This window comes from Oncorhynchus tshawytscha, linkage group LG13 (genome assembly GCF_018296145.1).
Source record: "Oncorhynchus tshawytscha isolate Ot180627B linkage group LG13, Otsh_v2.0, whole genome shotgun sequence".
NCBI lineage: Eukaryota > Metazoa > Chordata > Actinopteri > Salmoniformes > Salmonidae > Oncorhynchus > Oncorhynchus tshawytscha.
In genome coordinates, this window is record NC_056441.1 from 32,951,601 (window position 1) to 33,202,231 (window position 250,631).

The window sequence follows — 250,631 nt, forward strand, 5'->3', positions numbered from 1 at the left end:
AGGTGATTAGCTCACTATAGAATTATAAAGCCAAAGATGTGTTTGGGCTGGACTCTACCTTTCTTAAAATCTACAAAGAGTCACTCATTGGCCCAATTACTAAGGTCACCAACACATCTATTGGTCAGGGGGTGTTTCCAAGGGTCTGGAAGTCGGCCATAATAACGGCCATCTTTAAATCAGGTGACCCAGCTGACATGAGTAACTACAGGCCCATTAGTATACTACCTGTGGTGTCGAAGGTTACTGAAAAGTGTGTAGCAGAGCACCTGATTGCCCACCTCAACAACAGCCCCTTCACATTACACTCCATGCAGTTTGGCTTCAGAACAAAACACTCCACAGAAATGGCTAACTTTATTCTTCTGGAAAATGTGAAGTCCAAGATGGACAAAGGTGGAGTTGTTGGGGCTGTATTTCTAGACCTTAGGAAAGCTTTTGATACTGTTAACCATGAGGTTCTCATCCCCAAACTTTCCAAGTTCAACTTTTCCTCAGATGCCTTGAGATGGATGAAATCATACCTCGAAGGTAGAACCCAGTGTGTCAGAGTGATTTAATCACTCTCAGCTATGATGTGGGTGTGTCCCAAAGGTCAATACTGGGGCCTCTCCTGTTCAGCCTGTACATTACTGATCTGCCTTCTGTCTGTACTGGGTCTGAAGTTCAATTGTATGCAGATGATAAAGTGATATATGTGCAAGCAAAGAGCAAACAACAGGCTGCACAAGAACTCACTACTGTAGTGGTCCAGGTTACAAAGTGGCTCAGAGACTCATGTTGGCATCTCAATGTGAAAAAAACAGTCTGCATGTTTTTCACAAGAGGGCAACTGATGCCACTGAGCCAGATGTCTATGTGTCAGGGGAGAAGCTCCAGCTGGTATCCGATTTGCAGTACCTTGGCATCATACTTGATTCCAACCTCTCTTTTAACAAGCAGGTGAAAAGGGTAACTCAAATAACCAAATTCAACTGAGCTAATTTCAGATTCACACGAAATTGTTTGATTACAGAGGTAGCAAAACTGTACTTCAAATCTATGATACTCCCCCAATTAACATACTGCTTGATTAGTTGGGCCCAATCTTGCTGTACAACATTAAACCCTTATTCAGTCTGTCTACAAACTGGCTCTCAAAGTGATTGATAGGAAGCCCAATAGCCATCCTCACTGTTACATCCTCAGAAAGCATGAGTTCCTGAGTTGGGAAAATCTTATGCAATACATCAATGCATGTCTTGTATTCAAGATCCAAACGTTGATTAATGTACAGTGTCCCTGTAAAAATACAAATAAACTCAACTAAACCCTAGATGGCAGGTGTTACTACAATATACTACAGTAAATAATAGTTATGTCTGCAAAAACACTACAGGGAATATTACAGTATTACTAGTCATGTCCGGCAAAACTTTATAGTGACAACTATTGTAACTAGTCGTGTATGCAAAAACACTACAGTAAAGTCAACAAAAACACTACAGTGAATTCTATAGTATATTACAGTCATGTCTGCAAAACATACATTTTGTCCTGAACAAGGGGAGGGCTGACTAGCCCTTAAAATAGACTTGTGTTTTGGGCCATTTAGCCCCAGGTGACAAAGAGCACATTTGAGTGAAGGGCCTAAAATTGTACCTGTACTAATAAAACATGGTCATTTCTTATCAAGAGGGGAAAAGTAAACATTCTTGAACTGTAGGCTACACATTTGACATTCAGTTGCGATTGTGTTGAATTTTGAATCAAATTATAATTTATTCTAATTAAGTTATTTAAAGTTGCACAAATTATCGTGTTTAAAAAGAAAGGTGTTCGTGGTTAGGCTGGTATTGAAAAGTGACATTTTCTATGTTGTGTTGAGAGCGGAGATTATCCATTTATTTGTAGAACAATGCGATAACACTCAATAGTGAACCTTCATGTTTTCTTGCAGGACTACAAGGCCAGTATGTCTACTGTGGCATGTTCTACTTCATTGTAGAAACAATGTCTGATGTGGTAGGGAGAGTCATTTCTTATTATTTGGAAGTCGTTATCTTAACCAAAGAAACGTATGCAAAGTGCTTTGTTTTATAACATATTTTTAAAAAATGGTCTTCCACATGTTGCTGCATTCCAAATCACTTTCATTTACAATGTGGTAATAAACAGTTGGTCTTCAATAACTTTATTTTAGCAGAAGAGTAGCCTCGATGTAGGCATAATTTGGCAAGGTAATTGTCTGCTAATAAACATGTTACTAAATCATCATAATTGACAGGCTAGGGTAATTGAACCTATTAAGCCCAACAAAATCTAAGTTGACATTTCTAACTATCAGGTATGAAGTTGAGACCCAGATGGAGACAATGTCGAATTAACAATTGTTTAATAATCCAACAGGGGCAGGCAATAGACAGGTCAAGGCAGGCAGGGGTCAGTAAACCAGAGGTGGGGCAACGGTACTGGACGGCAGGCAGGCTCAGGGGCAGGCAGACTGGTCAGGCAGGCAGGCTCAGAGTCAGGACAGGCAAGGGTCAAAACCAGGAGGGCGAGAATAAGAAAGACTGGGAAAAGCAGGAGCTGAGACACAAAACCGCTGGTTGACTTGACAGACAAGACGAACTGGCAACATACAAACAGAGAACACAGGAATAAATACACAGGGGATGATGGGGAAGATGGGCGACACCTGGAAAGGGGTGGAGACAATCAGAATGACAAGAACAAATATTTGATCAAATATGTGAAAAGTCCAGACTGGGCTTAATGGGTACTGAATGTACCCTTTAAGCCCATGGGTGTTCCAAATAAGTCCACCTCTTGAATAATCAGTTTAAATTAACTTCCAAATGTTCAAACCTTAAACTGATATTTCTTATGTAAAATTATATTATCTCCCCTAAAGTTATTAAAATAAACGTATCATTACTATTCATTATAAAAATAACACTCATAACAAGGGTGTGTCCAATCATATCCACAGAGATCAATGTGGACTTTTGTTCTTACCAACCAGTACACACCTGATTAAACAAATCAACTAATCATAGACTTCAACCAAGACATAAGTTGAATCAGGTGTGTTATTCCTTGGCTAGAACACAACCCTGCACCCACACTGGCCCTCTGGATAAGAAGCTGTGCATAGGACCATAACACCACACAACTTTAAATTAATTATCTGAACTGATTCACATTTGCTGTCATGTTATTCTTGTTAATTAGTTGAACTTGTCTTTCTAAAAACTATCTGAAGACTATTTCAAATCTCCCTCTCTAATGTATTAAAAGGGACAGGTGGAGGACCAAAAAATGGAATCAACAATATGACAATGCCCCCACCCTAAAGTGCATGAGTAGTCACCCAATAGTCATCTTATTGTCCCTCATTTGTTTGCATTTTGTCCACATCTCGGTCTTCTATTCCTGATATCCCTCAATAATATGCACGACTGTAGTTTGTGTTTTAATCAACTTAAATCTGAACAAAAAAAAACATTTATGCTCATGTTCATTGAATAATAGGGATAAACACACCATGTTCATGTGTTTCAATGCAAACCAGGCTTAATAGGAGCATACTGGGTGTAATAAATTGTCTAAATTTGAAAGGATTGTATGGCTGGGATTAATGAGAATGGTGGTGGCCGCCAAAGGGCTCTTGTCAGAGAGATTCAGATTCAGGACTTATCTTTGATCACTGTGATCCGTTTTATTTTGGCAGAGGTCAGTATGTAGTATGGTTCTAGGAACAAAGGAAACAAGTGCCAGTTATCAACAAATCCACAATAAGCTGCAATTACCCTGGCCCAATTCATCGTTACACATTTCCTATGTAACGCTACTCAAAAGGGTGTTCTTAAGTAGCAATATTGAATGGCTTTAAACCTAAATTAACAATATGCCATGGGCAAACAATATGGCAGCACAGCAACAAAAGTTCAAGAACATCTAAGTCGGAAAATATAGAACAAATCAAAGTACAAAGTAAGACAAAACATCAGATAATAACTCACCTTTGGTTGATGATGCTTACTGCTGGTCCCCAGATGATGGCTGCTGTTCAATGAATTGTTTGGTGTGGTGTGTGTATGGCGTCAATCTTCATATGGTCAGCTGGTGACTACATGAGCCATCATGTGAGCCTTTTGGAGAGGCACTTTTCTTTATGTTTGGAGAGCAGACCTATCCAATGAAGTCAATGCAGCGACGTCATGCTCACTTAATGGATCTCCCTCTGCTTGATACACAAATTCTCTCCCTTTTGTGTGTGTCTGTACGCGCCAATGGTGTGCACTCATGTCTGTGCTCATGAATGCAGTATGTTTGGGTTATGAATGGGTTGTTAGGTTCAGAACAAATAGTAATACCTCAAATGGACGACTTGCAAAAGTTCAAGCCAAGTTTATTCATCCCATTGAGTCATACAGCTGCAAAGACAAGGTATGATTATACAAGCACATATATTTATAACCTCCTACTAGGCGGGGTCAACTCTTTACATATCTAGACAGCCAATACATCTCTGTTGCTATGCAGGAACTTAATTGGTTCCTCTCACTAGTGTAGTCATGGCCATGCCTGATGCTAGAACCTTCACGGGCTTGGAAGTGTATGTGTGTGAGATAGGACTGTAGTAGGAGAGTCGTTGGGGTGGGCCTCTCTGGCCCCCCACTCAGAGGTTTCTTCTCACTTCATCTGTTGACTTGACCTCGGGCCAAATTCCTCTCTCCCCCCTAGTTCCGCAGCTGGCCTGCCTTATCAGAGACGGTTGCCCTTTGCCTCCCTCAGTAACTTTCCAAACACATTCCTTATTCACCCTTCATTGACACAGAACATAAACCTTTATCATACGTAACGTAACCAGTACGTTCTTATATAGTGATAGGAATAAGTATATTTCAAGTTAGAACCCAATAGTTATGAAGTCCTTATGGTAGGACATTATTTTGAATTGTATGCCATAACAGTATCACAATTTCGTTACACAATATGAAACATTGAAGTGAAAAAATGCTAATATGAGTGGCATTGACTAATATAGGATAGCCTAGGTTATGTATAGTTGTTTGGAACAGAATATATAAAAGGTTATACTAAAAAGTAAATAGGATGAATAGAATGTAAAATCTATTCCCAATGCATAAACTCAGTTAATGATGGATACCCTAAGGAACTGAAGGATTATGCTACATGTGGTGTGTTTTTCCCGGTCTGTCAACAGTTCCTGCTACTACTAAAAGGGAAAGGGGAAAGGGTATGGCTGGATAGAGAAAGAATGCCCTCCAGTGTTCAACCTGAACAGTAGCAAGCCTATGGCCACTACAATAATAGTCTCTCCTCAAAGCCGGAGACACAGTGGCTGTGAGAAGAAACTACTAATTCCATTCCACAGGACATGAAGAACCTGAATATTGTAACTAAATTAACATGAAAAGTCATTTAAACAGTGTCAATACATGACAAAACAAAGTTTGTATTAAAATTACAATGCTGTATTTTTTATTTCACTTGGGTGTACAGTCAACATTACAAGAGCAGCACGTTTTTTTACAATAAAATAATTACAATTGCAACAATAATATAAATAACAATATCCATAAAATAGCCAAATTGAGTCATTTCACATTTGACAACATATTGTCTATATATTTTCTGTTTTAAAAGGAAATAGTTCATTTATTTATGGAATGATGATTCCTGTTGAGTGACCGTCATCTCACTCACGTTCTCTTTTGTGACAGGTATCAGTTTGAATGTGGTCAAATGCAGAGGAACATGGCATGGGTCTCAATTAGGGTTACAAAGGGAGGGTATATTACTGGAGACCTTCAGTTTACTAGTAAACTACCCAAATTGTTGTATCTTTGAATGATTGTAAGATACTAAAATTATCACAAGACATCAGGTGGCCCTTTTGAGTCACTCAGATTATCACAGGTGTCTGTATTTATCTCTGGCCCTCTGTGTAGCCTTATCACATGTACAATATAAGCTGTAAAACATTGTCCTAAATATAAACAATCAATTTAGTGAATACCATTGATGTTTAATATGAGGGTTTCAGTGTGAAATATATTTACATGTATAAATATACACTACCGTTCAAAAGTTTGAGGTCACTTAGAAATGTCCTTGATTTTGAAAGAAAAGCAACTTTTTCTGTCCATTAAAATATCTAATTGATCAGAAATACAGTGTAGACATTGTTAATGTTGTAAATGACTACTGTAGCTGGAAATGGCTGATTTTTAATGGAATATCTACATAGGCGTACAGAGGCCCATAATCAGCAACCATCACTCCTGTGTTCCAATGGCACATTGTGTTAGCTAATCCAAGTTTATCATTTTAAAAGGATAATTAAAAAACCCTTTTGCAATTATGTTAGCACAGCTGAAAACTGTTGTTGTGATTAAAGAAGCAATAAAACTGTCCTTCTTTAGCATCAGCATTTGTGGGTTCGATTACAGGCTCAAAATGGCCAGAAACAAAGACCTTTCTTCTGAAACCTGTCAGTCTATTCTTGTTCTGAGAAATGAAGGCTATTCCATGCGAGAAATTGCCAAGAAACTGAAGATCTCGTACAATGCTGTGTATTACTCCCTTCACAGAACAGCACAAACTGGTTCTAACGAGAATAGAAAGAGGAGTGGGAGGCCCCAGTGCACAACTGAACAAGAGGACAAGTACATTAGAGTGTCTAGTTTGAGAAACAGACGCCTCACAAGTCATCAACTGGCAGTTTCATTAAATAGTACCCGCAAAACCCCAGTCTCAATGTCAAAAGTGAAGAGGCGACTCTGGGAAGGTCAGTCAATACAGAAAATGTCAATAACGTAGAACGTTTCTTCAAGTGCAGTCGCAAAAACCATTAAGCGCTATGATGAAACTGGCTCTCATGACGACTGCCATGGGAATGGAAGACCCAGAGTTACCTCTGCTGCATATGATAAGTTCCTTAGAGTTACCAGCCTCAGAAATTGCAGCCCAAATAAATGCTTCACAGAGTTCAAGTAACAGACACATCTCAACATCAACTGCTCAGAGGAGACTGTGTGAATCAGGCCTTCATGGTAGAATTGCTACAAAGAAACCACTACTAAAGAACACCAATAAGAAGAAGAGACTTGCTTAGCCCAAGAAACACAATCAATGGATATTAGACCGGTGGAAATGTGTTCTTTGGTCTGGAGTCCAAATTGGAGATTTTTGGTTCCAACCGCCATGTCTTTGTGAGATGCGGTGTGGGTGAATGGATGATCTCCGCATGTGTATTTACCACCGTAATGCATGGAGGAGGAGGTGTTATGGTGGGGGGGTGCTTTGCTGGTGACACTGTCGGTGATTTATTTAGAATTCAAGGCACACATAACCAACATGGCTACCACAGCATTCTGCAGTGATACGCCATCCCATCTGCTTTGGGCTTAGTGGGATTATCATTTGTTTTTCAACAGGACAATGACCCAACACACCACCAGGCTGTGTAAGAGCTATTTTACCAAGAAGGAGAGTGATGGGAGTGCTGCATCAGATGACCTGGCCTCCACAATTCCCCGACCTCAACCAATTGAGATGGTTTGGGATGAGTCAGACCGCAGAGTGAAGGAAAAGCAGCCAACAAGTGCTCAGCATATGTGGGAACTCCTTCAAGACCGTTGGAAAGGCATTCCATGTGAAGCTGTTTGAGAGAATGCCAAGAGTGTGCAAAGCTGTCATCAAGGCAAAGGGTGGCTATTTGAGAATCTCAAATATAAAATATATTTTAATGCGTTTAACACTTTTTTGGTTACTACATGATTCCATATTTGTTATTTAATAGTTTTAATGTCTTCACAATTACTCTACAATGTAGAAAATAGTAAAAAATAAAGAAAAACCCTTGAATGAGGAGGTGTTCTAAAACTTTTTACTGGTAGTGTATATATATATATATTTATTTTACAATGTCAATATGTATTTGTTGTCAATGTTTTTGCATCAAACTGGTGGCAGTTGTAAAAGTCAATAGTTGGAAGAGTTGCAGAGTTAAATCTAAATAATGCCATTGTTGATTTTTCATTAATAAGACTATTTTCTCTTGAACCGTATGGTCTATATACTAGAAACTCATGGACAATATGGATACAGATATTTTAAAAAACAGGAATACTATATATGAATAAATTTTTTGTTGTTGTTGTAGTTATTCAAGTATAAATGACCAAAGTTACAATAGATTGCCATATATTTTCTGTTAATTACCAAAATTAATAAGGATTCTGGTAACTTTGGTAAAATACAGGTAGCTTTGCAACCCTATTCTCAATGGTTAAAGCATTGGTTGAGTGGAAATGTAGTTGGGTAGATATAGCACTATGATAAGCAGAGCCATAGATGGAGCAACAATAGTTTTAAACCTCTCTTCATCCCTGAATACGTAACACTCCCAGACACGTGGAGCCTAAGTGACAAATAATGAAATCAATTGTGACATAGGTGTGTGGAGTGCATGGGCAGTTTCAAAGGGCAACAAGTTTTCCAATTCCATTAGACACCTTAGTAACATATTTCAGCAAGGCTAAATAACACCACAAGGGCTATATGGATAGTTGAGTTTAACTGTCAAACAGTATTAATCCAATACCAGCCTGATGCAATAATAAAGTGTTATGTAATAACACCTACAATGGGGCTGTAACACAGTACCTGAGGGAACCACTATATGTTGTGCTCAATCTAACTCAGGGGCTGTTGAGCTCAACACGTTTCACTTCTTATTGCTGCATTGCCCAAATTGATCAGCAAAACTCAGTGACGTGTACAAAGCACTTGAGCTGTGTTATTTTCCATTTCCCACCCAACCAACACACTCAACAGAAGGGATAAACCTATCGAGGTGACAACCCATATATCATGGTACTGTATATCTACAGACAAAGTATTGTCTGTGTTACAATCCACTGTGAGGGGTGTCATCTACTTTGACCAAAACTAAAAGCACAAATCACAAACAGTGATTATGAATGGACACCTCTGATTTGATAACTATGGGGGATTGACCTTTTTGACCTTGAGCATAGGGTATGTTGCCAACATGTAGGCTTAGTAGAAATTACATTCCAACTGGATGAAATTGTCATGCTTTGGAGATGTCCCACTTATGGACGACATAAACCCTAGCATCTGTGAAGTACATCCCTAAACAGCCTGACTTGGAGAACGGAAAGGCACATGTATCAAATGCACCAGAGCACAGGAAGGAGCCAATAAAAGCACTCATGTTCCTGCCTCTGGATAGGGTGACGGTTTGCATTCAGTCCAGGTTTTTCCACGCAACATCATGAAGCCTAGCCTACTTCTTCCGGCTGCTGTCTTAAATGATGAGCTTGCATGTCGTATTATGCATCAATGTTAGAACAACGGTCATAACTTCACTTCAGTAGGCTTGAGGTTGATCGTTACCAAAACTAGGGTACCTGATTGAAATGAATGCAAAGGAAAGTCATCTTTCATTCCAAAGATACATTTGATGTTTTCCAAAGTGACCTAAACTGAGTGTACGAAACATTAAGGACACCTGCAGTTTACTGTGCGTATCAATAATGGTCCACCACCCAAAAGACATCAAGTCAACTTGACACAACTGAGGGAAGCATTGGAATCAATATGGGCCAGCATCCCTGTGGAACACTTTTGACACCTTGTAGAGCTAATGTCCGTGCGAGTTAAGGCTGTTCTGAGGGCAAAAGGGGGTGCAACTCAATATTAGGAAGGTGTTCTTAATATTTTGTCACAGTATAAGTGATATTATTATGGCCTAATTTAAACTGATTGAGAATTAATCATTGCATCCACAGTTGGGGCATCCTATTACAATGATGTTCCCCAAGGCTTCATTGTGGGTCTATTCCATATTCCATCTTATATTAATTTGGTGAAAGGCATAGTGTGATATGAGGCTTTAAAGGCGTCAGCATGCTTCAGTTCGGCTGACGGCTAGCCAAAGTTGGCTAGGCACCGAAAGAGTGTGCTCGCATACTCCCTTGAAAAATGAGAAAAAAGTGTCAATCGTACTGTTTGTCCAGTATACACTTCCTCAAAAGTCAGAATGAATCTAAGATAACTCAAGAAATCTGTCATTCATTTTGACCTTTTTGTATGGAAGATCTTAGTCGTGTAATTTTACATCTAACTAAGGTGCAGTATTTCTCAAGGAAACAATTAGCATGAAAACAAGTCGTTTCTCATTGAGTGACAACCATGCGTTCGTAAATGTACTCGGACTATTTACTCCGATTTCAGAGCACTCTTGTCTGAGTGTGCCAGAGCACAGAATAACTGATGAATTTACAAATGTGCAACACCCAATGAATATGATCAGTGTCAGTAAACGTCTGCAAAAAAACTGAATTGAATTGTCGCCAGCAGCACAGTTAAAGTCACTAATGCTCTAGATAACATGAAAACAGCCTAACCAGCTCTGCTAGGGCGAGTAAAATGGTCAGAGTGATGTGTTCTCTCATTTGTGCCTGCAAGTAGCTAGCAAACTAACCAACTTTAGCCAGTTAGCTTGGGTGCTTGACTGCCGTTGAGGTCAGAACACTCGGATCAACCCTACTCGTCAGCCAGAAAATCCAGTGTGCGCTCTGAACTCGCCGAGAGCGAAATGGTCTGAATTTATAACCGACAATCTGACAACGCTCTGAATTTACGAACGACCCAGAGCGCACTCTGACACACTGAAGGCAATTTACAAACACACCCAAAGACTTTATTGAAGAATCCCCACAGTTGACTAATTACGGACGAAGGGACGTAGACTTCGGCTCCTGAACGTCGGCTGGTCTCGAGAAAAACATTTGTGTACCCGAACAGCTGAAGAAAACTCTTTACCAAAGTCCAAAACAAACAAAAACCTCACAAAATGTTGTCATAATATATGCACAAACTGTTTTGGCTGGGAAGCATGCGGACGCCTTAAGGAGGAACTTACAAGAGAAAATACTGAGCGTCTGAGGTTTTGGCTGAAAGACAAACTGTGGGTTTACACTGTTATCATGAGGTATTCTGGCTTTGGTGAGTTCCGCCGTGTGGCAAACTGTTTGGTTACATACACTGTACTGCTTCATCACAAATACCCACACCACTATTTTAAAGCTTACATTTTTTTGGGCTTTTTTCACCTTTTGGTAAGAAAATAAATTAGCTTGAGAAAAGTGCCCTGTGTTATTATAGGGCTAACAAGATAAGAATTACTAACTATTTGAGTTGAGATCCACACACAGGAGAACACAACACACACACAGAGATGACAAAAGGATGGCTGGCTAGATTAATTAGGACGCTGGTTCCATCACTCTGGTGTTCTTCACAGTTCCGAGACATTTTGGTTCTGTGACCCAGGTTCTAATCACCGATATAAAGCATCTGTTCTATTGGTCTGGATTTACCAAAAACTCTACATCTTCTAGGTTAACATCGGAATCCAAATCTGATTTTTTTAGTGTGAGATTTGTGTTTGACAAATTGTTCATGAGTTATTTAGGTCAAGATCTTTAGTCCTCCTGGATTTGGGTTATCTCTGGATTTCGGATGTGTGTGTGTGTGTGTGTGTGTGTGTGTGTGTGTGTGTGTGTGTGTACGTGTACATGTAAGAAGGAAATTAGCAAGTGTGTGCATTTGAGGAGTACTAAAGTGCTTGTATCATGTCAGAACACTGGATCTCTGAAAAGCATCCCTAGATTTCTACAGTGCATTTCTATTTCTGTAGAGAATAGAAGAATAAACATAAATTACTCAGTATACATTTTCACTAATGTTACCTGTTTATACTATAATATAGAACCTCTATGAAAGGTAATTCAGGGGTCAAGGCTGCTTTGTAGTGTTTGTGCTGTGAAACAATAATTAATGTTCACAAAACATGGAAAGTATGATCAGGACATCAGTGGTTTTATATCAGCATGCCCACAGGTTTGGTTAGTGGTTGCATGGGCGTGTGGGAGACAGTACAAGTGGTTAAGGAGAGTGCAGTGATTGTTGGCTGCTTGAGTGTGTGTCTGTGTGTGACGGAGAGATTGAGGATAGCCTTTGTGGGGCTTTGAGTAGCTCTACATTGTGTGCGTTATATAGAACAGAAACATGCATGTGGTTGTATGTGCATGTATCAATCTGTATCAGCCTTTATAAACTGGGTGGTTCGAGCCCTGAATGCTGATTGGCTGACAGCATATCACGGGTATGACAAAAACATACATTTTTACTGCTGTGTTTGTGTGTGTGTGCGTGTGCGTGTGTGTGTGTGATTGTACGTTTTTAACCCAGTATGGATTTTTAACTGATCCTCTTTCCTTTTACTCAGTTAGCGGGTCCTGGGTCAGCCAAGGGCATGGTGTGTAGTACCTCGTCCAGCAGCTGCAGAGCCCGGTGCAGGTGTACCTCCACCCAACAGGGGGTATGTTTGATGCTCTGCCGGGGGTAGTCAGGGCCCCAGCCCTTCACAAAGCTCAGCCGCAGGATACACAGCCTCCGGAGGTCGTCCACACCTATCCCTGCTGCTGCAGAAAGACCTGGAAGAAAGAGGAAGTGAGGTATTAGGGATTCAAATAATATCACGATTTTTCTCTCGGATATCCAGATAGTCAAAATATAGTTTTTTTAAAGAAAACATAAATTATTTGGAAACTTCATGTGGAATTGCTTGTGTGACTCGGGAGAGAGCCAGTGCGCTGCGCACTGCTTGTTTGGGGAATCGGCAGAAGAGGAGCAGGGGCCTGTGTGTGTGACAGTCTATGCGTGTGGCATGGAGGGAGAGAAAAAAGTAGCCAAACCCACTCATGCTAGTTAGACAAACTTGTCTCTTTATAGGTGATTTATCATACCATCTGGTAGTACCTGTCTTGACCTGCATTTACCTGCATCAAATCAATGTAAAGATGCTAGTTAGTTACAATAGCCAGCTAAGTTAGCCAGCTAGCTAGATAAAGTAGCAAGGCTAATTGAGGCTATTTCGCTGCTCTCCCTGTCCTTATCTACAACAACTCCATTCATATTAAACAACAGCCTATCTGTTGGTTGATCATTGTAGCCTTCTACTTCTCATTTAGCCAACTTAATTCCGTAATAGTAATTCCATTTGGCAGTGATTGGAAATCTCCCACTTCACTTGCTACACATGAAGTCACTGACAACAACAACAACAAGCTACACCACGTGTATAACCTGTATAGGCTATAAGGTACAACTTTTGTTTGTTGTTTTATTAAATGAAGCATATAACATGTCATGGTATATCTTTGTGTGTAGCATTATCACATAGATCATTTTATTTAATTGAGAAAAAGCCTTCATTGTTAAAATATGGCTATATTTTTTTTTTTACCAAAAAAATGAATACTCCTTCAAGTAATCGAATACTAACGTCCGTTTGGATATTAAAATATTTGAATAACTGTGCCCATTCCTATGAGGTATAAATTAAAAGACAAATGTGGTGTCTCACATGGGCCAATACTTGGACCCATTCTCATTCAAATGTCACGGCAGATTTCCTCCTCTTCCTCTGAAGAGGTGAAACAAGGATCGGACCAATATGCAGCGTGATAGGTGTCCATGGTTTTTAATAAGAAAAACTGAACATGAACACATATACAAAATAATAAAGTGAACTGGCAACGAAACAGTCCCGTGTGGCACAAACACTGACACAGGAAACATACAAACCCCTAGACAAGCCAAAACACATAAAACCCCCATATCACACCCTGACCTAACCAAAATAATAAAGAAAACAAAGATAACTAAGGCCAGGGCGTGACATCAAAAGAATACCACTTCAACAGAGGCTATAAATTCACAATAGCCTAATTGGAAAAATATGGAAATAAAACACACTAAGCCTGTGCATATCTCATATATTGTACTTACTGACTGCAGGGGCTATGCCTCCAACGCTGCCTGGCCCAGGGATGTTGCCTGCCACGGCGGCAGCCTGAGCTGCTGCCGCTGCCTGCGCTGTAGCTGCCTGCTGCTGCATTTGCCTGTGACACTGTCTCAGGTCAAACACCTACAGAGGACAGAACAGGCTGATGTCAGAACACCTACAGAGAGACATCAGGGTCTAGTCAAACTCCTATTGGGAGAAGGTCATCAAGAGGACAAACAACTGCAAAGAGAACAAACAGAGGTCATTGTGTTTCTCACCTTGATGTAGGCGCCGGGGTAGATCTTGTGTACTGCGTCGCCTGGCGCTCTACCTGCCTCTCGATCCAAGTAGTAGCTCTGCACGAACACGGCGTGGTCGCTCATACAGCGCATCCACACATCTCCCTCGCCACGACACTCCAGCTGCACTCCTTTACCTATGTGCAACCTGTGAGAGAGAGGGAGATATCAAGATGATGAGTACAAGTGAATATAGTTGTATTAAAGTGTTATATTTCAGTCAATAACAGAAGTCACATTTTGCTACAATGGGTCTTCTGCCACAGGTACAAACATAGAGACAAGGCATGGCATGATTATGAATGAGAGATATACGCATATACACAGTTTACACAAAGGCATAGATATACCAATCAACATTTCAACAGACACATATAAAGGCATTCAAAATAGACATTTGTAGCAAGGTAGGAACTAACATGCTTATTGATATAGAGATGGCACTAGAGGAGCACAGACCTGGCTCTTTCGCTGGCGTCGGTGCGGTGGACGTTGCTTAGCTGGCCCAGACAGAAGCGGTCGCCCCCTGAGGGGTCCACGTAGCCGTCCACCGTCACCACCGGGCAGCTAGCCGGCACCTTGAACATCTCCCCCACCTGCACATCCATTTCAAAGTAGGAGATAGAGCACCAGAACTCTGGCCCTGCATACAGACAATAATGTGGTTAGCAGAGTGGGCGTGCATGCGTTTGCATCTATACATCTATATATACTGTACATATGTGTTGTCTTACCTGGATGATTGGACACAGGGGGAGGAAATGAGGCAGAGCCATGATGCTGAGACCCTAGAAGGTGAACAAGGAAACGACACAGGTTACCAAACATACACTATTCCTAAGTGTCCCCCAAAAAAGCACCTCAGAAGACATACAGACACACTTTGGGCATATTGTGACTTACTGTAACTGCCAAACTTACAGAAGCTGGTTGGATGGTGGAGAGGAGGCTGTTGGTGGCCACGCCCATTCTGTTGTTGGGGTCCCACAGGAGTGTAGGAGGCTGTGCTACTACCTGTCCAAGTTGCTGAATTACAAAACAATAAATACAAATTAACAACAGGCACAAGCTCAAGCCATAAATCTGGCAAACTACCATTTCGCATTTTTACAAATATATATATTTTTTTACAGTTTTCAAATACAGTATGATGATTTATCATGCCGTTGAAATGAATTGTGTTTGGCTCCCTGAGTGTTTGTGTGTGTGTGTGTGTGTGTGTGTGTGTGTGTGTGTGTGTGTGTGTGTGTGTGTGTGTGTGTGTGTGTGTGTGTGTGTGTGTGTGAACCATATGGCAGTACTAACTGTGGAACGCAGCCTGTGACTGTGTGTGTTTGGAGCTGTTGTATCCATTCTGACCAGGCGGGGGCTGGGGGTTCTGCGGTGGCCCGTGTGGCAGCCCGTGTGTTGGGGTGGAGGGGGGCGGCGTGGGGGTCATAGGGGTCATGACCTGACCCTGAGGAGAGGCTATCTGTAGGAGCCCCTCACTGTGACCTCCCTGGAGAGGCAGCATAGAGCCGGACACTAGAGAGGAGAGAGAGAGACACACACACACACACACACACACACATGAAGAGCTACCAGGTGTTGTCAATATCAATAGGTAGGCAATCGATAAACAAATGTCACAAAACAGGATGACGCAGTGACACCCATAGAAACAGAACACTTGTGGACATCTTTGGTAACACCTATCTGTCAAACAATCCCCTAAGCTTTATTAAAAGATCACCTTAGGGAGCAGCAAAACAGGAGCAGACATAAAAAAAAATTCTACGTATTGTAACTTATTTTTGTCCAGCTCCCGTTATTATGTTGGATGGGCGTAAAACTCCCTCCATTCATTAAACACCTATTGGTCTTACCTGTGGGCGAGAGGGGCATGTTGGGGTAGAGGGTGATGGGCAGAGGGGCCCGCTGCGGTTCCGGCGGGAGCTGCAGAGGCGGGAGTGGCTGGCCGTAGTGGTCCGGAGGCTGTAGCTTGAGCGCCCCTGGGTGGGGGGATATGCCTGGTGGCATATCCATCTGGATACAGTCATGAATATACTCCTCCTTGATCAGCCTCCCAGGGGGGCCTAGAGGAGAGAGGGCTACCAACAACATGGTATAACATTGTTATTAGTTTCAAGTTTTATTAGGCGTACGGGATACACATGGTATACACTGTCCAACAAAATGCTTACTTGCAGGTTCCTTCTCGACAATGCAACAACAATAAGAAATAATACAATATTAGAATACAAATATAAAGTAAATAGCTCAGTAGAATCAAATAAAGATTTTAGCATAAAATAGCATAAAGTATATTAGCCACCAGTGTGTTTTAGCATAAAGTATATTAGCCACCAGTGTGTTTTAGCATAAAGTATATTAGCCACCAGTGTGTTTTAGCATAAAGTATATTAGCCACCAGTGTGTAATGTATTAACCACCTGTATTAACAGGAAGAACACCTGTATCAACCACCTGTGTGTAATGCATTGTAAATGCATTTATGCAATTATAAACATTAAAAAGTGCAATGCTTTGTAATGAATACAAGTCATTTTTGGCTAGGTAACTATAAAGAATTGATGAATGCAGAAACACTGGCATCCAAGCCAGTGAGACATGGGCATACCACAATAGTACTCTTTTCACACTATTGTGCCAAGCCGAACCATAAGTTGCTGGCTTGGATATTTTCTTTTCACATTGTCCTTTCCAGCACAGTTCCAGCAACTATGGTGGATTCTTAACCAGACCAGCACAGTGCAGCTTGGCTTGTTGTGGCTAGGCTCTATAGTATGAAAAGGGTATAGGGCTGAAGGGAAAGAGGAATGTTTGTAGATGAAGAGAAAATAATACTGTTATACTTAACAAGCCTGCAGTAAATTCCTTAGTACTGTGATAGTGCACTCACCTGTATTTTGGAGACTGAGACCAACTTTGAAAGAGAACAAAAGAAAGAAGGAGGGGGCAAAGAAAGAAAGAAAGAAAGAAAGAAAGAAAGAAAGAAAGAAAGAAAGAAAGAAAGAAAGAAAGAAAGAAAGAAAGAAAGAAAGAAAGAAAAAGAGAAAGAAAGAAAGAAAAAGAGAAAGAAAGAAAAAGAGAATACGAGAGAGAAAATAGGGGGTAAATGTCTGCAATTTCACTGCAATGATATGCTTATCATTTGTAATTAATTCAAATTCTGATGAAGTCCAAATATCATTCACATGAATAAATATCTTTATGCGAGTAAAGTAAAGTACGTTACATAAAAAATGCCACGACCGGCCTGATGGAAACAGCAAATGTCGGTAAACTTTCCATATGTAAACATTTTTTTAAATACACTATACGAGGTGGGATCTTTTTGTGTCGGTAAAATTAATTATGTGAGAAATGGCGGTGGAAACGCTTCTATACAAAATATTGATATGGCCAAAAGTATGTGGACATTTCTTCAAATTAGTGGATTTCACTTGTTTGCGGTCAGGTTTATAAAATCGAGCACACCGCCATGCAATCTCCATAGACAAACATTGGCAGTAGAATGGCCTTACTGAAGAGCTCAGTGACATTCAAAGTGGCACCATCATAGGATGCCACCTTTCCAAGTCAGTTTGTCAAATTTCTGCCCTGCTAAAGCTGCCCCGGTCAACTGTAAGTGATATTATTGTGAAGTGGAAACGTCTAGGAGCAACACCGGCTCAGCCGCGAAGTGGTAGGACACACAAGCTCACAGAACAGGGCCGCCGAGTGTTGAAGCACGTAGTGCATAAAAAGTGTCTGTTCTTCTGGAAGCAACGTCAGCACAAGAACTATTCGTCGTGAGCTGCATGAAAAGGGTTTTCATGGCCGAGCAGCCGCACACAAGCATAAGATCACCATGCGCAATGCCAAGCGTTGACTGGAGTGGTGTAAAGCTCACCGGCATTGGATTCTGGAGCAGTAGAAACGCATTCTCCGGAGTGATGAATCACGCTTCACTATCTGGCAGTCCGACCGACTAATCTGAGTTTGGCGGATGTCAGGAGAACGCTACCTGCCCCATTGCATTGTGCCAACTGTAAAGTTGGTTGGAGGAGGAATAATGGTCTGGGGCTGTTTTTCCTGGTTCGGGCTAGGCCCCTTAGTTCCAGTGAAGGGAAATCTTAATGCTACAGCATACAATGACATTCTAGAAGATTCTGTGCTTCCAACTTTGTGGCAACAGTTTGGGGAAGGCCCTTTCCTGTTTCAGCATGACAATGCCGCCATGCACAAGGCGAGGTCCAACCCCGTCGAACACCTTTGGGATGAATTGGAACACCGACCAGACCTAATCGCCCAACAACAGTGCCCGACCTGAAGCAAGTCCCTGCAGCAATGTTCCAACATCTAATGGAAAGCCTTCCCAGAAGAGTGGAGGCTGTTAAAGCAGCAAAGTGGGGACCAACTCCATATTAATGCCCATCATTTTGGAATGAGATGTTAGACGAGCAGGTGTCCATGTACTTTTGGTAATGTAGTGTATAATAACCATCACATCGAAGTAAACATGAAGTCACGCTGTGATATGTTGTGTGGTCCTCCCACTACGACTCGGGAAAGCTTGCAGATTATTAGGCTACAGATTAAATAAATTATGATGAACTTCACAGGGTGGTGAAAGTGCACGGTGATGAGCTTGATTCTACTTTCCAATAAATATTGAGGGTCTAATTCTGGTGACATGATGATGATCGATGCTTGGCTGCCATTTGTCAAATAAAAATAATCTCGCTCTTATCCATAATAATCTCATCATGTAGGTAGCCTACCCGCACTGTATCTGCAAGTTGTTGGCTAGAGCACAAGTGCCAAGACCAGAGTGGGCACACCTTTTTTTGGTTTGACTAAACCATCAGTAGAATTGAAAATCCGTTGCAAACCCATTTAACTTGTATTTTTTATTAGGTACATGGGAATTTCATCACGCAGAGATTTTTATCTACAAAAAGTCCATTTGATGGAAAGAAATCTCCTGTTAAGAGGATTTTAGAAAATTTGCATAAAAATCTGTCGCCAGTTGGATTGAAACCTAGCTACTGTAATATTTGTAATGTTATGACAGAAAACATAGTATTTACAGTACATATCAGAAACATCTGCACCATTAGGCATTAAGCAATATAGGGTGAACTATCCCAATACGCTGTTGAGCAGACCTACCAATGCCGGGCGAAACCACTCTCTCATAGTGGTAAGGGTTGACACACACATTGTCATATTTGAGGTCGAAGGCGTATTGGCAGAACTTGACGTGCTTTAGCTCATTCTTGTGTAGGTCTGGCCAGCGCCATAATCGAGCGTAGATCACATGGGGGAAGCCTTTCCTCCCTGCAACCTGGAGTGAGGGGGAGGGTGGAGAGAGAGTTAGAGATACAAGGCCCTATTCGATCAAAGCTAGTATATGGGTGTATGTTAAATCTCTTAACTGGGCTAGACATTTTTTTAAAGAGGCATTGCAGTCAAAAATTAGATTTTACTTTTTTTTTAAATGATATTTCCACACCATGAGTTTGAAATAACACTCTTTTTTAGGCTCGGAATTTCAGCCTGTTCAGGTGGGATGGAGTTTTTGGCCCACATCATGACATTGCAATCTGATCTGATTATTCTGACCAATGACCAGTCATCTTTTATTTGCATATGTATCCTCCTACATTGAAGGGGTAAGTGGGGTAGGCTTTAGAGTCTAGACAATCTTATCCGCCAATCAGGGCTGTGTATGTAAATATATAAAAATTGTATCAACACGCCCACATGAGACTGAACATTTCAATGGCAAAAGGAGGCTCCGGGAAATAAATGGCTAATATATTTGGAGTTATTTTCATGAAATAAACACATAGTGATTTATTAGACATACATAGATTATTTATTATTTAAATGAAAATAGGCTGCATGGGGGCATAATATTGAAAGTGTGTGGAATATTTAGAATATTGAAAGTGTGTGGGCGACAGAGAAAGGCAGAGTGGTGCAGTTTGAGGACATGTGGCATAGAGTCTTGCAGGCGATCTGGAGATGAATGCGGTGGGAACATGTGGGTCTGGGCAGGTGGGATGTTGATGTGTGTTTGTCTGTTGTCTGTGTATGTTTATTTTGTTTTAAAAATGTAATAAAATGTTAGAAATAAAACAACAAAAAGTGGAACATGTGCTCTTTAAGACAGAATGTTAAAATTAGGTGAATTTTTGTTGTATATATATATATTTTTTTTTACAAAAGTACACTCCCTAAAAGGCACTCTACTGGTGGAATGACACAACTGTCGAAAATAAAGAAATATTCCTGTACAATATAACAGCATGTTTTAATCAATAGGCGATGTGGTTATATTTCATATTGTTTAACACTGTGAAAATAAATATGATTAAATATTAAACGGACGTGAAAATATACTGTCTGTGATGCTGATTGAAGCAAAGATTGAACCTCGTGATAAACTTCCATGAGGTTTATATGGAAGAGGAACAGAGACATTAGAGACACAAGAGACTTTAATCTGTTTATACAGGTTTGGGCTAAATGATAGGGGTTTACCGGGGATGCTGACGTAGCGGACTTCAAAAGTGTCACCCTCACCCTTGGTCTAATGGTCGAGACATTGGTTTCTCCTGTGGGAGACCTGGGTTTGAATCCTGACTGTGACAATAGCACCAAATTGTGGGACAGTCTCTTGTGGAGGAGGTGGTTTAAGGGAGGTGAATGTAGCGGACATGAGTTGGACACATGGTCTCGTAATGCGGTAGCCCTGCCTGCGACTTCCAAATCAGTGTCACACTTGGTATACACAGTCAAGACGTTGGTTTCTCCCTGGGTTCAGATCCTGCCTGTGACACTGGCTTCTCCCATTACAAATCAGGGCACCCTCATACGCCTTGAAAATATGAACACATAAATAATTGTCAAATTGTTTGTGTAGAGAACTTTTCAGGGTTCCTCCATGGGTCAATGTATAATTCGCACCCTGCACTAAGTCTAATGTATTGTGTGATGATGTCACTTTTGCTCTGCTACTACAGCTGCTGGTGTCAATACTGTTCTGACTGTACCTGGAATCAGCAGGGGAAACGGTGTGTGTGTGGCAGGGAGATTAATTATGTGTGAAAATGGGCGGTGAGGTTGTACAGTATTTAATGTATGTGTGTGTGCCTGCGTGCGTGCGGTCATGCAGGTGTGTGTGTGATAGAGAAAAGGGACAGAGACAGAGAAGGGGAGAGTGAGTGACAGAAAGAGAGACAGAGAGAGAGACAGAGAGAGAGACAGAGAAAGGGAGAGTGGGTGACAGAAAGAGAGACAGAAGGGGAGAGAGAGTGGGTGACAGAAAGAGAGAGAAGGGGAGAATGGTTGACAGAAAGAGAGAGAGAGAGAGACAGAAAAGGGGAGAGTGGGTGACAGAATGAGAGACAGAAAAGGGGAGAGTGGGTGACAGAAAAAGAGACAGAGAAGGGGAGAGTGGGTGACAGAGAGACAGAGAATGGGAGAGTGGGTGACAGAAAGAGAGACAGAGAAGGGGAGAGTGGGTGACAGAAAGAGAGGATATGGATCTACATGTGACTGTGAGCAAAGTCATTAGACATTTGAAGCCTGATCTAGTCCACAGCTATGTCTCCACAGCTCTCCCTCTCTCTCCCTATTTCGCTCTCTCCCCTCCCTCTTTTGTTGGGGAGAAGGTCACAGAAGGTGAGGCATGATGTCTTCACTCAGCAGTTAGGATTTATTCTGCCAGGGCGTATTGAATTAACTACCTCTCTCTAGTTCCACCGTGGGTGCGCACACACACACACACACACACACACACACACACACACACACACACACACACACACACACACACACACACACACACACACACACACACACACACACACACACACACACACACTCACACACACACACACACACAGACTCATTGAGTAGTCAGCTGCCTAGTAACTTTGCAGCATTAGCCACCATTAGCAAGGCTTAAGTAACTGAAACCTCATAGCATCTGCATAAATTAGCAACTCCTCATTTGACTGTTGCCATGTAACATTAGCCAACATTCGTTACAGGCATAGTCTATAAAAGAGGTTTCCGTCATCATAAAAATCATTCAGAAATGTCCATGTCTTTCAGCAGAATATCTCCAACATGTGTTTGGCAGCAAGTGCTTGACAGAAACCGGGGCCTAACTCTCAAAAGAGAAAACCAGGGCAACAGCGGCAAGGAAAAATTCCCTACAGTAGGTAGGAAGAAACCTTGAGAGATTTCACATTAGGCTACATATGACCATGTGGCATGACATACATAAATGGTCTATTTATGTATTGCTCCGTTTATTAAACTCAAGTTAAATAATCGGCTCCGTGACACCCTGATCTGTTTCACCCGCCTTGTGCTTGTCTCCACCCCCCACCGGGTGTCTCCCATTTCCCCCCAATATGCCCTGTGTACTTATACCTGCGTTTTCTGTTGGTCTATTGCCCGTTTGTCTTGTCAAGTCTTTCCAGCGTGTTCTCCCGTATTCCAGTATATCTAGTTTCTGTTTTCTAGTCCTCCCAGTTCTGACCATTCTGCCTGCCCTGACCCTAAGCCTGCCATTCTGTCCCTGTTTTACATTTTCTTGGATTACCGACCTCTGCCTGCCCTGGAACTGCCGTTTGCCTGCCCCTGTTTGTAATAAACATTCGGAATTCGACCTGTCTGCCTCCTGTGTCTGCATCTGGGTCTTATCCTGAGTCGTGTTAGCCTCCTCATATCAAACATTGTTAAAGACAAGTTTCAAATTAAATCATAATGCAAGATTGAGGTTTACTGTATTTTTTACACTTTGCCCAGGATCAATAGGCCTGTACTGTGTACTACTTACATTTCTCTATGTGTGACCATTCTGCAGGTGTCAATATACAGCACCTTTAGAAAGTATTCATACCCTTTGACTTATTCCATGATTTGTTGTATTACAGCCAGAATTCAATTATTATTTGTATTTTTTATCTACACACACAATACTCCATAATGACAAAGTGAAACATGTTTTTAGAAATGTTTGCACATTTATTGAAGATGAAATAATGCCAGTATTTGACAGTATTTTATGTTTTTGAATAATAAAAGTTCTAAATATGCTTTCTGAGTAGTTCATGACCCCTAGGTTGGCAACAGATAAATTATAAGCGATTTCCTGCCACGAACTCATCACAAATTCAGATACCTCCTGCGCTTCGACCTGTTATTTCATGCAGTTGTTTTCAAAGTTCGATTTTGTTTTATTTGTTCATAAGTGTTTGTGTCAAAACCTGCTATCAACTAGCCAGCTAGCTAGCTAGGTTGCAATGGAGCCTGCTTCGCTAGGAATAGCTAACAAACGTTTCCAGCACGGTAGAAGCTGTGTTTATTATGCTCTTGTCCAGGACAATATTGACAATCAGGAGTACAGTGCAGCAATTGTTTGCTTGCGGAGGATTACAGGAATAAGGTGGCTATCCTTAGCAAGCAAATTTCAATTCTGCGCAAACTTTCTCGTTCTCAACACCTGTGGCAGGATGCCACTCGGGCTTCATGGATTTTCCCCCGCCTTGTCAGCTGTCCCTATCCGAATGGCCTGTGCTACCTGGAGCCTGCCTGTCAAGGAAGTCATCTCCAACTGCTTCTCATCCTCCATCTTGTAGCGGAGTAGACGAAGAACAGCAAGAGGATTGTTCCAATCAGCGCTGGTCCCATGTCACAAGTAACGTGGAAACCAAAGGCAGCGGCATGCTGCTAAGTGAACTGGAGTGTCTGCAAGAGGTCCGGAGAAGATTATCATGAGGAATAGCTTCGCTGTCACACCCTGATCTGTTTCCCCTGTCTTTGTGCTTGTCTCCACCCCCCTCCAGGTGTTGCCCATCTGTACCATTATCCCCTGTGTATTTATACCTGTGTTATCTGTTTGTCTGTTTCCAGTTCGTCTTGTCTCGTCAAGCCTACCAACGTTTTTCCCGTACTCCTGTTGTTTTCTCTCTAGTCCGTTTTCTAGTTTTCGCGGTTTTTGACCATTCTGCCAGCCCTGACCCTGAGCCTGCCATTCTGTACATTTCGGACTCTGCTCTGGATTACTGACCTCTGCCTGCCCTTGACCTGTCGTTTGCCTGCCCTCTGTTTTTGTAATAAACTTCTGTTACTTTGAACTGTCTGCATCTGGGTCTTACCCTGAGGACTGATATTCGCAGCCCTCGTGCCTGATCTACCTGCGTTTTCAATTGCTGGGACTGCCTGTGTCTGCGACGGCTGAGCTGACTCCAACTACGCTGACTCCAGCAGCGGCTTTGTCGTCGAGTTCAGCTCCTTTCCATCTCTCTGGATCTGACGGGGCACTGCCTGCTGTGGGAGGTCTGGATCTATCGCCAGGAGCTGCGGGCGTATACTATCCAGCTTCTCGTGGGCTCGTGAAATGTTCCACTAATGTGAGGGGTAGGAATGGGCAGATTTCCCCATCCCCTTCTCCGGCCGTTGTATTGGGCAGTTCAATGGCGAGAAACATCTCAGTAACTGGAATAAAAACGGAGTACAGGTCATCAATAAGATGCGCAAAACATTTTAAACCTGCAGCAGGAAATTCTGTCGATCATAGTTCATGTGGGATTCAATGACATTATGAATGGGTCTATGCTTTACACCAACAAACGCACCATAATATCTGGCCCTGTGCCCTCCCTAAATCATGGCTTTGAACATTCCAGCAGACATTTAGCCTTCCATAACTGGCTACGTGACTATTGCAACTCTGAGGGTGTAACATTTATTGACAATTTCGATACCTTATGGAAACAAAGCTTGTTTTCCACCCAAATGGGTTCCTGGATCGTTTCAGAGCATTATAAGGCTGCGTTGAGACAATGATTATCAATGACCCAAGCCCAGCTCAGTTAATCCCTACCATGGCGCTGAGTTGTCATAATGCTTAAGAAAATGTACACTACCGTTCAAAAGTTTGGGGTCACTTAGAAATGTCCTTGTTTTCCATGAAAGCATACATGAAATGAGTTGCAAAATGAATAGGAAATATAGTCAAGACATTGAAAAGGTTATAAATAATGATTTTTAATTGAAATAACAATTGTGTCCTTCAAACTTAGCTTTCATCAAAGAATCCTCCATTTGCAGCAATTACAGCCTTTGGCATTCTAGTTGTCAATTTGTTGAGGTAATCTGAAGAGATTTCACCCCATGCTTCCTGAAGCACCTCCCACAATTTGGATTGGCTTTATGGGCACTTCTTACGAACCATACGGTCAAGCTGCTCCCACAACAGAGCAACAGGGTTGAGATCTGGTGACTGTGCTGTCCACTCCCTAAATAGTTAGATCGTCCCTAAATAGTCCCTAAATAGTTATTGCATAATTTGGAGCTGTGCTCTGCTTCATTGTCCTGTTGAAGGAGGAACTTGGCTCCAAATAAGCGCCGTCCACAGGGTATGTCATGGCATTGCAAAATGGGAGTGATAGCCTTCCTTCTTCAAGATCCCTTTAACCCTGTACAAATCTCCCACTTTGCCACCACCAAAGCACACTCAGACCCTCACATTGCCTCTACCATGCTTGACAGATGAAGAACAAATGTTCTTCTTAGTGATCCGAACACTTCAAACTTAAATGAATCTGTCCATAACACTTTTTTTTACAATCTTCCTCTGTCCGGTGTCTGTGTTCCATTGCCCATCTTAATCTTTTATTTTTATTGGCCAGTCTGAGATATGTATCTTTCTTTGCAACTCTGCCTGGAAGGCCAGCAACCCGGAGTTGCCTCTTCACTGTTGACGTTGAGACTGGTGTTTTGCGGGTACTATTTAATGAAGCTGCCAGTTGAGGTCTTGTGAGGCGTCTGTTTCTCAAACTAGACACTCTAATGTACTTGTCCTCTTGCTCAGTTGTGCACTGGGGCCTCCCACTCACAACAGTGTTGTACAAGATCTTCAGTTTCTTAGCAATTTCTCACATGGAATAGCTTTCATTTCTCAGAACTAGAATAGACTGATGAGTTTCAGAAGAAAGTTCTTTGTTTCTGGTCATTTTGAGCCTGTAATCGACACACAAATGCTGATGCTCCAGATACTCAACTAGTCTAAAGAAGGCCAGTTTTATTGCTTCTTTAATCAGAACAACAGTTTTCAGCTGTGTTAATATAATTGCAAAAGGGTTTTCTAATGATCAATTAGACTTTTAAAATGATAAACTTGGATTAGCTAACACAACGTGCCATTGGAACATATGAGTGATGGTTGCTGATAATGGGCCATAGAAAAATCTGCCATTTCCAGATACAATGTTGTAATTTACAACATTAACAATGTCTACACTTTAATTCTGATCAATTTGATGTTATTTTAATGGACAAAAATGTGCTTTTCTTTCAAAAACAAGGACATTTCTAAGTGACCCCAAACTTTTGAACGGTAGTGGACATTATACCAGAGGCGTTGGAAGACACAATGTAAGTAACTTGCCTTGGCAGCAGCTAATGAGCATCCTTAACAAATACAAAATGGGTCAAAATCTCCATTTATACTGTTGAATCCAAACAAATATAATTTTCTGCATTTTCTGCACTTGTATTATAATTTCCATACTGTGCCACACAGCATGATGTGGGCAAGAAAATCTAGGGCAAGTTAATTGGTGAACTGTTGGAATCATGGAAATATAATGATTATTCTAATTCTATAGTTGGAATATAGTGGGCTGCACCTTTAATGCATTGTTGTCTGTCATGTTAACAAATTAATAAGTGAGTAAAAAATTATTGTCAGGGTAGGGACCAAAGTGTTGGTCAGTGTTTCCAGGTGATCCTAAATATTTGTTACATTACATGTTTTCCTACTTCATGAAGCTAGCCAACATATTCATGCTTTGCCTATTCCTCTCTGTTAAGATGCCATTGCACAAACATGCTTATCTAGGCCTAGATCAGCACTGGTACCCGGCAGTATTACCTAACAGACTATGTTTGCTCTGACTCACATTTAGCAAGCTAGCTAGCCAGCTAACTAGTGATTAGCATTAGTGGATAACACAAATTATTTTAGCAACATTCCTAAAAAAAGACATAATAACAAACAGGAGTTTGCAGACAACAAGGTACACAAACTAATAGTGTACAGTAATTATAGAACGCTTATGGAAAGCAGCATGTCACCAACATTTTTGCATCCATCTGACCATGAAGAATAAATGGCAAGAAAGTGCTTGTGGCTCCGTGGTCGAGCAACTGCTCTCTCCTTGAGTGACAGGAGGCAGGGCTTGGTGTGGTTAGGAGAGAGATGACTGAACTAGAAAATGGTGTAAACTATCAAATTGGACATTACACGTGTCGGAGTTGTGCATCACATTTAACAAACCAAACACTGAAATTCAAAGTAAAAACTCAAACCGGTCTGTCCAACAATACCGGTCTATAGTAAAATACGGTATACCGCCCAGCCCTAAATGAAGTACAGAAGTATCTCATTTATATAAGTATTTACACAACTGAGTCAATACTAGTGGTTAGAGCGTTGGGCCAGTAACCGACAGGTTGCTGAATCGAATCCCAGAGCTGACTTGGCAAAAATCTGTCGTTCTGCCCCTGAGCAAGGCAGTTAACCCTCTGTTCCCTGGGCGCCGAAGATGTGGATGTCGATTAAAGCAACCCCCCACACCTCTCTGATTCAGAGTCAGTTGAAGGCATTCAGTTGTACAACTGACTAGGTATCGCTCTTTTCCTAAACTTATTGACTCAATACATTTCAGCTTTTTAGCTTTCAATAATAAAATATTATTAAGATGTAATAACAAATGTAATAAAAATGAGTCCATGGTTGTCATCCACTTATAAGCCTACATGTATAATATGTTGCTGTTACATTTCATGTTAACATGATATACTGTATCTTTAGACCCTAGTAGTGAACCTGTTATAACATAACAGTATACACTACAGAGTCTGCTGTTATGTAGCAAACAGTGAGCATTCTGACATTTCCTCATAAAACAGCCAATGTTGCTAATAACATCTCCTATCCAGAAATGCTCACCATACATAGGTCCCTAGTGCCCAAATATTTGTACAAATAAATCAATAAAACATCATTCTATTTTGACATTATGGGGTATCGTGTGTAGGCCAGTGACAAAACATCTCAATTTAATACATTTTAAATTCCCGACTGTAACAAAACAAAATGTGGAAAATATATAATTTATCCTATAGACTTTGCACAATGCTTTTGCACTATGAATATGTCTATATAGTATCAATTGTATATTGTGTATTCATTCATGTACACTGTGTACAAAACATGCTCTTTCCGTGACATAGACTGACCAGGTAAAAGCTATGATCCCTTATTGATCTCACCTGTTAAATCCACTTCAATCAGTGTAGATGAAGGAGACAATTGAGACATGGATTGTGTATGTGTGCCATTCAGAGGGTGAATTGGCAAGAGAAAAGATTTAAGTGCCTTTGAACGGGATATGGTAGGTAGTAGGTGCCAGGCGCACCAGTGTGTCAAGAACTGCAACGCTTACTGGGCTTTTCACACTCAACAGTTTCCCGTGTGTATCAAGAATGGTCCAAAGGACATCCAGCAAACTTGACACAACTGTGGGAAGCATTGGAGTCAACATGGGCCAGCATCCCTATGGAATGCTTTCGACATCTTGTAGAGTCCACAGCCTGTTGAATTGAGGCTGTTCTGAGGGCAAAAGGGGGTGCAACTCAAAATGAGGAAGTCCCTCTTTTTACTACTGTATGACCCACCTGCAGGCGTCCGTCCAGGGTCCTCTGGATGGTGACACACTTGCTGGGGTGCACACCGTTGGTGGTGATGGCGGTGATGAGCGAGTCCAGCTCGTCCTTCTTCTCCTTGAGCTTCTTCACCAGGCTCTCGATGGCACGCTTGGCGAAACCCTCATTCTCGCCACCCTGCCGGTGGCACATGAGGCTGTGCACGATGCTCAGGCAGGCGTCATTGCTACTGGGGGCGTTTACCGACATGATGCTGCCGAGGGAGGGAGGATGGAGAGGTCAGTGATTGACATAATGATAACCCTTTACATATGTTAATTACACTTGTCATAAATGTTCAGGTGCATGTAAAATGACACTGTCTTGTCACTTGACATTCAGTTGTTATGCCATGTTAATGACAACATTGTGATACTGTTATGGCATACAATTCAAAATAGTGTCCTACAATAGGACTTCATAACTCCTTCATAACCCATACTGCATTCATGAGAACAGACATGAGTGCACACCATTAGCGCATACAGACACACACACAAAACGTAGGGAAGTTGTGTATCAAGGCTTGTGCTTTTAGTTTTTACGACTTGCGAGTGTGTGTGTTATCATTCTTTACTGGCATTGTTACTCAGCTGATAACCCTCAGTACAATGACCCAACACACCTCCAGGCTTTGTAACGACTATTTGACCAAGGAGAGTGATGGAGTGTTGTATTAGATGACCTGGCCTCCACAATCACCCGACCTCAACCCAATTGAGATGGTTTGGGATGAGTTGGACCGCAGAGTGAAGGAAAAGCAGCCAACAAGTGCTCAGCATATGTGGGAACTCCTTCAAGACTCTTGGAAAAGCATTCCAGGTGAAGCTGGTTGAGAGAATGCCAAGAGTGTGCAATACTGTCATCAAGGCAAAAGGGTGGTTTCTTTGAAAAATCTCAAATATAAAATATATTTTGATTTGTTTAACACTTTTTTGGTTACTACATGATTCCATATTATTATACCTTTATTTCAACAAGGAATTATCATTTTAATGTTGATGAGTGATGATAAATAAGAAGATTATTCAGTTTATTCAGAAGTGCTTTATAGACAAACACGAGAGCACGTTGTTCTCGTCTTATGGACAGCGAAGTCCAACCTACATTTTTATATAAAACACAGTGGTAACTCCGCAATGATAAGTAACATCCAGAGGTTTAAGTGGTAATGCCATAGCATGCATGTAGATAATATCCCCATACTCTATAACAGAAATGAAAGTAGCTTGCACAATTTTTCTTCTATTTGTAGAGGACAAACATGTCCTGTTTCTATAAAGGAAGCCTAGCTTGATATTTAGCCTATTACAAAGTTCATCAATATTCATTTTAAAAGACAGTTTATCATCCAACCATATCATTAAGCATTTATATGCAGAGGCCTGATTAATTTGAGAGCCATCTAAACTCGTAAGTGCAAGTGTATTTCCAACCAACTTTTTGAACCTATTAAAAATCATAAAATGTGTTTTCTTTGCATTTAAAACAAGTTTCAGCTGAATAAAAGACCCTTGTAATATCTTAAAAACAGTCACCAATTGTGATAATGCTTGGTCAGCCGCTGGAGCAATAGAGTACATGATAGTGTCATCAGCATATAGATTAATTTTACACTTTATCTCGTCACCGATATTGTTTATGTAGAGAGTGAACACTAATGGACCAAGTATAGAACCTTGTGGGACCATGTCATTTCATAGTTTTGATGTCTTCACTATTATTCTACAATGTAGAAAATAGTTTAAAAAATAAAGAAACACCCTTGAATAAGTAGATGTGTCTAAACTTTGGACTGGTACTGTACATGCTAACAATTATAATCTCCCAGAATGAGCTTGATCCAACTTGGCAACCCTGGTCTAGCCGGGAGGCATCTACCTGTGAGGGGAATGTACCTGGTACTTTAAAGTAGCCTGCCCTTAACCATTCTACAGTTTCATTTGAAAAGGGGGAAAACATGTTTATGTGCTACTAGTGCAATGTGAATTTGATTAAATGAAGCCCCCCATACTCACTAATCAACATACCTTCCCTACCATGCCTGAGTTCAGGAGGCACAAAAAAAGAAAGGAGAAAACAGGAAGGTACTATCTAAAAAGGTAATGTCTAAAAAGAAATGCTTGATCTTATGTAAGCTCATTTCTGAACTGTTAGGCCAATAAAGCCAACATGTCACTATCAGGAACTCCGTAGCAAAACTGCAGCCTTGCTCTGTTTGTCTGTTAATACGCGCCAGAGGTAATCTAATTCTGCCATGAGAGCTATCATAACCTGTTGCATCTACGTGGCTAATCTGACTGGAAGTGACTCTGTTCTCCCTCTCCTCTCATTATCTTAATATCTGTCCGTTTGGAAACATGCTCGCACAACAACATGGCTTCAAGCTGTGGGAGAAAGTCTCAGGCTACCAGTGTGTGTGTGTGTGTGTGTGTGTGTGTGTGTGTGTGTGTGTGTGTGTGTGTGTGTGTGTGTGTGTGTGTGTGTGTGTGTGTGTGTGTGTGTGTGTGTGTGTGTGTGTGTGTGTGTGTGTGTGTGTGCGTGTGTCCTCTCATGAAGAAAATTCATTGACACAGCTTCTTCAACATAGAACATCCATAAAAAGACAAACTCAGTCACTATAAACGTGCCTCACATTACAAAAATGCCTGTCCTATTCATATCAAGTGATGCATGTCTTCGTTATTCAGGATATACTGTATAGGCCAGGCCTACTGAGTTGGTGTTGTAGTTAAAAGCTTATCGAGAGCAGGATAGCACTGCTTTGATAGTCGTTTTTTTGAAAGCAGTCATAGAGAATGGTGTATGTCACCATCAAAAAACCTGGTGTGTCTGTCCTCTTACACTGAACAAAACTGAGAAGTGTCTAGGGGCAGGGGTTAAGGGGGTTACACTGGACTAGGTTAGTGTTACTCTGAGGTCATTGCTCCAATAGAGATTGAGGGTGATATTATGAGTGGATTTGAGGGCTCTGTGGAAAGGGGAAAGTCTCAGTTGAAGAGAAAGCTACGATGTTTTACAGTAGGTCTAAGGCAGTGGTCACTAACCTTTTCTGAGTCAAGATCACTTTCCTAGTTACCCCTTTTTCTCCCCAATATCGTGGTACCCAATTGGTAGTTACAGTCTTGTCTCATCACTGCAACTCCCGTATGGACTCGGGAGAGGCGAAAGTCGAGAGACTCCGAAACACAACCCAACCAAGCCGCACTGCTTCTTGACACAATGCCCACTTAACCCGGAAGCCAGCCGCACCAATGTGTCAGAGGAAACACTGTACATCTGGCGACCGTGTCAGCGTGCACTGCGCCCGGCCCGCCACAGGAGTCGCTAGTGCGCGATGGGACAAGGACATCCCTGCCGGCCAACCCCTCCACTAACCCAGACAACGCTGGGCCAATTGTGCGCCGCCCCATGGGTCTCCCGGGCGCAGCCGGCTGCGACAGAGCCTGCACTCGAACCCCGAATCTCTAGTGGCACAGCTAGTACTGTGATGCAGTGCCTTAGACCACTGCGTCACTCGGATGCCCTGTCAAGATCCCTTTCTGAGTCAAAATGCCAGCCGAGGCCTCCCGGGTGGCGCAGTGGTTAAGGGCGCTGTACTGCAGCGCCAGCTGTGCCATCAGAGACCCTGGGTTCGCGCCCAGGCTCTGTCGTAACCGGCCATGACCGGGAGGTCCGTTGGGCGACGCACAATTGGCCTAGCGTCGTCCGGGTTAAGGAGGGCTTGGTCGGTAGGGATGTCCTTGTCTCATCGCACACCAGTGACTCCTGTGGCGGGCCGGGCGCAGTGCGCGCCAACCGAGGTTGCCAGGTGCACGGTGTTTCCTCCGACACATTGGTGCGGCTGGCTTCCGGGTTGGATGCACGCGGTGTTAAGAAGCAGTGCGGCTAGGTTGGGTTGAGGACGCATGACTTTCAACCTTTGTCTCTCCTGAGCCCGTACGGGAGTTGTAGCGATGAGACAAGATAGTAGTGACTACAACAATTGGACACTATGAAATTGGGGAGAAAAAGGGGTCAAATTCACAACAACAAAAAAATGCCAGCCGAGAACTCCGGCTCAGATTTTTTTAAACATGACTTAAAAAACGTAAACCTATACAACAGTAACCCATTGAAAACAGTACTGTAGCAATGAGGTTTGTGCAGTAGGCTATAGGCCCAATACATTACCACCGCATATTGGCTTTGCTTGAATTGCCTTGCCAATGCATTGTTGTTCTGACCATTGTTTTTAAATATATTTAAAAATTTGAGGTAGGTTATATGATCACACCGGTAATAGGTCAGTTGTTGTATTCTGAGTGAGCATACATTTAAGTATGTTTCTTCATCTGATGGTCAGTCTCAGTGGAGGGAGAGAGCAGCAGACTGAGGGTCTGCCTATCAATATCCCTCCGCTCTCCCTTTCCTCCCCTGACACTGACCAAAACGTTCTGACCTTAGTTCCTTTGTTCTGTCTTTGTTTAAATGGTCGTGGCGTGAGTTGAGGTGGGCAGTCTATGTTTGGTTTCTGTGTTCGGCCTAGTATGGTTCTGAATCAGAGGCAGGTGTCATTAGTTGTCTCTGATTGAGAATCATACTTAGGTAGCCTGGGTTTCACTTTTGGTTTGTGGGTGTTTGTTTCCGTGTGAGTGTTTGGGCCACACGGTACTGTTTCGGTTTTATAAATTCACCTCATCGTTTATTGTTTTGATTCAGTGTTCAGTGCTTTCTTTTATTAAAATCATCATGAACACTTACCACGCTGCGCTTTGGTCTGATCCTTACTCCTCCTTAGACGAAGAGGAGGAAATCCGTTACACTGATGGCGAAACTCGAGTCGCACCACATTATTTCTGCCTCATGCACAAATTCAGTTTTTTATTCCTATGAGCAGAGAAAGTGAAATGTTTCTCAATATTAAAAAAGATAATAATAATAATAATAATGCAAGCATATCGATACACTTTCCTACTCAATCATTTCATCTGCAGTGCTGGTTGTAGCGCGAGTGGAAGTGGGAAGAACAGGCATTTTATGGCTTATAAAAGTGTTGAATGAAAAGTGTTGACAGTGCTGACTAAGAACTTAAAGCGAACTCACTCATAAAAACAGCAGGTCTTTGCTGTATTCGTTGGCGTCTCTCTTTTGTCATGGTTTTAAAAGTGTTTTAATCTCACAGTATACATTTTGCTGTAGCTTTCTTTTGGGTCTGCTACGTTACGGCAGACACTGTAATCTGAGTGCACTTGATTTGCTCTCCGGGCCCGCAGGGAAAGCAGAGTTTGTACCTTCAGACTGGTTCAAAATGGGAACATTACGTCAACCTAGTGCACCTACCGCCAACAGCATGAGAGGAATACAAAAAAAAATAGGAACGCAAGCATTAAGAATTTTTCGGGGGTGAAAAATGTTTGGCGATCGACTACGAATGCCTTGGAGATCGACCAGTTTGGTTAGTAACCACTGGTCTAAGGACTGTTGATCAACCTGTCGTAAGACCGACTACAAACCAAGCTTAAGAAAGGCTCTAAATCATAAAGCAAAATTTAAGTATTCAGAAGTGAATCCATGCAACAGGTGACCAACAATAAGGGCAGTCTGAGAAAAGAATGATAGCCTGCCATAGAGATGTCATTCTGTGGGCATATGATAGATTTGTACTAAACTAGGGCCTACCCCACAATGAATAGGTATATAACTAGAAAATTATCAAGTGAGCAATTAATGAAGGAAGGACTACAATTCTGTTCTGACACTATTCCTCTAGGCCAAAAGTACCCTCTTAGGGCTGCCCCATTTTGAAGGTAAAATATTATTAAAATGTAATAACAATGAGCACAAGGTTGTCATCCACTTATAAGCCTACATGTATAATGTGTTGCTGTTACATTTCATGTTAACATGATATACTGTATCTTTAGACCATAGTAGTGAACCTATTATAACATAACAGTTATAACAGCGCCCAAATATGCTTTGCCAATTGAAGATGTACTGTTTTATGGCAGTGTCTGGTACACTTGCACTTGACTATAAACTCATCTCATGGAATGGAAAGGATCCTTACATGGAAAAAATAGACTACAACCAAAACACAGCATTGCTGTTGTAACCTTCTTGGCCGACCCTTACAATGCATTATTCTAACTCGATCTGACCAATTTTCAAGCCATACATTCACTTTACTAGGATCTTCCGCGGAGACGTAAACACTGCCACACCATATTTGGTCATTACGCGTCACCAAATCTAGGCTACCGTCTAACGTCTAAACATTTTAAGAAATCCTGGTAGGGATGATAAAACGCTTTCGGCATTGTATCAATCTAATCATACGAAAGCCGGCGCTACAATGCAACTCATTACAGTAGCATATTTGAATAGAACATCAGAAGTTGATAAGATAGAGGGCAAAATGTCATATCAACTACCTTTCCGAAAAAAGAATCGCCAATGCAGACTAACGTTAGACAGTCATGCAGCCAGTGAAATCACTGCAGGACTAAATCATTCGAAATAAAAGCAGCTTATTTTAAGCATATCATAAAAACCAAGACACACAGACACACTCCCCAGACACATGCCTGGTTGATACAACTAACGTTAGCGAGTAATCAAGCTATTTTGCTTGTCAGGACCGGGTACAGAAATCTCCTCAACATCCATATCTTATTTAGAATGATTGGAGAATGAAGAGCTCCCGTGACGAGAAAAAGCCGCATACTTTGATAAATTAACTATACTTACACATCAGCCGGAGTATCGAAGGATAAGAAGTGAAATAGTGGTGAATGTGGTGCACTGAGGTAGCTAGTAATCCGACTTTCCTTCCTCCCCTAAGGGGCTATCTGCTTCTATCCCTGTCGATATGACTATCAGCCTCGCTGTCTCCGCTCGTGCATCCTGCTAGCGCCCAGAAACCTCGCGCCCCGTACAATAACAAAAGAAGGAAGATATTGTGCGCGTGAGTGTCTCCCTGAGCACCAGCCAATGGGGCCTCCGGTCTCAAAGGAACTGCGGCTCTCAGCCAATAGTGACGAGGCTTTCACGGTGAAAGATTGACATGTCAACGCGACTGTTTTTTTAAAGTGGCGCCGCGGAGATTACCACGCCCCTCTGCCCTTCCACACTGCTAATGACTAGTGATGTGTGTTGTAGGCTATTATCATTATTTTGTACATTTATTTAACTAGGCAAGTCAGTTAAGAACAAATTCTTATTTCAGTGGGTTAACTGCCTTGTTCAGGGACAAAACCACACATTTTTACATTGTCAGCTCAGGATTCGATCTTGCAACCTTTCAGTTACTGGCCCAATGATCTAACAACTAGGCCACCTGTCGCCCAAGTGGGCCTACACACCACCCCAAGTTTGATGACTATTGTATTGTTTATTATGTCCCTATTATTTTTTGCACCACTAAGCATTTCCCTGTTGTATTCTGCGCCCAGCACGGTGTACATGACAAATAAACTTTGATTTGATTTGACCCTCATTTGTTAACTCTAAGGTCATTTTAGAGTGAAACTGAAGGGGCATGGCTAACAATGACAGACAACAAGGTACCATGGTGACAAATGGGGCAATTAGTACTCCACTTGTCTTGGGTAATACATTTGATCTACTGAACTCTAGAAAGGGTGTGATAACTTTTTTTCTAAACCAACCATCAGATCAAATGTTATTTGTCACATGCGCCGAATACAACCGTTGTAGACCTTACAGTGAAATGCTTACTTACAAGCCCTTAACCAACAATGCAGTTTTAAGAAAATACCTAAAAAAAATGTAAGAGATAAGAATAACAAATAATTAAAGAGCAGCAGTAAGTAACAATAGCTAGGCTATATACAGAGTCAATGTGCGGGGGCACTGGTGCCAAGGTAATTGAGGTAATATGTACATGTAGGTAGAGTTATTAAAGTGACTATACATAGATAAAAACAGAGAGTATCAGCAGCGTAGAAGGGGAGGGGGGTGCAATGCAAATAGTCTGGGTAGCCATTTGATTAGCTGTTCAGGAGTCTTATGGCTTGAGGGTAAAAGCTGTTTAGAAGCCTCTTGGACCTAGACTTGGCGCTCCGGTATCGTTTGCCGTGCGCTAGCAGAGAGAACAGTCTATGACTAGGGTGGCTCGAGTCTTTGACAATTAAATTTGATGGATGGAACCTTGGGTCAGGTGATGTACTGGGCCGTATGTTCTAACCTCCGTAGTGCCTTGCGGTCGGAGGCCGAGCAGGTGCCGTACCAGGCAGTGATGCAACCAGTCGGGAAGCTCTCGAAGAGTCAGTACAATTCTGTTTTAATGTACCATTTGTATCATCAAATTTATTTATAAAGCCCTTCGTACATCAGCTGATATCTCAAAGTGCTGTACAGAAACCCAGCCTAAAACCCCAAACAGCAAGCAATGCAGGTGTTGAAGCAGGTTGGCTAGGAAAAACTCCCTAGAAAGGCCAAAACCTGGAAGAAACCTAGAGAGGAACCAGGCTATGAGGGGTGGCCAGTCCTCTTCTGGCTGTGCCGGTTGGAGATTATAACAGAACATGGCCAAGATGTTCAAATGTTCATAAATGACCAGCATGGTCAAATAATAGGTCTGGGACAGGTAGCAGTCCGGTGAACAGGTCAGGATTCCATAGCCGCGGGCAGAACAGTTGAAACTGGAGCAGCAGCATGGCCAGGTGGACTGGGGACAGCAAGGAATCATCATGCCAGGTAGTCCTGAAGCATGGTCTTAGGGCTCAGGTCCTCCGAGAGAGAGAAAAAAAGAGAGAAAGAGAGAATTAGAGAGAGCATACTTAAATTCACACAGGACACCGGATAAGACAGGAGAAGCACTCCAGATATAACAAACTGACCCTAGCCCCCGACACATAAACTACTGCAGCATAAATACTGGAGGCTGAGACAGGAGGAGTCAGGAGACACTGTGGCCCCATCCGATGATACCCCCGGATAGGGCCAAACAGGAAGGATATAACCCCACCCACTTTGCCAAAGCACAGCCCCCACACCACTAGAGGGATATCTTCAACCATCAACTTACCATCCTGAGACAAGGCCGAGTATAGCCCACAAAGATCTCCGCCATGGAACAACCCAAGGGGGGGCGCCAACCCAGACAGGAAGATCACATCAATGACTCAACCCACTCAAGTGATGCACCCCTACTAGGGACGGCATGAAAGAGCACCAGTAAGCCAGTGACTCAGCCCCTGTAATAGGGTTAGAGGCAGAGAATCCCAGTGGAAAGAGGAGAACCGGCCAGGCAGAGACAGCAAGGGTGGTTCATTGCTCCAGAGCCTTTCCGTTCACCTTCACACTCCTGGGCCAGACTACACTCAATCATATGACCCACTGAAGAGATGAGTCTTAAGTAAAGACTTAAAGGTTGAGACCGAGTTTGCGTCTCTCACATGGGTAGGCAGACCATTCCATAAAAATCGATCTCTATAGGAGAAAGCCCTGCCTCCACCTGTTTGCTTAGAAATTCTATGGACAATTAGGAGGCCTGCGTCTTGTGACCGTAGCGTACGTGTAGGTATGTACGGCAGGACCAAATCAGAGAGATAGGTAGGAGCAAGCCCATGTAATGCTTTGTAGGTTAGCAGTAAAACCTTGAAATCAGCCCTTGCCTTGACAGGAAGCCAGTGTAGGGAGGCTAGCAATGGAGTAATATGATCACATTTTTTGGTTCTTGTCAGGATTCTAGCAGCCGTATTTAGCACGAACTGAAGTTTATTTAGTGCTTTATCCGGGTAGCTGGAAAGTAGAGCATTGCAGTAGTCTAACCTACAAGTAACAAAAGCATGGATGAATTTTTCTGCATTTCTGGACAGAAAATTTCTGATTTTTGCAATGTTACGTAGATGGAAAAAAGCTGTCCTTGAAACAGTCTTGATATGTTTGTCAAAAGAGAGATCAGGGTCCAGAGTAACGCCGAGGTCCTTCACAGTTTTATTCGAGACGACTGTACAACCATTAAGATTAATTGTCAGATTCAACAGAAGATCTCTTTGTTTCTTGGGACCTAGAACAAGCATCTCAGTTTTGTCCGAGTTTAAAAGTAGAAAGTTTGCAGCCATCCACTTCCTTATGTCTGAAACACAAGCTTCTAGCGCGGGCAATTTTGGGGCTTCACCATGTTTCATTGAAATGTACAGCTGTGTGTCATCCGCATAGCAGTGAAAGTTAACATTATGTTTTCAAATGACATCCCCAAGAGGTAAAATATATAGTGAAAACAATAGTGGTCCCAAAACGGAACCTTGAGGAACACCGAAATTTACAGTTGATTTATCAGAGGACAAGCCATTCATAGAGAGAAACTGATATCTTTCCGACAGATAAGATCTAAACCAGGCCAGAACTTGTCCGTGTAGACCAATTTGGGTTTCCAATCTCTCCAAAAGAATGTGGTGATTGATGGTATCAAAAGCAGCACTAAGGTCTAGGAGCACGAGGACAGATGCAGAGCCTCGGTCTGATGCCATTAAAAGGTTATTTGCCACCTTCACAAGTGCAGTCTCAGTGCTATGATGGGGTCTAAAACCAGACGGAAGCATTTTGTATACATTGTTTGTTTTCAGGAAGGCAGTGAGTTGCTGCGCAGTAGCCTTTATAACAATTTTGAGAGGAATGGAAGATTCGATGTAGGCCGAGAGTTTTTTATATTCTCTGGGTCAAGGTTTGGCTTTTTCAAGAGAAGCTTTACTACTGCCACTTTTAGTGAGTTTGGTACACATCCGGTGGATAGAGAGTCGATTATTATGTTCAACATAGGAGGGCCAAGCACACGAAGCAGCTCTTTCAGTAGTTTAGTTGGAATAGGGTCCAGTATTCAGCTTGAAGGTTTAGAGGCCATGATTATTTTCATCATTGTGTCAAGAGATATAGTATTAAAACACTTGAGGGTTGTATGACATTCTGTGATAAGCAGTGCCACTCACGTGGTATATGTGAGTGCTACTACCTCTACCTGAGCCTCAGGCTTTGTGGTATAGGTCATTAAACGATTGCTTCTGCACCGCAGATTGAGGATCGAGCCCCCTTCAGCTTTTCTCTAAGATACAATAGAGTTATAGGCACAAAGAACTGTCGTGAAACTCTATCTAACTCTCCAATGAAAATGCCATACATACATGTCTGCACAAATTCTCTCCAAATCCATGTTCAGGGAAATCCAGAGATATTCAAGAAAGTCAGGCCTGATCTGCAACACATACCACGGGCTGTACAGTCAGTGTACATCTTCACTTTGTTTTAGCCTTTCCCTTTCTCTCTAACTACCCCAACCTAAGATGACGCCACCATAAAACTAAAACTCGGGCCTTACCCAAACCATTTTGATCAATTCCTCTTCCACAAGCCTTTCCCTCTTGACCTCCGCCCCTCTCTTATATCCCTCTCTCACATTCCCTCCGACTCTAGCTCAAACCCAACGGGGTCACCTTCAACCCCCCTTCTCTCATTACAAAACATTCAGTATTGACATTGGAGGCAGACATACCTTGCATTTTTATCACTGATCCAATTATGCAAGAGGGCAATGCTGATAAAGGTATTCAGGCGAAGGACTTTTTAAAAAGAGAGGTGGAGCAATTCTAGCTCGATCTCATATTTGTTGGCTAACAATGACCATAGGAACTGACAAGAAAGCACAAAAAGATATGGGAGCAGGCTAGAGCAATAATAAATAATAAAAAAACATTGTTCTAACAACAGGTTTGAACAGTTTATTGTCTTTTTGGTCCTAAATTATCACAGTGATGTCACTGATGGTCAATATACACTCACCGGACAGTTTATTAGGTACACCCATCTAATACTGAGCCGGATCCCACCCTTTGCCTCCAGAACAGCCTGAATTCTTTGGGGGAATTTTACAATGTGTTGGAAACGTTTCACAGGGATAATGGTCTATGCTGACACAATGGCATCAAGTAGTTGTTGCCGATTGGACGGCAGTACATTCATGCTGCGAACTGCCCGTTCCAGCTCATCCTAAAGAAGCTCTATTGGGTTAAGGTCTGGGGACTGGCCAGGCCACTTAAGTAAACTGAACTCACTGTCAAGTTCCAGGCAATGTTTTTCCACTCCTCAATTGTCCAGTGTTGGTGATTGCGTGCCCACTGGAGCGGCTTCTTCTTGTTTTTAGCTGATAGGAGCTGAACCTGGTGTGGTCGCCTGCTGCAATAGCCCATCTATGACAAGGATCAGTGAGTTGTGCATTCCGAGATGCCGTTCTGCACAACACTGTTGTACAGCGACGTTATTTGTCTGTTTGTGGCCCGCCTGTTAGCTTGCACAATTCTTGCCATTCTTATTCGACCTCTCTCATAAACAACCTGTTTTCGCCCACAGGACTGGACTTTGTTCCACCTTTTTAAGTAAAACATAAACACAGTAATGCGTGAAAAGCCCAGGAGGGCGGCCGTTTCTGAGAGACTAGATCCGGTGCACCTGGCACCGATGATCATACCATACTCAAAGTCGTTTACAGTAGGTCACTCGCTTTACCCATTCTAACTTTCATTCGAACAGTAACTGAATGCTTCATGGCTGCTTTATACAGCAAGCCACGGCCATGTGACTCACTGTCTGTAGGAGCAATCCATTTTCGGGAACAAGGTGGTGTACCTAATAAATTGATCAGAGTATCCTACAACGCTGTCTCTCATGGCATGACAACACAATTATTTAAGATCAGTATCCCACATAAACATGAGTTTTATACACCACACAAGGTTTGTTTGTGAGAAAGACAGTTGGTTGAGATTTGTGATTAGAATTACAGAGCAGAATTTGAATTAAATCGCATTTTTTAAGGTGTCCTTGAAGTTTTCCTGTCAAAATGCTTGAAAACCGTTGAGAAGAAGGATACTGGCTCGCCACCATTCATCTTCCACTTTGATACTGATCTGTCGTCTTGAACCAATTAAAACTGTTTGTGCAAAACTTAAAAGTAAATATTTGACTACAATAACACATTTCATTGTGGAGTCAGACCACTCCCATAGAACCCAAATAATTGTACGGATTTGCTCTGATTGTCTACACACACATCATACAACCATGTAAAGACAGTAGTACTAAGACAGTTTCCTTATACTCTGTCAAAGTGTATAAACTGTAGTACATGTGCAATTCATAATACAGACCAAAAAAAGGGTGATGCTTCTCTGTTTTATTCAAATAGCAACTAAGTACAGAAGTTGTCATTAACATATTTTGTATGGTTAGGTAATACTGCACTGTTGGAGCATTTTGCTGCACCTGCGATACCATCTGCAAAATATGTGTACGCGACCAATAAAATTAGATTCGACATTGAGAAAAAAAGTTTTGACAAACCATATTAGGCAGGGTTGCATATCAGTTGCTGCTAGAAGCGTGAAACAGTGATGGCTCTGTTTCCGTACATTCCTTGCATCTTTATTTTCCTGCACTACATTTGTTTTTTCCTGCCGGGTCTAGTTACTTAGTCCACAGTGACAAAAATACTTCACCCTTCACCCTGTGGCCATAGCTTTGAATGGAATGCAGAGGCATCCATACACATATTCTGGAAAGAGAGAGGGTTGTAAAAACCAGTAGGCCCAAAGCACTCCAGCAGTGTAAACACATTTCTTTGCATAAGATTATTATTTCCGATTCCAATTTTAGCTTGCGCAATCTTAACATTTGATCAAGTTGTGTACGTTTTTGAAGCAAAGCACCCGATTCCAATTGCCTTTGGCTTATTGTAAACTAGTAGTTTGACTACACAAGACACGTCCACATTGCTACAATAGCACAAAGCAGAGATGTGAGGTTGGCGTTTAAGCAGGTAAACTGAATATTGCTTTAATCTGTGAGAATTGAAAGAGAACTTGTCACTAGTAACTTGTTGGGACCCCAACCCCCCCGTAAACATTTGAATATGTTTGAAAATAATAGTGCCCCTTGTGTGCACTGACTAATACCGTATTTCCTGGTATGGTACAAGAACGGTATGAATATCTGGATACTGCCCAACCCTAGTGGAGAGTTCGTGAAAACTTTATTCAGTCCAGGACACAGGCAGACAAGCTCAGTGTTGTTATTAAGCAGTTTTTTTCCAAGCTGAGGAGTGGGGCATGGTTTACTGGTCATGGTTTACTGGGCGACTGAGGCGTGAACGCTCCGGAGGTCTCCAGCATGGTCTTCCGACGCACTGTCTCTTTGGCGACGTTGTGATTGAGCCGTCGCAACCGTTCCTAGAGAGATGGAGAAAGAGTGAAACTCAAGTGAGCATTGAAAGTCAGTAGCTTGACATAGAATACCACCTGAGTGGCATGAATTCAAAAGGCACCGAACAAAGCAGAATTGCCATGCCCATTGGAATTAAGGTATAGATAGATACATGGGATGAACACCACGTCACTGAATTTGACAGTGACACACATACAAATAGAGTGTTAGATACAAGGACAGGAGTAAAAGAAGGCCCACAAAATAGTATAAGACACTGCACAGGCAAAGAAAGAAAGCATCCAAGCTCTTGCTTTGAGCCACTAACCTGAGCATTCTGTAGTATGTTGTTGACCAGCACCACCCTGCGTCTTGCATTCAGCAGCTTTTTCACATAGGGGTCCAGGTCTAGCACCACCTTCTGGTGCTCATTTATCCTGCACAGCTCTAAAAATGAAGGGATGAGATGAGGATGACCGACAGGATGATTGGCTAATCTCATTAAAAAAATGGATAAGGCAGCAGTCATTTTGGTAAGGTATTCAGCTGTTGTTCATGCCTTCAAATTTGTCGGATTGATTCTGTATATAATTAAAAGCAATGTATTTTTTATGACCTCATGAGAACCAGGCAGCACAGGAGCTTGTACAAGCCTTACACACAAGCTTTGAAACCTGTGGTTATACTAGTCACATCACAGCAGCCTCTGCCTGTCTCACACAGGGGTTTTCATGGGCTTGGCTTTCTTTCACAAGGTCAAGTGCATTAACCTGGCACCCGTCCACTTCCCTGTTCCCCCAGGAGTGCATATTAAGCATGTAAAAGTGAATAGTTTTACCTGTGGCTAGATTGTCTATGTGTTCTCGTAGTTCCACCTGGCTTTCCCTATAACAAAAAAACAACACAATAGCATTATAAATACAGAAATATAGTAAAGTAAGAAATCATGACTACTACAACAGACCGAGTGGTTACCGCAGAAGACATTGATAGCTGTAGCCTAGGCCTACAGCAAGTAACAAATGAATGAGGAAAGAACACATTCAGAATGTCCCTCCATAAAAACAGGACACTTCGAGACAATTGCTTTTTCGTAGCAGGTTAGGAGAGCATTTTCTCTCACCCTAACCCTTTTCCTAACCTTAACTCTCTAACCTGCTACGTTAATGATCTTAACCTGCTGTGTACGTTCTCCTAGCCTGCTATGAAAAAGTATGTAACCGAGCTACCAACACAGAGAATAGTGAGGCACTGGACAGAAGAAGCAGACTCAAAGATGCAGGACGGTTTTGAGGATACTAATTGGAATATGTTCATCCACCCAGGACTCATCCATCAACATTGAGGAATATACATTGTCAGTCACAGGCTTCAATAGGAAATGTGTTGATGATGTACCCACAATAACAATCCGAACATACCCCAAACAAAAACCCTTGGTGGACGGAGATATCCGTACCATTCTGAGAGCTCGTACTGCAGCATTCAATGTCAGCAGAATGAACCACAATGACTCGGTGGCCAGCAACATGTACAGGGCAAGCAGGTACAAGCTCCACAAATCTATTAGGGATGCAAAAAGACAATACAGACTCAAACTTGAATTTATGTTAGAGAGCACAGACTCGCAACACATGGGACAAGGATTACAGACTATCACGGACTACAAAGGCAAATCCAGCTGTGTGATGCCAACTGGAGTGTCCATCTCAGACGAGCTTAACACATTCTATTCCATCCAGGAAGGACGGCCAGGCGTATTCTCAGACATCTTCAACCTGTCCCTGTCCCTGTCCAGGCTGTGGTCCCCACCTGCTTCAAGGAGCCCACCATCATCCAAGTGCCCAAGAAAAACAAGGTGACATGGCCAAATGACTATCACCCAGTCATTATGAAGTACTTGAAGAGGCTGGTCACAGCTCAAATTAAAGCCAGCATGCCAGGCACACTGGACCTGACCGCAAGGCCCCCTAACAGGTGGTGAAGACGGCCCAGTACATCACTGGGACCGTGCTCCCACCCATCCAGGACATCTACTCGAAACGGTGCCTGAGGAATGCCCACAGAACCATCAAGAACCCCACACATGGGCTGTTCACTCCCGATACAGTCCGCCTGACGGTAAGGAACACGAGGTCTGATACCAAGAGGCTCAGAGACAGTTTCTATCTACAAGCCATCAGACTGCTGAACACTTGAACTGGACTGACCACCTGCTCTGATTCCCCACACCTTAGCACACATGCACTCACACACACATTCATGCTTCAGATACCTTTAAAAAAATAAAATTTAAAAAAAGTAGGGGCATGGATCAGAAAACCAGTCAGTATCTGGTGTGACCACCATTTGCCTCATGACACATCTGCTTTGCATAGAGTTGATCAGGCTGTTGATTGTGGCCTGTGGAATGTTGTCCCAGTCCTCTTCAATGGCTGTGCAAAGTTGTTGGATATTGGCGGGAACTGGAAAATGCTGTCGTACAGGTCGACCCAGAGCATCCCAAACATGCTCAGTGGGTGACATGTCTGGTGACTATACAAGCCATGGAAGAACTGGGACATTTTCAGCTTCCATGAATTCTGTACAGATCCTTGATGAACGGTTCGACAATAGGCCTCAGGATCTCGTCACGGTATCTCTGTGCATTCAAATTTACATAAATAAAATGTTTCTCTATTCTATATCAAAGTGGAGTGTTTTTTGGGAATCTCCCTCCCTGGGACTAAACCCCTCCCTCTGCAACTGGATCCTGGACTTCCTGAGGGGCCGCCCCCAGGTGGTAAGGGTAGGTAACATCACATCTGCCCCTCAGGGGTGCGTGCTCAATCCCCTCCTGTACTCCCTGTTCACACATGACTGCATGGCCAAGCACAACTCCAACACCATCATTAAGTTTGCCGACGACAACAGTGGTAGGCCTGATCATCGACAACGATGAGACAGCCTATAAGAAGATGGTCAGAGACCTGGCAGTGTGGTTCCAGGATAACAACCTCTCCATCAACGTGATCAAGACAAAGATGATGATTGTGGACTACAGGAAAAGGAGGAACGAGCACACCCCCATTCTCATCGACGGGGCTGTAGTGGAGCAGGTTGAGAGCTTCAAGTTCCAACAAAGTATCATGGTCCAAACACACCAAGCCCCTCATGAAGAGGGCACAACAACTCCTTTTCCCCCTCAGGACACTGAAAAGATTTGGCATAGGTCCTCAGATCATCAAAAAGTTCTACAGCTGCCCCATAGAGAGCATCCTGACTTGTTGCATCACCACCTGGTATGGCAACTGCTCAGCCTCTGACTGCAAGGCACTACAGAGGGTAGTGCATACTGCATACAGCCCAGTACATCACATCACTGGGGCACATTGACTCTGTACCCCCTGTATATCAAATAAAAGTTCATTTAGCCTCGCTACCGTTATTTTATTGTTGCTCCATATATATATATATATATATATATATATATATATATATATATAATTTTAACTTCAGTTGATTTGAGTAAATACTTTAACACGTTCTTAAAACTGCTTTGTTGGTTAAGGGCTTGTAGGTAAGCATTTCACTGTAAGGTCTAACAACTTTTGTATTCGGCGCATGTCACAAATACAATTTCATTTGATTTACAAGGGAAGGAGGGGCTGGATCACGGGACTGTCATGATGATGGAATTAGCTTATTGCCGCATTCTAAACAACTGGGAACTCTCCGACTTCGATTTCAGTTCGTTCAAGACGACTGAGACTATCGGAAGAAAACCGAGCTCCAACTGAGATTATTTCTTTTGAACGGTCATGCAACACGGAATTCCAAGTCGGGAACTCGGGACTCTTTTCAGAGCTCCGACTTTCCACCTGGAAATCTGACCTCGTTTGTTCCGAGTTGTCTTGAACGCACCATATGTGTCTTGCAAGCTAACTAGCTGTGATTGAAGGGAACAGTATCTAGCAAGCACAATTGAAGTTGAAGCAAAAATCTTGCCAGCTACCCACCTCACTGAGTGCACATGAAGATCAAGCTGCTGGATAGCTGGTTTCAAGAGGCCAAGCAGTCCCTCTGCAATTGCATCTTTCCCCGAGGGAGTCTCCACAACAGCTAGGGCAGCCATTCCTCTTCCAGAACCAGAAGTGATAACAAGAAACGTAAAGCACGCCAGGAAGTTGCTTTGTGACGTAGCTGTAAAGCCTCTCCATTTTCCGTCGTCAGGTAGTTAGCACCATTTTGTAAGGAAAGGAGAGAGGGAGAATAGGCTGGCCTCAGTTTATATATATATATTTAAGCATATACTGTTTTAATCACTGTAGCTAGCTAGTGTAGTTCGTATTTTAGTAGTATCCGTAAGAGCAAGGTGAAATAAAACATCTAGTCAGTAGTGGATCCAGATCTGTCGGTTGTAACTAGCTTAAACGTTCGCTGTTAACTGGTCTATCGCTCAAGCTAAGGAGCTTGCTAGCAAAGTGATACACGAGTATCGGCAAAACAAGCAACGATCAAAGTGAGTTTACCAATAATCGCCTATTGGACTTGTTTGAGACAATGTTGACTGTTTTTAGTTAGATATTTCATAACTAGCTACGTTGGCGAATAATTTTCAGGCTCGATAGGACGCCAGCCTTAACTTCAGTTTACAGGCTCCTATTGCTTTTCGCACAGTCACAGCCTACTTAGTTAATTAGCTAGTAAACGTAGTTAGCTAGCTTTCGTAGTTGTCCCGTCTCTCGTTGGCATTCGGAAGCAGTGAAGTCGACTCATTTGCCAAATTTGTTTTATGAACTGGACGTGTATATTGTGCCTTTCGGGAAAATCCGTGATATGTTTATTTCGAGCCCGTTTGCGTCTTTTCTTCAAATTATTTATCTAACATTAACGTTAGTTGGTAAATGAAAGGATACTAGCTAATTGCATACCAGAACTAGTCAAACGCAAGCTAGCTGTCTACTAACTAAGCTGACCATTTTGCCAGCTAAATATAATGGATTATTATTAAATTAGCTAGTAACGTTAGTAACGTACCCACGACCTTGAATGGTTATGCACAAATGGAATGACCAACACTGGTATATTTCCTTCTCCTGTCTCGTGAAATTGTTTTTCTAACCAATTCCCCCTCCCCTGGCACCTCTGAATTTGACCTACCCCACCCTCCCTACCCCTTTCTTTCCCTCTCCCTTTCTTTCCCTCTCATATGTTGCTGGTTCCAAGGAGTTCCAGTGAAGTCAAAATGAGTGCTCCCTCCTCCCAAAAAGTTGTGCTGAAAAGCACCACCAAGCAGTCCCTGAATGAGCGGTGAGACGCGCTACGCACCCTGACAGCACTAAGCGAGGCGAAGGTCGAAAAAGTGGTACAGACGGCCCTAGTGGGCTCTACTACGGAAGGCCACTGTTGGGGACCAGACATGGACGCTAGGCTGCCCGGGGCAGACGTGTGCGCTGCTCACTCAAAATGCATACCATATTCACCGTTTGCTGACATTAGAAGTTTGGAGTGCCTTTTGTGTGAGCAGCGCATACTTAGACCCAAGGAGAGAGGGTAACAGTGATGCTTGGTAAGGCGATGGCCGAGAATGGGCACAGGCCGCACTCCTGATATGCCCCGGCACTCCTCTCTGTGTGTCACACATTGGTGCAGTCCCAAAATATACTGTACATATGGGAGAGGAGACACCAAACCAACAAAAAGGGGAGGGTTCACCCTCCCGCTCCTCTCCCACCCTCTCTCTACACACACATAACTCTCTCTCAACTAAATTACTGTTTAGCCATTTTGTGTCCTTTTCCTCTTTGCTACCACTTTCATTTTCAGTTCTCTGTGCTCTGAAGTCTTTCTGTGAGACTAGGTGCCCAGTCCTAGCCCGGACGTGACCACCCCCCCTTTCCTTGCTCTTCTCTCCCCCTTTTCCTCCTATTCTCATATGTGCGGTGTGAGCACAAGGCACGGTCCGGGCTGTAAGTGGCTGGGTTGCCAGATACCCCTCCAGTCCTGGGCCTCCATCCTCTGCCAGGCCTTTTTCGCGGGCTGATGCCATCAAAACAGGGTGGCGTGGAGGCCTGTAAGTGGCAATCACTCTCCTCTCTTGTCATCCACTTTCCTTTCTCTCTGTTTTCTCTTCTGCCTTTCTCATTCTTGTCTTCCAATCTGTCCCATCTGTTCCAGTGTTTCTTCTGCTTTTTCTATCTTTCCACTTTTGTTTTATTTTAACCTAAAATGTGCTGAATTGCTTCCAGAAAGCATTTTGGGTTGTCAAATACTTAACAATGAGAGAGAGCGAAACAAAGAGAGTGAGGTGCCAACAAGCGGGGCATTCATAACACACGCCACAGCTCCTGTGGCCGTGTCCATGGTATGAGAAATGACTTGATTTGGAACCATCCCTCCCCCTCCGTATCCTCTCTCTCTCTCCCTCCTTTACCCCTTCTCTGTCCCGCTCCCCCTCCCCTCCAAAGCTTCACTACCATGCTGAAGAACAAGGCGCCGACAGCGGTGAGTGTGCGAGCCACCATGCAGCAGCAACACATGGCCAGTGCCCGCAACCGCCGCCTCGCCCAGCAAATGGAGAACAGGCCCTCTGTGCAGGCTGCTCTGCACCACAAGCAGGTGAGACCAGGTGATCCAGCTCAATTAGTCTTTCTGCAATTCCTCACCACCTTCTCAACAGTATTGGAGGAGACGGTCCAAGTCCCTTCTCTCGGGCCTTCTTCTCCAGTGCATTTTGAGGAGGAATCGGGGAAAGATGAATTGAGAGCGCCAAATCGGGAGATATCTGAAGCACGGTAAACAGGTGAGATTGTGAGGGGAATGGCACACCGGAAACAGGCCATGTTCTACAAATGTGTAAGAAGGAGATGGGGTACAGGAAAAGGCTACACTTAATCAATAGATATTAGGAAATGCTTGATGCAGACCTAGAGTGCACCATAGAGCAAAGGTTAATATACAGATCACATAAATGGCTGAGTGTTTGGGTCAAGCACTGAAGTGACAACTTGACAAATGCAGCACAAGAGTTCAACACCTCCCTATCCCTGCCACTTGGTATCAACCTTCCACCTAACCCTCCCAGAGCCTGAAGCAGCGCCTGGGGAAGAGCAACATCCAGGCCAGGCTGGGCCGGCCCATCGGGGCCTTGATGCGGGGGGGTGCTGGCGGCCGGGGATTCGCTGTTGGAGGGATGATGCGGGGTATGACGAGAGGGGGCCTGCGAGGCCGCGGCAGAGGAGCTCTGAGGGGCGCTATGGCTCTGAGAGGTGAGCATTTGGTACCACACAGCAAAACCTACTGCTACAATGTTAGAACTGAAAACGTTGGCTTCATAAATTGTTGAAAGACATTTGACGAGACATTTCATGATTTCTCTGAAATGTTCTACTCTGGGACTGGAATATACTTTCCACAGTGATGTCCAGGCTTTTCAGTATGACTCGTACTTTTTTGCACGGGGGAAAGGCAAACTTTATTATTTTAAGGGGTGACGTGATCTCATCTGTAAACTAGCTTGAGCAAATACACCCTGCTGAATTGAATGGAATAGCCCAGGTGGATCTGTCATAGTATTTATTTTCCGCTTCATTTAACTAGGCAAGTCAGTTAAGAACAAATTCTTATTTTCAATGACGGCCTAGGAACAGTGGGTTTGTACCTTGTCAGCTCGGGGGTTTGAACTTGCAACCTTCCAGTTACTAGTCCATCGCTCTAACCAATAGGCTACCCTGCTTCACTATCCATCCCCTCAACCTGAGGGAATGTGGTTGTCAATCATCGTGACTCCACCATCCGTAAACCCCCTGCTGTCCTGGTTGGTCCGGCACCTGTTGTGCTACTGAGCATGTGGTGACAAATCTAACAGCTGCACTGCCCCTGCTTATCCACAGTCACCCCACACCCACTTCTACACACTCCCGGTGGAGGGGATTGGGGATTTTGGACTCCATTTAGACAACAACAAAAAAATGACAGTAATACTTCAAGTGAAATTCATTTAAATACGTCACGGTTTAGAATGTAATGGTGCAGATACAAGATGTGCACCGTGGTCACATATATGTTGCATATAATGCATAACTGTGGCATTCCAGGATTTAAAAAAGAAAAAAAATGTTGGTCATAGCATTTGAAGTGATATTAGTGCACTTTCACTGTAGAACAAATTGTTATTCAGTCAGAATACCCCATGCCTAGTTAGAACAGAAGTAAGTGACTTGAGAATACATGGGCAAGGCACCCAGCAAACACCTCTAACCTGTCTGTCATGGCTAACGTAAAACAAGTTGGAGTATAAATGATATGTGTAACATGTTTTATCCTTCCATAGAATACTTAAGCTGCTTTAGTTAAGTTGGTGGCTGAGATGTGGGTCAATGATGGGCATATAAAAAGTTTTTGTGTTCACTTGACAACTTTGTTCTTAAACTGAAATGTGGTAAACTAAGTCACTAGTTAACTCCTCCTTTGTTGTGTCCTGATAGGGAATCGCCTTTCCCCAGGCATGGGCCAGATGCGTGGCAGAGGGGGTCCAGGCCGTGTGGCCCTCCGTAGGGGGATGCGTCAAAGAGGGGCTGCTGGTCGTGGAGGTGCCTTTGGCAGAGGAGCTGGAAGAGGAGTGGGAGCCAGGGGTAAGGAACTGGATTCAGAGTTCGGATTCATTTCATCTGTAAATTGACACGTCACAGTCTACCTCAAGATTCTTGTTTACATGAACACTTATACAGCAAACATTTTGTTAACGCATTGTGATTCCATCTTTGAAAAAAATTTGGGGGTGTGTTGACCACCATCTTTCCCTCCAGGACGAGGTGGTCTGCGTGGGCGTGGTGGCTTCGCTGGCAGGGGTGGTGGCCGCGGTCGCGGGGGTGGAAGAGGAGGCCGCGGCAGGGGAGGTGGCCCAGGAATGACCCGCGAGCAGCTGGACAACCAGCTTGACGCCTATATGTCCAAGACCAAGGGCAACCTGGACGCTGAACTGGACGCGTACATGGCCCAGGCTGACCCAGAGGGCATGGAGTGAACCAGGACCTCCACCGCGAGAGTAGGGACTCCTTCAACAGGCCCACACTGTGACAGTGCTGATAACATGAAAGATGCAGAGAGAAGCTTGTATAGTACTATTACACCAAACAAATGTAATGATAAACGCACTTACGTAAACTCTGTGCACAGTCTCACATTACATGGCAAAAATTTGTGATGTAATCACAACCTCTGCTTGAATATACAACTCACATTCACTGACGCACATGCATACAAACACACTTGTTCTAAAATTGTGGGCCTATGAAGAGAACTGTTCGAAATTGAACTTTTTCCTGAATGTGGACTTGACCATTCTATCAGTATCAGTACAAAGTAGACTCGCACCGGCACAGTTTGAAACCTTTTTCCTGTGTGTGCATGAAGAATGCAAAGATCTTTTAAACTTGAATGGACGACACTGACCGGAGTAGACTTAAAGAACCAACATCATCAACGCTCCTGAAATGCCTGCTTTTTGGACCAGAATCTCTTGGCAGAATCTATTTTGAAGCTGAATTGGGACTATTACCGAACTTTGCGTCTATGTCCATATGGTTAAAAGTGCTTTAGCTCCAACATGTCTAACTAGCATCCACTTCTTATATTTCGTAAACCTATTTTTTACTGCCATGTTTTTGTTAGGATTTGTATTTAGTATTGGATGCTCCTTTTACTGTGTTAGCAGAAGTGTACTAGGACTTGACTCTCGAGTAGAAAAATCAAATGAAAATTACAAGGGGAATTCTAGAAAAATCTTGTGTTTTTATTCTATTTAACGCCACCAACTTAAGCTTTGCTTCTGGAGAATTTAAATATGTTGTCTTTGGTTGAAACTCCCTTAACAGCATTTTATGGATGCTTGTCATACCAAATAAGCAACTATACGAGATGCTAAATATTTCAATCCAAGTTGCAAAGGTGTGCGAGTGGTGTCAATTGTAAGAATTTGAGATGGTCTATAAAAGAACGGGTTGTTGTACACCACTCGTAAAGTGAGTGAAAATGTTTTCAGATTGTGTCCATCTGGATGAAACTTAACTCCAAATGCTATGTAATTCCCTCTCCTTCCAACTGGTTATTGTCATAGAATAGAGAATAAACGTTCATCTTCTTTTAACATAGTAGTTGTTTGGGTATTGGTTCCATCACATGTTCTCTCAAGACTAATACACTGCGAGCACTTGGTTAAATCACCATACACTCACTGGCCAGCTTTTTAGGTACACCATCCCTTACCCGAAAATGGATTGCTATATAAAGCAGACAGGGATCGAGTTACTGTTCATCTGAATGTTAGAATGGGGAAAAATGAGTGACCTAAGCAACTTTGAACGGGGTATGATTGTCAGTGCCAGATCCAATATTTCCTTAACAGCCGGCCTCCTGGGCTTCTCACGCACGGCAGTGTCGAGGGATTGCCGAGAATGGTGCAACAAACAAAACATCCAGTCAGCGGCAGTCATGGGGGGGTGTGGCATGCTAATGGGGGCCACAAACAGACAAATAACGGAGCGGTACAACAGTGTGAACCCTGACCTCAACCCCTTCGAAAACCTTTGTGATGAATTGGAATGCCGACTGCGAGCCAGGCCTAATCGCCCAACATCAGTGCCCGACCTCACTAATGCTCTTGTGGCTGAATGGAAGCAAGTCCCACAGCAATGTTCCAACGTCTAGTGGAAAGCCTTCCCAGAAAGGTGGAGGCTGTTATAGCAGCAAAGGGGGGACCAACTCCAAATGAATGCCCATGATTTTGGAATTCGATGCGCAGGTGTCCACATACTTTTGGACATGTAGTGCAATTTGTACAAGTACAAGTTAATTCTACTTCTGATCTTATATTTTAACAATACCATAAGTTCCTCTGTAGCAATTGTAATTATTCTATAGTACAACATTGCATTGTAGTTGAGATTAGTGTTTTTTTTTCTTGAACACAGTCCCTGTAATTAAAATGTCTCAACTCAGCTTTATCACACAGCAATTAATATGTAACGGTTAATACATCATTTGAATAATTACAGGGTTACTACCCAAACAACACTATAAATGACCTTTGTTGAAAGCCTAATGGTCTACTTATTGGTAGATCTTGTCGATAAAAGTGCATGTCCGTGATTTTGAATAGTTAAGAATATCCACGCATTTCAATATATTCTCCCCTATGTATTTATTTGCACAGTGAAGCTAAAACCTTTAATTTGTCTATACTCCAGCATAGTCCCTCCATTTGAAGGTGTCATAAGTATTTGGACAAATTATAGTGTAGTAAATTTAGTAAAAAGTTTAGCATTTGGTCCCATATGCCTATTTACTAAATGTAACACAATAAGTGAATTTGTCCAAATAATTATGACACTTTCAAATAGGCGGACTAGATACATCAAGTGCTTTCATTTCTAAAACTACAACATATGTATGAAAATACTCTAAAACAAAACCTTTTAACCTTTGATCTCAAATCCAGGTTTTCTGTCCAAATAAATAGGCAGGGGAGTGTATGAGTTTGACATAGGGGCATTGGGGTTGCCTTTATTTTTTAGAACAATGAGGGTAGAAGTATGTCCTTACTGGCCCTCCAACACAACACTTCCAGCAGCATCTGGTCTTCCAGCCAAGGGTTGACTTTCATACATTTGCAATGAAGTTGGATAATTGGGTAGCTGTAAATTAGTAGGCAAATTGCTTCGTATTTGAGTAACCTAGTTGATACATTTCACTTCAATGTGAAAGAATGCAAAGGAAAACTGATTATTGCCATTTTGATTGTGACTTGTCAATTAACCTGTCATACTTTTTGTAAATTGGTTTTAGTGTCTATGTATTTGAACATCAATCTAAATAAAGAGAATAAGCTAAACATAGTCAAAATTCAAGAAAACGCCCAGGTGAGGATGGTTGCTATCCATCGACCTCTGGGTTATGGGCCCAGCACCGTTCCGTTGCGCAACTCTGCCCCAGTCGGCGTTAAGAAGATCCTGGATATTTATTCAGTCTTTCTGATGGCAGTCTACACGTTGACATTGTGCCTTTGTAGCCAGCAACAATGAGTTCCATTTTGGGTCCTGACTTCCGTCCGTAGCAGTACTCCATCCAGGGTTGCCATGTCCGCAGTTTTCTTAAACTTGGGCCACTTTGAAAACGAAGTCGCGGGTGAAAATGTAGACTATTGGTCGCGGGTAGCATGTTTTAGATATTTCGTTGTGACCTGCAGCTGCTGACTATTATGCAGTGAGCTGGCTGTTACTGAGTGGATGAATGGTGGGGCGGGGAGAGGGGGCGGAAGGTGTGTGTGTATTGAGATAGTGTTGCAACTTCGTGACAACTTTTTCACCAGTTGTAGGTAGGCTATTTAGATTGTCATCATGAAGACACCTACACTACAGGTCAAAAGTTTTAGATCACCTACTTATTCAAGGGATTTTCTTTATTTTTACTAGTTTCTTCATCGTATAATAATAGTGAAGACATCAAAACTATGAAAAAACACATGGAATAGAAACAAAGATAAACAAATAAAAAATATACACTGCTCAAAAAAATAAAGGGAACACTAAAATAACACATCCTAGATCTGAATGAATGAAATATTCTTATTAAATACTTTTTTCTTTGCATAGTTGAATGTGCTGGCAACAAAATCACACAAAAATTATCAATGGAAATCAAATTTATCAACCCATGGAGGTCTGGATTTGGAGTCACACTCAAAATTAAAGTGGGAAACCACACTACAGGCTGATCCAACTTTGATGTCCTTAAAACAAGTCAAAATGAGGCTTGGTAGTGTGTGTGGCCTCCATGTGCCTGTATGACCTCCCTACAATGCCTGGGCATGCTCCTGATGAGGTGGCGGATGGTCTCCTGAGGGATCTCCTCCCAGACCTGGACTAAAGCATCCGCCAACTCCTGGACAGTCTGACTGACCCACCGCCAAACCGGTCATGCTGGAGGATGTTGCAGGCAGCAGAACGTTCTCCACAGCGTCTCCTGACTCTGTCACGTCTGTCACATGTGCTCAGTGTGAACCTGCTTTCATCGGTGAAGAGCACAGGGCACCAGTGGCGAATTTGTCCATCTTGGTGTTCTCTGGCAAATGCCAAACGTCCTGCACGGTGTTGGGCTGTAAGCACAACCCCCACCTGTGGACGTCGGGCCCTCATACCACCCTCATGGAGTCTGTTTCTGACCATTTGAGCAGACACATGCACATTTGTGGCCTGCTGGAGGTCATTTTGCAGGGCTCTGGCAGTGCTCCTCCTTGCACAAAGGCGGAGGTAGCGGTCCTGCTGCTGGGTTGTTGCCCTCCTACGGCCTCCTCCACGTCTCCTGATGTACTGGCCTGTCTCCTGGTAGCGCCTCCATGCTCTGGACACTATGCTGACAGACACAGCAAACCTTCTTGCCACAGCTCGCATTGATGTGCCATCCTGGATGAGCTGCACTACCTGAGCCACTTATGTGGGTTGTAGACTCCGTCTCATGCTACCACTAGAGTGAAAGCACCGCCAGCATTCAAAAGTGACCAAAACATCAGCCAGGAAGCATAGGAACTGAGAAGTGGTCTGTGGTCACCACCTGCAGAACCACTCCTTTATTGGGGGTGTCTTGCTAATTGCCTATAATTTCCACCTGTTGTCTATTCCATTTGCAAAACAGCATGTGAAATGTATTGTCAATCAGTGTTGCTTCCTAAGTGGACAGTTTGATTTCACAGAAGTGTGATTGACTTGGAGTTACATTGTGTTGTTTAAGTGTTCCCTTTATTTTTTTGAGCAGTGTATATATATTTGAGATTCTTCAAAGTTGCCACCCTTTGCCTTGATGACATCTTTGTACACTCTGGCATACTCTCAACCAGCTTCACCTGGAATGCTTTTCCAACAATCTTGAAGGAGTTCCCACACATGCTTGTTGGCTACTTTTCCTTCACTTTTCCTGCAACAAAACTAGCCTTCTTTAGACTAGATGAGTATCAGAGCATCAGCATTTGTGGGTTCGATTACAGGTTCAAAATGGCCAGAAACAAAGAACTTTCTTCGGGAACTCATCCGTCTATTCTTGTTCTGAGAAATGAAGGCTATTCCATGCGAGAAATTGCCAAGAAACTGAAGATCTTGTCCAACACTGTGTACTACTGCCTTCACAGAACAGCGTAAACTGGCTCTAACCAGAATAGAAAGAGGAGTGGGAGGCCCCAGTGCACAACTGAGCAAGAAGACAAGTACATTGGTGTCTAGTTTGAGAAACAGACGCCTCAGAAGTCCTCAACTGGCAGCTTCATTAAATAGTACCCGCAAAAGACCAGTCTCAAAGTCAACAGTGATGAGGCAACTCCGGGGTGCTGACCTTCTAGGCAGGGTTGCAAAGAAAAAGCCATATCTCAGACTGGCCAATAAAAAGAAAATATGGTCAAAAGAACACAGACACTGGATAGAGGAACTTTGCCTAGAAGGCCAGCATCCCGCCTCTTCACTGTTGACATTGGCTGTAATACTACACCTCCTTTGATTTATTGCTTAATTATAGCAGTCAAAACAAGTTAAATCGACATCCATTGATGGAAAATTATCAGGGGTGTTAAGTAAGGCAAATGACATTTTCTTTTGTGACATATTTTTAAACTCGCAAGAATTTGTATTTTGATGGAAAACCGAATATAGCTTCTTAGCCTGTATCAAAACAAGTTTCGTCGATATTCCATCTTAATTCGTTCGATAACGTTATGAGGAAAGGGGTTTATTGGATACATGTGTCCTTTCTTTCTGCGAACTTTTTTGTGGTGGCTAGTTTTCAGGCCTTATGTACTGGTATCGGGTAATTGGAATAGATTTTTTTTTATCTAGACCTGGCAACCCTGGCTCCATTAGTAGTCTGCCTGACCGGCATTGGATGCTGGTGATTTTTCTGTGAACATCTACATTAAAACATCAAAACGTCTTACGCGATGAGGTAGTTTCATACATCTGATAAAACCACAATGTTAGATTATATTTATACAGTATCCAACTGTAAAAGATGTGTAGACAGGTGGAATTTAAAGGGGTGGTTTAGGGGAGGTTGTATTAGCTAGCAACGTGTAGCGTGCTAACGTTAGCCCAGCTAGCCCTTTTTTCTTCACAATTAGCCGTCTTTGTTAGCCAGGTGGCCTGTAGCATAGCTTTACTGATAACTAACTAGTTAGCTACCTATCTACAAAGCTATCCATCAAATATCATTGTTAATGTATGATTATGTAGCTAGCTAGATGTGCATTGTTATGTCTTGGTAAAATGAATGAATGAATGAATGAACAGTCAGTAGCTAGCCCCGTTAGCCATGCTATGGAAGCAGCTAGCTAGTTAGCTGCTGCTGCCTCTTCAGCAAATTAGTTAATGTGGTAATTGCTATCACCCAACTAACTACTGTATTGATAATGTAACCAATTCCAGAGGCGATAGGGGCAGGGGCCGGGGTGGCCGGTTCGGGTCACGCGGTGGACTGGTGCAAGGGTGAGTAGCTAGTCAGCCAGTTGCTAGAATAATAATATTGGTATACCACTTCAAATTGAGCATGCCTGCTTTTAGTTTTGTGTGATGCAATAATGGTTGATTTACTATGCCCACAACTGTAAAGTTAATCAGTCCAATTTATAATTTAGGCCAATGAGATGTAAGGTTCATGAGGTAACTTTGCTAACTAAAATTCATAGAAGAATGCCAAATCAAATGTTATTGGTCGCTTACTGCCAACAGTACAGTAATATCCAACAAATTACACAACATATACACACATCTAAGTAGGAATTAATATTAAGTGACTAAGAATGCCGTAGAATAGTATAGAATATAGTATATACATATGAGATGAGTAATGCAAGATATGTAAACCTTATTTAAGTGACTAGTGTTCCATTCCTTAAAGTGGGCAGTGATTTCTAGTCTAATCCTATAGGCAGCAGCCTCTAATGTGCTAGTGATGGCTGTTTAACAGTCTGATGGCCTTGAGATAGAAGCTGTTTTTCAGTCTCTCGGCTCCGGCTTTGATGCACCTGTACTGACCTCACCTTCTGGATGATAGCGGGGTGAACAGGCAGTGGCTTAGGTGGTTGATGTCCTTGATGATCCTTTTGGCCTTCCTGTGACATCGGGTGCTGTAGGTATCCTGGAGGGTGGGTAGTTTGCCCCCGGTAATGCGTTGGGCAGACCGTATCACCCTCTGGAGAGCCTTGCGGTTGCGGGCTGTGCAGTTGCCGTACCAGGCGGTGATATAGCCCGACAGGATGCTTTCAATTGTGCATCTGTAAAAGTTTGAGGGTTTTAGGTGACAAGACAAATTTCTTTAGCATCCTGAGGTTGAAGAGGCTCTGTTGCACCTTCTTCACCATGCTGTCTGTGTGGGTGGTCCATTTCAGTTTGTCAGTAATGTGTACGCCAAGAAACTTGAAGCTTTCCACCTTCTCCACTGCGGCCCCGTTGATGTAGATTTGAGGGTGCACCCTCTCCTGTTTCCTGAAGTCCACAATCCTCTCCTTTTGTTTTGTTGACGTTGAGTGAGAGGTTGTTTTCCAGGCACCACACTCCTAGAGCCCTCACCACCTCTGTATCTGTATCTGAATGTCTGGTGCAATATAAGATGCGTCAATGTTTATTGGCCCCTTGTTTCAGGTATCGGCCATTTGTCCCCCACATTCCCTTTGACTTCTATGTGGTGAGTATTTGCCACTTTATGTCAAGCATCCTTCCCGTATACATGAGCTCTTGCACCAATGGTTATTTCGAAGAGAGCATATCAGTGGTGCAGCATGTAGCTCACTTTCATTGAAATCAACAATTTCTCATTGCCTCATTCTCCTGAGTCAGACTGTACAGGCAGACTGTAATCGATGGAGATCAGCTCACCTACTCATACAGAATGGTCTAATGCTCTAGTCAAAACGACACGGATCTTGTCAAAGTAATACAGTAGCGCAGATAGGGATGTCAAGTGGACAGTGCTAAGCTGTCTCTCTGGTTCCCCCAGTGTGAGATGGCCTTCCCCAGAGTGAAGGCAGCAGCGGATGAGACTGCCTTCAGCGAGTGTCTGCTGAAGAGGAACCAGGACCTCAGCCCCACACCCGCAGAGCAGGTGGAGAACACGCACACAGACCTCTCTCTCTCAAACATTCAATGCACTACTCTCACTCGGTCATCCTCACTCAAACCACACTTGCTGGATAATTTAACTCAAGCTGTTGTATGCACACATCAGCATATTCCTTTAGGTTATGTGCTAAACAACACACTCCTACGCTATGCTTATTTACATTGACTACATGCAAACTCTCTGCTCCCCCTTTCAGTCCTCTATCTTGTCCCTGGTCACCAAGATCAACAACGTCATCGACAACCTCATCGTCGCCCCCGGCAACTTTGAAGTGGTGAGTTCCAGACCTTAGTGGAGAATAACGTGCCGAAATGTATCTGTATCTTGGATAACATATTTAGCCATGTACAATAACAATGGGAATTTCTTTCTCCTCTCATTCCAGCAAATTGAAGAGGTACGTCAGGTGGGCTCATACAAGAAAGGCACCATGACAACGGGACACAATGTCGCTGACCTGGTGGTCATCCTCAAGATCTTGCCCACGCGTGAGTTCTGTGTGTGTGCCAACAAAGCAAAGCCCATTTGATACATTATTTGATTGGTCTTCAAATGTCAACGACGTTGATTGCTGCACAGCATTTTGCAATATTGCTGGGTTATAATACATCTACATTTGAGTCATTTAGCAGAAGCTCTTATCCAGAGCAACTTACAGGAGCAATTAGGGTTAAGTGCCTTGCTCAAGGGGACATGGACAGGTTTTTTTTTTTTTTTTTTTTTACCTTGTCAGCTTGGGTATTTGAACAAGCAACTTTTCGGTTACTAGCCTAATACCGCTAGGCTACCTGCCGCCCTAATATAAGTCATTCCTCATCCTGGGCTGTATTTCCCATAGCAGCCATTTTGAAATTGTCTCCATTGGTTGTACTGAGCCTCCATAATGAAAGTTGTCTCTTGCAGTGGAGGCTGTTGCGGCTCTCGGCAACAAAGTGGTGGAGACCCTTCGCACACAAGACCCTGCTGAAGGTGACCGATATTACACAGCTGCGTTTGTTTTCATGTAGCCACATTGCAACATCAGTCACTGAAGTTCGATTTAGCTTTCAATAGCATAAATTCTGCTCCTATTTACCTTTGTTGATAGGTCGTGCCATGTTGTTTTAGCGACGAATTCATTCAAAAGTGTAAATACAAGGATAATGTAGGCATGCTGGGTAATAGGATACAGGGTATTCTACATCTTCAGTGGTTATGATGTAATGTTGCCAACTGACTCCCTCTTTGTCCTAGTTCTCTCCATGCTGACGAATGAGACAGGTTTTGAGATCAGCTCTGCCGATGCAACAGTGAAAATCCTCATCACCACTGTTCCCCCCAACCTGCGCAAGCTGGACCCCGAACTGCACTGTACGTACATTCAGACGCACACACACACGCAGTACAATGTGATAGAATGTAAACATGAGCTGCCCTCATAACTACACTCATAGAGCTACATAAAAAGAAGTCAAAACACTCCGGTAGATGCACTGTGATTGGCACAAAGCTCTCTGTCATGCATGCCATAAGCATTCATTGTAGACTGGAGGCAGCTTGTGTTTGCGTTTTTTAACGTAGATGTATTATCTGTTTTCAGCTAGACAATGGTGCTGTAAGTGGTCATCATGGTGTCGGTGACATGGTCTCTTTCTCCCCAGTGGACATCAAGGTGCTGCAGAGTGCTCTGGCCGCCATCCGCCATGCCCGCTGGTTTGAGGAGAACGCCTCCCAATCTACGTAAGGCACCTTTTTTAAAAGGTCTTTTACCTCTCAGCCCGTTTACCCTCACAAACCGATGTCTCCTCAGTATGTGTCTCAAATGATGTAATAGGTCCTCGGTCTCCTTTTTTTCTTGAACCTTTCACATCCTCAATATTTCTCACAAGTAAAGGAGGAATAAAGGGAGACTTTTTATCCTAAATGTTTCAGCCATAATGACCTTTTGTCCCTTTTATTATCCTGTGTGCATTGTAAATGCCAATACAGCAAAGCGCTGACGAACTTATCTTCTTTAAAGTGTTCAACTCGTGTCCTGGTTATTGTTGTTATTTAGGGTGAAAGTGCTGATTCGCCTGCTGAAGGATCTGAGGGTGCGTTTCCCCGGGTTTGAACCTCTCACCCCTTGGATCCTGGATCTACTGGTGAGTCCATTGCACTGACCATAGTTCTACTGGATGTACAGGTTCGGCCACTACATCCCCCATTCTCACGACTCAACACTTAACATGTGATCGTAGTTAGCCCACTGCATTCATCATAGTTATGCCAAAGTTCAGTTCTACTGGTGGGGACACCACACCTACCATTAGCACAACTACTGGTAAAACCATTAGAATGTAATGGTGAGGCACGATAATGGATGATTTAGCTATTTGTTGTGAATTACCACACACCGAGCAAGTCACCTGGCTAATATGTTATGTTTTTTGTGATTCTCTGTCTTTGCTATTGTATTGTCCCGAACTGAAAGCTTGTATCGTATCACTGTATAACTAAAGGAGGAATGAATAAGGAATTAATTGTTTCTGCTCAGGGTCATTCTGCGGTCATGAACAACCCCTCCAGACAGCCCCTGTCACTCAATGTGGCTTACAGGTGAGTCTTCTCATTCCCTCAGTCAGTTGTTTTTCAACTGTAGGTGTCTTTTGTTGACTGTCTCATTTCCAAAACATGACTTTGTGATACTTTCTGGCGGTGCCTTTATAATTTTTTTTGTTAATGTTGCTCTTTTCAGACGCTGCCTACAGATGTTGGCCGCTGGACTTTTCCTGCCAGGCTCAGTGGGCATCACTGACCCCTGTGAGAGTGGAAACTTCCGGGTGCACACCGTTATGACCCTCGAGCAGCAGGTAATATCTTCGCTTTAGCTGCCTTCATGGTACAGGTGTGGGGAACCTTGGCCTTGGTGACAGGGTTTGCTCCAGCCCAGCACTAAATCACCCATGATCATATGTGTTTGGTTAGGATTACTGTCAGATGATTCACATAGGTATATCAGTTGAAACTGTGTGTCTGTTTTTTGTAGGACATGGTTTGTTTCACTGCTCAGACGTTGGTCAGGGTCCTCTCTCATGGAGGGTACAGGAAGATCCTGGGCCTGGAGGGTGATGCCAGCTGTGAGTACCTCATCTCTCGCTCTCACTCACACCCTTTTTCTCAAAGTAAACATTAAATAAATATACCTCACCCCCCCCAGACCTGGCTTCGGAAATGTCCACATGGGACGGCGTGATCGTCACACCCTCTGAGAAGGCCTACGAGAAGCCGCCAGAGAGGAAGGAAGAGGAGGATGAGGCACTGGAGGAAGGAGGAGATGTCGAGGATGAAAGCATGGAGACACAGGAGTGAGGAAGAACCCGGAAAGTGATGTGCCACCAGTGAGCTGCCAGGTACCAGTAGCCAGTCAGAAAACCAGGCTCATTACCAGGCTAGCTAGCTAGCTAGCTGCCTAGCTTATTGTTACATTTCCAACAGTAGCTTAGTTAGCACATTAATGTAACGTTCTATAAATTAGCCTAGTTGCTAGTAGCAAATCCCATTAATGTATTTAAGAGTTTTAAAAAATCAACACATTTTTTTGTTTATTGAGATTAAATCACTGTAATGCCAAGTCATAACAAAGTAAGCTATGTAGCTGCCACACATTAACAACTCACCAGCCAGAGACTAGCCGGTGATAATAGTGCATGGAGCCATCTACTGTATCAGTGTTACAGGCGAGAGTATAATACGAGAGGGTTTACGAAGGACATTCTTTTGTCTTTGAGAACCACCCAACTTCGATTCTAACCCTGTGCGCAGTGATGGTGGAGCCAGATATTTTCTTGAGGAAGAAAAAAAAAAGATCAATTGGTTAATGGAAGACAGGCAGCATCATTAGCGTTGCAAGTGACGGGGAGTAACAAATATTGTTAGTGGTTGGATCCAATTCACTCTTTTACCCGTACAATGTGATCTGAGGCTTAACAACTTTTTATCCCCCCCTCTTGTCGCCATCTAGAGGATCCTGTGCCACATCTTTTTAAATGAACGTTTACCCCTGACCCTCGCCCCTTTGTCCTTCAATGAAGTTCATGTCCACTAATGAATTGACTGCAACGACCTGGACCAAAGTTCTCCCACTGGACGGAGAGACTCGCATAGACTGTTACTGGTCCCTCAACGCCATCAACAAAAATGAAGTTCACGGCCTTTCCAGAAAGGGACGGGTGTTGCTATCTATTTGTATTCCGTGTCTTTGTCTGTTTTTTACTTTGTAGCAGCAATGATGACTAAATTAAACAGCTTTTAAAAAAATAAAATATGTAATGCCTCTTTACGTAAATACAGTAATGCATACTTTTTAAATTATTTTTTTCAAATATGTGGCTGGCTGGATAGAAAATGTAGGCCCCATGCTTGTGAAAAGACATACTTCATTTTCAGAGGTTAGATCTGGTCGTGTAATTACCTCCACAGATCATTTCCAGTCTAGGTACCCTAAATTTGACAAACCTTTTTTTAGTATTTAATTTATTGGATCACAGTTAAACTTAAATGCTGTTTTGCAGTTCAGATTTGAGAGGTTACTGGTAAGAGGAGCATTTAATTCAAAACATAATTGTCAACAAAACAATCTGATCATAAGATGCCATGTAACTTGTGAAAAACATTAACGTTGATACTCCTTTTTATATCAAAACTCATAAACACGTCACTGAATAAGGATCATGATTTAATTGATGCAAGTGTTAGACAACTTGGTATCAGTTATAGGTAGGCTTATTGTTTTTGTTTACCTTGCTAATTACCAAACGTCTCCAAATAATGCTCTTAAGTTGGCACTGGAAAATACCTGGATCTTTTGATTGGACTCAACATATCCTATTAAATTGCTTGAGTGGCTCTCTGTCACTAAACCCTCTCTCAACGTTCCATAATGGGGTGAAAATAGCAGCCATCTTGGTCAGGGAGAAATCCAAAACCAGTCTAATTGGAATTGAAAAGCAGTAGAGGCATATGTAGTGTGTTTCCTGCTTTTACTTATGCAGGAAATCAAAGCAATGCATGTGATGTATCAGAAATTGTGTAATGGAATTAGAGTTAACTGAAAATGTCATAATTTATCAATAGTTTTATATGGGTTTTATACACACTTTCTGTATAAATAGTCTTTAAAATATATGTAAACAGACCATACATGTCTGATTTGTGTTTTCTTGGAAAGCTGTGAGTGCTATTATATGATACTATATCAGTACTTGTTGCATTTACAGCTTGTCTAAGTCCTGTCATCAACTGATTTCAGCCGATGTATGGCTGTGGGTTGACTGCATTGTTTGAATGGAATGTTGGCATATTGGCAGTTAATTTGACACATTTAAGGAATCATTTGAATAATTCCTCCTAAAACTGTCTGGCTAGCAAGCTAACTCGCATGCAGTGCAGATAAGATATGTGTAAAATAATGAATGTGAAGAATTTATCACAGGACTGGTAAACCATAGTTGACAAACTCCCTGACAAGGTTAATGTCCATTCTATTATTCTAATTCTGTGTCATCTTTTCTCTTTTTTTAAAAGTTGTAGCCATCACAATAGAAATAGGACTTACAGTAATACAATAGGGCCTAATGAGGTAACTCTGAAGACTGCATAACATTAGAACAATTGATGACCAGCCACAAGTAGCATTGCATGCCTGTAGATGGCATCAGCGTATTGCAGACAGCAGCCAAGCTCAAGTGACTGTTGCTGAAATCCCACTTATGGTCTATCTATCAACCCTACAATTCTAAAGGTAGCTCATCACACTCTGTACCATGATCTTATCATTTACCAAATCTAATGCTATTCTCAAGAATTTAATCCGAAACAGGATATTCATGATATTGGATTATATTCTTACATATAAATGGCTCAAGTCCATCCAATGGTGTGTTGACTGAATGAATTTAGACACTTCGTTGCAGTGAATTAGTGTCTGTTCGAGATGGCCTCCAAGTGGTCTTGGTTTTGATGCAGTAGACCTTATTAACCTAACAGTGCGATCGTCAAGACATTCGGACCTCTTGGCATTACAGCTAAGGTGTTGGGTTGACAGTAGCATGGGTTCAGGCCCCGGTCGGGACTAACCCCTGACTTTGCTATGTAAAATGTACAAAAATCTACATTTCCCAATGCTGATTATAAGACTTTTATCTTTTAGCATTTGACAGAGACAGTGTGGTGGTAAAGCACTACAGTTTAGTCATCCTATCTTATAAACGGGTTAGGCCTTAACTCTCTAAGCCCAGGTCTTATAGAACGGTCTTTCAGCCTTCAACAACCAGCTCCTTCAAACTTAGTTTGTCACAGTTAGCTATATCATAGTTTATTGTATTGCATAGATCTCTCAACAGCTCCTTTTCAAACAATCATGACATCTTCCTTCCAATTTTCTAACAACTGAGCCATATCTGTAAATGCCACATCTGGTTCACTTTCCATTTCCCTCCTTTCTGAAGCAATTGCCTGGAACAGCCTATTCCCCCCCCCCTCCCCCCAGCAGGAGATAAGCAGGGATGTTTGAATAGGAGTGAGACGCAATTTACTCAGTCGAATAAAACTGGCACTCGGAATCTGGGATCCTATTGAGTCACACAGGGGCGCCCAGCTGTTCCAATGACACCAGGAACAGAGGAAAGACATGGATTAAGCACCTCAATCACAATGACGATATCAGAAAAATTCTTGTTTGAACCGATATTTCCCTGCTGAGAAAATAATTTCCCTTGAAACTCATACCGATTCATATCTCGCTCGGTTAATGGAACCTTATAAAGGACTGAAAATGAACTGATCGTCAGGAAACGCGAGCGGGGGAAAAATTCACATGGCATGAAATGAGTTGTCAGCGGGACAAAATCTCAGTGTACTCTATGGCTGGGATTGTGAAGATAGACACAATTGTGAGCTGAAAGTAGCCTAGATGCATCAGACACTTATTAAAATAGTGCAGAAAATAGGAACAAGTGTTCTCAGACTACTAGAGAGCATTTGGAGGCAGCATGATGGTACAATCAGTCTTGTCATTGGCTGAAACCCTGGACATTAGTCCGCAAAACTGGACATTTAGTCCCATGTAGCCTTATATACAGTACGTTTTTCCAGCATTATTTCCCATAGAGTGAGCGTTGTCTTACCTGTTCCTTCAGAGAACCTTGGTTACATACTGTACGTAATGTAACCTTTCAATATCTCAGGTCCAGATCAGACTCTTAATTCAGAGGATGAAAACCTACAGGAGTCAACTTCGACACCCTCCTCTCTATAATCACTGTCCTGGTGACTCATCTTGTCTCTCACTCAGAGGGAACAGTTTCTCAATGGCGCCGTGTCAATGATAGTAATTGAAATGAAACGGAAAGGACATGCAGCTGCTGTCGTAGTCTCATAATGTGAAATCTACATCATTAGCTTGCAGTCATAGCAAATGGCCATAAATGAGGGACTAGTAAGGGTGCCATTTAAACAGAGTGCCTAGTTGATCTTTACAATCTGCCTGGTTAATTACAGTACTTTTACCCAATACCGATATACCCTATATACTTGGGTCAAGTAGTAATGGTTAAATGTGCAACAACATTGTTTTTGAACTACCATCACATGACAGTAACCTTGTCTGAGACATGAGGGTTTGACATTGACGCATGTCCTCCATTTGATGTTGGCCACACAGTTGATGCTTATCATCTACGTATGTCACATCCATAATTCCCATGCTCCACACCACGCTGATGCTAATTTGTACTTTGTCCAGACGAAAATAGTGTGTCGACTGGCCATTAGCTTAGCGCTAAACGAGAAACAATATATTTGTCATCCACATAAGCAGAAATAATCTTCAGGGTCAGGAACTTGATGTAGAAGTTGCTCCTGATCCTAATTTCCCCAACACCAAATACTGACCTTATATCTATGAGGAGGACATCAGACCTGGACCAGTGGTTGGGAGGAGGGTGGTGTGGCTCTCTATTCTAAGCCCTGTTAGGCAGTAGCTCGTCTGCTATTTGTAATCAATAGTACCTCCTGTCTCCTCCCACAGAGAACATCTCTAGACAGTTGCTCTTTCTTCCCATCAATAGCGCCAACATTTCCTCATCAATACCCGGGAACCTAACTCCAAGAATATCCCTGTTGTCTCAAGACACACATGTATGTTTGACTCCTCTCTAGTATAACAGTTCTTCTCAGCATCTCAGGTACGAAAGCAAGAAAATGATCAGACGTTCTATGCGTCTCTTAGACCGCTTTTTGCAAAACATTAAATACAACTATTTTCAGTATTTGTTTTGATGTGTATGGAATTGTTTGGTTAAATATATATAAAATGAGAGTAATTGCTCAGAATTCTGTACCTTTGGATAGTTGACTTCTAATTTTGATCATCATGATTTAGTAACTTGGACTCAATAGATAAGTATGGTTGCATTAATCTTTTTTTTAGGGGTTCACAGTGAAGCTGTGAAACCTACTTATTCTCTGTTTAAAAAAAAAAAAAAACTTTTTTAATGTACATGGCCAAATAACTCAAGCATAGATTTGTTCACTTTTTTTCTAATTTGGCACACAGACAATTAAGGCCATTAGGGTGGCAGGTAGACTAACGGTTAAGAGCGTTGGGGCCAGTAACAAAATGTCAGTGGTTTGAATCCCAGAGCTGACTAGGTGAAAACTCGGTTGATGTGCCTTGGAGCAAGGCACTTAAACCTCATTGCTCCTGTAAGTCACTCTAGATAAGAGTGTCTGCTAAATGACTATGTAAATGAACAACTTAGTCAAAAATAATGGTACCGATTGGCCTGTAGATGGTGTGGTGCTGTTATAACCAGTCTCACTTATACCCTCATACCCGATGACCTTGAAACTTTGTATGTAGGTTTCTTTCCTCATGCTGAACAAATTTGCCTCAAGGACCCATAAGGTCCGCCTAGATAGATTTTGGAAAACCAAATAACACATCTCTGGTACATCTCTAAACTTAGTTTGAGAAAAGCTATGGGATTGGTTAAGAGATGACTTGAGTTATTGCTCAATCATTTAAGTCCTTTGTAAATCCACTCCACAATGGCCTATCAACATGAAACTCTTTAGGGTCACCAAAGCCATCACCACGATGAACCATGTTAAGTTTGGCATTGATGTTTAAAAATAAATAAATAAGGAAACTATTAACGCTGATGCTCAAAATTGCACTGTACCTATAGATGCACCTTCACCTATAGACGCACTTTCACCTATAGATGCACCTTCTTCCATAAGCCATAAGTTAGATTGACTCCAGATTTAGTATATAGACTCAATTAATTAGCCTCTAATGAATTTAAGAATGATTAGTTTCTGCATTCAAAGTCGGCAAACACTACACCCCTAGATGGCACCATATCACGCCAGGGCTATAAGAACAGAACCGATGGACATGGGGCCATGAAATTTGGTATTTAAAATGTATGTATATTTCTTTGGAAGCTGTGTGAATATAAAGTCACTGCAACCATAGATGGCTGCACCAGACCAGTTGGTGGCAATATAGATGTCATTGGCACCATAGGATACTAGAGCAATAACTATTGATCAAGTGGACTTTGTCTCATGCAAATGAATGTTACATTTTAATTATGCAGACGAACAATATGAAATATTGTGAAAATAATACTGAAAATATTTCACAAATCTTAACATAAACCATTAGTCAAATTGACCCCAGAATTGCTATACAAACTCGATACATTAAGTAATGACTTTAAGAATGATTACTTGCTGCATTCAAAGAACCAACCTACAGCACTAGACTAAACTTCACTTGCATCATCCTTGTGGAATTGATAAACATGGTCATGCTTTTACAGATTGCACATGAAGGAGGATAGTTCCTACATGATAGGGTGCTTGCTTTGTTATCCAACTAATCTTGTGTCCTATCCGTCATCATGTGAACCCCATTCATTGCTGCTCGCAGTTATATTCATGAATGTATTTGCAATTTTGACAGTATAATAGTTTTGGTTCATGCATTTGTTTCAAGAAGGTAACTACCTTTTGAAAATAAATGTACTGTTTTGCAAAAGGACATAGAGTTATGTATCTTGTGAACTCTTGTTTTGAAAATCAACAACATTATTCCAAAAAATGCTTGTACGCGATTAGGAAAAACTGTAACTTTATTCTCAGTCTTTAGTTGAATGACAGATTTCTCATCTCTTCTCCTCTGGACCACCGTGTACAGTACGAAAGTTTTCATCTTGACCAATTAGGAATTTAATGATGAAAATGTTACTATTCAAAAGTAGGGTAAAATCAAAACCATGTCTGGTGTCAGTCTGAAATTTCCTAAACTGGCTAAAGGGCAACCAATTAACTGTGTCTTTCGATTGGTTGGTTGCACCCTTTCACTGCAACCCGGGCATGCATACAGTTTGATGTGACTCATACTATTATTTTGTTTTGTTAAGTCACATTTCAAACCACCTTTGTAAGTGGTTTTAAGTCAGATTTAAATCTGATTCCTGGCCATGTGTCTGAACAGTCAAATCTGATTTATTTGCCCTCAAGTGGTTTTTAGACTGTTCTTTGACAGTTTGACAAGAAAATGTGGTAGCTAACTAGCGTGCTAATGGTTTACAAACAAATTAGTGAATGTGCCAGACAGCTAAGCAGCTAACTAACTAGTTGACTGCTGTAGTTAGCCAAAAATGACTTGTTTTGAAAGTTGGATAATCTTATACTTTCAGGCTTTAAAAGTGTTCTTACACTATGATTTTGAACATTCAAAGCAGCAAGGAAGCGTCCATGGCAGGTACTGTTGTCACTTTACAGTGCATTCGGAAAGTATTCAGACCCCACAACTTTTTCCACATTTTGTTACGTTACAGCCTTATTCTAAAATGGATTAAATATTTTTTTCCCCCTCATCAATCTACACACCATAATGACAAAGCAAAACAGGTTTGTAGAAATGTTCTAGTCTCCCAGTCCCTGTACCTGAAAAACATCCCAACAGCATGATGCTGCCACCACCACCAAGCTTCACTATAGGAATGTGGCCAGGTTTCCTCCAGAAGTGACGCTTGGCATTCAGGCCAAATAGTTCAATCCTGATTTCATCAGACCAGAGAATCTTGTTTCTCATGGTCTGAGAGTCCTTTAGGTGTCTTTTGATGAACTCCAAGCGGGCTGTCATGTGCCTTTTTACTGAGGAGTGGCTTCTGTCTGGTCACTACCATAAAGGCCTGATTGGTGGAGTGCTGCAGAGATGGTTGTACTTCAGGAAGGTTCTCCCATCTCCACAGAGGAACTCTGGAGCTCTTTCAGAGTGACCATCAGGTTCTTGGTCACCTCCCAGACCAAGGCCCTTCTCCTCCAATTGCTCAGTTTGGCTGGGCGGCCAGCTCTAGGAATAGTCTTGGTGGTTCCAAACTTCTTCCATTTAAGAATGGTGGAGGCCACTGTGTTCTTGGGGACCTTCAATGCTGCAGAATATTTTTTATACCCTTCCCCTAATCTGTGCCTCGACAAAATCCTGTCTCAGAGCTCTACAGACAATTCCTCCAACCTCATGGCTTATTTTTTTCTCTGACATGCACTGTCAACTGTGGGACTTTATATAGACAGGTGTGTGCCTTTCCAAATCATGTCCAATCAATTGAATTGACCACAGGAAGACTCCAATCAAGTTGTAGAAACATCTCAAGGGTGATCAATGGAAACAGGATGAACCTGAGCTCAATTTCGAGTCTCATAGCAAAGGGTCTGAATACCTATGTAAACAAGGTATCTCATTTTTATTATTAATACATTTGCTTTGTCATTATGGGGTATTGTGTGTAGATTGATGAGGGTAAAAAATAATTTAATCTGTTTTAGAATAAGAATGTAAAGTTACAAAATGTGGAAAAAGTCAATGGGTCTGAATACTTTCCGAATTCACTGCTTGCTACATAACAGCTCGAATGTGGCAGCCTCACTATCTCAATATCACTCCTCGTTTCGCTGTTTCTTGTCCACACTTCTTGTCTCCATGCCCTCTGGAAAGTGATCAAAGCCTTGTGCAATTGGCTGCCTTCTCTCAAATTCAACGATTCCAGCTGCTACCAGGAACTTGTACTGCTGTGCCACAGATTACCCATGGTTTGCAGCTGCACAAACCCATAGCACAACAAGTCACCCTTACGGGACGCGGCAGTTTCCAGCGCTCCCTCTTGGGGGCTAACTGTAATCAGAAATGCATAGTTTAGTTGAGCTTGTCAGCTGTGATGCCTCCTACAGGCTATGGCCTCCTCTGATTGAGGGCAAAGAGTCTGAAAAAGTCAGCAAATGAACTGCTGTAACTGACTTGTTGCATCCTACGACATATACATATTGCATAGGCCTGCAGTGTGTTGATATTCATATTGGACATCTGTTATTTGTAGCCTATTTGGTTTACATTTACATCAGCTTCTGCCCAGTGACGATTTGCGATGGATAACAGTGTTTTGTTCCTAATTAGTTGCAATTATCTTGCACGGACTCAATGAGGTGGGGAAATGAATGGATGGGAAAGTGAAAGGTCTTGCTACATACGGTATTTACCAAAGGAGAGGTGAATGTGGTTAATATGTCATTGTCCGTTTTCAGCTAAGCCAAGATGGTTTCCATGGGATACCTGAACGTGTGGTACATTCCCTAGCATTAATTAAGGCCGTAGGTTAGTCCCCACTCCCCACACTTCTCTGTATAGGTTCTGTGTGGACTGCTCTTTTTTTTCCATTTATATGACAGATCTATAACAGTTTTTCCTCAATCGCGTACAAGCATTTCTTTGGAACAATGTTGTCGATTTTCAAAACAGAGTTCACGAGACACAGAACTCTGTGGCCCTTTTGCAAAAACAGTAAATGTGTTTTCAAAATGTAGTTGCCTTCACAAAACCAATACATTCATCGAAATTATATTATACAGTCAAAATTGCAAATATACTGAACAAGAATATAAACGCAACATGTAAAGTCTTGGTCCCATGTTTCATTAGCTTAAATGATCCCAGAAATGTTCCATATGCACAAAAATATTATTTCTCTCAAATTTGATTTGTTTACATCCCTGTTAGTGAGCATTTCTCCTTTGCCAAGATAATCCACCTGACAGGTGTGGCATATCAAGAAGCTGATCATTACACAGGTGCACATTGTGATGGGGACAAAAGGCCACTAAAATGTGCAGTTTTGTCACACAACACAATGCCACAGAGTTTTGAGGGAGCATGCAATTTGCATGCTTACTGCAGGAATGTCCACCAGAGCTATTGCCAGAGAATTTAATGTGCATTTCTCTACCATAAGCCACCTCCAATGTTGTTTTATAGAATTTGGCAGTACGTCCAACCAGCCTCACAACCGCAGACCACATGCACATCCGGGTTCTTCACCTGCGGGATCATCTGAGACCAGCCAACTGGACAGCTGATGAAACTGAGGAGTATTTCTGTCTGTAATAATGCCCTTTTGTGGGGAAAAACTCATTCTGATTTGTCGGGGCTGGTTCCCCAGTGGGTGGGCCTGGCTCCCAAGTGGGTTGTCTCTCTTGAGACGCCATAGCAACAACATAGGTAGTATACCTGGAGTGATTTAGAATTTTGTGCATTAGTATTTAGTGATTACTGGAAACAGTGAACTCAATTGCACAAATGTTTCTTCTGATGGAAACAATGTGTATATTCTGAGAACAGAATACATAACAGTGACTTGTATTCACTGATACGAAGGCAAGAAAATTATCAGAAGTTCTGTAAATGTATTTGAGCATTTGATCCTTGCTGCTGATTTCTACTGGTCTAATGTCGATTGTTCGTGTTTAAAATCAAATCGAATTGTATTTGTAAGACATGCTCCGAATACAACAGGTGTAGTAGACCTTACAGTGAAATGCTTACTTAAAAGCCTTAACCAACAATTACATTTGAAAAATACCTATAAAAAATAAGAATAAGAAATAAAAAGTTACAAATAATTAAACAGCAACAGTACAATAACAATAGTGAGGCTATATACAGGGGGTACAGGTACAGAGTCAATGTGCGGTGGCACCGGTATCTGCAGATACGGGTGGTTGGTGTGGTTCTTGGCCCAAGCAAGTCTCAAGCAAGTCTCTTCTTCTTATTGGTGTCCTTTAGTAGTGGTTTCTTTGCAGCAATTCGACCATGAAGTCCTGATTCACGCAGTCTCCTCTGACAGTTGATGTTGAGATGTGTCTGTTACTTGAACTCTGTGAAGAATTTATTTGGGCTGCAATTTCTGACGCTGGTAACTAACGAACTTGTTCTCTGCAGCAGAGGTAACTCTGGGTCTTCCTTTCCTGTGGCGGTCCTCATAAGAGCCAGTTTCATCATAGCTCTTGATGGTTTTTGCAACTACACATGAAGAAACTTTCAACGTTCTTGAAATGTTCTATATCGACTGACCTTGATCTCTTAAAGTAATGATGGACTGTCATTTCTCTTTGCTTATTTGAGCTGTTCTTGCCATAATATGGACTTTGTCTTCTACCAAATAGGGCGATCTTCTATATACCACCCCTACCTTGTCACAACACAACTGATTGGCTCAAACGCATTAAGAAGGAAAGAAATTCCACAAATTTACTTTCAACAAGGCACACCTGTTAATTGAAATGCATTCCAGGTGACTACCTAATGAAGCTGGTTCAGAGAATGCCAAGAGTGCAAAGCTGTCATCAAGGCAAAGGGTGGCTACGTTGAAGAAAGTAAAACAAAATATATTTAGATTTGTTTCAACACTTTTTTGCTTACTACATGATTCCATGTGTTATTTCATAGTTTTGATGTGTTCACTATTATTCTGCAATATAGAAAATAATCCAAATAAAGAAAAACCCTTGAATGAGTAGGTGTTCTCATTGTCTTTACTGGTACTGTATATACTCACTATAATTAAAGAAATGTCATTTAAATTTAAGTTATGTTGGTTAGGATTAGGAAAGTCTTTGACTTTCTTTATTTTCATACAGATTACTCTCTGTTAGTCAGCACCTCTACAAAAATATTTTTTTTGGGTGGTGTCAGCTGATGATTTTTACTAGACTGTAGCTTACTCCCACACACAGGCAAACACACACACACACACACACACACATAGTGAAGAAAAGCCTCATTAGTGAAGCTGCATCATGTCAGAATCATTGAAGCAAGTAGCCAGAAATTAATTTTCTTCTATAGTAAGATCAAGGCACTCTCTCACACCCACACACACCCACAAATGTGTGTGTGCGCGACCACACACTAACAACATCCATTTCTGCCACCACAGCGATGTCCGGCTTGTCATTTCACTCATTGAGACCATTAGCAGCTTTGGAACAGTGAGAGTCGGCAGGTTCAAAGGGATAGAGACCAAAGAGAAAGGAAGAGGACCCAGAGAGGTGAGGCATCATCACATGATACGCTCTGGGCAAGAAATGCTAGTGGGAGTGCAGGGAAAGAGTCATCAAGAGAGGGAGTAAAGCAAAACATGAAGGAATTGGGGAGTTTTTTTGGTCCTATGTCTTTACGTTAGTGTGTACGATACTGGGATCATAATGTTTTATTTGTTTATTTAACCTTTTATTTATCCTGAGGTATTATGTGGCCTTCCACCTGTTAATCGTGTGTGTGTGTGTGTGCATGTGTGTATATGTAGGGGAGAGAGAAGCATGTGTATAGTTGTCAGAACAGTGTGATGACTAATAACATGAGAGCACAGGCTTAGTGGAAGAGGGAGGGAGGGGGGTGGTTGAGTATGTATGTGGGGGAGGGGGTCTGTTCGGGGGGGGTCAGAGATAATATCCAGGAAGAGGCACAGGGAAGAGAGGGAGTTCGCCACTGTGCCCCATCCTGTTTTGTAAACCATATCCTGTAACCTTTTTGGAGTGCAGCTTGGGATGGTTGGGCCAGAGGATAAGGGGCTAGATGGGTGGACAGCAGTGGGGGAGGCTCATATGTTAGCCAAGGGAAACGCGTGTGGGGGTAAGAGGAGCGTGGTGACCTCACTCCTCCTCTGTGGGAGGTACAGGCAGCACACATACTGCAGGTGATTTATGAGCCGCCATGGCACTTGGCACCCTGCATACACACGTTCTTCCGCTGCCGTGCGTCCGGGAAGCCAACGAGCTCCTTGTGTTTTCCCTTTATTGATCTGGAAGTTGTTTGTCAGCGAGCAGAGCACGCTTGCAAGTGATGTAAGATCCAAGATGGGGCAAGGTGAAATGAAACAAAGTGCAGTGAAGACGAGCGAGGGGGAGAGGGACTAAGTGGCAATAAAAGCTTAATGGACGTACAAAAATAGCACACTTTAATTGAGAGGAAGAGGGGGGAAAAAACATGGAACAATGAAAAGGAAGAGGAGCATGTGATTAAAATGCAGGAGGTCAGTGGGGGTTGGGCAGAAATTCCGCTCTACCTTGGTTCACTCTTAAGAGCTTTTAGCCTAGCTTAGTGACAGTCGGTAGTAGGCAATTGTTCGATACATTTTTGTTGATATGAGTCCATTTGCAGAAGTCACGAACAGTAGCCTACAATCGTTTCCGGTCATAATAGGAGTGACTGGATTACCATATGCAATCACAGTTAACCTTACAATGCATATTTTGCAAAGGTCTAACACAGCTGGCATACTCAGATTGAGGAACAATGGTTCCAGATGTGCACATCAACCAATCAAGCATTTATCTGGAAATCAGATCACCAGCCCTGATATCCAAACTATTACCGTACATGCATTTGGGAATACACACACACAATCACACACACACACACACACACACACACACACACACACACACACACACACACACACACACACACACACACACACACACACACACACACACACACACACACACACACACACACACACACACACACACACACACACACACACACACACACACACACACACACACACTCAAACATCATGTTTAGGTTAGTTTTGGCATACATTAGCCTGCAATGACACAGCTCCCCATCCAACCATTCAGCACACATGTCTTGTTATTGATGCCACATGGTAATGTAATGGTATATGCCTCCCCCTTCCCAACCCTGTGCACAAAAGCAAATATATCACACTGCCGCACACACACACACACGGGTTACCCTTGTGACCGGAGCTCCCAAGCGCTTGCGTATTCATCAGCGCGAGTGAGAGATCGATCCTTGTGTGCTGCTGTGTGATTGAGTTGAGTTCAATGTTGGCGATGTGCGGAGAGAGGAAACCACCGCACGCACCTTAAAGAATGACAAGCTCGGTTCATCGGACGTCTTCGATTAACTTTGGATGTTTAGCTGATGTCGACTTTTTACCATTTTCTTCAATGGAATCAACAAGAGACTAGTAAAATCGCAGCCTTCACAGGAACAGCAAAACAATGTGTTGGAATTTAGTCTAAGAAGCAGCGGCTTCAGATTCTAAATAACGAACGTGATAAGACATTAAGATATAAGTCAGCAACCTGCTGCAGATATTCAACTATTGTGTTATTAATGATCCCAAATATCAGCCAGAGCTAAGAGTACGTTTTCCTACAGCCTAATGTTGCCCATTTAGCTTATAGCCTAGCCTACTTGGCAGACGCTCCTGGCATACATAAGATAGCTCTTATATAAAACGGTTTCTGCGTTTTTTTTAAAGTAGACAATTCAAGAAGACAACAGTTCAACCTGAAGTGAAGGAGTTAGGAGATCAATGATTTGCACTCTAGTGCGAGTGGTGCGCAACGAAATGTCCCTCTCATGAGGCGCAATGTCTTTACAGCTTCACATCTTCCATTGACAGGACAGTTGCTGGGAGAGTCACCGGGAGACCTTCTACCAAGAAACTCGATAGGCTGTCCAGAGACAATCTGTGGAAGAGATACACAAAATGGCGAGACATAACCATCGATATTGAGGTAAAAATGTACTTTTAATTAAATGTTGGCTAATTCTGTAAAGTTTAAAGCAATACTTGGCAGACCGCGGGGTTATTGTATTTGCCCCCCCACCCCCAAGTTTTCTGCGCAAAAAAATAATAAATAAAAAGGTTTTATTTTTATTATATGTTTTTATTTGTTGGACATAAACGACTATTAAAACACCAGCAAATCAGCTCCAAGTGATTTTAATTTTGGTAATCCGCTTCAAAGTATACCCACGCATAATAGAGATATTCAGAAATCAGAAAGCTGATTGAGGATCTTTTTACTGGTAAATGTGTTTTTTTTAATGACCATGCTTTTCTCTCTGCATGCATTTTGTATTTATATTTTTATGTGTGTATTATCTGTAATTCAGGGCTCATCTGTAAAATATACCTTGGTCTCAGTATGACTCCCTGATAAAATAAAAGTTCAATAAAAAATATATGTGATCGTATACAAATGTAAGCAAGGTTTGAAATGATTATATTTTAGTCAAATGTTATATCTGTTTGGGCTTCTTGCGGTCAATTTATTTAGTCTACAAATTATTTCTAATTAAGTTCCGACCTGACCATCTAAAAAATGATTGGCCCGCTGCTGAAACTAGTTGATGATCCCTGCATAGGTAATCTGATAAATCAATAAAAAACACTTGAAGTAGCCTATTTCTTTGCAAAGATGAGGATGTAACTTATGCAATTACTAGATAAGATATTCAAAGTTAAGTATACAGTAACAGATCTAGTAGCCAGCCTCACTCACAAACCAGTCAAATGCCAAACTTTATCATAGCATGTGTCTTATCCACACACACCAAAGAAGTAGATTAGAACCTGTTAATATCATGATACTTATCTTATCCCCTCGTTCTATTTTCCCCTTATTCTTTCAGTCTTCCATCCATCCATCCAAATTCCATGATATTTGACGTAGAATAAATTCAACACTACTTTGATAGCCTCATCTAGTGGTTATTCAAATTCCTGCTACAGAATTGACCTGAATCGAAGAATCATTCAAACTAGAAGGCCACAAATACCTCTGGGGGTTGGGGCTGGTGTCATAATGTTATAAATCATTACTAACAGGCCACCTCATGCACTCTGTGTGTTTGTTCCTGCCAGCCCCCCTGTGGTTGATGGTGATGCCTGAGCCCAACCCAGCAATGCAGAAGACGAGAACTCGGTGGTGGCAGGGACGACTGGGAGTTCCTCTGCTGTTTCTGGTTTTCCCACTCCTCAGGACCGAACCGATCCAACTCGAGCTGTCGTTCAATGGACTTTCGGAGCCCCAGAATGTGACACTGGCTGCTATCCTGCCTTTGCACAACACTGAATACCCGTGGGCCTGGCCTCGCGTGGGACCCGCTCTGATCAGAGCTCTGGAGCGAGTCAATGACGAACCCACCCTGCTGCCGGGCCACCGCCTCCGCATCGTCTACGACAGCAGCGAAAGCAAAGATGGAGTCTGCTCCGACTCAGTGGCGCCGTTGGTGGCCGTGGACCTCAAGTTCTCCTACGACCCATGGGCCTTCATCGGGCCTGGCTGCGACTACGCTTCGTCTCCTGTGGGCCGCTTCACCACTCACTGGGATGTTCCCATGGTGACGGCCGGGGCAGCGGCCATCGGCTTCAACATGTACACATCCATCACCAACACGGGCCCCACACACAAGAAGCTGGGCGAGTTTGGGGTGCGCCTGCATCGCCATTTTGGCTGGCACAGGCACGCCATGCTCATGTTCAGCGACAACAAAGACGACGACCGGCCATACTACTTTACGGCAGAGGGGCTGTACACGCAGCTGCAGCTGGACAACATCACCACAGCAGACAAGGTCTTCAATGAGCAGACTGGACCCGTCCAGTATGATGACCTCATCAGTGACATAAGCCAGAGTGCCCGAGGTGAGCTCCCAGTCCAATCTCTGTCCATCTGACCTCTGTCCTATTTCTACCTAAAGTATTCTGGACACCCTCTGTCTTGATCTGGGTGACTGTTTAAGCCTTGTTCTCATCTTGATCAAGTTTTTTTTCTTCTTACAATTGCTTACAGATACATACATGTTGACATGGTTTTATCAAAAACCTGAGAACATAGCTCCCAATTGGTCACAAACCCAGCTTGCAGAAGATTTGCCTGAACGTTAATGTCCGCACATTAAAGCCATATGTGTAGAATGTGAAAATAAGTGGCCTGACTAATTGCTGTTTGGCAGTAATGGTATTTTGATTCCATTATTTCTGTAATCTGGAGAGAGCAGTCAATCCCAGTTGGTCCTTATTTCAAGACCACATGTGTATGCTGTTTTCATTTGCAACCACTCTTTTCATTATTGTAAATTGACCTGTCAACTTACTAATTGTCTCAATTACCAGATGTAGGAATAAGTTCACATGCACAGTTTAAATCCAGTAGATTGAATGATAATATTTGAGCTGAAGTTTTATTGACCTAGTGAGTCAATAAACAGATAGACCTAGAATTTGACCAAAGCGTATTAATGCATGGTACTGGCAGAGTGAGAAAAGTTGTTAACTTGCCACAATGTCAATTAACACACAACACATTGAGGGAGAGAAAACGGACTTCTGTTAACGCACATTTAACAGACAGCATGACAATGTAGGAAGAGGAACTAGAAATGGCTAAAAATCCATCATGGTGGACCTTACGGGTCCCTGTGGCACATTGTTTCCTTGTGAGGAGAGGGACCTTCGTACCGAATTTCATGACTTTAGGTCAAACAGGGTGAGGGGCGTGACCTTTCAAAGTTTGCATTTTCAATCTCTTGTCATAGCGCCACCATCTGGCCAATCGGCATCATTTTGTAAACGCCGGATCTCTACGCATCACTCACCCAAAATCCGTCAAAATCGGGCCAGTGCTGTCTGAGATGTCACATGTGACTAATGCACTAACGTACTAACATACTAATGGACGGAGACAAGTCCTCAGTCCCCTCCCCGATTTCAGTGTGGGGAACAATAAATCATGGCAGGGAGTTAGAGAGAGTGAAAAAGAGAGGGTGTGCACAAGCAAAGCTATAGGTCTGTGAAAGATACAGTACAATGGAGGAAACAGGATAGTGAGAGAGAGATTGCAAATAGTAAGAGGGCGTAGGCCTACTGACCGAGAGATGGCAAGTGTTAAAATATAATGGTGCTGAAAGGGTTAAAATATTGAATCATATAGTGTGGGAATAGAATAGTGCTATAGAATAGTGCTCTCTGCTTTGTTGGGCTATGGATGAATCATAACGAGTCCACCCCCTCCGCTTTAACTCCGTGTGTGTCAGTGGTCCTATCCACATGGCAGCAGGGGAACACCCTGTGCACATTCTGACACCACAACCTACCACATTTCTTCCCATAAAGAGATGATGCGTCTGGGACTGTGTCTGCAGGTGTTAGGAGCCTCGCTGTTTCTGCTCAGATGTGCAGAAAGTTCTGCTGGCATCGCCTTGCTGCTGCCGAGACCATTAAAGGTGCCTCCACAGGCGCTAAAGTCTAGGAGATAAGTAGAGGCGTCTAGGAAATGCTGACAGAAATGCTGACAGAGTTCCTGAAAACTCTCTCACATGCACACACACACACACACTCTAAGTTGCGGGAAACTTCAACAGAGGCAACTCCACTTGGCATACAGATAACCTTATTAGGTACTCGAGCGCTTCATTGTTATTTCAAATCTGTAACTAATTAAGTGCTCCCTGGCTAGCACCCTTAACTGAACCGCCACCAAGCAATCAATATCTCCAATATGAAGTTTGAGAGTGCAGTTAATGGATGTCGCTTTAATTCGATAATTGGCTAGTTCAGGTGTTGACATGCGCTGTCATTTGCATTTTCTCACACCATATCATTATTGATTTTGGAATTAACCCAGAAAGTAACTGTCTTTAGTTGGGCGAGGTGTCCATGTATTGATTGAAAGGAATGTGTCAATGAGAATGCTTGATCGGTGCTAGTTTAATTGTAATGGAGAATGTGTTGTCTGTTTTCTTTGACACATGCAGACATGCATTTCTGTTGCCAGTACTTTGTGGCTCCATTACTTTTTCTTCTTAGCCTCGGGACACGCTGAAGAAGGTACTTGAAAGCGCACTGAATGATCAGAACTCATCGTTATCCATAGATTTTTAGTTTTGACTTCCTCTATTTGGTCATATACTAACATGGCCTCTTTCATTTTATTTGACTGTCTGCACAGATGTAAATGTGGAAATTTGATAGTGTGGAAGTGTGGCTCGTAGTTTCTGAGACAGAGGACATTACGTGAACTTGAATGTTAGAATGTAGGTGGTATAACTGCCCTGTTGGGAACCACCTCCCTCCTCACACTGTGCCCAGCCCCAGCCAGTTTCCTGTATTCCACTCCCCCAGTTCCCACATGGGTACGACAACATTCTTAATTAAAAGTCCCAAACTTAAGCAAGAGGTGTAGCCAGTGGCCCCTCTTTGACTTTATAAGGGAAACTGCTCAGGACATTTCTGACACAAAGGTATTTCCTGCGAAACATAATTTGTCCTGACTTTTTGTTCTTCTTGGCCACTGTTTTATAAGGCTATTTCGGGGATCGGCCCCGTATGACCACCATCTGAGTTTATTGACTGTGTCAAACAGTCGTTTGTCTCCCAAGCAACCGGGAATCAATTCGCAGGCTAAGCTGACCAGGCTGGGGGTGGAGTGATGGTGGGTGGGAGAGAGAAGGAGAGAGAAGAGGGATGGCTGGCTCCTATGCTTTATCCCAGTCCATTGTTGAAGGATGCTCAGTTCTCACATGATCTTCGCTGCACTCACCCTCCCTCACCAGGAACCTAAACTTTTCGTGGTTGGTCAAATTAAGACCGTACCATCAGTGTCCCCTCAGAATCCCTCCACCAATCACCGCTTCAAGAGGTTAGGAAACCAATGGGAACCACTCTTAATTGGTCAGAATCAACAGTTTAAAATGAATAATTATATCAATATGCTAGCCCTGCGGACAATATCCCATTGTTTTTTTCCTGTTGTGTTTTTCCTGGTTGTTGCCTGTCCAAGCCCCAGGGCCTCTGGAATGATATAAGCCTGATGTAAAAGGAAACAACGTCATTTGATGAAGTGATTTGCAAGCAGCGCTCTATATCAGAGCCAGCAGTCCCATTAAGTCCCATTTAAAAGGAAGAAAAATAAGCCTGGTTTCTCTGGCGCTTTGAGTTGCAGTGGAGGCGGAGAGCTCCCCTAATTCAAACAGCGTGGAGACTTCCAGTGTGGGATTACTTGGTGGTGCTGTGGCTGTCTCTTCCGTCGTGTTTACCCCCCCAGCAGCATTTAGCAAATCACAGCTGGGGATTGTGTCGGTTTGTTAGACTGGAAGGCAAGAGAAGGGGACTGAGAGAGAGAGATTAAGAGCGATACTGTTAGAAAGACATTTAAACATAGAAAGAGAGCCCAGCTAGCATATAATGTTCTGAGAACCATATGTTTCTTAGAGCATGGTAAAAGCCTGGTTGTCCTATATTTTTAAAAACATTTTCTATATACAACCCAACTTTCTGGGAATGGTGGAGGATAGTTACTTGACTTCGGAACATTCTCAACACATTTTAAAGAACCTGACAAAAATACATTATTTTCTTGGTATTTCATTACTTTAACATAATGTTTCCTAAAAGTTCAAACATAGTTCTATTTTAATTTCAATTTTGGTAATGTTCTAGGAATAATCTTCATCTGGTTTGACATTGAAAATGTTTTCAAATAGTTCAGAGAACGTTAAGAAACAATGTTCTTCTGTGAGAATTTCAGTACTTCGGCATAACGTTTCCAACAGGTTTCATCATGATTCTATTTCAAGTAATGTTCTCAAATTGTTCCGAGAACATTAAGAACTTTCCATAAAAAACAGAAAAGTTTAGTAAAATTCAGAGAACATTCTAAGAATGTTATTTAAAAGCATATACATTCCCTTCTCAGCATCAACACAACTATCTTGTTAAGTGTGTCCAGGTGTGTTGGCTGCACCCACTAATTGGCCACACCTGATTTTAAGAAGATTATAGGTTGAAATCTCACTGATGCCATGTCACAGCAAAAAATAAATGTGTTTGCATGATTTACTGCCTAAGGAAATTAATTTCCATGTGTCCTATTTGTGCTTGGTGTAAAACAAAACAAAAAAGTTCACCCAAAAGAAGCTAGCAGTTTTTTTTAAAGTCTTATTGAAATATTCAGTGAAAGTTTTAAGGAAGTTACTAAATAAAACTCCCATTTCTCAGAGCATTAAGAAAACCTTAGAGGAAAACTTTCAAGGAGCCAGAGAAAAAGTTCTCAGAACCTACCTGTAACGTAAAAATAAATATCCCCAGAACAGGCAAAATGTTCACTTCTGTTCTCAGAACATTAAAAACATTTTTTTTTACCAGTCAGGAAACATGTGGCTTTGTTCCCACAACCAATGTTAAACCAAAAACATACGTTCCCACAATTTGCAAGGAACGAAATGTGCTAGCTGGGAGAGCTTTTGTAATGCTGTTCCATCAGATGAGGCTGGTGGGAGGAACTATGGGAGGGACGGGCTCATTGTAGTGGCTGAAATGGAATCAATGGAATGGTGTCAAACATGTTGTTTGATGTGTTTGGTACCGTTCCATTGATTCCGTTCCAGCCATTACAATGAGCCGTCCTCCTATATTTCCTCCCACCAGCCTCCTCTTTGTTCCATTATTACTTGTAATTGCCCTGGCAGCGTTCACCTGTCACAGTTATGCCGGTAAAGAGTATTTGGACCAGAACGTTAATTTGCCGTCGAGTCATAAATCTCACCAGAAGGGTAGACAGAGTGAACCAGAATGTGGCAGCTTGTCAAACACAGCCCGAGGGGAAATGAGAAAACAGTTTGTCCTATCTTGCTCCCAGGGAAATATGCAATGTATTTCTTTAATCACATTCCAAATGATTTAGTTCTGGCTGTTTATCTTCCCATCCAAGTAAAATGTTCGACCAATGGTAATCATTGACTTTAAATATTACCTGACCTGGGGGCTAATGCAAACAACGTTGCAAAAACAATCCGTTGAAAACATAGAAATGAGTGTGAGAAATAAAGACATAAAGAGATGGCGGAGGCCTGGCCAATGAGGGCTGTCTCGGAGAAAGAAAGAAAAAGACCAAGATAGCCAAGACAGAGAACTGGAGAAACGCAAATGGAGTGTGAATGAAAGCACAGAGCTGCTTTGTAATGCTCACTATGTCTAAACCTCAGCTTAGCTGGATTTGAGAGTTTACCCTTCAAGGTATTTGGATAGACGGTCCATTTTTAAAATTCTCCTCCTGATGTGCCAGGATGAAAGTTTGACTGAGAGGAGAATCGGCAAGCATGGCTGAGCTGAGGAGATAGTTTCCATGGATACGGGCAGCATCTGCGCCAGAGCGCAGGAACAAGTGGGCGTGACAGGAGCGATCACCTGCCCTCCTGCGTCGTATATTTTCCTCTGGCGCACATTGGAACTGTCAGTGTGACCACCAGATTGTTGCTCTCTCCTATTCCCTCTCGCTCTCTTTCACCTGCTCTCAAACACACAGAAACACTCAGTCTGTCTCTCTCACACACCACATTCAAATACATACAAGTGGCAGAGTATGATTCAATCTTTTGTAAATCACACAATAACCATATGTTCGAATTCATGTCATATTAAATCAAAGTTTATTTGTCACGTGCGCCGAAGTCCTGTCTTGTAAATCGTCTAGAGCACAAAACTAAGGAGATGATTGTGGACTTCAGGAAACAGCAGAGGGAACACCCCCCCATCCACATCGATGGAACAGTAGTGGAGAGGGTAGCAAGTTTTAAGTTCCTCGGCATACACATCACAGACAAACTGAATTGGTCCACTCACACAGACAGCATCGTGAGGAAGGCGCAGCAGCGCCTCTTCAACCTCAGGAGGCTGAAGAAATTCGGCTTGTCACCAAAAGCACTCACAAACTTCTACAGATGCACAATCGAGAGCATCCTGGCGGGCTGTATCACCGCCTGGTATGGCAACTGCACCGCCCTCAACCGTAAGGCTCTCAGAGGGTAGTGAGGTCTGCACAACGCATCACCGGGGCAAACTACCTGCCCTCCAGGACACCTACACCACCCGATGCTACAGGAAGGCCATAAAGATCATCAAGGACATCAACCACCCGAGCCACTGCCTGTTCACCCCGCTGTCATCCAGAAGGCGAGGTCAGTACAGGTGCATCAAAGCTGGGACCGAGAGACTGAAAAACAGCTTCTATCTCAAGGCCATCAGACTGTTAAACAGCCACCACTAACATTGAGTGGCTACTGCCAACACACTGTCAATGACACTGACTCTACTCCAGCCACTTTAATCATGGGAATTGATGGGAAATGATGTAAATATATCACTAGCCACTTTAAACAATGCTACCTTATATAATGTTACTTACCCTACATTGTTCATCTCATATGCATACGTTGATACTGTACTCTATATCATCGACTGCATCCTTATGTAATACATGTATCAATAGCCACTTTAACTATGCCACTTGGTTTACATACTTATCTCATATGTATATACTGTACTCGATATCATCTACTGTATCTTGCCTATGCTGCTCTGTACCATCACTCATTCATATATCCTTATGTACATATTCTTTATCCCCTTACACTGTGTATAAGACAGTAGTTTTTTTGGAATTGTTAGTTAGATTACTGCTCGTTATTACTGCATTGTCGGAACTAGAAGCACAAGCATTTCGCTACACTCGCATTAACATCTGCTAACCATGTGTATGTGACAAATAAAATTTGATTTGATTTGAATACTTACTTACTGTGTATGTATGTGCATCTGACAGGGTACATTTAATGCATGTGGACTAATGATGTGTAGATGTCTAATACTCCCAGATACACAGCAGCCACACATCTGAATGTTGATCAAATTCGCAGGCTAAACTTTTTACCTAAGCATCTAACTGACATCACTGGACTCGTATGAGAAAAAAAGGCGTGCAATTGCTCTAGACGATTTACAAGACAGGACTTCGAGAATGGACATATACAGTGCATTTGGGAAAAGTATTCAGACCCCTTCATTCTTTCCATATTTTGTTGCGTTACAGCCTTATTGTAAAATTGATTATATTAAGGTTTTTCCTTATAAATTTACACACAATACCCCATAATGACAAAGCACAAACAGGTTTTTAGACACTTTAACAAGTTTATTAAACATAAAAACTGAAATACCTTATTTACATAAGTATTCAGACCATTTGCTTTGAGACTTTACATTTTGCTCAGGTGCATCATGTTTCCATTGATCATCCTTGAGATGTTTCTACAACTTGATTGAACTGCACCTGTGGTAAATTCAATTGATTGTACATGATTTAGAAATGCACCCACCTATCTACATAAGGTCCCACAGTTAACAGTGCATGTCAGAGCAAAAACCAAGCCATGAGGTCGAAGTAATTGTCCGCAGAGCTCCGAGACAGGATTGTGTTGAGCTACAGATCTGGTGAAGGGTACCAAAAAATGTCTGCGGCATTGAAGGTCCCCAAGAAAACAATGGCTTTCATCATTCTTAAATGGAAGAAGTCTAGAACCACCAAGACTCTTCCTAGAGCTGGACGCCCGGCCAAACTGAGCAATCAGGGTTGGAAGGGCCTTGGTCAGGGAGGTGACCAAGAACTAGATGGTCACTCTGACAGAGCTCCAGAGTTCCTCTGTGGAGATGGGAGAACCTTCCAGAAGGACAACCATCTCTGCAGCACTCCACCAATCAGGCCTTTATGGTAGATTGGCCAGATGAAAGCCACTCTTCAGGAAAAGGCACATGACACCTAAAGGACTCTCAGACCATGAGAAACAAGATTCTCTGGTCTGATGAAACCAAGTTTGAACTCTTTTACCTGAATACCAAGCGTCACGTCTGGAGGAAACATGGCACCATCTCTACGGTGAAGCATGGTGGTGGCAGCATCATGCTGTGGGAACTGGGAGGCTAGTCAGAATCGAGGGAAAGATGAACGGAGCGAAGTACAGAGATCTTTGATGAAAACCTACTTCAGAGCACTCAGGAGCTCAGACTGGGGCGAAGGTTCACCTTCCAACAGGACAACGACACTGAGCACACATCCAAGACAACGTAGGAGTGGCTTCGGGACAAGTCTCTGAATGTCCTTGAGTGGCCCAGCTAGAGTTCAGACTTGAACATGATCTAACATTTTTGGAGAGAACAGAAAATAGCTGTGCTGTGACGCCTCCCCATCCAACCTGACAGAGCTTGAAAGAATCTGCAGAGAAGAATGAGAGAAACTCCCCAAATACAGGTGTGCCCAGCTTTTAGCGTCATACCCAAGAAGCCTCGAGGCTGTAATCACTGCCAAGGGTGCTTCAACAAAGTACTGAGTAAAGGGTCTGAATACTTATGTAAATGTGAAATTTCATTTTTTTTACATATATACATTTGCAGAAATTTCTAAACTTATTTTTGCTTTGTACTTATGGGGTATTGTTTGATGAGGAAAAAACATTTCATCAATTTTAGAATAAGACGGTAACGTAACAAAGTGGAAAATGAAGGGGTCTGAATACTTTCTGAATGCACTGTATTTACTTTTTTATAAACTTGCCTGGATTTGATTTGCATGATTTAATTTGAACTACAAATTGGATGTGCAAGCAAGGGCATCGCTAGAAGTGTTGTCACGTAAATGAAATAATGTCAAATAAAGCAACCCTTCCCATTCATTATGCTGTGTAAAATTTTATTGACGCATCTGATTCTGTGGAATTGTTTATTTGCCACTATCTCACAACTGTTTGATGTCAATAGAAGGGATACAACTTTTGGAGTGAATATGCTCCCTGTCATCATTGCAAATTGCTTGAACAGAGGTTTATCATTGGTTGAGTTGTCATATCGACTGAAAAGGTAACCCGATGGCTTGTGCACTGGGGCAAAATGATGTGATATTGGCCAACTTCTCTGAATTGGTGTGAATTACTTTCACACCAGCTGGGAATCTAACACCTTTTTGTATTGGCAAACTAGGTTGCCTTTTCTTTCTTCTCATTTTGGCATGAAAATGCTATCACACCTGTTCAAACAAAACAAACAACCCCTTTCAAATTATCAAGGTTTGACAGATACCCACCTTAGATGGTCCATGGAAGTCAGTATGGGAATGAAGTACACATTTACTTTTAGTCTTGTTGACTGACTAAAAGTACATGTGGACAGTTCTTCCAATATCTTCAATATTTGCGTCGGAATTGGATAAGGACGTGCGCAGTTACTTCCAGGATGTGTCTGTTTTCACTTGTAGCCTGTGAGAAAGACCCGATCACGTGATGGAGAGCCACGTGAGTGAGAGGTGCAAACACCACGCAGGTAGAAGGTAATTATTATTATTATTATTATTATTATATTAAGCCCAAAGGCACAACAGCCACTGGCCACAAAGGCATGGATTTTTTAGGGGGCATTACGGCCACACAAAGGGGATGCTGTCGGGAATTTCGAGGCATTACCAAGTTTTTGTCAAATTGTGAATGAGAGACTGATGAAGTGGGTACAGCCTGTCCAAAAAATAAGAGCTCATGCCTTTCGTGCAACTTTTTTCAAATCATCATTAGAATTGCGTCATGCAGCCTTAGAATGTATTGAAAATCAAAACATATAGCCCAACGTTTGTATCATGACTAAAGTTACATAAATAACACTAAATTAATCATATAGGAATACCTATTTCGTTGTGAACCGCTCAACACAGAATAGCCGCATGTGCGCACTCCCTCAAATCATTGGGAGAAAATATCCTTTCTATTTTATTCAATTGTATTCTTCATACTACAAAATAATGCCATGAAATTCTAAGCAAATCTTATCTGCTAAATGGAACTAGTGTAGCCCACAGCCATATGGAATAGCCAGATCAGTGCCTAACATAAGCACACCTCAGAGTATGTTATTCTGTTCTTCTGAAATAGACTACATTTTCTTCACATCATGTTTCTTTAGACCTGTCTAAAATAAATAATGGATTCATTGTGATAGTTTAGGCTATATTACATTAATTAATTAGACTTTTTAAAATGCAGATGTTCCAAAGGTCTGCATCAGTGGCTTGTAGGATATGTGTGGAAGCCAGAAGATGATAAATGTGTTTATGTTAACTAACGGTCAATTACCGTGAGACCGGAAGTTATTTGCTCGACAGTCACTGGCTGATGAAATTTTGTGACCACCACAGCCCTAAACACACCCTGAATCTAACATGACCTCCAATGGAACCAGGTGTGAAAGCCAACTTAGATGGGCAGTTTGACCAGACATAGCTGAAGAGGAATCTACCTGAGGGGGTCAGTGTTTAGGCCTAACACTCAGACAGGACGATGCACCTGGACACCGGCGCAGCTACGCAACAGACGGAGCATGTTGTTTGGCTGAAGGACCACTGAAGCGCGGCTCCGGGGGGATGCCTCGCTAAATGGCACAGCACACACACACACACACACACACACACAGAGGAGTGATGGGTCTAACCCTACCTGATTTATAACGGCTGATACAGTAGAGAATGACATGGATAGAAAGATTGCTGGTCCGATTAGCCTGGCAAACGCTCCTGACATTTTTGTGGGCTCTAATAAAGGGGACCATCTGTTGCCGCTGGAGATGTGAGGCCTACGTGGCATGTGCCAAAACATGGGAGGCAGTTATTGCTTCTGTGTGCCGTATGCAAGGCCCGCCATCGCTCGTCATCAACGTGCTGGACGTAGTGTGTAAACAACATGGGCCTGCTGCTGCATTTCTTTCACCACCTAGAATCTAACTCTGCCTGAGATGCTTCCTCGACACAAGAGAAATGGATTTGACGGAATGGAAATGTTCCACTGAGCTAAACATTTTAACGATGTCGGAGAGCTTAGTCAACCTGCTAATATTCCCTGGCAAGAAGCAAATATAAAATTACTTACTAACACAAAGTCAGTCCTTGTTCACCTTCACCCCTAGAAGAGATGTATTATGTACATCGAGCCGGGTACAGTTTGTGGTTGTAAATTATTTAGGCAGGGCACTTTGCAGTATGTAAAGATAATGCATATTAAATCATACAAATCCCTGTATATAAGATTGATAGTAGCTTTGACCCAGCCTTCCCCTTCGAAGAGCGAATGTGAGATTATTCAAGATAAGATAAGTAGACATTGAGATTGTGAGGTTTTATATCCTAGTCGATGTATTGATTGGTTACAGAATACTTAGGGCACTTTGCATTTCACTTATGTGAAACAAAAGCATCTTACTAACACAAATCCATGTATATAGGATAGTGATTAAGATTGGCAGGTTTAATACTGCTATATAAAATCCAGTTTTTCAGACCCTTTTCAATGTGTTGTTAATAGTCTGTTTGACATGTGGCTTTCATTAACCAGAAATGACCCTACAGATCTGGCAACCCTCACCCATCCCAACCCTCATTAATCCTCTCCACGGGGCAGCCACAAATCAACACTGACAGATGACACTCAGAGGACATCCCCACCCCATCCACATCATCCACATCTACCCAGAGAGGACAGGAGAGGGAACGGGAGAGGGGCGAGATGGAAAGCGAGACCATATGAGAGACGGAGAAAAAGGGCACAAGGGGGAAAGGAAAAAGAAAGAGAGAGAGAGACAGGCAAAGAGAGAGAAGAGAGAGGGATGGAAGAGAAAGAGGAGATAGACGACCACATATAAGTAATGAGAGTGATTATAAAGAAAGAGAGGACAAGGAAGGAGAGATAAATAGAGACCGAATGTGTGTGAGAAATGGAGCAGCTCGTCCTCCAGTAATGAAGTGGTCTCCCAGCTCCTCAGTCTTAAGTCCCTCACCCCGCCTCACGACCACATCCAGCAGAATAATTTAATCAGGCAGGATTTGTTAAGAATAATGACTCTTTCTTGGATGCTTTACATTTGGCGTTAACGCATAGGTTGTTTCAGGGTAGGGAATTGCTTACGGCAGTTGAGGTATTTTTGTCCACATACAGTTGAAGTCGGAAGTTTACATGCACCTTAGCCAAACACATTTCAACTCAGTTTTTCACAATTCCTGACATTTAATCCTAGTAAAAATTCCCTGTCTTAGGTCAGTTCGGATCACCACTTTATTTTAAGAATGTGAAATGTCAGAATTATAGTAGAGACAATGATTTATTTCAGCTTTTATTTCTTTCATCACATTCCCAGGGGGTCAGAAGTTTACATACACTCAATTAGTATTCGGTAGCATTGCCTTTAAATTATTAAACTTGGGTCAAACGTTTCAGGTAGCCTTCCACAAGCTTTCCACAATAAGTTGGGTGAATTTTGGCCCATTCCTCCTGACAGAGCTAGTGTAACTGAGTCAGGTTTGTAGGCCTCCTTGCTCGCACACGCCTTTTCAGTTCTGCCCACACATTTTCTATAGGATTGAGGTCAGGGCTTTGTGATGGCCACTCCAATAGCTTGACTTTGTTGTCCTTAAGCCATTTTGCCACAACTTTGGAAGTATGCTTGGGGTCATTGTCCATTTGGAAGACCCATTTGTGACCAAGCTTTAACTTCCTGATTGATGTCTTGAGATGTTGCTTCATTATATCAACATCTTTTTCCTTTCTCATGAAGCCATCTATTTTGTGAAGTGCACCAGTCCCTCCTGCTGCAAAGCACACCCACAACATGATTCTGCCACCCCTGTGCTTCACGGTTGGGATGGTGTTCTTCGGCTTGCAAGCTTCCCCCTTTTTCCTCCAAACATAACGATGGTCATTATGGCCAAACAGTTCTATTTTTGTTTCATCAGACCAGTGGACATTTCTCCAAAAAGTATGATCTTTGTCTCCATGTGCAGTTGCTAACCGTAGTCTGTTTCTTTATGGCAGTTTTGGAGCAGTGGCTTCTTCCTTACTGAGTGGCCTTTCAGGTTATGTCGACATAGTCAATCACGGACTACAGGAAGAAACCCAGCCCAGTCACGGACCAGGATGTCTTGCTCCCAGGCAGACTAAATAACTTTTTGCCCGCTTTGAGGACAATACAGTGCCACTGACACGGCCTGCAACGGAAACATGCGGTCTCTCCTTCACTGCAGCCGAAGTGAGTAAGACATTTAAACGTGTTAACCCTCGCAAGGCTGCAGGCCCAGACGGCATCCCCAGCCGCGCCCTCAGAGCATGCGCAGACCAGCTGGCCGGTGTGTTTACGGACATATTCAATCAATCCCTATACCAGTCTGCTGTTCCCACATGCTTCAAGAGGGCCACCATTGTTCCTGTTCCCAAGAAAGCTAAGGTAACTGAGCTAAACGACTACCGCCCCGTAGCACTCACATCCGTCATCATGAAGTGCTTTGAGAGACTAGTCAAGGACCATATCACCTCCACCCTACCTGACACCCTTGACCCACTCCAATTTGCTTACCGCCCAAATAGGTCCACAGACGATGCAATCTCAACCACACTGCACACTGCCTAACCCATCTGGACAAGAGGAATACCTATGTGAGAATGCTGTTCATCGACTACAGCTCGGCATTCAACACCATAGTACCCTCCAAGCTCGTCATCAAGCTCGAGACCCTGGGTCTCGACCCCGCCCTGTGCAACTGGGTACTGGACTTCCTGACGGGCCGCCCCCAGGTGGTGAGGGTAGGCAACAACATCTCCTCCCCGCTGATCCTCAACACTGGGGCCCCACAAGGGTGCGTTCTGAGCCCTCTCCTGTACTCCCTGTTCACCCACGACTGCGTGGCCATGCACGCCTCCAACTCAATCATCAAGTTTGCGGACGACACAACAGTGGTAGGCTTGATTACCAACAACGACGACGAGACGGCCTACAGGGAGGAGGTGAGGGCCCTCGGAGTGTGGTGTCAGGAAAATAACCTCACACTCAACGTCAACAAAACTAAGGAGATGATTGTGGACTTCAGGAAACAGCAGAGGGAACACCCCCATCCACATCGATGGAACAGTAGTGGAGAGGGTAGCAAGTTTTAAGTTCCTCGGCATACACATCACAGACAAACTGAATTGGTCCACTCACACAGACAGCATCGTGAGGAAGGCGCAGCAGCGCCTCTTCAACCTCAGGAGGCTGAAGAAATTCGGCTTGTCACCAAAAGCACTCACAAACTTCTACAGATGCACAATCGAGAGCATCCTGGCGGGCTGTATCACCGCCTGGTATGGCAACTGCACCGCCCTCAACCGTAAGGCTCTCCAGAGGGTAGTGAGGTCTGCACAACGCATCACCGGGGGCAAACTACCTGCCCTCCAGGACACCTACACCACCCGATGCTACAGGAAGGCCATAAAGATCATCAAGGACATCAACCACCCGAGCCACTGCCTGTTCACCCCGCTGCCATCCAGAAGGCGAGGTCAGTACAGGTGCATCAACGCTGGGACCGAGAGACTGAAAAACAGCTTCTATCTCAAGGCCATCAGACTGTTAAACAGCCACCACTAACATTGAGTGGCTACTGCCAACACACTGTCAATGACACTGACTCTACTCCAGCCACTTTAATCATGGGAATCGATGGGAAATGATGTAAATATATCACTAGCCACTTTAAACAATGCTACCTTATATAATGTTACTTACCCTACATTGTTCATCTCATATGCATACGTTGATACTGTACTCTATATCATCGACTGCATCCTTATGTAATACATGTATCACTAGCCACTTTAACTATGCCACTTGGTTTACATACTTATCTCATATGTATATACTGTACTCGATATCATCTACTGTATCTTGCCTATGCTGCTCTGTACCATCACTCATTCATATATCCTTATGTACATATTCTTTATCCCCTTACACTGTGTATGACAGTAGTTTTTTTGGAATTGTTAGTTAGATTACTTGCTCGTTATTACTGCATTGTCGGAACTAGAAGCACAAGCATTTCGCTACACTCGCATTAACATCTGCTAACCATGTGTATGTGACAAATAAAATTTGATTTGATTTGATTTGATTTAGGACTCGTTTGACTGTGGATATAGATACTTTGTACCAGTTTTCTCCAGCATTTTCACAAGGTCCTTTGCTCTTCTTCTGGGATTGATTTGCACTTTTCACACCAAAGTACGTTCATCTCTAGGAGACAGAACGCATCTCCTTCCTGAGCGGTATGACAGCAGCGTGATCCCATGGTGTTATGCTTGCGTACTATTGTTTGTACAGATGAACGTGGTACCTTCAGGCCTTTGGAAATTGCTCCCAAGAATGAACCAGGCTTGCGGAGGTCTTGGCTGAGTTCTTTTGATTTTCCCATGATGTCAAGTAAAGAGGCACTGAGTTTGAAGGTAGGCCTTGAAATACATCAACAGGTGCACCTCCAATTGACTCAAATGATGTCAATTAGCCTATCAGATGCATCTAAAGCAATTACGTAATTTTCTGGAATTTTCCAAGCTGTTTAAAGGCACAGTCAACTCAGTGTATGTATACTTCTGATCCACTGGAATTGTGATACAGTGAATTATAAGTGAAATAATCTGTCTTTAAACAATTGTTGGAAAAATTACTTGTGCCATGCACAAGGTAGATGTCCTAACCGACTTGCCAAACTATAGATTGTTATCAAGAAATTTGTGGAGTAGTTGAATAACAAGTTTTAATGACTCCAACCTAAGTGTATGTAAACTTCCGACTTCAACTGTACAGTCGTGGCCAAAAGTTTTGAGAATGACACAAATATTAATTTCCACAAAGTTTGCTGCTTCAGTGTCTTTAGATATTTTTGTCAGATGTTACTATGGAATAGTGAAGTATAAAGACAAGCCTTTCTGTGATAAGGTGCGTCTCGGTGAGAGGTGTAGGAGCCAGGCACAGGAGAGCCGGGAATTTTGAGAAGCGTGTTTAATCATATAGTCCACCAATACAAAAATGGCACAAACGAAAATCCAAAAACTACGCATCTCGAAGAATCAGAAACTCGTGCAAACGCACGGAGGAACAACCACAGTTCCGACACTTACATACACATGCGTAATAGTGAAAACAATTCAGAAACCCGTGCAAAACGCAAGGAGGTACAAACTCAGTTCCGACACTTACATACACGTGCGTAATAGTGAAAACAATAAACATCAAAGATAATCGAGCGCAAATACATACAAGCTTAATCCCGCACGAACTAAGGCAGGCAACAGGTGCCCTATATATACACAGAAGTAAACGCAAATGAAACCAGGTGTGAAAAGGAACACAGACAAAACAACCAGAAAAGGAAAAAGGGATGGTGGTGGCTAGTAAACCGGCGACGCCGAGCGCCGCCCGAACAGGGAGAGGAGTTACCTTTGGTAGAAGTCGTGACACTTTCATAAGTGTCAAAGGCTTTCATTGACAATTACATGAAGTTAATGCAAAGAGTAAATATTGGTAGTGTTAACCCTTCTTTTTCAAAACCTCTGCAATCCTCCCTGGCATGTTGTCAATTAACTTTTGGGCCACATCCTGACTGATGGCAGCCCATTCTTGCATAATCAATGCTTGGAGTTTGTCAGAATTTGTGGGTTTTTGTTTGTCCACCCGCCTCTTGAGGATTGACCACAAGATCTCAACGGGATTAAGGTCTGAGGAGTTTCCTGGCCATGGACCCAAAATATCAATGTTTTGTTCCCCGAGCCACTTAGTTATCACTTTTGCCTTATGGCAAGGTGCTCCATCATGATGGAAAAGGCATTGTTCGTCACCAAACTGTTCCTGGATGGTTGGGAGAAGTTGCTCTCGGAGGATGTGTTGGTACCATTCTTTATTCATGGCTGTGTTCTTAGGCAAAATTGTGAGTGAGCCCACTCCCTTGGCTGAGAAGCAACCCCACACATGAATGGTCTCAGGATGCTTTACTGTTGGCATGACACAGGACTGATGGTAGAGCTCACCTTGTCTTCTCCGGGCAAGCTATTTTCTGGATGCCCCAAACAATCAGAAAGGGGATTCATCAGGGAAAATGACTTTACCCCTGTCCTCAGTAGTCCAATCCCTGTACCTTTTGCAGAATATCAGTCTGTCCCTGATGTTTTTCCTGGAGAGAAGTGGCTTCTTTGCTGCCCTTCTTGACATCAGGCCATCCTCCAAAAGTCTTCACCTCACTGTGCGTACAGATGCACTCACACCTGCCTGCTGCCATTCCTGAGCAAGCTCTATACTGGTGGTGCCCCGATCCCGCAGCTGAATCAACTTTAGGAGATGGTCCTGGCACTTGCTGGACTTCCTTGGGTGCCCTGAAGCCTTCTTCACAACAATTGAACCGCTCTCCTTGAAGGTCTTGATGATCCGATAAATGGTTGATTTAGGTGCAATCTTACTGGCAGCAATATCCTTTTTGTGCAAAGCAATGAAGACGGCACGTGTTTCCTTGCAGGTAACCATTGTTGACAGAGGAAGAACAATGATTCCAAGCACCACCCTCCTTTTGAAGCTTCCAGTCTGTTATTAGAACTCAATCGGAATGACAGAGTGATCTCCAGCCTTGTCCTCGTCAACACTCACTGTGTTAATTAACGAGAGAATCACTGACATGATGTCAGCTGGTCCTTTTGTGGCAAGGCTGAAATGCAGTGGAAATGTTTTTTGCGATTCAGTTCATTTACATGGCAAAGAGGGACTTTGCAATTAATTGCAATTCATCTGATCACTCTTCATAACATTTTGGAGTATATGCAAATATGCATACAAACTGAGGCAGCAGACTTTGTGAAATTAATATTTGTGTCATTCTCAAAACCTTTGGCCACGACTGTACATCTGGTTGTTTTGCCAGGAATAGTATGGATTCTTTCAGGGTCAAGAAAGGTTGATTTATGCCACAGATTATCCATTATATTGACCAGATACTCAAATGGCCGCTCTAACACTGAATATGTGTATTCAAAAATGAAAGGCAGTAGGGAGGAGGCAAGATCAGTTTGGACCCTTCTAGCCAATGAGAGGGCAGAAATGCGTGTGAACAACAGGCACAACGTCAAAATTGTCTGTATTGTAATAAAAATGTTAAATAGGGTTAGGCATACCGTTAGCAGTGTGGTTGGGGTTAGGTTTAAAATCTAATTTTAATAAGAGAAACTGTAGAATTAGGTAGGGTTTGCTTTTTGTTAACTCGTGATGACCAGGCAAAACAATGATAAAAAGTATTTTTTCTCAAAGTTGCCGGGATGTCACATGTCATACTTACAGTGCATTCGGAAAGCATTCAGATCCCTTACCTTTTTTACCCTATATTTTGTTATATTACAGTCTTATTCTAAAATTGATTAAATTAATTGTTTTCTGCATCCATCTACCCACAATACCCAATAATGACAAACCAAAAACAAGTTAAAACCTTTTGCAGATTTATAATTAAAAAAAACAGAAACACCGTATTTACATAAGTATTCAGACCCTTTGGTAGTAGATGCAAAATTCAAACCTGTTTCAATTGATCATCCTTGAGATGTTTCTACAACTTTATTAGAATCCTCCTGTGAAATATTCTATTGATTGGACATGATTTGGAAAGGCACACACCTGTCTATATAAGGCCCCGCAGTTGACAGTGCATATCAGAGCAAAAACCAAGCCATGAGGTCGAAGGAATTGTCTGTAGAGCTCCGAGACAGGATTGTGTTGAGACACAGATCAAAAACATTTCTGCAGCATTGAAGGTCCCCAAGAACACAGTGGCCTCCATCATTCTTAAATTGAGAAGTTTGGAACCACCAAGACTCCTCCTAGAGCTGCCCACCTGGCCAAACTGAGCAATCGGGGGAGAAGGGCCTTGGTCAGGGAGGTGACCAAGAACCCGATGGTCACTCTGACAGAGCTCCAGAGTTCCTCTGTGGAGATGGGAGAACCTCTGTGGAGATGGGAGAACCATCCAGTAGGACAACCATCTCTGCAGCACTCCACCAATCAGGCCTTTATGGTAGAGTTGCCAGATGGAAGCCACTCCTCAGAAAAAGGCACATGGCAGCCCGCTTGGAGTTTGCCGAAAGAGAGAGAGATCCTTGATGAAAACCTGTTCCAGAATGCTCAAGACCTCAGACTCTGGTGAAGGTTCACCTTCCAACAGGACAATGACCCTAAGCACACAGCCAAGACAACGCAGAAGTGGCTTCGGGACAAGTCTCTGAATGTCCTTGAGTGGCCTAACCAGAGCCCGGACTTGAACCCGGTTGAACATCTCCGAAGAGACCTGAAAATGGATGTGCAGCGACGCTCCCCATCCAACCTCACAGAGCTTGAGAGAATTTGCAGAGAAGAATGGGACAAACTCCCCAAATACAGGTGTGCCAAGCTTTTGGTGTCATACCCAAGAAGACTGTAGGCTGTAATCGCTTGCAAGGGTGCTTCAACAAAGCACTGATTGATTGATTGATACTGAGTAAAGGGTCTGAATGGTTATGTAAATGTGATATTAGTTTTTTATTTGTAATACAACAACAAAAATGTCTAACAAACATGTTTTTGCTTTGTTATTATGGCGTATTGTGTGTAGATTGATGAGGGGGGAAAAAACAATTCAATCAATTTTAGAATAAGGCTGTAACTTAACAAAATGTGGAAAAAGTCAAGGGGTCTGAATACTTTCCCGAATGCACTGTATAATCAGTACACTGGTCACAACCTAATCATTATGAAACTTCTATTCAATCAAATAAGCCACATTAAGCAAATAAGCAATTACATTTTTTGTTAACCAAATTCAACAGTCTCATTGACCTCCATACAAACACTCCTCGCTTGAAGAGAGGAAAAAAAGAAAAGACACCACCTGCTCGAGAAGAAAGATTTTGGGCCCAGTTATTCTTATTCTGTTTATTCTAACAGAAGTGTTGTGTGCAGATCTAGAATCAAACAGTTTACTAGTTTTCTTTAAAATATTTGGGCATTTGATTGATCATGCCAGGAATGCCAAATTGATGGGGTTTGTACTTTTGGGACTATTCCATTTAGCCAGACAAGTGCAATCAAGTGCAGCCAAAGTATTTGAAAGACAACAAATACTATACCATCTGAAGCCAGGTCTGGTTGTATATAGAATGAAGTTTCTGAAAACTTGCAACTTGTGTGGTGAAGAGAGCTATTTTCAATGGTTCGTGTCATCTTTAGACTCATAGCTTCTTCTTCTCGGCAGGTGCCGGCTGATCAACTGTGAGCCAATGTAAATGGAGGGCAGAGTGCAATGCCTTTAGCTAACAGAGTGTGACAAATGTGTCTCAACAGCGTGAAATTAATGAATGATTCCGCTTTTCAATGTGTTAGGAGCCCATTTTTGTATCTGCCTTCACAGATAATTGTCAAAAATGGGGCAACATAACAACGGGTGACCATTCAGACCATTTTTAATACAGGAAATAAATGCTATCTGCAAGTTTGTCCTATTCTAACTTTCTTTAAAAATACATTCCATCTAGAGTTACCAAAAAGTACTTTGTTTAGGATGTGTTGCCTTAGTATTTGTATTTCATTAATAGGCGTATTGTCTTTCCCCAGCAATTTTTGATGTGGCTGGCCGGCTTTCAAATCATCTGGTGTTTCCCATATTGAGATGTTCTGTAACAGAGTGCGTTATGACATGTACGGGTCATTGATGGAGAAATTTCCGTACCAGGACGTGACTGGTCAGGATGCTATCGATGGTGCAACGGTTGAATTTGGAGAGGACCTGGGGCGGCATGCCGAATTTCTTCAGCCGCCTGAGGAAGTAGAGATGCTGTTGCGCCCTCTTAACAAGACTTGTCATGACAAGTTGTCGGTAAAGTGGACGCCAAAGAACTCTCTCTACTCCTTTATCTTGCTGATGTTGAGGGAGAGGTTGTTGCCAATGACATCACAATGCCAGTTCACTTACAGTGAGGGAAAAAAGTATTTGATCAATCGGGCATGTATATGTGCTTTCTTGAACACGGGGACCTTGCGGGCGCTGCAGGATTTCAGTCCTTCACGGTGTAGTGTGTTACCAATTATTTTCTTGGTGACTATGGTCCCAACTGCCTTGAAATCATTGACAAGATCCTCCCGTGTAGTTCTGGGCTGATTCCTCACCGTTCTCATGATCATTGCAACTCCACGAGGTGAGATCTTGCATGGAGCCCCAGGCCGAGGGAGATTGACAGTTCTTCTGTGTTTTTCTATTTGCGAATAATCGCACCAACTGTTGTCACCTTCTCACCAAGCTGCTTGGCGATGGTATTGTAGCCTATTCCAGCCTTGTGTAGGTCTACAATGTTGTCCCTGACATCCTTGGAGAGCTCTTTGGTCTTGGCCATGGTGGAGAGTTTGGAATCTGATTGATTGATTGCTTCTGTGGACAGGTGTCTTTTTTATGCAGGTAACAAACTGAGATTAGGAGTACTCCCTTTAAGAGTGTGCTCCTAATCTTAGCTTTCTGATTGAGAGGGAGTCAAATACTTATTTCCCTCATTAAAATGCAAATCACTTAATAAAATTTTTGACATGTGTTTTTTTCTGGATTTTTGTTGTTGTTATTCTGTCTCTCACTGTTCAAATAAACCTACCATTAAAATTATAGACTGATAATTTCTTTGTCATTGGGCAAACGTACAAAATCAGCAAGGGATCAAATACTTTTTCCCTCACTGTACCTCCTCCCTATAGTCCGACTCGTCGTTGTTTGTTATTAGTCCTACAACCGTGGTGTCGTCAGCAAATTTTAGGATGGAGTTGGAGTCGTGCAAAGCCATGCAGTTGTGGGTGAACAGGGAGTACAGCAGAGGACTGAGGACACACCCCTGGGCGGCCCCTGTGTTAAGATGCAGTGTGGAGGAGGTGTTGTTGCCATTCCTCACAGCATGTGGTTTGCCCGTCAGGAAGTCCAGGATCCAGTTGCAGAGGGTGGTGTCTAGACCCAGGACTTTGAGCTTGATGTTGAGCTTGGAGGGAACAATAGTGTTGAATGCTGAACTGTAGTCAATGAACAGCATTCTCGCATACAGTGCCTTCAGAAAGTATTCACACCCCTGGACTTCTTACACATTTGGTTGTGTTGCAGCATGAATTTAAAATGTTTTAAATTTAGATTTTATGTCACTCGTCTACATACAGTACCCCGTAATGTCAAAGTGGTATTATGTTTTTAGACATTTTTACTAATAAATTAGAAATGAAAAGCTGAAATGGCTTGAAGTTTTCCAATGCCTCGCAAAGAAGGGCCCCTATTGGTAGATGGGTAAAAAAAACAGATTAAATATCCCTTTGAGCATGGTAAAGTTATTAATTACACTTTGGATGGTGTATCAATACACCCAGTCACTACAAAGATACAAGGAAACTTCTTAACTTCTTAACTCAGTGCCAGAGAGGACTGAAAGCGCTCAGGGATTTCAATGGTGACTTCAAAACGGTTACAGAGTTTAATGGCTGTGATAGGAGAAAACTGAGGATGGATCAACAACATTTTAGTTACTCCACAATACTAACCTAATTGACAGAGTGAAAAGAAGGAAGCCTGTACAGAATTAACAAATTCCAAAACATACATATTGTTTGTATTAATGCACTAAACTAAAACTGCTAAAAAACATGCCAAAGAAATTAACTTTATGTACATGACCATCTGATCGTTTATCACTCCAGTGTTAATCTGCAAAATTGTAATTATTCGCCTACCTCCTCATGCCTTTTGCACACATTGTATATAGACTCCCCCCTTTGTTTTCTACTGTGTTATTGACTTGTTAATTGTTTATTCCATGTGTAACTCTGTGTTGTCTGCTCACACTGCTATGCTTTATCTTGGCCAGGTCGCAGTTGCAAATGAGAACTTGTTCTCAACTAGCCTACCTGGTTAAATAAAGGTGAAATAAAAAAATAAAAAAATAAATAAATGTACTAAATACAAAGTGTTATGTTGGGGGCAAATCCAATACAAAACATCACTGAGTACCACTCTCCATATTTTGGTGGTGGCTGCATCATGTTATGAGTATGCTTTTCATTGGCAAGGACTAAGGAGTTCTTTATTATAAAAAGAAATGGAATAGAGCTAAGCACAGGCAAAATCCGAGAGCAAAACCTGGTTTAGTCTGGTTTCCAACAGACAATGGGAGACATTTGCCTTTCAGCAGGTGAATAACCTAAAACACAAGGCCAAATATACACTGTAGTTGCTTACCAAGATGAATAATGAACTTGACAGAGCTTGAAGAATAAAAAAAGGAAGAAGAATTTGCAAACATTGTACAGTCCAGGTGTGCTAAGCTCTTATAGACTTACCCAGAAATACTCACAGGGGTAATATCTGCCAAAGGTGATGCCAACATTTATTGACTCAGGAGGTTGAATACTTATCTAATGAAGATATATTAGTATTTTTCAATAATTCTTTATTTTTCTTCCACTTTGACATTAGAGGTTTTGTAAATTGTTAACAAAAAAATTACAATGAAATCCATTTGAATTTTGTAACGTCTGCATCCAACTCACACTCCCAAACACTTAGATCCCTGGAACGCAGCCCACTTTCCAGCTCACACTCCAGATCCCAATCACTGGAATTCTAATCACCTGCTCACACACCTGCATGTCATCATCCCACACTATTTAGTTCAGTTCCTTGCACCCAATCACTGTGAGGTATTGTTTGTTTTGAGACACACTTCTTTCGGAGCTCTGTTTTTTCCCGTTCTTCACTCCTCCCGTGTATGACCTTCTGCCTGCCCCTGGACCCAGCTACCTGCCTCCTATGGTCCCTTCCAATAAACACCTGCTGCGCTCTGTGCTTGAAACCAGCTCTCTGTCTCCTATCGTGTTCATTACAGAATCTCACCAAAAACGACAGATGGATTCAGCAGAGCTGCAGCTACGTCTAACCCGACAGGAGGAACGGATCGATGAACTCTGTGACCTCCTTCGCCAGTCCATTCCTGCTTCACCGTTATTAGGTGCCACAGCCTCCTCTCGTTCATCCTCCCCTATATCCATGTGTAACGGATGTGAAACGGCTAGCTTAGTTAGCGGTGCGCACTAAATATTGTTTCAATCGGTGACGTCACTTTCTCTGAGACCTTGAAGTAGTAGTTCCCCTTGCTCTGCAAGGGCCGCGGATTTTGTGGAGCGATGGGTAACGATGCTTCGTGGGTGACTGTTTGCGCCCGGGTATGGGCGAGGGGACGGTCTAAAGTTATACTGTTACATTGATGCTGTTGACCCGGATCACTGGTTGCTGCGGAAAAAGGAGGAGGTCAAAAGGGGGGTGAGGCAAACTAATTCTTGTTAATCCTCCCTTTAGGATTAATGCGCTGGATGGACAACCTCTTGGAACTGGTCTTGTGACTCGCATGACCAAAAGTTTCACCCTTCAGATTGGCCTCCTTCAATCTTAGGACATTCAGTTATTGGTGTTGTCTTCACCTAAACAACCGCTCATTCTCGGTCACCTCTGGCTAAGCCTTCACGACCCTGCATCTCCTGGCAGCAAGGGGAACTGCTGTCATGGTCTCCCGCCTGTTTTAAGAACTGCTGCAGTCTACCCTGTCGAGCCACCATAGAAGGATTGTAGTCTGCCATTCCAACATCCCACCTGTAAATGCCCAGTTTCTGAGTGTCTTCAGCAAGTATCAAATCAAATCAAATTTTATTTGTCACATACACATGGTTAGCAGATGTTAATGCGAGTGTAGCGAAATGCTTGTGCTTCTAGTTCCGACAATGCAGTAATAACGAGCAAGTAATCTAACTAACAATTCCAAAAAAAACTACTGTCATACACAGTGTAAGGGGATAAAGAATATGTACATAAGGATATATGAATGAGTGATGGTACAGAGCAGCATAGGCAAGATACAGTAGATGATATCGAGTACAGTATATACATATGAGATAAGTATGTAAACCAAGTGGCATAGTTAAAGTGGCTAGTGATACATGTATTACATAAGGATGCAGTCGATGATATAGAGTACAGTATCAACGTATGCATATGAGATGAACAATGTAGGGTAAGTAACATTATATAAGGTAGCATTGTTTAAAGTGGCTAGTGATATATTTACATCATTTCCCATCAATTCCCATGATTAAAGTGGCTGGAGTAGAGTCAGTGTCATTGACAGTGTGTTGGCAGTAGCCACTCAATGTTAGTGGTGGCTGTTTAACAGTCTGATGGCCTTGAGATAGAAGCTGTTTTTCAGTCTCTCGGTCCCAGCTTTCATGCACCTGTACTGACCTCACCTTCTGGATGATAGCTGTGTGAACAGGCAGTGGCTCAAGTGGTTGTTGTCCTTGATCGTATTTTTGGCCTTCCTGTGACATCGGGTACTGTAGGTGTCATGGAGGGCAGGTAGTTTGTCCCCAGTGATGCGTTGTGCAGACCCCACCACCCTCTGGAGAGCCTTGCGGTTGAGGGCGGTGCAGTTGCCATTCCAGGCTGTGATACAGCCCGACAGGATGCTCTCAATTGTGCATCTGTAAAAGTTTGTCAGGGTTTTGGATGACAAGCCAAATTTCTTCAGCCTCCTGTGTGGGTGGACCATTTCAGTTTGTCTGTGATGTGTACGCACAGGAACTTAAAATTGTCCACCTTCTCCACTGCTGACCCTTCAATGTGGATAGCGGGGTGCTCCCTCTGCTGTTTCCTGAAGTCCACGATCATCTCCTTTGTTTTGTTGACGTTGAATGAGAGGTTGTTTTCCTGACACCACACTCCGAGTGCCCTCACCTCCTCCCTGTAGGCTGTCTCGTAGTTGTTGGTGGTCAAGCCTACTACTGTTGTGTCGTCTGCAAACCTGGTGATTGAGTTGGAGGTGTGCATGGCCACGCAGTTGTGCGTGAACAGGGATTACAGGAGAGGGCTGAGCACACACCCTTGTGGGGCCCCAGTGTTGAGGGTCAGTGAAGTGGAGATGTTGTTTCCTACCTTCACCACACGGGGGCGGCCTGTCAGAAACTCCAGGACCCAGTTGCACAGGGAGGGTTTGAGACCCAGGGTCTGGGTCTGGGATAGGGAGCGATTAAATATGTCCGTAAACACACCAGTCTGCTGGTCTGCCCATGCTCTGAGGATGCGGCTAGGGATGCCGTCTGGGTCAACAGCCTTGCGAGGGTTAACATGTTTAAATGTTTTACTCACATCAGCCACTGAGAAGGAGAAGAGGGGAGGGGGTACAGTCTTTGTTAGCGAGCCGCGACGGTGGTACTGTATTATCCTCAAAGCGGGCAAAGAAGGTGTTTAGTTTGTCTGGAGGTGTGACGTCAGTATCCGTGACGTGGCTGTTTTTGTATTTTTTGTACTGTGATTTCCTGTAGCCCCTGCCATTGAACTGCGACTACACCTTGTCCCTGTACCGGCATTTCGCTTGTTTGATTGCCTTGCGGAGGGAATAACTACACTGTTTATATTCAGCCAAATCACCAGACCTCTTTCCATGGTTAAATGCAATGGATCACGCTTTCAGTTTTTCGTGAATGCCGCCATCCATCCATGCTTTCTGGTTAGGGTAGGTTTTAATAGTCACAGTGGGTACGACATCTCCAATGCACTTATTTATAGACGCACTCACCGAGTCAGCATTGTCATTCTCTGAGGCTGACTGGAACATATTCCAGTCCGTGTGATCAGAACCATCTTGGAGCATGGCTTCCGATTGGTCAGACCAGTGTTGAATGGTTCTCGTCACAGGTACATCTTGTTTGAGCTTTTGCCTATAAGCCGTCTTGGTGTTCGTTTGATGGGGGATGTATACAGCTGGGACTATAACTGACGAGAATTCTCTTGGTAGGTATAATTGCCGGCATTTGATTGTAAGGAATTCTAGGTTTGGTGAGCAGAAGGACTTGAGTTCCTGTCTGTTATTATTATCACACCATGAGTTGTTAATCATAAAGCATACACCTCTGCCCTTCCTCTTCCCAGAGAGGTGTTTATCTCTGTCGGCGCAATGCATGGAGAAGCCCGGTGGCTGGTCCGATTCCGACAACATATCCCGAGAGAGCCATGTTTCTGTGAAACAGAGAATGTTACAATCTCTGATGTCTCTCTGGAAGGCAACCCCTGCTTGAATTTAGTCTACCTTGTTGTCAAGAGACTGGACATTGGCGAGTAGTATACTCGGGGAGCGGTGAGCAATATGCCCATTTCCCCGGTCCGTCTGCCCCTTCTGTGTCGCCGGTGTTTTCGGTCAGCTGCTGGGATTAGATCCATTGCCCTGGGTGGTGGTCCGAAGAGAGGATCTGCTTTGGGAAAGTCGTATTCCTGGTCGTAATGTTGGTAAGTTGATGTTGCTCTTATATCCAATAGTTCTTCGCAGGTGTATATAATAAGACTTAAGATTCCCTGGGTTAAGAATGTAAGAAATAATACATAAAAAAACTAAATAATGCATAGTTTCCTAAGAACGCGAAGCGAGGCAACCATCTCTGTCGACGCCATTTCATGGGGTGTGAATAATTTCTGAAGGCACTGTATCTCTAATGGGCTATATATGCTATTGGTTGACTGTTAGAAGTGGTTGTACGACAACAAAAATGTTGTTAAAAGTACCAATGCATTGACCTAGAACATGCATGGAGATCTATCTACTGGGTGTGCAGGTTTCTGGTCTAGCTCAGCCCTGCCGTTCTGCTTATTATTTGTATTAGACACTATTGATTTAACTATTCAATGATTTTTTGTTTTGGAGTAAGATGGATGTCTAAACCCACTAACCATTTGCATAGGCATTTCTTGTATGAAATAAAATAAAATATTGATATTGATTATCCTACCAAAACTATGATCTTGGTTGGGCTAGGATAACAGTACTTTAGTTCTCAGGGCGGGTGACATCACAACACAATGGCTTTGTCTCACTTTGTCTCTCTTGATTACTTTCATCCTATCTCCTCACCTGTATTATATCGCAACTGTATTGGAGGAGAACATACAAGGTCACTACCCTCTGACCTTGTCCAGGAGGCGAATCGAGGAAGGATGAATGAAGAAATAGCCTAGCACTCACCTGTCAACTAGCTCACGTGCTACAGAAACCCTTCTGCTACACTCACTGACCTCCTTTTCTGCGTCTTCTTCAGCAGCCAGCAGAGCAGACTGTGTGAACTGAGTCAATCTAGCACCCACAGAATACATTTTGTGAGTATTTAATTATGCTAAATTGACTCAGATCACATTGTCGGTGGCTGAGTTATACTGTTGGTGGGGTAGGAGGTGGGGAAAGCAGTGTGACTGTAGCAGAGGTGAGTTGCAGGTGAGTTCTAGTAGCCACTATGATGTGATGTCATCCCCCCTGAGACTTGAAGTAGTGTCTTCTCCTGTCTATCATGAATGTATTTATATTTTAATACCATAAGCATCTCAGCTGTGGGAGGATCTCCTCTGGCAATTTGCTTTCTTCTGCTATACTCGCTGTCCTCCTTCTCCAGTGGTTGCCATGCTACCACAAGGTCATGCAAACTCACATTCAAAGTCCAATGTGACATCAGCAAAGAGACATACGCTGACTATGGCATCAGATAGACAGTCAAGATCATGGATCTAAAAAATGGAAAGGATGCCCATAAAAAGAGAAAGAGAACATTCTATTAACTACTGTAAGGGGTGTGTATCTGGTGGCAGGGAAGTCAGACGCAGGAGAGCAGAACTTAATAATAGCCGGAGCAGTTTAATAGTAAAACCAAAGGCATAAAAAATACAAAGTATGAGCACAATATCCCGACGTGCACCGGTCAAACAAAATGTGCACAAGCACTTATAATAAACAATACCACACAAAGACATGGGGGGGGACAGAGGGTTAAATACACAACACATAATGAGGGAAATGAAAACGAGGTGTGTGGGAAAACGAAACAAAACAAATGAAAAATGGATCAGCGATGGCTAGAAGACCGGCGACGTCGACTGCCGAACACCGCCTGAACAAGGAGAGGCATCGACTTCGGGAGAAGTCGTGACAACTACCTATTTTACAACCAAGATATTTGATATGGCTTTGAGATATGGAGCGGTGCATGAGAAATATGCACCGGCCATTACGAGGGCATAGGCCTAATAGGTTTCATGGGTAGTAGTCTACAACTGCAAAGTGGCACAGCTAGCAACTGCGATGCAGTGCCTGAGACCACCGTGCCACTCGGACGGTCAGACTTCCTGATTCTACCTGGATTATGTTGGAGATGCTTCCATTAAAGAACAACCTCTGTGTTCTGTTAGACCGGTAACTCTTTATCCACAATATAGCAGGGCAACGTCATGACAGTCCTTTTTTCTGGAACTTTGTAGAATTTTGATAAAAGGATGAACTTGAGCTCAATTTCAAGTCTCATAGCAAAGGGTCTGTATATGGTATTTCTGTTAATTATTTGTTGTCAATTTGCTAACATTTCCAATAACCTGTTTTGTCATAAAGGTGTATTGTGTGTAGATTGTTGAGATGTTTTTTTTAAATCCATTTCAGAATAAGGCTGAAAAGTAACAAAATGTGGAAGAATTAAAGGTATCTGAATACTTTCTGAACTCACTGTATAGTATGTTTCGCAAGTTCCTAACATATAATAGAAATTGTAATTCGTAACATACAGGAAATGAGCGATGGACACCCACAAATGAATGCCTACGATACGAAACATAACGTATACTACATGTAGTGTTTTGGATTTACGTACAGAACAGGAAATGCTCTGAGAACAGGTTGCAGTGCAGTGGTTGTTAGTCTTTCACCTATGTCCTTTTTCCTTAGTGTTGCACCTGCATTGCCCATTAACAGTACTAGCCAATTCCCCTTATTGTTTTCTGTCCACCCTCTGTAGGGGCACTCAAACAGTAGCACATTGGTACATTCCACTGCAGTAGCACATTGGTAAATTACACTGTGGCACACAAACAGTAGCATACAGTGGTACATTCCACTGATATACGGTACATGTCATTGATACATTCTTCTTCTTCTACTTTTTCTTCAGTGGTGTACATGTGCTGCTCATGGGACACTTTCCGGAGGCTGATGGTACAGTTCTGGAGGGAAGGCCTGCCCCCGGAGGACTATGCCTTCTTCTTCATTGACCTGTTCGGACACAGCCTGAGGAAGCAGCCCGCTAGGCCCTGGTACAGAGGAGACTCAGACGACCACGCCGCCAAGAAGGCCTTCAGGGTGAGAGGGGGATGACAGAGAGGAATGAGGGAGGTCTGTAGGAACGAAGGGAGGGAGAGAATGAGTAAGGGGTATGGGAGAGGGATTTAGTAGGGACTGCGTCTTTGGGTCTGGGAAAAGCGCAATAAAAATCTGATTTGTTATTATGCTGTAGTTATGAGTAATTTACGACTGGTATGAAGGCGGATGAGAGGTTTTTTTACCAGGTAGCCTAAAAAAGAGGAATGGAAGGGGGATAGAATGAGTAGAGGATATAGGAGAGGGATTTAGTGGGGTACTGTAGTTATGAGTGATATTATGATGGGAGGGAGGGTAAATGAGTGATGACTGAGCAAGAGATAAGAAAAAAAGTGTTAAATCATGCAGCTGTATCTGTACGTAATAAGAGGTTCATGTTACATTATTTTGATAAGGTTGTGAAACAAGAAGTTTCATCGGAATTTCAAGGAAATCGCATTAACCCGGTGAAAAATTGGAGTGTTTGCCAAAAAATGGCAAGGTTTTTCTGTGATAAACGGTGCAATACGAAAGTATTCATACCCCTTGACTTTTTCCACATTTTGTTGTGTTACAGCCTGAATTTTAAATGGATTAAATATACAGTACCAGTCTAAAGTTTGGACACACCTACTCATTCAAGGGTTTTTCTTTATTTTACTATTTTCCATATTGTAGAATAATAGTGACGACATCAAAATTATGAAATGACACATATGGAATCATGTAGTAACCAAAAAAGTGTTAAACAAATGAAAATATATTTTGTGTTTGAGATTCTTCAAAGTAGCCCCCCTTTGCCTTGGTGACAGCTTTGCACGCTCTTGGCATTATCTTAACCAGCTTCATGAGGTAGAATGGAATGCATTTTTTTTATATATATTTTTTATTTCACCTTTATTTAACCAGGTAGGCTAGTTGAGAACAAGTTCTCATTTGCAACTGCGACCTGGCCAAGATAAAGCATAGCAGTGTGAACAGACAACACAGAGTTACACATGGAGTAAACAATTAACAAGTCAATAATACAGTAGAAAAAAAAGGGGGAGTCTATATACATTGTGTGCAAAAGGCATGAGGAGGTAGGCGAATAATTAAAATTTTGCAGATTAATAACACTGGAGTGATAAATGATCAGATGGTCATGTACAGGTAGAGATATTGGTGTGCAAAAGAGCAGAAAAGTAAATAAATAAAAACAGTATGGGGATGAGGTAGGTAAAAATGGGTGGGCTATTTACCGATAGACTATGTACAGCTGCAGCGATCGGTTAACTGCTCAGACAGCAGATGTTTGAAGTTGGTGAGGGAGATAAAAGTCTCCAACTTCAGCAATTTTTGCAATTCGTTCCAGTCACAGGCAGCAGAGATCTGGAATTAAAGGCGGCCAAATGAGGTGTTGGCTTTAGGGATGATCAGTGAGATACACCTGCTGGAGCGCGTGCTACGGATGGGTGTTGCCATCGTGACCAGTGAACTGAGATAAGGCGGAGCTTTACCTAGCATGGACTTGTAGATGACCTGGAGCCAGTGGGTCTGGCGACGAATATGTAGCGAGGGCCAGCCGACTAGAGCATACAAGTCGCAGTGGTGGGTGGTATAAGGTGCTTTAGTGACAAAACGGATGGCACTGTGATAAACTGCATCCAGTTTGCTGAGTAGAGTGTTGGAAGCAATTTTGTAGATGACATCGCCGAAGTCGAGGATCGGTAGGATAGTCAGTTTTACTAGGGTAAGATTGGCGGCGTGAGTGACGATGGCTTTGTTGCGGAATAGAAAGCCGATTCTTGATTTGATTTTCGATTGGAGATGTTTGATATGAGTCTGGAAGGAGAGTTTACAGTCTAGCCAGACACCTAGGTACTTATAGATGTCCACATATTCAAGGTCGGAACCATCCAGGGTGGTGATGCTGGTCAGGCGTGCGGGTGCAGGCAGCGAACGGTTGAAAAGCATGCATTTGGTTTTACTAGCGTTTAAGAGCAGTTGGAGGCCACGGAAGGAGTGCTGTATGGCATTGAAGCTCGTTTGGAGGTTAGATAGCACAGTGTCCAAGGACGGGCCGGAAGTATATAGAATGGTGTCGTCTGCGTAGAGGTGGATCAGGGAATCGCCCGCAGCAAGAGCATCATTGATATATACAGAGAAAAGAGTCGGCCCGAGGATTGAACCCTGTGGCACCCCCATAGAGACTGCCAGAGGACCGGACAGCATGCCCTCCGATTTGACACACTGAACTCTGTCTGCAAAGTAATTGGTGAACCAGGCAAGGCAGTCATCCGAAAAACCGAGGCTACTGAGTCTGCCGATAAGAATATGGTGATTGACAGAGTCGAACGCCTTGGTAAGGTCGATGAAGACGGCTGCACAGTACTGTCTTTTATCGATGGCGGTTATGATATCGTTTAGTACCTTGAGCGTGGCTGAGGTGCACCCGTGACTGGCTCGGAAAGCCGATTGCACAGCGGAGAAGGTACGGTGGGATTCGAGATGGTCAGTGACCTGTTTGTTGACTTGGCTTTCGAAGACCTTAGATAGGCAGGGCAGGATGGATATAGGTCTGTAACAGTTTGGGTCCAGGGTGTCTCCCCCTTTGAAGAGGGGGATGACTGCGGCAGCTTTCAATCCTTGGGGATCTCAGACGATATGAAAGAGAGGTTGAACAGGCTGGTAATAGGGGTTGCGACAATGGCGGCGGATAGTTTCAGAAATAGAGGGTCCAGATTGTCAAGCCCAGCTGATTTGTACGGGTCCAGGTTTTGCAGCTCTTTCAGAACATCTGCTATCTGGATTTGGGTAAAGGAGAACCTGGAGAGGCTTGGGCGAGTAGCTGCGGGGGGGGTCGGAGCTGTTGGCTGAGGTTGGAGTAGCCAGGCGGAAGGCATGGCCAGCTGTTGAGAAATGCTTGTTGAAGTTTTCGATAATCATGGATTTATCGGTGATGACCGTGTTACCTAGCCTCAGTGCAGTGGGCAGCTGGGAGGAGGTGCTCTTGTTCTCCATGGACTTCACAGTGTCCCAGAACTTTTTGGAGTTGGAGCTACAGGATGCAAACTTCTGCCTGAAGAAGCTGGCCTTAGCTTTCCTGACTGACTGCGTGTATTGGTTCCTGACTTCCCTGAACAGTTGCATATCGCGGGGACTATTCAATGCTATTGCAGTCCGCCACAGGATATTTTTGTGCTGGTCGAGGGCAGTCAGGTCTGGAGTGAACCAAGGGCTGTATCTGTTCTTAGTTCTGCATTTTTTGAACGGAGCATGCTTATCTAAAATGGTGAGGAAGTTACTTTTAAAGATTCACCTGGAATGCATTTCAATTAACAGGTGTGCCTTGTTAAAAGCCTGTGCGAGGTTGCTGGATATTGGTGGGAACTGGAACACGCTGTTGTATATATCAATCCAGAGCATCCCAAATATGCTCAATGGGTGACATGTCTGGTGAGTAGGCAGGCCATGGAATAACTGGGACAACATAAGGTGATGGCGTCAGATGAATGGCACGACAGTAGGCCTCAGGATCTCGACACGGTATCTCTGTGCATTGAACTTGCCATCGATAAAATGCAATTGTATTCATTGTCCATAGCTTGTGCCTGCCCATACCATAACCCCACCGCCACCAAGGGGCACTCTGTTCACAAAGTTGACATCAGCAAACCGTTCACCCACACGACGCCATACGGTTGTGAGGCCGGTTAGACGTACTGCCAAATTCTATAAAAGGACATTGGAGGTGGTTTATGATAGAGAAATTCACATTCCATTCTCTGGCAACAGCTCAGGTGGACACTCCGGGAGTCAGCATGCCAATTGCACACTCCCTCAAAACTTGAGACATCTGTGGCATTATGTTGTGTGACAAAACTGCACATTTTAGCATGGCCTTTTATTGTCCCCAGCACAAGGTGCACTTGAGTAATGATCATGCTGTTTAATCAATAGGAATGATATGCCACACTTGTAAGGTGGATTGATTATCTTGGCAAAGGAGAAATAGTCACTAACATGGATGTAAACAAATTTGTGCACAACATTTGAGAGAAATAAGCTTTTTGTGCGTATGGAACATTTCTGGGATATTTTATTTCAGCTAATGAAACATGGGACCAACACACAGTTTTTATTTTTGTTCTGTGTAAAATAATAAAGCAGACATTGAATATCCCTTTGAGCATGGTGAAGTTATTAATTTCACTTTAGTTGTATCAATACACCCAGTCACTACAAAGATACGGGGTGTCCTTCCTAACTCAGTTGTTCACCATTATTCCAATGGTTACTTTAAAACAGTTAAAGAGTTAGGTACTCCACAATACTAACCTAATTTACAGAGTGAAAAGAAGGAAGCCTGTACAGAATAAAACATTTCCAAAACATGTATCCTGTTAACAACAAATCACTAAAGTAATACTGCAAACAATGTGGTAAAGCAATTCACTTTTTGTCCTGAATGTAAAGTGTTATGTTTGTTATGTTTATCCAATACAACACATTACTGAGTACCATTCTCCATATTTTCAAACATAGTGGTGGCTGCATCATGCTATGTGTCACGACTTCTGCCGAAGTCGATGCCTCTCCTTGTTCGGGTGGTGCTCGGCAGTCGACGTCACCGGTCTTCTAGCCATCATTGATCCATGTTTCATTTTCCATTGGTTTTGTCTTGTCTTCCTACACACCTGGTTCCAATCCCATTAATTTATTGTTGTGTATTTAACCCTCTGTTTACCCTCATGTCCTTGTCAGAGATTGTTTATTGTTGTGCTCGTGATTTATGGACTGGTGTGTGAAGGGTTCTTGTACCCACGTTTATTTTATTATGTACTTTGGTTTTGGAGTTTGTTTTACGTTATTAAACTACTCCATTATACCAAGTTTGATTCTCCTGCGCCTGACTTCCAACCTACACACACACGACATGACACTATGGGTATGCTTGTAATCATTAAGGACTGTGGAGTTTTTCAGGGTAAAAAGAAACGGAATGGAGCTAAGCGCAGGCAAATCCTAGGGGAAAACCTGGTTCAGTCTGTTTTCCACCAGACACTGGGTGATTAATCAACCTTTCAGCAGGACAATAACCTAAAACACAAGGCCAAATCTACACTGGAGTTGCTTACCAAGAAGACAGTGAATGTTCTTGAGTGGCCCAGTTACAGTTTTTCCTAAATATTGTTGAAAATCTATTGCAAGACTTGAAAATGGTTTTCTAGAAATGATAACCAAACAATTTAACAGAAAATAATCATGTGCAAATGTTACACAATCCAGGTGTGCAAAACTCTTAGAGATTTTCCCAGAAAGACTCACAGCTGTAATCGCTGCCAAATGTGCTTCTACAAAGTATTGACTGAGGGGTGAGAATACTTAGGTAAATGAGATAATTCTGTATTTCATTTGGGATAAATTTGCAAAAATGTCTGTAAACATGTTTTCACTTTGTCATTATTGGGTATTGTGTGTAGATTGGTGAGAAAACAAATCAGTTTACTCCATTTTGAATTCAGGCTGTAACACAACATAATGTGGAATAAATCAAGGGGTATGAATACTTTCTGAAGGCCATGTACTCTATGTACCTTTTTTTTCAAGAGAGGAATGGATGAGACAAAGGAATGAGGAAAATATGACTATGCCAAAAACATGCTCCAGCTGAATATGTCTGATTATATCTCCCAATACACAGTAACACTGTATGAGAAATATAGTGTGTTTAGCATGCAGATGACTTGTCTTGATGACAGTACCCAGAGAGCAAAACTACAACCACACCTACAATGTTACGGCCAGTTACCACTTGGTATTATGGTCAGTTAAACCAAGCTAATCCATTTTCCCAGCATACTAAACCATTTGACAAAACAAACTTGCACAGTGAATGGAAGTTATGTCAAGTTTGTCCCGAATGTCACGAAGAAAGAGTGAATGCATTGAACATACAGAAAGACAGAGAGAAAAAATAAAATGATGATGAGTCTGCGGTAGGGAAACAGAGGGAAGGAGTTATGCTAATCGTATGGGATTTTGCCTCACTATTAGCTATTTCAGATGATGGAATGTGGGAGAAAAAAGAACACAGAATGTGGGAGAAAAAAAGAACACAGAATGGGCATCAACACTGTCACATGACCCGAGTGGCTGGATGAGTGAGAATCGCAGAATGGCGAACTTACTAAACGACTGAGAGTTTGACTGTGTGATATTAGATTGCTTCTTGTGTAAATATTTTCCGTTTGGATTTTAACATCCACTCATTTCATCATGACTGAACACTCATTTCATCATCACGCAACAGTTTGATGCATGTTCACTTGCAGTCTGACTTGTCATCAACCAAATTATACAGACTGCCTGAGAGAATGATATGAGAAAACACAACACTGGTTTGGTCTGAGCAAGGCAGTTAACCCACTGTTCCCCAGGCGCCGAAGACGTGGATGTTGATTAAGGCAGCCTCCCGCACCTCTCTGATTCAGAGGGGTTGGGTTAAATGCGGAAGACACATTTCAGTTGAATACATTGTTGTTCAACTGACTAGGTATCCTCCTTCCCTTTCCCTTTCCCTTTCTTGGAGCTCCCAAGTGGCGCAGCGGTCTAAGGCACTCGAATCCAGGCTGCATCACAACCGGCCGTGATTGGGAGTCCCATAGGGCGGCTCACAATTGGCCCAACGTCGTCCAGGTTTGGCCAGTGTAGGCCGTCATTGTAATTTGGTCTTAACTGACTTGCCTAGTCTTTTATTAAACACAGGTGGGTATACGGCATTTGAGAATTCGTCATTGGCTTTGATACTCTGATTGGTTAGAGATGATCCAATCACTGATGTCTTTGTTTTTGTACAGCACCCCTCATTTTGACGTCATCACAAAAGATTTCAACGATGGCAGTCTGAAGTATGTAGCAAACATAGAGCTGCGGAAGAATTCAGTTTGACTCGTCAGGCAAGGTGGTCATACAATACCATGGGCCATTTAGATATTTGATTTAGAATTTTAGGACCCCTGTAGGCACAGTTGAAGTCGGAAGTTTACATACACCTACACGGAACCCAAACCGGCTGCGCGCGTGTACCATCGTGCGCCATCGTGCGCCATCGTGTGCCATCGTGCATAAATGTATTTTGTCCCCCTACACCAAACGCGATCACGACACGCCGGTTAAAATATCAAAACAAACTCTGAACCAATGACATTAATTTGGGGACAGGTCGAAAAGCATTAAACATTTATGGCAGTTTAGCTAGTTAGCTTGCACTTGCTTGCTAATTTGCCCTCTTTAGCTAGCTTGCTGTTGCTAGCTAATTTGTCCTGGGATATAAACATTAGGTTGTTATTGTACCTGAAATGCACAAGGTCCTCTTCTCCGACAATTAATCCACACATAAAAATGGTCAACCGAATCGTTTCTAGTCATCTCTCCTCCTTCCAGGCGTTTTCATCATTTAACTTATATGGTGATTGGCATCTAAACTTTCATAATATTACCACGACAACCGGCAACAGTTCATCTTTCAATCACCCACATGCGTATAACCAATGAGGAGATGGCATGTGGGTACCTGCTTCTATAAACCAATGAGGAGATGGGAGAGGCAGAACTTGCAGCACGATCTGAGTCACCAATAGGAATGACTTCTATTTTAGCCCTTGGCAACGCAGACGCTCATTGACGTGCGCGAGCAGTGTGGGTGGAATAATTGAATAACATAGATTCCTAAATTTATTTTGCAATGCTCGCGCACACGACTCGAGCGGTGTAGTCACGGTATTAGGTTGGAGTCATTAAAACTTGTTTTTCAACCACTCCACAAATTTCTTGTTAACAAACTATAGTTTTGGCAAGTCGGTTAGGACATCTATTTTGTGCATGACACAAGTCATTTTTCCAACAATTGTTTACAGACAGATTATTTCACTTAAAATTCACTGTATCACAATTCCAGTAGGTCAGACGTTTACATACACTAAGTTGACTGTGGCTTTAAACAGCTTGGAAAATTCCAGAAAATGAAAATGATGTCATGGCTTTAGAAGCTTCTGATATGCAAGACATGATTTAAGTCAATTGGAGGTGTACCTGTGGATGTATTTCAAGGCCTACCCTCAAACTCAGTGCCTCTTTGCCTTACATCATGGGAAAATCAAAATAAATCAGCGAAGACCTCAGAAAAAAGGATGAACCAGATCTCCATAAGTCTGGGTCATCTTTGGGAGTAATTTCCAAACGCCTGAAGGTACCACGTTCATCTGCACAAAACAATAGTACGCAAGTATAAACACCATGGGACCACGCAGCCGTCATACCGCTCAGGAAGGAGACACGTTCTGTCTCCTAGAGATGAACGTACTTTGGTGCGAAAAGTGCAAATCAATCCCAGAACAACAGCAAAGGACCTTGTGAAGATGCTGGAGGAAAAGGGGTACAAAAGTATCTATATCCACAATAAAACAAGTCCTATATCGACATAACCTGAAAGGCCGCAAGGAAGAAGCCACTGCTACAAAACCACCATAAAAAAGCCAGACTACGGTTTGCAACTGCACATGGGGTCAAAGATCGTACTTTTTGGAGAAATGTCCTCTGGTCTGATGAAACAGAAATAGAACTGTTTGGCCATAATGACCATTGTTTTGTTTGGAGGAAAAAGAGGGAGGCTTGCAAGCCGAAGACCACCATCCCAACCGTGAAGCACGGGGGTGGCAGAATCATGTTGTGGGGGTGCTTTGCTGTAGGAGGGACTGATGCACTTCACAAAATAGATGGCATCATGAGGATGGAAAATGATGTGGATATATTGAAGCAACATCTCAAGACATCAGTGAGGAAGTTAAAGCTTGGTCACAAATGGGTCTTCCAAATGGACAATGACCCCAAGCATACTTCCAAAGTTGTGGCAAAATGGCTTAAGGACAACAAAGTCAAGGTATTGGAGTGGCCATCACAAAGCCCTGACCTCAATCCTATAGAAAATGTGTGTGCAGACCTGAAAAAGCGTGTGCGACCAAGGAGGCCTACAAACTTGACTCAGTTACACCAGCTCTGTCAGGAGGAATGAGCCAAAATACATAAAACTTATTGTGGGAAGTTTGTGGAAAGCTACCTGAAACGTTTGACCCAAGTTAAACAATTTAAAGGCATTGCTACCAAATACTAAATTATTGTATGTTAACTTCTGACTGAGGAATGTGATGAAAGAAATCATTCTCTCTACTATTATTCTGACATTTCACATTCTTAAAATAAAGTGGTGATCCTAACTGACCTATTTTTACTCAGGTTAAATGTCAGGAATTGTGAAAAACTGAGTTTAAATGTGTTTGGCTAAGGTGTATGTAAACTTCCGACTTCAACTGTGTCAGAAAAATATATTTAGAAACGCATTGAATGACACATTCATACGTGGCAAAACAGATAGTCAAAAAATAAATCAAAAGGAATTGTTTTGAAGTATGTATCCTTTATCTGATAGATATAGAAAGCTCAGATTTATATATATAAAAAAATATGTGGGTTGACACGTACTCTTATGATGTGGAAAGAACCTATTCATCTCCAGTCATTTTTACAGACACCGGCGGAAGCAGTTGATTGAGACGCGGCCCAGAAGTCTCTCTTAAACACACAGACTTTGATGAACACAATTATTGTGCTATTTAGATTTAATTCAAATTTTACAAGTCCCATCTGCTGATGTCACAGACGCTATCTTGAGTACAGCATTGGGCCAATGTGCCATTGATCTGTTGAAATTGGTTTTCTGTCCCCAAACACCAGTCTCCTGTTATTCCAATTTTTCAGTGCACCAGGTATTCCTGGTTGGTCATGGTCTTATTTCAGACACTGATTGTTTGGAAATTGAAAACAGTATTCAGATCCCTTGATTTTTTCCACATTTTGGTACGTAACAACCTTATTCTAAAATGGATTAAATAGTTTTTTCCCCCTCATTAATCTACACACAATACCGCAAAATGACAATGCAAAAGCATGTTTTTAGTAATGTTTGCAAAAGTATTTTTTTTTAAATCTGAAATATTACATTTACATAAGTATTCAGACGTTTTACTCAATAGTTTGTTGAGGCATCTTTGGCAGCAATTACAGCTTCGAGTCTTCTTGGGTATGACACTGCAAGCTTGGCACATCTGTACACAGCATGATGCTGCCACTACCATGCTTCATAGTAGGGATGGTGACGGGCTTCCTTCAGAGGTGACGCTTGGCATTCAGGCCAAAGACTTCAATATTGGTTTCATCAGACCAGAGAATCTTGTTTTTCATGGTCTGAGAGTACTTTAAGTGCATTTGGCAAACTCCAAGCAGACTGGCATGTGCCTTTTACTGAGGATCTGGAAGCCACTGGTGGAGATTGTTGGAGTGCTAGAGAAATGGTTGTCCTTCTGGAAAGTTCTCCCATCTCCACAGAGGCACTCTGGAGCTCTGTCAGAGTGACCATCGGGTTCTTGGTCACCTCCCTGACCAAGGCCCTTCTCTCCCGATTGCTCAGTTTGGCTGGGCGGCCAGCTCTAAGAAAGTCTTGGTGGTTCCAAACTTCTTCCATTTAAGATTGATGGAGTCCACTGTGTTCTTGGGGACCTTCAATGCTGCAGAAATGTTTTGGTACCCTTCTCCAGATCCTGTCTCTGAGCTCTACAGACAAATCCTTTGACCTCATGGCTTGGTTTTTGCTCTGACATGTATTTTCAACTGTGGGACCTTATACAGACCAGTGTGTGCCTTTCCAAATCATGTCCAATCAATTTAATTTACCACAGTTGGACTCCCAATCATCTTGTAGAAACATCTCAAGGATGAGCTCAAATTTGAGTCTCATATCAAAGGGTCTGAATTCTTATGTAAATAAGGTATTTAATTTTTTTATTTTCAATAAATTTGCACAAAAAAATAACTTTTCGCTTTGTCATTGTGTGTAGATTGATGAGGAACATTTTTTATTTAGAATGAGGCTGTAACGTAACTAGAAAGATTACCAGGACATATACTCAGAGCATTTGTCTTCACTGACATTTTCAAACTCTCCATGAGAGAGTCTGTAATACCTACATGTCCCTGTGCTCAAGAAAGCGATGGTAACCTGCCTAAATGACTACCGCCCCGTAGCACTCACGTTGGTAGCCATGATGTGTTAGGCTCACATTAACACCATCATCCCGGAACTCTTGGATGAAAGAACAAAGGAGGATAAAAGACAAGGGGACAGATTTGATTGTTGCACATGGTCCATTAACACATAAACAAAAAGGCTTGATGTGTCTTCTGTTGTTGTTTTGCTGTAGGCTAAGCTCTTATACTTACTGATCTCGGAGCAACCATGTATTCCCTCAACTCTAGCATGTGGTTATGAAGTCATGTGTTGTAACAAAGGGTGATGCATACATAACAATTACAAATACAGCTGCGAGCAGCAGCAATGAACGGGGTTCACAGGATGCCAGAAAGGACACAAGGTCAGTTTGATAACAAAGCAAGCACTCTATCATGTAGAATCAATCTTAACTCTCCTTCCAGACTCATATTAATCATCTCCAATCCAAAATTAAATACAGAATCAGCTTCCTATTTCGCAACAAAGCCTCCTTCACTCACGCTGCCAAACATACCCTCGTAAAATTGACTATCCTACCGATCCTCGACTTCGGCGATGTCATTTACAAAATAGCCTCCAACACTCTATTCAGCAAACTGGATTGCAGGCTATCACAGTTCCATCTGTTTTGTCACCAAAGTCCCATATACCACCCACCACTGCGACCTGTATGCTCTCGTCGGCTGGCCCTCGCTACATATTCGTCGACAGACCCACTGGCTCCAGGTCATCTATAAGTCTTGTCTTGGTAAAGCTCCGCTTTATCTCAGCTCACTGGTCACCATAACAACACCCACCCGTAGCACACGCTCCAGCAGGTATATCTCACTGGTCATCCCCAAAGCCAACACCTCCTTTGGCCGCCTTTCCTTCCAGTTCTCTGCTGCCAATGACTGGAACGAATGGTAAAAATCGCAGAAGTTGGAGACTTATATCTCCCTCACTAGCTTTAAGCATCAGCTATCTGAGCAGCTAACCGATCGCTGCAGCTGTACATAGCCCATCTGTAAATAGCCTAAAAATCTACCTACCTCATCCCCATATTGTTTTTATTGACTTTTTTGCTCTATTGCACACCAGTATTTCTACTTAAACATCATCATCTGCACATCTATCACTCCAGTGTTAATTTGCTAAATTGTAATTACTTCACCTACTATGGCCTATTTATTTTCTTACCCCCTCATGCCATTTGCACACACTGTATATAGACTTTCTCTATTGTGTTATTGACTGTATGTTTGTTTATTCCATGTGTAACTCTGTGTTGTTGTTTGTGTTACACTGCTTTGCTTTATCTTGGCCAGGTCACAGTTGTTAATGAGAACTTGTTCTCAACTGACCTTCCTGGTTAAATAAAGTTGAAATAAAAAATCTAAATTAAAAAAAGTGCAATCATAAGTCTAAATACAAAATATGGAGTGACTGACCATGGTTCATGAGGAGAAGATTATTTTGAGCATTGGCGTTACATATGCAAGGAATTAGTTGTTTATAGTTTACTTGTTTTTCGAGATATCAATACCAAATTCAGTGTGGTTCATCTTAGAGATGTCTATGTTAGCAATGACAAGCTCATAAGCCACTGTGGAGTGGATTTACAGTGGTTTCAAATCAGATTTTTGATTTGTCAATAACTCAGCCACCTTTTGACCAATCCCTTTTTTAAAAACTAAACTAAGACATGTACCATGGACTTACATTCCACATTTGGTGTTATTTGGTCTTATGGTTCACGAGTAGAAGAATTTTGAAGTATTTTGAGAATATTTAAGCATATTAGCTTATGTGCTGATATGCATCTACTGGTATAGTGTGGCCATGTTTGTATTTTGTATTTATTATGGATCCCCATTTTCTGCTCTTCCTGGTGTCCAGCAAAATTAAGGCAGTTATATAATTTTACAAAACATTTACAGATTTCACAAACACACTGTGTGCCCTCAGGCCCCTACTCCACCACTACTACATATCTACAATACAAAATCAATGTGTGTATAGTGCATATGTCATTGTGTGTGTATGCATGAGTGTATGCCAATGTTAGTTTTGCTTCACAGTCCCCGCTGTTCCATAAGGTGTATTTTTATATGTTTTTTTTATCACATTTTACTGCTTGCATCAGTTACTTGATGTGGAATAGAGTTCCATGTAGTAATGTCTCTATGTAGTACTGTGCGCCTCCCATAGTCTGTTCTGGAATTGGGGACTGTGAAGAGACCTCTGGTGGCATGTCTTGTGGGGCATGCATGAGTGTCCGAGCTGTGTGCCAGTATTTCAGCTCGGTGCATTCAACATGTCAATACCTCTCACAAATACAAGTAGTGATGAAGTCAATCTCTCCTCCACTTTGAGCCAGGAGAGATTGACATCCATATTATTAATGTTAGCTCTCTGTGTACATCCAAGGGCCAGCCGTGCTGACCTGTTCTGAGCCAATTGACATTTTTGTGGCACCTGACCACACGACTGAACAGTAGTCCAGGTGTGACTAAACTAGGGCCTGTAGGACCTGCCTTGTTGATAAGTGCTTTTAAGAAGGTAGAGCAGCGCTTTATTATGGACAGACTTCTCCCCATCTTAGCTACTGTTGTATCAATATGTTTTGACCATGACAGTTTACAATCCAGGGTTCCGCCAAGCAGTTTGGTCACCTCAACTTGCTCAATTTCCACATGATTTATTACAATATTTCGTTTAGGTTTAGGGTATTTTGAATGATTTGTCCCAAATACAATGCTTTTAGTTGTAGAAATATTTGGGACTAACTTATTCCTTGCCACCCACTCTGAAACTAACTGCAGCTCTTTGCTAAATGTTACAGTCATTTCAGTCTCTATAGTGTTGAGCTTTACTCAAAGCCAGTGGCGTGTCGTTACTAAGGATTGAAAAAGGTAAGGGGCCTAGACAGCTGCCCTGGGGAATTCCTGATTCTCCCTGGATTATGTTGGAGAGGCTTCCATTAAAGAACACCCTCTGTGTTCTGTTTAGCAGGTAACTCTTTATCCACAATATAGCAGGGGGTGTAAAGCCATAACACATACGTTTTTCCGGCAGCAAACTATGATCGATAATGTCAAAAGTCGCACTAAAGTCTAGCACAACAGCAACCACAATCTTTTTATCATCATCAACTTTATTTTCTCAAACTCTTTAGGGACCAGGACCAAATTTGGAGTGAATCTAACTTTTAGTCCAACGACCCTTATTTTAAGCTTTGGGTTATTTGTTAATTAAATTTTTTGCTTACGGCACCTAGTATTCCCAGGCGGTCTCTCATCCCAGTACTTATCACACTGGTATGGTATTGCCAGAAGCATATTTTTTACCCAGTTTTCTCCCTGAATTAGATCACTTGGCTCATCTCTGCAGGGGTCAAGTCATGCATCCTCCAAAACATGACCCACCTGGGCACCTACTTCTTATCGCAATGCTCGCTTAACCCAGAAGTCAGCCGCACCAATGTGTCGGAAGGACACACAGTTCGACTGACGACTGAAGTCAGCTTGCAGGTGTGTGGCCCTGTCACAAGGAGTTGCTAGAGCACAATGAGCAAAGGAAAGCCCCACCGGCCAAACCCTCCCCTACCCCAGACATCGCTAGGCCAATTGTGTGCCGTCCTATGGGGCTCCCAGTCCCAGCCAGTTGTGACACTGGGATCGAACCCCAGGCTGTACTTGCACCTCAGCACTGACCACTGCACCACCCAGGAAAGATATCAATGCCAAACTTAACATGGATCATCATGGTAATATCTTTGATGCCCCTAAAAAGTTTCAAGTGTGAAGTGGATTTACAAAGGAGTGGATTTACAAACGATTTAAATGGGCACATAAAGTCTGATTTCCTGATTCATCAATAACTCAAGCATCTCTTAACCAATCCCTTAGCTCAAACTAAGTTAAGAGATGTATGGTTAATGAGAATACATTTTTCAAAAGTTTTCCAAAATTTCCAAGATGGAGGAAAATTTATCCTGACGGACCTTATGTGTCCTTGAGACAAATTTCTTCAGCATGAGGAAAGACACCTACATACAACATTTCAAGTTTCTAGGTCAATATGGGCTTTGGCCTCCCGAGTGGCGCAGCGGTCTAAGGCACTGCATCTCATTTCAAGAACGGTCACTACATTCCCTGGGTGTATCCCATCCGGCCATGATTGGGAGTCCCATAGGGCGGCACACAATTGGCCCAGCGTCGTCCAGGTTTGGCCGGGGCAGGCCGTCATTGTAAATAAGAATTTGTTCTGAACAGACTTGCCTAGTTAAGGTTAAATAAATAAAAATAAAATAAGTGAGCCTGCTTATTACACCGCCACATCAAATCAAATTTTATTTGTCACATACACATGGTTGGCAGATGTTAATGCGAGTGTAGCGAAATGCTTGTGCTTCTAGTTCCGACAATGCAGTAATAACCAATGTGTAATCTAACCTAACAATTTCACAACAACTACCTTATACACACAAGTGTAAAGGGATGAAGAATATGTACATAAAGATATATGAATGAGTGATGGTACAGAACGGCATAGGCAAGATGCAGTAGATGGTATTGAGTACAGTATATACATATGAGATGAGTAATGTAGGGTATGTAAACATTATATTAAGTGGCATTGTTTAAAGTGGCTAGTGATACATTTTTTACATCAATTTGTCCATTATTAAAGTGGCTGGAGTTGAGTCAGTATGTTGGCAGCAGCAACTCAATGTTAGTGGTGGCTGTTTAACAGTCTGAAGGCCTTGAGATAGAAGCTGTTTTTCAGTCTCTCGGTCCTTGCTTTGATGCACCTGTACTGACCTCGCCTTCTGGATGATAGCGGGGTGAACAGGCAGTGGCTCGGGTGGTTGATGTCCTTGATGATCTTTATGGCCTTCCTGTGGCATCGGGTGGTGTAGGTGTCCTGGAGGGCAGGTAGTTTGCCCCCGGTGATGCGTTGTGCAGACCTCACTACCCTCTGGAGAGCCTTACGGTTGTGGAGCAGTTGCCGTACCAGGCGGTGATACAGCCCGACAGGATGCTCTCGATTGTGCATCTGTGGGTGGCATTCTTTTTGACCAAGTCATGGGCTCCAGTGTATGTGTGCCAATTTAGAAAAAAAGTTATTTGAACATGTCCAGGATTTGTATTTTTTTTAAATCTAAGAATAACAATAGGTTTCACATCTTCGCTGTGAACCTCTAATTAAAATGAGACGCAGGAGTTGATGAGTGTTTGTGCCGTCTGTAACATGAGACTATGGCAATGTGTATGGTATAATCTGTATGTTGTGTGTTATGCTTTTGCGTTTTTCTGACTGGTTGTCATTCATCTATCCTGACAGAGTGTGAAGATCCTGACCTACAAAGAGCCACAGAACCCAGAGTACAAGGAGTTTGTTTCCAACCTGAAGACGGACGCCATGAACATGTTCAACTTCACCGTAGAAGACTCGCTGGTAAGTGAGGATGGCCAATTGGTTGCTTGCTTGTTGGTTGATTGATAGGCAGGGTGATACCAGAATAGAAATAAGGTAGAAATAAGACAGTAAAAGTAAAACTGCATATGATGTTGGCAGGAGAGTGGTAGAGACAAAGAGGGTGTCTTTCTTATATATAGGATGGACACTCAAGAACATCCAACGTTGGAAAGGATTGTACCTCCTTCAGACCCACAGGCAGAATTAAATAGACAAAAAAAAGTTGTTTTATTAGATGTACAAACACACCGATAAATTCACAGGTAGACTCGTAGACCGAATGAAATGGAATCGCCTCTTGCCGCTTATCTGCTGGCTCACAGTTACCGATGTGGGCCCAAACGGTACCACCTCTATCTGCCTTCACAATGCATGACCTTTCAAAGGCTGCTGGGACAAGAGCTTGTAGAATTTTCATAATTTCTCCTCAGTCCTAATGGATCTCATGGTAAAAAAACAAAGGTGAAGTGATGTGTGTCAGGTTGTTTACACTGTATTGGAGTCAACAGAGTGATGGCAGACACTCCTCCTGAGCTGATTAAAGGTGAAGATTGAAATAGTTTTTACCCTTCTATGCTTTGAATCTGAACTCTTAGAGAAAAGGTGCTCTCTAGAACTAGGTAGAACCCTTTTGAGTTCCATATAGAACCCTCTGTGGAAAGGATTCTACCAAAAATAGTTATTCTACCTAGAACAAAAAAGGATTCTGCTATGGGGACAGACGAATAACCCATTTGGAACCCATTTTTGTAAGAATGTAGAGATTGAACATTCTGCCGTTTTTCTTTCTGGCTCCATTTGGATTTGCTAGTATAGAATTACCTTAACCACATGACATTTGCAGGTTCTCAATGTTCAGATTTAGGAAACCTGTTTACCGGTATGCAATTATCACATTTTAAGTGTACGTGTTACACTTCAATTCCAACATTTTCAAGTCAGTCAGCAATCGCTGTGGGACATCTAGAAATTGTAATTTCCTTGCACTTTTTGTATAATCCCTAAGTATGATTGTCAAGTAAAATGACAATTTGATTAGACTGTTGTCCCTTGCTTGCTAGCTAGCTGACTAGCTACGGCTACAGTCAAGGCAGTCAAGGCCTCTGCAGCCAGAATAACAGCAAAGTAGCTGCATTTGTATTTGTTTACGCTGTTTTCTATTGACATTCCTTTCAATACATCCATAACAATGAGCTGATAATGCTGATTTTCTCTGGCATAGCTAGAAAAGTTTGCCTTCCTATCAGGACACTCGTTGACACTGACTGTTAATTGCGAGGGGATCACATTGCATAACAAACACTAGGGTAGAAGCTAGCTAAATAGTTTGTAGCTAGCAAACCTGCCAATATGACAACTGAATTAAAACATATCAGTAGCTGTAAACAGCTGGATTAAACTAGAAACATGTGGAAGGATTTGACAGCATAGCGGGGACCGGGGAACTGTATGTTCATCACACCACGTTAGGTCATCAGATGCTCCAAAAAGTACGTCTCTGGAAAAACAAATCGATGCTAGCAAGCTATGTGTTTTCCTTGTTGGACCTGTGTTTACAATGTATCCAATTTCAGTTTGTGTGGTTGTTGGTTTAGCTTTCTGTAACTTTGTAGCAAGTACGGTCTGCATGTGCAGGCGCGTATTGCATCATGATTGCAAGGTGTCACGATGTCTTTTCAACTGTGCCGTTTCCCTGTTTTCTAAGTGGATTATTGGGCTTGCTGGAGTGTATATTTTCCACACAAACCTTGCTTTCGATGGTTGAAGTTATGCCACAGAGGTTTTTATACTGCAAACAGGGATTTATCCATCAAATAGAGCCTGTAAAGTTACATATCTCCTCTTGGGAAGATTACGGGTCTTTTAGGTCTGCGGCATCATATTGTTTATGGAAAATAACAAACCATTGCTTTATAGCCACAGCTGGGCTAAGCTAATTCGAGTGACAGGGCTGTGTGTCACACTCCAGTGTCTCTAGTCTCAGCCCAATCAATGGCACCTCAGTTAGGAAGCTAGAAAGCCAGTCACTAATTAGTGCAGCAGCAGTCCAGGGAAGGTAGAAAGTAATGCTTCTCCTCCCATTTGGATATACTGATTGTCATAGCAACACGGACCCTAATGTAGAAATGGCAGCCATTATTGCACAGTGTACTTGGGCAGCCCCACTTATTACACTATGAGACAGGGGCTATAGTTCAGGCAAAACATCTATGTGGATTTGTCAGCTCGTGAAAACATTTATGCGGTAGACAAGTTTCACCTAAATACACAAATTAAAATGCCTCAATGAAAATTTGGTCCATTACACAAATTGTGAGACATTCATAGTGTGAAACCATGTCAAGGTATATAAATGCTTGGCCGCCCAAATGGCGCAGCCATCTAAGGCACTGCATTGCACTGCTTGAGGCGTCACTACAGACCCAGGTTCAATCCCAATCCGGCCATGACCGGAAGTCCCATAGGGCGGTGCACAATTGGCCCTCATTGCACTCTAGTGACTCCGCTGACTTCGGTTGTCAGTTGAACAGTGTTTCCTCCGACACATTGGTGCGGCTGTCTTCCAGGTTAAGCAGGCAGGTGTTAAACCTCTACAGGATCAGTGGGTTCCCTGCCGGGACAGTTGAGCTAACGTAGGCTAATGCGATTAGCATGAGGTTGAAGTAACATAATTTCCCAGGACATAGATGTATGTGATATTGGCAGAAAGTTTAAATTCTTGTTCATCTAACTGCACTGTCCAATGTACAGTAGCTATTACAGTGAAAGTATACCATGATATTGTTTGAGGAGAGTGCATAGTTATGAACTTGAAAAGTTATTAATAAACAAATTAGGCACATTTGGGCAGTCTTACATCCAATGGTTCATTGGATCAGTCCAAAACTTTGCATGTACACTGCTGCCACCTAGTGGCCAAAATCAAAATTGCACCTGGGCTGGAATAATACATTATGGCCTTTCAAAGATGATGGTACAAAACAAATACAAAAAAACTCTTGTTTTTTGGGTGTATTATCTTTTACCAGATCTAATGTGTTATATTCTCCTACATTCATTTCACATTTCCACAAACTTCAAAGTGTTTCTTTTCAAATGGTATCAAGAATCCTCCTCTGTTCCTCTGGTGATGTAGAGGTTAATCCAGGCCCTGCAGTGCCTAGCTCCACTCCTACTCCCCAGGTGCTCTCATTTGTTGACTTCTGTAACCGTAAAAAACCTTGCTTTCATGCATGTCAACATTAGAAGCCTACTCCCTAAGTTTGTTTTATTCACTGCTTTAGCACACTCTGCCAACCCGGATGTCCTAGCCGTGTCTGAATCCTGGCTTAAGAAGTCCACCAAAAACCCTGAAGTTTACATCCCTAGCTATAACATTTTCCGACGAGATAGAACTGCCAAAGCGGGCGGTGTTGCAATCTACTGCAGAGATAGCCTACAGAGTTCTGTCTTAATTTCCAGGTCTGTACTCAAACAATTCGAACTTCTACTTTTAAAAATCCAGCCTTACCTCTCTTATCCTACCTCATTTTCACATGCTGTATATAGATTTTTCTACTGTATTATTGATTGTATGTGTCGAACTGCTTTGCTTTATCTTGGCCAGGTCGCAGTTGCAAATGACTTGTTCTCAACTAGCCTACCTGGTTAAATAAAGGTGAAATAAAAAATAATAATAATATGCATATCCTTGCTTCAGGTCCAGAGCTACAGGCAGTTAGATTTGGGTATGTCATTTTAGGTGAAAATTGGGGGGAAAAAGGGGCGGGATCCTTAAGAGGTTTTGAGGAGTGTGGTTTGGAGGGTCATGTTTCGGAGGATGCATGACTTGACCTTTGCCTCTCCCGAGCCTGTTGGGGAGTTGCAGTGATGAGACAAGATAGTAATTGGATATCACAAAATTGGGGAGAAAAAGGGTGTTATAAAAAGGTTATGGAAAAAAAAGGTATTTCAATGCTGTTATTTTGTTTGAATTGTATGTGGTAGAGTGACTGTGTGGCTAACGGGGAGTGTGGGTGTATGGAGCTACCTGGCTAATATTCAGGGGTGTCCTCTGTAAGAGAGCTTAAATTGGTACTGAAGGTCCCTGGGTGGCGCCAGCTAAAGTGCTGAACAAGAGGTGTGGGTGGCTCTACCTTTGTTAGAGCCAGTGAGAGATGGTCTTTGGGGACGGTTGTTCGCTCAGGGACAAGCTCATGTATTTGTCTGTTTGTCTGTCTGTCTGCCTGTTAAAGGTCCGTTTTTATCTCAATGTCAAATCCTTTCTGGGTAACAATGAAGTACCTTACTGTGATTGTTTTCAATTCAAATGGACAAAAAGAAGCAAAAATAGCTTCTTTGTAAAGAGCAATTTCTCAAGCAAGAATGTTGCTAGAATTGTCTGGGAGTGGTCTGAGTGGGGAGGTGAAAACTAGCTGTTATTGGCAGAGAGGTTTGGAACTCTCTGTCTTATTGGTCTATTAACCAATTTACCGTGATGTCACCAGACAGGCCAAAACTCCATTCCACCAAAACATTCAGTCTTTTCCAACACCTCTTACAATAAAAGGGCATTATCATAATTTTCACAATTTCACAGTATAATTCCAACCTCATAGTGTGGAAGTATATATAAAACACAGGGAAATCACAATGGGCCTTTTAAGGTGCAATATAAAGAAATTGCTCCGCCATTTCCTGATTGCTAAAATTAGAATAGTTTGCCTAATTTCAGTGGATGTGACAAAACAAGCAATGTGTAGACAATCACTGTACCATCTAAAGCGCGTTGAAATAACCAAAAATATTGTATTTTCAGCTGTTTGACGCTGGTGTACAAAATCGAAAGTAAAATACGCAAAAACGAAACGTAATAACGGGAAGCGTAAAAATAGTGCACATGGATCAGATCTATCGTGTCTTAGACTTGCTTTCAACCAGAATGACAAATCTATAACTCACATTTCTATGTGAATTTGGTTGAGTCGTCCAAAACGTTTCATATTGCAGCTTTAAGCCAAATCTAGGGTAGAAAAGACAAGTTTCGTCCTGGTGGATCGCAGACACTCTTCTGTGCCACTCCACTGTGACCAACATGCCCTTAATTTTGTCTGCTTTGCCGTCACTTTGGTCTGTGACCCACCAGGACAACACTTGCCTTTTCTAACATAAATTGGGCTTTTGTCTGTCTGTCTGTCTGTCTGTCTGTCTGTCTGTCTGTCTGTCTGTCTGTCTGTCTGTCTGTCTGTCTGTCTGTCTCCGTCTGTCTGTCTGTCTGTCTGTCTGTCCGTGTCCGTGTCCGTCCGTCCGTCCGTCCGCCCGCCCGCCGCCCGCCCCGCCCGCCCGCCCGCCCCGTCCGTCCGTCCGTCCGTCCGTCCGTCCGTCCGTCCGTCCGTCCGTCCGTCCGTCCGTCCGTCCGTCCGTCCGTCCGTCCGTCCGTCTCTCTTTTGCCAATGAACAATGTCTGCTACTCTGATATCTCTCTGTTCAGCTCTTTCCATATCTCAAGCTTTATTTTTCTCTCTTCCGTGTGTCTGTACTGGGCTTGAATGAGCACCCGGCCACTGTTTTTGACAACCTAAGCCTTTCATCCCCCCCAAAATCTTTAAATGCACATATCGGAAGTTATTTTTCTCACCCTTACAACTACCGCTGCAGGCTTTGGAGATAGTTTTATCATTAAACTCCTTCACATCTTCATTCCTTGGTACCTGTGGGCAACAATGAGAGCCTCTGTAAAACACTGTTCAACTGACAACCGAAGTCAGCCTGCAGGCACCTGGCCCACCATAAGGAGTCGATAGAAGAACAATGAGCCAAATAAATTGCCCCAGCCAAACCCTCCCCTAACCCAGACGACGTTGGGCCAATTGTGCACCGCCCTATGGGACTCCCAGTCACAGCCAGGATCGAACCCAGAGCTGTAGTGACACCTCAAGCACTGCGACGGAGCTGTAGTGACACCTCAAGCACTGCGATGCGCCACTCGGAAAGCCTGGTCAATAAATGATTTGACAGAGCTTAAAGAATAATGGGCAAATATTGTGCAATCCGGGTGTGCAAAGCTCTTAGAGACTTACTCAAAACAACTCACAGCTGTAATCGCTGCGAAAGGTGATTTACTTATGTAAATGAGATTTCTGTATTTCATTTTCTTTTCATTTGCAAACATTTCTAAAACATGTTTTCACTTTGTCATTATGGGATATTGTGTGTAGATGGGTGAGAAAAAATATACATTTAATGCATTTTGAATTCAGGCTGTAACGCAACAAAATTTGGAATAAGACTTGAATGAATCCACCTGGCCACTACAAATACACTTGCCAAAAGAAATAGATTTAGTTTAACATGTAATACAAAAAGCATTCACACCAGTTGGGGGTTTGATGTCAAAATAATGATGCATAAGCAGAAAAGGACCAACTGTAAAATATGGTGGTGGATCTTTGATGTTATGGGGCTATTTTGCTTCTACTGGTCCTGGGGCTCTTGTTAAGGCCAACGGCATCATGAACTTTACCCAGTACCAGGACATTTTAGCCAAAAACCTATTTGCCTCTCCCATGAGGCTGAAACTTGTAGACAAGTGGACCTTCCAGATAATAACCCCACGCACACATCAAAATCCACAAAGAAATTGTTAAATGACCACAAAATCAACATATTGCAAGGGCCATCTCAGTCTCCGGACTTGAACCCCATTGGAAACCTGTGGTTTGAACTGAAGAAGGTAGTCCATAAGTGCAGATGAAGGATATCAAGAATCTGGAAAGATTCTGTATGGAGGAATGGTTCTCCATTCTCATAAAACCTTTTAGACAAACGTTCAGTGCCGTTTTCCTCGCAATGTGAGGTATTGAAAGGTATTGAAAACAGGGTTTCCAATAAATTTGACCCCTATCTTTTTAGGAAAAAAAATATTGCTTGTTGAACAAAATCTCTTTCTCTGAGAAATGAAAAATCATGTTGTTTTCCCAATTTTTTTTGTTGTTGCATGAATGATGATTCACTGAAAGATTGGAAGGTACTCAGAGGATATTCCAGTGGACCATTTGAAGCATCTTCAAGGTTAATTTGCAGGGCTTCTCCAGATGTCCCATGTCCACAGTGGGAGGTTAGACAGTTCTAACCACAGGGGAATATAATCTGTTTCTCCATGTCTGAGTGATGTGGATATATGGCCAGTTTGGCCACACGTGTAAATCCCAACTCCTAGTCTGGTCTAACACAAACAAATAAAGGACTTATGAGCCTGTGCTAAGCATTCTATAACAGTTATAGTTACACAGTTACATTCAGGTTCAGGAAATCCCCATGTCAGCTTGACCTCTATGAACACAGACTCACATGCAGGCGTGTGTTTGACTCACACACACTCACACACACAAACATGTAGATACACTGTATATACAAAAGTATGTGGACACCCCTTCAAATTTGTGGATTCGGCTGGAGTGGTGTGAAGCTTGCTGCCATTGGACTCTGAAGCAGTGGAAACGCGTTCTCTGGAATGATGACTCAAGCGTCACCATCTGGCAGTCCGACAGACAATTCTGGGTTTGGTGAATGCCAGGAGAATGCTACCTGCCCCAATGCATAGTGCCAACTGTAAAGTTTGGTGGATGAGGAATAATGGTCTGAGGCTGTTTATCAGGGCCCTTTAGTTCCAGTGAAGGGAAATCTTATTGCTACAGCATACAATGACATTCTAGACAATTATGTGCTTCCAACTTTGTGGCAACAGTTTGGGGAAGGCCTTTCTTGTTTCAGAATGACAATACCCCCATGCACAAAGCGAGAAATGGTTTGTCGAGATTGGTGTGGAAGAACTTGACTGGCCTGCACAGAGCCCTGACTTCAACCCCATCGTACACCTTTGGGATGAATTGGAGTGCAGACTGCGAGCCAGGCCTAATCACCCAACATCCATGCCCGACCTCACTAATTGCTCTTGTGGCTGAATGGAAGAAAGTCCCTGCAACATCTTGCCTTCCCAGAAGAGTGGAGGCTGTTATAGCAGCGAAAGGGGGACCAACTCCATATTAATGCCCATGATTTTAGAATGAGATGTTTGACGAGTAGGTGTCCACATACTTTTGGCCATGTAGTGTATATGTATATATTATGTATAACCTACCTAAAAGGAAGATATCGCTATGTGCACAGGTAAAATCAGGGAAATTACTGATGGGCATTGAAACAGGTTGGTATAATGTTGAAATAGAAGAGGAAAGATTATGTAACTATTGTGGGGCGGCAGGTAGCCTAGTGGTTAGAGCGTTGAACTTGTAACCGAAAGGTTACAATATTGAATCCCCGAGCTGACAAGGTAAAAATCTGTCGTTCTTCCCCTGAACAAGGCAGTCAACCCACTGTTCCTAGGCTGTTATTGAAAATAAGAATTTGTTCTTAACTGACTTGCCTAGTTAAATAAAGGTTAAAAAAAACAACAACATTGTGACCTCAAATAAATAGAGACTGAAATGAGTTTTATTCCCTTTTCTACCACGATATATGCTTGTCCTTATTCTAGAAAATCCACCAGATTTACCCTGGCATTATGTGGCTGAGCGATGAGGAGAAACGGCAATGTTTTTTTGTCCATTGTGTATTTCCATTTGTGGAATTTTATGATAAAGCCTGGAATAAAATAAAAATGGTGACTTATAATTCAATTATAAAAAATCTTTAGCTCCTATATGGCAAATGGCACTTATATATTGTGTAGGCCTGTCTCACACTTGAATCTTCTCTTTGTGCCAGAGTTGGTTCAAATGTCTTCCATTTCATTTGTATGTATTTATTTATCTGTATACACTACCAGTCAAAAGTTTTAGAACACTAATCATTCAAGGGTTTTTACATTAGTTTTAATATTTTCTACATTGTAGAATAATAGTGAAGACATCGAAACTATGAAATAACACCCATGGAATTGTGTAGTCACCAAAAAAAGTGTCAAAATACATCTTATATTTGAGATTCTTCAAATGGCCACCCTTTGCCTTGATGACAACTTTGCACACTCTTGGCATTCTCTCAACTAGATGAACCTGATAGCAGGAGGCTTCTATGACGGCGTGATGCTTTACTCTCAGGCCCTGAATGAGACCATGACAGAGGCAGGGGGCCGGCCGCGAGGGGACACCGTCACCAAGAGGATGTGGAATCGCACGTACCATGGTGAGTCATTGCAGATACACACACACACGTGTGTGCACGAACACACACACACACACAGAGGATGTGGAACCAAATGTAACATGGTGAGTCAATGCAGATATACACATGCACAATGCCCGTACCAATACAATATTCCAAACTTGTTTTGAGTAATGCCATATCGTCCATTTGAAGTGACTTTTGCTGAATTTAAGGCCTGTTCATTGGACAGAAAAGGTCAACTATCATCTGTACACTGTTAGAAAAAAAAGGTGCTATCTAGAACCTAAAAGAGCTCTACCTACGGATTTTACGGTGACCGTATTACTACCATACCGGCAGTCACGAGTCATGACTGCAGTCAAATTCCACATGACCATTTAATCACGGTAATTAGGCTTCTTCAAGGTCAGATGTTGCTGATGGTCATTAGTAGCCTACCAAAATTGCTAACTGCCTGGTACTCAGCATTCTATTCACTCTGACATCAATGCAAATGTAATCAAAATTGAATCAAACACTTCGTGAGAGCCCATAAGCTCATGAAACATTTTTATAGGCAATTGCATGAGAAAACAGAGTTTTGATGACCTCTACTAAAAAGAGGAGGATCCCATCAGCTTTCTATAGACTAGGCTTACTATATTTATTTCTCAACTTTCCTAATATTAAGCACATTGCTTCCCTTTACAACAGGAGTGTTGCCTACCTGGCTGGCATGAAAATTAACCACGTGAAAAGCGTCTTCCATTCGCTATTTAAGTGCATAGATGACAGGTATTTTTTCCCCTGCTCCTGTTTTGAGACAGGTGCAAGATAAGGGTCCATTCTAAATCAAAACAAGTTTCACACATATATTATTTAGTGTATGTAAAGAAAAGATTAAATCAAGAATAGTCTGATGGGTGACAATATTAGCCTAATAATATATTATCAGTTGTGAATGATGCACAGCTTGTGTGCAGTAAGGCAAGAGACAGAGCATGCCTTTTTTTTTTTTTACTTCAACTTTCAAATCATAGTTGCACACCTCATGTATCCTAGCCCATAGGCCCATAGGCATATATATTTGATAAGGTTTGTTTCACAACTATAGTGTAAAAATGCACCTTTATAATTAAAGTATTACATGCATAATCGAATATTCTAGTATAAATTCCCTGTCCTAGGTCAGTTAGGATCACCACTTTATTTTAAGAACGTGAAATTTCAGAATAATAGTACAGAGAAGGATTCATTTCAGCTTTTATTTATTTCAGCACATTCCCAGTGGGTCAGAAGTTTACATACACTCAATTAGTATTTGGTAGTTAAATTGTTTAACTTGGGTCGAACATTTCGGGTAGCCTCCCACAAGCTTCCCACAATAAGTTGGGTGAATTTTGGCCCATTCCTCCTGACAGAGCTGGTGTAACTGAGTCAGGTTTGTACGCCTCCTTGCTCGCACACGCTTTTTCAGTTCTGCCCACAAATTTTGAGGTCAGGGCTTTGTGATGGCCACTCCAATACCTTGACTTTGTTGTCCTGAAGCCATTTTGCCACAACTTTGGAAGTATGCTTGAGGTCATTGTCCATTTGGAAGACCCCTTTGCGACCAAGCTTTAACTTCCTGACTGATGTCTTGAGATGTTGCTTCAATATATCCACATCATTTTCCATCCTCATGCGGCCATCTATTTTGTGAAGTGCACCAGCCCCCCCTGCAGCAAAGCACCACCACAACATGATGCTGCCACCTCTGTGCTTCACGGGTTGGGATGGTGTTCTTCGGCTTGCAAGCCTCCCTCTTTTTCCTCCATGGTGGTCATTATGGCCAAACAGTTCTATTTTTGTTTCATCAGACCCGAGGACATTTCTCCAAAAAGTATGATCTTTGTCCCCATGTGCAGTTGTAAACTGTAGTCTGGCTTTTTTATGGTGGTTTTGGAGCGGTGGCTTCTTCCTTGCTGAGCAGCCTTTCAGGTTATATCGATATAGGGCTCGTTTTACAGTGGATATAGATACTTTTCTACCTTTCCTCCAGCATCTTCACAAGGTCCTTTGCTGTTGTTCTGGGATTGATCTGCACTTTTCGCACCAAAGTACGTTCATCTCTAGGAGACAGAACGTGTCTCCTTCCTGAGCGGTGTGACTGCTGCGTGGTCCCATGGTGTTTATACTTGCGTACTACTGTTTGTGCAGATGAACGTGGTACCTTCAGGCGTTTGGAAATTGCTCCCAAAGACGAGACAGACTTGTGGAGGTCTACATTTCTTTTTGTTGAGGTCCTGGAAGTTTTCTTTTGATTTCCCATGATGTCAAGCAAAGAGGCACCGAGTTTGAAGGTAGGCCTTGAAATACATCCACAGGTACACCTCCAATTGCCTCAAATTATGTCAATTAGTCTATCAGAAGCTTCTAAAGCTATGACATCATTTTCTTTTTTTTCTCCAAGCTGTTTAAAGGCACAGTCAACTTAGTGTATGTAAACTTCTGACGCACTGGAATTGTGATACAGTGAATTATAAGTGAAATAATCTGTCTGTTAACAATTGTTGGAAAAATTACTTGTGTCATGCACAAAATAGATGTCCTAACCGACTTCCAAAACTATAATTTGGTAACAAGAAATTTGTGGTGGTTGAAAAACAAGTTTAATTGACTCCAACCTAAGTGTATGTAAACTTTCGACTTCAACTGTATACCGTATAATATGGTTCAATCAAGCTACACGTCAAAAACATTTTCCCTTGTCAGCACATTTTTGCTCCAAATTGAATAAAGTCATTGAATATTGCCATGCAAAATGTCAGAATTGATGCAGCAAAACATCAAGCATTTTTTTCTGCAAATTTCACAAAAACATCCTGATCCCCCTCTTGACAGCGGAGAATATGTGTTCGTTTATTTTTGAGTTCATTTCCTGCAAATCTACATATTTTGCCATGGAGTGTAGAGAAAATGTTTCAGTTTTAAAGCAAGTTTGCTGCAATTCTACACAGTTTGTTCATGGGGCAGTGAGAAGATTTAGCTATTTTATAACTCATTTCCTGCAGTTATACACATTTTACCACAGGGTGGCGAGACCTTTTTGCCATTTTAAAGCAAATTTCCTGCTATTCTACAAAATATTTTGCCTTGACTTATGCCATGTTAATATGATATCTGAGTCAGAGTAACTAACAAAATAAATGTGGGCCCCCTGGAAGTCAGGGCGTCTGGACATGTACCCTGCCTGCCCGGTTGGTAATTCGATCATGATTGCTACAAGTTTAGATACCTGGCTAGACTAACTTACAATCTACAAATATTAGCTGACATTGAGTGACTGTCAGTGACTGACATCCTCACGGTCTGCTGGAACCGAGGGGCTCGGTGCTCTACCCTAGAGGAGACAGCATTCCCCAGATTTTTCTTTATTGTTTTAAATAAACACCCTTGAAACTGAGGTATCACACTTGTGTCTGTTCTGTGAACACGTCTTGATCAAACCCCCCTGGTCTGCCACAAAATATACAGTGCATTCGTAAAGTATTCAGACCCCTTGACTTTGTCCACATTTTGTTACGTTACAGCCTTATTCTAAAATATATTAAATTCATGTTTTTCCTCATCAATCTACACACAATACCCCATAATGGCAAATAAAAAACACGTTTTTAGAGAAAACATTAAATACTTTATTTACATAAGTATTCAGACCCTTTGCTATGAGTCTTGAAATTGAGCTCAGGTTCATCCTGTTTCCAATGAGCATCCTTATACAACTGGAGTCCACCTGTGGTAAATTCAATTGATTGGACATAATTTGGAAAGGCACACACCTGTCTATATAAGTACCCCAGTTGACAGTGCATGTCAGAGCAAAAACCAACCCAGGAAGTCGAAGGAATTGTCTGTAGAGCTCCGAGGCAGGATTGTGTCGAGGCACAAATCTGGGGAATGGTACCAAAAAATGTTTGAAGCATTGAAGGTCACCAAGAACACAGTGGCCTCCATCATTCTTAAATGGAAGAAGTTTGGAACCACCAAGACTCTTCCTAGAGCTGGCTGGCCAGCCAATCGGAGCAATCAGGGGAGAAGGGCCTTGGTCAGGGAGGTGACAAAGAACCTGAAGGTCACTCTGCTAATGCTTCAGACGTCCTCTGTGGAGATGGAGAGCATTCCACCAATCAGGCCTTTATGGTAGAGTGGCCAGACAGAAGCCAGTCCTCAGGAAAAGGCACATGACAGCCCCCTTGGAGTTTGCCAAAAGGTACCTAAAGACTCTCAGACCATGAAAAACAAGATTCTCTGGTCTGATGAAACCAAGATTGAACTCTTTGGCCTGAATGTCAAGCTATCACGTCTGGAGGAAACCTGAAACCATCTCTACGGTGAAGCATGGTGATGGCGGCATCATGCTGTTGGGATGTTTCAGCGGAGTACCTCAGACTGGGGCTAAGGTTCACCTTCCAACATGACAGCGACCCTAAGCACACAATCAAGACAATGCAGGAGTGGCTTTGGGACAAAGCCAGCGACACTCCTCATCCAACCTGACAGAGCTTGCGAGTATCTGCAGAGCAGAATGGGAGAAACTCCCCAAATACAGGTGTGCCCAGCTTGCAGCGTCATACCCAAGAAGACTTGAGGCTGTAATCGCTGCCAAAGGTGCAACGTACTGAGTAAAGCGTCTGAATACTTATGTAAATTCGATATTTCAGTTGTTTATTTTGTTATGCATTTGCAAAAATGTCTAAAAACCTGTTTTTGCTTTGTCATCATGGGGTATTATGTGTAGATTGATGAGTTGAAAAGTAAGGCTGTAACGTAACAAAATGTGGAAAAAGTCAAGGGGTTTGAAAACGTTCTGAATGCACTCTATACATAATATAATGTTTTTGGGGGGGTCCGGGGGACCCTAGCGGCCGGGGTTCCTGTGTGACCACTTATGTCGCTTATGCCCAGGGCCGGCCCTGCAAATCACCTCACAGGTAAACCATAACTTGATTGCGTAGAACGAGAAAATACAATAATAAGATTACAAATTACCCTCAAGGGTCTCTTGACCCCAACGGAATGATTCACTCGTCATGCCAAAGCCCATCTTTCTCACTTGAGGCCTATCCGAGCTCTCATCTCTGCTTTTGTTCTTGATGTCATCATGCAAACTTCCCTAACGAGTTAGCTCACTGGGCACCGTTTGTGTCGCTTCACCAGCGGGCCTTCTCTTCATCATGAAGATAAGCTCACAGAGGCTGATGGTGACATTCAGCGACAGCCTGTTACAGCACCCATGATTCATATCTGTGTTTGATAGGATTGGATTGTAAGATGCAGTATGGTGCATTGTCAAATTGACGGTTCGCCTCGAAGGACATATATTGGGTACATTGTGTTTGGTGGCTGACAGGGAATAGCATCATGTAGGGAGAGAGAGAGAGAGAGGGGAAGAGATAAATAGAGGGAATAAAGGAGACAGAAGGATAGAAAATGATGAGTGAGAGCGACAGAGAGAGAGATGGAGACGGACACTGAGTAGTACAGCAAATCTTGACTAAGGGTCTAACAGGTGTCTAACTGTCGGAGCTATTGGCTGCTCCAGCCTGAGGGGAGAGCACCAACTTCAGCTCTATTCTATTTTTCTTCCATTGTATTGACCAGCAGTCTGTCTGCCCCTGACTGACTCACTGAGGAGAACAGCACAGTCCCTCAGGGATTTCGTGCCTGCTCCGGCCAAGGCACACAAGAGCCTACCGCAGTCACCCTCCACGCACGTGTGTAACAGAGAAAGAGAGAGAGTGTGTGTTTGTATGTTTAGTATTTAGTATTTTATTAGGATCCCCATTAGCTGCTACTCTTCCTGGGGTCCTGAGTGTGTGTGTATGAGACTACGTAGTGGGAGGAAAGCCGCTCTCTCTCTTCCTGTTCTACAGGTTATTTTAAGCCATCTCTGCTGGGTTGCCTTCATGTGTCGGCTGATAGGAGTATTGTTGTTCCATTGTCATTCCCAGGAGATACAGATACTGTGTCTATCGGCATTTTGTCTGGTGGTAATGGGGCTGCCTTGGCAAACAGTGGTCATATCTTCCTGTGTGGTGTCTCGTATACAACAGGAGTTCTCTGATCCTGTTGCAGAATACACAGGGTTCCTCCCTCCCTATATTGACTGATACCATTCAATTCAATAATTTAAAAAAGACAACACAAGTAAAATTTGTGCCTGGTAAAATGTTAATGCTGAGTGCCAGGTCTCTCTCTGTTTAGAGACCTCAGTATCAAGCCCGTCTGTCAGTCTGGACATCATCACATCATCTTGCAAGTCTCCATGTACTGGCTCCATACATGTTTCTGTGAAAACATACGCACATAGTCACTGTTCTATTACCAATGTCAGTTAGGATAGGTAATATCTGACACACAAACAGGTGATATGTTGACTTTTGAACAGATCAGACTGAACATACCTAACTCTGTTCTCCCCATCGACAACCGTTGGTGAGCAGGTAAGAGGTGAGGCTGGAGTTGCAGTCTTTGCCAGCGCCCCATTTATGCGCATGGCAGCGTAGATCAGCTCCTGGCCCCTAATCAAAGATACTGGTTGGTCACACACAAACACACAAAGCACTGGTTACATACATTATCACATTTAATATGATTAGCATGGTGGAACCAACCTGATCGTTGCATTCACCTTTCTATTTCACTTCAGATGTCATGATATGTCATGTGAAATATAATGGTAAATGCAGTGATCAGGCTGGTTCCACTAGGCTAGGTTATGAAGGTCAATTGGGACAAAACTTGAAACTGTTTTGACCTTTGACCAGGTCAGATGTCACTAACTTCATTCAAGTTTCCTCCCTGTTCCATTTACAGGAATGCTCACAGCCAGGGCATGTCTGCGTGATGCTGAGCCTCCACATGCTGGTAACCCTAACCTTAACCCTAACCTTAACCACACTGCTAACCTTGTGCCTAACCCCAGTCTTGTGTAGTCATGCCTCCAAAATCACGTCGTTGTCACACCTCCCTTGGAGATCTGGAGAATGTTGTATTAGCCAAAACGGTTTGAATTGACCGCTGTGTGTTCATCACTGTTTTCAGACTGGGTAGGACACATTTTGCAGAGTTTCCCGTATGCTAGTTTGCAGCATTGTGGAAAATGAAAGAAAACCTGCAGGAAAAACGGAATTATGTTTTTCCAAAAGTGTGCTCTATAAACAAAATTAAGGTTTTAATCTGAGATTTCCTGGCCATCCTCACGCACTGTTGCACCTACTACACTAATTTAGTGAGCACCTTTGGCGCTCCGCCCAAGCAAGACATTTGATTGGTTTGACGTGTTGCGAGGCGTTACTGATTTTCAGTGGGTTCCCACCACTATTTAGCCATTTTTTCCCATTTTGGTTCTGGTTTTCGACAAGGCTAGACGAACCCTAACCTTAAATTATGACCAAAAAGCAAATGTTTGTTTTCATGAATTTTATGATATAGCCCATTTAGAATTTGTGGCTGTGGCAACTAGTGGAAACTCTAATTCAATGCTTTACAGATGTAGACTAAGATTGGATTAGATTCCTGCTTGTCATGTAGTTATGTTTTGTTGGTCCTAATTCACTATATTAATCAGACTCAAAAATGCATTGAATTATTTAACTTGGGTCAAATGTTTCGGGTAGCCTCCCACAAGCTTCCCACAATAAGTTGGGTGAATTTTGGCCCATTCCTCCTGACAGAGCTGGTGTAACTGAATCAGGTTTGTAGGCCTTATGACTCGCACACACTTTTTCAGTTCTGACCACAAATTTTCAATAGGATTGAGGTCAGGGCTCTGTGATGGCCACTCCAATACCTTGACTTTGTTGTCCTTAAGCCATTTTGCCACAACTTTGGAAGTATGCTTGGGGTCATTGTCCATTTGGAAGACCCATTTGTGACCAAGCGTTAACTTCCTGACTGATGTCTTGAGATGTTGTTTCAGTATATCCACATAATTTTCCTCCCTCATGAAGCCATCTATTTTGTGAAGTGCACCAGTCCCTCCTGCAACAAAGCACCCCCACAACATGATGCTGCCACCCCCGTGCTTCACGGTTGGAATGGTGTTCTTCGGCTTACAAGCCTCCCCCTTTTTCCTCCAAACATAACGATGGTCATTATGGCCAAACAGTTCTATTTTTGTTTCATCAGACCAGTGGACATTTCTCCAAAAAGTATGATCTTTGTCTCCATGTGCAGTTGCTAACCGTAGTCTGTTTCTTTATGGCAGTTTTGGAGCAGTGGCTTCTTCCTTGCTGAGTGGCCTTTCAGGTTATGTCGATATAGGACTCGTTTTACTGTGGATATAGATACTTTTTACTTGTTTCCTCCAGCATCTTCACAAGGTCCTTTGCTGTTGTTCTGGGATTGATTTGCACTTTTCGCACCAAAGTACGTTCATCTCTAGGAGACAGAACGTGTCTCCTTCCTGAGCGGTATGACAGCTGCGTGGTCCCATGGTATTTATACTTGCGTACTGTTGTTTGTACAGATGAACGTGGTGCCTTCGGGCGTTTGGAAATTGCTCCCAAGGATGAATCAGACTTGTGGAGGTCTACAATTTGTTTTCTGAGGTCTTGGCTGATTTCTTTTGATTTTCCCATGATGTCAAGCAAAGAGGCACTGAGTTTGAAGGTTGGCCTTGAAATACATCCACAGGTACATCTCCAATTGACTCAAATTATGTCAATTAGCCTATCAGAAGCTTCTAAAGCCATGACAACATTTTCTGGAATTTTCCAAGCTGTTTAAAGGCACAGTCTTTAAACTTAGTGTATGTAAACTTCTGACGCACTGGAATTGTGATACAGTGAATTATAAGTGAAATAATCTGTCTGTTAAGAATTGTTGGAAAAATTACTTGTATGATGCACAAAGTAGATGTCCTAACCAACTTGCCAAAACTATAGTTTGTTAACAAGAAATGTGTGGAGTGGTTGAAAAACAAGTTTTAATGATGCCAACCTAAGTGTATGCAAACTTCCGACTTCAACTGTAAACTTATATTAAACACAATAAGTTACGACCTAACTAAGTTGTAATGAAGTAGCTAGCTAGTTATCGAGCTAGCTAGCTATGCTAGTGTTAGCTAAACATTAGCTAGCCTCCCTCGCTAGCTAACGGTAGTTAGCCTGCCTCACTTTATCAAAGGATAGGTACCTAGCTACTGTACATGACCAGCAATAACGTTATCTAACGTCGTTAGCTAAGTTATACCAGAGGTCATTATATACCAGTATCTCTGGTTATGCTCACCACCACCAGTCGTTGCACACCAAGCTAGCATTACTGGTGCATGCCCTCCAGTAATGCTAGGCTGTGGAGGCATGGTCAATCCAGATTTTTTTTTAAACTAACCCAAGATAGACCACAGTTGTTTCCAATGGGACCACAGTCGTTTCCAATGGGAGCAAATTAATCACAGAACAAACAAGGAGGTGGGTGGAGCCAAGCATGAGCTAGCGAGATCCTATTGGTGCATTCTAGTATGTATTTGCATATTTCCATTGGGGAATGCCTACTATGAGAAGTGCGCATGTGCAATAATTCAATTCACCCGTGCGCTCTTTCTAAACAACGCAATTTTTTAAAACTTTGGCGAAGGGTAAAGTCTACAGAGTTTAGTCCACTCTGGTCATAATAGATTCTAGTTTTTGGAACAGAAAAATGAATTGAGATAAAATGTTTAATCGCTGAGAAAATTTGCGAAATGTTGGCCAAAATTTGTCTCCCTCGATCTTCTCCCACTGCCAGCTACTGAGCTTCCTCTCATCACCATATTTGGCTTCAGATCTGCTGCACGCAAGCTTGTTCTTTTTTGTTTGGAACACAGCCCTGTATCCCCACCATCACACAGTTACTGTTGTTTTTTTCACAAGCCAAAAGCAGTCCCTTACAAATCGCAAACTGGGTCAGGTGGGCATAATTTGAAAGCTTACAGTATCTATTGCCAACATTACTTGCTAAGTTATCAAATACAATCTTTCAGTGTTATGCTTTCTTGTGTGTAGAGGATAGTCATGAGTGCATTTATTTATTTGATTTTATTTCACCTTTATTTAACCAGGTAGGCAAGTTGAGAACAAGTTCTCATTTACAATTGCGACCTGGCCAAGATAAAGCAAAGCAGTTCGACACATACAGCAACACAGAGTTACACATGGAGTAAAACAAACATACAGTCAATAATACAGTAGAAAAATAAGTCTATATACAATGTGAGCAAATGAGGTGAGATAAGGGAGGTAAAGGTAAAAAAGGCCATGGTGGCAAAGTAAATACAATATAGCAAGTAAAACACTGGAATGGTAGATTTGCAGTGGAAGAATGTGCAAAGTAGAGATATAAATAATGGGGTGCAAAGGAGCTTAACAAATAAATACAGTAGGGGGAGAGGTAGTTGTTTGGGCTAAATTATAGATGGGCTATGTACAGGTGCAGTAATCTGTGAGCTGCTCTGACAGCTGGTGCATAAAGCTAGTGAGGGAGATAAGTGTTTCCAGTTTCAGAGATTTTTGTAGTTCGTTCCAGTGAATTAGCAGCAGAGAACTGGAAAGAGAGGCGGTCAAAGGAAGAATTGGTTTTGGGGGTTACCAGAGAGATATACCTGCTGGGGTGCGTGCTACAGGTGGGTGCTGCTATGGTGAACAGCGAGCTGAGATAAGGGGGGACTTTACCTAGCAGGGTCTTGTAGATGACCTGGAGCCAGTGGGTTTGGCGACGAGTATAAAGCGAGGGCCAGCCAACGAGAGCGTACAGGTCGCAGTGGTGGGTAGTATATGTGGCTTTGGTGACAAAACGGATGGCACTGTGATAGACTGTATCCAATTTATTGAGTAGGGTATTGGAGGCTATTTTGTAAATGACCTGGAGGCCACGGAAGGAGAGTTGTATGGCATTGAAGCTCGTCTGGATTTGAAATGGTCGGTAATCTGTCTGTTGACTTGGCTTTCGAAGACCTTAGAAAGGCAGGGTAGGATAGATATAGGTCTGTAGCAGTTTGGGTCAAGAGTGTCCCCCCCTTTGAAGAGGGGGATGACAGCAGCTGCTTTCCAATCTTTGGGAATCTCAGACGACACGAAAGAGAGGTTGAACAGGCTAGTAATAGGTGTTGCAACAATTTTGGCAGATAATTCTAGAAAGAAAGGGTCCAGATTTTCTTGCCCGGCTGATTTGTAGGGGTCCAGATTTTGCAGCTCTTTCAGAACATCAGCTGACTGGATTTGGGAGAAGGAGAAATGGGGAAGGCTTGGTCGGGTTGCTGTGTGGGGTGCAGTGCTGTTGACCGGGGTAGGGGTAGCCAGGTGGAAAGCATGGCCAGCCGTAGAAAAATGCTTATTGAAATTCTCAATTCTAGTGGATTTATCAGTGGTGACAGTGTTTCTTATCCTCAGTGCAGTGGGCAGCTGGGAGGAGGTGTTCTTATTCTCCATGGACTTTACAGTGTCCCAGAACTTTTTTGAGTTTTGTTGCAGGAAGCAAATTTCTGCTTGAAAACGCCAGCCTTGGCTTTTCATACTGCCTATGTACATTGGTTTCTAACTTCCGTGAAAAGTTGCATATCACGGGGGCTGTTCGATGCTAATGCAGAACGCCATAGGATGTTTTTGTGTTGGTTAAGGGCAGTCAGGTTTGGAGAGAACCAAGGGCTATATCTGTTCCTGGTTCTAAATTTCTTGAATGGGGCATGCTTATTTATGATGGTGAGGAAGGCATTTAAAACAATAACCAGGCATCCTCTACTGACGGGATGAGGTCAATATCCTTCCAGGATACCCCGACCAGGTCGATTAGAAAGGCCTGCTCGCTGAAGTGTTTCAGGGAGCGTTTGATAGTGATGAGTGGAGGTCATTTGACCGCTGACCATTACGGATGCAGGCAATGAGGCAGTGATCGCTGAGATCTTGGTTGAAAACAGAAGAGGTGTATTTAGAGGGCAAGTTGGTTAGGATGATATCTATGAGGGTACCGGTGTTTACGGCTTTGGGGTGGTACCTGGTAGGTTCATTGATCATTTGTGTGAGATTGAGGGCATGTTCCAGTCTAGGTCGCCTAGCAGCACGAGCTCTGAAGATAGATGGGGGGCAATCAGTTTACATATGGTGTTCAGAGCACAGCTGGGGGCAGAGGGTGGTCTATAGCAGGTGGCAACGGTGAGAGACTTGTTTTTAGAGAGGTGGATTTTAAAAGTAGAAGTTCAAATTGTTTGGGTACAGACCTGGATAGTAGGACAGAACTCTGCTGGCTATCTCTGCAGTAGATTGCAACACCGCCCACTTTGGCCGTTCTATCTTGTCTGAAAATGTTGTAGTTAGGGATGAAGATTTCAGAATTTTCAGACAGGATTCAGACACGGCTAGAACATCCGGGTTGGCAGTGTGCTAAAGCAGTTAATAAAACAAACTTAGGGAGGAGGCTTCTAATGTTAACATGCATGAAACCAAGGCTATTACGGTTACAGAAGTCATCAAGAGAGAGCGCCTGGGGAATAGGAGTGGAGCTTGGCATTGCAGGGCCTGGATTCACCTCTACATCGCCAGAGGAACAGAGGAGGAGTAGGATAAGGGTATGGCTAAAAGCTATGAGAATTGGTCGTCTAGTATGTCTGGAACAGAGAGTAAAAGGAGGATTCTGGGAGCGATAAAATTGCTTCAAGGTATAATGTACAGACAAAGCTTTGGTAGGATGTGAATACAGTGGAGGTAAACCTAGGTATTGAGTGATAATGAGAGAGATATTGTCTCTAGAAACATCATTGAAACCAGGTGATGGCATCGCATGTGTGGGTGGTGGAATTGAAAGGTTGGATATAAGGTATAATGAGCAGGGCTAGAGGCTCTACAGTGAAATAAGCCAATAAACACTAACCAGAACAGCAATGGACAGGGCATATTTACATTAAGGAGAGGCATGCTTAGTCGAGTGATCATAAGGGTCCAGTTAGTAGTGAGGTTGGTTGGGGTAACGGCGATTCAGACAGCTAGCCGGGCCATCGGTAGCAAGCTAGCATAGGATGGAGGTCTGTTTTTAGCCACCTTGTGCGTTTCCGTCGGTAGATTTGTGGGGTTCCGTGTGGTAGAGGGGATCAATCCAATTGGCAAAAATAGATATAGTTATAGTGACTCAAGAAAAATTGTCCGATAGATCTATTCAGATAGCAGCTGATAAGACAGCTAACGATTAGTGGGCCTCAGATGGATGTTCAGGTAACTTCGTGATGGATGGGCCAGTTGTACAACTCCCTCGGGAAGATAACGTCGGTAGTCCAGTCGTGAAGGCCCGGTGGGGCTCCGCGTCGGCAGTAAAACGGGTCCGGATAGGTGATTGTAGCCCAGGAGTGGCTGATGGAACTCTTCAGCTGGCTAGCTCCGGAATAATTGATGTTTGTTCCGGGATCGACGTAAGCCACTAGTCACATGGATAGCAGCTAGGTAGCTGCGAGATCCAGGTGTAAATGTTCAGAGCTTTCGGTTGAACTCCGGGGATATGGAGAGAAAAATAGGTCCGGTATGTTCTGGTCTGTGTCGCGTTGTACATAACTGCCGATAGCTTTTCGAGCTAAAGGATAGCGGATGACCATCAACCGTGGTTAGCTGAATACTAACGTTAGCCAGTAAACTGGCTAGCTTCTGGCTAGCTTCTGGTTAGCTTCTGGTTAGCTTCTGGTTAGCTTCTGGCTAGCTTCTGGTTAGCTTCTGACTAGCTTCTATTGTGGATTTCAGATTTGAGGTATAAAAAAAACGGGTTGCAGGATTTAGGTGTTTGTTCCATGGCCATTTGTTTTACAAAAGGGTGAACATAGGCATATTCTGTTCAGAACAACCCAGGGTATGACGCCATGTCTTCTTTTTAACTGTACATCAAACACTGCAATTATAAATGTCGATACTGTAAATGAAAGTTTTGTTGTATGGAAATGTGAAGAGCACATTTGAACTCATGGGTGCGTGGTTTGCTTGTATGAATTCAAAGCCTTATTTATTATAATCCTCAGCGTTTCATCTTTCAGAACACATCCTCTCGATTTACTGCATTCCCCTCACTTAACTCAGACAACACCAAGATGTGCAAAAGTAATTCCTTTGGCGGGAAGGATGGGGGCATCTTCTTGCTGCAGGTGTTGCTCCCACTTACAGTTGAATACCATACAGCGCTGTAAAGCAGAGACTTTGAGCTCTGACATCAGGTATAGCAGGGGTAGACAACGCTGATCATGGAGAGGAGCAGGATTTTCACCTGACCAACTTAGCCAATTGATCAGTTCAGTGATTGCCTAAATTCAACACTCCTGATCTTCCAGGTCAGTTAAACCAAAAACAATGAATTGCCTGCAGCACTCCAGGATCAGGGTTGCCTAGCCCTGATGTATAGCATGCTACTGTACACAGACACTGTGTTCCTTTTATGCGCTTGTCAGAGACCAAATCTGCCATTTTATAAAGGGGAAATGGTTCTACCTGGAACCAAAAGAGTTCTACCTGGAACCAAAAGGATTCTTCAAAGGGTTCTCCTATGGCCCTCAAACTCAACTCTGGACCTCGAAGCCAGTTCCACTGCATTTTTTCATTGTTCCCCTCTAATCAAGGACTGATTTAAAGACCTGGGAAACCAGGTGTGTACAATTAATTATCAGGTAGAACAGAAAAGCAGCAGGCTCCGGACCTCGTAGGCTAAGACTTGAGTACCCATGTCCTATGGGGACATCTGAAGAACCCTCTTAGGTTCTTATTTTTCTAAGAGGATAGGTTATGTGTGCTCTTGGGACATGTAGTCTTTGTGTGCAGGACAATGACTGACTTCTTCACAAGCTATCCAATCCAACAAAATGCCACTCAATAGTAAACCTCATTGTGGCTTAATCCCTTTTCCTCTCCACAGACAGACACAATCTGTCGGCAATTTAAAAATAAAAAAACAGACGCTCAGCCTGCTGCCTAAATGACCTGTCTGCTCTACTCTCTCTCCTCCAATTATAATCATCCCTCCTTGCTTTCACCCCTTCATCTCCATCCTCTCCTCACCGCCACCGCTTGATGCTTGTTATCACACCTAGAGAACAGCCTCCCTTTGACAGGCGCCTTAATTCAAATGTTTAGCCACCACGTCTAGCTAGAATTGAATCCGGCTCTATTTGTATTGATGCTGTTCTGAAGACGGACCAGCCATCAGAAAGCAGTCATAACGCCTTTAGGCCTGAGAGGGGAAAAAGCGGGAGAGAGGGGAAAACCTTTCTATTGTTGAGTTGCACCCTTTTCTTGTCACATACACTGGATAGGTGCAGCGATGTGTTGTTTTACAGGGTCAGCCATAGAAGTACAGCACCATTGGAGCAAATAAGTTGTCTTTTTATTTTTTTAAACTTTTTTTTACTAGGCAGGTCAGTTAAGAACAAATTCTTATTTACAATGATGGCCTACTCCGGCCAAACCCAGACGACACTGGGCCAATTGTGCACCTCCCAATCACAGCCGGTTGTGATTCAGCCTGGAATCGAACCAGGGTCTGCAGTGATGCTGAGATGCAGTGCCTTAGACTGCTACGCCACTTGGGAGCCCCTAAAGTGCCTTGCTCAAGGGCACATCGACAGATTTCGTTCACCTTGACGGCTCAGGTATTCAAACTGGCGCCACGCTCTAACCACTAGGCAACCTTCCACCCAATAAACTTGTCTCTCAGTCCTGACCAAACCATTCCTCTGAATTTTTACAGTGTAAAGTGGGGATTTGGGAAAGTTTGCATTGGATTTGCGTCATGAGAGATCATCCGGTCAGCTAATCGCTCCTCTATGACTAGCACATGTAAAATAGCCAGAGAAGAGATGGAGACGGATGTGGTGTAGAATTGGAGCGAGCCCCACTTATCACATTAGTTGATGGGGCCTGAGTGAATTTGAACTTGATGATATAGAATGTGTGACATTTTTCTGTGTTGTGAATGGTTACTAAGTTTTCAACACCATTTTCTCTGATTTCATTAATACAGTCATATTCACCACCCCTGTAGATAAAGTAAACAATGACCAAAATCATTTTCATTCCTTTTAATCAGGCATTTATGCAGTTATGCTGAAACCCCTCAACAAGATCATCCTACCAAGTGCTGGTCACCTGAAGACCTTAAGTTACCATAATAGGCACGCAATGAGCACCAAGATGATTTTGTTTTGTTTGTTTTTTGTTACCTTTTTCCAGGAGTAATATACTGTCTTATGAATTACTTGAAGTTATGTGTAATGGCCTACGGGATGAATTTGGCAGTGTCAGAATTTGGCCTAGTTCGGTAGTCTTCTGCTGGGTTGTCTTCATGTCTCGTCTGATAGGAGTAAACACACGGTGACATGAGTTAATACGCAATAGGGTAGAGGTGAACTCCTCAGGGACAGTACACAGACACTGGAATTAGTGTGTGTGCGTGTGTGTGTGTGTGTGTGTGTGTGTGTGTGTGTGTGTGTGTGTGTGTGTGTGTGTGTGTGTGTGTGTGTGTGTGTGTGTGTGTGTGTGTGTGTGTGTGTGAAGAAGAGAGAAATGCATGCAAGTGCATAGTGTGTGTAGTCTCTTCTTCGTTTTCCCCAAATAATCATGGCTCTATCCATCCTCCACGTCCAGTCCTGCATGTGTGCCGATTAACCTTTTACTGCAGTGGGCTAAATCAGGGTCACATAGAGTGTTTCTTGGTAGTCTTAAACAAATCTACTTTGAAACAAAAGTATACACCTCACAAACATGGTTATGGGTTTGAAAAAAGAAGACACCTGTGCCATGTCAGATATAGAGTTACAATGTATTACATTTTGAGTTTGCGTCCCAATATTGCACTTTATACACAGAAAACTGAAATATAACAAAACCTTTTGACATAGAAACACCAGATCTTCGGCAGCTTTAAAAAAAAAATAAAAAAAATGTTTCTAAAACAATATGAATAACATTCCACCCATGAGGCCACTAGGTCATTTGACAGCAGGAAAGGGCTACAACACATGTGGGTTCGGTCAGAACACACGACGCTGCAGGACCAGAATAAAAGCAAGGAAATCTAATAAAGGGGAAACAGAGCATCCTGTTTATCTCTCCCATCTGGGCCCCCTCGCCCTCTGCCTCCGTCATACAGAGAACAGCACAGCAGAGCAGCACCCTCCCTCTTAAATCAGTTTTACCCTCACACTTGGTCTCTGTCTTGTTGCGTCTAATCCTACCCAGTGTGCTGGTTGCAATTAAGTTATTATGAGGTGTTTCGTGACGTCACGTTCAGGTTGTTTACTAGCTATAAAAGGACATTTTTGAGACATCTTTAAAGCGATCAGAAAAATACATATTTAACTGGTTGTAATCTGGTAATCTGACCAGATCGTCTGGATGACGCCATGAAAAAAATAAGTCTCGAGATCGCATCTCTACAACCAGAAAACTGGTTTACAACCAGATAACAGCGTCATTAGGCTACATTTTGTCAGCTAGTTAGGCCTACATCTCTACTCTTGTATTTTGTCCCTCCTCAAAACTGCTGTATCCATTTAAATTGGTTTCTTTCTGTTCCTCTCTATCCAGGCTCACAGTTGTATTGTTTATTTTACTCTCTTTTATTTTATTACCCCTTTTCTGTACCTGTCTATCTTCTTTATCTTGTTCATCTTGTACTCTTGTTACTATCTTGCTCCTTTACTTTTACGGTCTGTCTGGCTACTTTGTCTTCTCTATCTTGTCTTTTCATTACGCCATCTGTTTCTCCTTCCTTCTCCCCATTGGTCTGTTCCTCTAAGCTCGCTTTCCCTCTTTCTCTTTATCGACGCTCCCCGCCTTCTGAGGTCTCTGTCACTTTTTTTTGCTATCCATTCCCACTCTATTTCTCCCTGTCTCTTCTCCTTTTCCTTTCTAATATTACACAGTGGGCTCACTCTCTCTGACCCGCCACCTCCAACCGAAAACTGCCAGCAACTCGGCCTCAATGTAACCTCAACTTTCTCCAACTTTACTATCACATCCTTAAAAATGTATTTTAGGCTTTCATTGCGTCAAACACCACAGTCTCTTTTTATTCCCCCCACCCCCCTCTCTTTTTTCTCCCCTCATTATTGGCTTGCTCTAGCTGGCAGAGTGTTTGATATCAAAGGCAGCTTGGACTCACAGAGCAAAGAGCAGACACACACAGTCAGGCCACCAGAGCCAGAGTCAGCTGCTCCTGATTGGCACAAAATGGACGCAGGTCGCCTAGTCACCCTCATCAGTGGGAAGGAAAACAAAGGCAGCCTGTGATGTCAGTCTGTCAGTCATAGATATAGTGTCCTTCTTATCCCAGTGTGGTCTATATTACACACGGTGTATACTACCGTTCAAAAGTTTGGGGTCACTTAGAAATGTCTTTGTTTTTGAAAGAAAAGCACATTTTCTTGTCCATTAAAATAACATTAAATTGATCAGAAATACAGTCTAGACATTGTTAATATTGTAAATGACTATTGTAGCTGGAAATGGCAGATTTTTTTATTTATCTACATAGGCATACAGAGGCCCATTATCAGCAACCATCACTCCTGCGTTCCAATGGCACGTTGTGTTAGCTAATCCAAGTATATCCTTTTTAAAGGCTAATTGATCATTAGAAAACCCTTTTGCAATTATGTTAGCACAGCTAAAAACTGTTGTTCTGATTAAAGAAGCAATAAAACTGGCCTTTAGACTAGTTGAGTATCTGGAGCATCAGCATTTGTGTGTTCGATTACAGGCTCAAAATGGCCAGAACAACTGAGCAAGAGGACAAGTACATTAGTGTCAAGTCCTCAACGGACAGCTTCATCAAACAGTACCCTTCAAAACACCAGTGTCAAGGTCAACAGTGATGAGGCGACTCCAGGATGCTGGCCTTCTATGCAGTAGTATATATCTTTTTTTTTTGTGTGTGTGTTCTTAAAATAACATATTCATTACCATAATTTGCATCAAAACATAAACTTATTGGTATGCTTTAGCAATTGTCACTACAATTGTGTAAATCAAGTCAAATGTACTTTATTTACAGTGCAGCAGGTACTCATACACTTCCTAACTCATACACTGAATGAGTAGATCATTTGGTAACTTTACATTGCTCTTCGCGCTCTAGCGCCTCCTTATGGGGGGCCGGGTGCCTGCAGGCTGACACCAGTCACCAGTTGAACGGTGTTTCCTCCGGCACATTGTTGAGGCTGGCTTCCCGGTTAAGCTGGCGGGTGTTATGGAGCGCGGTTTTGCGGGTCATGTTTCAGAGGACGCATGACTCCACCACCGCCTCTCTCGAGCCTGTTAGGGAGTTGAAGCTATGAGACAAGATCGAAATTGGGGAGAAAAAGAGGGTAAAATATTAATATTATTTCATCCTTCCATGAGATATAGTCCCGACACAAATCTAAGGTTGCTACCCAAGCTGGCTGGTCATTTGTTCTATTGGTTCGGTTGACCCAGTCGTTAACTCTTTTTGTTGTGCATCTATGGACGTTCATTGTTCATACTAAATGTTCTATTGCCATACTGGCTGGCAATGTTCTTATCCCTTGCTTGCTAGTTGGCCAACTATGGCTAACTTATGGTCAGAATAACAGCAAAGTAGCTGCATTTGCATTAGTTTAAGCTGTTTTCTAGTGACATTTATTTGGACACATCCATAACAATGAGCTAATGATGCATGATTTCACCTGGCATAGAACATGTGCTCTCTCATCAGGACACTATTGTTTAGAGGAGCTAGCCAACAACACAGCTAACACAATCACTTCAAACTGAAGCTGGAAAGACTGCAAACTATCCGCATTTTGTTTAGTTTGGCCTGTTTTCTATTGACATTTCTTTGTTATATATCCATAAAAATGATGCTGATTCATGATTTTGACTGGCTGAAAAAAGCTTCCTGCCTGTCTGTCTCGCCCCGACTCTCAACCCCTATACGTTCATTACTATGGGACAGCTGGAGATCGAATTTCAGTATTGAAACAATGTTGAACATTTCAGAGACAGACAGCATGGTTTATAAAATCTCCGCTATTGAAATCCAGTTGCTAGTCTACAAGAAATGTGAGATCATGTCTAGATGCTTTTTACAGTGGAGTTTATAAATTGCCTGACTGGGCTGATGACACAGTGGATCGCTCAGTGAGATGGAACAGAGGAAGTAGGCATTTCAACGCCATAGCTTTAGCCGGTGGTAACTTGTGGAATAGACACCAGCTGGAATGTGGTTTTAACCAATCAGCGTCCAGTATTAGACCCACCTGTTGTATAATGGTCAACAACTCAGATTTTAAAACCACTCAGATATTACAAAAGGTCTTAGATTCATTGTCTCTTTCTCGTATGTTCCAGACCTCTACTGGTGAGATACTTACAATCTTTCTTTCTCTTTACCTCTCTCATGAGCTATGGTTTCTTTGTCTCTCCCTTTCTCTCGCTGATCATGCTTAGAATAATGCTTTGTTAATGTCAGTATTGCCTTGTAACTTGAATTTTAGGCCTGGTATGTGAATCCGTTCATTTTACAAAGTAATTAAATACACTTTTCTATTCTCAGACATTTCTTCATTGCCTATTACTGTAACTCAACTATAGCATTCTATTACTGTAACTCAACTATAGTGTTCTATTACTGTAACTCAACTATAGAGTTCTATTACTGTAACTCAACTATAGAGTTCTATTACTGTAACTCAACTATAGAGTTCTATTACTGTAACTCAACTATAGAGTTCTATTGCTGTAACTCAACTATAGAGTTATATTACTGTAACTCAACTATAGTGTTCTATTACTGTAACTCAACTATAGCATTCTATTACTGTAACTCGACTATAGCGTTCTATTACTGTAACTCGACTATAGAGTTCTATTACTGTAACTCAACTGTAGAGTTCTATTACTGTAACTCAACTATAGTGTTCTATTACTGTAACTCAACTATAGAGTTCTATTACTGTAACTCAACTATAGAGTTCTATTACTGTAACTCAACTATAGTGTTCTATTACTGTAACTCAACTATAGTGTTCTATTACTGTAACTCAACTGTAGAGTTATATTACTGTAACTCAACTATAGGGTTCTATTACTGTAACTCAACTATAGAGTTATATTACTGTACTTCAACTATAGTGTTCTATTACTTGTAACTCAACTATAGTTATATTACTGTAATAGAGTTATATTACTGTAACTCAATTATAGAGTTATATTACTGTAACTCAACTATAGAGTTACATTACAATAACTCAACTAGATTGTTCTATTACTGTAACTCAACTATAGTGTTTTATTACTGTAACTCAACTATAGTGTTCTATTACTGTAACTCAACTGTAGTGTTCTATTACTGCAACTCAACTATAGTGTTCTATTACTGTAACTCAACTATAGTGTTCTATTACTGTAACTCAACTATAGTGTTCTATTACTGTAACTCAACTATAGTGTTCTTTATTGCTATTTATCTTATGGAGTCAGATAATTAATTTAATGGGCTAATCGCTTAGTCTTATTACGAGTCACATGTGAGGTAGATACATGTGAGGTAGATACACACACATATATACAGTGGGGCAAAAAAGTATTTAGTCAGCCACCAATTGTGCAAGTTCTCCCACTTAAAAAGATGAGAGAGGCCTGTCAAATTCATCATAGGTACACTTCAACTATGACAGACAAAATGAGAAAGAAAAATCCAGAAAATCACATAAATTATGGTGGAAAATAAGTATTTGGTCAGTAACAAAAGTTTATCTCAAAACTTTGTTATATACCCTTTGTTGGCAATGACAGAGGTCAAACGTTTTCTGTAAGTCTTCACAAGGTTTTCACACACTGTTGCTGGTATTTTGGCCCATTCCTCCATGCAGATCTCCTCTAGAGCAGTGATGTTTTGGGGCTGTTGCTGGGCAACACAGACTTTCAACTCCCTCCAAAGATTTTCTATGGGGTTGAGATCTGGAGACTGGCTAGGCCACTCCAGGACCTTGAAATGCTTCTTACCAAGCCACTCCTTCGTTGCCCGGGCGGTGTGTTTGGGATCATTGTCATGCTGAAAGACCCAGCCAAGTTTCATCTTCAATGCCCTTGCTGATGGAAGGAGGTTTTCACTCAAAATCTCACGATACATGGCCCCATTCATTCTTTCATTTACACGGATCAGTCGTCCTGGTCCCTTTGCAGACAAACAGCCCCAAAGCATGATGTTTCCACCCCCATGCTTCACAGTAGGTATGGTGTTCTTTGGATGCAACTCAGCATTCTTTGTCCTCCAAACACGACGAGTTGAGTTTTTACCAAAAAGTTATATTTTGGTTTCATCTGACCATATGACATTCTCCCAATCTGTTTCTGGATCATCCAAATGCTCTCTAGCAAATTTCAGACGGGCCTGGACATGTACTGGCTTAAGCAGGGGGACACGTCTGGCACTGCAGGATTTGAGTCCCTGGCAGCGTAGTGTGTTACTGATGGTAGGCTTTGTTACTTTGGTCCAAGCTCTCTGCAGGTCATTCACTAGGTCCCCCCGTGTGGTTCTGGGATTTTTGCTCAACGTTCTTGTGATCATTTTGACCCCACGGGGTGAGATCTTGCGTGGAGCCCCAGATCGAGGGAGATTATCAGTGGTCTTGTATGTCTTCCATTTCCTAATAATTGCTCCCACAGTTGATTTCTTCAAACCAAGCTGCTTACCTATTGCAGATTCAGTCTTCCCAGCCTGGTGCAGGTCTACAATTTTGTTTCTGGTGTCCTTTGACAGCTCTTTGGTCTTGGCCATAGTGGAGTTTGGAGTGTGACTGTTTGAGGTTGTGGACAGGTGTCTTTTATACTTATAACAAGTTCAAACAGGTTCCATTAATACAGTTAATGATTGGATTCTTCTTAAAGAAGAAGTTACAGGTCTGTGGGAGCCAGAAATCTTACTTGTTTGTAGAGGTGACCAAATACTTATTTTCCACCATAATTTGCAAATAAATTCATAAAAAAATCCTACACTGTGATTTTCTGGAATTTCTTTTCTCATTTTGTCTGTCATAGTTGAAGTGTACCTCTGATAAAAATTACAGGCCTCTCTCATCTTTTTAAGTGGGAGAACTTGCACAATTGGTGGCTGACTAAATACTTTTTGCCCCACTGTATATATATATATATATATTTTTATATATATATATATATATATATATATATGATAATTATTATCTCACTACAAAGGTATTTGATAGTGGAGGTCAGAAGTCAACTTCAGAACAGCAATAAACAACCATGGGTCACATTACTCTAAGTGGTCTGAGCCTGACGTCACCACTCTATCTATTCTTTTCAGCAACGGCCAAACTGGTCTGTCTGTGAATCATGGCTGTGAGCTTCCATTCGCAATGGAGTGACAGCCTCTAGGGACTCTGGATCAGTTTCTGCATCTTTTACTACTTAACCTATTTACTAAGACTAATGTCCCTTTTGCAGTACCTCCAAAACCCATTTTTTTTACTAAGTGTTAAAATGCTCTAAATGGTGTTTTGTAATGAGGACTTATGTGTGTAGGTGAAACAGTTTACAGGGGCACATTGGTAGAGCTGTCCTTCAGAAAAGGAAACATTCTTTTGCAGTTCATGGCAGCACGGTTTTAGAGTGTGATCATTCAGCTGACTTCAGGGTTTGTTTTGGATCCAGTCTGGTTCTTTTCTATTGAGAACGAGTGTCAAGATTTTGCAAACTTAACAAAGCAAAACAAACTGCACTCGATCCTCATAACCCAAGAATCTGACAACAGTTCAGCTCCTGCATTGATAAAAAAAATATTTAAAAAACACCCTTGGCGCCTGTTTATTATTTTTGATTAAGTCTTCGAAGCTGGTTAGATGTGGTTATTGAATCAATTCAACCCTGTGGGAAGTGGGCTAAACCCTAAACAGCCATGATGTTGCCAGAGGCTGCCTGTGGGTAATGTGAGCTCAGTGGTGTGCTGCTGACTACTGAATCATTGTGGGCTCCTATTACAATGAGTTCAGCCTGCTCAACTGTGTGCATCTATCCCCACTGTGCTGCCGTGTGTTATAGGTAGCTCATTGAAGACTGTTGATTTCTCTCTCTCTTTCAATCCCCCTTCTCCCTCTCTCTTTGTTTTTCAGTGTCTCTTCCTATCTTTTTATTTCGCTCTTATAAAAGTTGTTTGATTGGCATGACCAATTACAATGCGGTGTTGCAAAATTAACAAAAACAACAACTTTTTTTCCCCTCTTTCTGGTATGGAAATAAGAAGATATTTCCAGCTCCCAAATGTTCAATTTAACAACCACCTCTCATGTACCTCCTTGAATTATGGTCCTAAAGTGTGCTGTGCACCCCCCCCTCCCACACACACACACACACACACACACACACACACACACAAACACACACACTCACATTATTGACTTTGCCCTTTCCAAAGAGGACCATCCTCCCAAATCCATACATTTTTGTCCCTCGGACCGCACTGTGTATCTCCACCTCCCCATTTCTCCTCTCACTGATTAGATTAGGCGCCACCCGCAGCTGTACCCAGCATGTGTGTCAATTCCCTTGATGGACACACACCCTGTGTCCATGTGCGCGTCCACGTGGCACCCTATTCCCTATACAGTGCACTCATTTGGACCAGAGTCCTATGGGACATTTGGAACGCACACGTATGTTTTGAATAGGAGAATGGAAAGTCCGTGTCTCCTGTTGTTGGTTGCCTAAGCACTGGTGGTACTTTTTGTTTTGTTTTATTTCTCATGGTATTGATTGTACAAATGTTTTACATATGGTATATACTTAATAGTTTTATTACGGTATAGGACAGCTGGTATGAGTTGTATTTTAAACAGGAGAAATGCCCTTGTCATAGTGGCTGGTGGCACTGTACTTTTCCACTGCGTCTGATGTTTCGATCGCACTGTTGATTTTGAGTTGGCCTTATATTTTCATTAGGACAACTGGCTTATGTCACAAGCCTGTGGTCTTCATATTTGTAAAGGACACGAACGTAAATGTTTTGATTATCAGATTGCCTGTTCTTATTCCAGGCACCGAAGAAGCATTGGAATGATTGAAACTGGAGAAGCACTAGCACGCCAACAGTGTGATCATCTTTCTTGCTACCAATCATTGCCAGTCTGCCTTCCCTCCTATTCCTGATGTGTGACATCAACCAGTACAGATTTTCATTAGGGCTCTAATCAACAGTAATCAGCCGTAAATATAGTCCTTTCAGCGCCGTGCGCATTATGGACAATGCACTTCTAATATAGATAGATCAAGAGGGCCTGAAACACACACACACACACCCACACACACACACACACACATACTGACTAGCTTGGGTGATAAACAAATCTTACATTTCTATCACCTATCTGGGGAAATCTCAATCACTGAACCAAAATGGCAATATTAGGCGAGACTGGAAATCAGTCACAATCCCAGTTATCTGATGATAATTATTTGGATGATTACCCTAAATTGGGCTCCCGAGTGGCGCAGCGGTCTAAGGCACTGCATCTCAGTTCTAGAGGGGTCACTACAGACACCCTGGCTCGAATCCAGGCTGTATCACAACCGGCCGTGATTGGGAGTCCCATAGGGCGGCGCACAATTGGCCCAGTGTCGTCTGGTTTTGGCCGGTGTAGGCCGTCATTGTAAATAAGAATTTGTTGCCTAGTCTTGCCTAGTTAAATAAAGATAAAATAAAAAATTTATTTTGTTAAAAATGTTTTTTTTATAATAGTGTCATTCCAACCAAATAACCATGTACCACATCAAAGCTCACAATACACCCTTACCTGATGCACATTGTAGCTACATGCCCTCTGTACTTTAGTGAGCACTCTGAAAGCACAGGGCCTTGAGAAAAACAAGGACATTATCTTTTTTCAAGATATGATATAACCCAGCTAACTGGGTGCCAAGAGCCATCCAGAGCTACAACATGTTAAAAATATCTGTTGAAAAACAACCAGTCTGTCTTACATCTATTCTCAGCATAACATTCAACAGCGACCTTGTGGCCAATTTAGCATCACTGTACAATACCAACTATCTGCATCATTATGAGAGTACATTTTCAGAGGAGTTGTATCGATTGAGTACATACAGATGTAGGATCTTAATTTGAGCCAGTTTTCTACAGCTGGAAAATAATCCTACGTTAGAAGCCTTTTTAAACATTGAATACACTACAAGTTTGCATTTTCTGGACCCACTCGCCTAACTATATCACCAGACTCGTGTAGCAAAGAATGCTCAACCAATAAATTCCCCTCTTTACTCCATCAGTTAAGCCTCATCAACCAATCGCCACAGAGATAAGAAGGCGGCTACCCAGCGGGGGTCCATGGGAACATCGAGGCTGGAGGTTGATGTTGTTCTCCTGCGACTCCCATCTTTGTCTTCTCCTAATCCCAACCTGGGAGTGGGATCGCTCGGTTTCTCCTATTCCCACAGCCCACTCTCTGTGAATTCCACAAGCCTCTTCTCATGGCTCTTCAGTTACCCACAACCCCCTCGGTGACGATACGGTGCGGCACTGTTGCATTTCATAAGGAAAAGCCTGTATTACTCCATGATAAATGGGGCCCTATGTTACATTAGCTCATGTGTGTGGTTGGTTCCTTTGTGACTTCTTGGCTGGTTGCTTCCGTGTTGACAGTTTTAAGAGGCCCCAGATACGTTGGGGCATGCATGTTTTGGGTTGTCTAACAGCCATGGGTTCCTGTGCGTTTCCTGGCTGATTGTTTCAATGTGACATGGAAGAGGCCACTACATGTGGAATGTATAGCTTTTAAACATACGGGGGATTTATTTCATTTGTTTGTCATTTAGCAGATGCTCTTATCCAGGGCGACTTACAGTAGTAGTGAGTGCATACATTTGTCGTACCTGTCCCCCGTGGGAATCGTACCCACAACCCTGGTTTTGCGAGCGCCATGCTCTACCAACTGCGCCACAGACGACTTAAAAGAAAGGAATTTGAATTGAATTAAAATGGCCTATATATAATATGTGAGAGATGGCCTTTATAATTATCAGTGGGTTGTGTTGACATTTCTAAAGCAAACACAAGCATCGTATTCAATTTGTTCATTTTACAGTGAAAATTACAAAGGAAATGTCAACTTAGCTCGTTACCGAGTGACCTTCCATTGTAATTTATTAATCATTTGTAATACATGAATAAGGCATGAATTAAGCTTTGGTAACAAGCGGAACCTACGCTGCAAGAGACTCCATTAATGGAGGTTTCATAGAACGGGTAAACAAGGTACCTCTTCATTGATCTGAGTAGTGAGTGACAGATGTGGTCGAGATGGGAAGAGGGCTCTGCTCTCATCATAAAGAGACAGATTGGCGGAGGAGCAGGGAGATATAAGTGGACTGGTCTATGTAATCACTACAGCGGGTTAGCCAGCTCCCTTATATAGATCTATACTGAAGCCCACTGAGCCTGGCGACTGAGGCAGATTGGCAACAGATAGATGGAGAGATTGAAGGAGGAGATTGTGAAAGTGTGGGGAGAGAGGTGAAGAGGAGAGGTGGAGAGCAGAGATGGACTGAGGTGGTTACCGAGAGTGAAAGGAGAGATGTGGAAAGAAGGAGAGGGGGGAAAGAGAAGAGATAAAAGGTTGAGAGAGTGGGTTTTTAGAAAAAGTGGGTAAATAAGATGGGGAGTGGAGCAGAGAGGGGAAGCAAGATGGAGAGATGAGAAATCACAGAAATTGTGAAATGTGAGGTGAGAGAGATGGGGGGGGAAAAATTGAAGGACACAGAAATAGGAAGATAGTGAAGGGAATTAAAAGAGACAGAAAAGAGAGAGAAATAGTCCGGTCCAAAATGATTGGCACCCTTGATAAAAATAAATAAAAAGACTTTATGAAAAATACATACTGAGATATTTTGTATGCTCAAGAAAACATGGAAATTATATTATTTTAAACTAATACAAATGAAAAAAAGAAGGAGATCTGACTGTTCATAGCAAACAAATATAAGGGAAACATAATTTTGGGCCAAACAGAGAGGGAATGAGGCAGAGTGGTCCTGTGAAGTTGATGACAGTGTTCAGGCAGGACTGATGGAGTAGCACAGGCACCAGGAGTCAGGGGCAGGGCATTGAGTTTCCGCTTATACACAGAGGGGCTCCTATTACAATGACTAATGGACCAGGGGTTGATGTATGTGTGTTTTAACCTGTGGGTGACCTTCGTGTATGGCTGATTTGAAACATGTAAGGTGATCTGGATATTTGTGTGTATCTTTTTCTACATTTGAGACTGAAAGCCAGAAAGCTTGATCAATTTTGTCACATTACTCGGTGTGAGATTAAAAGCAGCATCCCTGTTATAATTCAGTTAAATGCAAATTCTCTTTATTTCACTGTGGTGGTGCACGGCCCAATCCTCGGGCTCTGCCTGTCTGACAGACAGCTGGGAAAACATGTCAGACGAGATCTGCTCCTCTTCCTCTCTTTCTCCTTTCTTTCCCTACACACACACAAACACACACACACACACACACACTTTACTTGCTTTAATTACAGTTCTGTTTTCAATGCACCCCTCGACCGCTCCCCCGCCTAGCTGTCAGCACAGGGCCAAACCACATGCCCCTGCTACCACGATTAGGACTGTCAGAGATGAGCGCTGCTGCCACTGTGCTTTTTACTCCCCCGCTAATTAGCCATGTATTTTACAACACAAGGGATAGAGATTTTAGAACAGAAGGACAGAAAGAGTGAAGATATTTTACGTTTAAACAAATGGCTCTGTTAGAAGACTTTTCAAATATATCCTTTCTTCCTTCAGTCCTTTCTTCCATTAGTACTTCCTTCAGTCCTTTCTTCCATTAGTCCTTCCTTCAGTCCTTTCTTCCATTAGTCCTTCCTTCCTTCAGTCCTTTCTTCCTTCAGTCCTTTCTTCCTTCAGTCCTTTCTTCCATTAGTACTTCCTTCAGTCCTTTCTTCCATTAGTACTTCCTTCCTTCAGTCCTTTCTTCCTTTAGTACTTCCCTGCTTCCTTCCTTTCTTCCTTCCTTGAAGTAATCCTAGATCTGACATATTTGGACGAGGTTAAATTATGTAGTGGAACCCTTGCTTTCACCTTTCCAGTCGTGTTCGATTAGTGATGATTACTTCAAGGCAGGGAGAAGAGGGACACATTTGACAACTATTCAAAACGTGTTTTTTTTGTTGGACAGATTTACAAGTGATGGATATCAGTCATGTAGATTCAACGTTGAGTAGCTGCTCTATCTAGTTTGATACTGAGAGGTCATAAATCAGCAGTATCGTCAGGATTCCTTTTATAGACAGACTTCATGTACGGGTAGCGACAAATTACTTCCTTTTTAGGGACCGAGTTCACTGTGATGGACGTTATGTCCTTTGGCGTGCGTCATATGTATATGTCAGAACAGATCAGTCTGTGCATGTCTGTTGAAATGATGACGGTTTTGAAAGAACCATGGCCATCTGGGCCGAATGCCCTTTGAAGTTAAACCGTAGTCGAATGATGTGATAATTAACCCCCATACAATGTAAAGCGCTTTGAAACCTAAGCCTTGAGTGTCATATAAATGCATTCCATCTGGGATTCACCCTGTAAAGCTTAGAGATCTTAGTATATAAGCAGTAGTTTGATACATTTTTGTCTCCGAGTGAGCTGTACTACCCTCAGTCAACTATCAGCCTTATAGACTCAGGTCAGGGACAGCTGCTGTGATACTGCACATATCTGATCTGAGGTCAGAGCAGTAGAACATGGAGGCGGCAGAATGTTGGACACAGAGAAAATAAATTAAGAGATTATGCAATATTTCATTTCTTTTTATGACGTTGAGCAAGGTAGAAATACTAAATAATACATGATAAACTGAACATATTTCTATAGGCTCATTTAAAAATCTGTTCAACTCTGACTCCAGAAGATAGAGGAATTTGAGAGTCCCGAAAGAGAGAGAGCTTTTTTTCCCAAAACTTTGTTACTAGACTCTTCCGCCACGGTGGTCTGAAGAGGTGAACAAGTGGGTGTTTGGGTTTGGAGGCCGGGCTTTTGACATCAAGGTTGCAGGTTCAGTTCCCAGCCACTGTGTCTCTGCCATTGATCAAATAAGCCAAAGAGCTGAATTATTGGAAAGGCCTAGGTGCCTGTGAAGTTAACAGACGATGGGGACTAAAAGTCAGCTCACTTGATGTTATTAGCAGAACAATTTCTGCAATGCGTGTACAACACAGCACCCTAACATCTTCTAGCAACAGTGTTTTTAAAACACTGTACTGGGTTTTGTTTTTCGTTTTTTGTTGTTGTGACAATCTAAGTTTGTAGCTCCCACAACTGTAGGGCCAATAGCCAAACTAAGGGATGGCGTCAGTTTGAATCAACTCATATGTTCTCCTTGGTTTCCCCGATTGATATTCAAAACCATGTCCGTCTCAAGTGTGCACAGTGTAGATGAATGAGCCATGTGGGTGACTTAACCCAGGACTTGATCCAAGAGAGGGGATTTGCATCACATTAGGCTCCTATTTTCAACTACCCCCTCCCAAACATTAAAGACGGTGTACAGAAGTAAAATTGTTAATTTACTTCAAATTTGGACTTGAGGTTAACAATACATTTTTACAGTATCTATATTTCCCAATCACATTACCCTCTTATGCCAGCATGATACTGTATATGTGGGAGAAGTCGTTCCAGACATTTTTAGTTCATGACATTGCCCCCAAGTGGGCACGATCGCCTTGCCTTGGAATATTGGTTTGACTCAAGACCTGCATGCCTTAGCTCTCAGCTTACACGGTGAGTGGAGAAACTAAGATGAAAGGAAATGTATTTAGTATGATGTGTAAAGCTACGGTAGCTAAAATGAAGGATATCTGTTTAAAATACCTCTCTTGGTTTTGATCACCCTGTTACAGGAGAATTTTCCTGCACCTGCAATGCAGGAAATTTGAAACGTGTTGTGTATTTGAGGTTTAAAAAGGCTTCTGAAGTTTGGAATTTCTACTTTGATCCTGTTGGTTTGTCATACTGTGGGGGGAAAGGATGTAGCAACAAATAGGGACGGACTGGCAACAGGTGGTGCTACACATTATGGACCCAACTGACTATGGTTTGTTCATTTATTTTGTAAAGGACAACAAAATCAACCAACAGGATCATACAAAATGCCCATCTCTCAATCTTGAAAGCAATGAGGAAATAGCAGAGCTCATGCCCAGATTGTGCACCTCAATCCTTTGTGTTAATCTCTCTGGTCTTTCTCTCTCTCTCTCTCTCTCTCTCTCTCTATCTCTCTCTCTCTCTGTCTCTGTCTGTCTCTGTCTCTCTCTCTCTCTCTCTCTCTCTCTCTTTCTTCTGTGGCAGGTGTTACTGGCTTGGTTCAGATTGATGGGGCAGGCGATCGGGAGATTGACTTTGCCTTGTGGGACATGACTGATCTTGACTCTGGGGTCTTTCAGGTAGGCACTGACTGCTCCTCGCACAAAGTGGTGGTCAAGCACAAACACACACTGGTGCATAAATACACACTCACTCTGTAGCTGTGTTCTTTGTCCTAGACACTCTTCAAGTGTAGCAGCTATACAAAACCTACAATGACAAGGCACTTTCGTTACATAGGCAACACCCAAAGTTACAGTAGTTTTCTACTGTGTGTCTCCAGATCGTGTCCGTCTACAACAGCACCCTGAAGGAGCTGGTTCCAGTGCCGGGCATGAAGGTCCAGTGGCCGGGGGGCGCCCCCCCCCAAGACATCCCCGACTGTGGCTTCAAGAACGACAAGCCCGCTTGCTTAGCACGTATGCACCAAAGAACCCCTTGGGCCTCATTTATCAACATAAAAATTGTCCACATAAAAATTGTTACGCTGAAACAAGAAAGGGCCTTCCCCAAACTCTTGCCACAAAGTTGGAAGCACAGAATCGTCTAGAATGTCATTGTATGCTGCAGCAGTAAAATTTTCCTTCACTGGAACTAAGGGGCCCAGCCCGAACCATGAGAAACAGCCCCAGACCATTATTCCTCCTCCACCAAATTTTACAGTTGGCACTATGCCTTGGGGCTGGTAGCGTTTTCCTGGCATCCGCCAAACCCAAATTCATCCACTGCTCCAGAGTCCAATGGCGGCAAGCTTTACCCCACTCCAGCCAAGGCTTGGCATTGCGTATGGTGATCATGAGCTGAGCCGCTGTTGCTCCTAGATGTTTTCACTTCACAATAACAGCACTTACAGTTGACCGGGACAGCTGTGGCATGGTAGACATTTGACAAACTTACTTGTGGCTTCCTATGACGGTGCCATGTTGAAAGTCACTGAGCTCTTTAGTAAGGCCATTCTACTGCCAGTGTTTGTCTATGGAGATTGCATGGCTGTGTGCTCGATTTTATACACTTGCCAGCAATGGGTGTGGCTGAAATAGCCGAATCCGCTAATTTGAAGGGGTGTCCACATGCTTTTGTATATATAGTGTAACTCAATTAGTTGCACACAAATCCCCCATTGACCAAATGACATTATTTGCATGATGTCACTGTACACATAGACATCTCAAGTTAGGATTCGACCCTTAGGTTTTGATTATTGCACGGTAACATTATCTGCAGAAACAATTTAATAGGATTGTTCTCATTCAGTAAATGTTATTTGTGAATATCCACAGAAATATCTGACAGTGTCATTTTCATAGCAGTCTCATAACGGTCTCATTATCATGACAATCTCATTATCATAACAGCCTCGTTATCATGCATGGTGGCGTTTGTTTTTCATTTGTATTTGGCAGCTGCTTCGCTAGTAAGATCAGGAACATCAAGAGATTAGGTTTCCCGCTGTGTCATGATTTAGGTGTTTTTCGAGACGTGAAAGTTCAATTAATATTTATGGAATCCAATCAAACATACACTGCGGGAAACCAACACTTCAGCACACTGCCAAAACACACAAAATGTTGCAGACAAAATACATATTTCCTAGTCGAACAAACCTGTTGTTGTTTCAGCAACTTCTATTGCTTGGGTATTTTTCCCTACCTTAGTTGAAGGCATTGACTAGAAGTGGTTCTGGATAGCAGTGCCTGCTAAGTAACTAAATGTAATACACATATCATTTCATGGCATAGGCTTCACATGCTATGACATGTGCTATTGAATTTGTCCCTGGGTAAAATGTCATATAACTTCAATAATTTAACTTTCCTCCCAGGGACGGTCACTATGCACCAGATGGTGGCCATCGTGGCTTGCTTCATCTTCGTCATCATCGTCACTGTCACCGTCTTCATCTACAGGTCAGTGGTGCCCCCTTTTTTTACCGTCCCTATTCGCTGAGGAAGACACCGGTCGATGGTATGGGTTCTGATGACACCTTTCCACTCCCGACCCCTCCTCCACCCTTCCTCTATCGCTCTCTCAATTCTGTTCACTCTCTTCCCATACTCTGATCTTCTTTCATTTTCTCAATTTTATTCCCCCCCATCTCTTTCTCTTCTGTTTGCTTTTCTTCTGTTTTCTACCGTTCTTTTTCTCCATGTTAAACTTTCTTACCCACATTGTTACTCTGTCTATCTCTCCCTTGTCCTCTTCACTTTTCACTATCGTTCTTCCTTTGCCTTCTTTTCCCTTACTCTTTCTTCACACATTAGATTCGGCCAAGAAGGAGCAAAAATAATGTGATTCTGTCTCCTCTTCAATGATGACTCACCACTAGGGTCATGTTCATCAGGCACCAAACAGAAATAAACACTGAAACAGGGAGTGACTACCTGGAGTTGTTTAATAAGAAAAAATGTATTTTTGTTTTCCGTTTCAAAGCGTTTGAATATATTTAGCGTTGTGTGCGCTAATGGACCCGGACCAGTATCCAGCTCCATCAGACTCGCAGCTGAAAATGTCACTTGCTTTATAGCTTATGTTTTCTGATAAAATTGTTGAACATCGAGTGCAAGTCCAGGTGAAAGTTTACCTTACTTTCTGTCCCGGGAGGAACATCATGCCTAAGGTCAAAGTATATTATGTCTCATATCAATTTTTTTTAAAAACATTTTCTAGAGTTAAGTTTGAAAGTGAAAAGTTAAGTGAAAAGTGAAACAGTTCAAGTTCAGTTCCATTTTCTAGCAAATAATTATGCTCCCTTTGTGTTTGATATAAGCTATCCTGTATCTTTACTTTTGTCAGGTATTTCCGATATTTCACATTTTCTGAGGCCCTTATCTACCTCCCCAGAGTCAGATGAACAGATGAGCCCGCTAGCAGATACCCATAGACCTCCAATCCTCGTGCTAACGCTAGTTAGCATTGGCTCGCAAAAACTACCTCTCACTTCCTTCTTACTGGACACAGAGACATAAAAAACAATGTATCCATGATTTCATCTGACTCTGGGGAAGTGGATAAAGGGCCTCATTTACCAAAATCCCAAAGTATCCCTTTAACAGTGGTGATGTGCTGTAAAATTACACAGACCCTTTTGACACTTTGTCCCGCGTTACACATACAGCAAGGTGCAGATCATTTGAATAGCACATAACCATAGGCGGATACATTTATGAATGTTCATTTTCATATTCTTGTAGGATAAGCGTTTACTATATTAATGACTTAACTATGGATGACTTAGTCTGTGTGAAGTGTATCTGTAAATGTGTTGTTTATTGTAAATGGAAGCTACTGTATGATGTGTTTGTGTATTCATAGATTTTAAAAAACAAAACAACAACATAAATGTGTTATTATTACACATGAATAGTGACTTTTTGGCTTTTTCTTTTACATAATGTTCCATTACAGTAAAGAATGTTATATCAAGCACAGGAAGCTGCTGAGGGGAGGATGACTCAAAGCAATGGCTGGAATGGACTGAATGGAATTGTATTGAACACATGGAAACCATGTGTGTGATGTGTTTGATTACCATTCCATTCATTCCGTTCCAGCCATTACTATGAGCCTGTCCTCCCCGATTAAGGTGCCACCAGCCGCCTGTGATATCAAGGTACATGTCGAAACAATTTCACACATACAGCACTGTTGATGAATGATGACTCGATTTAAATTGTAATCACAAATTGAGGGGCAACACTCAATGGCAGATATTAATCTCTATCAATACTCAATGAATTAATCCCATCCCCATTACTATAGTTGGGTTGCACATGTTTCTGAGAAATGTGTGTGTGAATACCATTTGTAGCTTGTAATGGGCGGGGTGACAGAGGTATTGATGGGCTGTTTGGATAGAGGTACAGTCTTACACAGTGTACACTCACACTGAAACACATCCATCCCTCTCCTTAATCTCTCTGTCCTTTATTACGGATTCTCATTCTCCCTCTCTCTCCCTACACACTCTCTCTCTCGTTCTCTTCATTGATTTCTCTTTCTCCGTCGCACTCACACGACAGAGGCTGCTCTCCTTTCTCTACTCTCTCCTATTTTTCCTTTCTTCCTTGTCTCTCGCTCTCTCTCGCTCTCACTTCATCCTATCGCTGAACCTCTCTCAAGCCTCCTCTCTCCATCACCCTTTGGTCTCCCCTTCTCTCACCCTCCCCCTTCTCTCTCTCTGTTTGACCCTCTCTCACTCCCCCCCACACTCTCTCCCTCAGGAAGCTGAAATTGGAGAATGAGTTGGCTGCTCAGCTCTGGCGAGTGCAATGGGATGACGTGCAGATGAGTGACCTGGAGAAAGTGCTGCGCAGGGCCTGCAGCAGACTCACCCTGTCTCTGGTACTGCATGGAGAAACACACACATCAAATCAAATCAAATTTGATTTGTCACATACACATGGTTAGCAGATGTTAATGCGAGTGTAGCGAAATGCTTGTGCTTCTAGTTCCGACAATGCAGTAATAACCAACGAGTAATCTAACCTAATAATTCCACAACTACTACCTTATACACACAAGTGTAAAGGGATAAAGAATATGTACATAAAGATATATGAATGAGTGATGGTACAGAACGGCATAGGCAAGATGCAGTAGATGGTATAGAGTACAGTATATACATATGAGATGAGTAATGTAGGGTATATAAACATAAAGTGGCATAGTTTAAAGTGGCTAGTGATACATGCATTACATAAAGATAAACAGAGACATAAAATACAGTACACCTACACACACACACCTACACACACCTAAGCACACCTACACGCACACCGATACATAGAAGCACAGATATGCACGCTGAAAAGTCCTCATTCCCTCTCGATATGGTCCACAGAGAGGCTCCAACTATGGCTCCTTCCTGACCATGGAAGGAAACTTCCAGATCTACGCCAAAACTGGCTACTACAAGGTCTGTTCTTTTACACTGGGCTTGTTGTGGTACACCGACAATGCTTATGACATTTGCTTTATTAAGGATTTGTGTCGTGCAATAGTTGTTCCCACTTTTAACAAAGTACAATGTATAAAGGCTTTATAGAGCATGCATAAAGGCTTCATGAGCACTACATAAATGCTTCACAAGTCGTCTATAAGCGTAGGTTTTACTCTATAAATCAGGGGTTCTCAAACTTTTGGCGCCAGGGACTCCTTTTGTGATAGCAAATTCATTAGGGGCCCCATCAGAACACAACACGGGTGAGATTAAAATAGCATAGTAGTTTTACAAACGTTGGCAGTGCATTGCCAGATGAGCCAAGTCTCGGGCCCTGGGAAGGAACATTTTAAAGGCCCCTTCTTGTCATCGGAGAGAACATTTTGCCGTTTTCAAGCTAATCACCTGCAATTCTACACATTTTGTCATGGGGCAGAGAGATGTTTTGTTGTTGCAGCTTTAAAGCTAATATCCTGCAATTCAGCAAATTTTGCCACCAGGCAGAGAGAAAACTACCATTTTAATTATTTAATTACAGGACATTTATGTTTTTAAAAAAACCTTTCTGGGGAATACAAGAAGAATTGAGTTGAAAAATGTATAATTGGTGGAGTTTGGTGATCACTAATATCCATGTGACCCTCCCAGGCCGATGTTGCCCAGGGTTATGAACAGCGGCTGTAGATGAATAATATGTCATTGTCTTGTATTGTAGTACACCCTCGAAACATATTCCACGGATCCCTTTGCCATAATTACTTGAATTTGTTGTTGTTAGAAATATTCATAAAAAATAAAAAAAAACATTGGGCCACAGACCCCTGCAGTACCTGGACCCCACTTTGAGCACCCCTGCTATAAATGGTGTATAAACATACATTATGTGTTATGTCACATTTGGCAATTCGCCCTACAGTGGGAATGGTTATGTCACCCTTCATAAACCATTTATAGTGTATGACATATGCTTGCAGATGATTTGTGAAGCGCTTATGTAGTGCTTATGAAGCCTTTATGAGTTTTACCTCGTTTAAAGTGAGACCCAATATTTGCCAGGGAGAAGTGTTCGTACCAGGATTCTGCTAGGGTTCACGTGGGCCGTTGCGTTGTTTACATCCTTGGAGTAGGAATTACCAGTGCATTCCACTCCTTTTAACAGTACTTTCAAATAAATAGATAGTATATAATACTGTTGAAGGACACTTAAAGTCAAATGATGGTGAAATATTGTGTTAATGTGGCCTCCTTTCCAGGGAAACATTTCGGCCATTAAGTACGTCACTAACAAGAAGCGCATCGAGCTCACCAGGAGGGTGCTCTTTGAGCTCAAACATGTGAGTGTTTTATTCAGTAGGCCTGTAAACATGTTACCAGAGCAACAATGCCCTTTCTACCATTTCTTCTACTTATCACGTTCCCAGGGTGTATACTTCGCTCAGGTGTTAATTCCATTGTAACTATGTATGTTGGTGATTGTGTATGTTCATCTTCTTGCCTCCAGATGCGTGATGTTCAAAACGAGCACTTGACTCGCTTTATCGGAGCCTGTATCGATCCTCCTAACATCTGTATCATCACAGAGTACTGTCCCCGGGGCAGCCTGCAGGTACTTCACACAGCCTATCGGGTCTCGTTGTTCTATTCGTTAACCTTACGACCTTAGCGTTGTTAACTGAAACCCCTTTTGTTCTCTTATCTCCCACACCACACAATTCACACAGTGAGTAAGTAATGAGCCATCTAGCTTACAGTGGCTACCCTTGGGTCTTGAGATGGCTGGGTTGTCATCTACGCTACATGTTGTTGAGTACCAACAGCCTGTGTGGATGGATATGGCATGTCATTGTGGCCTGGGATTAACCTGTTGGTGACCTTCATGTATAGCTGATTTGAAACATGGAATATGGTCTGAATATTAGCGCGCGCGTGCGTGTGTGTGTGTGTGTGTGCGCGCGCGTGTGCGTGTGCGTGTCTAAATAGTCATGGTTCTGTTCATGTGTTGTGCAGGATCTTATGGAGAGCGAGACCATCACCTTGGACTGGATGTTCAGATACTCTCTGATCAACGACATTGTTAAGGTGCATCTCCATCCTTCATCCTCCATCCAGAGATCTTTTCCGTTCAGATAGAGGACAGTGTAGAAGGAGGAAAGACAGGAGGGGGTTTGGGTCCTGGATTCGAACCAACCGGGTCACGAGCATAATATGTCTATGTGCTGAAGGCCCCAGACCACTAAACTGGTACTTAATGTTGTTTCACAGTATTGGGGCTGGGGGAGAGGTCGAAAATATTCAACTCATATTAATTCTATCATACCTCGATAGGTTTTTTGTATTGTCAATGAAGAAAGTTATGCCAAGCCTGTTACCTGTCACTCCCACTTTCTTGCATGAGATTTGTGTGTGTGTGTATGTGTGCATGCGTGTGGCCGGACATGTGTCGTGACGCTTATAATGAAGGGTAGACAGATGGTGTCTGACTCCTCCTGGTGTCCTGGTTAGAATGATGAATGAAGAAGTCATGCATTTTACCTGAGTTAGTCTCAATTTAATGCCCCTCAATGTCCTTTCTAGCAGAGACAGCTGAGAAGGCTAGCTCCGTACTTTTTTTTCTGTCCACAGGAAGTCCAAGGCTTGGCAGAGGAAGTTATGCCTATTTTCAATGGAAGTTAATGGGAGGGTACACATTTTTTGGGTTATTGACTTGTAATGCGTAGGTTGTTCAGCGAATGCAATTTCATTGGCTTAAAGCATGTGACAGCTCCTGCCCCTCTGCATGGACCTGTGCAGGAAACATTTTACACAGGGTCGCCCACTGGTTGGAGAAATATTGTGAATCACATCCTCTTTGATTCTAGGGAATGGCCTTCCTTCACAACAGTGTCATCGTCTCCCATGGTAACCTGAAGTCCTCTAACTGCGTGGTGGACAGTCGCTTTGTCCTGAAGATCACTGACTACGGGCTGGCTAGCTTCCGCGAAAAGTCCAATATGGAGGACACACACGCCTACTATGCCCGTGAGTTACCTGAGCTGCAGAGACACACTCACGCGTAGACAAAGACTCGAACGCATGAGCAAACAAACACACACACACTCTACATGAACTCAAACCAAGTGATTGGTTTCCTTCCAGACTCATATCAAACATCTCCAATCGAAAATCAAATCAAGAATCGGCTTTCTATTCCGCAACAAAGCCTCCTTCACTCACGCCGCCAAACTTATCCTAGTAAAACTGACTATCCTACCGATCCTCGACTTCGGCGATGTCATCTACAAAATTGCTTCCAACACTCTACTCAGCAAACTGGATGCAGTTTATCACAGTGCCATCCGTTTTGTCACTAAAGCACCTTATACCACCCACCACTGCGACTTGTATGCTCTAGTCGGCTGGCCCTCGCTACATATTCTTCGCCAGACCCACTGGCTCCAGGTCATCTACAAGTCCATGCTAGGTAAAGCTCCGCCTTATCTCAGTTCACTGGTCACGATGGCAACACCCATCCGTAGCACGCGCTCCAGCAGGTGTATCTCACTGATCATCCCTAAAGCCAACACCTCATTTGGCCACCTTTCGTTCCAGTTCTCTGCTGCCTGTGACTGGAACGAATTGCAAAAATCGCTGAAGTTGGAGACTTTTATCTCCCTCACCAACTTCAAACATCTGCTGTCTGAGCAGTTAACCGATCGCTGCAGCTGTACATAGTCTATCGGTAAATAGCCCACCCATTTTTACCTACCTCATCCCCATACTGTTTTTATTTATTTACTTTTCTGCTCTTTTGCACACCAATATCTCTACCTGTACATGACCATCTGATCATTTATCACTCCAGTGTTATTAATCTGCAAAATTGTAATTATTCGCCTACCTCCTCATGCCTCTGGCACACAATGTATATAGACTCCCCTTTTTTTTCTACTGTGTTATTGACTTGTTAATTGTTTACTCCATGTGTAACTCTGTGTTGTCTGTTCACACTGCTATGCTTTATCTTGGCCAGGTCGCAGTTGCAAATGAGAACTTGTTCTCAACTAGCCTACCTGGTTAAATAAAGGTGAAATTAAAAAATTAAAAAAATAAAATTGAGCGGCACGCTCCCTGCTATTGTTGTTGTTATTCAAAATAAACTAAACATGCCATTTTTCTGATACTATGGTCTGTTTTACACAATATATTTCTGTCTATATGTTCTGTAACAATGTCCCCTCCTGAGAAAGCCCTTGCTAGCTCCATTTAATTACTTGTCATTGATGTGGCTCAACAGTCAAATCACCAGGCTGATAAAAGTATTTATTAGTTACTGATTGAGAGGGATGGTATTAAAACTCTATCTTTCTCTCTAAGTACATCTTTGAAATGGCCTTTTATTCTTATGTTGTGTAAAAAAAAAAAAAATAATCATTTCGGACACATCTAATCATTCCAGGGTTTTTCTTTCTTTTTACTATTTTCTACATTGTAGAATAATAGTGAAGACATCAAAACTATGAAATAACACATATGGAATCATGTAGTAACCAAAAAAGTGTTAAACAAATCAAAATATATTTTATATTTGAGATTCTTCAAAGTAGTCACCATTTGTCTTGATGACAGCTTTGCACACTCTTGGCATTATAAACCAGCTTCATGAGGTAGTCACCTGGAATGCATTTCAATTAACAGGTATGCCTTGTTAAAAGTACATTTGTGGAATTTCATTCCTTCTTAATGCATTTGAGTCAATCAGTTGTGTTGTGATAAGGTAGGGGTGGTATATAGAAGATAGCCCTATTTAATAAAAGACAAAGTCCATATTATGGCAAGAACAGCTCAAATAAGCAAAGAGAAACGACAGTCCATCATTACTTTAAGACATGAAGGTCAGTCAATATGGAACATTTCCAGAACTTGATGAAACTGCCTCCCATGAGGAAGGCCACAGGAAAGGAAGACCCACCACATGATTCCATATGTGTTATTTCATAGTTTTGAAGTCTTCACTTTTATTCTACAATGTAGATAATAGTAAAATAAAGAAAAACCCTTGAATGAGTAGGTGTGTCCAAACTTTTGACTGGTACTGCATATATAATGTATAATGTGTATATTTATGTTGCACATTGTTGTAGAAATTCTTGCACAAAAAAAAAAATTCTCCCCAATTTCTTGGAATCCAATTGTTAGTAAGTCAATCTTTTTTTAAATTTAAAATGTAAAAAAAAAAATTCTCCCCAATTTCTTGGAATCCAATTGTTAGTAATTACTATCTTGTCTCATCACTACAACTCCTGTACGGGCTCGGGAGAGACAAAGGTCGAAAGCCATGCGTCCTCCGAAACACAACCCAACCAAGCCGCACTGCTTCTTAACACACGCACGCATCCAACCCGGAAGCCAGCCACACCAATGTGTCAGAGGAAACACCATGCACTGCCCTCCACAGGAGTCGCTGGTACGCGATGAGACAAGGATATCCCTACCGGCCAAACCCTCCCTAACCCGGACGATGCTAGGCCAATTGTGCGTCGCCCCACGGACCTCCCGGTCGGCTGCGCGAACCCAGAGTTTCTGGTGGCACAGCTAGCTCTGCGATGCAGTGCACTAGACCACAGCGCCAGCCAGGAGGCCTTGAAGTCAATCTTAAATGAATCACCATTTATTGTCAGCGCGCTGGAGAGGTTCCAACCGACTTAATGCACCACAGTACACATGTCAATCAGGAGCTCTGCCTGGGCAGACCCTGCAGTTGTCTTATATACGACTATACACAGACAAGTTATATTTGCATGATTTAGCATAATTAATGAATCATTACCATTTGTGACCATTTGTGACCGACAAAATACTGGTTTATAACACGTGACAGACCAATACCTCGCGAGGCTTCTTCTCTCTAAGCTGAGACCTTGAAACCGAGATATCTAGTTTGTTCTCAAAACACGGTCTGTACGTACTGCCACATTGCAGCTACTGACAATGAGGATGTGTACAGTCAGCCACTTGCATGAACACAGCCATTGGTTATTAGAACAGCACATGAGTAGAAGACAGAAATGAGTTATAAGAAAAGCACAAACATTACAATTTCCATTACAATGTCTTCCCTGTTAAAATAAAGGTTTACCTCCCTCTTTCCTTCTCTCCCATCCCCCCTTCACTCCCTCTCCCTCTATAGGGAAATTGTGGGCAGCTCCAGAGCTGCTGAGGTCAGATAGTCCCCCGCCATGTGGCACACAGAAAGGTGACATCTACAGCTTCGGCATCATTCTGCAAGAGCTGGCCCTGCTCCGAGGGGTCTTCCACGTCGAGGGGGAGACCCTCAGCCCCAAAGGTGTGTGTGTGTCTATGTCTGCGTCTGTGCCTGCGTCTGTGCCTGTGCCTGTGCCTGTGCCTGTGTCTATGTCTGCGTCTGTGTCTGCGTCTGTGCCTGTGTCTGTGCCTGTGTCTGCGTCTGTGTCTGCGTCTGTGTCTGTGCGTGTTCTTCAGTCAAGTACAGTGCATTCAGAAAGTATTCACACCCCTTGACTTTTTCCACATTTTGTTGTGTTACAGCCTGCATTTAAAATTAATTAAATTGAGATTGAGATTTTGTCACTCGCCTACACACAACACCACATAATGTCAAAGTGGAATTGTGTTTTTCGAAATGTTTGCCATTTAATTCAAAATGAAAAGCTGAAATGTCTTGAGTCAATTTGTTATGGGCAGCCTAAATAAATTCAGGAGTAAACATTTTCATAACAAGTCACATAATAAGTTGCGTGGACTCACTCTGTGTGCAATAATAGTATTTAACATGATTTTTGAATCATCTCTTTACCCTACACATACAATTAAGGTCCCTCAGTCGAGCAGTGAATTTGAAACACAGATTAAACCACAAAGACCAAGGAGGTTTTCCAATGCCTCGCAAAGAAGGTCACCTATTGGTAGATGGGTACATTTTTTAAAAAGCAGACATTGAATATGGTGAAGTGTTTAATTACACTTTGAATGGTGTATCAATTTACCCAGTCACTACAAAGATACAGACGTCTTTCCGAACTCAGTTGCCAGATAGGAAGGAAACCGCTCAGGGATTTCCCCATGAGGCCAATAGTGATATTAAAATAGTTTGAGTTGAATGGCTGTGATAGGAGAAACCTGAGGATGGACCAACAACATTGCACTTACTCCACAATGCTAACCTACACAAGGCCAAATCTATACTAGAGCTGCTTACCAAGAAGACAATGAATGCTCCAGTGTGGCCAAGTTGCAGTTTTGACTTAAATCTACTTGAAAATCTATAGCAAGACCTGAAAATGGTTGTCTAGCAATGATCAACAACCAATTTGACAGAGCTGGAAGAATTTTGAAATGAATAATGGGCAAATGTTGCACAATCCAGGTGTGGAAAGCTCTTAGAGACTTACCCAGAAAGACTCACAGCTGTAATCACTGCCAAAGTTGCCTCTACAAAGTATTGACTCAGGGGTGTGAACACTTATGTGAATGAGATATTTATTGTTCAATACATTTGCAAAAACTTCTAGAAACATGTATTCACTTTGGGTATTGCCTGTAGATGGCTGAGGGGGGAAAACATGTGATTTAATCCATTTTGAATTCAAGCTGTAACACAACAAAATGTGGAATAAGTCAAGGGGTATGAATACTTTCTAAGGCACTGTAATTATATATATCAAGGTAAATAGGGTTAGACTTAAAGATTGAAGTACAGACATATGGAATGGTACTTGAAACAATGAAGAGAGAAAAACGGATGAGGTTAGCATCTTTTATTTTGATTATTTTGGGGAAAGACAAAGCATTTAATTGCACAACATATATATTCATTTTATTAAATTCATTTAACCAGGTTAGTCTCATTGAGATTTAAAAAATAATAATAATTCAAGAGACCTGGACTATATTAGCTTCTGTGTAGAACACAGTCATTTTGAAAGGCATCTTGGAGAGGGAAAATGTACAACACTTTTTTTTTTTTTTTTTTACACATTTTTGTAATTTGTTATTTGTGTTCTCCAAGAAGCATGGCACTGAATCCAATTAGATTCTGAGAAGTGTGTGGGTTTCTCAACCCTCCTTCCTCCTGTCGCTCTCTCTATATCTCTCTCTCTCGGAAAGTACTATGAACATGTGTGTATGTGTTTGTTCAGGCAGGTCTAGTAATACCTATAATTACTAGTATACTAATAATGTGCCCACTCCAGCAGTGATAACCCGTAGTTGTAATACATTACTCTTTAAAATGCTAATTGTAGTAAATCATGTAGTACTCTCTTTCCTTCTCTTTTTTCTATCTGTCTTTTTCTCTCCCTCCCCCTCTCTCACTCTCTCTCTCTCTCTATCCCTCCCCCTCTCTCTCTCTCTCTCCTTCCCCCTTCTCTCTCTCTCTCTCTCTATCCCTCCCCCTCTCTCCTTCCCCCTTCTCTCTCTCTCTCTCCCTCCCCCTCTCTCTCTCTCACCTTCCCCCTTCTCTCTCTCTCTCTCTATCCCTCCCCCTCTCTCCTTCCCCCTTCTCTCTCTCTCTATCCCTCCCCCCTCTCTCTCTCTCCTTCCCCCTTCTCTCTCTCTCTATCCCTCCCCCTCTCTCCTTCTCTCTCTCTCTCTCTCTCTCTCTCTCTCTCTCTATCCCCCTCTCTCTCTCTCCTTCCCCCTTCTCTCTCTCTCTCCCTCTCTCTCCCTCCCCCTCTCTCTCTCTATCCCTCCCCCTCTCTCTCTCTCTCTATCCCTCCCCCTCTCTCTCTCTCTCTCTCCCCCTCTCTCTCTCTCTCTCTCTCTTTCTCTCCCTCAGGTGTTTTTTAAAATCAATCTTCACCTTCCATCTTCCCTTTTACATTCCAGTCCTGTCATATCTCTAAGGTGCCGACTCTCTGTCACCCTATATCTTTCACCACACACAGACACACACACACAGACACAGACACAATGTATAAGTACACATACTTACATATTGTAAATTGCTGCCATCCACCTTATTCCCCAGGGAAACATACATCTCCTGCATAGGAAAATCTGCTCAGGACTCTTTGACATTCCCCTAATTATATAGGATCAAAAGTAGATCCCAGTTGTCATAAAGAGCTAGCTCCCTAGTTGCTGTCAGTAGAAATACCTAGGCAGGCTCTTATGGAAGCACATTGAAATTCTGTACATGTCATAGAGTTAAGAATGTGCTGTAAGCTCACGCCACAGCTAGCTTGAAATCTGGCCAACCGGTGGTCATGTGTGTTGGTGGGGTAAAGCAGTGGTCCCCAGCCTTTTTTCCACATGGCCCCCTTTTTTCTCATTTTCATTGTTTATTGAGATTGCCTATATTAAATACACCACCAGTTTGATTTTGTTTAATTTGAGGAACCTAGGAAAATGTGTGTTTTTAAGCTATTTTCTTGCAATTCCTACGTAGTTTAATAAGACCCATCTTTTAGGGAGGCTATTTAATGATAATAATAATAATAATGATAATAATGATGATATTAATGATGATAATAATAATAATGATAATAATGACAATAATAATGATTATTAGTATTAATAATATTAGAATAACAATGATTATATTAATTATAATAATAATGATGATAATAATAAAGATGTTAATAATGATAATAATAATGATGATGATAATAATGATGATAATAATGATCATAATAATAATAATAGTAATAATGTTAATAATAATAATGATAATAATAATAATGGATAAGGAAATCAAGTCTAGACCCGATTTCCCCAAATGTTATTCCGCTACCGAATATGTTTTATTATGATAATTTATATGAACACTCAATTTAATTACACATTCTCTTTTACAGAAAGTGATTAGATCAATTGATCACACATTGTATAAGATTACTTTCCAAGCAAAGTCCAGTTACTGTGACTCCTCGACTTTAGCAGGTCGTAGCTCAGCTTCATATGAATGTCATAGAGACAAACCAAAGATATTCCCGTGTGCATCAGGCGCGTCTTCCTCTGGCATTTTACCACTCGTTTCTATCCTTGCAGATTTAGATCGGTATAAAAAATCGAGAATTGTTTTTTTTAAAATTAAAGGTACCCCCCTCTCACCCCCATGAAATGTTGCCATATAATTTATGTGTGAGAGACAAGAGACAGAAGTTGGGAACTAAAAATAAGAAAAGAGGAAAATCAATGAAATGAGGAGAGAGAGGGGTGGTGTGTAACGGTTTTCTAGTGGTGATGAAGGAGAGTCGGACCAAACTGCAGCGTGTCGATTGCGATCCATATTTATTAAACAAAACGTAAACACGACTAAACACTAAACACGACTAAACACTAAACACTACAAAACAATAAACGTAATGAAAACCGAAAACAGCCTATCTAGTGCAAACTAACAGAGAGTACAAGTAAGACACTAAGGACAATCACCCACGACAAACTCAAAGAATATGGCTGCCTAAATATGGTTCCCAATCAGAGACAACGATAAGCACCTGCCTCTGATTGAGAACCACTCCAGACAGCCATAGACTTTGCTAGACAACCCACTAAGCTACAATCCCAATACCACCACCAAAACCCCAAGACAAACACACCACAATTACAAAAACCCCATGCCACACCCTGGCCTGACCAAATACATAAAGATAAACACAAAATACTTTGACCAGGGCGTGACAGAACCCCCCTAAGGTGCGGACTCCCGAACGCACCTCAAAACAATAGGGAGGGTCCGGGTGGGCGTCTGTCCATGGTGGCGGCTCCGGCGCGGGACGTGGACCCCACTCCTTTAATGTCTTAGTCCCCTCTCCCTTCGTCCCTGGATAGTCCACCCTCGCCGCCGACCATGGCCTAGTAGTCCTCACCCAGAACCCCACTGGACTGAGGAGCAGATCGGGACTGAAGGACAGCTCGGGACCGAGGCAGCTCGGGACTGAGGGGAAGCTCGGGAGTGAGAGAAAGCTCGGGAGTGAGAGAAAGCTCAGGAGTGAGAGGAAGCTCAGGAGTGAGAGGAAGCTCAGGCCGGTAGATAGATCTACCAGCACCTGGCTGGCTGGTGGTTTCAGCAGATCCTGGCTGACTGGCAGATCCTGGCTGACTGGCAGATCCTGGCTGACTGGCAGATCTGGAAGAGTCTGGTTGACTGGCAGATCTGGAAGAGTCAGGTTGACTGGCAGATCTGGAAGAGTCTGGTTGACTGGCAGATCTGGTTGACTGGCAGATCTGGAAGAGTCTGGTTGACTGGCAGATCTGGAAGAGTCTGGCTGACTGGCAGATCTGGAAGAGTCTGGCTGACTGGCAGATCTGGAAGAGTCTGGCTGACTGGCAGATCTGGAAGAGTCTGGCTGACTGGCAGATCTGGAAGAGTCTGGCTGACTGGCAGATCTGGCGGCGCTGGGCAGACTGGCGGCGCTGGGCAGACTGGCGGCGCTGGGCAGACTGGCGGCGCTGGGCAGACTGGCGGCGCTGGGCAGACTGGCGGCGCTGGGCAGACTGGCGGCGCTGGGCAGACTGGCGGCGCTGGGCAGACTGACGACGCTGGGCAGACTGACGACGCTGGGCAGACTGGGGGCACTGGCGGCGCTGGGCAGACTGGCGGCACTAGCTGCTCCATATAGGCTGACAGCTCTGGCGGCTTCTTACAGACTGACCGCTCTGGCGGCTCCGTGCTGACTGGCAGCTCCTTGCAGACTGGCAGCTCCTTACAGACTGACAGCTCCGTGCAGACTGACAGCTCCGTGCAGACTGGCAGCTCCTTGCAGACTGACAGCTCCATGCAGACTGGCAGCTCCATGCAGACTGGCAGCTCCATGCAGACTGGCAGCTCCATGCAGACTGGCTGCTCTATGCAGACTGACATCTCTGGCTGCTTCATGCAGACTGACAGCTCTGGCTGCTCCATGTAGACTGGCTGCTTCATGCAGACTGACAGCTCGGGCTGCTTTATGTAGACTGACAGCTCTGGCTGCTCCATGCGGACTGACAGCTCTGGCTGCTCCATGTAGACTGACTGCTTCATGCAGACTGGCAGCTCGGGCTGCTTCATGTAGACTGACAGCTCTGGCTGCTCCATGCGGACTGACAGCTCTGGCTGCTCCATGCGGACTGACAGCTCTGGCTGTTCCATGCAGACTGACAGCTCTGGCTGCGCTGAACAGGCGGGAGACTCCGGCAGCGCTGGAGATGAGGAAAGCTCTAACAGCGCTAGATAGGCGGGAGACTCCGGCAGCGCAGGAGAGGAGAAAGGCTCCGACAGCGCTGGAGAGGCGAGGCGCACTGTAGGCCTGATGCGTGGTGCTGGTACTGGTGGTACTGGACCGAGGACACACACAGGAAGCCTGGTGCGGGGAGCTGCTACCGGAGGGCTGGGGTGTGGAGGTGGTACTGGATAGACCGGACCGTGCAGGCGCACTGGAGCTCTTGAGCACAGAGCCTGCCCAACCTTACCTGGCTCGATGCCCACTCTAGCCCGGCCGATACGAGGAGCTGGAATATACCGAACCGGGCTGTGCACCCGCACTGGAGACACCGTGCGCTCCACAGCATAACACGGTGCCTGCCCGGTCTCTCCAGCCCCCCGGTAAGCACAGGGAGTTTGCGCAGGTCTCCTACCTGGCATAGCCATACTCCCTGTAAGCCCCCCCCCAAGAAATTTTTGGGGCTGACTCCCGGGCTTTCTTGCCAACCGTGTTCCCTCGTATCGCCGGCTCCTCTCTCCGGCTGCCTCTGCTCTCCTAAGTGCCTCCACCTGTTCCCATGGAAGGCGATCCCTTCCCGCCAGGATCTCCTCCCATGTGTAGCAACCCTTGCCATCCAATATATCGTCCCATGTCCAATCCTCATTGCGCCGCTGTTGCTGCCTTTGTTGCCTCTCCTCTTTCGGCTGCTCCTGCCTGTTGACACGCCGCTTGGTCCGTTGGTGGTGGGTGATTCTGTAACGGTTTTCTAGTGGTGATGAAGGAGAGTCGGACCAAACTGCAGCGTGTCGATTGCGATCCATATTTATTAAACAAAACGTAAACACGACTAAACACTAAACACGACTAAACACTAAACACTACAAAACAATAAACGTAATGAAAACCGAAAACAGCCTATCTAGTGCAAACTAACAGCGAGTACAAGTAAGACACTAAGGACAATCACCCACGACAAACTCAAAGAATATGGCTGCCTAAATATGGTTCCCAATCAGAGACAACGATAAGCACCTGCCTCTGATTGAGAACCACTCCAGACAGCCATAGACTTTGCTAGACAACCCACTAAGCTACAATCCCAATACCACCAGCAAAACCCCAAGACAAACACACCACAATTACAAAAACCCCATGCCACACCCTGGCCTGACCAAATACATAAAGATAAACACAAAATACTTTGACCAGGGCGTGACATGGTGGACAATGAGTTCAACATTGGCACTGGAAGAGTCGGTCCCCGATGGAAATATTGTTTATTTACTGAATGGAAAAGAGCTGATATGGAGGGCAAACATGAGAGGTGACCCAGATACAGTCGTTAAAGTATTGACGCATTTGACAGAACATTGTTTCCCTCAACCTCATTCTGCCTTGGCCTTTCATATTCAAGTCTATTAGGATGCCTCTGCGTTTGAAGTGACGCCTCGTTCGGAACAGAAAAGAAGGAGATTGAGAGTTGTAATAGGTTAATGGCGGATAGGAGACTTGACGACAGAGAAGAGACTTAAAAGGAGTGTTTTTGTTGTTGATACAGTTGTCTCTGAAACTGTTGACCTTGAGAAAGAGGCTGGTTTTACTGCAGCCTTGGGACTATTCTAACGTGTCTCGCTCTTGTTACTGGGAAGGAGAAGAGGCTTGTCTGTCCAAGGTAGCTTTTCTAAATGAAGTTCACTTGAGCTCTACCTCTCTCTCTCTCTCTGAAATTGAAATGTCCCTTAGTACAGTTGTAGCCAAAAGTTTTGAGAATGACACAAATATTAATTTTCACAAAGTCTGCTGCCTCAGTTTGTATGCATATTTGCATATACTCCAGAATGTTATGGAGAGTGATCAGATGAATAGCAATTATTTGCAAAGTCCCTCTTTGCCATGCAAATTAACTGAATCCCCCAAAAACATTTCCACTGCATTTCAGCCTTGCCACAAAAGGGCCAGCTGACATCATGTCAGTGAGTCTCTCGTTAAGTGTGAGCGATCACTCTGTCATGCTGATTGAGTTCGAATAACAGACTGGAAGCTTCAAAAGGAGGGTGGTGCTTGGAATCATTGTTCTTTCTCTGTCAACAATGGTTACCTGCAAGGAAACACGTGCCGTCTTCATTGCTTTGCACAAAAAAAGGCTTCACAGGCAAGGATATTGCTGCCAGTAAGATTGCACCTAAATCAACCATTTATCGGATCATCAAGAACTTCAAGGAGAGCTGTTCAATTGTTGTGAAGAAGGCTTCAGGGCGCCCAAGGAAGTCCAGCAAGTGCCAGGACCGTCTCCTAAAATTGATTCAGCAGCGGGATCGGGGCACCACCAGTACAGAGCTTGCTCAGGAATGGCAGCAGGCAGGTGTGAGTGCATCTGCACGCACAGTGAGGTGAAAACTTTTGGAGGATGGCCTTGTGTCAAGAAGGGCAGCAAAGAAGCCACTTCTCTCCAGGAAAAACATCAGGGACAGACTGATATTCTGCAAAAGGTACAGGGAATGGACTGCTAAGGACTGGGGTAAAGTCATTTTTTCTGATGAATCCCCTTTCCGATTGTTTGGGGCATCCGGAAAAAAGCTTGTCCGGAGAAGACAAGGTGAGCGCTACCATCAGTCCTGTGTCATGTCAACAGTAAAGCATCCTGAGACCATTCATGTGTGGGGTTGCTTCTCGGCCAAGGGAGTGGGCAAACTCACAATTGTGCCTAAGAACACAGCCATGAATAAAGAATGGTACAAACACATCCTCCGAGAGCAACTTCTCCCAACCATCCAGGAACAGTTTGGTGATGAACAATGCCTTTTCCAGCATGATGGAGCACCTTGCCATAAGGCAAAAGTGATAACTAAGTGGCTCGGGGAACAAAACATCGATATGTTGGGTCCATGGCCAGGAAACTCCCCAGACTGTAATCCCATTGAGAACTTGTGGTCAATCCTCAAGAGGCGGGTGGACAAACAAAAACCCACAAATTCTGACAAACTCCAAGCATTGATTATGCAAGAATGGGCTGCCATCAGTCAGGATGTGGCCCAGAAGTTAACTGACAGCATGCCAGGGCAGATTGCAGAGGTCTTGAAAAAGAAGGATCAACACTGCAAATATTGACTCTTTGCATTAACTTCACGTAATTGTCAATAAAAGCCATTGACACTTATGAAATGCTTGTAATTATACTTCACTATTCCATAGTAACATCTGACAAAAACATCTAAAGACACTGAAGCAGCAAACTTTGTGGAAATTAATATTTGTGTCATTCTCAAAACTTTTGGCCACGACTGTACAATAGTACAATATGGTTTTATGGATTCTCACATATTCTCTCACCCCTGTCTCTTCCTCCCACCCTCTTTCTCTCCACCAGAAATTGTAGAGCGCGTGGCGCTGGGCCAGTGGCCCTACCTGCGGCCCTCCCTCTGCCCCCAGAGTCACAGTGAAGAGGTGGGCCAGCTCATGCAGCGCTGCTGGAGCGAGGACGTGAACGAGAGGCCCGAGTTCCACCACATCAAGCTGCTGCTGCGCAAACACAACAGGTACACCATGTCTGTACGCACTGCTTAAAACCTCCATTAACACCATGCACGTTATATGGTGCCTGATCTACAGACATGCACTGATACCCATCCCCTCGAGTTAGAGATCTGCATGCGTTCACAATAACTCTCCACGCACAAACATGTGTGTGATTCATTTTACCCAACGACTTGATGTACTCACGACAGGTTTGCACTGCTCTGACAACTACCTTCAAAAACCTCCCGCCGCATCTTTTACCCGTTCATTTCTCCTCTCCTCCATCCCTCTCGCCATCCTTCCCTCCCCAGAGGTTATGGGTCTAATATCCTGGACAACCTGCTGTCTCGTATGGAGCAGTACGCCAATAACCTGGAAGAACTGGTGGAGGAAAGGACACAGGCTTACCATGAAGAGAAACGCAAGGCCGAGGCACTGCTCTACCAGATACTTCCACAGTGAGTGTATTAAGAGGACCACAGTGGAAATAAGTTGTTTCGCTTTTTTGTTATCCTAAATTATTTTTAAGACAGTGTACTAGGTTGTGTCATTTTTTAAATAATTAGGTCCAAAAATGACACACACAAACACACTCTCACACAGAAATGCTCATCAAAGGCTGTACTCTGCAGAGGACTAGTACATACAAACATAATTTGGTGATTTGACTGAATCACACACGCGCGCACACACACACACACACACACACCCAACTCCCTCTGCTTAACACTGTCTGTGTGTGATGTAGCTCTGTAGCGGAGCAGCTGAAGAGAGGGGAGACGGTGCAGGCTGAGGCCTTTGACTCGGTCACCATCTACTTCAGTGACATCGTGGGCTTCACCGCCATCTCAGCAGAGAGCACGCCCATGCAGGTCAGTCCAGAATGAACGTAGTCAACAGACGCTTGACAATACAGTCTAGTTCCGATATGCAATGGCTTTAGGCTGTCATGAATGAGAAGTGGAGTATGCCGTTTTTCTGAGCAAATTAAAATTATACAATGAATTATACGATTGGGATCGATGAACTGCACTTAATTTAAGCATACTTGTGTTCAATGTGTACTTTTCAGACGTTAACTGTATTACAATTGCCTTTTATCTGAAGACAAATGAATTGACTGTTATTCTACTTAAAGGACACATATTTTATGCAGTGGCTGATAATCCTCACGTTTCCCTGTAGGTGGTGACCCTATTGAATGACCTCTACACGTGTTTCGATGCCATTATCGACAACTTCGATGTTTATAAGGTGAAGTCCGAGTCTGAACCTTGTTATTCACACAGGGTGTGCACACATTTAATGCAACTGATCCAGCTACTCAAGTGCTTGAAGACTAGTTGAATCAGGTGTGTTGGAGCTAGAATGTCACGAAGACCTGGACATGCTGTGAGCCTCCTGTACCACGGTTACTTGCCACTGAGTCAATGACATATTTATTAAGAAGCCTGGTGACAGTGTGACCGTCTCTCACTCTGTGGCGCCCTCAGGTGGAGACGATAGGCGATGCATACATGGTGGTGTCTGGGCTGCCCGTGAGGAACGGCAATCTGCACGGCCGAGAGATCGCCCGCATGTCACTAGCCCTGCTGGAGGCTGTACACTCCTTCAGGATCCGCCACCGACCTGCCCAGCAGCTCTTTCTGCGCAGTGGCATCCACAGTGGTGAGCGGCGAGAAGGGCGGGGGGGGTTGTATGGTTCAAATTGTATTTGTTTTCTGACAAATGCACTTTCTTGAGCTTGTCTGACACTGTGGAATCATTAGGGTCTGTGGAATATTGGAATAGGTTGTGTGTGTGTGTGTGTGTGTGTGTGTGTGTGTGTGTGTGTGTGTGTGTGTGTGTGTGTGTGTGTGTGTGTGTGTTCTCTCCAGGCCCAGTGTGTGCTGGTGTTGTAGGACTGAAGATGCCTCGGTTCTGTCTGTTTGGAGACACAGTCAACACAGCCTCTCGCATGGAGTCCAATGGGGAGGGTGAGAGTGACCCATCTCTTTTATCTACAATCTCATGACCTATCAGGGTACACATACACTAGTCCTTCTCTGGCTTCAATGACCACATTTCTGTCATGTTCTCATCCCTCAGCCCTGAAGATCCACGTGTCGGAGGCCACGCGCACGGTGCTGGACGACTTCAACTGTTTCCAGCTGGAGCTGAGAGGAGACGTGGAGATGAAGGGCAAAGGGAGGATGAAGACCTACTGGCTACTGGGGGAGAGCACCAGCAACATGGCTTACTAGAGAGAGAGAGAGAGAGAGAGAGAGAGAGAGAGAGAGAGAGAGAGAGAGAGAGAGAGAGAGAGAGAGAGAGAAGGGGAGAGCGAGAGAAAGAGAGAGACGGGGAGAGCGAGAGAAAGAGAGAGAGAGAGAGAAGGGGGAGAGAGCGAGAGAAAGAGAGAGACGGGGAGAGCGAGAGAAAGAGAGACACAAACGGGAGAGAGAGAGATGCATACTGTTTAGACAGTATTAGAGAGACGTGGTAGAAAAGAGATGTAAGGGAAGGCAGGGCTGAGGTAAAAGGAACAGACATGCATACAGATGCACATGGGAATGGAGTGAAATGGAAATAAGCAACAACAAAAAAACTGTACCACTGACAACTCCCTCCTTAATGATAGTCTTATCGACAAAGTCTCACTGCTCTTCATGGGGATACCTTGGTTCCTATAGGTGGACAAGCCCTGTCTAGATTGACTTACCATGGTGGATCATCCATGGACAGCTGTAGACTTGTAGACTTTCCAACCAAAGGAACGATATCACTGCTACACCGCCATGTGCCGAATGGCGAGGCACCACCTCTGATTGACACAGACGATGGGCATTTGCGAACGATGCCACCCTGTGTTCCAGAGTTGTAACTGTCGATATTTGTGAACAAACATTTTGGACATTCTTGTTTAGACCTGTTGTTTGTGGTGACGAGAGTTGTCCAATGTGTTATTTTGTGGTTATTTGACTTTGTGACTGACTTTCTAACATTTGTGTAGAGGCCTTAGTGTTATGTGAAGCATTCCCTGGTGTTTTTCTATTTATTTCACAAGTGGTTGGTGTTCTATATTACTATATCAGTTTGTTCTATATCAGTCGAACATGAATCAACTGAAGTCCAGGGGGTACACTACGAATGTAGCTAGATGTATTCAGTCTTTTCTGATATTAGCTAGCTTCAGTCAGCTTCACGTTCCAGCTCAGGCTTCACGCATGTTATGAAGGCAGATCAGGCAGATGTTGATCGTTCACCCGCCGCTTACTTGAGCCTGCTCGAGCCGGGCTTGTAACTGCACGTACATGTCACACATTGCTAGTCGAAAGCCAAACTGAGACGATACTGAAACATTAGTCCATGGGCGTGTCAGTGACACATTTTCATTTTTGCCAAAATCTAAATGAAAGGAAAAACTAACCTGCAAATTCAGCAGGCTTATGGTGTGAAATGGGCTATTACAAGTGCCGTCTGTCTTGCGCATATCGTTTATTTGGTGTGCTTAGCAATGCACGATGACTCCCCACTCATATCGATAAAATCATTGTATGAATTCCTACGACAGTTTTACTGCCCGTGAAGTTTCAAATGCATCCCGTCGTTACTAAATGTGTTGTGTGTTATGTATTTGAATGTTACTATTTATAACACACAGGATTAACTCAACCACTTCATTCGGGATAAATTGAGTAAACACTGAGTTAGCCATCCCGGGAGCAGATTAGTTCTGAATGATTCGTTGCCACAGAAATGTACCTGGCTAAAAGGTGAGCCACATTTGTGTCACCGTTTAAACTCAGAGTTGACCAAAGTTTCCTCGCTAACTCCTCAAACCAGATTCGTAGAATAGGGCTCAGTAATCCATAATAATACGAGTCAACAAAGTGTGTCCCACAACCTATTAGGCTATGTGCTTTAGGGGGAAGTCGTGGAGGCAATCACCACCATGCAAGTATAGGCGATCTAATTGACATTGGCGAAATGTCTCAAATTGACACTTATGGCTGTTAAGGACATTAGGCTTGTAAATAAGTCCGTGTGCATTCAACAGGACTGTTCAAAAATAGAATTTACAGCTAAAACGAATCTTTTTGGTCATTAAAAAAAAAAATTGCTTTAATCTTCTCAAGATAAACTGCGATGACAATGAAGAATTGAGAATTACAGTTGGCCACGAATGTCAACTTTTGGGTGAATTACGTATTATTATCTAGTCACAGGTAATGCTGTCTGCATGGTTATAACCAGCTAGTCCCCTCACACGAAGTTCTTATATTACAGACTCATTTTGAAGTTCAGATTTTCTAATTGTCCTTTTTCCTTCTTTCTTTTTTACAAGATGATGTTATACTCAAGGGTACAAAAGAATGAGTGAGTCTAGCTCTTCACTTCTGTTACTGATAAGAAAGGTAAGATTTATTTCAGATTGGGAGTCCTTCTAAATGGCATACATAGCATAGTGAAAAATGATATATTGGATATATGCCCATAAACTCTCAAAGTTGACTCTCGGAGGATACTGGTTTGGCTTGTGATTTGCAAACATGTTACAACAAACGATTATTTTGCCTTTTGTTCGTTGGTGTTTTTGGGTGGCTCTGCTCGTTGTCTATCTGAAAGGAACAGCTGCACCACCTCGCTACTTGGCTCAGAAGTGGAGCATCACTGATAGACAGCAGGCACCCATATACCAACCAGCGCTATGGACCATGTGAATGTGCTCTCACTTGAATGGCCCTAAACCTTAAACTTATCATCAGTGAGAATATCCCCTTTCCAACTTAAGTCTAAATGATTTGATCATTTCCTTTTCCATGAGTGAATGTATCACCTAAGTCAAAGCCAATACTCGTGAAATAATCAGGATTGGTAATGTGGAGTTGTAAATGATAACAGCTCTGTGTGATGTCAGGGAGACACGTCATTGATCAGTAGTAACTCACCCAATGTCAGGCTAGATCTGACAGGTAACCCAGCAGGCAAAACTGGTTTCAGTATAATCTATTTTATGGCGTCGTAGTCAGGTTGTATACTGGTGGTGTGAAAGTTTATGCAGAAGTTAATTATTTTTAGCAAACAGAAAATCAAGTCTTTGTCTAGTTGTAATCTGACCAGATAACAACCAAAATATGACGTCTTTCCCATTATGTCTTCTTGTCGTGAAAAATATGTCTTTACCTGGTTGTAACAAGCAATTGGTTGAGACCAGCAACTGGTTGAGAGACCAGTTGTTACAAGCAACTGGTTGAGACCAGTTGCTTGTAATGTGGTTGTATGATTTTTTGTCAACCAGAAAACCAGTTTACAACCAGAAAATTACATCATTAAGATGATTCCAAGGCAGGTCCCTCTGCATATGGTATGTGTCCACTATGAATGTGGTCACATGGCTTCTTTAAATGCGTTTCTGATGCAGTAAAATGTATTGTAATTGTGTTGTTTTGGGTGCCTTGTCTGTATTTTCGAGGAGTGGGTTGGTCTTTGAATTACTGTATGTTACAATGTACTGTTGTGTTTTAAAATATGACATTGGCGTTGTTTTGGGGGGAGAAAGAAATGTTCAGTTACATTGCCTGTCTTGTTTCAGGTCAGTTGAATGTCTTTATAAAATCAGTTGATAACCCACATTTTCTTCTGAGTCAATAGCAATGTGTTATTGTGCTTGATGTCATTTTGGCCGAAACGTGATGTACTTTCCATGTTTAGTTATTTATTAGACCTTACAATCTAAGTGGGACTGTCCATGCATACAATTGCATTTTGTATCACAGTATGGCACAACAACCCACATACTCGTAGTCTAATCTACAGGTTACATATTTCTAACTATATATAAACTTGAAATAATAGGGATATAAGTACAAGGTCAAACAGTAAGTACAAACAACACAGTAAAAAACAGCTTCAAAGACTTAACACTTTGACTACTTTTATTTGTACTGTGTAGCACTTTGAAAAAAGTTATTTGTCACAGAGTGCTTAAAAAAGATGCTGAAGAGGCAGATTCTTCACACAGCGTTAAGGAAGAAATCTGCAGTGGTGGAAAAAGTACCCATTTGTCAAACTTGAGTAAAAGTAAAGATACCTTAATAGAAAAGGACTCAAGTAAAAGTGAGTCACCCACTAAAATACTACTTGAGTAGAAGTGTTTGGTTTTAAATATACTTAAGTGTTAAAGTATTTAAAATTGCTTGTGTTAAGCAAACTTGACGACACTATTTTATTTTTTACGGAGAGAGCCAGCACTCAGACATAATTTACAAACAAAGTATTTGTGTTTCGTGAGTCTGTCAGATCAGAGGCAGTAGGGAGGTTCTCTTGATAAGTGTGTGAATTGGACCATTTTCCTGTGCTGCTTAGCATTCAAAATGTAACAAGTACTTTTGGGTGTCTAGGAAAATGGATGGAGTAAAAAGTGAATTATTTTCTTTAGGAATAAGTAAGTTGTCAAAAATATAAATAGTAAAGTACAGATACCCCAAAAAACGACTTAAGTAGTACTTTAAAGTATTTTTTACTATAGTACTTTACACCACTGGAAAGGAAGAGGAACCTGGCAAGTCAGCTGAAAGTTCAGATTTTATATGATCCTGAAGGTTAGTAATTTGTTAATGTCAAGAGATCAGTATTAAACCTCCTGAATCATTGCATGTTAGAATCACCTCTGGCAGTGATTAGAGCTGTGAGTCTTTATGAGTACGTCTCTAAGAGCTTTGCACACCTGGATTGTACAATAGTTGCCCATTATTCTTTTCAAAATTCTGCCAGCTCTGTGGAGTTGGTTGTTGATCATTGCAAGACAGCCATTTTCAAGTCTTGCCAAATCAAAACTGTAACTAAGCCAATCATGAACATTCAATGTCGTCTTGGTAAGCAACTCCAGTGTATATTTGGCTTGTGTTTTAGGTAATTGTCCTGCTGAAAGGTGAATTTGTCTCCCAGTGTCTGGTGTACTGCAGACCGAACCAACTTTCCCTTCAGGATTTTGTTCATGCTTAGCTCCATTCCATTTATTTTTATCCTTAAAAAAACTCCCTAGTCCTTGCTGATGACAAGCATACACATAACATGATGCAGCCACCACCATGCTTGAAAATATGAAGAGTGGTACTCAGTGATGTGTTGTGTTGGATTTGCCCCAAACATTACGCTTTTTATTCAGGACAAAAAGTACATTTCGTTACTACATTTTTTTTGCAGTAATACTTTAGTGCCTTATTGCAAACAGGTTGCATGTTTTGGAATATTGTTATTCTGTACAGGCTTCCTTCTTTTCACTCTGTCATTTATGTTAGTATTGTGGAGTTACTACAATGTTGTTGATCCATCCTCAGTTATCTCCTATTACAGCCATTAAACTCTATAACTGATTTTAAAATCACCATTGATCTCATGGTGAAATCAATGAGCGGTTCCCTTCCTCTGAGTTAGGAAGTGCACCTGTATCTTTGTACACCATCCAACGTGTAATTAATAACTGCACCATGCACAAAGGGATATTTAATTTCTATTTTGTTTTACCTATCTACCAATAGGTGCCCTTCTTTGTGAACCATTGGAAAACCACCATTTTCCCTTTTCTTTGTGATTGTATCTGTGCTTGAAATTCACTCCTCGGCTGAGGGACCTTACAGATAATTGTATGTGTGGGGTACAGAGATGGGGTACTCATTTTAAAAATCATGTTAAACACTATTATTGCACAGTCATGCAACTTATTATGTGACTTGTTAAGCACATTTTTACTTCTGAACTTATTTATGCTTGTCATAACAAAAGGGTTGAATACTTATTGACTCAAGACATTTTGTCTTTTTATTTTTAATGAATTTGTCAACATTTCAAAAAAATATATAGAATTCCACTTTGACATTATTGTGTATCGTGTCTAGAAGTGTGGTGCAACATCTTGATTGAATCCATTTTAAACTCAGGCTCTAACACAGCAAAATGTGGAAAAAGTCAACGGGTGTGAATACTTTCTGAAGGCACTGTAAATCTTCCAGTTTCATGAGATTGAACACAGGAGCAAAGCAACACTACTTCATTTCTTTACAATGAATATTTTTGGGAGAAAGCAAGAAGTACTAAGCAATTACAGGCATTTCTAATCCCTGCTCAAAAACCATCATCTTCAAAAACCACTGTCTTAAAAAACATTGCTAATATTTTTACAAAATGTAGTGCTGTCTATCCCAGGTCTGAGCGTTTCAATGTGTTTTACAGTCCATACCTGTCAAAAAAAATTTTTAAACACAACCTATCAAGATGGTACCCCCCAGGTTTTGGAGGGGCCATCTTGTCCATGTCTTTGGACCATATCAGAAGGGGGAGATTCCAAAGGCTTAACGTGGCTTAATGACCTAAAATCACTATGTAAAACTCTAGCAGATCCAGTGGATGCAGACCAGAAGGCAGGTCACAGGAGGGGTATGGTCACTAGTGAGGAGGGTGTACAGTAGGTGGAGCGGCATCAGGAGAACAACACGATAAGCTCTGAATCAATTGGATATGGAATAACGCACAAAGACACTAATACAGCCAGAGCTTGAAGGGTGAATGTAGAGCCTGGTCTTGGAAAAGTCCTTTGTGCATAGATCCCTTTTCTAGTTTTATTTATATGTTTTCCTCGTAGCTCTGATTCTATTTTGTTTCATTTGGAGAAGTGAGTGCTGGAATCTGGTCAAGCGGTAACGCTGTCAACTCCGGACCACACCGGGCAAAGGGGGTGGCCTACGACAACATCTAATATATAAGGTTCATCCGACCTTCCGATCTCTTTTAAAAATAAAAATAAACAATGTGGAGACGTGAAACTCCAAAATGTTAGTTTGAAAATGGAAGTGATAGAGAGAGGGGTTCCATACCATTGTCCGAGGAAATTTCCTTTTGAGTCGAGGGCCGACAGATTTTGAAGTCGCAGGCAGGGCTTACTTTATCGTGAGACCATGACCGACTCATGTCCACTACACATTCTCCATGACTACAGTTCTCTGATGGGGGGGGGAAGCAGTCATCACTACTGACTACTTATGATTGTAAATAAAATAAGAGTGGATTATACAGTTTAGCTACATTACTGACCGGAGTTGACGTCAATTAAATTTCAATCAGAAAAGAAACGTTTTCGATGAAGTTTCTCCTCAGTTATATTGAGAAATCGTTAAAAATAAATGAAACTTTTTTTATTGACTTTTCATGTCTCCTGTGTTATTATTTTTCATGCCCAAATAATCTGTTAAATGGATTGCGTTGCTCAATTATTTGGTTTACAATGAAACCGGGTAAAGGGTGGAGATTGCAAATGTGTTTCCTCTGTTACACCACGTCTTTCTTTGTTCAGGAAATATTCTGCCTTAACTAGGAAAATAAAATATAAAATATATTTGGATTTGTTTAACACTTTTTTGGTTACTACATGATTCCATATGTGTTATTTCATAGTTTTGATGTCTTCACTATTATTCTACAATGTAGAAAATAGTAAAAATAGAGAAAAACCCTTGAATGAGTAGGTGTTCTAAAACTTTTGTCCGGTAGTGTACATACACAGATTGACAGAAAACAACATCATTATTGTCTCTGAGGAACTGCTGCGGTCATGCACCCTGCTGACTGAGCTGAACATGTAATTTAACATTATTAGTGAACTGTCTTGAGTTATCTTCCTAATCAATGAAGCAGCTGAGAATGACAATAAGCTTTCATCTGTGCCAAACGTCACAAGCAACACTGTAAATTCTGGATTTCAGCAGCAATAACATCAATAATCTAGGCTGTTCAGATTTAGCCAATCTCACCAGACTCACAGAACTCAATCTTAATAACAACAAACCTTGAGGGCAGTTTTTTCCAAGATTTGGGGGCCTTTATAGAGAGCCTGACCTTGGGTGATACTTTCAAGGATGGTTTGCAGAAACTCAAAATGTTGGATTTGACAGGAAATAATATTAAATCAATCAGAAAAGAAGACTTTAAAGCATACAATCACGTAGGGAGTTGAATTCATCTGACAATCAAATTGTAAATTTGGAACCTGTGGACTTTGAGAGACTGGCCAGCCTTACATACTGTATCTTCATCTGTCATCAAATAAACTTAATGAAGATCATATAACAGGCGCTGTGTTCACAGGACTAAGAAGCTTACTAACCCTTGATATGAATGCTATATGAATGCTATATTCTATGACACAAAAGAAACCAATCTCTCCAACATTCTCTAACCTGCTATCCTGGAAAACCTCAATGTTGACAATCAGGGTCCCAATGCGAAAATACCTCATTATATAGCCTCTCATGATGACCTCACAGCCCACCCTCCAGAGCTGTTTCACCCAATCCCAATGCTAAAACAGCTCTACCTGTCCAATTCCTGACTTCTGTCTTCAGATTTCCTCATATGAGCCAAACTCACTCAAGTAAGAGGCTTTTACAAGTAGCTCAGAACGAGGTTACAGAGATCCGTGAGACAGTGATATGTTCTCTTCCTGCCTTACATTTCCTTAATTTAGAGATAACTCTTTCACCTATGACTGTAGCAAACACAAGTTGTTTATGCTCACGATTTTGTTTTCAAATTCCCAGAGGATAAGAAAGGCACTAAACTGTTGGACCTTGACATCCACTCCTGTTTGGAAGACATATCAGGCTTCTTCTATTTCATCACCAACACCTCATTTGCCCTCCTTACCCTGCTGGGGTCCTTTATTTACCATATCCACAGCTGGTTTGGTTTCCCTGTAGATAAACAACTAAACTAAGCTAAACTAACATAACTCGTGAACTAAAACTAAACTAATGGAATTCAACTAATTTAATAGAACTCAACTAGATTCAACTAATCTTCAATCACTTCTTGGTCGCTTTCTGTGTTCCTGTGTCCTTAGTTTGTGTTTAGATTAAACTGAATGAATTACTGTGCATTGGTTTTAAAAAAACTTTGAAAAACGGGATAACTGTTATGGCTAAATGGTCCGTGTATGTAAAACATGAAAGTATATTTGCAAAAAAATGTGTTTAATACATTTGGTCTGGCTTGCTTGGATGAATGTTGTTGTTCGTTGTCATGGGTTGTTGCGCCCTCAGCGGTACAAATATATAACTAGTAGTTTGCCACAACATTCTTCTTGTCACTAAGCACATTTTCCTTGGAGTAGGCTAATGTAGGCAGCTATAGCGAATTTCAAGCATGTTTCCAACGTTTTGCTTAATGAACTGTAAAATGTATTATTTAGAAGGTAATTGGTCTTGAATGCTATTGCTTTAACTTAGCATGATAATGAAGAACAATTGTCCTGATTTATTTTCAATACACACATTTCAACAACAAAAAAGGTGATGCGCCTCTTTTATTATATACTTACAAAAATGACACAAACGTCTTCATTTCAATGCTCAAGTTACGTTGCCACTCATTGGCCGGTTTTCTCTGCGTTCATTGGTAAGCCATTATGTCAATCAAAATAAGTAGATCAATCATTGGCTTAAAAGAGCCTTATGGGCCCTCCCTTCTGCTAGCTCTGTGAACGAATACTTCCGCTAGGCCACCATGCCCTCCGGAAGTTAGTTTGTTTTATTCGGACACTGTCGAAAGCACCGGAGTGAGACTGAAAGGTGGACTAACCAAGTCAAAAAAACACGGTGTCCGACGAAGACCGTGTAAAAAGAGTCTAAACAACTGTCTATTGTTAGAGCCGATCCATTGCTACGAGAAAGCCATTTAGAATTTTCCCCGAACCCTAGTGTCTAACCCCTCAAGTCCTCTGGGGCCAGACGAAGCGAGGCGGGAGGTGATGGAGCCTTCACCGGCAAAGGGGAAACCACAGGGTCGCCTATTGGTGTCCACGACCCTGGACGCAAAAGATGAGCTGGAGGAGGTAGGGCTACTATAAAACATTCTCAATAAGCTTTGCTACATCATACGAACATCTGTTCAACCATACAGCACGTTATAAAACATTCACTACAAAGACACGGAACCATTTTTTTACAACATAGCCTGTATGTTGCTAGCTAGCTATCATTCAGCAAGTTTGGTTACTAATTCGAAATTGCATTTTATAGCATGGCATGTGTATGTTTGCAGTACGTATTTTCGCTCTGTTGACGTGAGTTTAAATGATGGGGAATCCAGCAGAATTTAGGGTAGCATTTAGCATGCTATTTTGGTAAACATAGATGAGCCCGTGCACATGCGCAAAACTCATCATACACATAAAGTACCTTTTCTGACAAACCCTTGTAGTGATCCTTCCCCTAAAAAAAATCAAGAGCCTAACCCCCACACGGTTAAGGCATTTTCATACAGTAGCTAGCTCAATTGACAGTGATCATCGTTCTGTTGTTGTTTGTGTGCAGCCTTTCTGTGTGATTTGTGTGTATGCTTTCTCTGACTTGTTGTGCCCATGTGTTTTAGTGTGCTGTGTTGTTTTTTGTGTGGCATCTTGTGTGTGTTTCTGTCTGTGTGTGTGTGTATGCCCATATTGTGAATTGTGAACAATTAGGCCTATCTATGCTTCTGGGTGTCTTTCTGGCTTTGTGGTTAACATTCCTTTTTTTATTGTGTTCATTAGCGGTTGGAGAGGTGTGTGGCGATCGTCACTTCGTTGACAAATGGCCTGTCGGAGCGTGAAGCCAACGATGCTATCACAGCTAATGTGAGTCCCTCGCCCTCTCACTAATAGTCCACCACCATGGGATGGGACTCTGCATACTAGAATATGCAGATGAGATGTAGCTACTTACATATTTTAGTTGAGCCTTAGGCTCTACATTAGATTAGTTGTATAGCACATGATTGAATTGAATCTAATAGAATGTGACTATGGTCAGAGTCATCAGCAATTGATCTGTTCTCCTACACATTTCTGCAATGCCCTTTGTAAATGTTAGAACTCAAAGGATGTGACGCATATGCTACATAAGCATATTGAGATGTGTAAGATTATACAGTATGCTACTTGTAGGCTAGGTGAGAACTTCTCCTACAAGCCCAAACTTTGATGGCGAAATGGGCCAGGGACTAAAATGTAGTGACAACTCCAATAAAATAATGATTTGCATGGCACTCTTATGTTTTTCAATAAAGTTATTAGGAAACAGCTCTAAATGTATTGTGATTTGTGACATGTACTATTAAACCCAACACAACCTAATATCATTACAATGCAAAGCACTACACAGTTAGCTTAATTTCTCAATTAAAATTACATTTCATCAAAATAATTTCAGGAATGCCAATCTTACCTGTTTCTAACTACAAAGACAAGACAATCTGAGATGGTGGTTGTCATGGCCTGCTGAAATGACAAGGAATGTAAGATGTTGAATTGAATAGGTTCAAGTTACATGAAGCCCTAATACGGCTGAAGCCTCCTTCGTCAACACCATGATAATGGAGGCTACAGCCCCATCAAATGACATTTTATTTGTCACATACTTCATAAACAACAGGTGTAGACTAACAGTGAAATGCTTACTTTATGGGCCCTTCCCCACAATGCAGAGAGCGAGAGAAATAATAATAAATTACACATACCTTGGTCAGGGATAGGTTACATGGTATGATATATTATCCTCATCTCCCTTCTCTAGGTGTGTAAAGGTCCACAGCAGCACGAGGAGGTGTGTCTGGGACTCTTCGCTCTGCTGCTCACAGAACCCTCACAGGCACAGAGGGTAAGGCCTCATTACTACCATATACATGATCATTACTTCATATCATTATCAAACACGTTACCATTTCATATGATCATTATGGTTGCCAAGTCAGACGGAGCTCATTTCGGGTAGATTCAACATGTTTACATCTTAGCCTAATTTCGTTATTGCCTTTTCAAAATACTCTGGAATAGTTTTCCTGTTTGCTGGAAGTCGAAAGCCAATTCTGGGAGACTCCGGGTCAAACCAGGAGTGTCGGAAAGCTCTCATGATCATGTCTCCATTGATTGCATTCACTATACACACACCAATATTTATACACACCTCACATGGTTTGAATTAGCTTACATAGTGACTCTTGTGAGTGCACTAAAAATAGTGTGCTGTTATCAACACCCTAATACCTTGAATACTTTAGGCTACAGGATATGTGAATGGAATTATAGACTCCAAATACTCTACCACCCAGTGTTGTAAAGTACTTCAGTAAAAATACTTTAAAGTACTACTTAAGTTGTTTTTTGGCGTATCTTTACTTTAAATTACTATTTATATTTTTGGCAACTTTTACTCTATACATTTTCCCTGACACCCAAAAGTACTCGTTACAATTCACAAACTTCTTAGAAATCTTAGCAATTCCATTTACTTTTGATACATAAGTACATTTAAAACCAAATACTTTTAGACTTTACTCAAGTAGTATTTTACTGGGTGACTTTCACTTTTTACTTGAGTAATTTTCTTGTTTCAAATATTTTTTATTGAACACACAAGAATGGTGTATTTTTTTTCCAAATCAAATCAAATCCATGTCTTGTATAGGTATACAAGACAGGTATAAAATTCTTATCTAAACATAAAAGAGCAGACAGGAACAACAAGACCCAGAGTTCTAGGTACAAAACAAATAATACAAAACAAGACATACAGAACAAGGACATGTAGAAAGAAAGAGGGTAGATGTTGCCCCACCCCCACTTCTTTCCCCCCTTTATCCCCTTGAGTAATTTTCTATTAAGGTATCTTTACTTTTACTCAAGTATGACGATTGAGTACTTTTCCCACCACTGCTACATACCAATCTATACATCACATACACCTCAAACACTTCACAAATGTTCATGCTAAACTCTGAAGCCTCACTGTCCTTGTCAGTATTTATGGCTTTCACGCAACAAACATCACACACACAGTACAGACACTCATATTTATTACACCCTCACATAACACTATAAATACACACACTGCAGCCTCCTAAACCACTGTGTGTGATTACAAGTATCACACACATTTTATGCACATCTCACTTCCTCTAACACCACTATTATATATATATATATGTGTGTGTGTGTAATATATATATATATATATATATATATATATATATATATACACACACTTTCAGACTGTAGATTATCATTACACCTTATGATGAGACATGAACATTTCCACCCTAAGGTTCTGTAGAATGGGGCTGTTGGGTAAATCTATAGAAATGATTTATAGAATGGTGAAGTTCTGATCCAGAGTCTGCTGTAATGGTTAGCCCTCCAGACTCCGGACCACATATCACCCTGACAACATGGCTACTAATCCCATCTCCTTCCTGTCTGTCTTCCTCTATCCGTCTCCCCTATACATTCTGACTTTCACTGTCCATATATATATAATTTTTATTATTATTGTTTATAGAAGTTCACCATTCTTAAAAAAATATATATATCTTTTTTAAAGAATGGTGAACTTCTATAATATTCCTGTGGCGCCTCAAAATCCTTGTCACCTGAACATGTTTGACTGGGTGCCCAATTGAATCCACATTACAGTATTTATACATAGCCCCTATTGATGCACAAAGCTGTTCGTTATCACACTGTGTTGTATGTACACTGTACAGTATGTCCATATGCTGCAAAGCAAATGAGCCTTTCGTCATATAACACATTTGTATTCTCCACTCTACCCTCCGCAGTGCTACAGAGACCTGACCCTGGTGAATAGGGACGGCATGAACGTGATCCTGATCAAGATCAACCAGATCCTCATGGAAAAGTTCCTCAAGCTGCAAGACGTGTGCCGCACCCAGGTCAACAGTTTGTCTCCGTGTAGAAAAGGCAGAAACGGTTTCTGTGCTCTCAATTTTAATTAGCTTTATTGACACAAAATACACATGTAGATTTTGATGTTTTCTAATGAGTAAGTGATTGGCTAATGACCCCCTCCTCTCTCTCTCTCTCTCTCCTTTCAGTTGGTGTGGTTGGTGAGGGAGCTGGTGAAGAGTGGCGTAATCGGAGCGGACGGCATCCTCATGACCCTTATGAAGCAGATTGCAGGTTTGTCCATTCACCATGTGCACTGTTGGTTTCACTGCTTTGAGATGCAGAGCAATTCTTTCTGCCAATGCACAAAGTAGTGTCTTGTCTTGTTTCACCGTTGCTCAAAATGGCTTCCTCGCCTTTTTGTTTGTTATTTTTATCTGTGTGTTGGTTTGCTTGATTGAGCAGCTATGTGGCTTTTCTTCTGTGTCCAGGAGGAGACATCACCAATAAGAACCTGTGGCTGGCGGAGAATGTGCTGGACATAGTGGTGGAGCAAAGGTGTGTTGGCAAGTGGAGTTCAACAGGAAACACTCTTTCACTACAGTATTGTCATGTAATAAAAGTCCAACTGGATCATAGGGCAAAAACATATCTCACACAATTATTTTTTAAAAATCATCTCATGCTTTGAAGTAGGCTCATAACATATGAGAAAGGGCTTACCAAGAAAAACTTCCAAAAGGACTACATTTGAGGCAGAAATTCAACAGAAATCAGTCTCTGCTTTTTGTTGTTGAGTGCTCCAACTCTTTTCTGCCTCAAGTTAGTCCTTTTGGAAGTTTTCCTTGGTCAGCCCTTTTTGTGATTGTTGCTATTGAGCACCCCTCTGTTCCTTTTTTTGCTCAACACACTCACACTTTGTGGAAGTTTGGACTCATCTGGTTTACCATACAACAAACCCACGAGAACTACAATCATCTCCATCTCTTTTTTTTCTTTTCTCAGAGAGTGGGTGCTGAAGAGTGGCATGCTGATAGCCATGTCAGTGTACACCTACCTGCGCCTCATCGTGGACCACGGCACCCCGGCACTGCTGGTCCTCAGGCAGAAGGAGGTGGACTTCTGTATCGGCCTGCTTCGAGAGAAGGTGAGGGAGGGAGTGATGTAATGTGATCAGGGAGGTAAGGAGAAGAGCAATATAGTGAGTAAGGGATTGTGGGAGGAGTACATTTCAAGGTTGGAAGGAGGGAGAGGAAAGCGGGTGGAGTATAGTTAAGCTAAATCCCCGAGGGGGGGCAGAATTGGAGTGAAGATGCATATGGATTCTTGATGGAAGGAGGACTGATAAGAAAGAGGATTCATGTCATATTCTATATGCCCAAGAACACAGACTGTTATTATACTGTAGCTAGGTTTGACATGGAGGAATTTCCACACAGCAATGAAGTAATTGAATGAGTAATGACATTTTTCTCTCTCTCCTCTACCCTCGTCCCTGTCTAGTTTATGGAGTGTTTTATCATTGGGAGAGACCTGGTGCGTCTGCTGCAGATTGTGGCCCGGATCCCGGAGATGGAGCTGCTGTGGAAAGACCTGCTCCACAACCCCCAGGCCCTGAGCCCTCAGTTCACTGGTAAGGGTAAGAGAGTGTCGCTCAGCACGGGGGGGTGGGGGGTGGGGACTCGTGGCTCAGCTCTAAACCTCTCTGTCTCGCTCCTTCTCCGTCTGGGTTCTATAGGCTTGCTGCAGCTCCTGACCGCTCGCACATCCCGGAAGTTCCTGGCTTGTCGCCTCACACCAGACATGGAGACCAAACTGCTCTTCATGACCTCCAGGGTAAACACACACACACACACACACACACACACACACACACACACACACACACACACACACTACAACACTTCTCAGAACAGTACAAGCACATGTATAGTACATGCATATGCACATTCCTTTATGCCTATCCTGTCCCTCTCTCCCTGTAGGTGCGTTTTGGCCAGCAGAAGCGATACCAGGACTGGTTCCAGAGACAGTACCTGTCCACGGCAGAGAGCCAGTCGCTGCGCTGCGACCTGATTCGCTACATCTGCGGCGTGGTGCACCCATCCAATGAGGTGTTGAGCTCCGACATCCTGCCCCGCTGGGCTATCATTGGCTGGCTGCTCACCACCTGCACGGTAAGGGGCTGGGCAAAGATGGCTAGCGCTTTATTTTGCACTTATGCCAATGATGATTTCCTGTCTGTTAATTAAGTAGACAATGAAGATTTTTAAAATTTGAATTGACCTAGTATTTACAGCTATTTAACTGGACGTTACCCATAAATAACATTGTTAAATAGTAATCACATTGTAATAAATACATTTTTATTACTTACATCTTCAGTCTAACGTGGCGGCCTCCAACGCCAAGCTGGCCCTGTTCTACGACTGGCTCTTCTTCAGCCCAGAGAAGGACAGCATCATGAACATAGGTAAGACGGGGGAGGGTGGAAAACTCCACCTGTAACTCTTCATGTAAGGGGCCAATGTGCTCAACCAAATGTATAGAAGTAGGGCAACATGTTTTTGCGTGCTGGGTTAGTGGTATATTAGAATAACGGAAACAGAGTTTACGAGATGGACGCCTTTCTGCTATCACCTTCTCTCTGCCACAGTATGCACTGTTTTCTCTTCCCTTTCTGTTTTCATGGTTTACCCATCCATTCTCTCTTCCCCCTCCCTCTCAGAGCCGGCCATCTTGGTGATGCACCACTCCATGAAGCCTCATCCAGCCATCACTGCCACTCTCCTGGACTTCATGTGTCGAGTGAGTGGATGCACACATTACACAATGGAGCTCAATTCATATCACTTAGCTATGGTGATTTTGCTGTTTTTTTTTTTTAGCCATTCCAATTGGAATAGACTTTGTTGACACGTGCTTCATGCTCCGTGTGTTAGCAAAGCATTAGAGAGTGAAGAGGTGTTTTTACCTTTCCTGCAGTGTTCACCCGTTTGGTCTGACTTGGGAAACGAGTGTTAAATTTACAGCAGTGGGGAAGTTTAATGGCAACTTTATTTAGTGTTCGTCATGCCATGCTTTAGAGACGTTAGATGTGTGGTATTTTGGCCTTCTCTCAGATGTTTGACCCATCTCCTCTTTTGACCCCTTCTTGACTTCAGTTGATCCTACTCTGTTTTGCTCTCTTTTCTTCACCCGCTCCTCCTCTCTCTCCCTCGCAGATCATCCCTCACTTTTTCCCCCCTCTGGAAGGCCAGGTGCGTCAGGGAGTCTTCAACTCTCTCACCTTCATCATGGAGAAAAGAGTGCTGGCGTGAGTCTCTCTCTCACGCATACATGCACACACCACCGCCATCATAGGATATATTTGACCATAGACCTTGTCACAGTTATGCATAAACAAATGTAATATTATATTTCAATTGAACCTATATTTTTGATCCAATGATTTTGGTATTGTCAGTGATTTAGTTATTTTATTCCATTTTGTGTCCGTGGATCTTATTGTAACCACGTATATGTCTGTCTTTTCCTCCCTCAGTCACCTAGCCCCACTCTTTGACAACCCCAAACTGGACCGGGAGCTGCGCTCCATGCTGAGGGAACGCTTTCCAGAGTTCTGCAGTTCCCCCTCACCCCCCACAGAGGGAAGGGATGAAGGTACAAATGAAAGTAATGAAACTTTTATTTATTAACATGAATGAATGAATAAATCAACACTGTTGGTGGTCCTAAAAGAGGAATTTCTTTACACAGCTCATTACAGTTACAGACATGCAAAATAAACATCCCTCATCTGCAACCATCCTCCCCCGGGCATGTACAATAACACTAATGAATATTGTCAGGTTGGGAATCATAAAGAAGCAACCTTTGAATCATGCTTTATGATATTGGTAGAGTTGAAATGGCATCTTTCTAGCAACAGCTGGGAAAGTAGACCTTGTCTTTTGAATAGCCTCTAGTCCCTAGAGCTCAGGCTGTTGTGCCAACTGAAAGTGGCCTTGGGTAAAAGTGTCTGCTGAATTAGAGCATGTTCCATCTTGAACAGGAACTGTAAAGTAGAGCATTTTCAATTCAATATGACTTTATTGAATTGTATTGGGGTGCAACTGACAGTTTAACATGTGAATTGCCCCCATTAAATATTGCATGATTAAATAATTGATCCTAGTGTTAATGTTTAACTACTTTGAATAAGGTTGACCAAGAAAATTGTGTGTGTGTGGTGTGTGTGTTTTTTTGGAGGGATATATCTAGCTAAGCTGTTATTCGTGTTACCTTATCTGAGAAACTTCTGTTTCCTTGCCTCTACACTACAATGCCGTCTAATCACCCTTCGCTCATCAGTGAAAATGGAGGAGTCTGTTTCCTTGGAGATGGACAATCATGTGTTGCTGGACAAGGAGGGTGGTTGCTATGACAACACGGAGGCTGCCTTCAGCGACGATGAGGAGGAGATTAACAACAAGGGTGAGGGTAAGGAAGGACTCATTTTATTACTGCACTCAACCCATATAATAGATACTGTGTTATAACCACCAGACTCTCAACACTTAAATTGGTACAATCTATTCCACTGCATTTTACACCAAATGACCTCTAACGTGATCTAGCCTGGTCCCAGATCTGTTTGTGCTGTCATGCCAACTCCTATGGATGACAATGACCATAGGAGTTGGATAGACAGGACTGGTCCCAGATCTGTTTGGGCTATCACTAGCATAATCTGAACTCTGATTATCACCACATTAGATTAGTTTTGCTTTCACCCCCCCTTTCAACATAGATCAGCAGCTTAATACATTAACACTGCTTTTAGCTTCAATGACACCAAATCAGAAACTTGCAGGTGAAAGTAATTTAGAAACCCACAAACCAATTCAAAAGACTGGAAACATATTAGGGACTCAATCTCACTCTGCTTCTTACTCATCCGCTTCAAGTCATTGGCTGACCTCTCATTTTGGTTATTACAGGAAATAAAAAGCGGGAGTTCCGATTCCACCCAATCAAAGAGGCCATTATTGAGGAGCCCGCTGACATCACTCCCTACGTGGACCAATTGGACGACATGATGAAGGAGAAGGTGTTGCAGTTACAGAAAGGAAGGTCAGTTGAGTGGATGTGACTTGACAATGCCCTCGCATCATAACATTATTTGTCTAACAAACAAGCACACTCCATTTAATTCAATTCAATTAGCGTGATTGGCGTAAGACATTACCAAAGCAAACATATAGGAATATATATATTTTTTAATTCATTGCCGCTTTTAACACTCAATCTTTCACATTCACTGACATTCTCAGTCAGATCCTCAGTCACACGTGCCCGATCCCAAATCAAGACCTCGGAGAGCTACTGGGTGCGAAGTCTTTTGTTCCACCCCGGCACTAATGCACTTGTTTCCAGGTATTCATGGTCCTCTTCAGTTTCGACCTTGATTATTTCAATCGGGTGGGTTACCGTGGGGCTAGAACAAAGGCTTGCACGCCCAGTAGCTTTTCACGACCAGTGTTGGAGATCCCTGCTCTTCCCGTTCACACTGTTAGCTTATGTATCGAATGAGGAGGCGTTGACAATAATGTCGTTCGCTTCACGCCTCTGCCTAGCTCACTAGTAGGTTGGGTTGTTTCTGCCATTTTCCGTCCATTGATTTGAGTTGATTTGGAGAGCCGCTTTCATACTTCATCTCTCAGCCTCCCCCCAATCACTCCCATTGCTGTCGTTGCTGATTGCAACAACATTGGTGATTGCAGCCCTGGAAGTCTTTTATTCGAAATGGGCTCGTTAATAATGATTTCCTTTCCCATCTGTCCCCCCAACAGTGACACTGAGACACATTGTGAAGTCATGCAGGAGATCGTGGATCTGATCTTGGAGGTGAGTGAACTAAAAGAACAAGGTCGTCTGAATAACATGGGCTTAAATCCAGATATTTATTGGGGGTCATCATACACTGAGTGTACAAAACATGAAGGACACCTCTTAAATATTGAGTTGCACCCCTGCCCTTTTGCCTTCAGCACAGCCTCAATTCGTCGGGGCATGGACTCAGCAAGGTGTTGAAAGCGTTCCACAGGGATGTTGGCCCATGTTGACTCCAATGCTTCCAACAGTTGTCAAGTTGGCTAGATGTGGGACCATTCTTGATACACACAGGAAACTGTTGAGTGTGAAAAACGCAGAAGCGTTGCACCTACTACCATACCCTGTTCAAAGGCACTTAAATATTTTGTCTTGCCCATTCACCCTCTGAAGGGCACACATACACAATCAATTGTCTCGTCTCAAGGCTTAAAAATCTTTCTTTAACCTGTCTCCTCCCCTTAATCTACACGGATTGAAGTGGATTTAACAAGTGACATGAATAAGGGATCATAGCTTTCACCTGGTCAGTCTGTCATGGAAAGAGCAGGTGTTCTTAATGTTTTGTACACTCAGTGTATCTCTTGTGGGGGGAAATGAGAATTCTCTGTGTTTTATTGATGTTCCCGCTCTCTCTCTTGCTCGCTCTCTCTCTTGCTCGCCCTTTCTCTTGCTCGCCCTCTCTCTTGCTCGCCCTCTCTCTCTCTCGCCCTCTCTCTCTCTCTCTCGCTCGCTCTCAGGAGGACTTTGACTCAGAGCAGATGTCAACTCTGGCCTCCTGTCTGGCCGAGCTCTTCAAGGGCCACTTCAGAGGAGACGTGCTTCCCGACGAGATCACAGAAGAGTAAGTGTGTGTGCGGCCTCTGCCGTACATTTGTGTATACATGAGAGGATTTAAAAAAATGTATTTTTAAATATTAACTGTGTGTTCATTTGTTCCCAGGTCGCTGGAGGAGTCTGTGTGTAAGCCTGTGTGCCTGGTGTTCAGGAACCTGTGTCAGATGCAGGAGGACAACAGTGGCTTCTCAGTGCTGCTGGAGATGCTGGCGGAGCTCTACCAGAAACAGCCCAAGATCGGCTACCACCTGCTTTACTACCTCAAGGCCAGGTGAGGGCACTGGGCCCAACACACTGCTTAGCATTAGCTTTAAAAATGAATGAGGACCCCTTGGCTTCAGGGAGGCTGAGGGAAAAAAGTGCACGGTTATAGAGATAGAGATTTTGCGTTAGAGATTTTGTTGTCTGCCTGAAGTTACTGATTATCTAGCTCCTTTCCTATAACCGTGCACTTTTTTAGTTTCTCTAATGCTGCTGCTAATGCTCCTTCTACCGCGATAAAGCTGTCATTGGAGACATGAGTCTGTACACATTTTTGCCATCTAACGGCTCCGTAGGTTTAACATCATTTGATCTAGTGTTGTTGCACCATTGTTTAGTCATAGCTGAAACCTAGTTCTAACATTGTTGTAACATCGTCTCCCACCACAGTAAAGCGGCGATGGGGAAGATGAGTCTGTATGAGTCTTTTGCCCAGGCCACAGCGCTAGGAGACCTGCACACCTGTCTGATGATGGATATGAAGGCCTGCCAGGAGGACGACATCAGGCTCCTCTGCTATCTCACACCATCCATCTACACTGAGGTACACGCAAACACCATCTTCAAAGATGGACTTATCCCAAATGTTGTTGTGTTACAGGCTGAATTTAAAATGGGTTCAATTGAGATTTTGAGTCACTGGTCTACTCACAAATACCCCATAATGTCAAAGTGGAATTATGTTTTAGAAAATGTTTACAAATGAAAAGCTGAATTGGCTTGAATCAGTAAGTATTCAACCCTTTTGTTATGGTAAGTCTAAATAAGTTCAGGAGTAAAAATGTCACATGGACTCACTGTGTGCAGTAATTGTGTTTATCATGATTTTTAAATGATTACCTCATCTCTGTACCCCACACACAATTATCTGTAAGGTCCCTCATTTGAGCAGGGAATTTCAAACACAGATTCAACCACAAAGACCAGGGATGTTTTCCAATGGTTCGCAAAGAAGGGCACCTATTTGTAGATGGGTAAAACAAAGCAGACATTGAATATCTCTTTGGATGGTGTATCGATACACCCAGTCACTACAAAGATACAGGCGTCCTTCCTAACTCAGTTGCCGGAGAGGATTTCACCATGAGGCCAATGGTGATGGGAGATAACCGAAGATTGTTCAACAACATTGTAGCTACTCCACAATACTAACATAAATAAGAGTGAAAAGAAGACATTTTTAAAAATGTAGCAAAGATATTAACTTTTTGTCCTGAATACCAAACAGTATGTTTGAGGCAAATCCAGCACGACACATCACTGAGTACCACTCTTCATATTTTCAAGCATGGTGGTGGCTGCATCATGTTATGGGTATGCTTGTCATCGGCAAGGACTAGAGTTTTTTTTTTTTTAGGGTAAAAATAAACAGGTATAATCCTAGAGAAATTTGGTTCAGTCTGCTTTCAAGTAGACACTGGGAGACAAATTCACCTTTCAGCAGGATAATTACCTAAAAGATCAAATATACACTGTAGTTGCTTATCAAGACGCCATTGCATGTTCCTGAGTGGACTAGTTACAGTCTTGAAAATGGCTATCTAGCAAGAGACTTGAAAATGGCTGTCTAGCAATGATCAAGAACCAACTTGACAGAGCTTAATTTTTTAAAATTATTATTATATTTCACCGTTATTTAACCAGGTAGGCTAGTTGAGAACAAGTTCTCTTTTACAACTGCAATCTGGCCAAGATAAAGCAAAGCAGTGTGACACAGACAACAACACAGAGTTACACATGGAGTAAACAATAAACAAGTCAACGACACAGTAGAAAAAAGAATGTCTATATACAGTGTGTGCAAAAGGCATGAGGAGGTAGGCAATTAATAGGCCATAGGAGCGAATAATTACAATTTAGAAGATTAACACTGGAGTGATAAATGAGCAGGTGATGATGTGCAAGTAGAGATACTGGTGTGCAAAAGAGCAGAAAAGTAAATAAAATAAAAACAGGATGAGGTAGGTAGATTGGGTGGGTAAATATTGTACAATCCAGGTGTGCAAATCTCTTAGACACTTACCCATAAAGACTCACAGTTCTAATCACTGCCAAACATGTCTTGACTCAGGGGGTTGAATACTTATCTAATCAAGATATATCAGTGTTTTATTTTCCTTAAATTATGTTCCGTTAGAATTCTTCTTTGACAAAAAATGACCATTTAAATCCATTTTAATCCCACTTTAACACAACAAAATGTGGACAAAGTCAAGGGGTGTGAATATTCCTCAGAAAGTATTCAGACCCCTTCCCTTTTCCACATTTTATTATGTTACAGCCTTATTATAAAATGTGTTAAATAGTGTTTTTCTTCTCTAGGATTATACCTGACATTTTTGGAAATGTATTAAAGATCAACTTCTTATTTACATAAGTATTCAGACCCTCTGCGATGAGACTCGAAATTGAGCTCCGGTGCATCCTGTTCCCATTGATGATCCTTGAGATGTTTCTACAACTTGATTGGTGTCCACCTGTGGTCAATTCAATTGATTGGAAAAACACACCTGTCTATATAAGGTCCCAAACTTTCCATGAGGTCGAAGGAATTGTCCGTAGAGCTCAGCGACAGGATTGTGTTGAGGCACAGATCTGGGAAAGGGTACTAACAAAGATTGAACTCTTTGGCCTGAATGCCAAGCGTCATGTCTGGAAGAAACCTGCCACCATCCCTATGGTGAAACCTGCCACCATCCCTACGAGGAAACCTGCCACCATCCCCCCTATGGTGGTGGCAGCAGCATCATGCTTTGGGGATGTTTTTCAGCTGCAGGAACTAGGAGACTAGTCAGGATCAAGGGAAAGATCAACGGAGCAAAGTACAGAGAGATCCTTGATGGAAACCTGCTCCAGACCGCTCAGGAACTCAGACTGGGGCGAAGGTTCACCCTCCAACAGAACAACAACCCTAAGCACACAGCCAAGACAACGTAGGAGTGGCTATTGGGATCAGTCTCTAAATGTCCTTGAGTGGCCCAGCCAGAGCCCGGACTTGAACCCGATATAACATATCTGGAGAGACCTGAAAATAGCTGTGCAGCAACACTCCCCATCCAACCCGACAGCGCTTCAGAGGATCTGCAAAGAAGAATGAAGAAGAAACCTCCCCAAATACAGGTGTGCCAAGCTTGTAGCAACATAGAAGACTCGAGGCTGTAATCGCTGCTAAAGGTGCTTCAACAAAGTACTGAGTAAAGTGTCTGAATACTTGTGTACATGTGATCTATAGATATAGAAAAAATATATAAATTTGCTAAAATTTATAAACCTTTTTTTGCTTTTTCATTATGGGGTATTGTGTGTAGATTTAAACCATTTTTTTTCAAAAAAATTAATTTTAGAATAAGGCTGTAACTTAACAAAATGTGGAAAAGGTCAAGGGGTCTGAATACTTTCCAACTGTACTGTATATGTTGAGGTCAAGACCATCTCATTTACATAAAAAAAACACACTCATTCACCCAACACACTCATTCACCCAACACACTCTAGCATACCACCGTTTGACTGCTGATATCTCCCTCCTCTCTCTGTAGTTCCCAGATGAGACATTGCGCAGCGCAGAGCTACTCAACATGATTGTAGCTGTCATCGATTCAACACAGGTAATTCAACCACACTCGCACAAGAATATGCAGTACTGCATAGTATTTTTCTCCTTCAACCCTCCCATCTTACTCCCTCCATCTCTCTTTGTTTTCTTTTTTTCAGCTGCAGGAGCTGATGTGTCATGTAATGATTGGCAATCTGGTGATGTTCCGCAAGGACTCTGTCCTCAATATCCTCAGTGAGTCACGTATAACGTCAGACACACACACTCATATACTGGCACACACACCCAGACTTAAAAACACAGACTCGTAGTGCTTGTGTCTGCTGAATGTTGTCAGTCTCCGTATTGTATGAACTGTGTGCTTGTGTCTCACTGTATGAAATATTGTTTACAGTCCAGTCTCTGGATTGGGAGACGTTTGAGCAGTACAGCACCTGGCAGCTCTTCCTGGCCCACAGCATCCCACTGGAGACCATTATCCCCATCCTGCAGCACCTAAAGTACAAAGGTGAGATACACACACACACACACACACAAAGGCGTAGACACTGCTCTCCACTATTCTTAGCTAAATCACTAAGACTGTTGACCCCCTTACACTCGTGGAAATTGACCTGTATAGATGGGGCCAAGTTTAAATGTTTCCAACAGAAGAACCTCACAAGTCATATGCATGACCATGGCAGCAATTGAAATAACTTTTTGGAGGTGGGGTAATTTGATGGTGAGGACACAACAGTTAACCTTACACAAGACTGAATCCAAATATTACAATGTTGATTTTATGTGCATTTTACACTTGCTGTACTTTTCACAATATTTGTCAATAACAATATCTGACAATACTCTGGATACGTTCAGTAACATAATAAAAATATTCATTGACATTTTGGAATAGATAAGAAAAAACGATGACAAAGGTTTGAGTGAGAGGTCTAACTGGTGTCGTCACGTGGTCACACATCTCTCCAAACCGTGCACAAGTTCCTAAGTCATTTCAATGCACTTTTACGACTGAAGGAAGATCCTTCAATTGTAAGGTGTTTTTTTAGCGCTCTTAGCTTTGCCATCATGGAACTGAAGAAGGCACCATTGTAGTTTTTTTGTTTGGAACACAGCCCTTCGTCCCCAACACACATAAACATTCCATTATTAATCGCAATCTATATCAGGTGGGCATCATTGAAAAGCTTTTTCTATTGCCAACATGGCTATCTAAGTTATAATCAAATTTACAAGCCCTTAACCAACAATGCAGTTCAAGAAAGTAAAGAAATTATTTACTAAATAAATCAAATAAAAAGTAACACAATAAAATAACAATATTGAGGCTATATACAGGGGGTGCCGGTGCCGAGTCAATGTGTGGGGGTACAGGTTAGTCGGGGTAATTCGTACATGTAGGTAGGGGTAAAGTGACTGCATAGTTAATAAACAGCGAGTAGCAGCAGTGTAAAAACAAAGGGGGGCAATGTAAGTAGTCTGGGTGGCCATTTGATTGTTCAGCAGTCTTATGGATTGGGGGTAGAACCTGTTAAGGAGCCTTTTAGTCCTAGACTTGGTGCTCCGGTACCGCTTGCCGTGCAGTAGCAGAGAGAACAGTCTATGACTTGGGTGACTGGAGTCTTCAACAATTTTTTGGGCCTTCCTGACACCACCTAGTATATAAGTCCTGGATGGCAGGAAGCTTGGCCCCAGCGACGTACTCGGCTGTATGTACTACCTTCTGTAGCACCTTACGGCCGGATGCCGAGCAGTTGCCATACCAGGCGGTGATGCAACCGGGGCTCCCGAGTGGCGCAGTGGTCTAAGGCACTGCATCTCAGAGCTTGAGGCGTCACTACAGACACCCTGGTACGAATCCAGGCTGTATAACAACCGGCCGTGATTGGGAGTCCCATAGGACGGTGCACAATTGGCCCAGTGTCGTCCGGGTTTGATCTTAACTGACTTGCCTAGTAAATAAAGGTTCATTTTAAACCGGTCAGTTTGCTCTCGATGGTGAAGCTGTAGAACGTTTTGAGGATCTGGCGACCCATGCCAAATATTTTCTCCTGAAAGGTATTGTTGTGCCCTCTTCACGACTGTAGTCCACAATCATCTCCTTTGTCTTGCCCATGTTGAGGGAGAGGTTGTTGTCCTGGCACCACCTGGTCTTTGACCTCCTCTGCTGTTGTGTCGTCAGCAAACTTAATGATGTTGTTGGAGTCGTTCTTTGCCACCCAGTCGTGGGTGAACAGAGAGTACAGGAGGGGACTAAGCATGCCCCCCTGAGGCGACCCACTGTTGAGGATGAGGGTGGCAGATGTGTTGTTGCCTACCCTTACCACCTGGGGGTGGCCCGTCAGGAAGTCCAGGATCCAGTTGCAGAGGAAGGTGTTAGCTTCGTGATGAGTTTCGTGGGCACTATGGTGTTGAATGCAGAGCTGTAGACAATCAGATGGTCATTTTAGTGCGCATAGAATGTCATGAGTGAATTGAAGTGTGTGTGTTCTGCGGCAAATGTTCTCTACAATATGACAAACCGGCTCTTTCTGTTCAGGACAACCCAGGGTATAACGCATGTCATCCTGTGGTTCAAACATAGCGATCATAAATGTTGACACTGTAAATGACACGAGTTTTCAAATATGGATATGTGAAGTGCACATTTGGACTTACAGGGGCATTTCCCTCACTCAGACAACACGTGTAAAAGTAGCCCAATTATTAGGGTGGGCATCTTGTTGCGCGCGGTGCTCAAGTTTGTACTGGCTGTCAGTCAAAACCCACAGTGCTGTGAAGCGGAGAACCTGAGTTCTGACATCATGTATAGCGTGTTAATATTATGTTAATAGCTGACAGTTAAGCTACTACCGGCTTATCTTTAGAATATTTGAGCTAAGTATGCTATTGACCTTCACTAAAATGTGTTAATGGTTCTACACTATTCTTTCCTGATATTACCACTGGCAGAATATGCTCATGTTGTATCTCTTCCTTTCCAGAACACCCAGAAGCACTCTCCTGTTTGCTGTTGCAACTACGCAGGGAAAAGTAAGCTATAGTTACGGGTACATATCTCTGCAAATGAATAAAAACAAGACGACAGTGGAACCAGTACTGATCCCTGTGGTGCTCCTTCCCACTTTAGGCCCAGTGGGGAGATGGTGAAGATGGTGCTCAGTCGGCCCTGCCACCCGGAGGACCAGTTCACCACCAGTATCCTGCGCCACTGGGCGGCCAAGCACGACGACGTCCTGGGGGAACACATCAAGGCCCTGCTCATCAAGAACAACAACCTGCCACGCAAACGCCAGAGGTGACTACGAGTCCACTGCTTTCCATTTTTAAAGAGATGGAGTTTTTACCCCAATCTTAATGGTTTTGTTCACCTTCAGAGAAGATCTTTGATGTTACGTCAATCCACTGTTTGGATATTGCTAATGTTGGCATCCAATTGTGTATTGGTTCGCTATACATTCTAAAATAGCTCACACATACACCATATATACAAAGTATGTGGACACCCCTTCAAATTAGTGGATTCGGCTATTTCAGCCACACCCACTGTTGACAGGTGTATAAAATCGAGCACACAGCCATGCAATTTCCATAGACAAACATTGGCATTAGAATGGCCCGTACTGAAGAGCTCAGTGACTTTCAACGTGGCGGCGTCATATGGATGCCAAAGTCAGTTTGTCAAATTTCTTCCCTGCTAGAGCTGCCCTGTCAACTGTAAGTGCAGTTATTGCGAAGTGGTAGGCCACACAAACTCACAGAACGGGACCGCCGAGTGCTGAAGCGCATAAAAATCGTCTATCCTCAGTTGCAACACTCACTACCGAGTTCCAAACTGCCACTGGAAGCAACGTCAGCACAACAACTGTTTGTCATGAGCTTCATGAAATGGGTTTCAATAGTTGAGCAGCCGCACACAAGCCTAAGATCACCATGCACAATGCCAAGCGTCGGCTGGAGTAGTGTAAAACTCGTCGCAATTGGACTCTGGAGCAGTGGAAACGCATTTTCTGAAGTGATGAATCACGCTTCAGTCTGGCAGCCCGACGGACGAATCTGGGTTTGGTGGATGGCAGGAGAACGCTACCTGCCCCAATGCATAGTGCCAACTGTAAAGTTTGGTGGATGAGGAATAATGATCTGTTTCTCATGGTTCGGGCTAGGCCCCTTAGTTCCAATAAAGGGAAATATTAATGCTACAGCATACAATGACATTCTAGGCTTCCTACTTTGTGGCAACAGTTTGGGGAAGGCCCTTTCCTGTTTCAGCATGACAATGCCCTCGTGCACAAAGCGGGGACCATACAGAAATGGTTTGTTGAGATGTCTGTGGAAGAACTTGACTGGCCTGCACAGAGCCTTGACCTGAACCCCATCAAACACCTTTGGGGTGAATTGGAACGCTGACTGCCAGCCAGGCCTCATCGCCCAACATCAGTGTCCGACCTCCCTAGTGTTCTTATGGCTGAATGGAAGCAAGTCCCGGTAACAATGTTCCAACATCAAGTGGAAAGTCTTCCCAGTAGAGTTGAGGCTGTTAAAGTAGCAAAGGGGGACCAACTCCGTATTAATGCACATGATTTTGGAATGAGATGTTCAACGAGCAGATGTCCACATACTTTTGGTCATATAGTGTACTTCGACTCAACCTATAGCGCAACGCTTTCACTCCAGAAGATCTGGGTTCGACTTAGAATTTAATATTTTTGACAGAACTGTTTCCAAAGATTTAAAGGAGACCTTTTCATACTCATGTTCCATGCATTGTTTACTTCACCGTTTATTTTCTCGAGGTAAGGAAAACAATTATCATTGGTGTAAAAGTCTTAATCTCTTTAACTGAAGACACACATGGGTTTAAATGCTTCCGAATGGTGTTCTAGTGTTTCTGTTCATTGACGTGAGCTTTTGGTGATTTTAACTGCACTGCAAATAGCCTGAGTGATCACCCATGGTCTTGATTATAAGTTGAATTGGTTGTTTAAATGCTGGGTTGGAACAAAAGCCTGCACACTGTGTTGATGACCGTTAGGTTAAAGCCTGATCACAGTAGTGTTCCTGTTCACTGGAGTATAAGGAAGGAGTGTTTTGTTGCCTGTGTGTTTCCCCCAGTCTGCGTAGCTCCAGCAGTAAACTGGCCCAGCTGACCCTGGAACAGATCCTGGAGCACATGGACAACCTGAGGCTGAACCTCAGCAACACCAAGAACAGCTGTGAGACACACACACACTGTTTTACTATTCTAAAACACATCTCTCCTGCAATAGCAACAAACTAACACCACCTTATACACTTACCTTAGTATCCCCCAAACACATGTCTAACCCAGTGATAAGTACCGTACCGTGAACTCTGACCCTTCTGTCTGTGTGTCCCCAGTCTTCACACAGACACCCATCCTGCAGGCACTGCAGCACGTCCAGGCCAGCTGTGACGAGGCCCACAAGATGAGGTGAGACCCCAGACTCTCTTCCTGTCCTCAGAGGATCATTTAAAGAGCCTATGAATAACACAGTTACTAGGAGTGTCCTATAGGGGTTTAAGAGTATGACAGGATTGTAAATGTGTCCCCTCTTTCTGTCTCTGCCACTCAGATTCAGCGACCTGTTTTCATTGGCAGAGGAGTATGAAGAGCCCTCCTCCAAGCCTCCCAAGTCACGGCGCAAGGCCCCCGCTTCCTCTCCGCGGTCGCGTAAGGGAGCGGCCACCCCTGTTAGCAACGAGGAAGAAAGCGCATCCAGCAGTGCCTCGGTAGATCCTCCTATAACCACTTCCTGTTTAGAGACTCTGTGTTAAGATGAGCCTCCCATAGTCCCATAACCTTTTACACTCCAGCACCAGGATTAGATTTAGGTTCTATTAATTGCTGATTAACGGAACCTAAACTGTTAATCAGGAACTATTTTGTTTCTCTCTCAGCTGTGTAATTATAGCTATTTCGGTCTCCACTTGTTCCTCAAACCTCCTTTTTATTTCCACCCCTACTCCAGGAGGAAGAGGACTCTAAACCCAAAGCTCCCAAGAGGAAGAGGAAAGGCTCATCTGCGGTGGCCTCGGACAGCGACTGAGGGCCCCACAACCAACCCGCTCCCACCTGCCATAGTGACATCCCCGAAGACAGGACCATCAACCAACCAGCTTCTCCAAACCACAGAGGAAACCCCGCCCCCAGAGACACTCAACAAGAGGGGGCGGGACTCCTCCACGTGGACTCTAATGCTACTGGCTGGAGCCATGGAGACGCTCTTCCTCTCCTCTCACTGGTCATTGGCTGCTTTGTGTCAGTTGGTCTGGCTGGATTGGTCAGGGGGGCATTCCAAAGTGCTCGAGAAGCGAGGGGAAATGCCAGTCGCCGTGGCACAGACTGACAGAAATACTGTTACCAGACCATCTGTGTCCTTGAGGAAAGGATTACATGACTAGACTTAGGATGTTTAGGGGGAGAGAACGTGTTGCCCTATTGTCACTTAGTGGTCCGCCTATCACAATGCACTTGGAGACATCAGACCGACAAAGCATTTTATAAGCCATGGCCATGATGACCGACCAACCAGCAAGACCATCCAGTCCAGTCAATTTTAACAGAGGCACATGTGGAAGGTTAGGTTTAGGCGATTCATCCCGTTCCTAGAAAGAAAAGTCACCTCTGTCACAATCCCACCCCCTCAGAAAGAAAACAAAGAAAAATCCTTCCTGCGTCTGAAAAAAACTTTAACTATTGGTTGATAAACATACCTGTCGCCTGTTCCTGTTCACTCTTCATTTCTGATTGGCCAGAAGCGAGAACATGGACACACACACACACTCTCTCTCATTGGATCATTTTAACCACAGATGGTTGGACTGTATGCGAGGTCAGAAATAAAGACTGTATGAATGGAGGAGCCAGAAGTAGTCGCTGAACTTTTTAATGGAAATGTCTTTCTACTGAACTATTTTCATAAAAAAGGTCATAACTATGTTAAATGATTATGATATTAATAAAAAAAAGGGCTAAAAAATAACTGTGGTGTGGAGATAGTCTTATGTCATGTGTTTGACTATTATCTTTTAAATAAGAAATTGAATGTTGCATGTTAAGTATGATTCAGGCTTATGGTTGAGTTTTTACACTGCAGCACAGCTCACAAAAGTCAATGCTGTAACAGTACCCAGGACATTACTGGAGTACCCTTCTGCTTAGAGATGTCTCATAATGTAGGCTATTTAATTATCTGGCTAAGTTTAGCAGTAGCTATTTAAACCAATCCGGACTGTAGATGAGTCTCTCCAAAAAAATATCAAAAAAATAAGAAATACTACATATGTATCCAGTGAGAACTGAGGTTGAGATTAGAAGTCTTCATTTATTGACATTTGTTTCAAGATATCAATGTTAAATTCAATATCAGGCAAGTCAAGTAAGAACATATTCTTATTTACAAGTTTCTATCAAGTTGTTATTCAGTATGTACATCGAATCAAACATTGAGGTAAATGTACAAGATTGAAACGTTGACTAAACTTAAGATCACATCTTCGATCACAAAATGCAATAATTGCACAGGGTTAAAGAACATAAAGCATCTCTCTAGTAAGGCTTCCTCGATCACAGTTTACACAGCTCTTATCTTTTTATGTTCAAAATCCAGGATAGAGGGGCTGAGTGAATGTGGTCTGGACTCTGGAGGAGAGGCATTGAGTCCGAAACGCTGTAGAAGGACAGAGAACCTGCTTTGTGATCCAGGTACACTCCTACTCTGGAGGGCTGAGGGCCTGATACTTTAATCTCATCATTATTGTGTCTGAAATGATAACCAACATGATAATGCTAATACTGAGTCATTACCACCTGTTCTCTTAATATCTTTATATGAGGCTATATACATCCGGACCACTCTTCTCTACCTCCCAGTAACAGCTTCCACCTTTCATATGTTGTGGAATATGAAAACCTGGGTGAAGAGCAGAAAGTTAGCATGTCTTGGGGGTGTGATAGTTGACACTCTAACTTCCCTTGTAATTGGTAATGGTGAGAGGTTAGTGTGTCTTTGGGGTATGATCTTTGACCCTCTTAACTTTCTCACTCGTCATTATACACAATTCGTTCAGGATTATCTGTAGTCATGGTAGCATCCACATTTTTTTATTTATTTTACCTTTATTTAACTAGGCAAGTCAGTTAAGAACAAATTCTTATTTACAATGACAGCCTACCCCAGCCAACGCTGGGCCAATTGTGCACCGCCCTATGGGACTCCCAATCATGGCCAGATATGATGCCGCCTAGATTTGAACCAGGGACTGTAGTGATACCTCTTGCACTGAGATGTAGTGCCTTAGACCGCTGCGCCACTCAGGAGCCCTAAATGTAAAGTGTGTAGAAACATATTATATTCTTATTTAAAAATGCAAGTGACATCAAAATGACAAAATACATTATTTACCATTCATTACTTTCTGGCACAAAATCATCTGAAACACAACCAAAATGAACTGCAAATGCATCCAACAAGTTTGTAGAGTCACAAACTTGATGTAGTCATTGTGTGCTAGGAATATGGGACCAAATACTCAACTTCTACTTCATTCATAAGAATCTTTAGGGGTGTCAATAATTTTGACCCCTACATTTTTGAGAAAAAAGATTACTTGTTAAACAAAATCTATTGCGCTAAGCAATTGTATTAGTATATAATAACATTTTCCATTTTTTTTGTGCATACAATATAGCTCAATATTTGAATTCTTCATTTTATACAGTCATTATTGCTTATCTTTATCAAGGGTGTCCATTTCGGACCCCACTGTAAATATATATATATATATATATATATATATATATATATATATATATATATATATATATATATATATATATATATATATATATATATATATATATATATATATATATTAGTCTATGTATTTTTAGATACAGGCCTATTGTAAATATGTATTATTGTAGTGTTACCATCTTTATTGCAAAAATAAAAAAAAATACAAACATGAGTGACTGTGCCCAACACACCTGTTGTTATGTTGGACACCTACTGACCAGAAAATATAACATGTATTGCTAAAATAAAGGTTTAAGGAAATAACGGCAGGCACCACATACTACAAGACAAAACAGCTCACTCAATCAAGCCTGATGGTATTATAAAGTATAATATATATACATTTTTCAGTTATAAAATGTAGTGGAATGGGATAATGTCAGTGTGTTATGTGAAGAATCCAATACTTGACCTTGTATGCAGTACAAATCACATTATTGTGGGAGCACCTCATCTAAGAGTATGATTTAGGGAGAGTGTGGGTGAAGTAAGCATTGTGGTGCTCATGGGGATTTCCTTTATTTTTCGGCTTCAGACCAATGCCTACTTCTCACTTAAAACGTACATTTTTGTTTTTAATTAGTACAATGTTTAGTCTGTCTGTATGTAGGGACGTCAAACATTCAGGCTGCTGCACAGACACTAGTTTAGAGTGCACGGTTAAATTATGTTTATTTCCAATGGTATTGTACTTAATCAGGTAAAAACTGCTGAATGGCTCTGTTTGTATTAGGATATTTGTACTAGGATATTGAATTTGAATGTAATATTTTTCCATTTGTACAAATTTAACTTGTATTTCATGATTTTAAACTGAATTGAGTGAATATTTACATTTAATTTAATATTCAAATGCATATTTATATATTCAGTTTGAATATGGTAGATATTGCATTCATTTACCGTGTATCAAGTTTACAGACTATTTTTTCTATTTGATCAAAGTTTCATATATTCAACTTCTCAGATGCAGCCAGATTCAGTTTTCCAATTTAGTTCTCTAAATTCAGATTCAAAAACAGACGACATCCTGCTACCAAAGACCGTACAGTATGAAGATAGGCTAAAATTGCTTCTGCAATAGAAATCCCAGATCACACTTGCAAGCGATGTCATGGCGACATTGGCTAGCAAAGCTCACGCAAAGACTTTTTTAAACGAACACTCTCATTGTATCTGTGACTCACACGTAGAAATACCTCATTGGGTCTAAGGGTTGTCTCGCGCCGAATTGCGCATGTGCAAACCATCAGCAATGCACTGCTTCGAAATAAAGTTATTTTTGACGAAAATGAAAACGTGTCAGTTTGTCACTTTCCCGAGGTTGGAGTAATTAACATGTTCAACTACTTCAGACATTGGCTCGAACCTAGGTTGTGCCTTTAGATTTCGAGAAAATTAACAACTAAGGAATAATTGTTTACTTCTCTCATTGACTTCTCAAAACCCAAACAACGGCCTAGTCTGTTTGGTCTGCTTCGCAAGCGTTTGCAATGTTGCGCCTCTGGGTTTAGAAACTCTGTGCTGGTACTTTGCCAGACAGGACAATTAGAGAACAACAGATATAATTAAACGCTCACTATGGTAAAAAAGAAAGGTTCTGGAGGTTTCTGAAGTGAATGTGGCATGTTTAATTTATTTTCTCCTATGAGTTTGGCTCTAGTATTTGGCACGTTATCAACTAAGACTGGAATGTGGATGTGCTTTCTGTTCCCCTCTATTTGACGAACTGACTTGTTGGAAAGTTGTCATCCTATGACAGTGCCACGTTGAAAGTCACTGAGTTCTTCAGTAAGGCCATTCTCCTGCCAATGTTTGTCTATGGAGATTGCATGGCTGTGTGCTCGATTTTATACTCCTGTCAGCAATGGGTGTGGTTGAAATAGCCAAATCTACTAATATGAAGGGGTCTCCACACATACACATACTTTTATATATATATAGTGTATATACTGAACAAAAGTATAAATGCAACATGCAACAATTTGAAATATTTTACTGAGTTACAATTCATATAAGGTTATCAGTTAATTTAAATAAATAAATTAGGCCCTAATCTATGGATTTCACATGACTGGGAATACAGATATGCATCTGATGGTCACAGATACAGTACCTTTAAAAAAGATATGGTCGTGGATCAGAAAACCAGTCAGTATCTGGTGTCCCCACAGTGACTGTAAGTACATACCCCAACCAGAAACCATGGATTACAGGCAACATTCGCACTGAGCTAAAGGGTAGAGCTGTCGCTTTCAAGATGTGGGACTCTAACCCGGAAGCTTAAACGAAATCCTGCTATGCCCTGCCACGAACCATTAAACAAGCAAAGCGTCAATACAGGGCTAAGATTGAATAATAATACTACACCGGCTCCGACGCTCATCTTATGTGGCAGGGCTTGCAAACTATTACAGACTACAAAGGGAAGCACAGCCGCGAGCTGCCCAGTGACACGAGCCTACCAGACAAGCTAAATCACTTCTATGCATGCTTCGAGGCAAGCAACACTGGGGCATGCATGAGAGCATCAGCTGTTCCGGACGACTGTGATCACGATCTCCGTAGCCGACGTGAGTAAGACCTTTAAACAGGTCAACATACACAAGGCTGCAGGGCCAGATGGATTACCAGGACATGTGCTCCTGGCATGTGCTGACCAACTGGCAGGTGTCTTCACCGACATTTTCAACATGTCCCTGATTGAGTCTGTAATACCAACATGTTTCAAGCAGACCAGCATAGTCCCTGTGCTCAAGAACACAAAGGCAACCTGCCTAAATGACTACAGACCCGTAGCACTCACGTCCGTAGCCATGAAGTGCTTTGAATGGTTGGTAATGGCTCACATCAACACCATTATCCCAGAAACCCTAGACCCACTCCAATTTGCATACCGCCCAAACAGATCCACAGATGATGCAATCTCTATTGTACTCCACACTGCCCTTTCATACCTGGACAAAAGGAACACTTATGTAAGAGTGCTATTCATTGACTACAGCTCAGCGTTCAACACCATAGTACCCTCAGCTCATCCCTAAACTAAGGATCCTGGGACTAAACACCTCCCTCTGCATCTGGATCCTGGACTTACTGATGAGCCGCCCCCAGGTGGTGAAGGTAGGTAGCAACACATCTACCACGCTGATCCTCAACAATGGAGCTCCCCAGGGGTGCGTGCTCAGTCCCCTCCTGTACTCCCTGTTCACCCACGACTGCATGGCCAGGCACGACTCCAACACCATCATTAAGTTTGCAGACGACACAACAGTGGTAGGCCTGAGCACGCCCCCATTCTCATCGACGGGGCTGTAGTGGAGCAGGTTGAGAGCTTCAAATTCCTTGGTGTCCACATCAACAACAAACTAGAATGGTCCAAACACACCAAGACAGTCATGAAGAGGGCACGACAAAGCCTATTCCCCCTCAGGAAACTAAAAAGATTTGGCATGGGTCCTGAGATCCTCAAAAGGTTCTACAGCTGAGGGCCTCCTGGGTGGCTCAGTGATCTGTGCCGCCAGAGACTCTGGGTTCGCGCCCAGGCTCTGTCGCAGCCGGCCGCAAACGGGAGGTCCGTGGGGCGATGCACAATTGGCCTAGCGTCGTCCGGGTTAGGGAGGGTTTGGCCAGTAGGGATTTCCTTGTCTCATCGCGCACCAGCGACTCCTGTGGCGGGCCAGGCACAGTGCACGCTAACCAAGGTAGCCAGGTGCACGGTGTTTCCTCCGACACATTGTTGCGGCTGGCTTCCGGGTTGGATGCGCGCTGTGTTAAGAAGCAGTGCGGCTTGGTTAGGTTGTGTTTCGGAGGACGCATGGCTTTCGACCTTCTTCTCTCCCGACCCCGTATGGGAGTTGTAGTGATGAGACAAGATAGTAATTACTAACAATTGGATATTACGTTTTTTTTTTTTTTAAAGTTCTACAGCTGCAACATCGAGAGCATCCTGACTGGTTGCATCACTGCCTGGTACGGCAATTGCTCGGCCTCTGACCACAAGGCACTACAGAGGGTAGTGTGTACGGCCCAGAACATCACTGGGGCTAAGCTGCCTGCCATCCAGGATCTCTACAACAGGCTGTGTCAGAGGAAGGCCCTAAAAATGGTCAAAGACCCCAGTCATAGACTGTTCTCTCTCCTAACGCATGGCAAGCAGTACCGAAGTGCCAAGTCTAGGACAAAAAGGCTTCTCAACAGTTTTTACCCCCAAGCCATAAGACTCCTGAACAGGTAATCAAATGGCTACCTGGACTATTTGCATTGCTACTCTCTGTTTATCATGTATGCATAGTCACTTTAACTATACATTCATGTACATACTACCTCAACTGGACCGCCCAACCAGTGCTCCCGCACATTGGCTAACCGGGCTATCTGCATTGTGTACAACCCACAACCTGCCAACCCCTCTTTTACGCTACTGCTACTCTCTGTTCATCATATATGCATAGTCACTTTAAGCATATCTATATTCTACCTCAATCAGCCTGACTAACCAGTGTCTGTATGTAGCTTCACTACTTTTATAGCCTCGCTACTGCATATAGCCTGTCTTTTTACTGTTGTTTTATTTCTTTACCTACCTATTGTTCACCTAATACCCTTTTTTGCACTATTGGTTAGAGCATGTAAGTAAGCATTTCACTGTAAGATCTACACCTGTTATATTCGGCGCACGTGACAAATAAACTTTGATTTGATTTGCCTCATGCAGCTAAACACATCTCCTTCACATAGAGTGAGAGGAGGAGACGAGAGGCATCAGGAGAAGAGAGGAATGGAGAGGAGAGGACTGGGGAGAGAAGAAGAGAGGGGGGTGGGGAGAGGAGAGGAAGTGGAGGAGATGAGGGTGAGAGGAGGGTGGTGATCAGAAGACTGTGTGACTAGCTTATGTTTCTGCCAGAGGACTTGATCAGACTGTTGATTGTGGCCTGTGGAATGTTGTCCGACTCCTCTTCAATGGTTGTGCACAATGGCTGTGCGAAGTTAATGTATATTGTAGGGAACTGGAACACGCTGTCAAACAAGTCAATCCAGACCATCCAAAACATTCTCAATGGGTGACATGTCTAGTGAGTATGCAGGACATGGAAAAACTGGGACATTTTCAGCTTCCAGGAATTGTGTACAGATCCTTGCGAAATGGGGCCCTGCGTTATCATGCGGAAACATGAGGCGGATGAATGGCACGACAATGGGCCTTAGTATCTCGCCACAGTAATCTCTGTGCATCCAAATTGTCATCGATAAAATGCAATTGTGTTCGTTGCCTGTAGCTTATGCCTGCCCATACCATAACCCCACCACCACTATGGGGCACTCTATTCACAATGTTGACATCAGCAAACCGCTCGCCCACACGACGCCATACACGCTGCTTGCCATCTGCCTGGTACAGTTGAAACCAGGATTCATCCGTGAAGAGCACACTTCTCCAGCGTTCTCTGAGCTTCCCTGAGACGGTTTCTGACAGTTTGTGCAGAAATCCAACGGTTGTGCAAACCCACAGTTTCATCAGCTGTTCAGGTGGCTGGTCTCGGACGATCCCTCAGGTGAAGAAGCCGGATGTGGAGGTCTGGCGTGGTTACACGTGGTCTGCAGTTGTAAGACAGGTTGGACATACTGCCAAATTCTCTAAAACGACATTGGAGGTGGTATATGGTAGAGAAATTAACATTCAATTCTCTGGCAACAGCTCTGGTGGACATTCCTGCAGTCAGCATGCCAATTCACACTCCCTCAAAACTTGAGACATCTGCGGCATTTAGACTGGCCTTTTATTGTCCCCAGCACAAGGTGCACCTGTGTAATGATCATGCTGTTTAATCAGCTTCTTGATATGCCACACCTGTCAGGTGGATGGATTATCTTGGCAAAGGAGAAACGCTCACTAACAGGGATGTAGACACATTTGTGCCAAAATATTGAGAGAAATACGTTTTTTGTGCGTATGGAAAATTTCTGGGATCTTTTATTTCAGCTCATGAAACATGAGACCAACACTTTACATGTTGCGTTTATATTTTTGTTCAGTAGTTGAATAGCCCTGTCATAGCTCTTCTAAGGATAGTCATTCCACCACCTATTTAATCTTGCACTTGTGACTGACTGGGTTCCAAACAAGTCTCCTTCATGTCACAAGACTGTGTTAGTCCATTTAGCTAAAGCCCATAGGGATGAGTGCAGGAAGCTAACACAAGTCTTCAATCTCCAGCAAGGTTACTCATCTCCAAAAGCACAGTTCATCAAACCCCCTCAGTTACATTTAACCTCCCTTTGACCTCATACTCAGAGATCACTGCGCCAATATAACGGACTGGGTTCGAAATCAGGCCTACTGCACAACAACACCACTTTCTGTTGACCAATTGAAGAAGGCCTTTTTCAATCGCACGGTGGGCTGGAACACTTCAGGGGGGAGGTCACGTGTGTTTGCGAGTCAGAGGTCAAGTCTCGGTATGAACTGAATCAGGGGGAAGTGGTACTCGTTAAGCAAGCATAGTCCTATAAAGTTTGTGTGTTTTTAATTATTATTATTTCATTGTTATAATTATTAGACAATAGTTGACATACGGTGTCTACTAACTATAGTTTTTTTCTCTTTCATTCTGACTCTTGAAAACGAGATGGTGAATCTCAAGAGATTCCATTGTGCAACATTTCAAATAGACTTAAATTAAATACATAAGTGTTTTTTCTTACTCTTAAAAAGATATTAATTTCTCTGGTAGTCAAATAGAACGTATGTGTCCCAGAAGGTGTCTATTTCATCCATTGCTTTCTATAAAAAGGCTTTTGCCTCAGATTGAGGCCTTAAACCAAAATCTGGTCAACACAACAGAAGCATCATGCCCACAGGGGGCACAAGGGCATGTGCCGCCTCAAACAAATGTTTCTCTGTAATAGGCCTACTACTAGCCACGTAGCAATTTTAGCAAAGTTGGCTTTAGCTAGAACAGATTGGGAACCTATCTCCCAACCTCATAACTAGCTACCAAGAAGCCATTTCAGGTTATCAAACACGAGTAGCTATTCAACTATCTTTTACCTGGCATGCCTGCTGGCAAGGTTGGTAGACTTTAGAAAAGCAAGCAATAACTAAATGTACTGAATAAGACTCACAATCCTCTCAATCATTTACCCAGATTTGAGCAGATAGCAGACATTTTTTGTTTCTTAAAAAAAGAGACACCAGAAAACTCAGAGAGGCATGCTTAGATAGGCAGAAAAATCTTCTTTTTTTTTTTTTTTACATAGAATTAAGAATAATGATTATGGCTCTAGAGTGCAGGAATCAGCTATTTCCAGTGTAATTCTCCAAATTCCAGACAGCGGATGACCCTCCAGCCTCACACTTAGTCCTCCCTCAGATTTTTGGGGTGCATGACGCCCCTGAAATCAACTGTTATGACTCAGTTCATCTTTAAATGTTACCAAGTGCAGGAGTTTATATATATATATATATAGCCTGTACCACTGTGCATAGACTGGGTTTGGACAATCAAGGCATTTAGTGTTATCTCGAGCGGATGACTCGCTTTCACTCTGCGCTGCGGTCGCGTGATGGTCCTGTGATGGCAGAGAGAGGTACAGTACATTCGGAAAGTATTCAGACCCCTTGACTTTTTCCACAATTTGTTACATTACAGCCTTATTCTAAAAAAATGTTTGCCCCTCATCAAGCAACACACAATACCTCATAATGACAAAGCAAAAAATGTTTTTTTTGTTTTTTTGCAAATGTATTAAAAATATGACATTTACATAATTATTCAGACCCTGTGTGCTTAGGGTCCTTGTCCTGTTGGAAGGTGAACCTTTGCCCCAGTCTGAGGTACTGAGCTCTCTGGAGAAGGTTTTCATCAAGGATCTCTCTGTACTTCGCTCCGTTCATCTTTCTCTTGATCCTGACAAGTCTCCCAGTCCCTGCCGCTGAAAAACATCCCCACAGCATGATGCTGCCACCACCATGCTTCACTGTAGGGATGGTGCCAGGTTTCCTCCAGACGTGACTCTTGGCATTCAGGCCAAAGAGTTCAATCTTGGTTTCATCAGACCAGAGAATCTTGTTTCTCATGATCTGAAAGTCCTTAAGGTGCATTTTGGCAAACTCTAAGCGGGCTGTTATGTGCCCTTCCTGAGGAGTGACTTCTGTCTGGCACTCTACCATAAAGGCCTGATTGGTTGTGTGTTGCAGAGATGGTTGTCCTTCTGGAAGGTACTCCCATCTCCACAGAGGAACTCTGCAGCTCTGTCAGAGTGACCATCGATTTCTTGGTCACCTCCCAGTTTGGCAGCACGGCCAGCTCTAGAAAGAGTCTTGCTGGTTCCAAACGTCTTCCATTTAAGAATAATGGAGGCCACAGAGTTCTTGGGGACCTTCAATGCTGCAGAAATGTTTTGGTACAATCCTGTCTCGGAGCTCTATGGACGCCTTGTCCTCATGCCTTGGTTTTTGCTCTGACATGCACTGTCAACTGTGGGACCTTATCTAGACACGTGTGTGCCTTTCCAAATCATGTCCAATCAATTGAATTTAGCAACATGTGGAAAAAGTCAAGGGGTCTGAATACTTTCCCGAATGCTCTGTATATGTGGCAACGCCTCGTGCTGTGGCGGGTGGGTCAATATAATCCTGGTATCGACACATATAGGCTATGTACATAGATCAGCGGTAAAAACCTGTACTTGGCTTTAACTAGGAATTTACAGGCGAGGGGTTTAGAAAAATGACTCAAATGAGATGACTGCTTTGCCTGTGGGTCACAGTGGGTGGAATTAGAAGAAATTACGTTTTGATTGGAGTTTTCGGTGTATTTTGTTGTCCTAGACATGAATGAATGAAATGAAAGCCTTTTTTGTAAAGAGAGCGACGTTTATTATTAGGCCAAAACATATATGAATCATTCTTCAACGATATTGTATTAAGATAGATTTTTTTTCACACCAGGTGTCTGAAAAAAACAAATAAGTAACTCAAGTGTGATGATGTTGTGCGGAGACATTAATTTCTGATTTATTCACCATCATGAATCATGAATGATTATGCTTGTCCAGATGATTGTCCTTCTATTTCTCTCTATGATAACAGCCTGCCTTCTGAACTGAGACTCTTTCGTCGGAGGGGAAAATTGGAAAATCTGGGTTATAGACTAGACGATTTTTTGTAAACTCAAACATGTAGAATGGAAACCTAAGCAATCAAAAACCTGAAAAAAAAAACGAAAATGTAGGCAAATCATTACAACCTGGCTGTAAATGCTGTCTAATCTATGCTATGCGAGATCCTGGCTTCGCCTGGCTGCTCAACCTTTATGCAGGGAAATACCAGAACGGATTAGAAAAGGAGAAACGTGAAAACATTTTCATAACGACAACATAACTCTGTGGTTGTGAAACTTGCAGTGAAGCACAGTGTCAGAAAAAAATCATCTTTTATGATTTTAAGAAACTTGAAGAAACCAAAATGCCATTATTTTTATAGTCACATTTCAATTGCCTTCACTGAAACCTGTAGGCAAGTGCTTTTGTGATAAAAAAACAAACAAACTGTGTATGCTTATTCTCTACATTTATTCACCCCTTGAAACCTGAAGTGTAATTAAATAAATTAGATCCGTTGGTTAGTGTGAGAAAGACCATCGGTGTGTGTGTGTTCAGGGAACCAGCCACCCATGAAACAAACTCACCACCGGGGTCATGAGGCATGTGACCGCCGTGCCAGAGATGAGGGGAGGGCGGGTGTGGGAGGAGAAGTCAAGTAAGAGCCGCGGAGACTCTGACATGGCTGGACTACTAGGCACATGTGTTTCCCCTTCTCTCACTTCTACTTGCCAACTCCTCTCTCCATTACTATCAAAACACATCACCGGGCTGGTGTGTGTGACAGGACGGGACGGGACGGGTGTGATGTATTGCGATGCGGCTCCTTCTCATCCACGGTGTGTTTTTCCTCCAGTGTTTGCGGTTCTCCCAGCAGCAGTTTCCCAGGCTCTGCGCCACAACGGAGGCCCTGCTCTCTAAAGAGTGCTGCCCGGTCTGGGAAGGGGATGGTTCGGCCTGCGGGGCCAGCTCTGGCAGGGGGTTCTGCCGGGACGTGGAGGTATCGGATCTCCCCAACGGGCTGAATTACCCCTTCTCCGGCTTGGACGACAGAGAGAGGTGGCCTCTGGTATTTTATAACCGGACCTGCCAGTGCGCCTCCAACTACATGGGGTTCAACTGCGGAGAGTGCCAGTTCGGACTGTTTGGGGCTAACTGCGAGGAGAGGAGAGAGTCCGTGCGACGGAACGTGTTTCACCTGTCGGCAGCGGAACGGCGGAAACTCATCTCTTACCTCACCCTGGCCAAGCACACCGTTAGCCAGGATTATGTCATAGCCACCGGGACCTACCGGGAGATGAATAACGGGAGCACCCCGCTGTTCTCTGACGTCTCGACCTATGACGTGTTTGTGTGGATGCACTACTATGTCTCCAGGAATGCTCTTCTCGGTGGACCGGGGAATGTCTGGACCGATGTGGACTTCGCCCACTGGGCTCCCGCCTTTCTGCCGTGGCACCGTGTGTACCTGCTGCACTGGGAGCGCGAGATCCGAAAACTGACCGGGGACTTTGAGTTCTCCATCCCGTACTGGGACTGGCGGGACGCGCAGGGCTGTGACATCTGCACCGAAGACCTGATGGGCGCCCAGAGCCCGCGAGATCCCAACCTCATCAGCCCTGCTTCAGTGTTCTCTTCTTGGAGGGTGAGACACCTTTCATCCTCTTCCTGTCTCTTCCATCATCTTCCTTTCTCATTTCTCTTCACTCCTCCTCCTCTTTTCTCCTCCCTTCATCTCACTCTCACTGTCACCGTGACATTGTTCTTAGAAGTTCACAATAGTCTCCAAAGTGTTGCATTTTAATTCATGGTTAGGGGAGGTCTGGAGAGGAGGAGTCCACTATACAGGTTTGATCATATACGGTATTAATAGTCACAGTAGTCCAAACTGCTCCATGAACAGCAACAAAAGAGTGATCCAATTAAGAACCTACATCTGTATGTATCACATCAACATGTGTGCCAGTTAAAATTGAACTCAAATTTAAACTTGAACTTAAACTAATGACACAGAGGCTTAAACTCCCAGAAAACAAGTTAGAGTGTTGTTTCATGGTTTGCTTGGTGCCTTATGCAAATCTCTGTCTATCTATATCTATGTATAGGCCCTTGACTTGGTCAAGGAGAAGAGACTATCGAGATGTAATCAACCACACAGTGTATGCTTCTCAACTCACAAAACGTGAAGAGACATTTTCATAATTGAACTTTTCTTCATTACTTTCCATGTGATGACTTGAATGAATACTGTGATGATATACTATCATTGTTGAGCTCAGCTGTAACCTAGATAGGAGGGGTGGAGGATAGGAGAGGACTGGGGAGAGGAGATGAGAGGAGAGGACTGGGGAGAGGAGATGAGAGAGGACAGGAGAGGACTGGGGAGATGAGATGAGAGGGGAGGAGAAGAGAGTGGGGTGAGGAGAGGAAGTGAGGAGAGGGAAGGAGAGGAGAAAAGAGGAGAGAAGATGGGTAGAGGAGGGTGGTGATCAGGAGAATGTCTGACAACCTTATGTTTCTGCCAGAGGCCATGTTCTGTGAATAACACACAAAAAGTGAGATTTTTTTTTAAAGTGAGATTTTCACTGAACAGTTACTTCAATGCTTTGGCCTAGGCTTTAGCTTAGCAGGCTAACACAATCATGTGGCATGCAGTCGTCCTGATTCAATACTTTTGTGTGTGTGTGTGTGTTTGTGTAGGTGATGTGTTCACGGGCGGAAGACTACAGTGTGAGGGGGGTTCTGTGTGACGGTAACGATGAGGGGCCATTGCTGCGTAACCCTGGCAACCACGACCATAACTTGGTTGCGCGGTTGCCGACGGCAGCAGAGGTGGAGTTCACGGTCAGTCTCCGTGACTACGACACAGGAGCCATGGACCGCTCCGCTAACTTCAGCTTCAGAAACACACTAGAAGGTAAGTAGGGGTGTATGTGTGTGTGTTTGTGTTATTAGATCTAGACCTCTAGAAAGTCAGTAGTTCTAGAACACTCTAGAGAGCATTGTTCTAACCCTAACTCTGGTGTTGTATTCTGACCTCTAACCCTTGACTTCTAACCTCTGACCTCTAGGTTTCGGCAGCCCTGTGACAGGCATGGGTAACAATGTGGTGATGGGGATGACATCTAACCTCTAACCCCTGACCTATAGGTTTTGGGAACCCTCAGACAGGCCTGGGTAACAGTAGGGTGATGGGGATGCACGCCTCTCTTCATATCTTCATGAACGGCTCAATGTCTTCAGTCCAGGGGTCAGCTAACGACCCTATTTTCCTACTGCACCACGCCTACGTAGACAGGTATGCATACACACACCCCTCCCACACCCTGTTTCTCTTTCTCTATATCTCTCTTTCTATTTCTCTCTGGCTCACTCTCTCTCTCTCTCTCTCTCTCTCTCTCTCTCTCTCTCTCTCTCTCTCTCTCTCCCAACACACACCCTCCCTGCCCCTCACTCCCTCTCTTTCTCTCTCGCTTACTCTCCCCAAAACACACCTTCTCTCTCTCTCTCTCTCTCTCTCTCTCTCTCTCTCTCTCTCTCTCGGTCTCTCTCTCTCTGTTTTCAGTATCTATGAGCAGTGGTTGAGGAGACATACTCCAGAGCAGACCCACTACCCAGAGTTCAATGCTCCCATTGGCCACAATAGGCAGTACCACATGGTGCCCTTCATACCTCTACACAGAAATATAGAATACTTTACCTCCAGCAAAGAACTGGGGTACCAATACTCCTACATGCTCAACTCAGGTAAGTACGGTGTGTGAGTGTCAGCGTGGGTGTGTGTTGTTTGACTGACTAATTTAGTAATATGCATGTTTTAATCGTGAACGGCTGAATGATTTTAAAGGACTCCTCCCTCTCTCCTCCTCTACCCTTCTCTCCTCTCTTCCCTTCTCCTCTCCTCTCATCCCTTGCTCCTCCCCTCTAGATCAGAGGATATCGGAGGTTCTCAGTCCTTACCTGGAGCTAATGATGGAGGCGTGGCCCTGGTTGCTAGGGGCGTTGGTCCTGGGGGCGCTGGTTACCATGACTGTGGCTGCAGTAGCTGCGACTATGACCCGGATGTGTTGGGGTGCGTGGCCATGGCAACTCGGGGAGAAGAGTTCAGCGTTCCACCTACCAGAGAGGGAACCGCTCATCATCAGCAGTGATAGTGATACCCCCAACTACCACACTGTTTAGTCCCAACTACCACACTGTTTAGTCTCAACTACCACACTGTTTAGCCCCAACTACCACACTGTTTAGTCCCAACTACCCCAACTACCACACTGTTTAGTCCCAACTACCCCTACTACCACACTGTTTAGCCCCAACTACCCCTACTACCACACTGTTTAGCCCCAACTACCCCTACTACCACACTGTTTAGTCCCAACTACGCCTACTACCACACTGTTTAGCCCCAACTACCCCTACTACCACACTGTTTAGTCCCAACTACCCCTACTACCACACTGTTTAGCCCCAACTACCCCTACTACCACACTGTTTAGCCCCAACTACCCCTACTACCACACTGTTTAGCCCCAACTACCCCTACTACCACACTGTTTAGTCCCAACTACCCCAACTACCACACTGTTTAGTCCCAACTACCACACTGTTTAGCCCCAACTACCCCAACTACCACACTGTTTAGTCCGAACTACCCCAACTACCACACTGTTTAGTCCCAACTACCCCAACTACCGCACTGTTTAGTCCCAACTACCCCTACTACCACACTGTTTATACCCAACTACCACACGGTTTAGTCTCAACTACCCCAACTACCACACTGTTTAGTCCCAACTACCCCAACTACCACACTGTTTAGTCCCAACTACCCCAACTACCACACTGTTTAGCCCCAACTACCCCAACTACCACACTGTTTAGCCCCAACTAACACACTGTTTAGCCCTAACTACCACACTGTTTAGCCCCAACTACCACACTGTTTAGCCCCATTTACCCCAACGAGCACACTGTTTAGCCCCAACTACCACAACTACCACAACTACCACACTGTTTAGCCCCAACTACCATACTATTTAGCCCCAACTACCACACTGTTTAGCCCCATTTACCCCAACGAGCACACTGTTTAGCCCCAACTACCACACTGTTTAGCCCCAACTACCACACTGTTTAGCCCCAACTACCACACTGTTTAGCCTCAACTACCACACTGTTTAGCCCCATTTACCCCAACGAGCACACTGTTTAGCCCCAACTACCACAACTACCACACTGTTTAGCCCCAACTACCACACTGTTTAGCCCCAACTACCACACTGTTTAGCCCCAACTACCACACTGTTTAGCCCCATTTACCCCAATGAGCACACTGTTTAGCCCCAACTACCACACTATTTAGCCCCAACTACCACACTGTTTAGCCCCATTTAGCCCAATAAGCAATGAGAGTGTGCGACTCTCTTTGTTTTTCTAGCTTCCAGTTTATTCTCCGTTAGTCAGCACCTCAACACTAAATCATGTACTCTGGGGGTGCTCCAGCTCATACTCTTTATTGGGCTACATTAGGAGTTGTGCCATGAACATATTTTATACTTATATTTTACAGTGCTATGTCAACTCACACTGCCTTTGACTTTAGTAGGAATATAGAGTAATGAAATATTGAAAAAGGAGTATTGCATTGGACGGCTCATAATAATGGCTGGAACGGAGCATATGGAATGGCATCAAACATTAGGAGACCATGTGTTTGTATTTGATACCATTCCACCAATTCCACTCCAGCCATTACCACAAGCCCATTCACCCCAATTAAGGTGCCACCAACCTCCTGTGGTAAACATATACAATAAAAAGACACCCTTTTACAGTAGATGTGCTTGATTTACATCGGATTGTGCATTCTTGGGTCATTCTGTTGGCTCCAAAGCGGGATCTCTGTCTACCGGCACACCGCCCGAGCTCAACCAAGCGCACCAATTGATTGACCAGCACACGAATCAGGAGGAGCATGGGTGCGTCACTTGAATCACCAGCAACGAGATGTGTTCTGGCACATGTGGAATGTTAGGTTTAGATTCCTCCCCCGTTAGTCTAAAAAGCGTGCAAGAGTTCATGGAGTCTCTCTCTCTCAAAAGGTCATAACTATGTTAAATGATTATGATATTAATAAAGAAAAAAGGCAAAAAAATAACTGTGGTGTGGAGATATAGTCTTATGTAATGTGTTTGACTATTATCTTGAAATAAGAGATTGAATGTTGCATGTTGAGTATGATTCAGGTTGAGCTTACACACTGAAGTGGTATTACAACAGCGAGGACTAGAGTTCACAATTACACTAACAAGAGTTCCCTTCGCTCAGAGATGTTGTTCTCTTGCAGTGAAACAACATTCCCTCTCGCGGTTCAGTGATTTCATTTGAAGTGGATCGAGATTTTTTTTTAAACCCAACAACGATAGGATTGAATGGGGCATGCAGACCAAGTTTAACATTTCTGGCCAAATAATTTCAAAGTGGTAAACTTGGTCTGCATGCCCCATTCACTCCTATTGTTTCCATTGTTGTCTTATTCCACTCAATATGAAATCGCTGAACTGGGACCGGTTAATGTTGTTTCACTGCATGAGAATAACATAGCCTGCATTATTTGATGCAATTGTGAACTTGATCCGAAAGCCCCATTCATTCCAACTTCCTGGTTAACTTTCAGGTTATATAGGAAAATAGAGATTCATTAAGTCTAAAAAAAGAGTAAAGATGTCCTTTAACACATTCAAATCTAAGGATCAGTGGGTAAAAACACCAGACAATCAGTCTTCATTTATTGAAATCCATAATAAAAAATTCATAATAAAAAAAATACAGCAGCACAGTAGTTGTTACTCATTTATATCAAAGTGAGAATACATGGAGATGAATGGGAATGTACAAGACTGAAACATTGACTAAACATCAAGATATCGTCTTAAATCATAGAATGCAATAACTGCACAGGGTTAAAAGTACAAGATAAAGCACATCCAGTAAGGCAACCTCTACAACTTACACAGCTCTGCGGTATCTCCAAAATAACCGAAGCCAAACCCAGGATAGAGGGGCTGAGTGAATGTGGTCTGGACACTGTGGAGGAGGCTCATTGCACCAGAAACACTGTAGAAGGACAGAGAACCTGCCTTGTGATCCAGGTACACTCCTACTCTGGATGACAGAGGGCCTGATACTTGAGTGGCAACATTATTGTGTCTGAAATGATAACCACCATGATGATACCATAAACTCCAGGACTTGTCATTGAGTCCTAATACTGAGTCCTAACCACCTGTTCTCTTAATATCTTTATATGAGGCTGCTATAGAAACACCGTTCCCACTCCTCTCCAACTCCCAGTAACATCGTCCAGACAGACCCTCACTGCACAGCACCTGGCAGCGGTCAGTGAATCTGTCTGGATGGTCAAGATATGAATGGCCTGGTTTAGCTGTTATCTTTTTGTTCCCATCAGACAGAGAGAGGTTGTAATGTGCTGTGTTTGGGTCCAGAGTCAGCTGACAGGAATCTGGAAGAAGAACAGAGTCCAATGAGGGGAGAATAATACTATAATATTATACTGTACCCTGGCCTGTACCCTGTGTTTGATTAGTGCAGAGCAGAGATCCAATCGGTGCAGGAGTCAGATAGCTCCCTCGTTTTTGACTACATCTACCATTGCTGTATAATTCAATACGAGGGTGTGTGAGAAGTGTAAGATTGTAAGTTACGTCAGGATGAAGAGACTCACATTGTAAGAACTGTTCTCTGGTCTTGGGCTCAGGAGGTAATAGAACATCCACTGTATTCACTAGACACAAACATGTTCACAGAGAGAGGGGGAATGTTACCATCCGACCTACAATATTACACATGTATAACGTTAAGTCTGGGACCTTTGGTCTAAAGTTGAATGTTTTTACGACGTGTATTATTTCTGTATTGTTTAACTCACCTGCGCTGGAGATCTTGGTCCGTTGTCCTTTAAGGAAGCCTTGTAGTTTCTCCCTCAGCTCAGACACAGCCTCGCTCACGTCTCCAAAGTACTGATGAGGACTAGCAACGATAGCGGGTAAGTCTGAAGAAGATACACTAGGATTGGAGTAAGACTGAGAGAAGACAGAGACAGACACAGAGAGAACAGGAAATAAATGAACGTAGAAACATTCTCAAGTATAGAACGTACTGAAATGAACTTTTTTAAAAAAACACTGCAGACACAAGAAACAAAAGCCATCAGTATTCTAAAAAACCTCAGACTTTCCTGTTGTCTTGTAGATGAATAAATTATTAACAATGGCCTACAGGTTAATGCACTGACACATCAACGGAATATTCAACCCAAAGCCCTGAAATACAGTAATAGTTCAGAAGAGACAAATCACAGTCTTTAGTGAAGAACGTTTTTACTTCATCTTTTTCCGGAGGATTCTTAGGTGTTAGATGTTTGATAGCCTATGGCCCCTGGGCTTGCCACCCTTGCCTTGTTACGGGAAGTGTGCGACCGAGCAAGGGCATGCTGTATGTGGACAATCCAAATGTTACTTGCGAGCAGACATTTACATTCAGAAATGGAGATTAGGCCTATGCTCGCAAAGTACACAAGTAAAAATGAGTCCAAGCGAGAGAGAGACAGAGAGAGAGAGAAACACATAGTCGAAAGGTCATTGACAGAATTGGTTATTCCTTTTAACAAGGCAAATTGCAATATACAGTGCCTTGCGAAAGTATTCGGCCCCCTTGAACTTTGTGACCTTTTGCCACATTTCAGGCTTCAAACATAAAGATATAAAACTGTATTTTTTGTGAAGAATCAACAAGTGGGACACAATCATGAAGTGGAACGACATTTATTGGATATTTCAAACTTTTTTAACAAATCAAAAACTGAAAAATTGGGCGTGCAAAATTATTCAGCCCCTTTACTTTCAGTTCAGCAAACTCTCTCCAGAAGTTCAGTGAGGATCTCTGAATGATCCAATGTTGACCTAAATGACTAATGATGATAAATACAATCCACCTGTGTGTAATCAAGTCTCCGTATAAATGCACCTGCACTGTGATAGTCTCAGAGGTCCGTTAATAGCGCAGAGAGCATCATGAAGAACAAGGAACACACCAGGCAGGTCCGAGATACTGTTGTGAAGAAGTTTAAAGCCGGATTTGGATACAAGCTTTAAACATCCCAAGGAGCACTGTGCAAGCGATAATATTGAAATGGAAGGAGTATCAGACCACTGCAAATCTACCAAGACCTGGCCGTCCCTCTAAACTTTCAGCTCATACAAGGAGAAGACTGATCAGAGATGCAGCCAAGAGGCCCATGATCACTCTGGATGAACTGCAGAGATCTACAGCTGAGGTGGGAGACTCTGTCCATAGGACAACAATCAGTCGTATATTGCACAAATCTGGCCTTTATGGAAGAGTGGCAAGAAGAAAGCCATTTCTTAAACATACCCATAAAAAGTGTCGTTTAAAGTTTGCCACAGGCCACCTGGGAGACACACCAAACATGTGGAAGAAGGTGCTCTGGTCAGATGAAACCAAAATTGAACTTTTTGGCAACAATGCAAAACGTTATGTTTGGCGTAAAAGCAACACAGCTCATCACCTGAACACACCATCCCCACTGTCAAACATGGTGGTGGCAGCATCATGGTTTGGGCCTGCTTTTCTTCAGCAGGGACAGGGAAGATGGTTAAAATTGATGGGAAGATGGATGGAGCCAAATACAGGACCATTCTGGAAGAAAACCTGATGGAGTCTGCAAAAGACCTGAGACTGGGACGGAGAATTGTCTTCCAACAAGACAATGATCCAAAACATAAAGCAAAATCTACAATGGAATGGTTCAAAAATAAACATATCCAGGTGTTAGAATGGCCAAGTCAAAGTCCAGACCTGAATCCAATCGAGAATCTGTGGAAAGAACTGAAAACTGCTGTTCACAAATGCTCTCCATCCAACCTCACTGAGCTCGAGCTGTTTTGCAAGGAGGAATGGGAAAAATTTCAGTCTCTCGATGTGCAAAACTGATAGAGACATACCCCAAGCGACTTACAGCTGTAATCACAGCAAAAGGTGGCGCTACAAAGTATTAACTTAAGGGGGCTGAATAATTTTGCACGCCCAATTTTTCAGTTTTTGATTTGTTAAAAAAGTTTGAAATATCCAATAAATGTCGTTCCACTTCATGATTGTGTCCCACTTGTTGTTGATTCTTCACAAAAAAATACAGTTTTATATCTTTATGTTTGAAGCCTGAAATGTGGCAAAAGGTCGCAAAGTTCAAGGGGGCCGAATACTTTCGCAAGGCACTGTAGTTACTTGGAGGAAATGGATGTGATCCTCTGTGTGTGAGAGCTGCTCCAGCTCAGTGTCTTTCCTCTTTAGCTCAGCTATCTCCTGCTCCAGTTGCTCCAGGAGTCCTTCAGCACGACTCACTTGAGCTTTCGCCTGGGCTTTCATCAGCTCCTTCACCTCGGTGTGCAGTTTCTCCAGGGAGCGGATCAGCTCTGTAAAGATCCTCTCATTGTCCTCTGCAGCTTCCTGTGCAGAGCGCTGTTAGGACACACAGACAGAGAAGAGAAGGCTCCATGTTAAGCAGCATGCTGTATTCCCTAGCTAACTGGGAGCCAAGACAGCCTGTTCCCCACAGTGGTGCTCAGGGGGACTGAATCGTCGTCTCTCACTGGCTGACTGGAAGAAGGAAGTGACACGGTGCATCTCTTTTGGTCAACAATAATGTACTTGCCTTGAGAGACTCCACAGCCTGTTGGAGCTCCTTCAACTCCTTCTCTCTCCTCTGGACTCTGCTGGACTTTCTGCTGACTCATCCCCAGCTGTGTCTGTGGAGAAAAAGTGGAGCTACAGTGAACTATCCCTTTAAACTAAATGTGGACTCATAAAAGGTTATTTAGATTAGTTTAGAGTGCACATCACTGCACTCTATACTCCTCTGTAAACTGGTGATCTCTGTATACCCGTCGCAAGACCCACTGGTTGATGCTTATTTATAAAACCCTCTTAGGCCTCACTCCCCCCTATCTAAGATATCTACTGCAGCCGCCATCCTTCACATACAACACTCGTTCTGAACGACATCTTTTCAATTCGCTGCAGCTAGCGACTGGAAAGAGCTGCAACAAAACACTCAAACTGGACAGTTATCTCTTCATTCAAAGACTCAATCATGGACACTCCTGGCTGCTTCGCGTGATGTGTGGTCTCTACCTTCTTGCCCTTTGTGCTGTTGTCTGTGCCCAATAATGCTTGTACCAATTTTTGTGCTGCTGACATGTTGTGCTGCTACCATTCTGTGTTGTCATGTGTTGCTGCCATGCTGTTGTTTTCTTAGGTCTCTCTTTATGTAGTGTTGTGTTGTCTCTCTTGTCGTGATGTGTGTTTTGTCCTATATTTATTTTTAATCCTAGCCCCCCCCCGGTACCCGCAGGAGGTCTTTCAACTTTTGTTAGGCCGTCATTGTAAATAAGAATTTGTTCTTAACTGACTTGCCCAGTTAAATAAAAATAGCAGCAATGGCTTTTGACTTTGTAAAATGGTGATACATTTGGAGAATCTAGGTTAAAATCGACATGCATTCAAGGTTTGAGGTTGGTAAATAGTATTAACCCAGCCAGGGCTGATTAGATGTTTATCAGAGATTCACCAACAGGTTGATCTAGTTTTACCTGTTTCTCAGTCCTCTATGCTGCTACTGACAGTGTATCATGGCCTTTATGTTCATCCATACACAGCACACAGATACACTTCTGGTCGGTACGACAGTAAACCTCCAGCAGTTTGTCATGATGAGAGCAGATCTTTTCCTGTAGTTGCGCAGTGGCTTTGACCAGTGTGTGCTTCTTTAGGCCAGGAATATCATAGTGAGGTTGGTGTTGAGTCTCATAGTAAGACACCAAACACACCAGACAGGACATGAGGGATTTCTGCTTTCTGGTCCCAGTGCAGAAATCACACGCCACAACTCCAGGTCCAGCATAGCACAAAACAGGTGGAGCAGCCTGGGGTCCTGTCTTCTTCAGTTTCTCCACAACCTCAGCCAACATGCCATTTTTCCTCAGAGCATGTCTTGGAGTGAAGGTCTGTCTGCACTGGGTGCAGCTGTAGACACCACTCTGGTCATCCTGATCCCAGCAGCCCTCAATACAGCTCCTACAGTAACTGTGTCCACAGCCAGTAGTTACCGGCTCCTTTAGTAGATCCAGACAGACCGAACAACAGAACTGATCCTGGTCAAGCAGAACTCCCTGTTGAGCCATTTGGACTGCTTTTCACTTCAGTTTGTAGGAGCGACTTCCTGGTTCTGCCAGAGGGGTGGGGTTAGAAAGAGCAAGAAACTTAAAGACATAGGGGGTTTAATTAGGTTGAAGGCCTTTTAACATTAAGTAAACATGGAAACATTCTCAAATATAAATCATTAGAATGTATATCGGTCCTTTCTGAAAGGACTCAAAGCAGACATACTATTTGGCACTGCGCAGCCATGAAAGAACAATCATTGATATAAAAACCTAAGCCTTTCCTGTCATGTAGATTAATAAATTGTTTTATAAATGGATAAATCAACAGAATATGAAATACTCAGCCCAGAAATAGAGTTCTACTTTAGAATATATTTTGTCTTCACAGGAATCATTTAAATAAGACTTTTTGTGAAAAACACTTCAGCTTTTTCCATGGGATTCTTATAAGTTAGCCTATGGCCCCTGGGCTTGCCTCATTACTGGAAATGAGCAAGGGCATGCTGTATGTCGACAATCCAAACGTTACTTTCAGATATTGACAAGAGGCCTAGACGCCAAAGATGAAAGTAGACATTAAAAACTAGTCTTAATGGAAAGATAACACACGTATTAAAATACATTTATTTTGACAAAGCTCACAAAAATGACATACATTTGGATTGAAAAAGATTGGACTGGCACTGTTGTAGCAAAATGGGCCCCTAGCTCTCCTACGACCATCCATGGGCTTTGACCTGGTCCTTCCGTCTACGCACTGGTGTTAAGGCTTTCAAAGCAGCGAGAGGTTTGGTGAACAGTACCTGTAGACCAGCCACTCTACCGGTCTTCAGAATCTGAACAGGAGAAGGGTCTGCCGTGCTTGGGGGCACGTCAGCCAGGTTGGAGTTGGTGCTTGTGGTCCTGCGCTGGTCTCCAAGGTCTGCAGAATAACTTGGACGAGTTGTGCGAGAGAGACAGTCCATGTTGGGTTCAAAGGAAGGTCCTGTGGTCGTCGCACCCTTGTGGAATAGTGATTCCCTTCGCCGCGTACATGGACTCTGGGCGAGCGCACGGAAGCCGTATGAGGTGGTGACTTTGTCGACGTGTGGCAGGGACATTGCAGCTCGGGTGGATGGGTCAGATAGGTCCTCTCCCAGTGAGAGGTTCCGGTGAAGCTTGGCCCTCATAGTTGGTGTCGATGGTAGTCGAGGGAGCCGAGAGGACGGAGTAGATGCGGACAGGTGTTGGTTGGGGCTAATCGGGGACATCAGTCTTGACTGATCCGTTTCTGAATCTAGCTGTGCACGGGGATATCGCAGCCTTGACGGAATTATAAAGGTAGGAATCCTTTCAGGAGTTAGAGCAATGTTACGCAGAGACACGCCTGCCTTTGATGCTTGCATGGTCAGAAAGCGTCGATAGTTGGTGTGCGTAACGTTCAACTTAAGCTGGTAAAACAATGTGCGACAGACTTCGAGCCAAACCTACTTGTATATTTTCAAACAAAGCCCTTTCTAAAAACGTCGTAATGACCGTAGTATTCAATTGCAGGTTTTCCTGGGCAACCCACCTGGTGTTTTCATAGCCTAGGCTAATGGAGCACCAGGTGAATTTAATTAACCAATGACCAATAATTAGACAATTTCACAGGTTCTGTTAATTGACCGAAGTCTGGCCAAGGCATTCCAAAGGTTTCTGTAAAAAACAAATCTACGATCACACCGACAGTGTCATTGCATTTTGGTACACCGGACGTACACTTATCTCCAATGGAACGCTGCGTTTGCCTTGCAGCATTGCGTTGTAGTGTGCGTTCTGTGTGGTGCATACGTTGGATTTATTGAACATGTGCGTTAAACTGTATGCGTAGACGGCTTGACAGAAATGGCAGCAGAAGGTGAATGTTGAATTGTTGTTGCACACATATCCAGATGATGCTTCTTACTATTTTGCCCAATGAACCTCTCGGTATTTGTGATGCTCCTCTGGGTACCAGTTCATGTGGGAGTAGAGTGGAATGAGGAGGTGGATGTTATCACCAAGCAGGCTCTTTTTAAACATCCTAATGTTGACATGGAATTGTCCACCAGTAAAGCAGAAGCCAAGGGGTTGATGATAGCAGAGGTTAAAAACAAATGGCAAGAATTGTAGAAAGGTGAAGGTGCCTGTATAAGATCCAGGAAAAGGTGGGGGCAGCGAGGTCATCAGGTCAAGAGAGAAGGGAGGAAAGTGTAATCACAGGGCTGAGACTGGAATGTACAAGGCTCAGTGGGGACCCATCATTCAGGGCACCTGTTTTGAGCCCCACCTGTTTAGCAACATGAATAAATAATAATAATAATAAATTGTTTTGCATGTTATTTTGCCATTAATCCATGTCACATATCAGTTTACAAACCATGTAACAAAAAAAAAGAATTCATCTTTGAATTAATAAAGCTGCATACAAACATGGTCTCTTTTTTTTGTTGCTTGAGTAAGGCAGCTCCAAAAGGCAGGTGTTTCAGCCTAGCTCAGTGCTTTCTGTGGTGGTGGGTCAGCCATCCAGCAAATACGGAGCATAGGGGTTGATGATGTTCTCTAGTTGCGCCGTGATTGGCTCAGTGTTCTGTCACACATGGGGACACTACGTCCCCGCAGAATCTAGGGGGAGAGCTCGACAATTCAAGCCCCTTGGGTGCTGCCATAGAGTTACATTAGAAGTGCCCATCCAAGAAGTCTCGAGGTCATTGGCCACAGATAGAATGACGTCAAATCACATTATATCTACCGTAGCTTTGATTGGGCTGATCATGTCAGCATCATACTTTCAATCTTACATCAATCTTAGCTAGCAAGCTGGACAAGCAGTCATCATCATGAACCAAGTTGACAATCTACTGGCAAATCCATTTCAATCCTTGTCATATGAAGAGAAATGATAGATAAAATGTATCCGTGCTCATCGGCCATTGTACATAAACATTACACAACAAGTTGTAAATTGCAAATTCAACAATGAGTGGTTTGAAAGGAATCAGTGGCTAACTGCAAGCGTTGCAAAGCAATCACTAGCCTGTTATTTTGTGTAGTGGGTGTGTTGTCCAAATGTGGGTTTAAGGGTCTCTTTTCCAAGCTGAAAAAGGATAAACATTCAACACCATGGACCAGAAAAGGTTGAATACATTTGCCATGCTGTCAATTGAGCATGACTTCTGCCGCGTTCAAAAAACTAGAAACTCGGAACTGGGAAATCTCAGACTTCAGTGAGTTCAAGACAACTGGGAACTTGGGGAGAAAACTAGCTCCGACTGGGAAAAAAAGTTTTGAACGGTCATCCAACTCGGAATTCCAAGTCGGGAACTCTGGCCTCTTTTTAAAGCATCGACCTGAAGATCACTGACGTCATGATTCGATCCAGTTGTCTTGAATGCACCATAAATCCAGAGAATGACAGACTTTGATGAAAGTTTGATGAAATAATGTTCACAAAAGGTGAGTCCAAAAATGTATTGTATGCTGCTGCATAAATGATGTAATATGCCAGGGAGATATGTAGACTGTAGCTATTAAGTATGTTGCGTAGTAAGCTGTTAGTTGCCCATGTGCATTTTATGAGTGTTACACCAATGCCATGATTACTGTGTATATATGTGATAACCTTTGTATGCATGCAATGCGCAATGATGGAAAAGTACTGGGTAGATGGAGATGTACTGCTTTAGTTCTCAGGTTGAGAATTGTCTGCACCTGCTGATAGTCACGCAGCCTCAAGGCCCGAGATAGTAGAGTGACAAACCAAAGTCTAGACATGTTTTTCTCATCTTAGATACTTTGTATCTAATCCAATGCAATGCAAATAGTCTGGGTAGCCATTTGATTAGATGTTCAGGAGTCTTATGGGTTGGGGGTAAAAGCTGTTTAGAAGCCTCTTGGACCTAGACTTGGCGCTCCGGTACCACTTGCTGTGCGGTAGCAGAGAGAACAGTCTATGACTAGGGTGGCTGGAGTCTTTGACAATTTTTTATTTGTATTTGACCCCCTTTTTCTCCCCAATTTCGTGGAATCCAATTGTTAGTAGTTACTATCTTGTCTCATCGCTACAACTCCCGTACGGGCTCAGGAGAGACGAAGATCGAGAGCCATGCGTCCTCTGAAACACAACCCAACCAAGCCGCACTGCTTCTTAATACAGCGCGCATCCAACCCGGAAGCCAGCCGCACCAATGTGTCGGAGGAAACACTGTGCACCTAGCGACCTGGCCAGCGTGCATGAGCCCGGCCCACCACAGGAGTCGCTAGTGCGCGATGAGACAAGGATATCCCTACCGGCCAAACCCTCCCTGACCCGGACGACGCTAGGCCAATTCCCATGGACCTCCCGGTCGCGGCCGGCAGCGACAGAGCCTGGGCTCGAACCCAGAGTCTCTGGTGGCACAGCTAGCACTGTGATGCAGTGCCTTAGATCACTGCGCCACCCGGGAGGCCTCTTTGACAATTTTTAGGGCCTTCCTCTGACACCACCTGGTATAGAGGTCCTGGATGGCAGGAAGCTTGGCCCCGGTGATGTACTGGGCCGTATGCATTACCCTCTGTAGTGCCTTGCGGTCGGAGGCCGAGCAGTTGCCATACCAGGTGGTGATGCAACCAGTCAGGATGCTCTTGATGGTGCAGCTGTCGAACCTTTTGAGAATCTGAGGACCCATGCCAAATACATTTTTTCAGTCTCCTGAGGGGAAATAGTTTTTGTTGTGACAGTCTTTACGACTGTCTTGGTGTGCTTGGACCATGTTAGTTTGTTGGTAATGTGGACACCAAGGAATTTGAAGCTGTCAACCTGCTCCACTACAGCCCATTTGATGAGAATGGGGGCGTGCTCAGTCCTCCTTTTCCTGTAGAGCACAATCATTTCCTTTGTCCTGATCACGTTGATGGAGAGGTTGTTGTCCTGGCACCCTATAGGCTGTCTTGTCATTGTTGGTGATCAGGCCTACCACTGTTGTGTCATCGGCAAACTTAATGATGGTGTTGGAGTCGTGCCTGGCTGTGCATTCATGAGTGAACAGGGAGTACAGGAGGGGACTGAGCATGCACCCCTGAGGGGCCCCTGTGTTGAGGATCAGCGTGGTGGATGTGTTGTTACCTACCCTTACCACCTGGGGGCGGCCCGTCAGGAAGTCCAGGATCCAGTTGCAGAGGGAGGTGTTAGTCCCAGGGTCCTTAGCTTATTGTTTGATGAGCTTTGAGGGCACTATGGTGTTGAACGTTGAGCTGTAGTCAATGAATAGCATTCTCACATAGGTGTTCCTTTTGTCCAGGTGGGAAAGGGCTGTGTGGAGTGCAATAGAGATTGCATCATCTGTGAATCTGTTGGGGCGGTATGCAAATTGGAGTGGGTTTAGGGTTTCTGGGATAATGGTGTTGTGAGCCATGACCAGCCTGATCCTTGTGTGTAGGCTGGGGCCAATAGAGAGAGATAGGAATAACATGTGCTTCAAGAAGGCTGTTTGTTTTGGCGTACGTGGCCATGGTTGTCAACTGTAGTGCAGGAATGGGACGTAAAATCACAGATGATAGATGAAGTGGTGGCAGCTGATTTTAGAAAAGTAGGCTGATACACAGCCAATACAGTAGGTGGCAGCATACACCTATAACAATTGTTTGAGGACCACCATTCTATAGAAGAATAAGAAGGAGAAGCAGCAGCAGCAGCAGCAGCAGCAGCATTGTATGGCACTTTATGGGGTGGGAACAGAGATATTAGATCAAGGAGGAGATAGGAATCCCATTGGCCAACAACTGAAGAAACGTATAACGCCCCACACAGCAGACTGTCGACCAATCGTGTTCACCTTGTCATGTTGCGTTGTGGTTGCTAATTTAATCATCATGCAATAGAGTACCACAGTATGAGTCATGATACCCATACAGCCTAGCAGTCAAACAGGGAAATGGTTCCAATCGTTTTCCCACCATTCATTTTTCCCATAGGGGATTTTAGAAACACTTCAAATAAGGGCTGTAGTTTGATTACCGTGTAAATCTCTCTAGATAAGGTGACTTATCAATATATTCGCTTACCCCCCAAAATGAAATGCTAATTAGCTGCTAATGTGGCTATGATAAAGAACTACAAATGCTATGATGATCTGGACGAGACTGCCGAA

At 42.8% G+C, this 250,631-nt stretch overlaps 7 protein-coding genes and 1 pseudogene across 16 annotated transcripts; 5 read left to right on the plus strand and 3 right to left on the minus strand.

Annotated features, from left to right (window-relative positions):
• Positions 1 to 10,722: 10,722 nt before the first annotated feature.
• Positions 10,723 to 35,915, minus strand: LOC112264720 (mothers against decapentaplegic homolog 4). Of its 3 annotated transcripts, none has more exons than XM_042295540.1 (12): positions 35,710 to 35,915; positions 28,951 to 29,191; positions 19,354 to 19,528; positions 17,099 to 17,122; positions 16,062 to 16,286; positions 15,502 to 15,720; positions 15,100 to 15,222; positions 14,931 to 14,984; positions 14,656 to 14,839; positions 14,176 to 14,344; positions 13,900 to 14,038; positions 10,723 to 12,542 (listed from the first exon to the last, which is right to left on the minus strand). In XM_042295540.1, the coding sequence occupies exons 2-12, from the start codon at positions 29,185 to 29,187 to the stop codon at positions 12,331 to 12,333; spliced, it is 1,761 nt and encodes a 586-aa protein (XP_042151474.1). In that variant the 5' UTR covers positions 29,188 to 29,191; positions 35,710 to 35,915; the 3' UTR covers positions 10,723 to 12,330. The 3 variants fall into 3 exon arrangements, with proteins under 3 accessions (XP_042151474.1, XP_024297267.2, XP_042151475.1); XM_024441499.2 differs by having other exon boundaries at positions 15,118 to 15,222; positions 35,710 to 35,914; XM_042295541.1 differs by lacking the exon at positions 35,710 to 35,915 and adding an exon at positions 33,721 to 33,758.
• A 6,221-nt stretch (positions 35,916 to 42,136) lies between these two features.
• Positions 42,137 to 47,302, minus strand: LOC112232408 (SNARE-associated protein Snapin-like). Its single transcript, XM_024399422.2, has 4 exons — positions 47,175 to 47,302; positions 44,015 to 44,061; positions 43,505 to 43,623; positions 42,137 to 43,202 (listed from the first exon to the last, which is right to left on the minus strand). Exons 1-4 carry the CDS (start codon positions 47,288 to 47,290, stop codon positions 43,095 to 43,097), a joined length of 390 nt encoding a protein of 129 aa, XP_024255190.1. The 5' UTR covers positions 47,291 to 47,302; the 3' UTR covers positions 42,137 to 43,094.
• Positions 47,262 to 53,309, plus strand: LOC112264721 (chromatin target of PRMT1 protein-like). 3 transcript variants are annotated; one of them, XM_024441501.2, is made up of 6 exons: positions 47,262 to 47,388; positions 48,385 to 48,468; positions 49,626 to 49,776; positions 50,243 to 50,426; positions 51,645 to 51,791; positions 51,966 to 53,309. In XM_024441501.2, the coding sequence occupies exons 2-6, from the start codon at positions 48,404 to 48,406 to the stop codon at positions 52,181 to 52,183; spliced, it is 765 nt and encodes a 254-aa protein (XP_024297269.1). In that variant the 5' UTR covers positions 47,262 to 47,388; positions 48,385 to 48,403; the 3' UTR covers positions 52,184 to 53,309. The 3 variants fall into 3 exon arrangements, with proteins under 3 accessions (XP_024297269.1, XP_024297268.1, XP_042151476.1); XM_024441500.1 differs by lacking the exon at positions 47,262 to 47,388 and adding an exon at positions 47,397 to 47,677; XM_042295542.1 differs by lacking the exon at positions 47,262 to 47,388 and adding an exon at positions 47,397 to 47,677 and having other exon boundaries at positions 48,385 to 49,776.
• Positions 53,310 to 57,992: 4,683 nt separating this feature from the next.
• LOC112232406 (interleukin enhancer-binding factor 2 homolog) lies at positions 57,993 to 65,467 on the plus strand. Of its 2 annotated transcripts, XM_024399416.2 has the most exons (15): positions 57,993 to 58,140; positions 58,620 to 58,679; positions 59,835 to 59,877; positions 60,190 to 60,294; positions 60,509 to 60,586; positions 60,698 to 60,800; positions 61,216 to 61,281; positions 61,546 to 61,662; positions 61,953 to 62,031; positions 62,348 to 62,435; positions 62,828 to 62,889; positions 63,029 to 63,143; positions 63,320 to 63,410; positions 63,491 to 63,683; positions 64,295 to 65,467. In XM_024399416.2, the coding sequence occupies exons 1-14, from the start codon at positions 58,136 to 58,138 to the stop codon at positions 63,640 to 63,642; spliced, it is 1,164 nt and encodes a 387-aa protein (XP_024255184.1). In that variant the 5' UTR covers positions 57,993 to 58,135; the 3' UTR covers positions 63,643 to 63,683; positions 64,295 to 65,467. The 2 variants fall into 2 exon arrangements, with proteins under 2 accessions (XP_024255184.1, XP_024255185.1); XM_024399417.1 differs by lacking the exons at positions 57,993 to 58,140; positions 59,835 to 59,877.
• Positions 65,468 to 77,411: 11,944 nt separating this feature from the next.
• LOC112232405 (atrial natriuretic peptide receptor 1) lies at positions 77,412 to 190,405 on the plus strand. The gene is made up of 23 exons (XM_042295543.1): positions 77,412 to 77,856; positions 78,120 to 78,234; positions 79,368 to 80,150; positions 110,217 to 110,404; positions 126,837 to 126,950; positions 136,001 to 136,136; positions 167,485 to 167,579; positions 167,783 to 167,918; positions 169,322 to 169,406; positions 171,720 to 171,840; positions 172,340 to 172,414; positions 173,692 to 173,772; positions 173,940 to 174,044; positions 174,446 to 174,517; positions 175,297 to 175,456; positions 178,605 to 178,760; positions 187,949 to 188,117; positions 188,409 to 188,555; positions 188,846 to 188,969; positions 189,283 to 189,351; positions 189,591 to 189,765; positions 189,975 to 190,073; positions 190,186 to 190,405. The coding sequence occupies exons 3-23, from the start codon at positions 79,382 to 79,384 to the stop codon at positions 190,338 to 190,340; spliced, it is 3,231 nt and encodes a 1,076-aa protein (XP_042151477.1). The 5' UTR covers positions 77,412 to 77,856; positions 78,120 to 78,234; positions 79,368 to 79,381; the 3' UTR covers positions 190,341 to 190,405.
• A 9,214-nt stretch (positions 190,406 to 199,619) lies between these two features.
• LOC112232178 (integrator complex subunit 3) lies at positions 199,620 to 221,323 on the plus strand. 5 transcript variants are annotated; one of them, XM_042295545.1, is made up of 29 exons: positions 199,620 to 199,963; positions 200,660 to 200,743; positions 201,681 to 201,764; positions 203,722 to 203,835; positions 203,998 to 204,082; positions 204,280 to 204,346; positions 204,794 to 204,935; positions 205,292 to 205,427; positions 205,527 to 205,624; positions 205,774 to 205,965; positions 206,174 to 206,261; positions 206,517 to 206,596; positions 207,013 to 207,104; positions 207,333 to 207,463; positions 208,142 to 208,270; positions 208,771 to 208,903; positions 209,623 to 209,677; positions 210,403 to 210,506; positions 210,606 to 210,770; positions 211,151 to 211,304; positions 214,300 to 214,368; positions 214,475 to 214,550; positions 214,711 to 214,824; positions 217,304 to 217,352; positions 217,450 to 217,617; positions 219,432 to 219,532; positions 219,699 to 219,771; positions 219,914 to 220,070; positions 220,310 to 221,323. In XM_042295545.1, the coding sequence occupies exons 1-29, from the start codon at positions 199,880 to 199,882 to the stop codon at positions 220,385 to 220,387; spliced, it is 3,102 nt and encodes a 1,033-aa protein (XP_042151479.1). In that variant the 5' UTR covers positions 199,620 to 199,879; the 3' UTR covers positions 220,388 to 221,323. The 5 variants fall into 5 exon arrangements, with proteins under 5 accessions (XP_042151479.1, XP_042151481.1, XP_042151482.1 ...); XM_042295547.1 differs by having other exon boundaries at positions 208,142 to 208,264; XM_042295548.1 differs by having other exon boundaries at positions 207,333 to 207,451.
• An 11,538-nt stretch (positions 221,324 to 232,861) lies between these two features.
• On the plus strand, positions 232,862 to 236,565 carry LOC112232177 (tyrosinase-like). Its single transcript, XM_042295550.1, has 5 exons — positions 232,862 to 233,888; positions 234,944 to 235,160; positions 235,394 to 235,541; positions 235,809 to 235,990; positions 236,172 to 236,565. The coding sequence occupies exons 1-5, from the start codon at positions 233,061 to 233,063 to the stop codon at positions 236,423 to 236,425; spliced, it is 1,629 nt and encodes a 542-aa protein (XP_042151484.1). The 5' UTR covers positions 232,862 to 233,060; the 3' UTR covers positions 236,426 to 236,565.
• A 2,424-nt stretch (positions 236,566 to 238,989) lies between these two features.
• Positions 238,990 to 244,556, minus strand: LOC112232404 (annotated as a pseudogene).
• Between the last annotated feature and the right edge of the window lie 6,075 nt (positions 244,557 to 250,631).

Bases quoted from the DNA above. Each gene is read 5' to 3' on its own strand.
- LOC112264721 (XM_042295542.1), top strand. From the start codon at position 49,525: ATGAGAAATGACTTGATTTGGAACCATCCCTCCCCCTCCGTATCCTCT. The intron at 50,427-51,644 runs GTGAGCATTTGG...GTGTCCTGATAG, and splicing joins GGGCGCTATGGCTCTGAGAG to GGAATCGCCTTTCCCCAGGC. The intron at 51,792-51,965 runs GTAAGGAACTGG...CTTTCCCTCCAG, and splicing joins AAGAGGAGTGGGAGCCAGGG to GACGAGGTGGTCTGCGTGGG.
- LOC112232178 (XM_042295545.1), top strand. From the start codon at position 199,880: ATGGAGCCTTCACCGGCAAAGGGGAAACCACAGGGTCGCCTATTGGTG. The intron at 199,964-200,659 runs GTAGGGCTACTA...TGTGTTCATTAG, and splicing joins CAAAAGATGAGCTGGAGGAG to CGGTTGGAGAGGTGTGTGGC. The intron at 214,551-214,710 runs GTGAGTCACGTA...TATTGTTTACAG, and splicing joins CTCTGTCCTCAATATCCTCA to TCCAGTCTCTGGATTGGGAG.
- LOC112232406 (XM_024399416.2), top strand. The intron at 60,801-61,215 runs GTGAGTTCTGTG...TGTCTCTTGCAG, and splicing joins CCTCAAGATCTTGCCCACGC to TGGAGGCTGTTGCGGCTCTC. The intron at 61,663-61,952 runs GTACGTACATTC...CTTTCTCCCCAG, and splicing joins GCTGGACCCCGAACTGCACT to TGGACATCAAGGTGCTGCAG.
- LOC112264720 (XM_042295540.1), bottom strand. From the start codon at position 29,187: ATGTCGGTAAACGCCCCCAGTAGCAATGACGCCTGCCTGAGCATCGTG. The intron at 19,529-28,950 runs GTGGGTCATACA...CCCTCACTCCAG, and splicing joins CCCTGGACGGACGCCTGCAG to GTTGCAGGGAGGAAAGGCTT. The intron at 15,223-15,501 runs GTTAGTACTGCC...TTTGTAATTCAG, and splicing joins GTCACAGGCTGCGTTCCACA to CAACTTGGACAGGTAGTAGC.
- LOC112232405 (XM_042295543.1), top strand. From the start codon at position 79,382: ATGGTGATGCCTGAGCCCAACCCAGCAATGCAGAAGACGAGAACTCGG. The intron at 172,415-173,691 runs GTCTGTTCTTTT...CCTCCTTTCCAG, and splicing joins CCAAAACTGGCTACTACAAG to GGAAACATTTCGGCCATTAA. The intron at 174,518-175,296 runs GTGCATCTCCAT...CTTTGATTCTAG, and splicing joins TGATCAACGACATTGTTAAG to GGAATGGCCTTCCTTCACAA.
- LOC112232408 (XM_024399422.2), bottom strand. From the start codon at position 47,290: ATGGCTGCCCTAGCTGTTGTGGAGACTCCCTCGGGGAAAGATGCAATT. The intron at 44,062-47,174 runs GTGGGTAGCTGG...TTTTTGTTATAG, and splicing joins CTTCATGTGCACTCAGTGAG to GGAAAGCCAGGTGGAACTAC. The intron at 43,203-43,504 runs GTTAGTGGCTCA...CCATCTCTCTAG, and splicing joins ACATACTACAGAATGCTCAG to GAACGGTTGCGACGGCTCAA.
- LOC112232177 (XM_042295550.1), top strand. From the start codon at position 233,061: ATGCGGCTCCTTCTCATCCACGGTGTGTTTTTCCTCCAGTGTTTGCGG. The intron at 233,889-234,943 runs GTGAGACACCTT...GTGTTTGTGTAG, and splicing joins CAGTGTTCTCTTCTTGGAGG to GTGATGTGTTCACGGGCGGA. The intron at 235,161-235,393 runs GTAAGTAGGGGT...CCTGACCTATAG, and splicing joins CTTCAGAAACACACTAGAAG to GTTTTGGGAACCCTCAGACA.